This window comes from Pituophis catenifer, unplaced genomic scaffold (assembly GCF_029215685.1).
Source record: "Pituophis catenifer annectens isolate HBS135680 unplaced genomic scaffold, rPitCat1.0.hap2 SCAF_9, whole genome shotgun sequence".
Lineage (NCBI taxonomy): Eukaryota > Metazoa > Chordata > Lepidosauria > Squamata > Colubridae > Pituophis > Pituophis catenifer.
This window is the reverse complement of record NW_027256889.1, coordinates 27168013-27454345: the sequence shown is the minus strand read 5'-3', so window position 1 is coordinate 27454345 and position 286333 is coordinate 27168013. Positions and strand designations below refer to the sequence as shown.

Below are 286333 nucleotides of genomic sequence, written 5' to 3'. Positions count from 1 at the left end.
TGTTCAGAGCACTCCTGCAGTTTCTTCTGGCGGACCAAGGTCTCAGTCAGGTTACTAGGAAGCTTGCTCTATCAACTGCCTCCTAGGCAGTAGAAAACTAGTTTTCTTCCCTTTCTCTGGCTTCTCCATCTTCACAATGGAGACTCACTCTCTTGGCACATGCAGTGATCGTAACCAAAAGGCTGAAAGTAGGGGAATAAACCACTGCAGCACTCCGGTCTCAAGACCCCCAAGCACTGATGGTTTAAAAAGTACAACAAGTACTGTCTATGCTTCATACTGTTCTTGCCTTGCCAACAGTTTGTTCATAAATGAATGGAGCCCCAGAACCAGGTGTCAGCTCCAGCAGGGAACTGCAATACTGGTCAACCCAAGAGGTACTGAAAAGAGCAGCAGGTGTAAGGCACCTGGGACCTTCCTGGAGGTAGCTGGGTGAGAAGATTGCTTCTGCTGGCAGCAGCCGCTGCTCTTTGTATGTGTGTGTGTGATCTGCCCGCCCTTCCTCTGGCGAGCGGCTTCTCAAAGGCGCGGCTCCCTTTGCCTGCGTGTGTCCTGAACTCAGCTGCCAAAGAAGTCCCACCAAGGGCTGCATGAGGATCGGAGATTCCCATAGGCAGGACGCTGCTAAACTGTAACCAGAGGCTGCCTGCATATTTCAGCGGGGTGAAAATCAAGTTTCAGGATTTCAGGAATCCAGCTCAGTCCTGGCCATGAACTCCAGTCCCTTAGAAAAGGTGCTTTCCTGCTATGTTTTGCCCATATTTACCTCAAAGAAAGTGAGAAATAAAATGGTCCTGTGTTGGGGAAGAGTAGTTGCCTTAGTCAGAAGAGAAGCTGAGTGACAGAAGCAACAGTGATTTTGCTCTCTTTTGCCCTGGGGAGAAGAGGAAGAAAAATCCAGTGGGATCCCGGATCTCTCTGGCAAACTCCCCCAGCATCTGGGCACACCAGATGGACTTCACACATCATGTTTAACCAACGCAGTTAAAGCTGCACTCACACCTGTTAGTTTTGTGGATTAGCTTAATGTGTTATGGAAATCCAACCCATCTGATTAATTTAAGATCATGGAAGGTCATCCTATTCTCTGAACCCAATTGCAGTACCTGTGAATTTTGTTTTCTTAGTGTTTGTGCCACACTCAGTCTCATTCCTGGGATGGAAATTGCATGGCACTTTCTTTGCAGCTGGGTAGTCTGGGAGCCATTGAAGGTTTAAGGAACCCCCATCTCTTTATCTTCAGAATTTGTGGGTGCTCCATCACTGGAGGTTTTTAAGAGATCAGACAGCCATTTGCCTAAAATGGTATAGGGTCTCCTCCTTAGGCAGGAGGTTAGACTAGAAGATCTCCAAGCTCCCTTCCAACTCTGTTATTCTGTTATTCTATCCTGTTATTTTTCCTAGAGTATTCCATTACAAGCCTATATGACTTCTTGTGCATATCTGTTCATCTAGAGTTATTTTTGTTTGATGCATTCTGACTCAAGATTCATGGTTGGCTTTTATTTATGCATTTGTTTTATTAAAACATTTATCTACCCACCCATCTTATAACCAACTCTGGCAGCTCCACCTTTCTGCTCACCTCCCATGATTCCCTGTGGCTTCCTCTCTTCCCTTTTTCACTCTCTGCACAGCCATTGTGACTTTCCTACCACATGGAAAGCTGTATCCTTCTTAAATATGTTATTTTATATCACTTGGTGGTGATTTTTTTACCAGAAAGCTGCAAACAGCATGCAATATCAAATAATAAATCATAGAAAGCCATGGAAATATAAACACTGATAATAAGCCATCCTAATCACAACAACCCTTTCATGGATCACTGCCTTGTCATGGTGAAGAAACTTGTGCAGCACAATGAAGCTATTAGCTATGCCATGCAGGGCCACCCAAGACGGACAGGTCATAGCAGAGAGCTCTGACAAAATGTGATCCACTAGAGAAGGAAATGGCAACCCTTGCCAGTGTCTTTGCCATGAAAACCCCATGGACAGTACCAAAAGGCAAAAAGATATGACACTGAGAGATGAGCCCCTCAGGTCGGAAGGTGTCCAATATGCTACTGGGGAAGAGCAGAGGGCTAGTACTAGTAGCACCAGAAAGAGTGAAGTACTGTGCCAAAGCTGAAAGGATGCTCAGCTGTGGATGTATCTGGTGGTGAAAAGAAGGTCCGATTCTGTAAAGATCTATACTCCATAGGAACCTGGAATGTAAGATCCATGAATCAAGGTAAGCTGGACGTGGTCAGACAAGAGATGACAAGACTGAACATTGTCATCTTAGGAATCAGCGAACTTAAATGGACAGGAATGGGTGAATTTAATTCAGATGAACATCAGGTATACTACTGCGGGCAAGAATCCCTCAGAAGAAATGGAGTAGCCATCATAGTCGATAAAAAAATAGGAAAAGCAGTACTGGGATACAATCCCCAAAATGACAGAATGATCTCAGTTCGAATCCAAGGCAAACCATTCAAATCACAGTAGTCCAAGTCTATGCCCCAACCACTGGTGCTGAAGAGGCTGAAGTTGACCAGTTCTATGAAGACCTACAACACTTTATAGAATTAAAACCAAAAAATGATGTCCTTATCATCATGGGGGATTGGAATGCTAAAGTAGGAAGCCAAAAGATAGCCAGAATAACAGGCAAGTTTGGTTTTGGAGTACAAAATGAGGCAGGGCATAGGCTGGTAGAATTTTGTCAAGAGAATACGATGTTCATAGCAAACACTCTTTTCCAACAACCCAAGAGACATCTCTACACATGGACATCACCAGACAGTCAACACAGAAATCAGATTGACTATGTGCTCTGCAGCCAAAGATGGAGAAGCTCTATACAGTCAGTAAAAACAAGACCAGGAGCTGACTGTGGCTCAGTTCATGATCTTCTCATGGCAAAATTTAGGCTTAAATTGAAGAAAGTAGAGAAAAGCACTAGGCCATTCATGTATGAACTATATCATATCCCTGATGAATATACAGTAGAGGTAACAAATAGATTTAAGGAATTAGATCTGATAGACAGAGTGCCTGAAGAACTATGGATGGAGGTTCGCAACATTGTACAAGAGGTAGCAACTAAAACCATTCCAAAGAAAAAGAAATGCAAGAAAGTAAAATGGCTGTCTGAGGAAGTCTTACAAATAGCTGAGGAAAGAAGGGAAGCGAAAGGCAAGGGAGAAAGAGAAAGATACACAGAATTAAATGCAGAATTCCAGAAAATAGCTAAAAGAGATAAGAATGCCTTCTGAAATGAACAGTGCAATAGAAGAAAACAATAGAATAGGGAGGACCAGAGATCTCTTCAAGAAAATTGGAGATATGAAGGGAATGTTTCATGCAAAGATGGGCATGATAAAGGACCAAAATGGCAGAGACCTAACAGGGGCAGAAGAGATTAAGAAGAGGTGGCAAAATTACACAGAAGAACTATACAAGAAGAAGCTTAATGTCCCTTATAACCACAATGAGGTGGCCACTGACCTCAAGCCAGACATCCTGGAATGAAAGTCAAATGGGCCTTAGGAAGTCTGAGCAACAACAAAGCTAGTGAAGATGACAGTATTCCAGTTGAGCTAGTCAAAATCTTAAAAGATGATGCAGTAAAAGTGCTACACTCAATATGCCAGCAAATTTGGAAAACTCAACAGTGGCCATAAGGTCAGTTTACATTCCAATTCCAAAGAAGAGCAATGCCAAAGAATGCTCAAACTACCACACCATTGCACTTATTTCACATGCTAGCAAAATTATGCTCAAAATCCTACAAGCTAGGCTCCAGCAGTATGTGGACCAAGAACTATCTGTTTCAAAACAATGAAACACTGAAAACAATTTAAACCACCAAGTGGAAAGATGTGCTTAAACATATAGCACTTTTCTTTAAAAAATGGGGCATGGCTGGCAACTCTAAACAAAATGCATTCCACAGAGTCACAGAAGAAAAAAAATCTCACTACAATCATTTTGTTTTTCAAGGAGGGGGAACCACTAGTTTACTTGTGGCTGGTGTTTCTCCCACAATGGCTCCCTCTTGCCCTGAAACCCCTCAATTCACTGCCAGAAGACTTTCAAGAAGAATTCTTGGACATTCCCATTGAAAGCACCTCTCCTGCAGTCTTAATGATCAAAAAGGATTGTGATGATTAGGACTCTCCAAAATTGAAGAGCAAAAGTGATTCTAGGGACTCAACAGGTGCACACTCACAGGATACACACTAAATCTGTTGGCAACTTTCTTGTAACTACTGGACTACGTGAATATACAGTCTATTAGTATAATTTTACATAACCCTTGAAAGAAGTTGCATTTTTGTGAGCTGCACCCCGCTGACTAAAAAAATTATTACAGAAGATTAACAAAAAATAATTTGCAATAATTTCTTTCCATTGTGGTCACCTCAAACTCCAAGGATAACAGAAGGTTAAATGTCCCCTCTAGCTACAAAGCTGATATCTCAGAAGGAATCTCTTTTTCCCCCTAGAAAGAGCATTCATGGCAGTTTACAAGCTTAACTTTTTAGAGACAAACAGTACTTATTTTAAATTTATTTGCATTTCAAATTCTTCAGCCTCACCTATAATTGAACTCATACTAGTCAGATATGTGTTGCATACTTGTTGCTAAAGCACCAAGAGCTGAATATCATCAGCTTATTGGCATTCCCATCCTGTGAAATCCCAAATGAATTTTCTAGTGTCATCATATAGATTTGTTATAACATAGAGGACAAGATAATAAAACTATGTGGCCATCATAATCAGTGATAAATCAAATTCTTCTAACACCTTTTTTGGATTCAGTCCAACAGAGAAGGCTAAAACAATATGTGCTTACTCTACACCAAAATACCATGAAGAAGGATCCAATCCAGCTCCTGAACAGGTTATCTCTAAAGAACCTGAGATCTCAGCTGCCTACAGCCTATTTTCTCAGTTTTACCATCCCAGCCTTCCAATTACTAGATATGAAGGTAAGTCCCAATTTTTTCCATATATAACTGTAACAAAGCATCACCTGATTCATTTACCCACTGATTGTTGACTTGCTTCCTAATATTATACATAAAGAATAATAGCCCTGAAGATTGTTTTTCTGGGAAAATACAAAGTGAAGGACATGGGGGGGAGGGCATGGAATGTGAAAATTAGGGACACTTCCCTATATAATCATCAATAATTAAAAGTCTTGTTAAATTATTGCAGGGTTCTGCTTCAGAAGAAAAGTAGCTACAGTATAGTGCATTTCATGGTTAATTCAGTGTCAATTAACCCAGTGGTGAAATCCAATTTTTTTACTGCCAGTTCTGTGGGCGTGGATTGGTGGGCATGGTCTGGCTTGGTGGGCATGGCAGGGGAAGGATATGCAAAATCTCCATTCCCACCCCATTCCTGTGGGAAGAATATTGCAAAATCCCCATTCCCTCCCCACTTCTGGGGGAAGGATATTGCAAAATCTCCATTTCCTCTCCACTCTGGGACCAGCCAGAGGTGGTATTTGCAGGTTCTCCAAACTACTCAAAATTTCTGCTACCGGTTCTCCAGAACCTGTCAAACCTGCTGGATTTCACTCCTGAATTAACCAATTGCAAAGTTCCCTCAAGCTAAATCTTATTTGGAATGGAGGGGAGAAATCAAAAGCAAGTTAGCTTTAACAAGCTTGGTGTTCAATGCCTCACTCATCTCTAGCCACAGGCTTAGAATCCATGTCAACAGATGTTCCATTGCCATTTTGTCATGTCACTGATTTCTTGACATTCTTCTTTCTCTCATCCACCCACCCTCAGAAAATTTTCCTGGGGCAAGAATGTTGTTCAGTGCAAACCGAGATAGAGCTCACTTTACCATGAATTCCTTTTTTCTGCAAAAAGCCACTGTCTTCCCCTGGCCAAGCTGAGACCAGCAACTGCATATTAAACAAGGGTTCGTTTCAGCACCATGGCCAGATCCAGGGGGCAGGCAAAGGCCAAGGACTGCCCCAGGCAGGGGCTCCTGCTCCAAATCCTGTGGATATATCCCTATACGTGGAAGATACAACAACAGAGTAACTTCCAGGTCAAGTCAGTTAAATGAACATTTAGAGCTTGTTATCCTTCCCGGAGAATATTTCCTTGCAATAAAACTTTCATGAGCAGAATGGAAGGAGGGTGGGGAGGACAGTTTGATAAGTACCTTTATTTATTTTTTCCCCCTTTTGGAACACTTTTATCAGAGCTTGAGGGGGGAGGGTGATGTATTTGCCTTATTATTGTTGTTGTTTTTAAGGTAAAAATTAAACTAGGGCTGGCTGTGGGACTCAAGCAGAACCTCAAGCAGGGAGAAAAGGGAAGTGAGAGATCCACTGTGTTGGAGAAGTTGTGTGTTTGGGGGAGGGGGTTATCCTTGTGAAAGCTGAGCAATTCCTAAATGCCGACTTCACTTTCATCTTTTCCCCTAAAAGGCAACTGTGTTCAAATAGAACTGATAAAGGGGAATTGTGGCAACCAAGGTAAAGAGAGAGACACTTGGGAACACCTGATTGGCATAATGAATTGTCAGTCAGCAGAACCAGTTCAATGATAGCTGAGAGTAGGAAGGACCTGCTGGATGTCCCTTTGGAGCCCTTTTCTGTGATCTTCAGCAAATCATGGAGGATGACCCAAAAGACTGGGGAAGAGCAAATGTTATTTCTAGCTTTGGGGCAGGGGGAATGGGATAGGGTAACCTGGGGATTCACAGACTTCACTCCTTGACAAAAGATTCTAGGCAAAGCTCTGAAACAGACTGTTAAGCAGTTTGTGAGCAATTAGAAAAGCAATGTTTATCCAGAACAAGCCATACTAAACCATCAGCTCTTCAAGGTAGTCCAAGTCAGGAAACAAGAAATACTAGAAATCTCCTTAACTGAGACAGGCTCTAATAACAGAATCCTGAAATCCTGATTTTTTTTCTCTCCCTATTTTATTTTATTATTTTATTTATATAGCCACCCATCTCACTAGAGGCAGGGAAATCTTTTATTCTTAATCCATTCTGCCTGAATAATTTGGACCTTTGAATTTCATTTCCATGTAAATAAGTTATTCACATGGTTTATTTTGATGGGGTGCAGGATACTATCCTTCTGTATCATGTGAATATTTTACTCTCTGAGAATTTGAAATGAAGAGCCAATTATAAATTCTAATAAAATTATTGCAGCAAATGTTACTTTCAGTCTAGTGAGGCTTTGTAGAAATATGTCATTTCTTTAAAAAAAAGTATGTGTTTTTTAAAATGAATTAAACAAGACAGCGTTCATTTTATTATTATAACTTTATTTTTTTTCAAAAATACAAGATTAGAAGATAAACAGAGATGAAAAAAATGAGGAAAAAACATCAAGAAAGAGAAAAGAGTGCAAAAGGGTAAAGAAAAGAAAAAGATAAACAGAAAGAGAATGACTTCTGACTTTCTCTGGTATAAAATGAATTTTTAAAACCATCAAATTCTTATTCTAAGGTTAACATTTGTCTATATAATTTAAATAAACCTAATTCTAATTATTAAATCTCATTAATCAACATTTCATTTCTTTCAGTTTCTACAACAAATCCAAAAATGGTTTCCAAGTGGAAATAAATTAGTCAAACTCTTTTCTTTAATCAAAGCTATCAATTTTGCCATCTGCACCAGTTCCATCAGCTTCAGCTCTTCCACTGTAGGTATCCTTCCACCTTTGAGCTGTGGTTAGACAGCTACTTGCAGGTTAATTCTGCTGACTGCCAGGAGTTTGATCCTCACTGGCTGAAGGTTGACTCAACCTTCCATCCTTCTGAGGTCGATAAACCGAGGACCCAGATTGTTTGGGGCAATATGCTGATTCTATAAATTACTTAGAGAGGGCTGTAAAGCATTGTAAAGCAGTATATCAGCCTAAGTGCTATTGCTATAAAAGTCTTGCTGTTGTTAGCATACGTAAAAGCAACTTTCCATAAAAAATTCCATTTGTTTGTCCATTAATTCCAATAGAAAAATCTCTAATTTCAATTATACTTTCACTTTTAAAGTCTTCTGAATCAGAATATGTATGTGGTCCCAATATTTTCTAGCTTTATTTGCCCACCAAGAATGAAAAAACGTACTCTCAGTGTGATTACATTTCCAACAAATATTTGAAATTTCCGTACAGATTATTCGCATGCGGGGTTCTTGGTGCTCTCTGAGCTTGCTTGTTTTCTTGCAGAGGTTTCATTACCCTAAATAGGTAACATCATCAGTGCTAGAGTAGGTGATGAAACCTCTGCAAGAAAACAAGCAAGCTCAGAGAGCATCAAGGACCCCTCATTTCAACCCGGAGCTACAAATATTCTCCTTTATTGGTACATTAAGCACAGTTTATCTCATGTCATGTATCAGTGATTCATCAGTTTATAAAAATTCTCTTTAAGATTATGACTCAATGTAAATGTCAACCTTGTGTTTTACATACTCTCCAACTGATCAAACTGCATATTATAACCAAAATATTTTGCCCACTTTATACTGTCCAATGTGTTCATCTAATTTCCCTTTTCAATGTTTATACATCTTAGCAAAAACATGATCATTTGTACTTAACTCCATATCAAATTCACTTACTATTTTTAAATTCATACTTCTTACCAAATTTAAATATTTTTATTAAATGAGCATAGGGAAATCAATGGAGACTTCCAACTGCAAGTTTTCTCTTGTTTTTAACTTAAAATTCTTCTTGGGAAAAATTCTGCAAATCAGCATAAGTTAGACATTTTTTATTTAAATACCATTTCTCTTCTAAAAAGGGTTTCTAGGATTGACAATCATTAAGGGATTTTAATTATACTTATTCCAAATTCTCGGTATGGTACATCTAATAAAATGCTTTTTGAAATCTACATTAACCATAATTTTATTGTACCACAAATAGCAGTGCCAACCAAATTTTAAGTCAAGTCCTTCTAGTTCCATTAACCACCTATTTCTTAAGGTCAGTCACTCTTTCATTCATAGTATAAGTAGTCCTCAAATTTACGGCAATTCATTCAACATTTGAAATTATGAAATTATGATAACACTAAACAAAGGGACTTACAATCTGTACCTGAACTTATGGCTGCTGTAGCACCCTCTGCCCCCCATGGTCACATGAAAAAAATATGGGCACATATCAAACCAATCTCCCTTACAACCAACCGCAGGAGCGTTGCATCTGCCCTCATTCACCTATCTTTCCCCATCCCATTGGGTCCCGCCTCTTGGACGTCTTCTACCTCACTCCACTTACCTCTTCTGAACATCGCCTTCCCCAAGGAGAAGCAGCCGAGCACCGCATGGCCATTTTGGAAGTGGTCGCGATCCAACATCATTCTGGGCAAAACACCGCCTCACTACAGTGGCTAGATCCCAGGGATTTACATGGTGCAGTCGATACAAGTAATGAGGCCGGAGCTGCTTTATTTTTGCACTTGAAACTGGGATTCAACTGGGGAGCAAGTTAACATTTAGATTTCAGTCTGACTTCAGAGGTTATTCTTGTCCATATCAAGTTTCTAAAGTGATGCCAACAAAAGGTGAGGAAGTGCCAGGAGCCTGTCACTTGATACCAGAATAAAATGGGATTTCTGGCTTGAGGTGCTGCTACCAATTCCTGCCAGGAAGTCTTAGTGAATTCTCTTTTCTTCTTCTGTGATAAATATTTGTATTGTTTTTTTCAGCAACACTGATCTGTCCCCGTCCACACACACACACAAACACAGCCAGCCGAGGGTTAAGGAAGCACTTGGAACACACCCAGGTATTTATCTCCAACTTGGCAGCGATATACACACCGTCTGCCAAGTGCTTTATTTCCACAGAAACAGAAAGATAATATACTCAGCGTCCAAAAGTCCAACAACAATAAATATCCCTCTCAGCAGTTCCAGACGAGGCTTTAGTGACTATCCAAGGTTTATTTTTGTTCGTCACAAGGATCACTGGCCACCACCCTCTATTATATAGTCTCTGGGGTGTGGTCCAGTGACACTCTGGGGTGTGGTCCAGTAATCCCTAGCACGCCTCCTGAGCTGCTGCAATTGTTTATCACGCCTTCGGAGGCGTGCGTCCAGGAATGATGTCTCTCCCTCACTCTCATCCGAGCCACCTGTCTCCCTGTTAATCTCCTCTCCCTCGGCCGGCACCTGAGACAGTGCCAGAGGGGAGGGGCCTGGAGAGGGAGGCCTGGCTGACTCCTCTTCCTCATGCTCGGAGCTTTCTTCCTCCGATGGGACAGGCTCAGAGGGCGGGGCCACAACACTATCCCCCACCGCAGGGCCCTTCCCCCGGGTCTGACGGTCGGGATGGGGTCGGGACGGGAACTGTTCGTGGAAAGCTCGCACCAGGTCAGGGGCCTGAACAGCAGACGCGTCCACCCAGGTGAAATCCTCGGGCCCGTACCCCTTCCAGGCGATGAGGTATTGGAAGCGCCCCTTCAGCCAACGGGAGTCCCGGATACTGTCCACCTCGTACGTCGAGGCGTCGTCCTCGTCGGCTGCGGCTGGGGGAGCAGGCGTCGGCGGGCGGCGGAAATGGCTCGCGGGGGCCTCAGGGACCAGGAGGGACCGATGAAAAACGGGGTGGAGCCGCATGGAGCGGGGTAGAGTCAACCGGTAGGCCACCAGGTTGATGACCGCCTCGATAGGGAAGGGACCGATAAAGCGGTGGGCCAGTTTCCTCACCGGCCGGTCCATGGGGAGGTGTTTCGTGGACAGCCACACCCGATCTCCAACTTCCAGCGGTGGCGTCGCCCGGCGGGCGCAATCGGCAAACTGTTTATAATCCTCTTTCACCCGGATCAGCTGCCGCCGCACCAGTTGCTGCACCGCCTGCAGCTCCGAGAGGAAGTCCCGGGTCTCGGGAACAGGGGAGTCCATGATAGTCAATGGGAAAAGCCGTGGATGGTATCCGACATTGGCATGGAACGGGGTCATCTGGGTGGAGGTGTGTTGGGAGTTGTTAAAGGCAAACTCTGCCAGGGGAAGGTACTCGGCCCAGTTGTCCTGCTGCTGGTTGACAAAACAGTGGAGGTACTGCTCCAGTATGCCGCTTACCTTCTCTGTGCCCCCGTCAGTCTCCGGATGGTGCGACGACGACAGGCACAACTGCACCTCCAGCGCGGCCATCAGGCTTTTCCAGAAGCGGGCCGTGAACTGGGCCCCGTGGTCCGAAACCACCCGGTCTGGCAGGCCGTGGAGGCGGAAGATGTGCTGCAGGAACAGGCGAGCCGTGGTGCGGGCCGAGGGCAGGCCGCGGCACGGGATGAAATGTGCCATCTTCGTGAGCGCATCCACCACCACGAGGACGGTTGTGAACATAGCAGACAGGGGCAAGTCTGTCAGGAAGTCCATGGAGATGGCTCCCCATGGTCTCTCCAGTGTCAGCACCGGCTGGAGGAGTCCAGGAGGGGGGCCGGATGCAGCTTTGGCCTGTTGGTACGTCACACAGGACGTCACGTAGGCGTGCATGTCGTGCCATACCCGAGGCCACCAAAAAGTCCGCATCACTAAGTTCAAAGTCTTAAAGAAGCCGAAGTGCCCCGCCACAGGGTTGTCATGGCACTGGTTCATGACGAGGGCTCGGAGCGGACTCGTGGGCACGTACAGCCGACCCCGGTGCCTGAGCAAGCCCTCCTCCATGGTCCATGGGGAGGCGGGGCCGACGTCCGCTCTCCGCTGCTGCGACCAGTCGTCCCGTCGCTGCGCTTCCAGCACCTGAGCCCTCAGGTCCACCGGTTCTGCTGGCAGCACCGTCCGGGGGGGGAAGGGAGTCCTTGGGGCAAAAGTATTCCGGCTTACGGGATAGCGCGTCCGCCCTCTGGTTGAGGTTGCTCGAAACATACGTGACATGGAAGTTGAACCGGGCGAAAAACAACGACCACCGGATCTGCCACTGGTTCAACTTCCTGGCCGTGGTGAGGTGCTCCAGGTTCCGATGGTCCGTCCGCACCTCCACCTGGTCTCGGGCCCCTTCGAGGTGATGTCGCCAAGCCTCAAACGCGGCCTTGATAGCCAGCAACTCCTTTTCCCAGATGGTGTAGTTGCGCTCGGAAGGATTGAGTTTCCAGGAGTAGTAAGCGCAGGGAAAAAGAGCGCCGCCAACCACCAGAGCCTGTAGCAGCACCACCCCAATCGCCACATTGGATGCGTCCATCTCAACCACAAACGGACAGTGTGGATTGGGGTGCCTCAGGACTGGCTCCGTGACGAAGGCCTGCTTGAGGACCTCGAAGGCCTGCTGCTGCAGGGGCCCCCACTGGAACAGGACCTTCTTCCGAAGGAGCTGGGTCAACGGCAAGATCAGGGTGGCGAAGCCCGGGATGAAGGTCCGATAGTAGTTGGCGAATCCCAACAGACGCTGGACGTCCTTCACCCGACACGGGGGTTCCCAATTGTGCAAGGCCTCCACCTTGCGCGGGTCCATCGCGATGCCCTCGGGGGTAATGATGTGCCCGAGGAACTCTATGGAAGTCTGGAAGAAGTAGCATTTCTCCAACTTCGCATAGAGCTGGTGCTCCCGCAGGCGCTGCAGGACCTGGCGGACATGCTGGAGGTGACTTTCCGGGGTCCGGGAATAGATCAAAATGTCATCCAAGTAGATCACCATGAACCGATCCAGCATGTCCCGGAACACATCGTTCATCAAGTGCTGGAAGACCGCGGGGGCATTGGTCAATCCGAACGGCATGACAGTATACTCGAAGTGTCCGTACCGAGTGCCGAACGCCGTCTTCCACTCGTCCCCCTCTCGCACGCGCACCAGGTTGTAGGCCCCTCAGAGATCGAGCTTAGTGAAGATCGAGGCCTCTCGCAACCTCTCCATCAGCTCCGGGATCAGCGGCAGGGGGTAGCGATTTCGCACTGTGATGGCATTCAAGCGCCGGTAGTCGCAACACAGGCGTAAGTCCCCTGTCTTCTTTTTAACGAAGAGGACTGGGGCTGAGAGCGGGGAGGTCGAAGGCCGGATGAACCCACGGGCCAGGTTCTTTTCCAGAAAGTCCCATAAGGCGGCCAGCTCAGGCTCCGACATGGAGTACAGGCGTCCCGAGGGCAGGGGCACGTTGGGCATCAGGTCCACCGCTCAGTCGTAGGGTCGGTGCGGGGGCAAGCGGTCCGCCTCCTTCTCGCTGAACACGTCGGCGAAGGGCGTCAGCTCCGGAGGCAAGGAGACGTTCGGGGCAGAGACGTCCTGGCCGGCACAGGTGTGGTGAAGGTGGTCGACACACTGCAGGCTCGGGAACGAGATGGCGTTTCTCGATCATGCCACCTGAGGGTCGTGCGCCCGAAGCCAGGCCATCCCCAGGACCAAGGGAAAGTGTAGATCCGCCGTTATGTAAAACTGGATCGCCTCCTCGTGGTTCCCAATGGCAAGGCGCAAGGGCTGGGTAGCGAATTTGATGGGCCCAGCCACGAGTTCCCGCCCATTGATAGTCTCGACCCTCAATGGAGGGTCCACTGGAACCAAGGGGACTTTGTAATGGGCCACAAAGGCCTGGTCCATAAAGTTCATGGTGGCCCCCGAGTCCACCAGCCTGGAGCCCCTCCGACCGGTTAGCCAACAACACCCGGGTGTTCAAAATCAGGTGCCGAGGGGGCTCACAGTCCACAGCCGCCGAATCCGGCGGGGCATGGTCACGTGCCTGACCCAGGGTTTCCCCTAGGCCAGGCCTGGCCCATTTCCCGGCTGGTCACGCCGAGACTCCGGAACAGGCTTGAGCGGTCCACTCCACTTCCGGGGACACGAGGCGGCAAAATGTCCAGCCTCGCCGCAATAGAGGCACAACCCCCCCTTGGCGTCTCCGCATCCACTCCTGGGCCGTCAGTTGAGGTCTGGCTGCTCCGAGCTCCATGGGCTCCTCAGCTGTCGCCACAAAACGCGGTGCGGTCCGGAGCACTGTCAGTGCGAAACACGGGGGTGCTGACGCTGTCAATGGTTCCGGAAGAGCCCGACGGGGCCGTCGCCGTTGCAGGCGGGCGTCGATGTGCAGGCATTGGGTCACCAGCGCGTCGAGGGTCTGTGGCGCCTCCACACGAACCAGCTCGTCCTGCATCTCGTCGGAGAGGCCGTCCTGGAAGGCATCCATCAGCGCCACCTCATTCCAAGCCGAATCCTGGCCTAGCAGTCGGAACTCCGCAATATAGTCCTGCAGGGGGCGCTTGCCTTGGCGGAGGTCCTTGATGCGCCTCGCTGCCATCTGCACCTGGAGGGGGTCCTCAAACATGGTGTGCAGGTGTTGCAAGAAGCCCTGATAGTCCAGGAGCAAGGGGCTATCTTGCAGCAACAGAGGCGTGGCCCATCGGGCGGCAGTGCCAGAGAGGGAGCTGATAACAAATGCCACCCGAGCCCGGTCATCCGGAAAATCCTCCGGCCTCATCGCCATGAACAGTTGGCATTGCCCCAAGAAGGCCGGGAACATCTCCTGCTGCCCAGAAAACCTATCTGGCACGTTCACTGGGCATCTCGGATGGGGAGGGGGAGGAGGGGGAGCTGCAGGAGTATTTCCCAAAGCAAGTTGGGCAGTTAGCTGTGCTACTTGCTGTTGCAGAAGCTGATTGGCCTCTAGCATCTGCTGTAACTGCAGCTGCAGCTGTTGGTCCATCGTGGGTTAACGATGGAGTATGTGGTGATGAACAAGATGATCTGTCCCCGTCCACACACACACACAAACACAGCCAGCCGAGGGTTAAGGAAGCACTTGGAACACACCCAGGTCTTCATCTCCAACTTGGCAGCGATATACACACCATCTGCCAAGTGCTTTATTTCCACAGAAACAGAAAGATAATATACTCAGCGTCCAAAAGTCCAACAACAATAAATATCCCTCTCAGCAGTTCCGGACGAGGCTTTAGTGACTATCCAAGGTTTATTTTTGTTCGTCACAAGGATCACTGGCCACCACCCTCTATTATATAGTCTCTGGGGTGTGGTCCAGTGACTCAGTTCTAATCCCTAGCACGCCTCCTGAGCTGCTGCAATCGTTTATCACGCCTTCGGAGGCGTGCGTCCAGGAATGATGTCTCTCCCTCACTCTCATCCGAGCCACCTGTCTCCCTGTTAATCTCCTCTCCCTCGGCCGGCACCTGAGACAGTGCCAGAGGGGAGGGGCCTGGAGAGGGAGGCCTGGCTGACTCCTCTTCCTCATGCTCGGAGCTTTCTTCCTCCGATGGGACAGGCTCAGAGGGTGGGGCCACAACAAACACAAAGTCCTGGATGGAGTGCTCAATTAATAGAATAACACAGCTGTAAGGGACCTTGGAGGTCTTTTAATCGAAACCCCTGCTCAGGCAGGAAGTCCTATACCCGTGATGATGAACCTATTGTACCTGTGCCTGAAGTTGCACGCAAAGCCATGTTACCTGGCACACATGCCTTTGCCTCTGTTGCGATATTTTCAGGATCAGACTCAATAAATAATTTGAGAATTAAGAGTTCAAATATATCTCTCTTTATTTACATAAGGCATTCTATATTCACTGAATATTCACAGATAGAAGCGAGGAAGGGATGTATGCAGCTCCTTATATATACAATGGGCGGAGCTAGATATGGGAGTGGTAAAGTATGAATACATTAAGAAGTGAAGAATAAGTTAACCCCTGATACCCTGTTCATGTACTATTTACATAATGGAGAATAAGGCATTTACTTGTGACAAATCCCCCTCTAAATGCCGATTCGATATACTACACCAATTACATTCAGATTCAGAACAATATAAAACATATAACTTAGAAGTCAAGTATTTATGCTGCTTAGACGGCAAAGGCTTTGTTAATATGTCAGCTATTTGCTCTGATGTTTCGCAATGAACTGCTTTGATAAATCCATCCTGAGATAACTGTCTCACATGTTTAAATTTTATATCTATATGTCTGGACCTTTGTCCAATAGCATCAGATCTAGATATTTCGATAGCAGCTTTGTTATCTTCATGCATGATAAATGGCAAAGTGGGTTTTTTCCAAATGTCAGAAAGTAAATCATTAAACCATACAAGGTTATTTGCTGCTTTAGATAGACAAACATATTCTGCTTCTGTTGTTGAAGTGGCCACTAAATCTTGTTTGCCAGTGTACCAGTAAACTGGACAACCGTTAAGAAGGAATATATAACCAGATGTACTTTTTCTACATGAAGTATCGCCAGCCCAATCCGCATCGGCGTAACATGTGAGGATGGGCTCCTTTACATTATTAGGTTCCAATAACAAACAAAAGTCTAAACTATTCTTTAAATATCTTAATATCCTTTTGACAGCTTCCCAATGGTATAGTGTTGGTTTGCTGACATGTCTGGATAATAAGTTGAGAGGCAAAGCAATATCAGGTCTAGTCCAATTGGAAATGTAAAGAAGGGAACCTATGATTGACCTATAAAATGTATTATCTTTGAATTCAGGGGATGATTCGTCTGCGTTCTTTAGAAAATCAGTTTGCATGGGAGTGTCACAGGGCTTAGCATCATTTAAATTACATTTATTCAAGAGTTCTATGATCTTATCTCTTTGGGAAAGTTTGAATCCCCTTCTGGTTTTACTGATTTGAACACCAAGATACTTATTTACTTTGCCCAAAGATTTCAGTGAGAAATGTTCATTTAGTTTTGTTACAAATGTTTCTCTCCTCTCTTTATGTTTACCTATGTACAAAATATCATCCACATAGATCAATACAAATTCTATGGAATCATCATCCTTTTTTACAAAGAAACAGTTATCAGCAGTAGTGGCACTGAAATCCATAGTTTTAAGTACTTTTACTAAACAATCATACCATCGTTTACCAGATTGTTTCAACCCGTATAAACTTTTGTTTAATAACCAAGTCTCATTTTTGTTTGTGTATTGACTGTGAGGTGCTCTTACATATATTTCCTTATCTAATTTTGCGTGTAAATACGCAGTTTGTATGTCATATTGGAACACATCGAGATTGAGTGCTGATGCTATAACTAGAGCTGTTTTGACACTCTCAGTTCTTACTGTGGGAGAGTATGTGTCTGTATAATCCTCGGGATATTTCTGTGCATAACCTTGTGCAACTAATCTAGCTTTGTATAGGGCATTGCCTCCCTCTAAATTTTTAATTTTATATATCCACCTAGTGCCAATAATGGTTTTGTCTTTTGGTGCAATTGCAGGTGTAAATACATTTAGCCCTCGTAAACTATCCATCTCTTTAGTCATTGCTGATTCCCATTTTTCTTTTTCTTTAGGAGGAAGTTTTAACACTTCCTCATATGTATTAGGTGTTGTTGATTCTCCATCCATATGCATTACATAATCCTTGTATTTGTTTGGTATTCGATTTCTGGTACTTCTGATTGTTTTTTCAGGCTTACTATCATTGTCATGTAAATACCTTGCTTCCTTTTTTGTTAATGAATCTGTCTTTATTTTGTGTTGACTGTTTGTCCATGTTTTGGTTTTGTTTCTATGCATGTTGTTACTGTGTTCTTCTATAGTCTTTCTTCCTTGAAATTTGGTATCTGTGTTGGTGTTTGGGAATATTTCATTAAGATGTATTTTAGACCAGTTGGCCTGTTCATGGAACACAGCCGTTCTGGAAACTATAAATTTGTTATTATTATCTATGAATCTGTATCCTTTTGTACCTGTCTCGTATCCCATAAATCTAAGTCTTCTGGATATGTTTTCTTCTTTTCGCCTCAATTGTTTAGGTATGTGTACGTCTGCAGTGACTCCAAATATGTGCATGTGTGCTAATTTTGGTTTCCTATTATACATTACTTCATATGGTGTCTTATTTACAATGCTGGACCAAGTTCTATTTTGTGTGTAATTGGAATATTGTAGGGCTTCTGACCAGAATTGTTTGCCTAAGCCAGCATCCTCTAATGTGCATCTAATCATGGTTTGTAGTGTTGAGTTCTTTCTCTCTACCACTCCGTTCTGGAATGCGGAAAATGGGCTAGATGTGTAGTGTAACATTCCTTTGTCCTTTAGCCATTGGGAGAATTCCTTAGACATGAATTCACATCCCCTATCTGTCATGATTTGCTTTATTTTAATATTGTGCTGTGTTTCTATACGTTTGTAAAACTCTTTAAATTTCTGAAATGTTTCATCTTTATGTTTTAATGTGTAAACAAATCCATAACGACTATAATCATCCACAATGGTTAGAAAGTAACGTTTTTTATAAGTAATTGATGGTGTTAGTGGACCAACTAGGTCCATGTGTACCAAATCAAAAATTTTGTTGGTTGACCTTGTTGATTTTCTAGGTCTGGGACTAGTTTTAAGCTTTGTAGACTTACATACTGAGCATTCCAAATAGTTTTCACAATTTTTTATTTTAACACCTTCTGCGTGTTCAGCCATCTTTTGTACTACAGGAAAACTGGCATGTCCTAACTTCCTATGCAAAACATGAGCACACTCATCGTGAATTGGCTTACCTATTTTAGGTTTTTTTTCATTATGTGTATCTTTGTGATTATGAGTTACTTTACATTCATCATTGTCACTGTTACTATTGTTTCCATTATCTATTTCAATGCTATCATCCATATTTGAATCAATGTTGTGTAACCATTTCTCCTTTGTTATTAAATAAGGTAGGCCTCCTTTGATTATTACTGTACCTATATCTATTCCATTTTTCTCTAATGTTGCTTTTCCCTTTGAGAACACAATGTTAATATCAGAATCTCTGCTTAGTTTTATGGCACTAAGTATGTTATGAGGTATTTCAGGTATTAGTAATACCCCCTCTATTTTTCCTAGGCCAGGTAAGGTTACATTCCCTCTACCTATTACTTGGACTTTTTCTTGGTTAGCTACTTTTATTACAAATTTATCCTCTACAAATGAAGACAATATATTTCTATTATTTGTAGTGTGATTAGTTGCTCCAGAATCAATAAGCCAATTATTGTTCTCTGGTTGTTGTATGTTAGTGTTGTCTTGTTTGTTTAGTCCATTCAGTGAACCAGATTTTCTATCCTTTGAATTATCTCTGCCCCCTCTATTTTCTTTATAATTGGGTGGACTCCTATACCTATGTCTATCAATGGAAGACTGTCTGTTGTTGTACTTATTTCTATATTCTGACCTATGTCTTTCCTTTGGAATTTTAGGGCAATCCCTCCTATTATGTTCTTTAGATCCACAATTGTGGCATCTAAATGTTTCATGATATCTTTCTTGAAATGCTACCTTTCTATATAGTTTGTGTTCTATGTGGTTGTTAGAGCGACTCCTCCTTGAATTGTCTTCAGCTATTAACTTATTGGATAGACTTTCTATGGATAAGTATCCTAGATTGATTGTGTCTAAATGTGACATATAATTATCCCATGATGGGTCAAGAGAGTTGATGATAACACTTTTCATCGTTTGATCTGAAATCACCTCCCCCCTTAAATGCAGTTCTGCTCTAATTTTGTTTAAGGATATTAAATGTTCACTTATAGTAACCCCTGGTTTTATCCTAGAAGAGAAGAAATCTTTAGACATTCTTGTGGTAATAGCTACACTATCACTGTGAAACAAATTGAACATGCATTGAATAATTTCTGAGACAGTCAGATTTTGCTTAATGCTGTGATACATTGCAGGAGATACACTGGAAATTAATAAGAAAAATGCTCTATGGTGTAAGTAATCTAACTTTAGAGTCCAAGGTCTTTTTGGGGGATTAGTGATAAAAAACAGTAAGTTTTCTTTCATAAAGACAACCTGGAGCTGCTGATACCATTCTTGCAAATTAATGCCATCTATTCTCAGCTTTGGGAAGTCACTGGGTAAATTTCCAACATTGTTGGGTCCATTACTTACAACTGGGGGTAGTCCGTGGTCTCGTAAATGCTGGAAGTTACAAAACGGCATGGGAATGCTTGCAACGAGTCTGCATGATTCTCTCCGCGTCTCATGTCTTCCTGGGCCATCCATGTAGTCTTGCGCATGCGCGTTGCTCATTTCATTCCTGGAGTCGTCGTGAGAGGTTCTCGTCGCTGCGGCTTGTTCGCTTTGTTCTTCTTCCGATGAATCGGTCTCCGGCTCGATCTTGGGAGTCCTGGTGGTAGCGGGTGCTCGTTCTCTTCTGTTGAAAGCGCTGGTCCTTGGATCGGTCTGCGGCATGGGGTGGTATCTGCAGGGCTCTCTGGGTTCAGGTGTCGGTGCTCTCGTCGTCTGGATAGGAGCGGGTAGATTTTGAGGCGTTGGCTTGCTTGCTCGTTTTTTGGTTGATTTTTTGGTAATCTTCAGTTTCGGTCCAAATGCAGCAAAAAGCGTTTTCATTGCTGACTTTATTTGCATGTCTGTTGAATCTTCTTCGTTCTCTGATTCTGATTCTTCTGAGGTATATATTTTTTCTTTTTCATTTTCTTTATCGAGTAATGCTTTTCGCTCCAGAAATTTTGAATCAAGCTTTCTGATTGGCTCTGCTTCGCTCACCTTGGAGGTCTGTTGAAACCAAGATGGCTGCCATTCGAAATTTTGCGCGGGATCGTTGTTTTTCTTCTTCCCTGCTTTTTTGTCTGTAAGCGTATCACTCACTATTTTTGAATCTTTTGGCTTTTCAGTAGCGATGTGCTTCTCTCTCGCTGCTCCGTTGTTTTTTAGCATATCTTGGAGGTTCGCAATGAGGCTTTCATCGCTCTTTTGGCTTTTTAAAAGTTTTAGTATCTTTGACCTGAGTTCGTTGTTTTCTATTTCGTTTTCTTCTTGGTCATCATTTTCATTTATTATTTCTTCGTCTTCTGTGGTGTATTCTTCAGATTCTCTTGAAATTGCGTTCGTGGACTCATCGATTATTTCTTTATCCGTTTCCATTTCTTTGCTGTATGCCCTGGTGTTGGGCCTATCTCTTTTAGACATATTTAAGTTTTTATTGAGTCAATTCAACCATCCTCTGCTACCAGATTGTTGCGATATTTTCAGGATCAGACTCAATAAATAATTTGAGAATTAAGAGTTCAAATATATCTCTCTTTATTTACATAAGGCATTCTATATTCACTGAATATTCACAGATAGAAGCGAGGAAAGGATGTATGCAGCTCCTTATATATACAATGGGCGGAGCTAGATATGGGAGTGGTAAAGTATGAATACATTAAGAAGTGAAGAATAAGTTAACCCCTGATACCCTGTTCATGTACTATTTACATAATGGAGAATAAGGCATTTACTTGTGACAGCCTCTTTGTCCTTCAGGTTTCTGCGTGTATGCACGCGTGACGATCAGCTGTCCTTCGCGCACATGGCAGTGCCAAAAACCGGTGTGTGCATATGTGCCAGCCAGTTAATTGTCCGGTGTGCATGTGCGCCAGAACTTGGAAGTTCAGCTTTTCTGGAGTGCGATCTCTTCGTGCGCGCAGCAGTGCCAAAAAACAGTGTGTGCATGCATGCCGGCCAGCTGATCATCAGGCTTGCATGCGCGCTAGAACCCGGAAATTCATCTTTTCCAGAGTGCAGCACCTACGAGCGTGTGCATTACATTTCTGCACGACTTTTTTGGCACTTGGTGCTGAAAAGGTTTGCCGTTACTGTCCTATACCATTTCAGACAAATGGCTCTTCTTAAAAACCTTCAGCACCCACAACTTCTGGAGGCAAACCATTGCACTGGTTAATTCTTCTAACTGTCAGCAAATTTCTCCTTAGTTCTATGCTGGATCTCTCCTTGATTAGTTTCCATAAACTGTTTCTTGTCTTGCCTTCTGGTGCTTTGGTAAATAAGTTGACCCCCTTTTCTTTGTGGCAGCCCCTTACATATTGGAACACTGCTATCTTGTCATCCCTAGTCCTTCGTTTCACTAGACTAGACAAACCCAATTCCAGTAACCGTTCTTTGCATGTTTTAGCCTCCAGTCCCCTAATCATCTTTGTTGCTCTTCTCTGCACTCTTTCCAGAGTCTCAACATCTTTTTTTATATTGTGGCAACTAACAGTTAGGTTCTCTTTATATCATTTGAATTTCCTAATCAGTTCACTCTTGGCTTGGGAAAATTCAACATAAAACAGGGCTGAGGAGGATGAGCTTTGCTACACATTTTACGCTCTTCCTTTGTATCGGAGTGGAGAACAGCTGATTACGTTTGGCAAATGTCTACAGAAAGGAGTTCCTAGACCTACGACTAGAATGAAATTCCATTGCTGCTTCTGAAAAAGCCATGTGATATATTTGTTTGCTGTGTCACTATTTAGCCTCTGCTCCAAGTCTGGTTCCAAGGTAAGAGTAGGATGTATTTCCAGGAAGGAATTATCAGTTCAGACAACTGTGAAAATATATGGTGGTGGGACCACCCATCCCACACCCTTCCAATGAATCAGGAACCTTTTTTAAAAGTACAGGTAATCCTCAATTAAGCACCATAATTGGGACAGGGAATTCCATCATTAAGGGACATGATGGTCACTAAATGAGGACTACCTGTATACAACACCCACAGCATTGCCTTGGTATTCTAGACACATTGTCAAAGAAAGCTAGATGTCAAGCTGAGTGGTCTACGGTTTCCTGGGTCCACTTCCACCCACCTTTTAAAATATTACAACAATGTTGGCTTTTCTTGGGTCCTTCGGCACCTCCCCAGTTTCCAAGATTTATTATCTCCTGTTTGAGAAACTTCCATCTATCTTGAGCTCCTTTTCCCATTACTTCTCTTGTGATCTTAGTTTCATGTCTCTAGTTTATTAAAATCCACTTTTGATGCCAAAATATTAAATGTGCTTAGTTTCACTTTGCCTTAAAATCAAGAATTCTAGCATTGTCAGATCATTTTCTACCCCTCTGCAATAATGTTCCATGTTCACGTCCTCAATTTAGTTAATACCCTGACCCTAGCTAGCAGACTTCCTCACCATGTGGTTAGTAAGATGGAGGGGGTTGAAATCTACTTAAATTCAAGCAACCTACAGTATATACGCTGCTGTGGATAAGCATTTTCCTTCTTTGGCCATTTTGGCTTGAGCTATAGAAGGGACTAGACATCTCACTTTAGTGGCCAGAGATTTCAGCATTTTTACTAATGACCTGAATGAAGGGGTTGTGGGGATGATTATCAAATTTGCAGATGATACAAAATTCTAAATAGTGGTTAACATGCGTTCATTGGGAAAAATACAAATTACTCCTGCATAGGGGGAGAAAAAAGGGGAAGCAAATTACAGGATGGGGGAGAACTGGCTTGGCAATGGAAAATGTGAAAAGGATCTGAACATTGAACTTGAGCATGATTGAACGATGTGATGCAGCTGGAAAACCAAATGATCCCTTATGGTATATTAATTGAAGCGTAATTCAGATCATGGGACAGCATTGTCCCACTCTATCTTGGTTAGATTCCCCTCCCCCACAATAATGTGACCAGTTCTATACACAGAAGTCTATAAAGGATACTGTTGTGGCCCGTCAGCAGCCTGTGCAGATTGTAGCTGATTCTGACAACGAGGAGGCTGGTGTGGTACTGTGTCAGCAGCCTGTGCAGCTGGTGCTTGAGTCGGACAGTGAAGAGGCTGGAGAAGATGTGGTGCCAGAGGCAGGGATTCAGCCAGGGCCTTCAGAACCTCCAGAAGCTCCTTTAAGTGAAGAGGACAAAGAGGAGGAGCCTCTTCTCAATGCACGGGCGCGCAGAGCTGCCAAAAGGCAGGAGTGGCTCCTCAGGAGGAGGTCTCCTCAAGAGTAAGGCTTGGAGCTAATTGGCCACTCCCTTAGCCTATTTAAGGAGGAACGCCGCTTGCAGCAAGCTGTAGGGAACAACTTTAGTTCAATCTCCTTCGGGTCTGGATTCTCTGCAAAACTGTTTCTGGGCTTTCTGCCAACTCTAGTAAGACTGTGATTACCTTATCTTAGAATTCTGGTTAAGACAATTTATTAATTGTCAATTATCAATTTATTAACAGCCTTTGGTTGATAAAGACTAAGTTATTTGAGTAAAATAAGCTTTGTATAGAGTTTGTGTGTGCTGCGTTCTTTGGGGTCCATAGCTGGGGCAGAACAGATACTGACAAACTGGAGTCCATTCATAGGATGGCTAGCAAGGCAATGGGGGAACTGGAAACCAGATCCTATGAGAAATAATTAAGGGAACTGGACTGGCTGGGGGAGCCATGATAGCAAACTTCAGCTATCTAAAGGTTTATCAAACATAGCAGGGAATAAACTTATTCTCTGTTGCCTTGGAGGACAAGAACAAGTTAGAATTATGAGAAGAAGATTCAGAGTAGACATCTAGAGGGATGTCCTGATGGTAACAGCATTCAAATGGCGGAAAAGGCTGCCTCATAGAAAGCAGGAGACTTTCAGAGGGGGGATAGCCAGATAATGGGCCAAGAAGTGTGTTTGACTAGTCACTAGATTTCTCTAGGATTTCTTTCAATCTATTGTTCTACAAGTTTTATGAACAACGACATGATGCGATTGCATGAAGTCTACCATGCCTGGTTCAAAACCAGAGCTCAGGAAGGTTCGACTGAGGAGGTTTCTAGCACCAGGAACAGCCTTTTGTCCACAAATGCTGCCATGTGTGCTAGCTGTCTCGGTTCCAGCAACTGATTGGGGAGGGGGGAGGGACTTTCTGCTGGGGCCCCTATGAATCGGAATGCAAGGAGCCAGCTCAGGAGTTGGCTGTGGGTGGCCCCTCCTTTACCCATTCACACCCTTGACCTGCAGGAAGGTCTGAGGCTGCCCAAAGATGTTGAGCCTGACCAGCCAGTCTCAAAAGGGGCGATGCTCCTGCAGTCACAACTGCCCTTCCTTCCATAGTCAGATGCTGGACATGACAGCTGTGAGCCTGCAGGTTCTCCTCCCTTGCCAAGGAGGGGGAGAGGAAGCTGAAGAGCAGACAACAGGCCTGTAGCTTTGGGGAGAAGGCAAGGGTGCTGGTGTGTCTCCCACTCCCTCCCTCCCTCCCTGGGTCCTGTCTCCCTGGCTAACCCACCCACACCAAAATCATACCAAAGGCTCTTGCTGGGACACCAATTCTCTTGAAAGGCATACATCAAAGGAGACATTTTATAAACTCTGACTAGGTGATATATAAACAAAATTATAATAAAATGAATAAAGTTTATTCCAGTAACTATTGGAACTGTCAGAAAGAATTTTGTGGGAATTACCTGATTTTTAAAAAAATCCTGAAAATTAATGAGCAATACGAATGAAAAAATGGGTTATGAAATTTTACATGACCTTCTGGTTTTCATCTTTAATTGCAACACTGAAGCAATGGGAAGAGTTGGCTTTTTATATGAAAACCGCAGCTAGAAAACACAACAAATAAAAATTACGGAGAAAATACTTACGTAAGATGTACTGTAGTTTTACTACATTGACTATATTAATATGTTGTTAGAAATAACAAAAGAAAGAAGAATAAGTTATAGAAAACAATATGATTTCTTGATTTGGGGGGAGATAATTTAATGTATTTATTTATTTATTAAACTTGTACGCCACTCATCTTACCAAAGGTAACTCTTATATATACCCAGCGTTGTTTTCATGGCCTTGTAAACAGAGATAAACTTGAATTTGGTATTCATTTGTTTCTGTGATTTATAAAATATGTTTATAAGATATATGGTCAATGAAACTTACTAATATAAAATGTGTCCTTTTCTTTGAATCCCTTATAAATGCATATATTTATGCTCCTGTTTAGGATGTGTATAGAGTTGATGATTTACGGTTTTCTTTCTTCATGAGAAGCAAACATAGTTAGTAAGGACATTCCCAGTCCTGAAACATTTCTGAAATCCACAAACCCCCACCTGCATTTCTTAACCCATGGAACTAGAGATTTTCTAGTTTCCCAAGATTTCATGGCTTCAAAGGAAGCCACGGCAGGCCTGGCTGTTCTTTTAGTAGTGGGCTGAACCATTGTCTTCTTCTGAAAGATTTCTCACTTTCCCCACACTGGTTACAGCCCTGGGATTCCTCTCTAAATTGTCTCCCATCCACACAGACCAGGTGCAGCTCTTGCTCAGGTGCTGGTCACAGAGATCAGCTGGAAGCTGCCACCTCCTTTATACCACGTATGCCTTGGAAGTGGGCTGCCAAGAAAGAGGAAACAGTCCACACCTCTGTTTATGAAGAGCTGGCTTCACCCTTGTGCAGGACTCTGGGCAACGGCATCATTTAGAGTACATATCTAGAGAAAGGGATGCTGGGAAAAGGCCGTCTGCCTTGTGCTCCAAACTCTGCCCTTCAGGATCCTTCTTCCTTTCAGGCGATTCCCCCTTTTCTCCTTCTGCTCTGCAGTCATTTGACACCATTTCAGAAATCTGAAACATGAAAGCTTTTATACCGTTTAACTCTTTCCTTCCCACCACTTATCTTAGAATATAGAATGACAAGATTGGAAGAGACCTTGGAGGTCTTGTAGTCTAACCCCCTGCTCAAGCAGAAGACTCCATACCAAGGTTGTCAAACTGGTGGCCCGTGGGCCGGATGTGTCACGTGCAGGCGACACCCACCCCAGCTCCGCGAAAGGGGAAAACATCATGAAACGTCCCCTGACGGCAATCTGACTTGGCGAGTTTGACACCCATGCTCTATACCATTCCAGAAAAAGGACTGTCCAATCTCTTCTTAAAACCTCCAGTGATGGACACCCACAATTTTTTGAGACAAGATGTTCTACTGATTTATTGTTCTCACTGTCAGGAAATTTCTCCTATAACTCTATGGGGTTTTTTTTGTTTTGGTTTTTCTATTTCATTCTGGATGGCCCTCTCTCAAATCCCCTTAAGAACCAGCTTTAAACCAATGGGCTTAGTTGCTAATTACAAACAAGACTCAATAGGTATTGAGCACATAAGGAGAAATGTTCTGACTGTAAGCGAGAGGTGAATGTGGATGGCATCTTCTGTCCTCTGAGAAGAAAACACAGAGAGGAGCATAAAAATTATTGTAGCTTTCCATTCTGGTAGGAAAGCAAAGAAAACGGATGTTCCTGGCCCACCTAAGATGGTAAGTCGAGAGGGACTTGCCAAGACTTGCAAGATGAACTGCAGGGAAAAGGCTCCCAAATAGACTTAGAAAACTCTGTATTCTAAACTGTCTTTGCCAGATCACATTTGATGTGGCTGACTCCAAATAGCTTTTGAGCTGTACTATCTGCTTAAATACCTGGAATATTAGATATAGCCCTCAAGTCCCCGCAAAAAAGGGCATGATCCATGTCTAATCAATTGATTGGCTGGGTACGATTGCGGTCGTGCTTCTGCCTGCTCCCCCCACACACACACACACATACACTATCTCTCTGTCCTGGCCTTGCCCCATTTTCTGGCATGTGGTCTGTCACTCTGCTCAATGGCCAACTACAGCCTTCAGCCCCCCAAATAGGCTGTTTTACATTCATGATGCTAGCCAGATTTCTCAAGTCCATCTTGTGAGGACCTCAAAGACAGACTTCAAAGTAACAAAGTCTCCATTTCTATAGGACAGAAATTACTTCAGTTTACGTATGTTCAATCCTGCACTCTGCAGCCATTTGTTTTGTTTTAATTTTCTGCTATTTTCATCGGAAGTGTGCTGTTCCCTCAACCCTACCCCCGCAATGCTCTACCTTCAGAATGCAAAGGAACACTGGCTGGAGGCAAGGAAGGTGGCAGCTGCCTGTTCTGGCCTCGTCCAGAGATGTGGCTTCCTCTTGATCCCCAGAGGCCCAGGACTGCGTGGGGCAGGGTGGCAGGCCTCTCACTTTCCCAGATGAAAATGATGCAAATCTTGTTCTCTGCCCACCGGATTGGAACTGGCTCTCAGCCAGCCACCGCCACCACCAAAGAAAACTGCTTCTCACAAAATTGCAGCAAGAGCAGCCAAGCAACTCATTGTGGGCGAGTCTAGGCTGGAAGAAATCATCCTCAGGGCCTCGTTGACAAAAGTGGGAGTTGGTGAAATGCAACCTGAGCAAGACAAGTTGTGGAGCAGATTGTGGCTCCAGCAAGACGGGTTTAGGGAGTGCTGGACGTCGGCCAAGGAGGCGCTTGCAACACACAACTTTGGGAGACATAGCAAAGTGGACTTGCTGGATAAGGACTTGGCCGCTGACAAAGGCTCCTGTGCTGCTTCTCCAGCCACATCATGAAAGATCCCCGGCCTCTGATGGAAAGTGTCAGAGATTGCAAAACACACATTAATTGATGTCTTTTTAAATGTAGTTCTGCCACGGATGATCAGCATCTCATCATTTGGCGTGTTGCTCTGCTATTGATGATCAGCCCATCAATAGCGGAGCAACATGCCAAATGATGAGACATTCAAGCACCATTGTCATGTTCATTCTTCTTTGGAGGACCAAAAGCTGAGCAACTGAGAAGTGTCTCTTACTAGTCACTTAAACAAGTACCAGCAGAACACAAGTGGGTGCCGATGGAACTCCTACTACAGATCTATCTACAGGCAAACCTGTTCTTATCTTCGACTTCCCTAACTTCTCCATGAATGTTTTTAACACAGGACCAAGATAAAAGAACAGGCTATGCTGGTCTAGATCCCACACAGTGCCCAAAGCACAGTAATGATGTGATGAGGAGAAATAAAACAGCGATAGCTGCCCCACTTACAGAAGGAGGTTTTCTTCGAGTTAAGCTCAAGCATTGGTGGCTTGATGGACATGTTCAAGGCTACAGTATGGAAAGACTTCCCACTGTACTTCCAGGATGCATTGCTCAGATTGGCCAACTAATCTACAACCCAGGGATTCTGATGAAGAAACAGTGGCCAGGCCAAACTCCGTTTAGTTTCAGGGTTCAGAGTAGAATATACAATAGAAAAATATTAATTTATGAAGGAATAACTTCAAACCAAGCTATTAACCAAGGAAGCTTTAATAATTTAATTATGCTACAATTTTATGGTAAAATGAGGTGCAGGCTAAACCCTAGCCACTGAAATTAGGACCTAATTGGATTAGGGTCTTCCTTTAAGCGGCATAACTTATGGCTGGTGTACTGCTACCAGTCATGGTGGAATCCTCGGTGCCCCAAGTCCAATAATCTGTTCCAGGCAGGAACCCAAACAGAAGTCTGGCATCTGATGAAGGGGACCAGCCCTTCTCTGAAAAGCATTCCCCCTCTCAGACTGCTCTTACTCTTACGAATATTTTTCAAACATCCAATTGGAATCTGCCTTCTGATACATTAAGCCAACTAACGACAACAACAATCAGAATGAATTTAATTAATTAAAAAAATTTACAGGAGATAAATGAAAAATTCTTTAATTAGGAAACAGAAATCAAATGTGCAAGGATCATTCGCTTGGGGAAAAAAGATCTTAGTGGAGTAAGTGATTGCCATCATAGTAGTGTGAAATAGTGTGGGTGTGTGGGTGTGTACATACATGCACATGTGTGTAATTTTAGATTCAATCTACCAGGAAGAGATACTTTTCCAGGCTCAGATCCCACTTTGAATGAGCTGCACGGTTCCAATCACAATGTTTCAAGAAAGTTCCAAACAGCATGAAAAGATCAGGTGAGCAGAAACCGTCTCCCAAGGAGAGATGTGTTTTAAAAAAGGTTGTTCAGCCTTGATTGCCTTCTTCAAATCACTAATAGATTGCCACAGGGAAAGGACGCCCAACTCAGGAACAATCACTGTGAGAGGGACTTTGGAGTCCTAGTGAACAATCACTTAAACAGAAGCCAGCCATGTGCGGAAGCAGCCAAAAACGCTAATACAATCCTCAGTTGTATAAACCGAGGAATAGAATCAAACTCATGGGAAGTATTAGTACCGCTTTATAAAGCTTTAGTAAGGCCATGCTTCGAATACTGCATATAGTTTTGGTCACCACATTACAAAAAAGATGTTGAGACTTTGGAAAAAATGCAAAGAAAAAGCAACTAAGATGATTAAAGGCCTGGAGACTAAAACATATGAAGAATAACAGTTGCAGGATTTGGGTTTGGCTAGTTTAGAGAAAAGAATTACATGATAGCAGGATTCCAGTGTTTGAGAAGCTGCCACAAAGAGGAGGGGGTTAACTTATTCTACAAACCACCAGAAAGCAAGACAAGAAACAATGGACGGAAACTAATCAAGCAACCTGGAATGAAGGAGAAACTTCCTAACAGTGAGGACAATGAACCAATGGAACAGAAGTTGCCTCCAGAAGTTGTGGGTGCTTCATCGCTGGAAGTTTTTAAGAAGAGACTGGACAGTCACTTGTCTGAAATGGTATGTAGGCCAAAATAGGATGGTTAATTTCAGGTTCAGTATCTTATGGGAAGTCAGCAATGGCTGTAGCACATTCGGTGAACCAGGCCATCGTATTAACAGATAGCCTGGCTTGTTTAGGAATCCCACATATGAAGACATAGGTTAGGCAGACATAGGTTACTGCAGTTGCTGCACTCGGATCTCTGTGAGACGGCAGAGCAAAGGCCTGCCAGGATCCCTTGTTCACGAAGAAGCCCAAGGAAGCCACGACTTAAAGCCCCTTCTTCAGGAGGGGGCAAAAGCATCATCTATCCAGGCAGTTCAGCCCCAAACACAGCCATCCAATCCTCTCCTGCCTCTGCTGAATTGCTTTGGAGCCTCTGCAGAAGAGCTACCCTTGGATTGTAAGGGGAGGGGGGCTTCATTCAGCACATCACCAGCCCAGAGGAGGGAGCTGCAGCAGGAAGGGAGGTTCCTGCTGCAGCTTCTTCTGGCTGCTATTTCTGCCCCACTTTTCCCACCCTATCTGAGCATCTTCCAGTGAAAAGAGCATAAAATAAAAAACATTTGAGAAACAGCAAGAAAGGCAGCTTGGCTCTTGGGTAATCTACCCTTTTCCCTTATAGGCCTCAAAGAGGGCATCTTTTGCAGGTCCTGCCATGAATACTTTTCAGCCTAGGGCTGGAAGGGACCTAAGAGGACTTCTAGACAAACCAGAGGTGAAATCAGGGGTGAAATCCAGCAGGTTCTGGAGAACCAGTAGCGGAAATTTTGAGTAGTTTGGAGAACCGGCAAATAACACCTCTGGTTGGCCCCAGAGTGGGAATGGAATGGAGATTTTGCAATATCCTTCCCCTGGAGTGGGGTGGGAATAGGGATTTTGCAGTATCCTTCCCCTGCCATGCCCACCAAGCCACGCCCATCAAGCCACACCACGCCCACCAAGCCACGCCCACAGAACCAGTAGTAAAAAACATTTGGATTTCACCACTGGGTGAAATGCTACCAGTTCGCACTGGTTCAGGCAAACCAGTAGCGGTGGCTCCGCCCACCCACCCGGACATCATTATTTCCTGATTTTAACCAGGAAATAACCTGTTTTTTACCCTCTGTGCATGTGCAGAAGGCTTTGCGCCAGTGGTGGGTTGCTTCTGGTTCGGCCTGGTTCGGCTGATCCAGTAGTGGTGATGGTGTGACGTCAACGAACCAGTTCTCTGTGACTAGGAGCTGGGTTCTCCTGCCCGCCCCTGCTTTATTCCTACCTTTATTTCTTGGTTTTTAGCCCAGCTGATAGGCACGGCAGAATGGATTGCCGCACCTCAGCTGGCCAGAAACCCAACGCTCTTGTGCAGAGCGCAAGTTTGTGATCACACACAAAGCGTGTGCGCGAAGAGAACCAGTAGTAACACCGGTTGGAACCCACCACTGCTTTGCGCATGTACAGAGGGTCCAAAATCGCATGTAATGCACTTCTGAACTGGTAGGGAAGGTAAATAGATTTCACCCCTGAGTCAAACCCCCTGCCCAAGCAGGAGTCCTTATACTATCCCAGACAAATGAATGTCCTAATCTTTTCTTGAATACCTGCCACAATGGAGCAGCTACTAATCCAGAAGGCAAGCTGCGCCACTGATAAATCGTTCTCACGGGTCAGGAAATTTCTCCTTGGTTTTAGGTTGGATCTCCCTTTAACAAGCTTCCATTCATTGCTTCTTGTTCTACCCTCAGGTGCTTTAGAGAACCCCTCTTCTCTGTGACATCTCCTCAAGTACCAGAGGACAGTTATCATCTCCTCCCTCCTAACCCTTCTCTAGGATAGGCTAGACATACCTAGTTCCCTTAGCCATTAATCATTCGGTTTAGCCTCCAGACCCTTTTCATCTTTTGTGCTCTTCTCTGCACTTTTCTTAGGGTCACAGCATTTTTTTAAATACCTTGGCAACCAGAACTGGACGCAGTATGGCCTCACTAGTGCAGTATAAAGTGGCACTATCACTTCCCATGACCTTGATGCTGTCCCTCTGTTAATGCAGCCTAGGACTCCACTGGCTTTTTTGGCAGCTGCAGCACACTGCTGGCTCATATGTAGATGATGATCCTCTAGGTAGGACACCTAGATCCCTCTCATGGTCACCACTGTTGAGCCAGGTACTGTCTATTCTATACCTGTACATTTGATTTTGTTTACCTTCCTCACCACTCAATTGCTTTTTGTTGAATAGGTCCAGTGGTGAAATCCAATTTTTTTTACTACCGATTCTGTGGGCATGGCTTGGTGGGTGTGGCAGGGGAAGGATACTGCAAAATCTCCATTCCCATCCCACTCCTGGGGGAAAGATATTGCAAAATTCCCATTCCCACCCCACTCTGGGGTCAGCCAGAGGTGGTATTTACCAGTTCTCCGAATTACTCAAAATTTCCACTACCAGTTCTCCAGAACCTGTTAGAACCTGCTGGATTTCACCCTGAATAGGGCCCAATGCTCAAGTCTGTCAAGATCCTTCTGAATCTATCTTCCAGAGTTTAAATGTAATTTCCAAATGTCAAAGTAAATTCTGCTCTTCCTATGCCCAGACTGAAGTTGATGGGAGGGCTTAAAACTTGCTTCTTTACCCTGAAAACAAACTCACAAAGCCCCAAAGAAGCACTTTGAAATGTTCCACACACTGTGCACACTTTTTTTTCTTCAGTGGGGATGTTTTGGAGTTAGATGTTCCCTCCCTTTCAAAGATCTCACCAAGTACTTACGACGTCACCAGGACGGTGTGATCCCCAGTTTTAGCCCCGCCAGAATGAGGTTGGCTGTGCCTCCTTCCTCTCTTCTGCAGACTACAACACAGGCTATCTGCAAAACACAGAGGAGATCAAAAGCCAGGACAAGGCATAAGAATCAAGCTGGTTGGTTTTTTCCCCCAGTAGGCACAAGGCAGTTAAAAAGCAAAGAACACCACATATTAGAGTTTGTTACACAATCACCCAGATGTTTAGGCTGGATTTGGCATTTTTATCCACTTCCCAAGGACCTGATATAGACTGATGTTCCATGAAGGGTGCCATCACAAAATGTAAGCTGTTCCGAATAAATGTGCCTTTTTCCAATTGATGGATGGGAATTTGTCAATGCCAATGGGGTTCCAGTGGTTGTTCACAACAATGTGAATTCACAGCTGTGGATTTTTGAGCTGCTGTTGGCCTTCATGCATATCTACTAGCTCTTTCCAAGAATCTAGGATGACCTAATGCAGTGATGGGTAACCTTTTTGCCATCGCGTGCCAAAAGCAAGGGGAATGCGGGGTGGTTGTGCGCGTGCGTGCCCACACCCATAATTCTATGCACCCTCCCCCCCAGCATGCACGTGCAACCCACCCCCCCGTGCTTCTCCCACTTTTGGCATGTGATGGCACGGTTGACCCAGTAGGCCTGTTTTTCGCCCTCCCCAGGCTCCAGAGGCTTTCTAGGAGCCTGGGGAGGATGAAAACAGCCTACCCCACCCCCCGCAGAGGCCCTCTGGAGACCAGAAACAGCCCGTTTGCCGACTTCTGATGGGCCCAGAAGGCCCGAAAATCAGCTGGCCAGCGCACACATGCATGCTGGACCTGAGCTAGGGCAACGCTCGTGTACCCACCTTTATGGCTCCACGTGCCACCTGTGGCACGTGTGCCATAGGTTCGCCATCCTGGACCTAATGTATCAGCACAATTAAGCAATGTGGTCTCTTGCAATTGACAAATGGAAACTTTGTCAGGGTACAGATTTTTAAAACACCATCCAAGACCTTTTCAGTATGGCACCCAGAATGACCACCACAGTCAGTTTACACCATAAATTTACAACTTCAATTTCAATCTCGATACTTTGTGACTTTCTCCAATTCTTTTGTCTTCTATCCTACCATCCCCTGGCATTGCCACCTTAATTATCCACCTTTTCTTTTTTTCAACCACAGTTAAATCTGATGTGTATCTACCAAGAGTTTATCAGTTCATTCAGTTTATATCAGTTGTTATAGTTGTCAGACAGATGTTTAGACTGGATTTGGCACCTATAAATTCCTTCTGATTTAGCTTTATTACAGTCACCTACTCCCAATGATTGTGGATGGCTTGCCACATATCAAATATAGAATTAAAGCTATTAAAAAACATATCAGCCGAGACAAAACAGACCTAACAGTCAAAAGAGGGGCTCCATGACAGGGAACAGAGCTCCCTCTTCCAGGCCCCAAGGGAACAGGCACAGAGCACTTGCAACAGAGAAGGCACAAGATGACAAGTTTAACTGAGGGCACCAGGGGCACAGCCGCTCTGCCCGAGTTTGCCAGGCGAGCCAAAATAACTGGAGACAAGTGGCCAAACAGATAATCAGGCCCTATGCAATCAAAGGCTTTATAGGTAACAAGCAGCACTTTGAACTGTACCCAGATGCCAATTGGCAGTCAATGCACTTACATTCCAGTGATGACATGGGCACACTGAGTAGTACCCATTACTGCTTGGGACGCTGTATTCTGAATCAACTGTCATTTCTTCAAGGACAGCCCCATGTAAAGCATATTGCAGTAGTCCAGCCTGGAGATGACTAGGATGCAATTGCCTCAAGGTCAAGGAACAGGTGAAATGGTGCACAAGAGTGACCTGCACAAAGTCCACATCTGCCACATGCTCTTCAAGCTGCCGGTCCAGGACTGCCCATCTGCGCAGAGGGATACGCAATCCCATCCGGGACTGTGTTGTGCTGCCTGGTAGGATTCACCCCAACACACACACACGGGGGGGGGAGGGGGAGAGAGAGAGAGAGAGAGAGAGAGAGAGAGAGAGAGAGAGAGAGAGAGAGACTTTCTGGACATTACTTTTATCCTTATTAAAATTCATTGACAAATTCATTATTTACTAGGTGTTGCTGCATGCAAAGGCTGACTTGCTGGGATAATCCTTGGAGTGGGTCTTTCCACGTGAGCCAGCACAAAACAGTGGACATGAAGTGGACTGCCCTCAATGCCAACTCCTCTGGGGGTGGAATTGCACCACTTCCTAGGAACTGCGAGGGGGGGCTGACAGGCCTGTGGCGGATGAGGCTCCATTCTGGCTGAGCTGCCCCTCCCTACCTCAGTCACTGGGAAGCAGGCATGGCATCCACCAATGGGGCCCCAGTAGGGAGTTTCATGGACTCCCAGAGAACCAAACTTAAAATCCAACTTGTAGGGATGTTACCTTCATGCACTGGAGATAAGCGGAAGCAGGAGGATGAAATGTCAGTGTGGGGATGCTAAAGAAGACTGCAAGGGAGGGAGAGGAAGGTGGTCGGGGGTACTGACTCTGTGCCCTTTAACCCTGATGTTGCCTCCCCCACACACACACACACGCCTTGTCTACCAACATCATAACTTGCTTTTTGTGTACCAATGATTGTAAGGAAGGATTATAAAGAATTGCAACAAATAGATAAATGGATAAAATATAATCTTTAAATCTTAACTTTGACACGAAGAGGTTTCAAACCTACCGACCAAGCAGCACGCTGGGTATTCCCACGTTTAACTTTATTTATTGGATACTCTGTTTTAATTTGTCTTTTAACTTTTGTATTTTCTGTTTCTTATTGTTGTGAGCCGCCCTGAGTCCTTCGGGAGAAGGGCGGCATATAAATCCAATAAATAAATAAATAAATAAATAAATAAATAAATAAATAAATAAATAAATAAATAAACCACAAGCACGGGGAGGGGGCGCTGAAAACCCCATCGCTTAAATCCGAGACCGTCATCCTGCAGTCCAAACCGGGCACTTCTAACCCCTTTCCCGGGGAATGAATAATCTTTAGCCCTTCTGAAAGACCGGAGCGGGGACGGAGCTGTTCGCCTCAGCGAGCGTGGCTGGGAGCCTCTGCGCGGAGCTGGCGCCCGGCGGGCAGGAAGGCGGACGGGCAGCAACTCCCTTGGCGGCAGCATCCCCGGAGCAAGCGGAGCGGAGCTTTCCACGCCAAGCAGTGAGGCCAAAGCCGGTTGGTTCGCGGGTTCCGGGAGACTCGGCCGGTTACGGGACGGTCAGCGACCGCCGCCGCTGCGCTTCTGCCGAGGCCGGGGGCTCCAGCAGCCCGTCTCACGTCGACCGCGGAAAGTTTTCCCCGTTGGCCAGGCCTCGGAGAGGCCAGAGGAATTCCTGCTCGTCAGCGGTCCAGAAACGCCGGCCGACAGCAGCAAGCGCCGCCGAGCCCGGGGGAGGGAGGGGTGGGCGGGAACGGGAGAATCCCACACTCATCGCCCCTCGCGGCTGGTGGCGGGGTGGGGAGGGTCATCCGGTGGCTAAAGGCCAGAAAAAGAGGGTGGGGGCTTTTCTCGCTGCCCGAGGAGCCCTTTGCGCACCAACAACGCCCGCGGTGGCGGCGGCATCGAGCACCGGCAGCTGCTCCGAGAGGCAGTTCGGATTGTCCCCGAGCGCTGAGAGTTGTCCCAAAGGTTTCCTCCCGGAGACCCCCCCGCACCCCCCGCCACTAAAGAGGTGAAGCCCACTTCGTCCGTAGGGGAAGGCTCTGCGTGCGCCGCAGCCAATTCTCGGGGGGGACGCTGGGAGAAGATAGAATAACACGGTTGGAAGGGACCTTGGAGGTCATCTAGTCCAACCCTCTGCTCGAACAGGAGACCCCAGCCCATTCCGGAGAAATGGCTGTTTCTTCTTGAAACCCTCCAGTGACGGAGCCCCACAACTCCTGGAGGCAATTCCCGTTCCACAGATTGTTATCATTGTCAAGAAATTCGGCGGGGCGTTTGGACCCCCCGCCTCCCCGCCCTGCCGGGAGAGACTTCCAGAGGAAGAGACCGAGTAAACTCAGCTCGCCGATTCGGCGGAATCGAAAAACCCGAGAAGGGACCGCGGTCGTCCGAATAGGGGCAGGCGCTAACCGCCGGCCAGAAGCCGAAGAGGAGTCCGGGCCGGGGACGAAGCCGCTGAGCAGAAGGCAGCCCTGGTCCCGCGATGCTCGGGCTCCCTTGGCCTCAGCGACGAAGCTGCAGCGGCCGGGGTAGCGTCAAAGGGCGAGTGGGGAAAATGCGTGTGCGGGGAAGTGGAGCCGGCGGCGGAGACCCCCCGCGGTGCTGCTCCCGCTGCGAGACGAGCCGCCAAAGCGACTTCGAGCTCCCGCGATTTGGCTCGGGAGTGGGCCGAGCGCGCAACGCAGCCTTCGGGAAAAGGAGGACCTCGCCGGGCGCGCAACTTCAACGGCTCCTCATAAAGAGTTCGGGGCGCAGCTCCTCCTGAGGCCCGGAGAAAGGAGCCGGCGTCAGTCCTCGCTTTGCCGCCGATGGCCTCACCTGGGTCGACGCCGGTGGATCATCGCTCCCGGTTCCCCGCATTGGAGTAACGAAGACGACAAGGGCCACGCAGGGCCCAGCGACGGCCAAAGTCCGCTTGCGCCCTGCCGTCTCCTCCAGCAGCTGCGGGCGCGCTTCTCCCCTTCCGCCCACGCGCCGAGCGCCGGAGTCCCACGGAAGAAGCCCCGCCCGCCCAACCAGGCTCGCCCGCCCTGCGCGAATCCCGGGCCGCCGGTCCTGGACGGGGCGGGGGCGGGTCCCTCGCTGGGCGCCCTATGGAGGTGCGGGACTGCCTGCCACTCGCGCGCGACGGAACCAATGGGGCGCGCGGGGGGGAGTGGCCGCGCGCAGGGCCGACCGGGGCTCTAAAGCGCGCCCCGCCGCCGAGGGGGTCCCAGTGAGAGCCGCAGAGCGGAGCGCGGCCCAGCCACCTCCCGTGCGCGACCCGAGCGGCGATGGCCACCACGGCGCAGTATTTGCCGCGCGGCGCCTCGCTCCTGCCCATGTCCGCGCCGGAGACCGAGCGGCTGCACCAGGGTCCCACCTACCGCGAGGTCCAGAAGATGATGCACCACGAGTACCTGCAGGGGCTGGCGGCCACCCCGGGCCACCCCATGGGGACCCTCCCGCACCACCAGTGGCTGCCGGGCGCCACGGGGGACTGGGGCGGCGGCGGGACCCACCTGGACCACGCCAAGGCCGGCAGCGGGCCGCGCGGAGACTTGGACGGCGGCGGCGGCGGCTTCCACTCGCGCTCCCACCTGGTGCACCAGCAGGCGACGGGAGGCGGCGGGGCTCACTGGGGCCAGGCCGGCCCGACGCATCACCTGGGCGGCTGCCCCGCCGCCATGTCCCCGACGGCTGGCGGTCCGCAGCCTCTGCTCTACTCGCAGGCGGCGTACCCGGGGCTCAACGGGATGCTGGGCCCGCAGCCGCCCGCCCTCCACCTGCCGCACGGCCACGACGAGGTGTCCGAGGCCCACCTGGAGGGCTCCCCGACGCCGCTGGGCCACGCGGGGCCCGAGCCGCCCTCCGACGAGGACGCGCCCAGCTCCGACGACCTGGAGCAGTTCGCCAAGCAGTTCAAGCAGCGCCGGATTAAGCTGGGCTTCACGCAGGCGGACGTGGGGCTGGCGCTGGGCACCCTGTACGGCAACGTCTTTTCGCAGACCACCATCTGCCGCTTCGAGGCGCTGCAGCTGAGCTTCAAGAACATGTGCAAGCTGAAGCCGCTGCTCAACAAGTGGCTGGAGGAGACCGACTCGGGCAGCGGCAGCCCGGCCAGTCTAGACAAGATCGCGGCGCAGGGCCGCAAACGCAAGAAGCGCACCTCCATCGAGGTGGGCGTGAAAGGCGCGCTGGAGAGCCACTTCCTCCGCTGCCCCAAACCCTCGGCCCACGAGATCACGGCGCTGGCGGACTCGCTGCAGCTGGAGAAGGAGGTGGTGCGTGTGTGGTTCTGCAACCGGCGGCAGAAGGAGAAGCGCATGACGCCGGCCGGGGGCCCGCACCCGCCCGCCATGGAGGACGCTTACTCGCAGGGCGAGGCCTCCCCGCCGCTGCACCATACGCTCCGGAGCCCGGTGCAATGACTGAAGAGCGGCGCCGGCGGCTGGGCAGCCGGCTGGTCTGGCTGGGACTGGCGGCAGGACTTGTGCGCGGCCGACGCCTTGGGCATCGGGGACGGCGGGGAGCCTCGGAGCTAGGAGAGCCGCCTTCGGCCCGGAGCCCGGGGCCTTCCCGCCGCCACTCGGCTCTAATTGAAACTCGATATTTATTGACCCCCTCGGAAAAGCCCCGGCCGAGCCAAGCGCGGAGGGCCCCGCTTCCTTGAGGACGCCTCCGGGCTGTGCCTGTCTCCCTCGCCCGGAGGACTCGAGGCGGCGTTTCCAGGCCCGGGGGTGCAGACCGCCTCCCTCAGCCGAGCGGGTCCCCGGAGGCTTTCCGAAGCGGACTGGTGGCCAGCGCTCTCGGAGGGGCTCCGCACCCAGCAAGCGGTTGAAGCCGTTGTCTTCTCCCTTATTTATGTTACAATCAATTATTTTATTACTCGCATAAAACATTTATCCGGAACCCGCCTCTTGTCTTTGTTGTGAACCACCGACCGAGAAAGCCGGGGGGAGGGGGGCGCAGGGCAGGTTCACGGTGGGACCTGGGAAGGGGCGCGGCGGAGCCCTACTTCGCCCGCCGGGCTTCCTTTTGTTCCCGCCGCTGGGCTGCCGCGGCCCGTGCAAGACCGGGCGGTCCCCGGGCGGCCGTGTAAAGCCCGCCCTTAGGGCCGTGCTCTCAATTCGGCCCCGAATCCCCCGCCGCTCAGCCGGGAGAGTTGCTGTTCTCCGGCTTGCGCTCGAAGCTCCCCTCTCGGGCTAGTCCCTTCTTCCCCTGCCGTTCAAACGGGAAAGGGAGGTGCGGGGAATGGCAAGTTGGCCCCGGGATATCCTACTGGACAGCCGCCGTCCATCCGTCCCCGTCCAGAACTCGGCTTCCGAGATCGACTTCCGCTGGCCGCCTTAGGAGAGGAGGCCGTTTTCGGTGGAAAGCCTCCAAGGAATAGCCTGAGACGTGAAAATAATCGGGAAAACGTTCGCCTTTTTCCTAAAAGGGGAGCCGCGCTTCCACCCGAAGCCCTAAAGGGGTTAAGCTTTAGGGCTCCAAAAGAGTTTTTTCTTTCTTATTACTATTTCAAAAGAACAGCGAATGATAGCTAAGTAGTGTATTTTCGAATTATGGCCGTCTCAATTTTACCCCGTGCTTTCGTTATTTATTTATTTAATCCACTTAAGTGCTTGCAATCAACTTTTATTACAAGAGGACGACCAAAAATGCTTCCATCCCTTTATGGCACTTGGTTAGTTTAAACACTGCTGGGTGCCTCAGATGCTTTCTCATTTATTTCTTCGACTTCTTGAACTGGGCTCTCAAGGAGAAGAGAAAAAGTCGGAAGGGGAGTCCGGCCAGACTGACCACGCTCCACTGCAAGCCAAGCAGCCTGCTGAAGAATTTGTGAGACGGGGAGGAAGGAGCATCCTTTGGCAATGCGGTGAGTGTCTTAGAGGAACTTCACCATCGTCCATCATTGTTGTGGTTGCCATGCAGACACTGGAATCAACTGCAAATGTCCACTTTTAGAGCAAGGTTTTTTTTTTTTTTTTTTTTTTTGCTGTTTAGATCACAACTGTTCTGTGCGTAAGTGGCACAGTTTCAGGACGGTGTTCTGGATGCTGCTTTCCTTCTTCATCCAGACCTTGGGGGTCCCCCCCTCAGAGCTACCAGGGTCTTTATTAGGCTATTAGTTGCCAGTAGACAGTTGGGAGCCTTTTGCTCTGCTAGCACAGAAGGGCCAGCCAAGCCAAGCTCTCAGGAGACGCACCACCGTCCTTCTGGATCCCAAAGGAAGAAAGTTCCTAAAAGCCAATTAATTCACTAGGCTGAAGATTAAGCAATCAGCCTAAGAAAGGGGGCTCCGCTCCGCTCTTCTCTGCTAAAGAGACTGTCAATTTGCACTGGCCAGAGGGGGAGGGAATCTTCTCATCCAGGACAGTATTTTGTCCAGCAGAGCATGAAGGGAGCAGCAAAGGGAAACAACAAGAATGTGGAGGATTTCAGCTGCATTTTAAAAAACGCATCTGGTTAGAAAGAGCTTGGCTTCCTGCATGTGAAAAGTTGGAGAAAAAGGCAGGATGGAACCAGTCCTTGCTGACTGCTGAGGAGCACTAGTTATCTTTAACCTTGGTAGAAAGATCCTGGGGAGTCCTTGGTGCTCTCCGAGTTTGGTGTTTGCTTGCAGAAGATCCTTCCCTTGGGGGGTACAGATGTCCTCCATTCTCTCCAGAGGGGCTTTTTCCCCCCCATGAGAACATCCACTCTCTTCAAAAGCAGCCAGGCTGCACTGCTACACACACACCCATCCATACCTCTTCCAACAACTTTCCCAGGTGGAAATCGGAATCTAGATGTTAATCTACTTGGGTTTTGTACACAAAATAGAGAGGAGCCCATCCTTTGCCCCTGGGTGCAAAATGGATAAATGCCCATAGTGTGATGGTTGTTTTCTGCATGACAGGGTCTCTTCGTTTAAGGAACTAATGGGATAAGCCAGAGATGTTCTCTTTCTTTCATGGGCAGGGGTGGTAGTGGGGAAGGAGATTATATCAGCTCTTACTAGGGAAGAAACTGCTTCTTTTGAGTCTACTATTGGGGAAAAGAAGTTGTATATTTATCACAAGAAAAACCCAGTTCGTTCTGCTCTTTGGTGTACTATATAAAGACTCCACCAGTAATTAGACCAAATCAACAAGTTCAAGGAAACAGCCCGCTGGCATTCACAGGGCTGCTGCCTTGTTACTTCAGCATCTGCTAGGCATAAAAATTATCCCTGAGATTTCTCTCTCTCTCTCTCTCTCTCTCTCTCTCTCTCTCTCTCTCTCTCTCTCTCTCTCTCTCTCTCTCTCGCTCTCTCTCTCTCTCTCGCTCTCTCTCGCTCTCTCTCTCTCTCTCTCTCTCTCTCGCTCTCTCTCTCTCTCTCTCGCTCTCCCTCCCTCCCTCCCTCCCTCCCTCCCTCCCTCCCTTCTGTTTCCCTGTCTCTGTCTGTGTCTCTCTGTGTGTGTGTCTCTCTCTCCTCTCTCTCTCTCTCTCTCTCTCTCTCTCTCTCTCTCTCTCTCACACACACACACACACACACACACACACACACACACACCTCACACACACACACTGCATGGCTCCATGCCGCATGGAGTCTCTGAAACTGACTTATTGATGCACAACAGGATACCACTCAGCCCTTGAGAATGCTCCTTCCAATTGTGTCCCTGTGACTCTGCTAGGCACCTCAAGGAGATGCCCAGGGCAAGGCATCCCTGGGCAAGAGGGAGAGTTATGCCAATGGCACGTGGACACCAGTCTGAGAGAGAGAGGGCAGAAGCCCAGGGGAGGGAGGCGGTAGGAAGGGCTTTGCCTCTTTTGGAGAAAAAGTATACATTAATGAACTTGCTTCTTCAATTCATTGATAGATGAGAGTTCAGGTTTCTGACTTACACAGAAGATTGATTACTGGTATTTGGTACTTCAAATGAAGAACATTATTATTACAGTTCAGATCCTAAAATTTAAAATAATTAAATGGAATTTCCAAATGCAATGCAATTTCATTAATTAAATAACTCATTACTTAGTGAAGCTTGGTAGCTTGGTGCAAAATTTCGTTATTGCATGGACAATTTCAAAGTGCTCTTCTTCAAGGGAAAATTCCAAATTTGTTTGGTCTGAACAAGCCAGCAGTCTTTGTTTTATGGAGAGGACCTTTCTTGTACAATCTACACCCCAGGTGGCTTTAGGAACTGTTCTCGGTGTCATCTAAAAGGCTCTAAGTGATATAAACATCCATACAATTTTGAAGGAGCCATGTCAAAAAGTGACTGAACAGGGACTCGGGGAAAGAAATGGTTTGGGCTATATTGGTCCGGGAAGACCAGGAAACCAGTGAGGGCATAGCCAGCCTCACTGCCCAAGGCTTCCCCTGTGTGTCAGGAAAAGGAGACCAACTCTGATAGGCAGGACGCAGAAAGCGACCCCAGGGTGGTGAGCCATGGTGCATCGTATTGGCAGCTGCTTATCAGACTGAACCGCACTACTGAGCTCCAGCCATGAGCAGGCCAAGAGAAAGAGAAGCAGCCACATCTTGTTCAGGTATTTTCTAGGGTAACTCATGTCCATGCGATCTGCAAAAGCTTCCTTCAATTTCAATGGGATCTAGCGGCTGTGAGAAATGCAAGGAACCAAGAGAGAGCAAAGGCAGCATCTGAGGGGCTACCCTGTCCAACTTGGAAAGGAGGAGGAGGAGGAAGAGGAGGAAAAAGCAAGCTTGAGGGGGATGGAGTCTCCTGGCACAGTCCCTCCACCTCAGCACTGTGGCTGTTACAGGCAGGTCTGTGCCAAGGTCCATTAACAAGGCCACTTATCCCCTTGTCCAGCCCTCAGTTTGTACCATTTACACAAGGTCTCCTTTTCATAATACATTTTTTTTTTATTTTTCAACTGCTTTGGCTAAAGAATATAATATAATAACAGAGCTAAAGGAACCTTGGAGGTCTTCTAGTCCAAACTCCTACACAAGGAGGAAACCCTATACCATTCTGGAAAAATGGCTGTCCAATCTCTTCTCAAAACCTCTAGTGATGGATCACCCACAACTTCTGAAGGCAAGCTGTTCCACTGATTGATTGTTCTCATTGCCAGGAAATTCCTCCTTATTTCTATTCGGATCTCTCCTTGATTAGTTTGAAAATTGAAAGAAAATTGATTTCATTTCACCACTATTATTAAAGACAATTTTCTACCTTCTAACATTCATAAAATGGTTAGATAGCACACTGAAAAAGATAAAAATTTCACCTATGGCCAAGTTTAAAACAACACAATTTGTTTTCAAGCGTCACTGTAAACAGAGAGATTTATGTTCAATATTTTCATGAAATGTGCTAGGAAATATGAATTTACTCATGAGAATGAAGTAGATTAAAATGAGGATTCAAAACCATTCATATACAATAGTTTAACTGAAATAAAATGTGATTGGATGGCCTACATTAAAATAAAAAGTTTCTTTGCAATAACTACAAGGAGAACAGTTAAAAAGGGAATACGGTATGATTTCTTTGGCTTAACCTTAGAGAAACTTGTGGTGAAACATGAATTTTATTTTCTGAAATATTCACTTGAAATTATACCTGAAGCTTTCATTTCAGGGTTAAAGGTTTATCACAATATCATACAGTACATGAGGATTTCCTAAGATAATGTTACCTTTATGTTGAGCAAAACTGGACACTTCACCAGTAATTTTTGACCATCTCCTGAAAGTGGTATTAGTTAAGGAGCATATATTGCAAAAAGAAGGTAACAATCTTTTTGCAGTGACACATTTCTAATGGGATTTTTTGAGGCATCGAGGCAGAGAGAATTCTTGGACAGCAACCCTGTACCTACTTAGCTGTGAGAAGCTCCCCCTGAGCTCAATGGGTCTTATTTCTGATTAGAAGTGCATACAATTCTATTGCAAAAGTCTGCATGAAAAGCATATGCTGCCATTATTAAAATGCATCCTGTTTTTATTTTAACCTTGTCTACAGATTCCCGGTGCCTGCTTTGCAGCAAAAGGGGAATGGGGAAGGAGACAATCTTGGTTTACCTTAGCCATCATGTTTACCACAGAGCAAATTGGATCATAACAGACAAGTATTTTCAGTGGTGGAAGTCAATACATGTAGGTTCTGAGAGATGGTGTTTGTTAGTAAATATATTTGGTTAGTACATAAAGGACAATATTTGTAGCTCAGGATTGATATGAGGGGTCCTTGGTGCTCTCTGAGCTTTTTTTAATCAAAAACAATTAAATACGTCTAAGCCAAATATATTTGAGGCAGGGGTGAAATGTAAAATTTGTTACTACCAGTTCTGTGGGCGTAAGCTTGGTGGGGGGGGGGGGGTAATGTGACTGGGTGGGCGTGGCCAACTTTTTTTTTTTTATTTTAACTTTTCAAAGCATTTTTTCTGCAAATGCAAAAAAATGCTTTGCAAAGGCTCTGACGATCAGGCAACACAGCTGGGATCGTCAGAGAGACTTTTAAAGCATTTTTTTCTGCAACCTGTTCCGGAGAAGAGATGGTTTAAAAAATGCTTTGAAAAGCCTCTGACAATCCCAGCTGTGTTGCCTGATCGTCAGAGCCTTTGCAAAGCATTTTTTAAACCACCTCTTCCTCGGAAGAGGTTGCAGGAAAAAATGCTTTGAAAAGCCTCTGAGATCCCAGCTGAGCCGCGCGATCATCAGAGGCTTTTTTTTTTTTACTTTTAAAAGCATTTTTTCAGGGAAAGAAGTTGTAGAAAAAATGCTTTTAAAAGTAAAAAAAAAAGCCTCTGATGATCGTGTGGCTCAGCTAGGCATGGTGAGGGGGGGGGCGCAGGGATTTTTGCTACCAGTTCTCTGAACCACCCGCCACCATCGCTACCAGATCGGGCGATCCGGTCTGAACCGGGAGCATTTCACCCCTGATTTGAGGGGTCCTTGGTGCTCTCTGGGCCTGGTTGTTTTCTTGCAGACATATTATTAGCCAAACTAGCTAACATCATCAGTGCTAAATGTCCATGGAAGTTCTCAGTCATCCATGGTGGTTGTCCCAAAGCTGCTTTTCCAAAGGCAACTGGACTTTTTAAAAAAAAATTCCTTGAAAGCATTTCGCTTCTTATCCAAGAAGCGTCTTCCGAAGCAAGGAAAGTCCAATTGTCTTCAGAAAAGCACCTTTGGGACAATCTTAGTGCTAGTAACATCACTAGCACAGATGATGTTACCTGGTTTGGATAATGAAACAGCTGTACATCAATATAATAATGCTCTCTAAACAACAGGAAGAAAGCATATCCACAAGGCAGGGAACAAAGACAGATTACCAAGGAAAAGTGTGTGAGGCTGCTTGGAACTGTAGAGATTGGTGAGAGATGCCTAGGGAAAAAAGGGAGATCCGAGGCTTTTGCAAATGCCTAGGAAAACCAGCCAAGAGATAGCTAGAGTAGCTCCCCAGTCAGCTTGACGTAGCCCTAAGTCATGGCTGGATTGCCAGAAGGGACCCTGACTGACTTCTACCTGCCAAAGAGGGGCAGAAAAGGTGCCCCACCAGGTGTGAAGCCTGCTAGTCTGCTGGGGCCCAGACAGCAGCAAGAGGCCCACCAGCATCTTCTCTTTGTCCACATCAGGTAATGATTTCGGGATTCTGCTGAGCTCAGAGGAGGATCTGTTTCTTTTCATTTGAGTGCTTGTTTTCTCAGGAGATTTTGGGAGAGCCCCTCTGCAGGTGCACGCACGGCTTTAACAGCACCTGAGATATCTGACAGATGGAAGATTTCCAAGGTTGATGTGCAAAGCTGATTGCAATTCAATTTCTTCTACCTCTATTTCTTTCCTTGTACCTTGTGTGCCTAGTCATACTTGGCCAATAAAGAATGTTCATTCATTCATTCATTCATTCATTCATTCATTCATTCATTTATATGGCAGCTCTGAGTCAGGCAAAAAGAGCTGAGACATCATCAGAGCAGCCTTAAACTGATCCCCAGCTCTGGTTGGCAGGTACTGAGCAGAGAGGACACACACACACACACACACACACACACACACACACACACACACACACGGGATAATTTGAAGAAACAAGGCAGCAGCCCTGTGAATGCAAGGGGGCTGTTTCCTTGAACTTGCTGACTTGGTCTAATTACTGGTGGAGTCTTTATATAGTACACCAAAGAGCAGAACTAACTGGGTTTTTCTCATGATAAATATATGGCTTCTTTTCCCCCAATAGTAGGCTCAAAAGAATCAGTTTCTTCCCTAGTAAGAGCTGATATAATCTCCTTCCCCACCACCACCCATGAAAGAAAAAGAACATCTCTGGCAGAGGGGGGAGGGGGATACAGGCAAGTCGGCATGGTGGAATCTGCACTAAGTTGCAGGAAGGAGGGCTATGGGGAGGAAGCAATAAAGGAAACTACCTGAGCAAGTGCTTGTTTTGTTCCTGGTTCCTGACCAAGACAGTAGACCAGCCATGCATACACTCTGCCTGGCCTTAGCAACACTACCACTGCTGCACAAAGCTGCAGCCAAAGCCCAGCCTTTGGCATCACTTGCATGGGCCATCTCTCTCAGTGGAAGTGGGTCTCTTACTGCTCTCATTCCTGCAGCTCAGAGCTCAGTCGATGGGTATAGAATGCAGTTACGCTCTGGCTGCTCCAGCTCTGGAGGTTCTTGTAGTTCCAGTAGTGTTGCAAGAAAAGAGGCTTCGCCCATCCCTGCCCAACTCACAGAGCCCACTGGAAGAATGGCATTGGCTGACTGGCTTGGAAACAAAATGGCCCCTCTGCCACAATGCTGGAATTTTGTGCCAGCATGTTTCTCATGCCGTAGAATCCCCTCAGCAACCAGCTGCAGCCTTGACATGACCGGATTGAGGCAAGTTATCCCCACCCTCCTGGCATCCATATGGGGACCCTGCCTGCTTGATAGCAATTGTCCCAGAATACAATGGCTCTTCTGGGCTCAGATTTCATCCCAAAATGAGGTGTTTGCAAAATTAGGGACCGTGTATGGCCAGGAGTGCTTCCCCAAAAGGTGGGAGAATTGGAGTAGATGAGATGCAGGCTCCTTTTCACCTGAAAATTAAAACTAGAGTTTCACTCACCATGTTCACAGCAACAAAACAACACAGCAGCTGCTTTGTTTCTTTACTTTGCATGCATTCCCTTGGAAGAAGCTGCTTATTTCTCACCTGAGTTTAAGTGGCCACAATCTCCGGCATAAGCATCCTTGACTTAAACACCAGCAGTAAGAGCCTCACAGGCTCCAAAATATTCTTTATGACCACTTTCTCTAGACCAAGATTGAAGGTGGAGGGATAACTAGGAAGACTGCCAAGTCCTCCAGAGAGCATCTAAACAGAGGGAGCTCCAGCTTCCATGGGAAGCCTCAGGGGAAGGGAGAACTAGGGAAGAAAGGGTCATTTTTCTACTTTTTCCCCACCTCCTTCTGGAACTCTGCAACTCGGAAGGAGAAAAATATAGTTTTTGAGTTTCCCAGGAAACTGTCTTCTTCCTTAAGCACCTGGAAGGATCCTTGCCATGCCAGGAGAGTTTTCTGCCAAAAGCAGCACAAACCCATATACTACTCTTGCCCCTTTTGCACCTAACATATCTTAATCAGATACTGAAATGGTGCCAGTTTACTTTTGCCCAACCTTTGGCAACCAGGTGAGATAAGGAAACCTCATGTTTGGGTGGCCATAGCAAGACACACAATGCTGGACTAAGATGGACTCAGACTGGATACTGTGTTATTCTTATACAGTTTTATTCTTGTGGATAAAATGAGCCTTCCATAGGCTTCCATTGGAACAGTATGCAAAAGACCCCGCCTGGCTATGGCTCTAGGAAGTCACCCCTGGGGCTTCTGCTCCCTGCTGCCTGATAGTCCACCACAGCTCGGAAGCCCTTCTGTTGCTGTACAGAAGGCAGATTAACAGAATAACAGAAAGGGACCTTGGAGGTCCTCTAGTCCAACCCTTTACTCAAGCTGGAGACCATCTATCATTCCAGAAAAATAGCTGTCCAGTCTCTTCTTGAAAACCATCAGTGATAGAGCAGAGGGACCTTCTGGGGCCAGGCCTCCCTAGGCCTGCAGCAGCCACACCTGGGCATTGATCAAGGACTATACATCCTTTGAGTGAGACCATGTTCTCCATTGAAGAAAACAATTTGCTTTCGAAGATGAGCCTGTAAGTGGTAGCCATAGGAAGGGGAGATGCATTCTCCAGCTGGATGATCCAAGCTGGCTTCAGCTGCAAAAGATCCAGAACCACCAGCCAGGAACAAGCAGCCAAAGTGACCCCCCCACTTCCATTTGCACTTTCTTGTGACCTTGAAGGACACTGTCCCCAAGTCTCAACAAGACACCCTTCATCATCTTCCAGCCCCTCATCAAAACCAAGATTCTCTCTTCAGGACATTTATCCCCTGAGGGAGACCTCCAAACTAGATAGATCTCCTGGAAAAGCTGCATTTCGTCCCCTTGTAGCAATAGGACCCCTTTAAAGGAGGGGAAGTCATGGGCAACACATCTAGATGCACCACAGACCTCCAGATAGGGGGACCAAGGACTCCAAAGGGGGCTTCCCTTCACTCACTGGGTTCAAAGGGAAGCCAGAAGGCCATCTGGAGAAAGCATGTGCTGGTTTGGGTTCCTACAATAAAACCGAGGATTCACATGCCTTGCCTGCCACTCCATTTCCTGGGATGGGGCCAGGAAAGGAGAGAAGGGGGCATTTCTTTTTTGCACCCAATTCCAGCAACAAAAGCACTCCGGGCATTATCCCAATTCCAGCCTGCCAGCTCCCACATGAAAGCCCATGGACAGTTCAAGCACTGGCTGGTTCCCTCGGATCCTCTGCCACATTATGTGCTCCTTGTGCCCTGGAGCTGATCCCCCCCCCCACCCAAAACTGACCAAACTGGCCATGTGAAAAAAAATGTAAAAATCACAGGTGGTGGCTGCAGAGGAGGGGGTGGGAATCGTTTGTATTTCTCAATTTTCCGAATCCCACTTTTTTTTAAAAAAAACAAACATTTATTTAATCATCTGCCACCTTCTAGAGTCAGCTCCATCACAGTCATCAAAAGCTACAGGGAAGTACTTGCTCAGTGCTGATAGTTGGGGAAACTCTTGTTCTGTTAGGTGCCCGACGAGGACTTGATCCAGGTCTGCTGGGGAGCAAGAGTGCGACTGAGGAAGAGAGGAAGGCCGCTTCAGAGGGGAGTCCACCAGTCAGGAAAAAAAAAGGGAGAGGGACCCCACAGGTGGTCCTGCTTCCTCCCCATCTGGGAAGAGGCTCCTGCGTTTGTCCGCAGGAAGAGGGCAGGGGGGGAGGCGGGAAACGGAGGGCTCCCACACCTTTCTCAGGGAGAGAAACCCGGCGCGGTTGCCAAAAGCCAAGAGCGGCACCGTTCCCGAAGCAGCTCTGAGCGGCCCGGCTCATTAGAGACGCATCTCGCTTGGCTGAGGTCCCGCGCCTTCCAGCTCATTAGAAAGATGCCGTTGCTGCTGGCTGCACCCCAATCATCTCTGCAATCAGCGCCTGTAATTAGGTTAATTAAATTGTATCAACCTCGCAGGGACACCGTTCCCAGATGCTGACGAGCAGCCAAACCGGCCCCTGCTCCGGCTGCCGCCGCCCTTCCCTCTGCTCACCGGCGGGCTCCTGCCAGCCCCCGGAGATGCCTGGGGAGGGGGCCTCTGCCCCTGGGGCCCGCGGTTTAAGCAGCTGCTGGTCCAGCTCGGCAGAGCCCGGAGCCCGGGAAGAAGAGCAGCTCGCGGCTCCGAGGCTGCCCGGGATGGGTTCCGCTTCTCCGTGCCCCGAGGCCGGGCTCCCACGAGGAGCCGCAGCTACTGGCGTCCCGCCCGGCGCGCAGTTCTGGGAAGCCTCCCATGGCCGGTGTGGGGCTCCAAGGCGATGGGCTGTCCGGGGCGGGCGCCGCTCGCTTCCTCGCGGGGAGACAACCCGCTCCCCGAATTCCGGCTGGGAAACGGGCGGGGAGGCCACGCTGCCTCTCCTGCCCGCAGGTCCCGGCCCCGGCAATAGGCTGCACACCCAGCCATTTCCCCATCTCCCTCCGTTTCTCGCCGAGCGTGGAGAGAAACCACCGTTTTTCCTAGGTGGTCCTTGACCATTTGGCCGCCTGCAGTTTCAGCTTTGCCATACCCAAGCTGAACTGCAGTCAGAAGCCTCTGCCTAGTCCTGTCCTGGCTGTATTCTAGATTTGTGTAAAAGTGTGACACAAATAAATAAAGATCCAATTTTATTTCCAACCTTTGGAATGATGCCCATTACAGAATTTGCTTTTTTCACAAGTCCTGCAACTGAACTAATCAGTTAGTTTTCAGTTTTTGATCCTCCCTGAGTGTCATTTCATGTTTTATTAGAATTTCATCCCAGCTTTTTCAGGTAGAGGGGGGTGTCACCTTCTCCTGGTTTCTTTTTTTTTAAACAAAACTTTATTATTAAAAAAAACATTTAAAACATACAAGTTTCTCTCAATCAAGAAACAAATTTACATATACAGTGCATAAACTTCACCTATTGACTAATTTCCATTATTCTATATACATATATTATGTGTATTATATGTACATATATACAAACATACAGTAAGATATTCCATATTCTATCCCTCTGCCTTCTCCTGGTTTCAAGGCATCATCTGAGGTGCCAGCCAGCCCATTGTGAGGTTCACTGCAGCTCTTTGCAACTGCTTTTGAGCTCACTGTCCTGAATCGTCAGCTCCTTATGGGCTTGCAAGACAACCCTCCAACTCTTCCCCTTCCAGCGGGAACATTTCCCAACGCCCAACAGCCACAGGAAAACAGAAATGGAGAAACCGTAAGCTGGTCAGAATGCTGCCTCTCTGCTCACACAAAACCCTCTCTTGGCCCCTCACCTACCCTAGGAGGACTGGCATCGTACCAGGAACCACAAATTACCCAGCTACCTGTTAGCCTTGCACATTGCAACAAACCACCAGATTCTCTCTCTCCCATCATCACAGCCGTTATCTTTTAGGAACAGATACTTTGGGGGGGGGGAGCAGCAGGATAAACCAACCAGATTACCTCCAGTGAATCTGCTTGGAGAAGTCTAATAAGCCCCCACCCCCCCACCCAAAGCCCATTCTAGTTAGCCCTGAAATCCAATCACAGCTGTCAAGCTCCCAGCCAGCCTTCTGTGAAACAACACTGCCACCTGCTGGGCATCCATTCACAATACCGACCTTGACATTGGAGAGCACACCTGTACACAGCAACTCCCCTCTCTCACGCTGAAGCCTTCAGGGCATGTAAGCCCAGGCACACCACCAAATTCTACAACAGGCAGAAGTGCCCCACAAGCTCCACCTTTTTTATACTTGCATCACAACCCTGGAATGCACATTTTATCCCTCCATTTCTGCAAGTCCCTTTCCTCCCTCAGGAGCTATGAGAACCAGAGCCAGGTGGGAAGCTGTCAAAGCCCAGCCTGGCCCATCTGCTCCCCACCTTCAGAGCCTTTCAGGAAGGCAAGAGGCAGCTTGCCCCATCCGACCTGGGAAGGATGGGGGGGGGGGTGTTTCAGAGGCTTCTTTCTTCCTGGTCATTCTGTCTCAGAAGGGGAAAGAATGGGACAAGCGCCTGGATGGGCAGGATGGAAAGAGCAGCAACACACTCACAACCGTTCTTATCGGGTTTATTGAACAGGTACCAGGTAAAGCTAAGGCAGGGAAAGAAGCATTTGTAGGGTTTGCAAGCCCATCAAGAGAGGAGATCCCTCTTCACAGAAGAGTCAGCGCTTCCGTCTAAACTGGAACTTATAAATTGCTGGCTGATTTACGGTTTCCTTCTTCAGCTTCACTCTCTCGGTTTTGTCCTGAAATCAAGAAGAAAAGTTTCCCTAAGCAACGTGGTCTGCCAAGAGTGTTTCCAGAAAGGCCCCAATAGCTTCCCCACAGGAAAAAAGCACAGGGCCTTCAAGCTGAGCTGGTGGCCAGAGGCATCCCTGAAGGACAAGCTGCCACAAAGGAAGAGAAGGAAGGTCCCGCTGCCTGCAAGGGAGAGCAGAGGCCGCCTCCTGCAGCGCCCAATAAGGAGCTCTGCTCACCAAGAGATCCTTTCGGGTCTGGAGCTTCTGTGCGATGACAAACATCTTCCGTTCACGCTCGATGCGCTGCCTCAACAGGCTGTACTGACCCTTCCTCTGCCGAGCCAACCTCTGGAGATGGAGAAGAAAGAGGCCGTTTTTCCACCCAGGTGCTCTCAAAGTGACACAATCTTCAGAGCGCTCCCTGAGGCTGGGCAGGACTGCCCTCGCACCCAAGCCATCCCTGCAAAGGCCTTCTGCAACCAGCCCTCCAATTGTGCCAGTCTGCAGGAAAAGAAGGCTGGGGCAGGACCGCCTAATGGAAGTGCTCTGAGGCTGCAGCCAAGGGACGCTGCTCTGGCTTTGCACGAGAACCGGAGAGGGGAGGGGCTGGGCTCACCCCAGCAACCGGGCTGCCCACTCCTGCTGCACCCGTGCCTCAGCCCAAGCATTCCTGAGCACAACCCATCATGGCAGGTGTGAGCTAATTAGCACCATCACTCAGGACAGATCCAAACTTGTTCCCCCGTAGATGACGATGACTCAAGTCTCCCGGGAGAGAAGAAAACCCACCAGTCTAAACTAGTCTGGGGACGTCAGCAATAAGCCAGCCAGAGGGAGGGGGACCTTATCATCATCTGTTGAATTTCCCTCCCCCTCAGTGGTTCTACGCAACCTTCGCATGTCCCCACACAGTATCTCCCTTCGGGTCCTACCCAGCCCAAAGGCAGCCTGGTGCAACTCCATTGCAACCTCTGGAGTTAAATTCCCTCCCCTCCAGCTCTACAGGAGACCAAGTGAACAGCAACAACCCCAGACGCAGCGGAAGCAGCTGCATTCAGCCCTGAGAGAGGCTTCCCTGGCAGATTAGCCTGAAATCCACAACAGGAGGGAGAATATTTTCACTCTTCTGTAGCTCAGCTGTTCACGCCAGCTGCCATGCTAACTGGCTTCTGCCAATGGAGCAATAAGAGGCCACCATTTAAAAATTAAATCTGGCAACGGTCCCATTCGCCTGCCACAAGCTCATTGAAAAGGGTGAACGGCCATTTTCCATCGCCTCCCAGCTGCCACCTAAGACACTGGAGTCACTCACTTCCTTCTGAAGCATGTTTTATGAACAACAAAATAGCCAGAGTCTAAGTAGGACTGTCAACACTGTGGAGATCCAGAATGGACTTTGTCCATCCTGACCTCTTCCTACATGTTGCCCCATCCAGGAGGAAGGGGTTGAAAGCACACTAGGAAGAGCATAAACCTTTTCCAATAGAAGGAAGGCGAGTGGCCATTCAGTTCTGGCACACACAACCGAGGTGCCCTGTCCACTCCAACAACTTCGAGTATCTGCACAAATTTGCTCCTCCTCCCACCCCTGGGTGCAAACTGAGCCCAAGAGAAGACTCTAGGAAGCAGAAAAGCTTTAGCAAATCAGACCTGTAACTGTCCATCAGTGGTGATCCCGGAAACTGCGTTTTTCTTCAGGGTTTCAAGGGTTGGCCTGTTGTAGACTCTGCTGACCAGCTCCGGAGCAGTGTTCAGATGGAGAGCAACATCAAACCCTTGCACTGAGAAAAGGACAGGTTGGTTTCTCATAATTAGTTGGACCCTCCCTCACTGACTCCCAGCTTACAAATCAATTGAGGCCAGCCTTAGGTTTACAAAGGAAATGTGCTGCATGAAGGGGAAAAGGCCAAATAACCAGCCAGGGATACTACTTAACCTAGAAGAGCTGCAACAGAGGGAGGGAAGAAGCTGGTTGCATTCTTCCTTGGGAGGTGGGGGTCCCCCCTCTTCTTAGAGGCTCACCACCTCAAGAAGCCATTATTCTGGACACATTTTTGCTGATATCAAAGTCTTCGAAGTTTCACCAATCTATTCTAAGTGAATTGCAATTCAGCCAAACTAAAAAGTTTAGTTTGGTGGCCAGAACCAAATAGTTCTGAGTTTTGGCTGAGACAAAAGGGTAAATACAGTGGGTAAATACAAAAGGGTAAATAAAAAGTCCACACACTCCTGTTAAATGCCAGAATTTTTAAGATGAAAAAAATTAGACCGAGATAAATCACTTCAGAATTTTTTTCCACCTTTAATATAACATATAAGCTGTGCGGTTCAATTGAAAAAACAAATCTTTTTTTTTTTTAATTGAAAAAGTTTTAAAACAAACACAATTTCCCCACAACCCTCCCTCCCAACCCCCCTCCCCCTCCCCGACTTCCCAGAGCAGAACACAAGGTATTTCTATTGACCTTTAACAATAAACTAAATTGCATAACCAATCATTAAACTAACACCCCCTAAAAAAAAAATTCTTAACCCCCCATATATAAAATCCTATTTCTTAAACATACTACTTCTAATATCACTTATATAGCGCTTATACAAATAAAAGAGATCATTCATAAGCTATTTGGAAAAAACAAATCTTTTAGGAGGAAAAATAACAATAAAAAGATACAACAATGTGGTTGCTTAAGTGCGCACAGCCTCTTGTAAGTAGGGATTTGGCTGTGTTCAGAATTAACCAAACATGTTCAAATTTATGGTAAATAGTACACATCTATCAATAGTGACTCTGATCAAACCCATATAAAGTTAGCTGTTCTTGCAGGATTTTTCTGACATTTACTCAATTGCCTCCTAGTAAAAGCCATGATCTGCAAAGAGTTTAAAAAGCATCAAAGGGATCTCGTTATTGTAAGGTATCAGTCAGAAGAATGGTACAAAACAGTGTCCAAGGCATTGGATATACTCTGTGTCACAAGTGTTTCCAGGACTGCTGTGGCTATCTGCCTACTCACAAACAGTATGGTTTTAATCAAGCCATCTGCTGTTGGCAATTACCTGCAAGCCTTCCCCGCCCTAGTTAATTGCAGGTTAACTCCCTATATAAGCAAGGACCTTTTGCTTGCTACTCGGGCCTAGTCTTCTAGGCCTAAATGCACAGGTCCTGCAGGAAGCTTGGTGCAACGCCGCAGATGGGAGAAGAATGCAGATAAGGATTCCAGACGCCGCTACAGAGAGACTCCCACGGATGCTTGCCTTTTGCTGTTTTGTAGCACGCAAGCTATCATCGGGACTGCTGTTGCTGGATCTTCTTCCTCCCACAAGCTTCAAGCAATGTTTGCTGTTTGAACTGATTTTATTTCAGGTGACTTTCAGCTGTGAAGCTCGTGCTACTCCCACCATGATGGCCTTGATGATGTATCGACGCCGAAGCTGCTTACCTTCATGCTAGCTTTATTTTGTGAACTGTTTCGGTATTGTGGAGAGGGATCTAGGGAGATAGTCTTGCTTCACATACCCAGATAAGACTTTGTTTTTAATGTGTTTTCTTAAAGACATAGTGCTTTTTAAATGTTTTAAAGTAAATTATATTTTTACACAAGACGCCTCTGTCAGAATCATTTCAGTCTCAGTGTGTTTACTCATGAGCTGGTTCACGGTCCGGGGTACCCCTCAACCCCATTTCATCACACTCTGGGACTCAGTGAAGACAGTCATCAACAAGTGGAGAAAATGTAGCATAACAGTGATATTACTAAGAACTGGATTTTCCTCAAAAATTGATTTTTAAAAATGAAGAAAATTGATCCAACATACAGCAACATTAAAGGAGATGCAGGAATTTCTGGCAAGTACTGATTATTTACTATATGTGACAACAATCCCCTGTATTTTTCATACATCTGTGATGTGGAGTTGGGTGGCAAGACAGCTTTTTCTAACAAAGAAAAACATCCAAGCCCAGCAAGATTTTGCAAAAAACTACATCAAGCCTGAGAAAAGCATGTGGGAAGATGTGTTATGTTCTGATGAGACAAGTTGAACTTTTTGGCCATAACTCCAAAACATATACATGGTGCAAAAACAATACTGTGAATCATCAGACGTATATCCACAGCAAAGCATGGCTGGTGGCACCATTATGCTTTGGGGCTGCTTTTCTTCAGCTGGAAGTGGGACTTTAGTCAAGCGCAAGGAAAGAACAATTTCAAACCTCTGCTTAAATGCTGAAGATGAAGAGGAATTTCACCGTTCAACACGATGACCAAAAGTATATCTCCAAATCAACAAAAGAATGGCTTTACCAGAAGATCAAAGTTTTGAAATGGCTCAGCTGGAGTCCAGACCCGAATCCAATTAAAAATGTGTGGGGTGACTGAGAAGGACTGTGCACAGGAGATTCCCTCACAATCTGTCATTCTCACATCTGCACTTTTGCAAGGAAGTGGGCAAAGATTCCCAGGGCAAGATGTACCATGCTAATAAGCTCCTACCCCAAAAGACTGAATGCTGTCATAAAATCAAAAGGTACTTCAACAAAATATTAGTTTAAGGGTTTTATACATTTTTTCTTCCTAAAATATTTGTTTTTCAATTGAACTGCACAGCTTATACCAGTGATGGCTAACCTTTTTGCCGGGGGGAGCGCAGGGGGGTCGCGCCCACGCGTGCCCACACCCATAATTCCGTGCGCCCCGCCCCCCACGCATGCACGCACGACACCCCTGCGCTCCTCCCGCTTTTGGCATGCGATGGCATGGTGGGCCCAGTAGGCCCGTTTTTTCGCCCTCCCCAGGCTCCAGATGCTTTCTTGGAGCCTGGGGAGGGCAAAAACAGCCTTCCCCATCCCCCCGGAGGCCGGAAACGGCCCATTTGCCGACTTCTGGTGGGACTGGAAGGCCCGTTTTTTCGCCCTCCCCAGGCTCCAGAGCCTTTCTAGGAGCCCGGGGAGGGCGAAAACGGCCTTCCCCATCCCCCTGGAGGCCCTCCGGGGGCCAGAAATAGCCTGTTTCCTGACTTCCATTGGGCCTGGAAGGCCTGAAAATCAGCTGGCCGGCGCTGAGCTAGGGCAACACTCACGTGCCCATCGATATGGCTCCGCGTGCCACGTGCCAAAGGTTCACCATCACAGGCTTATACGTTATGTTAAAGGCAGAAAAAAAATCTGAAGTGAACTATCTTAGTCTAATGTTTTTACATCTCAAAAAACTGACGTTTTAACAGGGATATACGGACTCTTTATATCCATTGTATTTGCCCTTTTGTCTCAGTCAAAACTCAGAACTAACAAGTTTTTCAATTTGGCTGAATTACAACTCATCTAGAACATATTGGTGAAATTTCCAAGATTTAAGATATTTGTCTCATAGCAAAACCACACACTTTTTCCCTTTTGTGTACATCTCTAGTTTTCACCTCAGCTAGTCTTTATAATAATTAGTATTGGATTTGGAGTTGTTTTTTTCCTCCCCACCACTTTTCCATTTTTCTTTGTTATATCTTTTTAGATTGCAAGCTCAAGAACAGGAACCATCATATTGATATTTGTAAATCACTCTGTGCGAGTCGGAGATTGGAATAAAAAAATGTTAAGATAAATTATGATTTGTTACAATTCAGTCACCTGTTGCTGACTGTCTCACTTCTGCTAAATGGGAATCATTTCACAGAAAAGGGTTGTTTTATTTTTAAGCAGCACCAACAAAGCAATCCTCCTCCCTTTCATTCAGTGATCTACCAGAAAGTCAAAGTCTAATTAGAGCAGGCTTCTCTGCCACCTTGATTTTCCATACCCAGTCAGTGGCAGTCCCACCACCCGTTTACCTTCCTTCTTGGTGTCAAAAAAGAACAGGTGCTTATTTGGCTGTTTTCCCTCTGCTTCCAGTAGGTGGAGCTCCGACTTCAGCTGCTCGATTTTCTGCTCGATTAAAAAGATGCAGGCACAGAATCAAAAAGATGCAGCCACAGAATCGAGAACTGAAGACTTGGTCAGGTGCCCCCTCCCCCCCCCCTCCCCCAGCACAATTCTGAGGTCAGGCAACAGTTGTCGACTGGCGACCCCCCAGGGGAAGAGCCTTCTCTGTGGGGGCACCTGCTCTCTGGAATGAACTGCCCCCAGAGATACGTATGATCCCCGACCTACGTACCTTTCGCCGTGCCCTTAAGATTTTACTGTTTCAACAGGCTGGGCTGGCTTAAATAACGATTTTAATGGGTGTTTTAGTTTCTTAGGTTTTAATATAAGGGCCAAATCATTGAATATGTTTTAAACTGTTTTTAAATTTTATGGAGATATGTTGTTTTATTGTGGCTGTGCACCGCCCTGAGTCCCTCGGGAGAAGGGCGGTATAAAAATTTAAATAAAAAATAAATGAATAAATAAATAAATAAATAAATAATAGTTCCCTCCCCCACCCCCCAAAAAGGCACCCAACCTCCATCTCCCACATTGTTAGGACAGGGTTTTGGAGGCCTGCTAGATCCACTGGGGTCCAAGCAAGCGCAATCTCTGGAAAGGAGCCCGGTGCTATAAGCTCCTTGTGGGTTTCCTCCAACAAGGAGAGTGCGGCACGGCCTGAAGACCTTACCAGCACCCGGGGAAGGGGGAGTCAAGGGTTCCCTCTCCCTAATGACAGCGGCAAACTAGAGATATTTGGGTGTCAGGTGGGAGGGACAGCAACCTCAGCGTGTCCAGGGGGTCAGGACGAGGAAGGGGAAGCAAAGGTGCTTTTTCAAAGAGGCAACTAGGCTTTCTGGACCAGAAAGTCCAGTTGCCTCTTGAAAAAAGCACCTTTGGGGCAACCATGACCTGGGATGACTGAGAATCATCTCCACAGCCATCGACCAGGAGGGGAATCTTCTGACCTTGACCTCAGCTGCTCGCTTCATCTCCACGTACTTCAGATCCTGGGTCTTCAGCAGCTTCTGCTGCTCAGGCGTGGATTCTGCTTCCTGCTGGCTGATCACATGCACCCCGTCCTGTGGGCAACGCAAGAAGCGTCAGGCTCCAAGAAGAAGGAGGGCCGCCCGTCAAGGCAGGGAACGGGCACCGAGGCCCCCACTTTGGAGCCACTGTTGTGCAAACCCAGCCGGGAGGCCCGCAGGGAAATGGGGAAGGGAAAGCAGGCAGGCCTGGGTGGAAGAGGCCGAGTGACGGGGCCACCCAGCCACAGCCCCGCCGGACCCACCTGCAGCGGCGTGCGGGTCATCCGGAAGTAGAACTCATCGGGATTCTTCTCCTGCGCCCGGCGGCGCAGCGCCCGCAACGCATCTCGCTTCTTGTGGAAGTCGCTGTGGGGAAAGGAGAAAATAAATACATAAAATAAATAAATAAATAAATAAATAAAAATTAAGGGGCGTGCATAAGAGCACCAGCCTACCATCTGTGTCCCTAATGTTCCCTTTAATTTTATACATTTTATGTATTCAATTCATGCTTATACTTATATATATTATCTAATACAGGGGTGGGCAACTGTGGCCCTTTAACAATCTGTGGACTTCAACTCCCAGAATTCCTGAGACAGCCAAGCTGTCTCAGGAATTCTGGGAGCTGAAGTCCACAGATTGTTAAAGGGCCACAGTTGCCCACCCCTGATCTAATACCTACTCGACAAAATAAATAAGTAAAATAAAATAAATAAAGGCGCTCCCGCCCCCCCCCGCCCCTCCCCCCAGAGGCCCTTCCACTCACGCGGCGCGCAGCCGGTAATCCGACTTCTTCTCCAGCAGCCCCAGGGACTTCCGCGAGGAGAGCTGAAGGGAAACACGCAGTCAGGGTTGGGGGGAAGGGAAGAGGGCCCCGCCCGCGGCCTTCCGACTCCCTCCCCCCGCCCCCTGCGCCGGCTCGGAGCCCACCTGGCCCCGCTCGAGGTGCTGCCGCTGCCGCGACTTGGCCGCCTTCGTGAACGCCGCCATGTCTCCCACTTCCGCCGAAGGACCCGCCCCTTCCGCTTGGCGCAGAGCCGATAGGCGAGGCCCGGATCTGTCGGTCGCCCCGCCTACCGGCCAGGGCTCCCTGGCGCGCCCCCAACCTGTTCGGCGGGGGAACGCCTCTGGCTCTGAAGCCCCGCCCTCCACGCGGGGCGGTGGCAGCGGCGGCCCCGCCCCCGCGCTTCCAAGCCCCGCCTTCGGGGAGGCAAGGCGGGCGGCTCGCGTGGCTGCTCGGATTCGGCGGGCTGCCTCCCACCGGCCCCGTGGCGCGCCGGACCGCTGCCGGTAAGGGCGGGCGAGGCTGTTCCCAGCGGCTGCCGAAGCGGGGCGGCGGCGGCGGCAGGGGCGGGCGGGCGGGCGGGTGCGTGGCTGGGCGGGTGGGCGATCGGGGTGCGGTGGGGGGGAAGCCGCCCCTTTGTCCCTTTGTTTCGGGCTTCCCCTCCTGGAGAGGCGCGGGGCGGGGCGGGGCGGCTGGCGGTGGAGCTCGGGAGGGTCGGTCGGCGGGGGCGGAAAGTGGGGAGGGGAGGCGGCCCCGAGGGGCTTCTCCGCGGAGCCCGTCTCTTCGGGCGGGGCGGGGGCTCCTTCGCCTGGGACCCCAGCAGCCTCGACGGCTTTCGAGGGGAGCGGAGCACGGCCGCTCCTCTGCCCGAGGTCTCCGGGGGCGGGTGGGGGTCGGCAACGGCCGCTCTGCCCTCGGGACGCCCTTCTCGGGGCTCCCAGTTTAAACTCAAGAGACTCAAAGGAAATGCCCGCTGCTGGCCTGCAGATCCCTTGGGGCAGAGCAGGGGAAGCCCGGCCCCCTTAGCGAGGGATCCTGTCCCACCGGCCCCGCAAGGCTGATCGGAGCCTTCCTGGAAGCAGTGGGTGCCAAGGGCCGGCAGGGCTGGTTCCCGACTTTCGCTCCGGAGCTGTGGCAGAGGTGGCACAAGTTGGGGACCGTCGCGTGGCTCTGGGCTGGGGCGTCTGCTTCGTTGTTCCACCCCGCTGCCGGCAATCCTGCCGTCTCTTCGGATCTCCTGGACCTCTAAGCCTCTCCTTTCCCCCCACCCGTCCGGTTTGGCTTCTTTCTTCTTCATTCCGTTTGAAAACTGCAGCTGAAACTGGCAGGAGCAAGTGCCCAGTCAGCCTGTCCTCTCTGCAAAAGGCTCTCTGCTGCTCTGCACTGATAGCATCGAGGGGGAGACTTCCTGATCAAAGAGAAGTGGGGACTAAAAGGTTGAGCCCTCAAAGAATGGGGCCCATCTTCTCCTGGAGATGCCCACTTGGCATCTGACCAGGTGAGGCATTGTGCTGCCCGTTCCTAAAGTGGCTCCTGGAGTCCCAGCCATGGGAGCTGCTGTTGCATCGGCAAAGAGCAGCAGTTCTGTGAAGAGATAATGCGGGGGGGGGGGGAGTCATTTTCATTTGTGAGAATGAAACGTTCAGGCTAGGAGAAAAAAGCAAAGTGGGATTATAATACTCGACCCCCAAAGCATTTGCATGGTGTTTTTGTGCTGTGATGTGTTGAGTGTGTTAAGATCCTGACCAAGGTCCCTCTCTAGGATGTGGTTTTGGCAGTGGCTTTTCATTGGGAAGCAGGGGGATTTTAGTGGAAGACTTCACTTCCAGGAACCAGCTGTTGCTCGGAGGATGAAGATGTTCTTGTTAATGGCTGCTGTGCCATTAAACTGGCTGGGTCAGCATAAACTCAGTGCCAGTAATATCAACCCATGATGACAGGAGACTATTTGATTGCCTCCCACCACCTGCTTTCTACATGGAGTGGTATTTGCAGGATTGACATAGAATATAGTTTGGTGACCAGAATCGGCCTTCAAAGGGCTCTCAGTAGATTTGATACTGGGCCCTCTTCAATAATATACAGTCCAGTGGTGAGAAATGTGGCATCCTGCACTTAAGCAGGGAAAACTGGATGCAAGTAAGGCACACTTGGCTCACCAATTGTGTGTGTGTGCAAAGGCCTGGGTGTCCTAGGAGACCCACAGATTAAACCAGCAGTGCATCCACTGTAAGCTTGGGATGCATTAACAGAGGGTTGAAGGAGTAGCTCTACTCTATGTTGAACTGGTCAGGCAGCACGAGGAAGAGTTCTGGCCACTGCAATACCAGATATGGCCTTTCTATATATTGAATAATTTGTGACTACTGAACAAATGCTTTGTTCTCACAACACACTGGATTCCAGTGTCTCTGGCAGCTGGGGGTGCCTGGAGGAGATTCCATGTGTGGTAGGGGCAAACCAGCTTAGCTGCTGGCAGAACTCTGGCTCTCAGGTATATCTGCTGTTTTCTGTACAGTCTGACCTGTTTCCCTGGGAAAGGCTTGAGTCCTTTCACAGGCCAGGACCTAATTGCCTAATTGAAAACTGATCTACCCATATGCACATTAGCAAAATGAGTAATTTGCCTCCTGCCCGCTTGTTCTATTTATTTCAGAGTACCCAGTTCTACAACCCCATGCAATGTACCCTAAATGATGTATCCTGATGCCTGGGGAAAGATTGGGGATTTCAGAGTTCTTTCCAGTGCAGCCAGAGTGGGAGCCAATCATATTTGGGGTGAGGGCTCTAGTGGCCCATTGCCTTGCACTTTTGCTGCTGCAAAATAGGAGCTGCCAGGGCTGCTGAACTGTCTGACCAAAGAAAAGGGTGGCTAAGTAAAGCTGGCTGGGAATTGGAGTGCAGCATCTATTAAATCAGATCTCTGCTATTCCTGGAGCAGCAGGCTCTTTCTATGGGGCCACGCTGCATTCCGTAGGGGATTCATCCCTAGGAACAGTGCCAAGGAGCAGCTAGCCTGGAGACGGACTTGGCTGCGAGGCACTGCTAAGACTAACAGTCTCTGGTTGCTGGCTTTCAAAGCAGAAAAGCCAGCTCAAGCCCACAGCCTCCTTCATGGCCTCTTTAGCATCTTGAGATGCCTTCCACCCACCTCCCCATTCTCTGGCAGCTCCAAGCCTGGTCTTTCCAAACCTGAAGCATGGGACTGTAGTGCGGGTACAAGTACCATATTTTTCAGAGTATAAGATGCACCTTAGTTTTTGGGGAGGAAAATAAGAAAAAAGCTGATTGGCGGGTGGATCGGCCTCCAATCAGCTGTTCCTAGAGGTGAATTTTAGCAACAGGTTCCTTGGTTGTGAGCTCTGTGCCTTGCTTTTTTTTCTGCCTCTGAAACTTCTAAACTGTTTCAGAAAAAACTTTTTCCCCTGAAGCTCTGTTTGGAGGCTTTTTTTTCTAAAGCTTCATTTCTGAGGCTTTTTTCAGCCTCTGAAACCTGGGCGGGGCTACGTTTGGAGTATAAGACACATCCAGATTTTCACCCTCTTTTTTGGGAGGAAAAGGTCTGTTTTATACTCTGAAAAATACGGTATTCCTTTATGATACTCTCTGGCCTGGTCTGTGCTTAGGATGAAGACTGGTCCACTTTTTTTCTGCTGAGATTTTCTTTGCTGAGAGTTGGCTTCAGAAAAATGTCCTTGCTCTGCTTCTGGTATTCAAAGAGCCATGTCCTTCCAGCTGGGGGCAGAAGAAGTAGGGACAAATATTTTCCTAGATTCCCCTCGGGGGATGAGGTTGCAAAATCTCCCACAGTGTTTGGGTCAGTGACTCTGGAGGTGTGAATCATGGTCTCCCTTCTGTTTCTACATGGGCCTCATGCCAAGGGACCTGAAAATGGCTCTTGAGGTCCAGGCTGAATTGCAGGGCCATGCAAATGGATGGGCTGGTCTTTCCCCTCCTTCTCTGTTTCCTTTGGTGCAAAGGCCATCTGAACTCACATATCTTGGGTTGCATCATAAAGCAATAGGAAATTGTGGTGTGATTCTAGGAGATGGGGTCCGGGAGCAACCCATCAATCCTTTCTCCAGACACTCCCCTCAATCCCGAGGCACATGGTCTTTCAAAACCTGGATTTGCAACAGCAGTAATCATCGACTTCTTGTTTAAAAAGTTATCTTGCATTTATCCTACACTTGTTTGCCAACCAGGTCTAAACCAAGATCCATGCAGTCTTCCATGAATCACCCAATGAAGCAGAGAGTTTACATCAGATGACCAGAGACCGAATGGGCAGGCTTGACAGAGGTACAGAAATGTCCTCTGAGCTTGGAGCTTCTCCCACCCAGACGGAGCCCCTGAGGTTGCAACCTGGGTGGCAGAGACAGGCGGCCTCTCCAGAGCCCCTTCTTTTCAGCCTTCTGGGGGTTGGAATCCCTGTTGAGCTGCTGAAGAAGCCACTGTATCCACCAGCTCACCCCCAGCCTTGGGCAGGTTGACTCAATGGTCTGGAATGTTCTCTTTCCAGATCTTTCCACCCCATCTCCCCCACCGCCAGCGCGCCTTCCCAGAGAAACCACCTCTTTTGTTGTCAGATGAAGCCATTCCCTCCAAGATTTGGAGAGATTCCCATGCAGAAGCTGAGCTCTTGCTCAGAGAGCCTTGGCCCAAGGCTGTGTGGCTTTGCTTTCGCAATGTGGCTTCCCTTTTCTCCCTTCCTCCCAGCTGTCGATTCATTTCACAATCTCACGGAGGCCAGTGTGAGTCTTAAGCTCTGGAAGGCAGCTCCCTGCATCTTCTGCCAGGCTCTGGTTCCCAGGTGGGGAGTGGGGCTCTGGGCTTGCTTTGTGCTGTATCTGCTGCCCTCCTGGGCGGCAGGCTCTGCCGGGCCTTGGGCAGCCTCCTGGCCTTGATCCCCACCAGGGGTGTGCGAATAGCTCAGGCAAAGGGAGAGCATCTTGGCGGTCTTGGCTGTGCCAGGGATCCACGTCAGCTGTCCCACGAGAGTGTTGGGAATGTGCTCTTTCTCCTTTTCCTTTTGCAGCACTGGATTTCCCAAAGGTCCCTGGCTGGGCAACATGAAAAGGGAAAAAAAAAACCTGATTTAAGTCATGCTGCATTTGTATGCCAAGAGAGAGGCCTCAAGCTTCCAATCCCGACCAACTTCCTGTGCATGGCTAAGTGGGAAGAAAGTGTGGGTTGCAGGGTGTAGAGTGCAGCTGCTTTCTTTTGGGCAGTCCAGAGCCTCAGATGCACAGCACTTACCCAAAGTCTTTGCCGTCTTCGGCCGGGTTGTTGCTGCAGGTTTCGTCAGAATGCGTGGGTGCCGCAAGGGAGTCTCTCTGCAGGGATCCCCTTGTCAGGGAGTCAAGGCAGCCGGGAACACCGAGTTAAACCAACTGAACATGAATCTTTAGGGAGCAGCCCTCCAGCTGCAGTGGAGCCACTCCTTAAGACACCCCATTTCTCTGTGTCTGGGGGACTTGTTACAAATGCTCCCCCTCCCCTCCCAGGGTGCTGTCTTTTGCCAAGAGCAGCTGCCGGCTTGAATCCTCTGCTCTCTTTCCTGCTTTCACTAATGCCTGGCATCTCTCAGACTAAAAATACTGGTTCAGATTAGAAGATCTTCAGTCTTTCTGTGGTGGCCCATCATCATATGGGTGCCTGGAGGGTCCAAAGCAGCTGGCCAAGACCTTGGCGTCCTCCCATGTTGGAGCTGCCCTTTCCCACCTGCTCCCTCTGTCATCAACACATGCCTCTCTATTCTTTCCCAGGCTGTGCAGCAACCAAAATAGGCTTGGGCATTGTCACAGACAGCTCGGTTACTCTGTTGCCTTTGTGTGCCAACCATGCATTGATTCCGCCCCTTTAGGCTACACTTGGAAAGGAATTAGGGGGATCATGGGTGGTGTAACTATGGGGGGGGGAGCATAAAGAAATGTCTGGGACCAAGAAGGATCTGCTCTTCCTTCTCTGTACAAAGCTGAGCCTCCCCCTGCATTTCTAGCCCCCATTTGGTTCACCCTTCTCTTCTCTCACTCAGCTACTGAAGAAGAAACCAGGAGCCAGGATAGAATTCAGATTTATTCTGTGCAATCTATTCACCAGGATCGAATATACTAATAATAGTCGATGCAAATTGGCGCCAGATGAGAGTCTCTGGATTTCGAGGTCTTCAAGGACTTCAAAGTCTCTTTCAGGGGCATAAGGACTCCAGACTGATGGTGCATTTGACCCCCCCCCCCTCCTCAGGCTCAGCCTGGTCATCTGCTACAGAACTGCCTTTCAAGAGCCCTAAATGGGTTTCTTCCTTAAAGCCACCTCTGTTCATGCTTTAATGCCTGCTCTTCGCCTCTTTTCTCGGAACTAACTCCGTACTAAAGTTTGGTGGAAAATATATGTTCTGTGCGTCAGTTGGGAGCTGCACAAAATGCCTCTTTCTCCCTCACTTTCAGAGAGAGATTTAATATTGTTGTACCTGTGTGTATTTTAAAGAGCAATCGGATGAAAGACTACAAGAATTCACATCAGACACCAATATACCCACACTCTTGTTTAGAACGATAGGCATTTAGTTGTTCAGTAGTTCTGAGCATTGCAACTGACCTCATGTTGTGTGTCAGTCAAAAAAAAAAATGTCCTGCACCATTGTACTGACCCAAGAAGCAGGTTTGCCCTTCTGCTTTAGACGGTGCATTCTTGTGCTTTATGACATTTGCTTAAACACCCTGACCTGACCCGACCCAACTTTGCAAAGAGGATGAAAACTGCTCAAATGCCTGGCTCCTTTTTGAAGCACAGTTTTGCAGCAACTGCAGAGGGTTATTGCTACTCCGTGGAGTGTTTGACACAGAGTCCCAAAGTTACCAACGGCTCGGGGGCTCAAATTGCCCCTGCTCTTTCAGCCTCTTGTTTGGAAAGCTCTGAAGCTGACTTGCCAGCTGTCAAAAGTCAGGACTAATTTGGAGATGACTCCGGTTGAATCCCAAGCACGGCAGAGCTTTCCAATCAGAGAGAAGCCTTTTCTGATAGCTGAAGAGGAGAAAGAAGGGGGAAGGTCAGCCGGGGTGGGATAAAGTCAGGCTATGTACCCAATGTTTTTTTCCTGAGCAGCAGATTTATACTAAACATGGCTGATTTTTTTTTTTAAATTTGGTTTATATGCCGCCCTTCTCCAGAGACTCAGGGCGGCTTACAATGCGTTAAGCAATAGCCTTCATACTTCTGTATATTTTATACAAAGTCAGCTTATTGCCCCCCACAATCCGGGTCCTCATTTTACCTACCTTAGAAAGGATGGAAGGCTGAGTCAACCTTGAGCCTGGCAAGATTCGAACCTGCAGTAATTGCAGGCAGCTGATGTTAATAACAGTGCTTTAGTCTGCTGCGCCACCAGGGCTCTAGTTGACAATAAGATAAACAAACGCTGACATTTGGTTTGTAAAGGCCTTTAAAAAAACGGAGGCAGTATGCGGGCCCACCCAAATGCAATCCTCCTCATCCTCTTCTCTGAAAACTCCCGTGCTGACCAAATGAAAGCGAGCAGATAGATGAGGTTGCCCCTCTCCCCACATTCTCCACGTGCTTGTTTTAAGGTTGTTGAGGGCAAAATATTTGGGATAGATTGTCGTGGGGGGATGACTTCCTGCCCTGGATTCAGAGTGGCTCTTCTGCCTTTGCCTGTGGCTGTCACCTGCCTGTCCAGGTGGAGGAAGGAGGGGCAGAGCAAAGATGGAAAATCCCACTCGCCCCTCTTCCTATACCTGGCGTTTAAAATATAAGTTAATTTAGCTTTTGCCTTTTGTGGCAAGGGTGCCTTATTCTGCATTTTCAGATGGTGCCGACGGATTTTGATACCCTGTCTCATACACGCCATCAAGCCAATGTTCTTCGTGACATAGAGGGGATAGGGATCCAAGAGGATCTGGCCTCAAGTCTTCTAGAGGTGCCCCATCACTCCTGTCACAGAGGCTGCCCCCAGCTTAGAATGTGGAAAACAATCTTGCTCTCCCTCAGATGTGTCAGCCTGTCTCCTCAGTGAACCAGGCATGGCGCCGGCAGGGCTGATATTTTGCAATGCTTCTCTGCCCAAAGGTGAACTTTCAGCAGAGCAGGAAGCTTCCTTGTGGGTTTCAAAATGGCCCTCCCTTGCAGTGTATCTGGCCCACCTGTTGGCTGACTGAGGCTCTAGAGCAGTGTTTCTCAACCTTGGGCGCTGGACGATGTGTGGACTTCAACTCGCAGAATTCCCAGTTCCGCTGGCTGCGGAATGCTCTAGACCATGTTCAGCCTCAGCTCAGTGGCTGTTTGTTGAGGGCATCTCCTCCTCCTACGTTCTCAGCAGTCATGGAGCACCCAAGAATCCCAGTTACCTGGCAGAGCAGGCCTCTTCAGCAGCACACCCCAAGATTCCTTTATACCTTGGAAAAAACCCCTCCCCCACCCCCCAATTATGAGGATGTATGCAAGAAGGTGATGCCTAAGATCCCCCTCAGGGCATGTTGGAGGAGCCCTGTGAAAATTTAGATGTCGGTTTATTTAACAGTGCTTATATCCTGGTGGACTCTGGGCAGCAGACAGTCAATCAATAGAAGTTGAATAATACAATAATGTAATAGAATTATCTGTCCACCCACAATCACATAACCACAAAAACCTACAGTTAGCTTGGGCTAAGCTCTATTGGAATCTTATTGGCTTCATCTGTTCGAGAAATGTAAACAGGGTGGAAGCTACTCGTCCATCCGGAGGACGTTCCAAAGAGAGGGGCTACCCCAGAAAAGGATCCCTGCCTCGTCCATTTCCTATTCACTTGGGGGAGGGAATCCTCAGTGAGCCTCTCCTAGAAGCCTGGGCCAGAGGAGCAGATCCCGGTGCCGTCTCCTAAGGGGCTTCAGGAATAGGAAGCAGCACTTTGTCCTGGGCTGGAACGTCCTGTGGTGACTTCAATGTGGCATTTCTCAACCATGGCAGGACTCCAGGGCACTCACCAATATTCCTTTGCGCCAGCCTCCGTTCGGGATCATTTCCAAAGGCAGCCACACCGTCCCCCTGGCATGTTCCTTTCACTACCCAGTATGGCTGCAAGTTGAGCATAGTTTTCAACTGCTGTTTACGCAGGCACCACAAAATCAGGAGGGCCTCTTCCTGAGGGAGCGTGTTCCCCTGCCAGGGGCTTCCTGGAAAAGCAGGATTCAATCAGAAATTGTTCTTCCCCCTGTCCAGACACAAACTTCCATCTTTGGCCTCAACTTAGCTGCAGTGTGGGACCTGGGAATTCTGAATGTAAAAGGGGCCCAACTCCTTACTTCCAGGAGGAGGAATACTCAGGCGACCTCTCGGATCCAAGGTTCATAGCTGCACATGGGTTTGGGGAGGGGGGGGGTGTTGTATTTTCCCACTTTCCTGAACTTTATAGGTGGATGCGGAACTATGTTTCTTTTTTCTCCTCCCCCAACCCCTTTCATCATAAGCACTTCCGTGGCTCCTTCTGGAACTGTATTGGGGCAGTTTTGGTCAGCATGCTCTCTTGGGCCCGGCAGGCTGAACTCAAGGATGAGGCTTCCCACCAGTGGTGGGATTCAACAGTTCGCATCACTTCGGGAGAACCGGTTGTTAACTTTCTGAGCAGTTTGGCAAACTGGTTGTTGGAATAAATCATTAGGGCAGAGAACCGGTTGTTAAATTACTTGAATCCCACCACTGCTTCCCACCAAATCTCCCTGCGAAATGGGGTGGCTTCCCTCTGAACCATTGCAGCAAAGAGGACATTTATGATGGGCTCGAAAGGTCGAAGGGCCTCTTCCTGGGAAAAGTTCTGCACAAACAACCTCCTTCCTTGAGAACACGGGCGGTTTTGACTGCTGGGGGTATTGAGCCGCTGCTGTCCTGTGGCAGGGTTTTAAAACAAGAAAAAAAATGGCTTTCTGTAGAGAGTTATGGTTGCTTTGTGCTGGGGCTGTAATTGATACTGGATGGCCCGTGCCCAGGCTCTCTACCACTAAGGCAATTTTATCCAGCCTTCCTCTCCTGCAGGGAACACAGCCGCCCTCCCCTCCTCCTCCCCCCACCCCCCCGTCCTTCCCCCTTGCAAACACACAGCAGCAGATGGCCAGAGAAGAACAGGCTGAGCCTGTCAGCCGTGTGCCTTTTTGGACTGAAATGGGGGGTGGGGAGGAGGGGGCATTTCCTTGCTGGAAAAGAGATCAGAAGTTCTTTTTACTGTCAGTAATCAGGACACCACTTGACTCGATTTCTCATCAGGGAGGGTTGCAAAGCCTTCACACCCTTAAACACCTGATTTATATCCTCCCCTCCCCTCCCTCCCTCCCCTCCCCGTGGCAGCTCTCCAAACAAAGAGTCACCACCACGGAGCGAGCCTGTTTTGACCAAATTTGGGGAAAAAAGTTCCCTTGAGCAGTTGAGCAACATCGGTATGTGGAAGATGGAGAACTGCTGCCTCCCCTGGCTGAACACACAACCAGGTCCAAGGAGCAGCCTCTCCCGCCTCCAGTTTTCTCCTTTGGTTTGGCCTGAGCAGCCTCCTCTCTTCCAGCCCTGCTTGTTTTAGGCAGTGTTTCTCAACCTTGGTAGCTTGAAGATGGGTGGACTTCAACTCCCAGAATCCCCCAGCCAGCAGCGCTGGCTGGGGGATTCTGGGAGTTGAAGTCCACCCATCTTCAAGCTACCAAGGTTGAGAAACACTGTTTTAGGGAGACATGCGATGAGGATGCGGGTTGGATAACCAGACCAGTGACTCTGGCTGTGGGGCATGGCTTTCAGGGCCCCCTCTGGCCTGCAAGGGGGGTGCTGTGCTCCCACAGAAGGAGCAGCCAGAAATCCCTTCGTGGCTGCCCTTCCTGTAAAAGGCAGGCCCAGCTCAGGATCACTGCAGTCTCTTCTTTAGAGGGTTATCCTTGGAGACCGTCAACTCTCCAAGGAAAACCAGGCTAGGAAATCAAAGTCATGCAAGATAACACGGTAGAGGTCGTGTTGGGGCCGCTTGTAAAGTGCATCATCACGTGGCCACAGTGCTTAGCAGCGGCTGTTCTTGCAGTTCCTGTTGCTGTCATTGAGCAAAGATTGTGGGTCATTAAACAGGCACCGCCTCACAATTTCCTATAAGGTTTCCAACAACCAAACTCTGGGGGAGCAGGAAGGAAGTTGCAAGTCCCAGGTGGCTTGCGAGCAGGGTTGCAGGCAAGCCAGCAGCTGCTGACTGGTGGGAGAGGGTGCATGAGTGGGGGGGTGGGTGGCACAGTTCGAGCTCAGAGGGACAGGGAGGATGCAAAGATGGGGCAGGTTTACTCAGGCAACTTGTGACATTCTCTGCCAGCTTCCCGTTGATAACTTTGTTTGCAGGAAGCTGACAAGGAAGGTTGAGAAGGCCATCACGTGATTGTAGGGCACCACGAGCCATTTACCAAGCACCCAAATCACAATAATAATGTGACCATGGGGGTGCTAGAATGGCTGAAACTCCTTGGACTCATATCCACCATTTAAATTCATGACCTTCATCGTAACTTCGAATGCTTGGTGAATGAGTGGTTGTTAACCAAGGACTACCAGTATTACTTTTATTATGGGGTTACAACACTAACAGAAAGTGTTCAAGTCTGAACACTGCGCCCCTCCTCTTGCGTGAGATGCTTTCTCAAATTACATTTTTGCCCCAGACTTAGATTTCCTTTTTGTGACTGTTGTCTTGATTTGGGTTCTTCCTCCTGTCCCCCAAGGATATTCCTCTTGCCCATTACATCTAAAGAGTGCTTTTCAGCTGAATAGCCAGTTGTATTGGGTCCCCAGTGAAAAGGGGACCCATCACCAAAAGTCCCGTTTCTTTTGTCAGCTGAAAGTCATCCACTCATTCACAAGCCTGGGAGGCAAAACACTGCCTTCTCGGAGCAGCAAAACCTAACCCGCTATAGTCACACTATACTGCTAAAACCTGGGGGAGAGGCGGCCCCACCAGACCTAGACTATCACCTATGCTGAGCTCATGGGGCCTGTCCTCAAGCATGCTGGGCCCTGGGAGGGCACAGAGCAGAGTTGCCAAGGCCGGGGGCAGGCCTGCTCTGGCGCTGAAGAAGGTGCTTTCTTTCGTTTTAGGCTGCCAGGGAACTGCTATGCTGCTTCTCCCCATCTGTCTGTCTGTCTACTTGGCTCTCAGCTCACTGAAATGGGAGTCGAATTATTCAGAAGACCCCCATGTGGGCAGTGGGCCACAATTTCAGGATTTGCTTGTGGTGGATGTTAATGATTTTAACAATTCTGCTCTTTCTGGAAGCCTTGAAACATGTTGTCTGTTGTGGAAAAATGCCTTTCAAATTGCTTATGGCCCCAGGGAGGGGAAGGAGAAGCAGACATTTAACGGAAGGTAGGATCTAGGCCAGGTCATATGGGAAGCATCTGTTTCCCAGCCTCCTTGGATGGTGGACCAATAAGCTTGATATGTAATCACTACCTGTAGGTTGCCTCCGGTATCCTGCAGGCCAAAGAGACCCTCCCAGGCCAGTGCAGAGTTCAAACTATCCGGACAGAGAGAGGACATGCCCATCACTGGAATGAATTGCCTTCAGAAGCTGTAGGTGTTCCATCACTTGGGAGGTTTTAAGGAGATTGGACAGCTTTTTGTCTGGAATGGTATAGGGCCGTCATGGCGAACCTATGGCACGGGTGCCACAGGTGGCACACGGAGTCATATCAGTGGGCACGCAAGCGTTGCCGTAGCTCAGCTCCAGTGCGCATATGTGCGCCAGCCAGCTGGATTTTGGGCCTTTCGGTCCCACCAGAAGTTGGGAAATGGGCTGTTTCCAGCCTCCAGGGGGGGTGGGGAAGACCATTTTCACCTTCCCCAGGCTCTTAGAAAGCCCCTGGAGCCTCGGGAGGGTGAAAAACAGGCCTACTGGTCCCACCATGCCATCATGTTTTAAAAGCAGGGGGGCACGCATGCGCAGGGGCTGGGCACATTGGATTATGGGTGTGGGCACACACTTGGGTGACCTCCCCGCACTCTCCCCACTTTTGGCATGCGACGGCAAAAAGGTTAGCCATCACTGGTATAGGGTCTCCTACTTGAGCAGGGGGTTGGACTAGAGACCTCCAAGGTCCCTGCCAATTCTGCTATTCTGTATTCTATGTCTGTATCATATGCCTTTCTGGAACAGAATCCTTGCTCTGTAACTTGCCCTTGGGAATGAGAAAAAAATAATCTGATGTTTGAAGGATGCTGTCCTCTCTCTCTCCCCCCCCCCTTACCTTTTCTCAGCTCCTTCAGTTGTTCTTCATGGGGCCTACATTGATCACTGAATCTATTCCAATTTCTTTGAAGCTTTCTTAAAGTGGGGGGGGGGCGGGGGGAGCATCCATAATGGGACAGTCCTTGAGAGGCAACTGGAGAGTGGGATGACCGCGTCCTCTGAATGGAACATGATGCCACCTAAAACTGCCTGTCTTCTTTGCTGATACAGGACACTTCCTAACCTATTCAATTGCATATCTGAGCATTATTTTTTATTCCTCATCTCTGTTAAATGTAATGTTCTTACTCTCAGCCCTTTTCCCTGGCTCTCATGTTCTTTATGAATCATATTACTGTATATTTCTGTCTTTTAGGGTATTAACTACTCTACATTCGTGCAAATTTCACAAGCATTTTCTCCATCTTAATCCTCCTTGATCCAAAATTTTAATCATCCCATAAAAACGGTGAACAATAAAGGCCCCGAGACTGATCTTTGGTGCATCCCACCCGGCCTGCCTCCATTTGATGAGGAATAATTGATCATTTAAGGATGTTTTTTGGGCCAGGAAAATCCTAAGAATCCTAATCGGCATGCCACAGTGGACTTCATCCAATACTTCACTGAAAACAAGACACACATTTATAGCAGTGTGCAATGTATTGGGGGAAATTATCCAATCAAAAACATGAATCTGGCAGAAAGCCCATGCCGATTTATCTGTAATGACTACTATTACATTTCCAAAGTGCCCTTCTGAGGCTGCTCTGTCATTTATGGGAATTTCCTTTCTTGCCTTTTCCTTCTGAGATAGGGAAAATACCTGCCCCTTTTTCAGTCACCATCAGCACTTCCCTGTTCTGGATTTCTCAAAGGCAAATAGACGCGTCAAGGATTGTCTAGACCTGCCCTTTGTTCCTTCCTTTCTTCCCTGCAGTTTAACTGGTCCTGGAGATTTAAGCTCATTCAAAACAAAGAGCTTTCCCGGATTAGATTTCTATCAAGTTTAAATCCTGTCCCTTTTTGTCTTGCTTCTGTTTCTTTTGAATAATTGTTGCATTTTGGTGAATCCACCTGATCTCCATTGTGCCTATAATGTTTTTTGCTATCCTTATTATTATTTTTCACACTGAACATTACTGTAGAAGCAGCGAAGGCTGTGAACTTCACCAGCCAACATTCTGCTTTTTCTTTGAATGGTTTAAAGACCATGGTCCCTACCCTTTCCAGCATTGCGGTGGGGGGGGGAGAGGAAATGATGCCTTGCAAGCACAGCTCTGTTTGCAAGAGTGGCGGGCACTCACACATGCATGTGAAGCTCTGCGTGAGTGGCGGGCACTCACACGTGAGTGTATAGTATAGTTTATTGAATAGCCCGAAGGCCTTTTCAAACAAAACAGAAAAGAAAAAGGGAAAAAGATAAAACAGTTACAAAAATAGCAATCTAAAAATATATGATAGATGACATTAAAATTTTACAATATCAAATTTCAATAGCTAAGTTGCCAAGACTAGATAACCCAAATAGGATAGCTCCTCTCTAACTGAGCTCATCTTCTTTACAATCGATGCACGTGAGTGTGAAACTCCATTTATGCCAGCGATGGGCTCTCGTGCGCATGCGTGAACCTCTATTTGGGTGCATCTGCCACTCACACAAATGGACCTTCACACACACACACACCTGCGAGTGCCCACCACTTGTGCCAATGGATCTGTGCACTCACCTGCCACTTGGACGGCCTGGTTCTGAGGGGGCCATGGCCCAGTACCAGGCCATGGCCTGGGGACCCCCTCCTTTAAAAGGCCCTCTTTCAGCAACACTTTCACTTTCTACAATGCACATTTCTTTATGTGACAGGGTTTTCATCTCCAGTTGCTACTTTAAGTCTCCCAAACTAATTTTACCATGTTAGCCGAACATTTTTTTTTCTACCAATCTTTGTTTGATGCGATCTATCTTGTGCCAACAGTCCTTGATGTAAATATTTCTGGCCCTGGCTCCAGAAACTACATTTTTCCCATGGTTATCCCATTTGTGTAACCATGTCATGACTTGCAGGGATCCGATTTGCCTTTTCGGTCTGTCAAAGAGGACTGAAAACAGAAAGGATGAGAGCACGCTTGAGGCCTTGAGCTTTCTTCCAAGGTCTGCATGCCTGTGGTGTCTCGGTTGCAACTATCTCTCGGTATCATTTCTTCCACACGTCTAAGCAAGAAGGGATAATTGCCTTGTCGGTGGACTGGAAAGGTCTTGGGAGTTGTTGTGTCATGTCCTTGATCTTTACTCCAGGCAGACAGTGTGTAACTCTTGAGCTAATAAGTCCAGTCAACAGACCCTTTGTTTCAATTCCTTTGGTAGTCATGAATCACCACTTACCATGATCCTTCTTTGTCTTCTTATCGGGTACAATCTCCTCCTTAGCACCCTTTGGAGGTCCATCCTCTCTTTCTGTTGCCGTGTTTGGCTTCTAAGAGCCTGAACAAGGTTTCTAAGTTTCTGGAGGGCTTCTAAACCCCTTGCTTCTGGTCATTGCCCTCCTTCACTGGGCTGCTCCCGGTTCATCATGCCTTCTTGTGGAGGAAGTCTTCGTTATAGCACCTCCTGCCTTTGCACGTCCACATCCTTTCTCATCAACTCAGGGGTGACCCTCTGCTGCTCCAGTTCTTCACAGACCGTCACCAACGTGCCAGTGCAACTGATGCACACCATGTTGTTTTCAGGCAGGAAGACCAGCATCGCAGGTCACTTCTGCAGGCTCCTGTGTTGTACGTTCACATTTGTTTCACTGAGCACCACTGAAAGGGTTTCCTTTCTTCTGTTCCCTTCGGGCTCTCCCATCACCCAAGTGCAAACTCTTGTTTTAGAGAATGAATTTGTTAAGGATTTGGCTCCCCCCACCCCACCCCCACCTCCGCTGCTGTAGGAACTTCATCCTCACCATTTCTGGAGGTGAGATGTTGATTTACGGCAGTGTTTCTCAACCTTGGTAGCTTGAAGATGGGTGGACTTCAACTCCCAGAATCCCCCAGCCAGCTGGGGATCCCCCAGCCAGCTACCAAGGTTGAGAAACACTGATTTACAAGGAAGAGAGGCATAGTGAGGCCTAGAAAATAGCCTCTGTTTCTAAGCACACCAGGAGCACATCCGAGGAGAGCTGTTGCCTCTGGACACTGTTGGAGGTCCAGTTTCAAATGTAGGGAAATATTTTTTTAGTGTTTGGAGAAGGGACAAAAGACGGTGCTTGCTGAAGAAAGCTTGCAAGCTATCCACTTGGAATATTGCAGGAGAGCTGAATGACCCAGTGCTCTGGACTTTGTTAGATCAAATAATAAAAACTCTCTCTCTTATATAGCAGTTAAATGGGTGCTGTTGATTTTAAAAGTAGAAATTTTGTTCATATGATGGAGTATAAACCTAGCCGTTGGCTGGGAAGATTGCTATTGGAGAGCCAGGATTTGGTTCTTTTGCTCAAGATAGCACTTGTCCCAGGAGACAGGGCCCTTGGCTTGGCAAAGACCAGTGGAAGTTCAGCTTTTGTTGCAACACGGCAGCGCATATGCTGCTTTTGCAGTTTTCCCTTTTCCTCATCCCTTGTCATACCCCCCCCCCCCCCCGCTCCTCCTACTCCTCCTTCCTTCTCTGGTTATTTCAAAAAGAAATGAAATGCTGGAATTTCCTGGAGGCTACAGTGATTGCTCACCCTCTCCCAGTTTCAGGACAGCTAGTCCAGGCATGCTAACACGGGAGCTCCTGGCTGGAGACCAACCCATTGGCTCTCTTGTAAGAGGACAGCAGCTCCTTGCTCATCTGGTGAGGATGCTGTCAGTCACTGACAAGAGATGAGAGGTCTGGAGGAACTCCCCTGCTTTTGCTGCAAAGATGCAGCCTCTAGCCCAGTGTTTCTCAACCTTGGTAGCTTGAAGATGGATGGACTTCAAGCTGGCTGGGGGATTCTGGGTGGCAGCGTTGGCTGGGGGATTCTGGGAGTTGAAGTCCACCCATCTTCAAGCTACCAAGGTTGAGAAACACTGCAGTCTAGCCAAAGCTTCTGGGGAGAATTGGCTTTCTGCTGGCAACAAATGTGGAGCGGTAGATTTACCACAAATCCCAGACGAGTGCCTGGCTGAGAGCCAAGGAAAGCTGGAGGACTACCTAGCTAAATTTGAAAATGGACTTCTGGCATCACCAGTGGAGACCGAGAGCTGCTGGACATAGAGCCCATCCAGCAATTTAGAAAAGAAAACCACATCAAGAATTGGATCCTGAAAGCTTCTGAAACCATTTCTTTTATCTTGCCGTTCCCTCACCATTCAACACCAGCGCAAGGTGTGGCTTGCACATCTCAGAGCGAACGGCACCCTCCTTTCCCCAGCTTGTGTGCCTCTGCATAGGAAACAAAAGACAGAAAGAGGACCACTTTCCCCAGGGGGAAGATCTTCCCCTGAAACTTGGCTAGGGAAGTCAACTGCGGTTTGTTTCTCTTGTTTCCCAGGAAGCGCCTCGACTTCCAGCCAGCAACATGACGGAGGGCTTTGACTGTGCCAGCTGCAAGGAGTCTCTTTATGGGCGCAAGTACATCCAGGGAGATGAGGGTCCCTTCTGCATCCCCTGCTATGACACCCACTTTGCCAACACGTGTGACGAGTGCAAGGAGCTGATTGGACATGATTGCCGGGTGAGGTGCCCAGTTCTCCTCAGGCTGCCCCTGCTTCCCCCCACCCCTCCCCGCTTTATATGGGACCTTTAAAAGGAAAGCCGGAGAAAATATAAAATGGTACCGTGTTTCCCTGAAAATAAGACAGGGTCTTATTTTCTTTTGACCACCTCCCCAATAAGGGCTTGCTTGCTTATTGATTGATTGATTGATTGATTGATTCAATTTATATGCCGCCCTTCTCCAGAGACTCAGGGCGGCTTACAATGCGTTAAGCAATAGCCTTCATACTTTTGTATATACCTGCTTAGTAGGGCTTTTGGCCCCCTCTAAGTTCTTTTTTATACAAAGTCAGCTTATTGCCCCCACAAACCGGGTCCTCATTTTACCTTCCTTGAAAGGATGGAAGGCTGAGTCAACCTTGAGCCTGGTGAGATTTGAACTTGCAGTAATTGCAGGCAGCTGGTGCTACTTAACAGCACTTTAGTCTGCTGCACCACCAAGGCTCTTATTATCCAAGGCTTGGCCTTATTATCGGCAGGTCTTATTATTTTGGGGGTGCAGGAGGCGGCGGGCGTGGGACTGGATGTCCCATTGCTGCCGTCACCTCCGCTCCCTGTTCTTCGCGCCAGCCGAGCGACCCAACACGTCCCACCCCAATGGCAACAGCTGCTTCCCTTCCCCGCCGTCTCTTTATCGAGAGGGATGGCAGGTGGGGCGGGGGAGAAGTGTGACGCATGGAGCAAGACCTGGCTCCCCTTGCCCTCTCTTCTCTCCCCCTCGCCGGACATGACAGGGCTCCTGCCCCTTTGCTTAGCTACCCACCCCCTTTAGGGATGCAATTTGGGGGTGGCAGGTGGGGCGAGTGAGAAGCAGGATGCAGGTCTTACCTTTCAAGCTCCGTCGTTCTCCTCGCTGTTGTGTCCAGGGAAACACGCTGTAAAAGAAAACCTCCTCTTGAGTTCGAGAAGTTAGATTGAACTTGCGGGAAGGCTTTCTTTTACAGCGTGTTCCCCTGGACACAACAGCGAGGAAAGTGACAGAGCTTGAAAGGTAAGACCTGCGTCCTGCTTCTCACTGGCCCCACCTGCCACCCCCAAATTGCATCAGGCAGGAACCCTGTCATGCCCAGTGAGGAGGGGAGAAGAGAGGGCAAGGGGAGCCACGTCTCGCTCCACCTGCCACCCCTCTTGATAAAGAGATGGCGGGGAAGGGAAGCAGCTGTTGCCATTGGGGTGGGGTGGGACGTGTTGGGCCGCTCGGCCGTCATGAAGAACAGGGAGGGGAGGGCATGTCCCCCCCTTCCCCGCCCCCTCCGGCCTTGCCTCCTCAACTCATTTTGGTTGCGCGGCAAGCAACCAGAGGAAATGGTGGGACCGGCTGCGCATGCGTGTAAGTAGTTGGTGGGGGGGGTATTTTGCGGGGGGGGGGCTTATATTACCACATGTGCTGAAAAGCCCGATTGGGCTTATTATCCGGACATGTCTTATTTTCGAGGAAACACGGTATCAGATGATCAAGACAGTACCCAAAACAAATCACAGGTAAAGTTCCATAGCATCCCCTGGGGCATGTCGTTGCTTTAATAGCTAAGGAAGCCCAGCCACCTCCTTGAGCAGCAGAGAGGCCCTGATATTTCCAGCCTTTTGGGCTACTGGAGAAGACCCATGGCCATCTTGGCCTTCTCAAGGCTCAGGATTTGCCCTTTTGACCCACCATCTCAGCTGTTGACCCCTTTTATTTATTCCTCTCTCCCAGCCCTCCCTCTGCAAGCTCTTTCATTGATCCCCTCCCCTCAAAGGCCCTTACTATGCCCACCCAGTTTAAATCTCTTGGAGCAACCTCTCCAGGTTTCAGTCCTGGGAATTTGTAGAAGGGGTCCAGGAGCTTCCCGACCGACACATGTTATGAAATGAAATGTCTGCTCTCTGGAGCTGCCCTTGCCTTGGTTAGGTGGGGCTGGGGCTGGATTGGCAGGATTCAGACAAGGAGGAGAGGAGAGGGAGGGAGGTGAGGTGGTGATGCGGAGACACATTAAGTATAAAATGGAGTTCAAGACCTTTATCAGGTAGGTGTGTGTGTATGTGTGAGTGACTGTGTTTAAAAAAAGCCTGTTGTCTTTATTAAGACAGCCTGAATGTCTGGCAGTCTGGTGTGTACAAATCCAGAAACCTCTTGCTCACCTGCCTTCGTTCCAAGACAGCTACTTTGAGATACCTGATGCAGTGTCCTGGGAGGATAAAAGGCTCTGAGATTGCTTTGTTGCTGCTGTCAGACTTAATTGTTTTGCACATAGTTTGTCCCATTCATCCTGGGTAGAATCCCAATAGGCTGTGTAGATCCCATTAGTGGAAGAGATGCCCCTCACCGTGTGTGTGTTATCTGTTGGGACCTGTGATGATGCTTTAGATCTGGGGGCAAAGGAAAGGTGGATTTGTTGGAGTCTGCTTCCGGGGTTAGCATCATCTCCTCTTGTCCCACCTTGCTTATGAGAACCTGCCTCAGGCTGGGCAGAGTCTTGTCTGCACGTGTGGATGAGCCTCCTGTGCGAGGGCAGCACCTCGTCTGCTTTGGGCTGAGCATACCGTGAGTGCATCTGAGTGAGCTGCAGATGGCAGCCGACAGGGCTTGGCTCTTTCTTCTGTTTCTAGGGCTACCTGCATGGCACAGAGGGGCCACTTCGCAGGAGAAATAGAAACATCAATCCCAGGTACCCAGAAGCGGTAGGCAACTGGCCTCTGACCTCTGCTTCTCACCCCCACAGGAGCTCTACTACGAGGACCGCCATTACCATGAGAGCTGCTTCCGCTGCTTCCGTTGTGACCGCTCCTTGGCCGATGAGCCTTTCACCTGCCAGGGGCAGGAGCTGCTCTGCAACGGCTGCTATTGCCAGGAGTTCTCCTCCCAGTGTGTGGCCTGCCAACAGGTGGTCATGCCAGGTGCGGTGATGATGATGCCCCTAGCCCCAGACCCAGGAGCCCCTGGGCTTTCAGGTGCTCACCCTCCCTCCATCTGCCCACAGGTTCTCGGAAATTGGAGTACAACGGGCAGACCTGGCACGAGCACTGCTTCCTTTGCAGCAATTGCCAGCAGCCCATTGGTGCTCGTTCCTTCATCCCAGAGCAGAACGAGTATTACTGCGTTTCCTGCTATGAGAGCAAATTTGCGCCCCGCTGCACCCGCTGCAAGAAGGTTGGATCTTGACCAGGGGAGGGGAGAGGAGGGGGATGCAGCTGGTAGAAGGTCCTAGGGCAAGGGGGCCCAAGCCAGCCTCTGGGATGAGCTTCTACTCCTGTGCTTACAGACGCTGACCAAGGGAGGAGTGACTTACCGGGACGAGCCGTGGCACAAGGAGTGCTTCATCTGCACCGGCTGCGAGGCCCCCCTGGCTGGGCAGCAGTTCACCTCCCAAGAGGATCAGCCCTACTGCATCAAGTGCTTCGGCAGCCTTTATGCCAAGAAATGCAGCACCTGCGCCAAGCCCATCACAGGTGTGTCAAGAGGTAGGGGGACTCTGGAGAGCCGGCTCCCCGGCAGAATCGGGTAGAGGTGGGCCCCTGTCCCATGCCTCCTTTTTCTTCCCCAGGTTTCGGGGGAGGCAAGTACGTCTCCTTCGAGGATCGCCACTGGCACCAAAGTTGCTTCAGCTGCTCCCGCTGCGCTGCCACACTGGTGGGGAAGGGCTTCATCCCTGACAACGATGAGATCCTGTGTCGCGATTGCGCCGGCAGTCTCTGAAAGGGCATCCCGGGCAGTTGTCCTCTAGATTGTGTGTGTGCCAAAGCTCTCTCCTGGGGCAGCAGCAGGGCAGGGATGGTCCTCCCCTCCCTGGCATTGCTGATTGGCGCCAGCTGCCTCTTTCCTGCCAGACAAAAATGGTGGCTTTCTCACCCGGCCTGTCTCTGATGAGCTCAGGCCGCTTCCTTTGTTCACCAGCAGCGTGGTGGTGAAGTCCACCCCCACCGACCGTGATCTGCCTCGAGGGCCATTTTCTTCTGGGTCCGGAAGAGAGCGGGTGCGTGTCTCTCAGAGGGCGGGAGTCTTCCATTTCCCACCCAAGCCTCTTCCCTGAGATCCATCCCGGTTGTCCGACGGTTAGTAGGAGCAAGCTCAGCTGTTCCACTTCTACCATCATGTTTCTTTCTAGCCTGCCCACTTTTGCAGGGGAAAGGAGACCTCCATCCCCCAGGCATGGAGTACCACTTCTCTCATTCCCCATCCCCACCCCCCACCCCCAAAGTTCTGGAGTGGCAGCCAGTCTTTTGGCATCCTTCCTTTGCTTTGGTCCCCGGAAATCCCTGAATGGCCGAAAAAGAAAGCTTGCAAGGCATCAGAAAAGGCTCCAGTTTTTTTCTCCCACAACCGCTGGGCTTGAGTTTTGAATCCCCTGACCTCCACTATCCTCCCCCCTCTGGGCCTGGACTTTCTACCCGCTGCTTTCTGTCCTGGGAGTCTCCCACCCTTCAAAGCCTGCCCTCCCACCTGGAAGAAAGGGGCTCTGTCGCTTTCTGCAGACGTTCTCTGTGGCCTGATTTTCTTTCCTGCTTTTCTTTGGTGAAATGCTATGCATGTTCCTTTAAATGCACTATGTAGCCATTCCCTCAATTGCTTTGCTGCCGAGGAGTCAGAGCTGGGTGTCTGCCTGTTGGTGGGGTTGCTCACCTCTGGTCAGTGGTTCTCTCCCCTCCTTTTCTGACTTTCTCTAATAAATCATGTTAATGGATTACTCAGGATAACTCACTTGGAGAACAGGGGGGATGAGATGGGTTTGCCGGGCTGGATCCGACATTTAGTCTTCTCACTGAGCTGCTTCCCAAATCCTAAAGAATTCAGCACTTCCTCCTCCAACCCACCATCTGATGCTGCTGGGTGTGCCTGGACCTCTGCTCCACCCAGGATTTAGTGCAAGGAAGGGGAAGGGTGCCCCATGATAGGGTTGCTCCCACCAAGGGTAAGCACTGCTTCGCACCCAGCCAGTCTGGCACTGCATCCAGCTGCAACCCATGTTTCTCCAGAGTGGAAAGGAGGGGAAAACATCTGCAACAGAAGTCAAGACTCTCTGGCAAGCAGAGCTCATAACAAGTGGATGTCAGCCAGAGTATCTATGACGTATTATGGCTTCCCCCACGCCATCCTTTCTTTCCCATTCAGGGAGGTCAGCAGCTTGGGAAAGGGAGTGAGTTCGGGTTAGACTTTTTCCTGCTTGCAGAAGACACTCAGCAACATTACGGGCTATCCGAAGAGGGTGGCTTGCGTAGCATTTGAACGGGGGAGGGGGGATGCTCTGCCCACACCTCCAGGCACTCGGCAACTGAGCGCCTCATACCTCTACACTGCTGGAATCCATTAGTGGTGGGGTACGTCTTCCCAAAAAAGGAAGCGGATCGTTTGGCCAGCAACATCTGGATTCTATCCCAAGGGGGTGGATGGGTCATAACCTGCTCGGTCTGCCTGATTTATTTGTGGGCTGAAATGAGATCATGTGGTAAGGCCTGGCAGAGAAGCAGTGAAAAGGCCTCCGAGCTGGATGAGAAACCGGATGCTCTGGGCAAGGAGCTGGAGCTCAAGGGGGAAGGAAGCCAGACACATAGAAGCCCCACAGGCGTCGGGAGAGGCTTCACCCAGCTCTCCTAGTTCAGCACGGGCAGGGTGGGCCTAGTGCTGCCTGAGGAGCCTTGCACCCGTTCTTCCCTTTATCTTCTTGGGTCTCTTGGAAAGATCACCCACTGCGGCAAACCATGGTGGTCTGGAATCAGTCCTCCTCCCGAGTCCAGTTCTGTCCATCCCAAAAGATAATCAAGCAACAGCTCTGCAAACACCAAGAAACAAGCAAAGCTATTATTGGAAGCCAACATTTGTCAAAAACAGATCATGCCAGTCAAAACCATTTTACATTCTGTGGCAAAGTGACTAAATTAGTGTACCAGTGAAATGCTGTGGACATAGTATACTTGACATTTGACAAAGTAGGCCATAAACTACTGCTTGGTAAAATAGAAAAATGTGGGATACATGGCATCACCAAAGTGTAGTCTTGAATGGAACTATATATGGAAGGAAGTATGCAGCAGGGTACCCCAAGGCTTTGTCTTAGACCCAGTACTCTTCAATATCTTCAGAAACTATTTAGACAATCGTTTAGACTAGCCAATCCACCAGAAGATAGGCTAAAGATCTGGAAGGAACTCAACAGATTAGAACACTGGGCCCTATCTAACAAAATAAAATTCAATAGTGGGAAAAGTAAAGTTTTACACCTAGGGAAGAAAAAAAACAACAAATGCACAGATACCGAATAGGTGATACCTGGCTCAATAGCAGTGACTGCAAAAGGGATGCAGAAATCCTAGTGGACAATCACTTAAATATGAGGCAGGAGTGTGCTGTAGCTACCAAACAAGCCAGTGCAGTCCTAGGCTGCCTCAACAGTGGGATTATATCAAGGTCATGTGAAGTACCAGTACCACTTTATACTGCCTTGCTAAGACTCCAGTTGGAATACTGCATCCAGTTTTGGTCACAATAGGGAAAAAATGTTGAGGCTCTAGAAAGAAAGCAGAGGAGAACAACAAAGATGATAAGGGATCTGAAGGCTAAAAACAGGATGAATGGTTGCAAGAACCATCTAGTACAATAAGGAGTAGAGGTGACATAGTAGTCTTCCCATATTTGAGTGGCTGCACAGAGAAGAGTGTGTTAACCTATCTCTAAAGCACCTGAGGACAAGACAAGAAGTAATGAATGGAAACTTATTGAGGAGAGATCCAATTTAGAACTAACGATCAATGGAATAAATTGCTTTCAGAAATTGTGGATGCTCCATCACTGGGGAGGTTTTAAAAAGAGATTGGGGTGGTTATAGGGGTGCTTGAGCAAGGGGTTGGACTAGAAGACCTCCAAGACCTTTCAACTCTGTTATTCTGTATTCTGTAACTATTCTACCCATCGATAAGTATTCATGAACCACACTGGTCTAGCTTCATTTCTAGCTTTGCTATCTGCCAGGATGCCTTATATGTTTATTAAAGGATGTTTCAAGACATCTAAAAGACGTGAAGTAGCTTAAAACATTCATAAAGATCAATAGTTCACAATTAAAATTCAGTGACTAAATAACAGGCATATGGAGCCAGTCATATTTCCATTAAGATCCACATTTTTCTTGCAGGAAGCTACCAACAATTAATGCATTTTTCAGACTTCAAAGTTCTCGAAGCACGATGGCTGAACCTTTCGTGCCCCTCATGTAAAAATAATTCAAAGAAGGGCTTCAGCTAAGATCTTCCCAGAAGGGCACTGTGAGCAAAAGCACCTTTCGGAGGCTGTCCAGGGTGAAAAGCCCAGGGGGGTTAACTGACCTTACAGACACTCTAGCTGCTGCTGCTAATCACTAGCAAACGTGGGCAGCCACATTTTGCATCCCAAAGCAGCTTTAAAACTAGCCTAATGATGACATGAATAGATTGCTTGCTGAAGCTATCCAGCCTTTCTGGGTCAGCTCCTTTCACCTGTTGTTCTGTATTCTGTATCCCAAAAACCTATTTATTTGATTTCTATTGCCTCCCATCTTTTCAATAGCTCTACAATAAAAAGGTAAAGGTTCCCCTCACATATATGTGCTAGTCGTTCCTGGCTCTAGGGGGCGGTGCTCATCTCCATTTCAAAGCCAAAGAGCCAGCGCTGTCTGAAGACGTATCCATGGTCATATGGCCAGCATGACTCAATGCCAAAGGTGCATGAAAAGCTGTTCCCTTCCCACCAAAGGTGGTCCCTATTTTTCTACTTGCATTTTTTACGTGCTTTCGAACTGCTAGGTTGGCAGAAGCTAGGACAAGTAATGGGAGCTCACCCTGTTACGCGGCACTAGGGATTTGAACTGCTGACCTTTTGATCGACAAGCTCAGTGTCTTAGCCGCTGAGCACCACATCCCTTAGCTCTACAATATAAATAGATAAATACATAGCTAGGCATCAACCACTCAATTAGCTACACAGGCGATTGGCTGTATCCCAGGGCCCCAGGCTTGGGCATAACACCTAGTTTTCAAGGGCATGTAATGCCTCTGTAATCTGTACCAACTAAAGCTTCCAAATGCACTTCAAGGGCAACTCCATTTAAAGCACATTGCAGTAGTACAATTTCTGGAGGTCACAAAGGCAAGACCATAAACAGGAAACACACACACACACCAGTCCAGGCTTGGGTACAACTGATGCATGATCTGAAGTTGTGCAAATGCCCTCCTAGCCAGGGCTGCCACCTGCTTCTTGAGCAGGAGCCATGAATCCAGTAGGATCCTGGTTTGCACTCTGTGTAATTAACTTTGGAAAAAGTTCAGAGAAGAGCAATTAAGAGATCAAAGCCCTGGAGACTAAAACATAATGAAGAATGGCTACAGGATTTGGGTTTGGCTAGTCTAAAGAAAAGAATTGGGGGGGACATGATAGCAGTATTCCAGTAGTTGAGGGGCTGCCACAAAGAAGAGAGGATGCAATCTATTCTCCAAAGCACCTGAAGTAGGACAAGAAACTGGTTGGAAATTAATCAAAGAGAGAAGCAACCTGGAATTAAGGAGAAACTTCCTAACAGTGAGGACAATTAACTAGTGGAACAACTCACCTTCAGAAATCATGGGTGCTCCGTCACTGGAGGCTTTTAAGAAGAGTCTAGACAGTCACTTATCTAAAATGGTATAGGTTCTTCTGCTTGAGCAGGGGGCTGGACTAGAAGACCTCCAAGGTCCCTTCCAGCTTCTATTCTATTCTATTCTATTCTATTCTATTCGGCAATAAGAATAAACGGGAGGAGCAAGAGGAAGAGCCACAGCCGAGACAATGGTCAAACAAAAGAAATCTTTGGTCTCGGGCAGGATTTGAGAAAATCTCAGACAAAAACCACCCTAGTTCTCTTGAAGGGAGGAATAGATATGTTCAGAGTTGCAAAATAAAGTTACCATAACCTTGTAATAAAAGTAAATATTAGCATAATCTTGGCTTCCTGGTATGATCTGCCACAAAGGGCTGACAATTTTAAGGTGGTATCACTCCATTCTCAACCAAATACGGAAGGTGTCTGGAACCAGGTGGTCCAAAATCCCAGATCCATTCAATTTTATTTGAATTATGCTGAAGCCTGTTGTGCCATCCAGGCCCTCACAGCCTCCAGGCTCTGAGACAGAACTACCCCCACATTCAGACAATCTGGGATGGAGATATCCCAAAGTCATCCCCAACCATTGGACGACCTCACCCAGCAGTTCCATGTAGTCTTAAACAGAATAGGAGAAGGGACTGAGCCCTGTGACACCCCACAAAAGAAGGGCTTCTTTCCCAACATTACTAGAACCAACCCAAGGGAATGAAGACAACCGGCATAAAACAGTGCTGCCCACCCCCAGCTCCCAGAGCCAAACCAGAAGGATACCATGATGTCTAATTCATCAAGAGGAGCAAGGATGGGTGCACTACCCTCATCCTTCTGCCAGTGAACATCCAAGAATGCAGTCAATGCCATCTACTGTATATCCAGGGTACATACCCAGACTTGAAGTCAAATTGAAAGGAGTCCAGATGATCCCCTTCTTTTAAGGTTTCCTGAAGCTGCAGCTCAACCCTTTCTGTACATCCTTTAACAATCACCTTATGAGATGGGAATGCACCACTATGACTACCCACTCTCTCAATGAGGAATTGATCCCCACCTAGTCAGCCATGATGGGATCTAACATAGAGGTGGCTGAGCTAACAGTCATGGGCATCCTGTCCCCTTCCTGTTGCCTGAAAAGATCAAGCTTCCCCCAGATAAATAAGCCATCCCTAGGCCCCACGGAACCCACTCCAAGGCCAGAGTCCACCTTAGATCTGATCAACTTTCTCCATCAGATACCCAGCATATTCTTCCCAATGACCCTGCAAGTGGATCCCCAAACCACTTCCTTTCAGAAGGGCTTAGGTCATCCCAAACTAGTCTGCAACCAGGGCAGATAACGCCCAACGTAATGCCACGAGTTAGACTCCCAATAGCAGCTGTAGCTCATGTTTGATCAAGTTCACTCTTGATCAAACTTGAAGCATCTTTTCTTCCATGTCATTTCTCTCCGCTCCTCCATGAAGGGGGGAAGTTCTGCAATCCTTAGTGGAGGAAAGGCCATTCAGGCACAATCCAATCTGCAGCCCCTGTGGCCACTTGAACCATCCAGCAGATGCCCTGAAACAATCCAAAGTCCCTCAGGAACCAACTGGGTCACTCATTGCCTGGAGCAGACCAATCTCATAGGTCCAGACTCCCTGCATGGAGGGGGTGTAAGAGAACTGCAGTGGTCTGACCCCAACAAGAGAAAAACTGCCCACTCCCCTAAATCCAAAGTACCTTGTCAGTGCTCCAACAGAAAAACCAAGTCAGGTGTAGGAGTGCTGTTCGTGTCAAACTCTGGAGGACTTGTGGCAGGTCCATGGATGTCATTGTGGCCATGAACTCCTGAGCTACCTCCAACCCAACCGCCAGGGAAAGCAAATTAAAGGCCCCCCAAGATCATGAACCCGGGGAACACCGTTGGCAGCCAAGCCATAGACTCAAGGAGCTCAGGCAGGAAGGTTGCGACACAGCAAGAAGGTTACTACAATAGCAACAGTTGCAACTGAACCTTGGAGCCCAACAAACAAGGTCCCACACCCAGCAACCTGTAACTGACAACTCATCTGCTTTCCTAAGTACCTTGTTGTAGATCACCCCACCATATTATTAAAGATATCTTCTATTTGGTATAAAAATAAAGACTTGGCTGTTCTTTCCTTGAGCTGGAGCTATGAATCCAGAAGGACTCCCCAAATTGCAGCTCAGTCTGCAGAAATACCACCCCATCCAGAGTCCAAGATGAAGAATCATTTAGGCCTGGAGGTCCAAACACTCACAGCTACTCCATCTTGTAGGGTTGAGATGAAGCCAGTTCCATCTAGACTATTACAGATCCCAGGCACTTGAGCAACACTGCCACATCATCACTTCTCTGGCTAGGAAAGGAGAACTATAATTGGGTATCATCAACATACCAGAACCTATATGGTCAGATGGCCTCCCATAGCAGTTTCATGTAGACATTGAAAAGGAGATGGAAAAGGTTCGAGCCATGGGGCAGCCCACATTGTAGGGGCTTAGGGCTCAACAACCAGTGTTCTACCAACACTGACTAGAATAGGGGTATCAAACTCAATCTCATTGAGGGCAGCATCAGGATTATGTTTGACCTTGGGGGGGGCAGGGGGCATGGCCAGCTCGACATCACTCGTGTTGGGGGCGCCTATGGTAGCCTGAGCGTTCTGCCAGCAAAAACAGGCTCCCAAGCTCCATTTTTGGCTGCGACAGCCTCCTGCAGCCCTCTGTCAGTGAAAAAGGAGCTCAGGAGGACTGCCCGCGGTCCTCCCGAGCTCCGTTTTCACTGGCAGAGGCACTGCAGGCCAGTCCTTTGCTGTTCCCAGGGAAGCCCTGCAGGCCAGATCTAAGCATCCCAGCCTTGAGTTTGACATTCCTGGACTAGAACCAGCCATGATGGAAGGAGAACCACCGTAACTCTGGGCCTCTTATCCCAGCCCCCAAAGCTGGTCCATAAGGATGTCATGATCGATACTATCAAAAGCCACCAGGAGGATCAGAAAGGTGCACCACCTCAATCTCAAGTCCTCCAAAGGTCACTGACAAGCGCGACTACTGCTGTTTCAGTGCTGTGACCAGCCTGAATGCAGACTGAAAAGGGTCTCTAGAAGATAATCCATCCAAGGCCCTTGGATGTGCTGTGTGCCAACCACCTTCTCAATAATCTCATCCATACAAACAAGAAGGCTGGAGACCAATGAAAATTGTCCAAAACTGTGAAGTCCAAGGATAGTCTCTTGAGAAGGGGCACACCACCATCTCCAATTCAGGTGGAAATACCCCCTTCCCACAAAGAATTAGGACATTCTTTGGACCTAACCACATGCCACCTCCCAGGAGGTCTTAATCAGACATGGGTCCAGGTGGGCGAACTCCCAGCCCCAGGATCCTGTCCCCTTCCTCAAGAGTAACCAGCTCAAACTCCTCCCAGATAACAAGGTTCAAACATGTCTCCATCATCTCCAAAGGCTCTGCCCACCAGAGCCTAACTCTAAGCAGTCATGCAACTTTTAGTGACAGGTGTCAAGAATTCTCCCCACAGGGATTCCCCTAGCTCCTCCTTTCCCCAGGAGGGATATGAGTAAATAGGAAGAGGGGTGGAAGGAACTAGATATTTTTAGATATTAGAAAGTTGGTAGCGAATATGATATTATCCTTATCTGGAGCCACTTTGGTCTAGTGGTTAAGGCTCCAGGCTAGAAAATGAAAGACAAGAAGTTCAAATGTGACGTCAGCCGTGAAAACTATCTGGGTGACTTTGGGCCAGTCATTCATTCTTAGCTGTAACTCACTTCACAGGGTGGGGAAAACAGGAGGACTGTATGTTGGATATGTCTGCCACGAGTTATTTGTATAAATAAGAAAGGCTTGATAAATAAATAACAAGCTACCAGACGAAGGCCAGCTCTCTATCTCAAGAGTGCAGGATGTGGCAAGGTAGCATGATGTAACTCTTTGGTGCAAGATATGTTTAGTAAGTTCACACCCTCAGCAAAATACCTGCAACCCACAGCAAACTGCAAAGGATATCAATGTGGGAATTGTGGACTTGGATGGTGCAAAAAAGTATCAACAGAAATAAATCTTTTGATATATTCCTTCTCGGTGTGAGTGCACCCATGGGTCAGCTTCTCCTGTCCAAAGGAAGCAATAGGGTTGATTCAATTCAGAACAATTTGCAAATGTATTGCTGGATTCAGCTTGAAAAAACACTTGTAATACAGCACACTGCATCCTGGGTCTTATTGCTTAGGTGTGGCAGCATTTTGTTACAAGTTATATGGTGCTTGTCCTTTATTCACGTATGTGAGGTGCTGGGCCAGACACACTTCAATTTCATTGCCTAGCCCTAGGGGAAACTCTGCTTGCATGGATGTAGAATTTGTAAGAAGCACACGTGGCACTCATTTAATTTTTAATTGGTTACCCTTGGTGGACATTCAGTTCACAACACATGTATACACATGTGCACTATGAACCCACTCAGAATTGCACATAGAAGGGCTGGAGAATCCAATTCCAACTGTTGCCAAAGTACAATTCATGGCACTTTTGGCCACACTAACTTGGGGTTTAGCCAAGGCTTCAGGCTTCACCCCAAGTACAGAGAATGCTGTCTTGAAGGAGTGGACTAGCATCTGGCATGGGTCAACGTTACTTGGAGCAGTCCTTATTCCTGACTACCGGTAGTAGGTGCATAGTCTGACCAAATTCTGTGCTCAAAAGATGAGCCAGACAAACTTCATAGCCAGAAAGCAAATGCACATAACAAGGACAGAAATAGAGCTTAACCCATTGACTGTGTGGAGATTCCTTCTTTGCAGCTCACATCTGACGTGCATGCTGCCTCAAAATGCGGGGGGGTCATTATTTGGGCTAACTTTTCTTGGATTGTTGGAATCCATTTCTCTGATTGACCACCCTGTCCAAAAGCATTTTTGAGGTTCTGGAAGAGGAATTTAAAAGACAGAAAGGTGGAGAAAGTGTTACAGATATAATTATTTATTTATTCAACATTTATTGGTCATTCAGTGGACTATGGATGGCAAACAAAACTAAAGAAAATATCAATAGGAGCCTGAGTGGCGTAGGAGGCTAATGCCTCCTACTAAGGCAGCATTTAACATCCAGCTGCCTGCAATTACTGTGAGTTCAATTCTCACCAGGCTCAAGGTCGACTCAGCCTTCCATCCTTTCTAAGGTGGGTAAAATGAGGACCCAGTTTGTGGGGGCAATAAGCTGATTTTGTATAAAAATATACAAAAGTATGAAGGCTATTGCTTAACGCATTGTAAGCCACCCTGAGTCTCCGGAGAAGGGCGGCATATAAAAATAAATAAAAATAAAATAAAAAATAAAACAGCTAAAAACATTGCATCAAACAGACAGCCCAGACTTTAATAATGTAACAGGACAGAAATAACAAAACAGGGACCATTAAACAAATCATAAATGTCAACCCTAGGTCTGGGACCCAAGTCGCAACCCCAGGAAAAGGCAGGCTTCCCAGGTGCCACAAGATGCCATCTTTAATGGAGGGGGCCTGGAGGGCCCCCCCCCTCTCCTGCTGAAAAAGACTGGGTGGGCAGAAGCCATTGGAGACAAGAGGTTTCTCAGCTCCTAGGCATATTGGAGCCTTTAGCCCGGCACTCCCTCCCCTTCAGAGGTAACTAGGGTCAAACCCGGCTTCAGCTAACCAAAGAGAGAAGCAACCTGGAATTAAGGAGAAACTTCCTAACAGCGAGGACAATTAACCAGTGGAACTGCTTGCCTCCAGAAATTGTGGGCGGTCTGTCACTGGAGCTTTTTAAGAAGAGACTGGATGGCCACGTATCTGAAATGGTAAAGGACGGTTCTCCTGCTTGAGCAGACGGTTGGGCTAGAAGACCTGCAGAGTCTCTTCCAGCTCTATTCTATTCCAGGGGTCTCCCACCTGGGCAACTTTAAGACTTGTGGACTTCAACTCCCAGAATTCCTCAGCCAGCAAGCTGAGGAATTCTGGGAGTTGAAGTCCACAAGTCTTAAAGTTGCCCAGGTGGGAGACCCCTGCTCTATTCTATTCTAAATTAGAACTTAGAATAACTTTTTAACATTAAATGCACACTAATCAGCATACATTAAAATTTTGTTGCCTATAGCTCTCAAAGAGGGTCACCACCCCAATATACACTCCATAAACATGACAAAAATATAAATAAATAAATAAATGATTATATATACCTACATATATATTATAGGGCAGAGAGAAACAACCCAGTCTAGTCCGATCAGACTCGTGATGAACCGCCCCCCCACCCCCCATCCCAGCCCCCAACACGAACGAAGAAGGAAGCTTCCGCTGGCTCAGCCCGGGCAACCAAATAAAGAAAGGGCCACATTGTAGCTAGTGAGACGGCGAGGCGCTCTGGGACTCTCGAGGGCTCCGTCTTGTCCACACGGGCTCTCCGGGGCCGGAAAGAAAATTGCCTTGGCAGCTTTAAGACTTGTGGACTTCAACTCCCAGAATTCTCCAGCCAGCATAGCATAGTTTAGCATAGCCATAGCTGGCTGGAGAATTCTGGGAGTTGAAGTCCACAAGTCTTAAAGCTGCCAAGTTTGAAGACCTCTTGGCTTAACCCAGTGTTTCTCAACCTTGGAAGCTTGAAGATGGGTGGACTTCAACTCCCAGAATGCACCAGCCAGCACTGTTGGCTGGGGGATTCTGGGAGTTGAAGTCCACCCATCTTCAAGTTACCAAGGTTGAGAAACACTGCCTTAACCAAACCACCCCGCTGGCCCCGCCCTGCTAGCGCCTCCCTCTTCCTGCGCAAGCGCAGACGCGTTCGCCGCAAGCCTAGAGCGTCGCCTTCTGCGCGGCGCGGCGAGGGGAAGCAGACGTTGTAGCTCGGCGAGATCGACTTCCGCCGCCAGGGCGGAACTTTTCTGCGCGGGCGAGGAGGGGGGGTGGGGGAACACCGGGGCGCTCGGGAAACGGCTTCCGGCTCCGACGCCGCCATGGAGACCATTCTGGAGCAGCAGCGCCGCTACCACGAGGAGCGCGAGCGGCTGATGGACGTGATGGTCAAGGAGATGCTGATCCGCAAGTCTACGGTGGGGCGCGGGGCCGGGGTCGGGGGGGCGTGGAGGGGGAGGGAGCCGGGCCGTCCTGAGCTGGGCCTAACCTTTCCTTCTCTCTCCCGAGCAGCTGCGGGACCAGATCAACTCGGACCACCGCACGCGGGCCATGCAGGACGTAAGTGGCGGGCGTGGGAGGAGGTCGGGGGTCGCTTGGCCTCGGGGGTGGCGGCTGACGCGTCGGGCTTCTTTTGCAGCGCTACATGGAAGTCAGCGGCAACCTGCGGGACCTCTACGACGACAAGGACGGGTAAGCGACGGGGGGGGGCGGGGACGAGGCAGAGGTGGGTTTCAGCAGGTTCTGACCAGTTCTGGCAAACCCATAGCGGAAATTTTGAGTAGTTCGGAGAATGGGTAGTAAAAATTCTGACTGGCCCCGCCCCCATGTATTCTCTGCCTCCGGAGTCCTAGCTGATTGGGAGGATTTTGCAGTATCCTTCCCCTGGAGTGGGGTGGGAATGGAGACTTTACAGTATCCTTCCCCTGTCACACCCACCAAGGCACATCCACAGAATCAGTAGTAAAAAAATTTGAAACCCACCACTGGGGCAAGGGGTCTCCAGAGCGGCTGCAAGACCCGCTGACCCCAGTGCTGGACTCCCCCCCCATCACCCACCCCTCCAGGTTGCGGAAGGAGGAGCTCGGCGCGATTTCAGGGCCCAACGAGTTCGCCGAGTTCTACAACCGGCTGAAGCAGATCAAGGAGTTCCATCGCAAGCATCCCAACGAGGTCAGCAGAGCCTCCTCCCCTTGCCTGGGCTTCCCCTTAACCTTCTCTGGCCATCGCTGTGCCCAAAAGGCGGTTTTCATCCTCTTGCATTTGTAAAAGGCTAAAGGTGGTTTTCTTTGGAGGGGGGGGCAGGGTGGTTTGTTTCAATACAGTTAGTTTTTGTAGAAAACTGAGCTTTTTAATTTTTGTAACACTATACATTTCAGTTTTGGTTGTGTTAAAATGTTTTAAAACCAAGATAACTCCCCAAAGTTCTTGCGTGTTATTACACGCTGTAAACATTTAGCAATTGTTTATTATGTAGCACTGAAGAGCGTGTGCACCAAGGCAAATTCCTTGTGTGTCCAATCACACTTGGCCAATAAAGAATTCTATTCTATTCTATTCTATTCTATTCTATTCTATTCTATTCTATTCTATTCTATTCTATTCTATTCTCTATTCTATTCTATTCTATTCTATTCTATTCTATTCTGCATTTGTTCTGTTCTATTCTATTCTATTCTATTCTATTCTATTCTGTTCGTCTCTTGACTTAGAGGAGACTCTCAGAACCACTGGTATTGCCAAACAAATGGTCTGTAAGTTTGCCTCGGTCTGCAGAGGTTCTGGACTTCAGGCCAGCCCAATTCTTGAGAAGGAGAGTGGTGCTGGATGCCAGGTATCAGAGTCTGCTTCATCCAGGGCCCTGAAACAAGCCATCACAGGTTGAGCATAACTGGCTGTAGTTTTCCCTTCAGTAGAACTCTTTTCTTATTGCCAAGAGGTGAGAGAGGACAACTCTTGCTCTTAGAATTGAAGAGCTTGAAGTTACCACAAAGGTAACCTCATCCAAGTTGTAAGTCGGGGGTTACCTATGCTACACTCTCATTCTATTATCCCGGACATTGGCTAGACCTCCAGTGTTGTGTTATCTGCAGATTAGATAAGCAGTTCATCAAACTTATTGGCTGCATCTTAAAGGAAATGTGGAATGGTTGTGGGCTCAAGTGAGATCCCATCCACCGACTTAATGTAGAGCCACTGATGACTCTGAATTCAGACTCTCCTTACTGTTGTGCAGTCTGAATTCTCTCTAAGAGATGGTTGTATGGAATGTTGTCAGACACTGATTTTGAGGTTAATTATTTAACTTTAGTGCAGTTCCATTTTCAAAGGAAATAAGATTTATCTCATAAAATCATCTTCACAAAGCCATGCTGATACGATCTTCAATTAATTCCTTAGTTGATAATGTCTAGAATCTTCTTTTTTTCTCTCCTTTCTGGAAGAGGGGTGCCATATTTGCTTTTCTCTTGTCCTCTGACACCTCCCCAGCTCTCCTGAAAAAATAATTTAAGATCCTGACAGCTCTTCAGTCTTTGGATATACAGACGGGCAAAAGGCGTTCTCTGCTTTCTCCATTTGGAATCAGCAAGTTCATAAGCTCATTTGTTGTCTTCTTACTGTTGACATATTTGAAAGAGCTCTTCTTACTGGGAGAGCCAGTTTGGTATCAAAGTTAAGGCATCAGGCTTGTCTTGGTTTGGGCACAAAACCAGGCTGGGTGACCTTGGCCACTTACCTGTCCCTCAGTCTAGGAAAAAGAAGGCGAAAGCAAACCATTTTGAAATTTAGCCAAAAAACAGCAGGAGCTTGTCCAGGCAGTTATAAGGAGTTAAGGGTGATTCAAAGTCATCCCCACTATCTTGCTGGGTTTTGCCCCTCCCACTCGCCTTGGCTCATTTCTGCCTTTGTCTTCCTGGCCTTATTTCTTGGTCCTTTCTACCATTTCCAGAAAGCTTGTTTGTGAGCTGCATCTTCAGCCACATTGACTTCTTCATGTGTCTCCTTGTTTTCTTTGTTGTTATTGTTGGAAAAAATGCTGTTCTTAATTTCCTCTACAAGAAATTCTGGTCAACTCCAAAATCTTTTTCTTTAAGGTTTTCTTTCCAGAAGATTTTGCTTTTATTTCTCTTTATTAAAATTGAACTTCCTAAAAAACATGATTTGTGTCTGACCACTTTTTAAACCAGACTTTTGCATTTGCAACCAAGTAGTAATGACTTTAATCACCCATTTCCTTAAGAAGACAAATTCAGTCTCTGCAGAGCAGCATTTCATTTGTGAACTTTGTACCATTGTTGCAAAAACCCAAACCTCTGTTGCTGACAGAAAAGCTCATTTGAAAGACTTTCCTTTCCGTTTCCTCAGTCAAGAAGGGCCTCTGGCTATGGCAGGGATCTTACCTCGCAGGATCCTTTGTGCTCGTATGGAAGGTGTTCAAACATGCTTGAGTGACTTCCTGCATGCAGCACTTTTGGGGAGGGGGATCATGAAGCAAAACCAAAAACCATGTGTTACCTTTGTAGATCTGTGTGCCGATGTCAGTAGAATTTGAGGAGCTCTTAAAGGCCCGGGAAAACCCAAGCGAAGAGGCTCAGAGTAAGTTTGCGTGGCAGGATTCACGCTTGGCTTTCTTTTTTTCAAATGAATAAATTATGTGCTGAAGATTTCATTCTTGGCTTCTCGTAGACCTTGTGGAGTTCACTGATGAAGAAGGATATGGCCGCTATCTGGACCTGCACGATTGCTATCTGAAGTACATCAATCTCAAGTCGTCTGAGGTGAGGCTCCCATACTGTTTTCCGGGCTTAGGGGGGCACAACTGATGCTCCCTTGTTTTGCTCTCGTCCTTGCGGATTCTGTCCTCAGATTTATGCTTAATAGAGCTACGTAAAAGGGAAGCGCCACTGAAGGGGCACAAAACATTGGACTGGAAATGAGGGAGGGAGAAGAATAAAAGGACGGTTGTTTCTTGCTGGGCTGAAAGGGAAGGGTGAGGGTGTGTAAGGCTCTTCTCTCCCGCAGCCTCACAGCAAGGGCAGCCGTAGGAACCTCCAGAGAGCAGTTGCTTTGGCCTAGGGTTTCAGAGAATTGTGGCAAACCCCCTTCTCTTTCTTCGTGCTGTTGCAGAAACTGGACTACATCACTTACCTGTCTACTTTCGACCAGCTCTTTGACATTCCAAAGGATAGAAAGAATGCCGAGTACAGAAGGTGAGACTTTCCTATGAAAGGGGAAATGTGTCGTCCTCTGGGCTATTAAAGCTGGTCAAATTAACAATTTTGCGTGAACAAAAGGATTTTTACAGCAGAATTTCTCATTTCCCCACTTGGGTTACAGTAGCAAGCACAGGTTTAAAATGGTTTGATTTTGTGGTTGCACATTCATGTATGGTATGGTAATTCTCAGTTGCTGCCAGTTGACAAACGGATGGGAAAGGGGCCCATTTGGGCTGGAGAATGCCAGGTTCTCCTGCCACAGTCAGTCTGGTTTTTTACAGGTACTTGGAGATGCTGTTGGAATATCTGCAGGATTATACAGACCGAGTAAAGCCTCTGCTTGACCAGAATGAGCTGTTTGGCAAAATTCAGGGAGATTTTGAGAAAAAGTGGGAGATTGGCACTTTCCCTGGTTGGCCGGTGAGTGTCGTTCTGTGGTGGGTGAGGCTTAATATGAAGCACAACTGTTTTAAACCATGTTCATTGTTGATGTTTCTGGGAGAGATGCCTCCTCCCAGCCTGTGCCTCTGTGTCCCCAGTCAACCTAAATGGCTGGGAAAGTTGGGGCTAAGTACATCTGGAGGCCACTGACCTGCACAACCTTTGTCTACATATCCTCCTGTTGTCCCTTGACAGAAAGAGACTAGCAGCGCCCTCACACATGCTGGGGCCCACCTGGACCTCTCTGCCTTCTCTTCTTGGGAGGTTGGTAGCCATTCTGGATCGGGGAGTGGGAGGGTGGGAGGTTAGGAGTGGAACCCCCCCCCCAACTTGGCGCCTCTGGGAATCCAGGCGGCCACTTTCCTCCATGGCCCTGCAAGGAGGGAGTTAGCTTTTGGTACTTCCCCACAGGAGTTGGCCTCCCTTGGTCTAGATCGGCTGAAATCTGCCCTGCTGGCCTTAGGTCTGAAATGTGGAGGGTAAGTGGAAACAGCTTTAGCGTTTGTGGTGGCCTAGCAGTCTGGGAGGACATGCAGAGAAGTGGCACAGGCATATCGGTCCTGCCCGGGGCTTTCCTGGTGAACCCTTGCCGGGGTGGGGATGGCACCCTCTGGTGAGAACAAGCAGAAGCTCTTATACAAAAGAATCAAACTCTTGTCTCTGCTTCCCACCCCAAAACACGTTCTGTATGTTCTTGGGTGCTTCTGGCTCTTATTTACAATGCTAAAATGTACCCTGGAGCCAGACCTGAGGGGTTCCTGCTCTCCTTCTTGCCCAGGACATTGGAGGAACGTGCTCAGAGGCTTTTCAGCACAAAGGGCAAGTCCCTGGAAGCCCTTGATCCCGCTCTCTTTGCCAAAAACCCAAAGACAAAAGGGAGCAAGCGGTGAGTCTGCTCTAGGTTGGAGTGGGGTGAGTGCTACCTGCTCGGGCCCTTTTTGAGTTGGTCTCCTCCATTAGTGGTCTCGTGTCCTGCGGTGAAGAAGCTGGGCCGCCTTTGTTGCCAGCTGGGATTGCTCACTTGTGGGCACCATTGTTGTGTTAACAGGGACACAGAGCGGAATAAGGACGTGGCCTTCCTGGAAGCCCAGATCTACGAGTACGTGGAGATCCTTGGGGTAAGAGCCACCCCCTCCCCTGAGCATGGAGGTCCCAGGCAGGGGCTGCTGTCTTCACAGGCTTCACTGTCCCTCAGGAGCAACGGCAGCTGACGCATGAAAATGTGCAGCGCAAGCAGGCGCGGACCGGGGAAGAGCGTGAAGAGGAAGAGGAAGAGCAGATCAGTGAGAGCGAAAGCGAGGACGAAGAGAATGAGATCATCTACAACCCCAAGAACTTGCCTCTGGGCTGGGATGGTAAGGTAAGGCCTCTGGCAGGACAGAGGGGCCTCCGTCCCCTCCTTGGACTGGACTTGCACGTGACATCCAGTGATCTCTGTGCCTCTTTGCCTTCCAGCCAATTCCCTACTGGCTCTACAAGCTCCACGGGTTGAATATCAACTACAACTGTGAGATCTGTGGGAATTATACATACCGTGGGCCCAAAGCTTTCCAGCGACACTTTGCGGTAAGAAGCGTCATGCCATGCTTCCATCTGGGAGAGGGTCAGATTCCTGAGGCTGGGGTAGGGGTGGGTGGGGGCGGTTGGGCTTTTCAGGCTGATTCCAGAGCAGGTTCCTTGCTGGTCTGGCATCTTGGTAGTTTCCTCCGACTTCAAGGCGCGGTGGCCCAGTAGTTAGAATGCAGTACTGCAGGCTAATTCTGTTGCCTGCCGGCTGCCTGCAATTTGGCAGTTCAAATCTCACCAGGTTCAAGGTTGACTCAGCCTTCCATCCTTCCGGGGTGGGTAAAATGAGGACCCAGATTATTGAGGTGGGGGGGGGCAATAGATAGAATAGAATTTTTTATTGGCCAAGTGTGATTGGACACACAAGGAATTTGTCTTGGTGCATATGCTCTCAGTGTACATAAAAGATACATTCATCAAGAATCATAAGGTACAACACTTAATGATAGTCATAGGGTACAAATAAGCAATCAGGAAACAATATAAATCGTAAGGATGCAAGCAACAAAATTACAGTCATACAGTCACAAGTGGAAGGAGATGGCTGGTGGGAACGATGAGAAGACTAATAGTAGTGCAGATTTAGTAACTAGTTTGACAGTGTTGAGGGAATTAGTTGTTTAGCAGAGTGATGGCGTTCAGGAAAAAAGTGTTCTTGTATCTAGTTGTTCTGGTGTGCAGTGCTCTATAGTGTCATTTTGAGGGTAGGAGTTGAAACAGTTGATGTCCAGGATGTGAGGGGTCCGTAAATATTTTCCCAGCCCTCTTTGACTCGTGCAGTACACAGGTCCTCAATGGAAGGCAGGTTGGTAGCCATTGTTTTTGCTGCAGTTCTAATTATCCTCTGAAGTCTCTGTCTGTCTTGGGTTGCAGAGCCAAACCAGACAGTTATAGAGGTGCAGATGAAAGACACAATAATTCCTCTGTAGAACTGGATCAGCAGCTCCTTGGGCAGTTTGAGCTTTCTGAGTTGGCGCAGAAAGAACGTTCTTTGTGGTGCTTTTTGGATGACGTTTTTGATGCTGACTCTGTAAACCGCTTAGGGAGGGCTGTAAAGCACTGTGAAGTGGTATATAAGTCTAAGTGCTATTGCTATGTCTCGTAACCTCAGCACTGCTCTGGGGCTGGGAGAGAGCTGCTTTTGCATCCTGCCTGCCTCGAGACCCCAATGCCACAGCATTCTTTCAGGAAGAGGCAAAGAATGTGTGCATGCATCTGTGACCCTTTAATTTGGATGAAGCTGGGGCTGGACTCTGTGGCCAAAATGTCTCCTTTAAACTCTAGGATTCCTAACTTCCCCAGGCCATTCTTGGCTTCTCAAGAGCAGTCCTTGTTTTAGGGGGCCGGGTCCTCGGTTTTATGATCCCTTGTGCTCTACAGGAATGGCGCCACGCTCATGGGATGCGATGCTTGGGCATTCCCAACACGGCTCACTTCGCAAACGTTACGCAGATTGAAGACGCCGTGTCATGTAAGTGGGTGCAAAGCCTGTTTCCCCTGACCTCAAGGGTGGGAAAGGGGGTATCCTGGCCTTGGCAGGGGGTGTTGAGTGGCGATGGTTGGGCTTGCATCAGGGCAAAGCCTTGGGGGGGGTATTATCTCATAGGAGCTTCTGAAAGCTCCCCCTCAGCACCAAAGCAGGACTTGGCCTTCCTCTGTTTTTCAGTGTGGGCTAAGCTGAAGCAACAGAAGGCTTCGGAAAGGTGGCAGCCAGATACAGAAGTAAGTTGGGGTAGAGGGGGTTCTTCTTAGCTCTTCTTCTGCAGACATGAGCCCTTGGACCAGATTGGAGATTCAGTATAACCTCAGGGGTTGACTCTGGCCACTGGGATAAACACCTGTTGAGCTGCAGTAAGAAATTACTTTATGTAACTCTTCCAATTTCATTTTAAATCATCCTTGCTAATAATTGTGTTACAAATGCACTACATCTTTTGAAAGGATATTTTTTAAAACTTTAAATTACTCTTAAGTCTCCTCTAGTGAGGGGCTCTAGGTTAAAATACTCAGTCTTTATTTTCTTTCACTGCTGCTGTCCCCCCTTCCTGTCTAATACAAATGGTATTTTTTTTTAAAGCAGAAGGCACATACTCATCTTTACTTTGTATATATGACTTATAGTTTTGCCAGTCTTCATATACAATTGTAACTCCAAACTTGGGGCAGTTCATTCATTAGGATGGGAAGGGGCAAATTATCCAATTATTTCCACAGTTGTGCATATTTTTTTTCAAAGCTCTATTACATCTGATCAGTTTCTTCCTATTGTTGAAAGGCTGATTCTCCTATAGATTCCCTTTTTAATAACATTGATCAAAGATTTGTCTGTGGTTCTAGTAACAATCAATTTCCCCCAAAAAGAGTCTGCCATTATTTTTCTTACATTGACCAAAAGAACAAAAAAGAAGAAATTCTGTTTAGTAATGGAACGGCCTTCAGCATTTCCCTGCATGACCTCAGGGGGTTGGAAATGGCACCAGATTCAACACAGAAACCTTGCGACCCCCTCAACATCAATAGGGCCATTCGTGGTGGTGGGGGAGGCGAGGAGGAAGAGGAATGTCGAAGACATCAAGATACTGGGGAGACGATCCCTGTGTTGTTAAGCACAGACATGTCCCAAAAGTGCTTTTTCAAGAGGCAACTGGACTTTCTGGTTTTTCTTAGAAGACGTTTCACTTCTCCAGAATTGAAGAAGCTTCTGGAATGAGAAGTGAAACGTCTTCAAAGAAAAACCAGAAAGTCCAAGTTTTCAAGTTGCCTCTTGAAAAAGCACCTTTGGGGACAACCAGGACCTGGATGACTGAGATTCTCCATAGACATTTAGCACAGACAGACTTCAGTGGTGCCTCAGCTTAAAAGCAGCCGATGCTGTTATGGCATTCCACGCTGCATCTTATTGTCTCCTTTTTGTTGCAGTTTAAATATTTCCTTGCATCTGTGTATACATTTCCTTTTTCAACTCACAAACCATAGAACTTACTAGAGTCACCAGTATGCCACAAAAAGCACACCGGACAATTTATCCTGTGGAAGTATCACTAACATGTAGGAAATAATGTTAGCTACTGTATTTTTAGGATTATAAAACGCACCGGAGTATAAGATGCAGCTTAGTTTTTGGGGAGGAAAATGGGGGGGGGGGAATCTGCCTACCAGGTATTTATCTGGCTGGCATCCTTAGTCTGGTCACATTAGTTTGCTGGTTTTTTTATCCCCTGCTTGGGGATAAAAAAGCTGAGGGAGCAGCAATGAGAAAAGCAGGCAAAGCACAGATCGCTTCACTAACGCCTCGTTAGGACTGAAAAAAAGCTTCTAAAGCACAGCTGAGAATCTAGAAGGAACAGGCAAAGCACAGATTTCCCTCTCTAGCACCTCGTTAGGGCTGAAAAAAAGCTTCAGAAAAGCTACATTCAGAGTATAAGACACACCCAAATTTTCAGCCTCTTTTAGGAGGGAATAAGTGCGTCTTATAATCCGAACAATACAGTACTTTTTCCCTAGTACAGGTACACTTAGTAACTTAGTGACTGTTCAAAGTTACAACAGCACTGAAAAAAGTGACTTAATACCGTTTTTCACACTTATGACTATTGCAGCATCTCCTTGGTCACATGATTTACATTTGGATGCTTGACAACTGACTCGCATTTATGACGGTTGCAGGTCATGTGATTACCTTTTGCAACCTTCTGACAAGCAAAGTCAGTGGGGAAACCAGATTCACTTAACAACCGTGTTACTAATTTAAGAACTGCAGTGATTCAGAGAAAAGTCCTAAAATGGGGTAAAACTCACATAACAAATTTCTTGCTCAAGAACATAAATTTTGGGCTCAGTTGTGGTTGTAAGGTGAGGAATACCTGTAACTGCCTCTCAGCTGTGGTCTTTAAGCAGAACCCCAGCTTTAGGCTGTAGAACCTTTCTATGTTTGCTGGTTGTTGGGGTGTGCTGGCACCAATAAAAGGTCATTACAACTTAAGGCCTTGCACATTGTGTAGGGTAATTAAAGATATCAAAGATATCGTGCATTCTCACAAAGACGGCTCGACTCCAGCCAAGACACATACCTCAGTTTCTGAATGGTATCTTAACTTCCTAGTAATACTGTGTAACATTTAGTAGGGATAGCAAAATGAGAAGTACCCTGATGGAATGGCAAAGTAACTGCCTCCAAAACATTCAAAGGGGGAGAGGGGAGAAGAGATGTTTTGGGGGGGCGGGGGCATGAGAGATCGGTCAAGTGCAACTAAGTCATAAAAATGGTGCCAGCAGCTACACTACATGGGTCAAAATTAGGCATAGAGGAACAGCAGCAGGAAAACAGAGTTGGCTGCAGCAAGGGACCAGGGGTGGGTTCTACTTAACCTTTACTGCCGGTTCGCAACGGGGCTGTGCACGCATACTCTTCTGTGCATGCGCAGAAGCATTTTGGTGACGTCAGGGTCAGTGGGCGGGGCCTCCCACCAGTTTTACTACCGGTTCTATAGAACTGGGGGCAACCCACCACTGGGTGGGACAGAAACCAAAAATGCCAGCCAGCAGGTGAGGAAGAGACCCTCCCGCCAAGCAAGTCTTGAACCAAAGGGGGAAAGGGGGAAACTGTATTCCTCACAAATGGACAGGCCCAGAGGTGTCATCCATGAGTATTCCAAGGTTATACCTGCAGCCCAGAGAGAAAATAGAAGGGACTCCTGGTGCAGAAACTTTTCAATTCAGATGGGTCAAAATCCTCGTGTTCTGTCACAGAGAAGGGGTGTCTTGCTGTTGTGTTGTGTTGGATGTTTGGCTTTGCATTTGGCTGTCAGCAGCTTCACTTATCATTCCAGGAGGAATATGAAGACTCCAGTGGGAATGTGGTCAACAAGAAGACCTATGAAGACCTGAAACGCCAAGGCCTGCTGTAAACAGAGACACACACACACACCCCCGCCGCCCATCTCCCCTTGTCTCCCTTTTGGTGACTGGAGTCCTTGTGGGTAGGCATTCCAGAGATGCTCCTAGTCAATAGAATGGATTCTGTAAGACCTTTGCTTTATGTTGAACTGATACATAGAAATAAACTACTTTTAAAGGCAGAGGAATGAGCATCTGGTCTGGTGATGTAGCCTTGCTTGACGGAGACTTTCTCCCAATATCTGTCACTGACCCATCCTTGATCCTCGGTATCTGAAGGCACACACCGTTCAAACCCAAGTTAGCTTCCCTCTGCAGGAAACGTGGAAGGAACATGGGAGTCCATGCTTGTGTTCACAGCTTGAGGTGCTGCCTCCGGCCCTTCTCTTTCCTTCACTTCTCTTTGCAGCCATTATTTCTGAATAGTCAGTCCCTCGTTGCCATTTGCTCAAGGGAACAGAAAAGCAAACATTGGCATATGGGACAGCCTTGTTGGAGAAGAGCTAGTAAGGTTTTGATGAAAGGCTGCCCTGTAGATCTTTTCCCAAATTCTGTTTGGTAGAAAAGCAGCATTCTCTTGGCAGATGCCATATAAGTTGGGGGGGGGGGAATAAAAGGGGGGATAAAAGGAAGCTGCTGCCCTTCCAGTGTATTAATTTGGGGAGGCTACCCAGTACCTGCTACCATCATTAAGCCTGCACCAATCTGCCACTAAGCAGTGTTTTTCCTTTGTTGACATCTGAGCTGCTACTCTTAGCCCCCTGGGAATAGAAAGAGTGGATCATTAAGTCTAATTGGGGCGGGTTTGTTGCTGTAATTGTCCCGGGAAGCTGAGGTGGAGGCTTAACCAAAAGCAAGCCACAGAGGTGGAGACTTTTTTTCTGGGAAATGGGGCAAACTCTTGCTTCTCTTCCAGAAGCCACTGGCTAAACTCGAGCAGACTAGCAGGGCCTGTTATCCGGATACCCTTAAGGAGCAGCAGCTGTAAGCAAGGATTGGTTCCATTGTACGTGGGAAGATCTCAGGAGGCTCAGGCTGATCTGGAGCAGAACAGTTGATCAGAGACGGCTTTCTGCCCCTAAGTCTAACACCGTTCCGGTGGGCCCTGGTTCTTAGTCTCTGAAAAATGGTCTTCACTGGGATTCGTGTTCCGTAAGATTGCCAGCCAGCCCAAAGAGCTATTGCTATTGCCAGCCCAAAGAGCAGATAGAGCCATGATGCAAACTGGGATGCCCGTGGCCTCTTGGCTTTCAGAAAGAGAAGGGTTTCACGCTTGGAATCAAGGAAGGGACCTTGTTTGGCAGAATTTCCTGTAGCAAATGGAGTTCTCGGACGCTCTGGAGGAACAGCAGTGCCAAAAAAATGTCTCTCTCTCTGTTTCCTGTCCAATTGACATAAATCAGGTGGCAAACTGGGAGGACCATCATAGAAAGGTTTGCCAGGGATGAGCCACAGTTGATCCAGAGGCAGGGAACATGTTGCCCAGAGCACCAGGGAGCCAGGTGCCTCTTCTCCCCCACCTTGGAGTGCTCTCGACTGGTTGGCTCCACCTCTACCTGGGTGGAGATGAGGGTTCTCAAGGGGACATTTCTGCCAGTGCTGCAGGCAGAAAGCCTTCAGACAGACACCAAGGCTCCCTGCAAGCGAGCAAGGTAAGTGAGCAGAGCAGGCATGGGGTCCGGTGTGGAACAGATTGCAGAAAAGTCAGAGGGGTACTTGTGGACCTGCCAGTTATCAAGAGAGGGTGTATTGAATGTCTAAGCCAGGGAGGCAGAAGCTGAGCCAATAGCAAGCCAGAACCTACACACGCTATGCCGGAAGGAATTCCCAAGGAACCATAAGCCACAGCCAGGGAAGGAATGAGTTAGCCGAGAGACTGATCCTCTTTCTTGTTCTTGGACTGTGCATGTCTGCAGACGAGCCAAAGATGGCTCACATGTGGCTTCTGAGCGGCTGCTGGGCCATTTGTAGCCTGGAGCTCTAAGGACGGAGGCAGGTGAAAGAATAAGCTGCTGTGCCTTCACCTGTGGCCTATTTACTCCAGTGTAGGTTTGTGGCTCCAGCAGGAAGTAATTCAGGACCAGGTTTTCACAAAATCTGAGCTGCGGCATTGGGAAGGGTCTGGAAGACCCAGATTCTAGGGCAGATCTCAGCCTGGTTCCTGTAAATACCCAGAGGGCTGGCTCAGAGAGGTGGCCATGAATTTGGAACTGGAAAAGGACCTGTTCAATCAACCCAGCCAACTAGGCGTTGGCTAACACAAGGCAAAGGACAGATTTCTGTTTTTGATGCCTGCCTGGGCGTCCCTGGCTTCCCTCTGGAGCTGAACCAAACATGCGTTGCTGGGCCAACAATGCGTGTCATTAACCTGCAGCCCTGGGCCTTCGGGCTTGTCATTTTCCTGTCTCCCTGGCAGCCACAAGTCACTTTGGGGCCTGCCGGGCATCCTGGAAATGAGCCCAATGCCATCCTAGATCATGCAGTACGCTGAGTAGATCGCAGGTTAGCTATCTTCTGAGGGGCCATGTCACCTCCAATCCCAGCTTCTGAAAGGACAGTTTCCTTGTGCGGCTGCAGGCTGATGTACATGATATGTGAAGAGGCCAGAATGGTGGCAGCAGAAACCTGGAGAGTGGGGGAATGCTGGCCTCGATAATGGGGGGAAAATCTTAGAATTGGGGTTGATTGCAAACTGATCCAGCAGTGTGATAGGACTGCAAAAAAAAAAATGCAATTCTAAACCACATTTAGAGATCAAAGGATGATTCCAATTTCTTTTGCTCTGGTAAAATTTCATCCCAAATATTTTTAAAACATGCATTTTAAAAAAAACATTCAGAGCAGTGATGAAATCTAAAATTTGTTACTACCAGTTCTGTAGGCATGGCTTGGTGGGCGTGGGTAATGTGACGGTGGGCGTGGCCATTTTTTTTTAACTTTTAAAACCATTTTTTCTGCAACCTCTTCGGCAAAGAGGTTATTAAAAAATGCTTTCAAGAGCTCTGACGATCCCAGCTGAGTTGCCTGATCAGCAGAGACTTTTTTTCTTTTAAAAGCCTTTGATGATCCCAGCTGAGCCATGCGATCATCAGAAGCTTTTTTTTTTAACTTTTAAAAGCACTTTTTCGGCCGAAGAGGTTGTAGAAAAAATGCTTTTAAAAGTAAAAAAAAGCCTCTGATGATTGTACGGCTCAGCTGGGCATGGTGGGGGGGGGCAGGGATTTTTGCTACCGGTTCTCCGAACCACCCGCCTCCATCGCTACCGGATCGGGCGATCCGATCCAAACCAGGAGCATTTCACCCCTGATTCAGAGGCACCAGAACAGGTTCAGAGGAGGGGCCACAAAGAAGACTCAATATGACCACTTACAAAGTGAGTTTGAAGGAGCTGGACACACTGAGTGGCCTTAAGATTGAGTGGCAGGTGATACCATTTTTTTTTCAAGCAGCTGAATGGATGTCAAGCAGAAGGTCCAGCTTGGCTTTCTATCATACCAGAAATTGGAATTTATTTTATCAAATTTATAAAATGGAGGGCTCGGGAGAGGGGATGTTCCTCTATCCTGGTCCTATTAGATCTCTCAGTGGCTTTTGATACCATTGATCATGGTATCATGCTGCACCGGTTGGAGGGGCTAGGAGTGGGAGGTACCATATTACGGTGGTTCTCGTCCTACCTCTCTGACAGGTCGCAGTCAGTGTTGACAGGTGGACAGAGATCGACCTCGAGGCCCCTTACTTGCGGGGTGCCACAGGAGTCAGTCCTCTCACCTCTCCTGTTCAACATTTATGTGAAGCCGTTTGGGGAGATCATCCGTGGTTTTGGGGTGCGATGTCATCTGTACGCTGATGACACTCAGCTGTACATCTCCACCACAAACCACCCCAATGATGCCCTTGAAGTGATGTCCCGGTGCCTTGAGGCCGTATGGGTCTGGATGGGGAGAAACAGGCTTCGACTCAACCCTTCCAAGACTGAGTGGCTGTGGCTGCTGGCGTCCCAGTACAGCCAGTTAGTCCCATCACTAACTATTGGGGACGAGTCATTGACCCCCACAGAGAAAGCTCGCAATTTAGGCATCCTCCTGGATGCACGACTGTCTTTAGAAGATCATATAACAGCCGTGGCCAGAGGAGCTTTCTATCAGGTTTGCCTGATTCGCCAATTGCGTCCCTTTCTAGACCGGGACTCATTACGCAGTCACTCAAGCCCTCATCATTTCCCGACTTCACTACTGCAATGCTCTCTACATGGGGCTCCCCTTGAAGTGCACCCGGAAGCTCCAACCGGTCCAGAATGCAGCCGCGCAAGTAATTATGGGAGCAACATGGCGCTCACATGTAATACCTCTTCTACGCGAGCTGCACTGGCTTCCGGTGGCCTTCCAAGTGCGCTTCAAGGTGTTGGTTCTTACCTTTAAAGTGCTCCATGGCTTAGGACCTGAGTACTTACGAGACCACCTGCTGCAACCGATAACCTCCATCAACCAATACACTCTCACAGAGTAGACCTACTCATAGTACCATCATTAAAACAATGTCGTCTAGTAGTTCCAAGGGAGAGAGTCTTCTCTGTGGGGGCACCTACTCTTTGGAACAAAATACCCCCTGGAATACGAATAATCCCAGATCTTCGCACTTTCCGACGTGCCCTGAAGACCTTTCTGTTTCAACAAGCAGGGCTAGCATAAACATCTAAATTCTATGCCAAGGTCTTAGCAGATACACTAAGTTGACTCAATTTATTATTTACTGTTTATAAAAAAAATAAAAAATAAAAAATACATTTATTATAAGTATATGAAATCTTATTCTGTTCACCGCCCTGAGTCCTTCGGGAGAAGGGTGGTATAGAAATTCAATAAATAAATAAATAAATAAATAAATAAATAAATAAATAAATAAATAAATAAATAAATAAGGAATGTTTAACTTCAAGCAGGCAGATTTTGACTGAATGGGGGTGGGGGGGTGGGGGGTTGGCCGATCAACCTTTATGTGTTCAGGTAGGAGCTGAACAGCCTTTGTTGGGGGGGGGCTTTGAGTCGGGCCCTGCACTGATCAAGGGGCGACTCAGCCTTCAGAAATGTCTTGGTCAGCAGCTGCCCAGTTAATGAGCCTCCTGGTGGAAGTCCTTGTCCTGGGCAGAGAACTTTGACTTTGGATCTCTCAGCATATATTGGGATCCCCAAAAGTTCTTAGCGGTAACACTGGAGACCCCCCGGGGGAGGGGGAGCTTTTTGCAGGACCTGCTTGAAAAGGAAAGACTGTCAAATAAGGTGGTCTTTCCCTGTTTGACAAAGACACTCCCTGTTTCTTAGCCCTGCATGGGATATAAGACTTATTGTAGCCTCACTTAGCAAATGCAGACACAAGTCATTCCCTCCAATTAATAGATATTCATGCTAGTAAAAATAGTTCAGACAGCAGATAAATGGGAGGGAGGGAGGGAGGAAGAGAGAGAGAACATAAAACAGTATAACAGAGTTGGAAGGGATCTTGGAGGCCATCTAGTCCAACCCCCTACTTGAGCAGGAGACCATATGCCATTTCAGACAAGTGGCTGTCCAGTCTCTTCTTAAAAGCCTCCAGTGATGGAACATATACAACTTCTGAAGGCAAGACATTCCACTGGTTTATTGTTCTCACTGTCAGGAATTTTTTTCCCCTTAGTTTGAGATTGCTCCTCTCCTTGATTAGTCTCCATTCATTGTTTCTTGTCTTGACTTCTGATGCTTTGGTAAATAGGTTGACTCCCTTCATCTTTGTGGCAGCCCTTCAAATATTGGAACATTGCTATCATGTCTCACCTAGTCCTTCTTTTCACTAGACTAGACTTACATAGACTACTCAGATAGACTGGACGTAAGCCCTTCCAAAAACTGCCTAAAGGAACACTCTTTTCTGCAACAGAGCTTAGCAGCACCAGAGTGGGAGCACCACTCATCAGGTTTCCCAGGTCAGGGAGATTGATCCTCCCTAAGACTTTGAAAAAGCAGCTTTCTTTGCAGCTGGATGGGTCAAGAATGGAGAGAGAGCTTGGTCAGGTCTGGCCACCAGCCGCTGATGGGATGGGAGAAGCCAGGCAGCTGAACTACTTGCTCTGGACTGTCCCCAGCTAAGCTGAGGAAATACAGTCATGACCCAACCACAATGAGGGCTCCTCCTTGACCCTAGTTGTGGGGGTTGCCTTGGCAACCGGTTCCCCACCATAACGTGATGCACAGCTGTGGAGTACCCAGTGCCTGCGGCTGTAGCAGGCCACGCTGCAGGGATCAGGATTCAGCAGCCTGGGTGGGTGGGAGCCTTCCCATGGCTTTGCATGGTGTGTGGATCTTGTCTGCTTTTCCTCTGCAGCAAAAGAAGCACAATCTCTGCAGAGAACACAGGGGCCTTCCTCCCCTCCATCTAGAGAAGTGAGTCCTGTGCTCCAGGATGATCCACCCCAACTTCCGGATCCTTTCAGCCCAAGGTAAGAGGGTCCTTAGAGAAGATGACTGGAGGAATAGACAGCCAGGCAACAATCAAGGTTGAAGCATGAAAACTGTCCTTCCACTTTACTTCCATTCTATTCTACTTCTACTCTACTGAATTTCTGCCTATCAAATACTGAAGTCTTGTCCCAGGGGATCCCAAAATATGTGCCTGGACTTTGAAAGAGAAGGCTCATGAACTGGGGTCCTGTAGATTACTCTCCAAAGAACTGGAAATGTTGTTCTTCTGGTTCCTCCCATCCCTGAAAGCCCACCTTCTCTGTTTGTCTGCAGGCCTCCTTCTCCTCTGCAGTCTTTCCTACTTTGGCACCCGAGGTCCTTATGCAGAAGCAGGTGAGATGGCTGGCTGTGGGAACCAAAGGAAAGAGCCAGGAAGGCCTCAATGGACCAGAAGGGGGACCACTAGGCCTCTCTACCACTATTTCCCTTGCCTCTCTGAAATACCCAATCTTGCTCCTGTTCTACCTCACAAGACCCCCCCCATTGGTCCAGCTGCTTATCCCTCTCTCTCTCTCTTTTTCCAGAGTCAGATGCAATCTCTGGAGCAGCCATTTTCTCCAACCATTCCCTGAATGGGACAGGTGTGATACCTGTAAGGAAACTGGGCTACTGAGCAGAAGTGGGAGCCTTTTTTCCTTAGCTGGACAGCAAAATGGGGGCCCTTTGAGGGAGGGGGAGGTTGGTCTGGGTGGAAGCAGCAGTGAAGAGACATGGGGAGGCTTGTGGGATGCCATAGAGGCATAGCTGGCCCCTAGAGTGTTGGCACAAGAAGGACTTTGGTTCAGTCGCTGTGTACCTCCAGCTCCCTCTCTTTTCTGGCAGCTCACTTGCCAGAGTTTCCAGTGTTCGGGAGAGAGGTGCTACCAGGAGGAGGCCCATAGCAACAATTCCCAGATCTGCCACAATGCTTCACACTGTGAGGTAAGGATTCTGGGGATGCCTAATTGGGGGGGATGATGACAAGGGGTGCTCCTTCTTGAGCCCTAGCAAGGATTCCTGAAATGCCAGCCTTGCTCATGCTCTTTGGCTCTCGCAGCTCTATCGTCTCAACAGCACCAGCTACACAGCCCGATGCAGTAGTGATTGTGGAAGTGCCAATGCCACGGAGATGTGCCTCCACAGCGGAGGACTGGGCCTGGAGCTCTGCGTTATGGAATGTTGCAACTCGTCCAACTGCCTGCAGCTCAATGCCACGGCATACGGTAAACTCCTCTTCGGGTGGATTTGCTCAATGACGGGACAGCCCACCGGGGGCTTTCTGCCATGGCCAGTGGTCTGGCTTGATGGAACTGTCGGCAAGAGGCATTCTTGGTATGGCTTTCCCTGGCTCACTCTCTCTGACCTCCTTGGAACAGGAGCTGCCTGCCCAGTAGTTTCAGTGCTTGTGTTGAGGGCCACCCTGGAGAGCTTCCTGGGAGAGCAAGGAGTCAAAGTTTTCTTCTCTCTTCCAGGTGACAGGGCACCCACCACCACCCCAGTTCCCACCACTACCACCAAGACCACCGCGGCACCCCCCCGCAATGTAAGTGTTCCGTGGGATGTCCTCTTTGCAAACTCATTTGAGTCGGATCGGCTGCCACGTGGGAACTTCTTCTGGCCCCTCAAATGTTTGTGGTTCTAGAGGAAGACCTCCCTGCTGCATGGCGGAGCTTAGCTTCTCTTCCTGCCTTTCTAGGGAAAGGTTTGCTCGAGCTTCACCTGCCATGGAGAAGGCTGCTTCAAAGGTCAGAAGTCTTCAACCAGCTGCATTGTGGGCAACGACTTCTGTGAGGTACGATGTCTGCCAGGACCTTTGAAAGACAATAGCAATAGCCCTTAGACTTATATACCGCTTCACAGTGCTTCACAGCCCTCTCTAAGCAGTTTACAGAGTCAGCACATTGCCCGCAACCACCTGGGTCCTCATTTTATCCCCCTTGGAAGGATGGAAGGCTGAGTCAACCTTGAGCCTGGTGAGATTCAATCTGCCAAACTGCTGGTAGCCGGTGATCAGCAGACTTAGCCTGCAGTACTACACTCTAACCACTGCACCACCGCGGCTCATAGCAAAGACAAGCTTTGCTCCGTCTGCTGCCACTTTCTAAGGATAGATGCCAACACAGTGAAGGTTACCTTCTCTTGCAACCTCCCCCACCCCCCACCCAAAAGTTGATGGCAGAACAATGTCTCTGGTTGATACCGTCCAAAGGTGGTGCTGCTAGTGGGCTTTTCGTTGACTATAAAAAGTTACTGTTGTCTTGGAATTTCCTGGTTAATTAGACTTCTAACAACCACAGACTTTTGGCATTTTATGATTTAATTGTTAAATTAGCTGATTTCTTACTCACCAGCTGAGGGAGGGTGCGGCTTCAGACCACTGAATCTTCTGTTGAAGATTTGGCTGAAGGTTGTAAAAAAATGCTTTTAAAGCCTCTGATGATCCCAGCTGACTTGCCTGATCAGCAGAGGCTTTTTTTCCTTTTAAAAACATTTTTTCTATAACCTCTTCAGCCAAAGAAAATTGTAGAAAAAATGCTTTTAAAAGCCTTTGAGGATCCCAGCTGAGCCGCGCGATCATCAGAGGCTTTTTTTTAACTTTTAAAAGCATTTTTTCGGCCAAAGAGGTTGTAGAAAAAATGCTTTTAAAAATAAAAAAAAAAAGCCTCTGATGATTGCGCGGCTCAGCTGGGCAATGGGGGGGCAGGGATTTTTGCTACCGGTTCTCCGAACTACCCGCCTCCATCGCTACCGGATCAGATGATCCGGTCCAAACCAGGCGCATTTCACCCCTGGCCCGGCTTCCTGGAGAGGAAGCATTCCCCATGGTGTCTGCTCCTGCCTCACTCACCAACTGCAACTTCTCTCTTTCCTTCCAGATGAAAAAGACAGGCTCCCATTTTGTGGCAGGCTGTAGCCGAACTTGCAAAACCAAGGGCCACCCGTGCTCCCACAAATCTCCTGCTGCATGCTACCAAGAGTGCTGCCAGGCTATGCCTAAAACCAGCTGCCTGAAGCTGGATGGGAAAGTGCACTTCAACAGGGCGAGCGGCCTGGCTTCGGCTTCTCTGTTCCAGCTCCTGGGCTGGGCTGCCCTGCTCAGTCTCAGCTGCTCCATATCCTTCTTGGCTGGGACCAACTGATCCACTGCTCGGTGCCTTCAGCCCTAAGATCTGCTGGGCAGGAGGGAACTCCTTCCCCATCCTCTCCCTTCTGTTCTCCTCAGCTACTTTTTCCCAGGAAAGCAAGAGGCATTCAGGAAAACGTTTCTCTTCTTTCTATGCTGCTAGTGCTCAGGTTATTCTGTTTTCACCCCAAATATCAGCTGTGTGTGTACAACAGAGGCTCGGCAGAGGCGCGTAATATTCTTCAGCCAGGTTGTAGGGACTCTGGCATGGGCTGACTCTGAATGGCCCATATCCTTGGAGCTGGAATGAAGGGTTCTTTTGGGCCTGCAGGAAACCCTCTTCCAGGACAAGCTATCACTGCTACCACTAGGAAGTGTTTTTCCTTGGGATGACTGTGCTGAGCCCCTCCAGGTTGTCCTTCTGACTCCCTTGATGGGAACACTTGGATTCAGGCCCAACAGCAGAAGGGACACTAAGCCAAGGGAAAGAAAAGGAAATCTAGCTAACTCTAGTTTATGCTTCTGTCTGTTTCACTCATCCTCTTTCTTCAAAGCTTTGCTTCTCGCTGCTTCCTTTATTCCTGTTAATTCTTTACCACTTATTTCCTTGTTCTTTTGCAGGACACCACCAACCTTTCCCAGCCTTCCCTTCCCTCACAATTCAGCCTTTAGTCATAACACTTTCCACATGTGATCATTCTTGCTGCATCCACTCCATATTCTCACAAGACATTCCACAATTCAAGCTTCTCTACTTTATCATATGCCTTCTCTAAATAAAGCAACATACAAATAACTTGCTTTCTGTCACTCATACATTTTTTCAATGACCTGCTGAACAGCAAAACTGTGATTTGCACACTCCCTGCCTGCTGTTTATGCACTTACAATCCAAATTGTGTTACATGCTTCCCAGGCTTGCTTAACAAGCTAATGCCCGTGTAAGTTTTCCATTCCCTCTGGTTATACTCCTCTTTGTATGGGGAAGTGACAATGGCATGCTGCAGACTGCCTGGCCGAGAAGCAGTCTTCACACACATTACACAATTCCCACAACTACTTTCCCAGGGATAAAATCTACCAGTTACACAAAATATCTCTGTAGCTGTGCCATCTGTCAACATTCTCACAGCATGTGTGGCTTGCTTTTTACCTTCTGTTTTGACCACTAACACGTTTATTTCAAATGTTTATCTGAATCCCATATTTTGACATACAGTATCACTATTGTTGGAGGACTCCTAAGAGCAATGTCCCCACTCCACTTTCATCCCCAATCATTTCATTCCTTCCATATTTAATTCCATTCACTCTGTCGAAGGCTCCTTCTTTGGCTGCCTTCACTCATGTAAATAACGTTTTACTTTCTGCAAAAATTGCACTGCATTTTCTCTGCCCCTTTTAATCCGAGCAATCCCTTGCTGCCCTCTACTTTTATGTTTTATATAGCCTTCCCTCCATTTCATTTCCCGCATCTGTTAATTTTGTTATTTGCATTTTTCCTCCTCGGGAGCCAATTTCATTCTGACGTTCCTCCGAGCGTTCTTTTTATATTTGCCAGGAGCTGCTGCGACTTCCTCCAAGATTATACTTCCCACTCTTCCCCTCCCCTTTTCTTAGCTCCCTTTTCCAGGGGCTCAATGTGTTCCGTAGCACTTTGGCAGGACGTGTCGCTGACCTTCCCTCTTCCCACCGAAGAAAGTGGCGCTTTCCAGGCAGGAGAGCCACCCCCACACCCCCCGGCCTCCGCTGCGCGATACTCCGGCCAGGTTCCTCCCGCGGCCGCACCGCCAGAGCGGGGTAGCATAAGGGGAACGGGAGGCGGATGCTACCCCCTCCTCCCAGGACAGGCTCTTCCCGTTGCTCGATGTTGGACGTGCGCTGCTTCCTTTATTCCCCTGTGCAAATAAAGTCTCCGACACCCTGCAGCGATTCGGGAGTGTGATTCGCCTGGGAATCCGGCGGGAGGAGGAGGGGAGGGAGCCGCCGCACTATTAGCCTGGTGGGGGCTCCGCTCGCCGACTCCGCAGCTGGTACAGGACGGCCGGAGAGGGGCAAGAAAGGGAGCCGCCTTCCCGGAGAGGCTGGGGCGCACGGAGGCGGCGAGAGGTCCCGAGAGCGAATTGCTCTTGCCCGGAGTCCCCGCGCCATCGGGGCCCGGATGGGAGCGCTCTCCTTCGAGCGAGGAGCCCCGGCGAGTCATTCCTCCGTCCCCGCCCGCTCTGCTCCCCCGCCAGCCCCCAAGGCTTTCGTCAGCCTCTCCTCCCCCCACCCCCCGAGGCCACCGTCCGGCGCCTCCCTCCGCCCTTGCTGTCCGGAGACGCCGCCGCAGCTGGGCCGGAGGCTCCGCGGTCTCGGTGCGCCCCGGCGCCCCGCATGGACCAGTCGGGGGTGGTGCAGGAGGCGCTGGCCGCCGGGCAGACGTGCCTCGCCGTATCCTTGGCCGAGAGAGGCGCCGGCGGGGCTGGAGCCGATGCTGCGCTGTGCCGGTGGGGGCAGGCAGGGCGCGGGCGGCTGCGCGGCTGATGTGGCGGGTGGGCGAGCGGCTCCTCCGAAGTCTCCCTTGACTGGGCGCCGCAGGCCGTGCAAGGCACCCTGGTGGTGGGGCAGGCGAGCCTGGAGAGCCGGTTGCTGGGCCTGGTGGAGAGCGGCGGGAGATGCCTGTGAGTGCCGGCCGCCGCGGAGGCCGGGGGGAAGGGAAGCACCAGCCAGCCGGGGACGCTCGGGAAGGGGCGGTGAACTGAGCGGGGTGGTTTGGGGTGATGCCCTGGCTCGCCAGAGGAGCCTTTGCTCGCTTGCCCGGCCGCCCTTCGGATCTCCAGCAGCTTCTTGCCCAGCGACGGTGCCAGCCTTTGAGGGAGGGAAGCGACTCCCGCAGGCTGCTCCTGGCCCATTTGAGCCTTGGCTTGGCGGGGCCTTTGACTCTGGCCGGGAGGGAGGGTAGAGGCGGGCCGCTGCCCAGGCTGGAGCCGGGCCTGCCTTGGGGCCCGAGGGCGACGGGGGCTGACGGGAGAGGGGGCTCTCCTTGCTGTGCCCGCAGGATCTGCCTCTACACCCACCGCCGCATGGCCATTGCCAGCCGAGGACCTGTGCCTGGAGCGGGTGCTGCGCCTGGAGGAGGGCTTTGCGCTGGAAGAAGGGTAGGGCGCTTGGATGCCTGCTTGCGTCCCTCTCGCCTGGATTTTGCCCGCTTGGTCTCCAGCCCTGGAGAGGAGAGGAACAGGAACAGAAGAGCCTTGGTAGTACAGTGGTTTAATGCACCCTGTAATTAACACAGCTGCCTGCAAATTTCTGCAGGTTCGAATCTTACCAGGCTCAAGGTTGACTCAGCCTTCCCATCCTTTCTAAGGTAGGTAAAATGAGGACCCAGTTTGTGGGGGCAATAAGCTGACTTTGTATAAATATACAAAAGGATGAAGGCTATTGCTTAACGCATTGTAAGCTGCCCTGAGTCTCCGGAGAAGGGCAGCATATAAATCAAATTAAAAAAAAAAAACCCATCCTCCCCGGAATTGGGTCCACAGAACAACCGTAGCCGCTTCCCAGATTAATCAGATTCTGGGCTTGCGGAATACATGAAATCAGAGGTGGCCTTCAGCAGGTTCTGACCAGTTCTGGAGAACCGGTAGCGGAAATTCGGAGAACCGGTAGTAAAAAATTCTGACCGGCCCCACCCCCATCTATTCTCTGCCTCCCAAGTCCCAGCTGATCTCTCTGCCTCCCAAGTCCCAGCTGATCGGGAAGAAATGGGGATTTTGCAGTAACCTTCCGCTGGAGTGGGATGGGAATGGAGATTTTATAGTACCCTTCCCCTGCCACGCCCAATCAAGCCATGCCACACCCACAGAACCAGTAGTAAAAAAATTTTTGAAACCCACCACTGCATTAAACCATAAACTAACCAGAGCAGCCTGCCAGCCAAGCCTGTTAAAACCAAAGCAAGGGTCAAAGAGACCAATTTTAATTTAATTAATTAAACATTAAAAACATTAAAAACCTCATTCACACCATTCATGGCTGGATCTCGCCAGAGCACAAGAGCGAGATCAACGGTCCCAGGCCTGCCGGAAAAGCCAGGTTTTTACCGCTTTTCGGAAGGCCAATAGGTTAGCAGATCAAGAATAAACTGCTGCTACAGTTTTCACTGGCTTAGTTAGGCGCACCATACATATCCAGATAGCTGGGTCTGGACAGACCAAAGGCAACATCTGCATTTCCACACGGGTGTGACTCTCATTCACCCAGTGATCTGGTGGGGGAGGGGGCTGTGGCACACTTGTGGCACTTCCACTAATGCAGCCAGTTCAGACTAACTGTTCTCTCTCTTCTGGCAGTGGCTATGGAGACGGAGCTGCCCACTCTAGGTAAGCAGACTGCCTCCTGTCCTGCTGTAACCTCCCAAACGAAAACCCTTTTTCTTTTTCTGGAAATCCCTTTGCACCTCCCTCTCCTTGCCAGAAGGGCATCACTGTGACAGTTGTGCACCAGAATAAAAACCGGCCCCTGACACCTAAATTCTGCATCCAGAGAAAACCAGCCTCTATAGCCTGTCATGCAACCAATGTGCAAGAAAACTATTCCCCAAGCGGAAAAAATCCGTTTTCATGAATCAGGGAGAATAGAGGCAAGAAACGCTGAAGCTACAAGAAGGAAACCCTCTTCTAGAGGGAGAGACCACTCTAAACTTCACCAGCCCCCTCCCTTTTTTTCCCCCTGTCTCATGAGGGCTAGAATCAATTTATATTCATCCCGTTTGTTTAGAGAGTCACTTTCATCTCGATAATTTGACTTATATTGTCACATATAGCATCACTCTTCCATACAAGTAATCCTCGACTTACAATCACAATTCAGCCAAAATGTCCGTTGCTAAGTAAGACAGCAGTTAAGTGAATTTTGCCTCACTGCAGGTTTTTTTTTTTTGCCTTCAAAATTTTATTTTTTATTTTATTTATTTCATCAGCATGCATTTTATGACAGATACAAGTGTAAACGTAATTGATATGAATAAAAGAAAACATTAGGACAGGGACGGTAGGCACACTGGTGCGCTTATGCACGGCCCTTACAGAACTCTTAGGAATGGGGTGTTAGCAGGCGATCCAGTCCGGTTCGGACTGGATCGCCTGATCCGGTAGCAATGGAGGCAGGTGGTTCAGAGAACCAGTAGCAAAAATCCCTGCCCTCTCCCCCATGCCCAGCTGAGCCACGCAATCATCAGAGGCTTTTTTTTTTAACTTTTAAAAGCATTTTTTCGGCCGAAGAGGTTGTAGAAAAAATGCTTTTAAAAGCCTCTGACAATCCAAGCTGAGTTGCCCGATTGTCAGAGGCATTTAAAAGAAAAAAAGCCTCTGCCAATCAGGCAACTCAGCTGGGATCGTCAGAGCCTTTTGAAAGCATTTTTTTTACAACCCCTTGCCCCCACCACCAAGCCACGCCCACAGAACAAATTTTAGATTTCACCACTGGGTGTTAGTAACATTGTCCCAAAGGTGGTTTTTCAAGAGGCAACTAGACTTTGAAGACGCAAAACATCTTCAAAGAAAACCAAGGAAGTCCAGGCTTCATGAAAAAGCACCTCTGGGACAGCCATGACCTGGATGACATAGAATCTCCAGAGACATTTAGTAACATGATTGTTAAGTGAATCTGGCTTCCCCATTGACTTTACTTGTTAGAAGGTTGCAAAAAGTGATCCCATGACCCTGGAACACTGCAACCGTCAAAAATACATGCCAGTTTCCAAGAGTGTGAATTTTGATCACATGACCACAGAGACACTGCAACGGTCATAAATGTGAAAAATGGTCATAAGTCACTTTTTTCAGTGCTGCTGTAACTTCAGACAGTTCCAAAATGACCAGTTGTATGTTGAGGGTTACCTGTATTTCCTGGAAATCTTAAAGTATACAGTCAAAGAATGTCATTTTTTATTCACAGCACACAAAGGCTGACAACGATGAGTTTCTGTTTCGAGCTTTAGTTCTGTAGATCATAAAATCTCAGAATTTGGAGGCATCATTTAATCATGAAGCCGAATCCTTTGCTTCACAAATGATGGTTGTCTGGCCTGAACACGAACACTGGGGAATAAGAAAGAGCGCACCATTTCACTGGGTGGTTGGTTTCCTGCCAGATTTGTTCTTTCTATTATTACACTTTTTCTAATCTTCCGTTGAAAACAGCCTTCCTGAAACTTAAATGGATGTCTATCCTGTTCCAACGTGGAATAGAATAAAAATCATGATTTCCTTTCAGATAATTGAAGAGCGGTCATCATTTACTCCCAAGTCTTGTCTCTGAAGGCAAAACATTTCCAGTTTCTTCAATATCTCTTCAGAGAACTTAATTTCTGCTTTTCTGACCATCTTTATAGTTTCTCTGTGAACTGTTTCCAGTTTGTCCAAAATCTTCTTAAATACAGTGCTCAGACCTGGGCATAATTTTCTAGGTTGGGGGTCTAAACAAGTAGAATATAAAAGGACCATTGTATTCCGTGACTCTGTCCTCTTGTGCAACCTCTTGTTAGTATGGGATCTGCAGCATGCCTTGGGGCAGAGAGTCACCAGAGTCTGCTCCAACATCTCCAGCAAAGGAAAGTCTATGGCCTCCTGAGGCAATCAGTTCCGATGTGTTTAATCTCTACTATTACAAAATTGTTTCTGATATCCAACTGAAATCTACTTATTGTAATTAAAATCTTTGTCCTTGTCCTGTCTGCTGGAGCAACTCTGAGCAGTCCTGCTGCATCTTTTTAGCCCTTCAGATGCTTTAAGACCATGATCATGTCTCCTGTAGTCTCCTCCTCCTCCTCCTCCTCCTCCTCCTCCTCCTCCTCCTCCTCCTCCTCCTCCTCCTCCTCCTCCTCCTCCTCCTCCTCCTCCTCCTCCTCCTCCTCAGGATAAGCATACCCAGCACCTTCAAGTGAAGCTCCTCTCATCTTGTTTGCTCTGGAATGCTCCACTTCATCCTTCCTTAAATATGGTACTTATCAAGGATAGTTCTCTAGAAACTTCCATGAACATAGGAACAAGAGAGCTATTGACACACTGAAATGGCTGCCATCATAGACCCTGGATAGGAGAGAGAGTACAGAATCTTATTGCCAAGTACCACTAACACAAACAGAGACCTCTGCTTTTCTCTGCTTACGTTCCTCTTCTATCCATGGACAATGGTGGCACTTTGAAAGACTCCTGCTCTTTCTCCATTGGAAGTTGGATAGGGAAAGTTCTGTCATGAATGAAGCTGGGTCACGTTTCTGCCCTAAGGAGGTGCAAGTGGGAGAGGCCCCTATCTGGGGAGGCAACAGAACTGGTCTTCCTGTTTCTCATGCCAAGGTCCAAACTCTCCCGCTGGACTTCTTGCAGGAAGCTGGTGCACGTCTCTCTTTCTCCCCTGAAGGCCCAACTGCATCCTTTCCCTCTGCAATGGCCTTAAGAACAGTTTTGAATTCAGAGATTCTAATTGCAGAAATATGCCCCAGACTATTACCAGCATGACCTCAAACGTGTCACGTGCAAAGTTGGTCCTGTGCCTGATCAGACCCTGGCCTCTGTTTCTTCCCCAGTTAATTGAGAGGGGAAAATTGTTCCCTCGAAGTGCCCTTCACCTTTGCTGTATAACTTCCCTCCTTCCTCCTTCCTAACCCTCTTCCTCCTGCAGCTTCTCAGCAGAATTGGCTGCTCAATCACTCGCTAGACAGTTGTTCACCTCTTTCTGCCAGCTGCTCTTCCTTCTTTGCCCTCCTACTTGCTCAGAGAAGCCCCAGCTGAACCCTGGAAGAGCACTCAGCTCTGCATGCTGCATTGGAGTCGTGGAGCCTCTCCTGCTTGGCCCTGATGGAGTGAAGGGAGCCGCGATCGGATGGAGCTGGTCTGCAAGGAAGGACCTGGGGCCCTGAGGCAGAGCTCCCTTGCACACTGATGTGGTTGCAATGGAAGCCTCTTGCACACAGCAAGGCCACTCTTGCCTTATTCACATGCAGGATCAGATGTCACCATCCGGATTGTCTCACCTGAGGCCAACTTGCTGGTGCAACTGCCTTTTGGCTCCCAGACCCAGATGTTCTTGAGGGAGGTTAGGAAACGCTGTGTTGCAGGTAGGAATTGTTGCTGCTGCTGCTGCTGCTGCTGCTGCTGCTGCTGCTAAAGGGACTTGGCTGGCATATCATTCTGCAGTGCAAAAAGGCCTCCCCTCCCCCCAGGTCCCAGTGCACAAGGGTGGCTGGTTGGACACAAGAGTGCCACAAATGCCAAGACGCCAAGCCATGAGAGTTGCAGGGTGCTTGTGTTGCCTTCATTCAGCCTTATAGCTTTTGGATGCTGGTGCATGAGAACATGGGGATGTGCATGGAGAGGGAGTTGGGGCTGCCAAAAAAAGCCAATGCAGTCCTAGGCTGAACGAACAAATGGATAGCATTAAGATCACAAGAAGTGAGAGTGCCACTTTATATTGCACTAGTGAGGCCACACTTGGATTACTGCATCCATTTCTGGTCGCCATGATACAAAAATAATACTGAGGCCCTGGAAAATGTGCAGAGAAAAGCAACTAAGATGATAAGGAGTCTGGAGGCTAAATCCTACGATGAATGGCTAAGGGAACTAGGAAGTATGTCTAGCGTAACAAAGAGAAGAATTGGGATGACACGATAGCTGTTTTCTGGTACATGTGGAGCTACCACAGAGAGATGGAAGTCGACTTATTTTCCAAAACTCCTAAAGGCAGGATCAGAAATAACAGATGGAAGATCATTAAAGAGTGATCCAACCTACAACTAAGGAGAAATGTCCTGACCATGAGAACAATTAATCAGTGGAAAAGTTTGCCGCCTGGAATTGTAGGTGCTCCTTTTCTGAGGATTTTCAAAAATAGACTGGATAACTGTTTGACCGGGATGATATAAGGTCTCCTGTCATGGCAGGAAGTTGAACTAGAAGACCTCCAAGATCCCTTCCGGCCTTATGACTTTATGCTGTTCTCAACTCCTTTCTGTATCTTCTTTAAATAAAATCAGGAGTCCTTTGACCCTCCAGGAATCCTATCTCCCAAGCAGAATCCTTCCAATTTAAAAAGAGAGACCCACCCTCCCCACAGGCTCCCAATCTGGAAATGGAGGAAGAAGGCACACCTGAGGGCCAGGCTGTAGGCGCAGGTCTGGATCTACAGGATGAAGTGCTGGGGTTACATATCACCTCTTCATAAAACTACTATTCCCACTTCCCAGCTTATCTCCAGCCCTGAAGTAGCTGCCTGCCAGTTACTGCTGTTTCCCCCAGGAGTTCTGGGGCACCTCGTCAGATGTCACCTATTCACCTTTTCAGCAATATGATGGGGTCCCACATCCCATCCTGTTTTTCTGGAAAATAAAAGATAAATGTGGAGAAAATGAAATAGCTTCTGCAACACAGCCTCCTGGCTTTGCTGCAGGTAACCAGAGGTTTCAATTCTGCCTTGCAAATGTTAAAAAATGCAGCCACATTAAAAGTGAGAGACATGAAACTCAATTTACAAAAATATAGGCAATGTTTTGGGCAGACCAATGAAGGGTATTGGTTCTCTATAATTGGTTCACTATAAAAAAGAAAAAGGGAGAGATGGATTGTGTTTTATAGCTTAGATTGCAAGAGATCAAGGAAAAGCATAAATCTTGAACTTTCCTCTGAAATTACAGGGAATGTCCTAACTGTGCAGAGAAATAGGACTAAGACCAAGTTCTTGAATGCGAACAGATATAAGACATTCAACTCAATGCAACATCTAGCTTGAACAGTTACTTGCTTCCCAGAAATAAGTAAAATCCTAAAGGAAAGTTTTCTGCTTCTTTGTCCTCCTCTGGCTCCTTTGGGTAAATTCAGCCAATTATTACTCATGATTCAGACACAGAGATCTCCTCTCTTGGGTGCCAACATTCAGTCTTTGCTCTCGAAAGAACAAAACTTTACCCACATAGGAAAGATTGAGGGATTCTCCCAAGGATATACCATATTTTTCGGAGTATAAGACGCACCTTTCCCCCCCCCCAAAAGGGGGTGAGAATTTAGGTGCATCTTATACACTGAATCTAGCCCTGCCCACCCACTGGCATTCACCCTTTGGCTTCTGCCTCCCAGCAGTTTACCTCCTTGCAAGCAAACAGCAAGAAAAAAACAGCTCCTTTCAGCTTCAGCACAGCCTAATTAGCACAAGTTGATTGGATCAGCCTCCCAACTCTCAGCTGATTTGCTCTCAGCTGTTTTGCGCAGGGCTCTGCTGCTTGCTGCAAACAGGTAAATTGTTGGAGCAGATTTTTTTTCTTGTGCTAATCAAGCTATGCTGAAAATGAAAATGAAAGTAAAGCAGGCTGTTTTCTGCAAAGAGACAAAATTGCTGAGAGGCAGAGGCAGGTTTCTTTTTCTTGTTTTCCTCACCAAAAAAGGTAGGTGTATCATATACTCCGAAAAATACGGTATGCCCCAAGCATGCCTGAGGGATGCTGCCTCGCAGCTGGACTGACAAGAATATTGGCAATTCAGCCACCAGCCTACCTTCTGGTTTTGCCAAAGGAATGTGACCCGCTCCAGAAGTGGTAAACTACTCGGCCCTTTTTTCAGGGAGCGGCTCTCTATGGCTCCACTTCTTCCCCTCAAGAAAACCTTCACCCTCCACTGTTACATGCGGGCACCTGTGTCCGTCCCACAGAGCTAAACATGGTTCAGGTATCCATACCTTAATTGCCAGCAGTTTAGATCTTGCACCGTTGACCTCTGGGCGTGACCCCTAGGTCAGTCAGTAGTTTCCACTTCCAAACCCATAAGGCTAGTCTAGAAAGATCCAATGAATGTAGGAGGAGAGCCTATTGTAGCCAAAACCCAGCCTGGGAATTAGCCATGAACAGCTTTGCTCTTGGGACCCCTGCTATCCATTTGCTGGAGTCCTGCTGTTCCTCTTCCTTCATGCATTTGCTCTTCCTCATTAAGGCACACATCTTCCCCCCCACCCCAGGTGGAACAGTTCTGAAACCTGCATGGCCTGCAGGAAGATCTGACCACGCTTCTTCTCAGGGGTGTTCGGTTTTTCCAGGCATTGCTGGGAAAGAAGACCTCCCACCAGAGGGGGAGACGTGGCCTGGCAGGAGCAAAGGGCAGAGCGTGCCTGGTGGGGCACCCAGGTAGGTGCTCACAATCACCCAACCAGCCTTCCAAAGCAGTCTCAGATGGTGTGTGTGTGTGTGTGTGCGTGCGTGCGTGCGTGTGTTCATGCACTTTACCCTGTTTTCACTGTGTCACTTTTTGCATCTGTCCAGAGAGTGGCTGTTGTTGGGCAACTTTAAACTGCCAGTTGAGAGTATGCAGATGCCTCTTTCTGATCACAGCGTCCATGGTTTTCTTGGAAAGCAAACCTCACTGGCAGAACCACCCTTCCATCTGAGTGGTGGAAAGGCAGAGTCTCTGCGTACCTTCGGAACAAATCCAAGCAGAGGCATCCTAGCATTTCTGTCTAGCACTAGAAAACTTGCCTTTTCGTTGGTTTTCAGGGCACAACCCAAGCAGCTCTAGAGAAAGTTGGCCATTGCATTCCTCCAGAATATTCCGCGTTCAAACTAGCCAATGGCTTTCCTGGTGGTCTCCCATCGAAGCAGGCCCAGACCTATTTAGCCAGCTGGAGAACAGCAGCAAAGCAGGCCCAAAGTAGCCCTTTTCGTGCCTCTTCCTTCACCAGGAAAAGTAGCTGCCCGCACAAAGCCCTTCCTGTCCCCCAGGCCCATGGGAACCCATGGGAACCCATGCAGGCAGGGTGTGCGTGTGTGTGTGAGAGAGAGAGGGAGGGAGAGAGAAAAGGCAGGTTCTTGGCAGAGGCCTTTTGAAGTCGTTATTGGGGAGCTCTTTGCTGGGTAGAAAACCCAGTTCCTGACCAAAGACGAAGGGAACAATCATACTCTTGTTAATTTGCTGACCCAGGACCAATTTTAAATCCATCTGTGCTTTGGGCTCCTCCTACCCGCCTTTTTGTCCTTGTTCTGCCCTCCTAGAAGACCCTCCCTCTCTCCCTCCCTCCTCATTTCTAGGCCAAGCAAGACCCACAGAGAGGAAACCCCGAATGTACTGGCGTCCAGCGAGACCCTGGGCCAGAGGCGACCCACCCTCAAGTCCCAGCTCCTGCAGAAGGAGGACCTGTATACATCCCTCTGCCACTTCAAGTAAGGGGATGGGATGGTCTTCTAGTTGCTGGCCCATGCAAAAGCTGAGATACTTGCTATAGATAAAACGGCAGCAGACGGGAATGAAATGCAAATGTCTAGTAGAGAGTGCTTGCCGGAAAATGCCGATTAGTAATAGTAATGGTAGTAAGTCCAAGAAGTCCAAATATGTTCCAAAAGTCATAGAAAGCCAAATCAGGTAATCAGCCAGTCAAAGAGTATGAAGAATCAGGAATGAGTTACAAACTAGTATTACAAATGGTTGTTTCCAACAAAAACTGCAAGCAAAAGACCTACCTAATTCTACCTGCAGGCAGCTGGCGGCAGTTACCCATGCCTCCTCCTTTACTTAGCAAAGAGCCTTATGGAGTAGCATTGCTCTGCTCGCCTCTGCATGCATCTAGACCTGGGCTTGGGGTTGTGCTGCATCATCTGGCTGTGCCAACTGAAGAGGAGATGCCTGTGTCTGAGCAAACTCAGTTGAATCCTGACTTGCTGGGTCCAGAGGCCGACAATCATGAAGCTCAAGCTGTGTTGGAGCAACATCGCTAGATTCAAGTTCAGACACTGAATTGTGGGTCGTAGCAGGTTTTGGGAGGAACACTGGGTGAGCAGGATGGCCCCTTAGCTTGCTTGAAAGAGGCTGAAAAACTCCCAACAAAGGGCTGTGGTTCCGCATACTCCAAAAGGCAGAGGGAGCAGGGGTGAAATCCAGCAGGTTCGGACAGGTTCTGGAGAACTGGTAGCAGAAATTTTGAGTAGTTCAGAGAACTGGTATGGAAATTTTGAGTAGTTCAGAGAAGTGGCAAATACCATCTCTGGCTGGTCCCAGAGTGGGGTGGGAATGGAGATTTTGCAGAATCCTTCCCCTGGAGTGGGGTGGGAATGGAGATTTTGCAGTATCTTTCCCCTGGAGTGGAGTGGGAATGGAGATTTTGCAGTATCCTTCCCCTGGAGTGGGATGGGAATGGAGATTTTGCAGTATCCTTCCCCTGGAATGGGGTGGGAATGGAGATTTTGCAGTATCCTTCCCCTGGAGTGGGTGAGAGTGGAGATTTTGCAGTATCCTTCCCCTGCTATGCCCACCAAGCCACGCCCACCAAGCCACACCCACAGAACCAGTAGTAAAAAAATTTGGATTTCACCACTGAGAGTAAGCGATGGTCTCTCCTATCCAGCCAGATGGAGCAACAAGTGTTTCCCACAGGTTCTTTGTTGGTTCGTACAATGTGAATGGTCGGGCACCCCAGGAGAGCCTTCTGCCCTGGCTGAGTCATGATGCGGACCCTCCAGATGTCTACTGTGTGGGGTAAGCCAGCCTCTCTCTCCATGCTCCTTGGACCTTGTTGGAAATGCTTTGCTCCAATCTTACTTTTGCTTCATGGGCACGTGCTGCTTAGCAGTGCTGGTCATAAGGCAACTTGATTACCTGACTTTCTTTTCGGAGCTGGGAGAAGACTGTTTCCTTCCCATAGAGAATCAAGGACCTAACCGTCCCTCTCTGGAACCCAGCTTTCAGGCTCTGGATCTGAGTCAAGAGGCTGCTATGTTTAATGACACACCCAGAGAAGAGGAATGGTTTGAAGCTGTGACCAAGAGCCTTCACCCAGGAGCCAAGTATGCAAAGGTAGGGCTGGGGGCTTTAGCTGCCCAGGGACTTCTCCTCCTGAGGTTCTGCTCTCTGCATGGTCCACCCTGTCATACTCAACCAGGAGGCTTCACTTCCTTCCTCCCTCCCTTCCCTTGCTGAGCTCTCAAAGAAGTCACAGGAATGTTGTGTATTGCTTGCTTCCCCCATCCCATGTGAGAGAGCCAGGGGACATTCATTCAGGGCATCGGTTCTTTTTTTTTTTTTTTTAATTTTAAAAAGCAAAACTTTATTCATTCTTAAAAGAAAAACATTTAAAACATACAAAGACTTGATTACGTTAAAAGTTAACTTATCAAGAAACAAATTTGCATATACATGTACAGTAATCAACTTCAACTACTAACTAATTATATATATATACAGATATACAAACCTACAGTAACATATTTCATTTTCTATCTATCTGACAGTGCATTTTCCTTTACTTATAATAATTTCATCTAATTTTCATCTCAACCCATTTGGCCTCCTTTGATTTATCCACTGGTACCATCTATTCCATATTCTAAAGTATTTTGAGTCCTCCTTATCTTGTAACTCTAAAGTTAATTTGTCCATTTCTGCGCATGTGTATATCTTTTTTATTAACTCCTGATCAGTTGGCAATCTATTTGTTTTCCAAAATTGTGCTACTGCTAATCTGGCCGCCGTTATTATGTGAAGTATTAAGTATTTTGTATCATTCCTAATGTTCTTTTTAATCATACCTAATAGGAAGATTTCAGGTTCTAATTCAATTTCACAATCTGTTATTTCTGCTATCCATATTTTAATCTTGTTCCAATATTTTTTAATTTCTGGGCAGAGCCACCAAGCATGATAAAAAGTTCCCTGTGCTTTTTTACACTTCCAGCAAGTTGGATTTACGTTTGGGTACATTTTTGCTAATCATGCGGGGGCCAGATACCATCGATACCACATTTTATAATGATTTTCTTTGTAGGCTACCGATTTTGTCATGGCATAGTTATTTTCCCACACTCTTTCCCATTCTTCTAATTGTATGCTGTGACCGATGTTCCTCGCCCAGGCTATCATCTGCCCTTTAACCAATTCTTCTGCCAAATTGTATTCGAGTAGATATTTGTAAATTTTCGAAATTAGCTTCCCTTCTTTGGATTCTAATAATTTGTCTAATCGATTTTGTTTTATCTCTATTCCTCCCTCCTCCTGATCCTTCCTATATCTTATCTTTATTTGTGAGTATGGCCACCAGTCTATTGCTATTCCTTGTTCCTTTAATTCTTCTCTAGTTTTCAGATTCCCCTGTCTATCTAGTATTTCTCTGTATCTTAGTATTTTATGTTTAGATAATATATTAGGATGGGTTATTGCTTCTATCGTTGATAGCCAGCCAGGAATTTTCATGTAGTGTTTGTGCCGAATTTGTTGCCATGTATTAATTAAAGATTTTCTAATAGTATGATTATTAAAGTGTTTATATATTTTATTCCCTGTGTTCCAAATAAAGGCATGCCAACCTTTCATCAAGTCATGTCCCTCCAAATTTAACAACCTTTGGTTATCCAAAGTTATCCATTCCTTAATCCAAAGTAGACTTGCGACCTTATAGTATTTTTGCCATGCCGGAACGCCAAATCCCCCTCTGGTTTTATCATCTTGTAGTATATTTAATTTTATTCTTGATTTTTTCCTTCCCAGACAAATTTTGTGGTTATTTTATCCAAATTATCGAAAAATTTCTTGTCCAATTTTATCGGAATTGTTTGGAATAGATAAAGGAGCCTTGGCAGTATGTTTGATTTTATTGCTGCTATCCTCCCCAACAAAGATAGTCTTAATTTCCCCCATTTCTCTAAATCCTCTTTTATTTTTTGAACTAAAGGTTCATAATTATCTTGTTTTATTGTTATGGTTCTAGCCGTCAACTGTATCCCCAGATATTTCACTTTTTTAACTGCCTGTAATCCTGAATCTTTTACTAATTTCTCTACTTGTTTTGTTGTCATATTTTTTATTATCATATTTGTCTTTTCCTTGTTGACTTTTAGACCTGCTACTTTTCCGAATTCTCCAATCTCTTCTAATAATTTCGGGGTTGTGTCCAATGGGTTCTCTATAAAGAAGACAAGGTCATCAGCAAAGGCTTGGACCTTGTACTCCTCTCTCTTAATCTTTAGTCCTTGTATTTCTTTATTTGCCCTGATTCTAATTAGCAAATTTTCCAAGGTTAAGATAAAAAGTAGGAGTGATAGCGGACATCCCTGCCTTACTCCTTTATCTATTCCAAAAAAATCTCGTTGGATCTCCATTCATCAGGATACTTGCTTTTTGGTTCTGATATATTGATGTTATCATTTTAGTAAATTTCTCTCCAAAATTCATAGTTTTGATTTGTTGTTTCATAAATTGCCAATTTACTTGGTCGAATGCTTTTTGTGCACCCAGAAAGATCAGAGCTACCTGTCTCTCTGGATGCACCTCATAATATTCCAAAACATCCATTACCATCCTTAAGTTATTTCTTATCTGTCTTGTAGGTAAGAAATCATTTTGGTCCTGATGTATTTTGTTGTGTAATATTTTTTTCAACCTGTTAGCAATTATACTCATGAAGATTTTGTAATCGGTATTCAGCAAAGAAATCGGCCTATAGTTTTTTGTTAATGTGGTATCTGCCCCCACTTTTGGTATTAGGGATATATACGCCTCTTTCCATGAATTTGGTAATTTTACCTCCCTCAGCGCTTCATTGTATGTTTCTAATAAAATTCCATTTAGTGATTCCCCAAATGTTTTATAAAACTCCGTTGGAAGACCGTCGGTCCCCGGAGTTTTATTATTTTTTTGTCTCTTTAGCTCTTCTTTTAATTCCCCTATTGTAATCTCTTTGTCTAATAATTCTTTCTCTTCCTCTGATAATACTTGCACTTCCTTTCCTTTTAAATATTGTTCAATTTCCTCTGTTGTTACTGTATCCTTCTCATAGAGTTTTTGATAATATTGGACTGCTATCTCCTTTTTTCCCTCTAATCTCTGATGGATCCTTCCCTCTTCATCTTGTAACTTCTGAATTGTTTTCTTTTCTTTTTCCTTCCTCAGTCTGTATGCCAACCACCTCCCTGGTTTATTTGCATGTTGGAAGTAATTCTGCCTTATGTACCTTAAAGTAATTGCGTATTTCCCTTGTTCTAATATGTTCAGCTTGTGTTTTGCCGCTATCCATTTTACCCTTATTTGCTCATCCCCTGGGTTTCCTTGCAGTTTACTTTCCCAATTTTTAATTTCTTCTCATATTTTATTATATTCTTTTTCTCTTTCTTTTCTCCTTTTTGCATTATATGCTATTGTAAGGCCTCTTATATGCCTTAGTTGTGTCCCATAGGTTTTGTAGGGAGGTGTGTTGTTTTGTGTTTTCCTTGTAAAACAGTTCTAACTCCTTTTCCATATAGTTCTTATACTCTCTTTCTCTCATCAACTGTGTGTTCATTGTCCATCTATTTTTCCTTTTCTGCTGCCCTTTCCACGTCATCATTATTGGATTGTGATCCGCCCAATCGTTTGATAGAATTTCTACCGCTTCTATTTCTGTCATTAAAGTACTGGATACCCATGCCATGTCTAACCTAGACTAAGACTTATGTGGATTCGAATAATATGTAAAATTTCTAATTTCGGGGTTATAAAATCTCCAGCCATCTATCATATTTAATTCTTCTACCATGTCTCTAAAGGTCCTGGGCAGAATATTTTTCTTATTTTTGTTTTGCTGGACACATTTATAATCCTTTCTTGAATCAAAAATTGCATTGAAGTCTCCAATCATACATACATTTTCCATTTTTTGGTCCATAATTTTCTCATGCACTTTTTTATAAAATTCTAATTGTTTACTATTCGGAGCATATATTACTACTAACAGTATATTTTTGAAATCCAATTTTAGCTCTATCATCACTATTCTACCTTCAGTGTCCACATATCTTATATTGCTATCTATTCCTTTCTTAACATATACCACTACTCTTCTTTTTTTTTCTTCTGCCAATGATGAGTATACTATACCTAATTTCTTATATTGTATATATTTTATATCTTGTTTTCTTATGTGTACCTCCTGAAGGCACACTATATCTAATTCTTGTTTCACAATTTTTTTAAAAATGTGATTTCGTTTGGATGGCGAGTTGAGTCCATTTACATTTACTGATAAAATTTTTAAAGTTCTTTCCATTTTTTACTGGCTTTCCTGTTGTTTCTTCTTTGTTTCTTCCTGTTCTTTCTTTTTGCCCCTCGTTTGCATTCCTCCTTCCTCTTGTGTCTCTCCTTCACCTTCTTTTCCTCCTTGGGAGGAGGGTTTCACGTTCCCGCCTCTGTTTTTCTTTAATATTCCTTCCTCCCTCTTCTCTATTACTGTTTGCTGCCTCGCTGCTTGTCATTTAGTCATATAATTCCATTGCCTTACTTTGCGAGTCCACCTTTATTTTCTTTCCCTGCCACGTTACTAACATCCCTTCCGGCGTCGTCCATCTAAAGGGTATGTATCTTCTATTTAACAATGTGGCCAGGAACCAATAGTCCTTTCGTAGGTCTCTTATCCTTTTGGGAATTTGTTTTAACGTAATTATTTCTTTATTTTTGTAGAACATCGGTTCATCCTTTGTTATTTTGTATACAATGTCTCTCACGTTTCTTCTTACAAATCTTATATGCACCTCCCGGGGAAGTTTGTTTTGTCGGGCATAATTTATGTGGACCCGGTACACTTCATCAAGTTCGTTTATTATTTCGTCCTTATCTCTTTGAAGCGCCTCAGCAATCATCTCTGCCATTGTCATCGTCAGATCCTCGTCTCTCTCTTCCGATACATTTTGGAAACGCAGGTAAAATGCCGCTTTTTCCATTTCCAGCTGTGCCACTGTGTTCTCAAGTTCTTTGTTTAATCCTGTCATTTTTGTATCCAGTGCCACCAGTTTTTCTTCTGTCAATTCCGTTTTTTGTTCTATTTCTTTTATCCTTTGATCATTCTTTTGAATAATTTCTTGTATCAAATCCATTTTTTCATCAATTTTTTGGATGTCGTTCTTTACTTCTCTCTTTACCTCGTCCATATCCTTTCTGGATTGCTCATGGTTTCTGGTCATACATTCTTGCATTTTGGCCATGGTTTCTTGGATTGTTATTAATGTGGTTTGCATTGTTGGCATATTAGGTGTGCTAAGTTGTTTCTCTGACGCAAACATTCCTTCTAAAGTTTTCTGTGACACTGGGGACGCTGTTGTTCCTGCTACAATTGATGTTATCTTCTTTCCAGTCTTTAATGTTGTTGTGGTGGTACTCGTCATCTCTTTCAAAATTCTGTGTTGCGCCAGTAATATTTTATCAACTTTCTCCCAAATCACCATCCAAAATTTATATACTTTCTTTCCCTCCCTTTTCTTTTCTCTTGTAAAAAATTCAATACAATAATCTCTCACACAATGATCTCTTTCCTTTAAACAGGTTTCTTTAAATAATCTTTAAATAAGTAATTTTAAATCATTAAATAATTAATTATCTCTATCTAATACTTCGTAAAAATGTGGCAGAAATGTAAATATAAATATAAATATAATATAAAATAGGAATATAAATATTAATATATGTATGAATATGTATAAATATGCAACTTAATTAATCAAAGACTTAATCAATCAGTTCTTAATAATAGTAATAGTAATAGTAACTATCCAATAATTAATAACCAGTTAATAAAAATAATTCTTATAATTCTTATAATACCTAAATTGAGGGCAGGTTACACTGTAATTCTTAATTATATATAATTCTTAATTAAATCCCATAAATAAGTAAATAAATAAATAAATATCCAATAAATATCAGTAATAGTAATCTATTATATCTATAACAATTAGTAACAATTATCCAAGTCTAAATAAAAAGGTACTATATATGAGCACTATATTTCAAATATTCTATGAGCCTCGTTTTAGTTTCTTCAACAAAGGAAAAAGCAAGTCTCTCTCTTATTTATTTATTTACACTAGAGTCTTTTCCTGTTTCAATATGGCAACCTCTAATCTGCACAGTCACAGTTTGCAGGTTTTTTTTTTTTTTTTTTTTGCCTAACTACCTCTCTTCTTCCATTAGGGCAACCCAAAAGGGAGGTTACAAAGTTGTCCATTCTTCTTCAAGTATCCAGAGTTTAAATCCACTTCTTCTAACCTTCTCACCTTCGTTTTCGCTGTCTTAATAGTTTTAATAGCTTTAATAGCTTTTTTTTTTTCCTTTTGGGAAAACAGACTTGGGACTGTCTTTGCTGGTCAGCGGACGCTGCAGCGTTTCTGCGGCTTTTGTAGAAGCTTCATGAGCCCTGGCCTCGTCTAGGGCTCCAGCAAGCGTTAGGTCAGGCTTAGCGAGTAGTCGCCTTTGCAGTCTAATATCTCGAACACCACAGATTAGCTGCTCAAGCAGCGCATCGTCCAAGTCTCTATAGTCGCAATGTGTTGTGGCTTTACGCAGGCTTGCCATGTAAGCGCTGACCGGTTCGCCCTCTCGTTGTACGCGCTGTCTAAATTGGTATCGTTGCACGAACTTGGAGGGCACGGGAGCGTAGTGAGCCCGGAGAGTTGCCATCAGGGTGTCCCAGGAAACGGTCTGGACTGGCGTTGGCTCACACAGTGACTCCGCCATTTCGAACACGTCCGGTCCGCAGTGGCTTAGGAAGAGGGCCCTCTTCCGATTAGCGGAGAGCCCTTGCATGTCGCTGGCTTCGAGCGACCACTCGAACCTTGTTAGGTACGAGACCCATTTTTCGCGGGTCGGATCGAAAGGCTTGGGCGGAACGTAGGCAGACTTGTTCGGTATGCCTCCTCTGGTTCGCCTCGTCGCCTAGCTGAAGCTCGTGGTCTCACTGGTTCGCTTCTTGTGGCCTCTATCCCACCTTCGTCGCCAATGAAGTGGTTCGGGAATAACGAGAGGCACAAGCAAGCAAGTGACAACAGCTCTTTAATATATAGTGAGACTTCAGCAAAAACTTAGAGGCTGCAGCCCTCCTTATATACAATCCTGGAGGGACTGTCAGCCAATCAGAAACTTAGGCAGGTTTGAAACTCCCGCTGAAAAGTATCAATACATAACACTCCCGATGGTCTCAATCGGCTCATTGGGCCTCCGGGCCAGCTGCGCTCGTCGCGTAGGGCATCGATTCTTCTTGCTGCACTACTGGAATGCCAGGGCTGTGCTCTGTTGGCTGCTGGCAATTTGGTCAGTTGAACCAAAACCTTGAATAACCAGGAGGGATTTGCCCTTGATCTGTTGATGCCTTGTCTTCCTGAGTACTCTGGGAAATGAAGTCGCGGAAGGGTTGCACAAAATGCTGCTGAAGAAGAACTAGAGGCAAACTTCACCAAACCTGGTATCAGGGTAGCCCAATGCTTCTTTCCTTTCACTCATTGCAGCCCCAGGTGAGGCTGCAGCAACCTTGTTCAGGTGGTTCGACCTCTTCTAGGAAGGTTGAGAATTTGCCTGAGCTCCTGTTTTGGGCAACATTTCCCAGATGAAATTACTGAAGTCTCGACTTTGTAGGGCAGTATCTTTGCTGATAAGAAAGTTGAGATTGTACAGGATTATCTGGGATCTGTTCCATCCTGCGGATTCCAAGAAAGTATATAGGAATCAGCCCTTCAAAGTCAGGAAGCAGGCCTTTTTTCTAGAGCACAAGATTCTGGCTATGAGGACCCTTCTCACTTGCCCATTAGGTTACTGCCAGGCACCATGCATGGCACTGCTTTGGCACCATGCTTGGAAACTGCAGTTGGTCCCCCTTGTCTGCTTGTGGGAGGGTAGGAATAGCTTAACGCTGCGTGGCCAGAGTCTCCTGCTTAGAGTTGGAAGTGGCCAGCCCAGGTCAAGTGTTCACGTCCACCATGGGCGTCCCTACCTGGGATGCTCTGGGTTCCTCTGCCCCAAGAGTCTGGGGCATTGGGGCAAGCAAGAGAGCCTGCTTGCTTATCTTAGTGGCAGCACCACCAGGAATAGCTTCCTGACTTTTAGAAAGGCCTTAACCGCTGAGCTCTCCAGAAAATCCATCGTCAGTATGCCTACTACTTTGGGTTAGATTTTACGATATGGTTTGGTGTTTTAAGGAATTTGTAGTTATCAAGAAGAAGTCATGCCTTGAGCTACTTTTCTGAGCAGTTTAGTTGAGCATGCAAATGTGGCAGTCAAAGTCAATAATTTGACTCAGCAAAATATTCAACAAAACCTGTCGTGATTATTAGCAGAGAAAATGGCAGACTGTAAGTTACTCATCTTCAAGGAGATTCAAGGTGCTAGTGATTACCTATAAGGCCCTACATGGCTTAGGCCCGGGATATTTGGGGAACCATCTGCAGCCAGCAACAGCTTCCTATCGCCCGATGCTTTCCCACAGAGAGGGCCTCTTCAGGGTGCCGTCGGCCAGACAGTGTCAGCTGGCAACCCCCAGGGGGAAGGCTTTCTCTGTGGGCGCACCTACCCTTTGGAATCAACTGCCCCTGGAGCTCCGGGTGGCCCCCGACCTCTGCTCTTTCTGCCGCGACCTGAAAATGTGGCTGTTTTGTTTGGCCGGCCTGGACTGATGGGGTTTTAATTCTAATTTAATTTTAACTTGTTAGTCTTAATTGTACTTTTAACTGTTAAATTATGAGATTTGGATTTAATTTTTTAACTTTTTATTAGATGTTTCTTAACTGTTGTGAGCCTCCCTGAGTCCGGCTGGAGATAGGGCGGCGTATAAATCTCATTAATAAATAATAAATAAATAAATAATCTTAATTGGATGTGCTATTAGTTGAATGTATGATTGTAGGAATGAGAATATGTCAATGGCTCCATGTCTTGCTGGAGGGAAGCACTGAGTGATGTACTGCAAAGCTCTGTTCTCAGCCTTGCATTGGTCAAATTGAGTTAAATGAATGATTAGAAAACATGATTTTCAGATGACACAAAGATGAGAGGATAGCAAACCCCATATTCTAAAGGTGCAAGAGAATGTAGACAAACTGAAAATAGAGCAAAGCCCAAAATATGAATTCCAACAGGGACACAAATACAGTGTCCATCATTTGGGTTAGAAAAATAAAAAGCATTTGCATGTGTTGGTGGTGGGGGAGGGGTGTCAGAAACCATACCAGCAGCATTATTGGTGAAAAGATCTGTGGGGCTTAGTGGAACATTAGTTGAACATGAGTCAATGGTGGGCTGAAGTTGTAAACAGAGCAAATGTGGTCCTAGGCTGCCGTGGCTGGACCACATCCAGATGCCCTCAAAATTTAAGAAGAGAATTGACAAAATGGAGCCTATCCAGAGGAGAGCAAGCGAGATGATGTACTTGGAAGAAAAAGCATGGAGCTGCTTGCTATATTTAGCCTAGAGATAAGAAGCCTGGGAGAAAGCCCAAGAGTGGTCTTCATGTATCTGAAAGATTGTCATGCTGAAGATAGGCAGAATTGCTCCAGAAGAATCAGAATCGGAATCGGAATCAGAATAGAGCTGGAAGGGACCTTGGAGGTCTTCTACTCCAGCTCCCTGCTCAAGCAGGACATCCTATGCCATTTCAGACAAGTGACTGTCCAGTCTCTTCTTAACACACACACACACACACACACACACACACACACACACACACACACACACACCAGTGATGAAGCATCCACAATGTCTGAAGGCCAGCTGTTCCACTGGTTAATTGTCCTCACTGTTAGAAAGTTTCTCCTTAATTCCAGGTTGCTTCTCTCCTTGATTAGTTTCCATCCATTGTTTCTTGTCCTGCCCTCTGGTGCTTTGGAAAATTTATTTATTTATTTATTTATTTATTTATTTATTTATTTATTTATTTATTTATTGGTTCGATTTATATGCTGCCCTTCTCCAGAGACTCAGGGCAGTTTACAATGCGTTAAGCAATAGCCTTCATACTTTTGTATATACCTGTATAAGTTGACCCTCTAAAAAATTAATGTTTTTAAATTATGAAGAGTAGATTATTTTGAACCACAGGATTTATAATGTGCCCAGTCTCTTCTGGTCTGCAATTAGGACCTTAACTTGGAGGATGGGAGGCAGGCAGCTCTAAGCTTAGTTAGACTTGGACAGGTGCAGCCCTGGCTGGACTGTTGCTGAGAAAACTGTTTAATTCAAAGCACTTTGTTTCTGTTTTGGAGGGCGACATTCTGGTGACGTCCCCCTCAGCCGTCCTGTTTTGTTGTTGATGGTTTACAGATCAAAGTTGTTTGGCATGTTGGAATCTTGCTGCTGCTCTGCATGAGGAGGGAGCTTGCTGCCAATGTTTCGGATGTGTGTGGGGTGACAGTCGGCTCCCTGGGTGGCATGGTGAGTCTGTTCTCAAGGACAATTTGGGCCGGGGGCCAGTCCTTTCCAAGACATGGGCAAAATTCTAGAATGGCCCTGTGCAGAGGGGATTGGGGGAGGAGGGGATTCACCAGCCCTGCAGATGAGAGGCAAGCAAAGGGCCAGACTTTCTCTGCCTGGCTCACCCCTGCCAGAAGTGATGAAGATGAAGAAGAAGAAGAAGAAGAAGAAGAAGAAGAAGAAGAAGAAGAAGAAGAAGAAGAAGAAGAAGAAGAAGAAGAAGAAGAAGAAGAAGAAGAAGAAGAAGAAGAAGAAGAAGAAGAAGAAGTAGTACAGCTAGTCCTCATTTGGTAACTGCAATTGATTCCAACAACTGAGTTGTTAAGCCAAATAGTAGCTAAGTGAACATGTCACTGAGAGAATAGTGCAGAGTTCACTGACTGTTGCCAAGATAAAGTTTATTTTTTAAAATAATTTTTATTAAGAGTTTCTACATAGATTAAAAAAAAATACAAAGTGAAAATATGTAAAGGAAGCAAAAGAAAGAAAGTAAAAGAAGGAAAAAAAGATCATTGAGAAACAAAAAACAGAGAAAGTAAGCATTTCCTGGCCTTTTGAACATCATACAAAATGTCATAAAATGTTTCCTGTGGTAACTCCTGATGTTTAATTATACTATACAGTTTAACATCGGCTACTTTCAAGGCAAATACATCTCTAATTTTTAAGGAAAGAGGGAGAGGGAAAGAGGGAGGGAGGGAGGGAGGGAGGGAGAGAGAGAGAGAGAGAGAGAGAGAGAGAGAGAGAGAGAGAGAGAGAGATGGGGTGGTTGAATGGGACTGGGGTCTTCCAGCAACAAGGGGAACAGGGAGCCAAGCTGCTGGACCCTCCTTGGACCCTGTTTGCTTCCAAGCAAGGATCCCTTTTGCCACCTTCTTCCACGCTGTTATTTAGGGTTTACTCCCTTTGTGTCTTGCAGGACATCAAGGGGGCCGTGGCCATCCGCTTCAGGTTCCACAGCACCACTATTTGTGTAGTGAATGCCCACCTGACAGCCCACCCACCGGAATCTGAGCAGTACAGCCAGGACATCCGTGACATCTGTGCCCGCCTGCAGTTTTTCCAGCAGGATCCCAGCCTCCCAACCATCCCTCTCAGCCAGCATGAGTAAGTGGGGAAGCCTCTGAGGACAAACGGGGCAACAGAATGCACGGCTTGGCCTGGCTTGCACTTCCATTGGGCAAGTAATAGGACTCGATATGCTAATCTGGGCTGAAGTTTGCTGGGCATCTCTTTTGCATTTGGTGGGTTCAAGGGCTCCTTGAAGTAGGACTTGTCGTTTGCTGAGGGAATGGCACTGTGTGTTGAAGTCACAGGAAGCTGAGAAGGTGGAGCTGCCGCCGGTGGCAGTCATCATCTTATCAGAATTCTTTCCTGATAGCATCGTCGTATGGCTGGGGGACTTGAACTCCCAGCTGGAACAGCAGAACATGGATCAAGTAAAGAAGCTGGTGGAGGCCCAAGAATTCCGTGCTCTTTATCAACATGATCAGGTGAGGTCAACTCACTTTCTCATTCTCCCTTGAAAAGTTTGGGAGGAGCAGACCTTTGGTACCTTGAATTCATCCTACATGCAAAACTGTAAATGGGGGGGCACTCCCCCACCCAAGAGTGGTCTTCAGTTTGGGGGTTATCTTGTCTTCACAACCCCTAAGCAGCTGGCAGGAAGGCCTTTGCCCATCTCCTGGTGCATCAGTTGTGCCTTTTCTTAGATTGGAAGGTGGGTAGGTGTCAAATATTCACTCATGCCCTAGTTGCCTCATGGTTTGGCTACACAACGTGTTCTGCACAGGGCTGCCCTTGAAGATCACCTGGAAGTTTCAGTTGATTCAGAATACAGCAGTGCAGGCAGTAAGTGTTATGGTCCGCCGGCAGCCTGCAGAGCTGGCAGCAGAGTCAGACAGTGAGGAGGCTGGGGAGGAACATGGGCCAGTCCTGGAGTCTGGGGAAGGCTCGGACGAGGGCTCTGCATCAGAGGCAGAGAAAGGGCCATCTGGGAGGTACGTGCTGCCTCCGGAGTCGGACATCAGCGAGGCAGAGGAACAGGGGGAGCCTGTTCTCAGTGCGTGCATGTGCAGAGCTGCCAGAAGGCAAGAATAGTTAAAACAAAAGGGATGACTCGGGAATAGAGCTTGGAGATGATTGGCCCCTCCCATAAGACTTAAAAGAGGAGCAAAGGCACGTGGGCCTTTGTAGGAAGCAACGTTGTTAATTCTATTCAGTTTAAAGTCTGAAGCTCTGTTTGATTCTGAATTTCGTGTGGCTTTGCCAATTAGGTCTTTGGCAGCGTGTCAAGGGAGATAAAGGTGGGTGCTTATCAGCCTTATCCCAAAGGACTCTTTAAAACTATTTGGGACTTGTCTGTGAATGAACAGAATTCACAGCTGTTGCAATAAAAGAGGTTTTTGGGACTACTCGTGTGTTTTACTGACTCAGGAAGCCTAGGTCAGAACAGTAAGGGGCATGCCTTGGTGTGCCCACGTAACACTCTGCTTTGTGAGTTGCACTGATTGCCAGTATGATTGCTTTCTGGTGTGATTCAAGGTGCTGGTAGCTATCTATAAATTTCTACATGGCACAGGATCTGACCACTTGAGGGAGCGCCTGTCTTCCATAGCATCTGCCTGGCTGGTTCAATCTGGCCAGGTTGGCGTACTCCAGGTTCCTTTAGTTAAACAATGACATCTGTTATGACCCTGGAAGCACACCTTGTCTCTTGCATTACTTGCTCTGAGATGAGGTTCCCCCTGAGATTTGAACAACCACCATCCATCCAGTATTTCAAAGGACCCAAAAGTTTGGTAAGAGTTGAGTGATGCCCTTTTCTTCTTTTTCTTCATTCTATTCTAGGTTTGTTGTCTCTGCTGTCTTTGTTTCTTTGCTTTTCTTATATTGTTACTTGTTCCTCTGCGATTTTGCTTCTTGGTAGCCCCACCTCCCAGCTGGAGACTCACCTGGTTAGCTTCTCAACTCAGCTCCAAAGTTTTCCTGCAAGTCCCAGCTGTCCAGAGCATCAGGGGTTTGAGTTTGAAGGCTTCCCCTTCCCAATTTTCTTCAGGATTAGAAACCGGCTAAGAAACTAGCCAGTGGAGAATCTGGTCTCCAGAGCTTCTGAAGATTGTTCAAATGGGCATTTTTTTTTTACCAGAATTGTTTTTAACATGTTTAACAATGTTTTTAACAATTTGTAAACCACCAAGTCCCAACAATGTGGCATATTAATTATTATACAGATAACAATGTGAAGTCACAGCGGCCAGTTCTTTAGCTGGTAAAGGAAATTGACATCAATTTCTTCCAAAGAACCTGGGATGTCATAATGTCTTGGCATAATGTATGTGAGGATCCAAGCAGGGTGGCCTTTTGCAATTGACATATGGGAATTTTGTTAGTGTGCAGATTTTGAAGTGCAGTCCAAGATTTTTCGGTATGGTGGATAAAGTATTTAAGGCCCATATACTTAGAAATGCTTTGTTGAGGGTTTGGAAAAAATATCAATATAAGTTAAATTATAAGATACCTGTATGGGCAAATCCTAGACATGCAATAGAAAATATAAGTATAGAACAAAAACAGGAGGTGATTACTTATAAAGAGCTTCTTATTATGGAAAGTGGGGTAATGTATTTGAAATCTTTAGATACATTGAGAGAAGAAGGTATAATTTACACATGGTTTCAGTACGGTCAGCTTCAAGCTAGAAGGAAGGAAGATCAAAAAACTGGCTTTGTGCAAAATGAGGAAAATTTGGTAAAACAAATTAGAGATCAAAAACAAATGCATATCAAAAGGCTGTATAATGCCTTATTGGAAACAGACTCTGAGACGGAACTGGTTAAAGATTGCATGATTAAATGGGCGCAAAATTTTCAAGAGCCAGTGATGATGGAGACTTGGGAAAAGATTTGGACTAGAAATGTGAAATTTACACAAGCACAAAATTTAAGAGAAAACTTTTATAAAATGTTTTATAGATGGCATTTAGATCCAAAAAAATTATCATGTATGTATCCTAATGTGCAAGCTAAATGTTGGAGATGTGACTGTGATGATGCAACTTATTATCATATATGGTGGACTTGTAAAAAAATCAAAGCATTTTGGATAAAGATTTGGTGGGTGATGCAAAATATTTTTAAAAAAAGATTTACTCCGCATTTGTTTTTACTGGGTATAACTACGGACTGTACAGTTGTAGAGACTAAACTGATTTTGAACTTGATAACAGCAGCAAGATTGTTGATAGCACAACATTGGAAGAAAGACTTTTTGCCTACTATTGATGACTGGATATTGAAAGTAACTAATTTAGCTGAAATGGCTAAAATTTCAGCATATTTGAAGGATCACACACAAGAAAGGTATATACAGGACTGGAGAAGATGGATTGATTATATTCAAAATAAGTATCAGACTAAAAAATATCAAATAGCTTATGAATGATTTTTTTAACTGTATAAGCGCTATATAAGTGATATTAGAAGTATTATGTTTAGGAAGTAGGATTCTATCTATCGGGGGTTAAGAATTTTTTTAGGGGGTGTTAGTTTAATGGTTGGTTAAGCAATTTAGTTTATTGTTAAAAGTTAATAGAAATATCTTGTGTTCTGCTCTGGGAAGTCGGGGAGGGGGAGGGGGGTTGGGTGGGAGGGTTGTGGGAAAACTGTGTTTTTTTTCATCAATAAAACTTTTTCAATAAAAAAAAAAGATTTTTCGGTATGGTACACAGTGAAATCACTGGGACCCACTCAGATCACCATCGTCAGTTTATGCTGTATTATGCTGTATGTAGTTCTCGACTTACAGCAGGTCACTGTTTGAAGTTACAGTGGACCTCCCCAGGGTTACTTACAACCTGGTTCTGAAGTTCCGATGCTTGAGTCCCACAGTCACGTGATCTCATTTCAAGTGCTTGGCTACTGACCTGTATTTATAGCTATTTGCAGCATCCAGCAGTCATGCAACTGTATTTTATGATGTTTCTGCCAAAACCCAGCATTTTCTTTTGTTGTTTGGGCAAAACCAGCCCATAGCAAACTGGTTTACTTAACAATCACGGCATTCAATTACGAACCATGGCATTCACTTAACAACTGTTGCATTCACTTAACATATTTCATAAAATTCCGGGTTGGTCATGTGATAACCCACGTTACGGTTGTAAGTCAAAGACTACCTGTAATTTTTCAAGTTCAGTTTTCAGATTTCAATACCTTGCACTTTTCTCCAGTTCTTTATCTTCTATTCTACCATCCCTTAGCATTGCCACATTAATTATCCAAATTTTCTTTTTTTCAAACCCAATTAAATCTGGTGTGTTATCAGCCAAGACTTTCTCAGTTTGTATTTGGAAACCAAAAAAACCAAAATTGGGAGCAAATAAGTTCCTAGGATTGCCACTTGCTAGAACTGAGAGAAGGTGCTTGAAATTTGTCCTTGAAGCAACGAGAGTAGAAGCCTCATGTTGCTGGAGAATCTTTTACCTGCTAACGTTAAACATGTGCACCACATGGGGTCCTCAGAGACCAAGATACCAACCTACAGTCAGTGGTGGGTTCCCCCTGGTTCGGACCGGTTCTATAGAACCGGTAGTAAAACTGGCGGGAGGCTCCGCCCACTGACCCAGATGTCATGAGAAGCAATCTGCGAATGCGCAGAAGCAAGGCCTGTGCACGAGTGTGTGATCCCGTTGCGAACCGGTAATAAAGGTAAGTAGAACCCACCCCTGCCTACAATAGGTGCTGTTCTCATGACCATAACCTCGTTTCTTCGCTTTTTTCTCCTGCCAGCTGAGGAGCCAAATGGAGGCAAAGAGGGTGTTTGAAGACTTCACAGAGGGAGAGGTCATCTTCCAGCCCACCTACAAATACAAAATTAGCTCGGATGAATGGGATACCAGGTGTGGGGCAGACAGAGGAAGGGCGAGCTGACAGGGAGGGTGGGTGGGTGGGTGGGTGACAGATAGCTATTGTATTTCTTGTATTCTTCCAAGGAAATTATAAAGATTTTGAATTACTTCAGTATCTTTGCAATGGGAGAGACCATACCCATAACAGCCATTTACTTACTTACTTTCTTACTTACTTATTTAATTTGTCAAATTTATATGTTCCCCCATCTAACAAGTGACTCTGAGCAGAGTACAATAGCCTAAAAACAATATATACAAAATTATTATTTTTAAAAAAGTTTGAAACAATAAAAACCACAGTGTTAAAATAGAAAAAAAGACACAAAGCTAACCTAGAGAAAAATATTGGGCAAAATGTTAATTATAATGGAACCATTTTAATATTTCAACAGTTACCTTGGGTCCTCAGATTTTGAGGGACCTTCAGAAAGTCAAAAGGATGATGCCAACTGTTCTGTCCCCATACCACACACGCACCCCCACGGACGGCCCAGAGTTAATAAACCACACGACAAAACTCTTTGAAGATAAAGCTGGCAGCAACCCAGTGGCTAGCTGCCAATTCAGACTTTACTCACACAAAACAAAGATTAGACTGCAAGCATTCCGATAAAGCAGGCAGAGTTTCAACAATACAAGGATTAATCCAAATGCAGTCCGATAAAGCAGGCAAAGTCCAGTAATGCAGAGATCATGGATTATTTCCAGATTTTGCTCGTCACAAACTGAACCAGCCACCACACCCACATTTATACCCTGTGGGGTGTGGTCCAGTGACTCAGCTAATCTCTGGCACGCCTTCCCCTCTGCTGCGCATGCTTCTCCCTGCGCCTCTGCCGGGGGTCCAGCCAGCACTTATCTTCTTCGTCGCTGTCCACATGTGGCTGCGGGGACGTGCTTGGCTCTGAGCCTATCTTTTGGCCTTCGGTGTCCTCCGGAGGCATTGCCAGAGAGGAGGGTCCTGGAGAGGGAGGCCTTGCCAACTCCTCTCCCTCACTCTCAGAGTCTGCATCTGTTGATAGCCCAGGCTCAGGCAACGGAGCCACAACAGCCAACATCCTTTGGGGAACAAGGAAGGACATTCCACAATGCAGGGGCCATGACAGAAAAGCCCGACTGTCAATGACCCACCAAATGTTGCTCCCTGCCAATGAGACCCACAGCATGCATTTTCTACTGGACCTAATGAGATGGGCAGATGTAATTGGGGGGGAGGCAGTCCCTCAAATAACCCAATCCCATATCATATAGGGCAGTGGTGGGTTTCAAACTTTTTTACTACTGGTTCTGTGGGCGTGGCAGGGGAAGGATACTGTAAAATCTTGATTCCCACCCCACTCCAGGGGAAGGATACTGCAAAATCCCCATTTCCTCCCGATCAGCTGGGACTCGGGAGGCAGAGAATAGATGGGGGTGGGGCCGTCAGAATTTGTACTACCGGTTCTCCGAAATATTCAAAATTTCTACTACCGGTTCTCCAGAACTGGTCAGAACCTGCTGAAACCCACCACTGAATGGTTGTGAGTTGCACAGAGTTGTGGTTCTAAGATACAAACCCTTTAAATTAATTAATTAGCAGATCATTGAAGCATCATGGGGTGGGTTGTAATTTGTTTACAAGTTGACTCTTTCTGTGATCCAGAAACTGCAAGTCTCAGGACTTCCAAAATGGCCACTTCCAAAATGTCCTCAGACTACCTACAACAAAAGTTGTTGGAGGGAAGAAAGGAATAACAGAATAACAGAGTCGGAAGGGACCTTGGAGGTCTTCTAGTCCAACCCCCTGCTCAAGAAGGGGAAAGTAACACCAGGACAAGCAAGGATAACTTTAAGGCTGCCTCAGATAAGGGTTGGGGGAGAGGAAGAGAAGCAGAAGGGACTGCTAGAAGAAGTGATTGCTGGTGCAGGCCTGCCAGGGACGAAGTGCCAGGGGGAAATGTTGGTGGAGTTACACTGAGCTACTAGGCAGATGCTGTTTCTGCTTTTCTTGCAGCGAGCAGTATTGTGCCTTTGCCTGGTGTGACCGAATTCTCTTCAAAGGGGAGACCATCTCTCAGCTGGACTATCGAAACCACCTGACCTTGAGGAACAGCGACCACAAGCCAGTCAGTGCTGTGTTTGACATTGCGGTATGTTGACATAGGCTCAGCTCAGGGTCCATCTTCCTGGACCCTTGTTGGCATCTTCTGTTCCTCACATTCCTCAGTTTTGCAGGCTGGCATAGCCATTCAGTCTGCTCACCAAGGCTTCAGAGTCTTCTGCCTACTTACGTGCATTCAAAGTTGTTGCTTTGCTTTTCTGCATGGCATTTTGGTAACCTTGGTAACCCCAAGGAACCCTTGTTTCATTTAATAAAATGAGAGCACTGTCCTCTTCAAGAAGGACCCTTGACAGCAATGGAGTTTTGCTAAGCAAGGGCATAAGCTTGTAATTGACTCACTTTTGTTCATCCAGTAGATTCCGGGCTATAAAATACAGCAAATATACAGTATAATAAAATATCAAGGTATGCAACCAATTAGCCATAACATGAGACTGCAACTCAGAATCCTGAGCAAAATAAAACAGTTGTGCTTGAAGAACAAAATATCTTGACCAAGCTAAGGTGGGACTCTGAAATGGAAGTAGAGAAAATGCCAGGCACTCTTCCACTCCCCACACCACTGAAAACCCTCTTCTCTGCCTTGCACAGAAGAAAAGCTATAAGAGAACATCTTTGAACAGGGGCAGGTTGGCTCTATTCCCTTGAGATGGATGCAGTGACTACCTCTGTGGCCTGGTTCTTGTGGTTTAGCTTCTATGGAAGGTGATTGTGGTAGAATCTGAAGCTGAAGTGAGTTGAGGAGTTAAGAGACATCCTAATCTGGAATAGTTTAGGGCAGTGTTTCTCAACCTTGGTAGCTTGAAGATGGGTGGATGGTTTAGATGGAGGAAGCAGCGAAAAGCAGACCCTCCCTAAACCTTGTAGTGCTTACCTAGTAGCACTTAGCAGTAGTACTTAGACTTATATACCTCTTCATAGTGCTTTTACAGCCTTCTCTAAGTCAGCCTATTGCCCCCAACAATCTGGGACCTCATTTTACTGACCTCAGAAGGATGGAAGGCTGAGTCAACTTTGAGCCAGTCAGGATCGAATTCCTGGCAGTGGGCAGTGTTAGCCTGCAATACTGCTTCTAACCACTGGGCCACCACTAGCAGTTTCTCTAGTGAGGGCATTAGGCTGCCAAGAGTCCAATTAATAGGCAAGTAACCATAAATACACCATTCTGACCAGCTGCCCATGTCCTCTTGGTTCCTTGTGCTGGACAGCAATGCTAATAATTTTGCTGGTACTGATTGTGACTACATATTATATGTCCTTTCTAGGTGAAAGTGGTGGATGAACAGCTCTACCGCAAAGTCTTTGGGGAAACTGTGAGCTCCATGGACAAGAGGGAGAATGCCAGTATCCCATCAGTCACTCTCTCCAAGAGGGAGGTAAAACAGTGCTACCCAAACAGAGAGGGAGTTTAGCACAGGAGCTGAATTCAGGCAGGAGTGGTCTCTCAAGAGACCATTGGATCAAGACAATCTTGCCTAGCTGTGGAACTGGGAACTTGATCTGCTTTGCTGGTTCAGAGAACAGTAAGGTCTAGTCATCTGCCCAAAACATTCTTTATGAATAATTAATTAATTAATTAATAATTTAGAATCAATTTCCTACTGGCTGGAAATATTCAAATCAGGGGATTTAATCCAATATTGATACTTAACCTGACCTAAATAATGCCACCATCAGATGACAAATCAGAATAGAAGCTGCAGGGGTAGGAAATGATGGAAAATATTTGTAGCTCAGGTGGTACATGTTGGTAGCGGTTTGTTCTCCGGGCTTCCTGTTTAGCTTCAAGTTGTCTTAGCTTCATGTCAGGTCTGCCTCCCTTCAAATCCTAAGAAAGAAAACCCCCGACTTCCTTGATTTACGGAAGAGGAACTTTTAATAAGAATGAACTTTGCAAAAGCAAGGCAAGATCTGGGAAAAATCTGCGTGAAAGTTACACATTGAAAGTCACCTCAAATCACTCCTCCAGGAGGGATTTGGTCCAGCCCCAGAAAGACCAATCAGCATCCAATATGATGTTATGGGAAGTGTTGTGTGCCTCCGGAGTCCCAGGATGGTTGGCCTTGGAAAAGTCCAAACAACTCCACGCAGCAGCACCACAGTTCATGAGTACAAACCTCCCTTCCAAATTCTCACAGGAACACTTCACATCACCTTTCTTTTCCACCTCAAATGCCAACCCCCCACCCCCACTCCCATTTCTATGGCAGCCGAGAGCAAGCAAGCTGCAAACTGCACGCTGTAGAGCCAGCTGATACAAATGTTTCATCACCAGGCTAGGTGACATCCTTGGTGGGACTTCAGTTGATACTTCAACCAAAATTCCTCTGAGGATGTCACCTGATGATGAAACGATCAGAAGCTAAACGAGAAGCTGTAAGGGTTGCCTGGAGAAAATAAGATTTACACCACTATCATTTCGGCAGTTCAAGAATGGATGAATAGCAGCTGAACTGAACTCTGGGTCTTTATTCTATTGTTCTGCATCTCCAGTTCTTTTTCAGGGATGTGAAGTTTATGCAGCTACAAATGGACGTCTTCATCATCTGCAATGGGCCAACCCCATGCCAATTTGAGTTCATCTGCAAGCCACATGAAAGCAGCTATTGCAAGCCATGGCTAACAGCAAAACCCAGCAAGGGCTTCTTGTTATCAGGTGACTTGATGGTTGTGATATGTGAGTGTGCCTGCATGTTGTACTCCAGTTTACGTTTGTGCTAGAAAGAAGCAGTCCATAGGTTGCTGTTTGGTCTTAGGTTTGCGAACATGCAATTCATTCTCTGCAACCTGTCTTTTTCCCTGAAAAGGTGGTAGTATGAGCATCAGACTTGAATAACTTGGATTGTTTGAACTTGTAGCAGTTTGATTTCTGGTCTATATTTCTGACCTTAGGTAGTGTTTTTGTGCACTCCATTGCTTTTGTTAGACCTCTGATATTTTTAATCCCAACCAGATAATCAATGTATTGATTATCTGGTTGGGATTAAACAAATATAATCTGTTTATTATATTTTGTGTCTGGAATATTTCAGTTTGCTATTTCTATGAGGTTACAGCCAAACTTTGCTAAAATGTTGGTCTTTGATCATCTGATCTTTCTTTGTAAATCTCCAACAACTCTTTCCACCTGTGCATGAGATCTGTGTGAAGTTTTCAGTCTTGGTATTCTTAGTTTACATCTTTCTTCTCTCTTGAGATGATGAGGTAACCGTTGAATTGGAAGTGTTTGTGAATAAATCAACAGCAACCCATTTAAACTCTGGAGAAGACCAATTGGAAGATGTCTTAGTTTTACACCTTGACCGGGGCAAGGATTATTTTTTACCTGTGACAGGAAATTATTGCCCCAGCTGCTTTGGGACCCCCATACATGCTCTCATTCACATGAGACAACCCATTCAAGATATATTGCCAGAAACCATCAGGAAGCTGGTGAGATCTTACTGTCATGGATACCCCCCCTTCTACCTGTGATACCACCATTTGCACAAGAACACAGACCCTTATAGTGCCTGTTGTTGTTTTTATCCAGACACTGATGCCACTGCAGTCAGGAGAAGATTTCTTCTGTGATGAGAAGCCGTTGGACGTACCCAAGGAATTGTGGATGATGGTGGACCATCTATACCATAATGCTTGCCAAAAGGTGAGTATCCACCTGAGTCTATGCATCCTAATCGTGATAGAAGTATCCTATTGCAGTAGGCAGGTATTTAATTCTGAAGTCAAGGATAGAAAAACAGTTGGGAATGTTTCTATAGATTATTTGACTCAGCTCTGTTCCTTACAGGTAGTACTCGTTTACTGACTACAGTTGTGACTGGCAGCTCAGTCATTAAGCAAAGCATTCACTAAGTGAACTGTGATTATGAACTTACTTCATCTTTCCTTTGCTTTACAGACCTGTGAAGGTTGTAAATGCAAGGACTGGTCACAAAACTTTTTTTTTATCACTGTTATATCTGTAAAAGGTTGCTAAATGAGGCAGTTGTAAATGAGGACTACCTGTATGACAGTTTCATGTGCAAAAAAAGGCCTGCTATGGGACGATGAGAGCAGATGTGTTTGTATGGATGCAAATAAGAGGAATGTGCTGTCAGAAGACCTGACAAAAGACAACTGTTTGCATGTAACTTCCATCTTCCTTTGGTTCTGCTACCACTGCTGCTCCTCGCCTGCAGAAGGACCTATTCCAGCAGCCTGGTCCTAGAGTTGAATTTCCAGAGATCCGCGACTGCCTGGACACAGGAACGTTGGACACACTCGGTATTCTTTGGGGAAGGCCCTTTCCTTTCACCCTTGCCCAGTGGTGAAATCCAAATTTTTTTACTACCGGTTCTGTGGGCGTGACTTGGTGAGCATGGTAGGGGAAGGATACTGCAAAATCCCCATTCCCACCCCACTCCTGGGGGAAGGATATTGCAAAATCTCCATTCCCACCCCACTCCTGGGGGAAGGATATTGCAAAATCTCCATTCCCCCCCCCCCCACTCTGGGGCCAGCCAGAGGTGGTATTTGCTGGTTCTCCGAACTACTCAAAATTTCCGCTACCGGTTCTCCAGAACCTGTCAGAACCTGCTGGATTTCACCCCTGCCCTTGCCCCTTAAAGCTGCTTCTGGGCCACCACCTAACAGATTCTTGAGGGTGTGCCAATGGGGAGAGTCACACTGCAGCTTCAATCTATCAGCTGCCCCATCCCACCCCAAGAGGGACTTTTTGTCTCCTTGAACTTTTTTTTTTTTTTACTTTTAAAACCATTTTTTCTACAACCTCTTTGGCTGAAAAGGTTGTAAACAAATGCTTTTAAAGCCTCTGACGATCCCAGCTGACTTGCCTGATCGGCAGAGGCTTTTTTTCCTTTTAAAAATATTTTTTCTATAACCTCTTCGGCTGGGCAATGGGGGGGCGGGGGGCAGGGATTTTTGCAACCGGTTCTCCGAACCACCCGCCTCCATCGCTACTGGATCGGGCGATCCGGTCTGAACCGGGAGCATTTCACTCCTGATATAGGTGCTTAATGGACATAACCCACTCCCATGGGAGACTGGAGCTTTCCCAGGGTCAGAGTAAGCACAGGCAGAGTAAGCAGCCCTTTTCCTTTCATCCTCATTGTCAGTTGGCAGCAGCTGCTCTGTAGCTGAAGTTCTGCTTCTCTTCTTGGAGAGTCTTCCAGAGCCAGTTATCTGCTTCCAGCTGTATGACCGCAGTGTGGAGAGTGCTGGCAGCTACAGCCTGAGTAGTCAGGTAAGGGAGCCCAGGGAGGAGCAGGAATGTGTAAACACCTTGGGCATCTCTAGGTCAGCAGTGACTCTCCTCCTCTTTTCCAGGTAGTTTCCATGCTCCCCCGGTGCCACAAAAATGTTTTCAATTATCTGATGGCATTTCTACGGGAACTGCTGCAACATTCTGAGAAAAATCACTTGGATGGGCATATCCTTGGTAAGCAAGATTGAACCCCCTCTGGGAGTGCAGTGCAGCATCATCTGGCCTGAGGATGAGAGGGGAGGGTTTATTTGCTCTGGGAGCAAGTGGGGAGGAGGCTCCTTCCCACTTGCAGCACTGCAGAATTCCAGCCCCTTGCTGTCCTTTGCTGCTTCCTCTCTCTGGGGCAGCATTATTCCCCACCCCACCCCAAAGCTCAGAGGTCTTCAACATCTTCATAAGTGATTTAGATGAGGTGATATAAAAGGAACTCATCAACTTTGCAGACAACAGCAAGCTGGCAGGATAGGTTCAAGAATCAGATGGCTCTCGACAAAATGAAGTTCAAAGGTGAGAAAAGTAAGGTTTTACACTTAGGAAAGAAAAACCAAATGCACAGGTATAAAATAGGTCCATGATGGCGAACCTATGGCATGCGTGCCACAGGTGGCACGCGGAGCCATATCTGTGGGCACGCGAGCTCAGCTCCAGCACACTGATTTTCGGGCCTTCTGGGCCCACCAGTCGGCAAACAGGCCATTTCCAGCCTCCGGAGGGCCTCCAGGGTGTGTGTGGGGAAGGCCATTTTCGCCCTCCCCAGGCTCCTAGAAAGGCTCGGGAGCCTGGGGAGAGTGAAAAACGGGTCTACCGGGCCCACTGTGCCATCACGTGCCAAAAGTGCGGTGTGTGTGTGTGTGTGTGTATGGGGAGGGTCATATGCACATGCGTGAGGGGTGGGGCGCATAGAATTATGGGTGTCGGCATGTGCACGTGTGACCCCTCTGTGCTCCCCCTGCTTTTGGCACGTGATCGCAAAAAGGTTAGCCATCACTGGAATAGGTGGTACCTGGCTCAATACCTGGTGGTACCTGGTTTCTTAATGAGCCACCACTTAAATATGAGCCAGCAGTGTGCTGCAGCTGCCAACAGAGAGGTAGTTCCAAGCTCACATGAAATGCTAGTAGCACTTAATACTGCACTGGTAAGACCACACTTGGGATACTGCATCCATTACTGATCACTATGATGCAAAATAAATAAACAAATAAATGCTGAGACCCTAGAAAGAGTGCAGAGAAGAGCAATAAAGGTAATAAAGGGTCTGGAAGCTAAAGTGTCATGGTTCCAACCAATGCCCTAATTAAATCATAAGCCTCGAGCCAAGCTTCAAAAGAAATCCAGTTATTTATTAGGAGCTTCATATTGGCACATTCCAAGTGAAGCCAACTCTGACCTCACTTAATTCACATCCAGGCTCTGAATGTACATCCAGACTCTGTTTCCCCCACCCACCCCGCCCCAAGGTGTGTCATCAGTCACATTCTCCAACGAAACAATTTCGCGTGTTGTAGAGATCACTTCCCTCCGGGCACTGTGGATAACCACAGAGATGGCCTTGACAGAGTGATGTATGGAATGTGCTTTTGTTTTGACTGAAGTGTTCCCTCGCTGCAGCTGCAAAGTTTGTTTTCCCATCTCCCTTGCCTATGGCAACTCGAGAGCAGGCCAGGGATGCTTTGCGAGTTGACATATGACACATCATATGGCATATGATGAACTATTAAGGAATGTCTAGCCTAACAAAGAGAAGGATTAGAGGCAGGGGTGAAATGCTACCGGTTCGGACCGGTTCGGTCAAACTGGTAGTAAAAAATGCTTTAAAAAGTAAAAAAAAAAAGTTCCGATGATTGCAGTTCGCCCAGCTGATCGTCGTAACTTTTTTTTTTTTTTTTTTTTACTTTTGAGACATTTTTTTATTACTGGCTCGGGCGAATAGGTAGTAAAAATTGCTTTAAAAAAGTAAAAAAAAGGCTCTGACAATCACAGCTGTGCCATGCGATCGCCGGAGCCTTTTTTTACTTTTTTAAAGCATTTTTTTACTACCTATTCGCTTGAGCCAGTAGTAAAAAAATGCTTTTAAAAGGTAAAAAAAAGGTTCCGATGATCAGCTGAGTGACCCACGATCATCGGAACTTTTTTTTTTTAAAAGCATTTTTTACTACCAGTTCAGCCAAACCGGTCCGAACCGGTAGGATTTCACCCCTGCCTCTAATCCTTCTCTTTGTTAGGCTAGACATTCCTTAATAGTTCATCATATGCCTCCTTTCCCATTGCCAGCCCTCACCGCTTCCTTCTTTCTCTGGGCAGCGAGTGTATTTGGGCCTGTCCTGCTGCGTCCTCCACCTGGCCACCCAGCGCCCGACACTGTTGAGAAGCAGAAGGCCCAGCAGTTCCTCCAGCACTTCCTTTTCCAGGAAGGAAGCTCACCTTGAAGGCTTTGGGAAGATTGTCAGTGGGATTCCTGGGAAGATGCTTTGGTATATTCAGAAAATTACATGCTTTACTACTTTAAAATGTTTTAAAATAAAGATAATCTTTTAAAAATAATACAGGGCAGTTACAAAGAAACAATTTCCAAAAACTAGTAGTGGGTTTTGGTATTAAAGGAGAGACTAATGTGGATCTGACTCTTCATATCCCAGTTTCTGTGGGGAAAAAATCATTCTCCTCCATTGCTTTTCAATTTGATTTTCAACCCTAAGTCAGGTGCTTTGATTTAAATAAATGAATTCTTTTTTAAGATGTTTCCTGCTCTTTGTAATTCAGACAGCGCTGCTGTGGGGGCATACAAGTGGCTGTTTTAAGGAGCTGCCAGGTAAACCAGGATGCAGATGCCAGGATGCAGGTGTCAGTTCCTTGCTCTTTGCCACCCAGTCACGCTGTTCCCCTTGCCTCCAAGGGGTTACATCATGGGTGTCTTTGGCAGTTGTTCTTCCTCTTTGGATTTCAATGGGTCACTGGCTGTGTGAAAGCATCCATAAGACCTGGAATTGGAAGGTCCGACCTTGGGACTCTACTTGGACATCCCTAGCCTGGCTTGGTTGCCCTTCTCCACTATCCTGTTTAGGCAACTCCCAAATTTAAAACAAAGTGAAATAAAGAGACCAAGGCAGAAGCATCTCCAAAGGGCAGGCTAGCCCACTCTCGTTGGGGTCTGGTGGGCCTGGAGAATGGAACTTGGGCAGCCAGATCTCATCTTTCATGAGGCACAGCCAAGAAGCAGAACAGTCAGAGTAGTTCAGCACTCTTCTGAGTCAATTTCTGGGCACTGCAGTGAAGAAAGGTGAGCTACTTCATCTTACGCTGTTTAAAGATTCTGAAACATATATAAAGATGACTCTTGCAAAGATAGTGCCATTTTGTCCCTTAAATCAAAGAGTGGAGCTCTGTTGTACCAGAAAGAAATTAGAGTCAAAAACACTAGCAAGGGGGAAGGGTTGGGAGGGGGCAGGTTTGAACAAGAAGCAAAGACAAGTTAATGGAGAGGCTGAACTCCAGGAAAGAGGAGCTGGCCTGGGTTTGTTTGCCACCAGAGAGAATAGAATAGAATAGAATAGAATAGAATAGAATAGAATAGAATAGAATAGAATAGAATAGAATAGAATAGAATAGAATAGAATAGGGTAGGGTAGGGTAGGGTAGGGTAGGGTAGGGTAGGGTAGGGTAGGGTAGGGTAGGGTAGGGTAGGGTAGGGTAGGGTAGGGTAGGGTAGAGTAGAGTAGAGTAGAGTAGAGTAGAGTAGAGTAGAGTAGAATAGAGACACCCAGAGCTGCCAAACCACACTCTGGTCACCTTCCCCAAATTAGAGACGGGTGTTAAAGCAGTGTTGGACTAGTGTCAGTGCAAGGGGAAACCACTATTATAAAAATGGTATGGTTTAGCTCATTCACATCTCTGTTGAGGATATTGTATGGCTGCCCATCTATCACGCTTGGCAGCAAACAAGATAAAAGACAGAATCAATTTCACAACCCATTACAGTTGAGGCCTCTAAAAATTTCCGTAACTATAAACCACACACCTGTACCCCCATCAGGGCTCCAATAGTCCCTTGGCCCCAGTGTCGGGGATTGGGCAACAGCCCTTCACGGTCTTCTGGAAGGCCACTAGGGTCACGAGAGAAGGAGCTGGAATGCTCCTGTGCAGAGAGGAGTCTCAGAGGAGCAGTGTAATGCACAAATTGCATCCCCCGCCTTCTCACTGTACTTCTATACGGAGCCCACTGAATATTTCCCTCCAGGGGATTCAAGAAAAAGCGACTGAGGAACGTTTTTCACATTTACAACTGTTGCAGCATCCCCCTGATCACGTGATCAGAATTCAGACACTTGGCAACTGATTCCTATTTATGATGGTTGCAATGTCCTGGGGTCACGGGATCCCTTTTGCAACCTTCTGACAAGCAAAGTCAATGGGGAAGCCAGATTCACTTAACAGCCACATCCACTTGCTCTGCCTGGCTGTGGGCCTTGAAGTCTGCAAGATGGAGCTGTTGCACTCTCCTTCCTTCTGCCCTGAGTTTCCAACAGGACCAGGACTTTGCCTGCAGAGAAGTACCAGTTGCACAATACACATTAAATGCGCAATCGCATTTCCTCACATTCAACGAGGAAAAAGTAGAAGACAGTAGAAAAATCCAATGTGGGTAAACTAAAAGCAAAAACTGAATTGTAGGAAATGGAAGAAGGACTCCAAAAAGCTCAAATGGGTAGTCTGGGAATCAAAAGGGAAAATTGGGAAAGCTGAGATTCAGAATGAGTTGAAATTGGCAAAGGAGGCCAAGAAGAAACAAAAGCCCTCAAGGACTTGCCTTCGCTCCAAATGCTCAAGCTTGATCTGTCAAGAAAGCTTCGGTTTGGATTCTCGCACTGTGGAGGGAATTAAGCATAGTGGCCTAAAGGGGTAAACATCTGCCAAAGTTGGGGGGAAAGCACAGGTATCAATTTCATTTAAAAATACTTACTTTAAAACCATAGCTTGAAATATAGAATTGAAAGTTGATTACTGAATGCAAGAAAAGCAGTCTATGATGGAAATAAAGCATGTGTCAAGTATAATGCACTCTGATAACAGCTCAACATTGAACATTTGAGTAAAAGAGGTGTAATATCCACACCCTGTAGTTGATACTAAAGGTATTTAGATTGTGGATGGGAATGTCCATCTACTTTCCTATCCAAAGAATGCTGTGTTATGGTTTAAGAATCTGAATAATTCTAGGATCTAGAATTCTTATCACTTGCATGATAAGAGCCATGGTGGTGCAGTGGTTAGAGTGCAGTTCTGCAGGCTACTTCTGCTGCCTGCTGGCTGCCTGCAATTTGGCAGTTCGAATCTCATCAGGCTCAATGTTGCACCTTCCATCCTTCCAAGATTGGTAAAATGAGGACCCAGATTGTTGTGGGCAATATGCTGACTCTGTAAACCACCTAGAGAAGGCACTGTGAAGCGGTATATAAGTCTAAGTGCTATTGCTATGACACAATGAGGAGCATGAGAAATCTGTATGCCTTAGCAGAGTGTCTACCAAAGACAGGAAAGCAAGCAGAGAAATGTTAAGAAATGCAAAAGCTGAAAGAAAAGTAAGATTTTACACTTAGGCAAGAAAAATCATTGCACAGGTGTAGAATAGGTGGCACCTGCTCCATAGCTGCAAGTGTGACAGGGATTTAGGAGTCCTAGTGGACAACCACTTAAGCAGTGTGCTGCAGCTGCCCCAAAAACCAATGCAGTCCTAGCATTGACAGAAGAAGAGTATCAAGATTATAGAGCTGTGGTGGTGCAGTACTGGAGGCTACTTCTGCTGACTGCCGGCTGCCAGCACTTTGGCAGTTCAATTTTCATTGGCTCAAGGTTGGCTCAGTCTTCCATCCTTCTGAGGTTGGGAAAATGAGGACCCAGATTGTTGGGGACAAGATGCTGACTCTGTAAACCACTTAGAGAGGGCTGTAAAGCACTGTGAAACAGTATATAAGTCTAAGTGCTATTGCTATCACATGAAGTATTATTGCTGCTTTATATTGCACTGGTAAGACCACACTTGGAATACTGAGTTCAGTTTTGATCACCATGATACAAAAAAGATGTTGAGACTCTAGAAAGAGTGCAGAGAAGAACAATAAAGATGATTAGGGGACTGGAGGCTAAAGGCTCAAAAGCTTTGTTATTATTATGTGTCAGTAACCCTGCAATTCAACTATCTAGAATTGCAGTCTGTAATTGATGTGTTGTATGTGTAATGAATGTGTTGGTATAAAGTAAATTTAACAGAGTTGGAAAGGATCTTGGAGGTCTTCTAGTTCAACCTCTTGTTCAAGTAGGAGACCCTATACCAGAAGTCTTCAAACTTGGCAGCTTTAAGACTTGTGGACTTCAACTCCCAGAATTCTCCAGCCAGCATAACATAGCTGACTGGAGAATTCTGGGAGTTGAAGTCCACAAGTCTTAAAGCTGCCAAGTTTGAAGACCTCTGCCCTATACCATTTTAGACAAATGGTTATCCGATCTCTTCTATAAAACCTGGCAATGATGGAACACCTACAACTTATGAAGGCAAGCCATTCCACTGGTTAATTATTCTGTCAGGAAAATTCTCCTTAGTTCTAGGTTGGTTCTCTCCTTGACTAGTTTCTATCCATTACTTCTTGTCTTGCCTTCTGATGCTTTGGAAAATAGGTTGACACTATTCTTCTTTACAGCAGTCCCTCAAAAATTGGAACAATGCTATCATGTCACCCCTAATCCTTCTTTTCACTGGACTAGACATACCCAATTTACTGGGGCCTAAGACCGAACCTTGGGTTACACCACTGCTTACTTCCCTCCATGTAGATGTAGTTTCATTAAGCATTACATGTCGAGTGTGTATAGTCCTTAACGGAACTGTCAACCAGTTATGAATCTATGCAGTGGTGATGCTATCTATCCCACATTTTTCTAACTTACTAAGAAGTAGGTTATGGTCTACTTTGTCAAATGCCAAGCATACTACATCCACAGCATTTTGCTTATCCACTAACTTAGAGACTTTGTCAAAGAATGAAAGTTTGGTTGTACTTTTTAAAAATATTTTTTTTAGTTTACTTTATTGTCATTGCACATGGTACAATGAAATGTTATCTTCAATGTACATTGTAACTATAAAAACACAAACATAAATCCTTTACATTCTATATAATTGAAATTGAAAACCGATATTGCACTATACCATAGAATTCAATATGGTTATTGCCCTGGGATAGAAGCTGTTTTTCAGCCTATTTGTCCTTGTATTTATTATCCTGTATAGGCAGCGAGAGCTATAAAGCTCTTTAAAGAGGGGAGAGGGCAACCAATGATCCTCTGGGCAATGACGTTGACCCTCTGGAGCATTGTCCTATTTGCCACTGTGCAATTTGCAAACCATAAACAGATGCAGTAAGTTAAAATACTCTCTATGGTGCAGCGGCAATTTTTCATTCAGTTGTTGTTTCCTGAGAAGTCTCAGGCAGTATAATCTCTGCTGGCCCTTTTGACCAGTGCTGCAATGTGAGTGTCCCAGGTCAGGTCCTTTTATGATAACACCCAGAAACTTAAAACTGGCCACTTGCTCCACTAGGTCTCCATTGATAAGCAAGGGCTGGATGTCTGATCTACTCCTTCTATAGTCCACTATAAACTCCTTGGTCTTATTTGTGTTAAGGACCAGGTTATTGTCTCTACACCATGAAAGCAACCGTTCCACCTCATCTTAATAGGCAGACTCATTCCCACCCCCATCAGCCCCACCACTGTTGTATCATCTGCAAATTTAGTAATAATATTACTAGCGTGAGAACAATTAACCAGTGGAACAGCTTGTTTTCAGAAGTTGTGGGTGCTTCATTAGTGGAGGTCTTGTAAGAAGAGACTGGACAGCCACTTGTCTGAAATAGTATTAATGTAAATGAAGCGGGCTCTGATAGATGACCACTGGATATCTTTCTATTCACTCTATTCTAAAAAGCAATGCATCCGGTTGGAAAAAGTACAAACTCAGCCAAAATCCTTTTGGTTCCTCTAGGAGGCCTCTAAGTTGTCAGAAGAAAGGAACATTCTAATGACATACAGCTTAAAGGTTGGTTAAGTCAAGGGGATCCACATGAGTTAAAAGTTGTCTTTCGTCAGAAGATGATTTGAGTCTATGCTTCAGTAATCTACAAAAAGAATTATAACTGTTTTGCAAAGAAACTCAGTAATTAGGAAATGTCAATTAAAAATGACAAATGTATATGACCATATGAATTGCTGAATTAACAATCCTTTGTCTAGAAGGGTATAAAACCATTGTACCTAATTTCTGTCTTTGTTCAACGCTTCATGTACAGAGCCTTGAACCTATTGCGCAATATATAAATTGTCTCTGATTAATCCAAAAGTTGTGTTTGTCTTATTAAATCCACAACATTTATGGCACCCTCCAGATGGGACTAAAAGGAGGAACTTTTATTCTACCAGACAGCCTGCCTCAGCGGGAATCGACGCCTCTCCAAGGAAAATCCACTGGGTGGCCATTAGGACTCCTTTGAAGTCCACGGAGATTCAGTGAGGAGGTGCCGTAAACCCGCTGACGAAAACAGGCCAGTCAAGAATCCTTGAAGGTTAATCAGACACAGAGACTCGACATAAATACATAAAAAAGAAAGAAAGAAAGAAAGAAAGGAAAAGAAAACAGGTAAGTATAAATCAGAGAGTTAAAGTCTCTCTGTTTAGAGGTGCCTACTCTTTAAGGGGTAGAAGAGTGGGGCTTGATCAACCCCCTAAGGGACCAGGTGGCATCCTGAAGTCTCTGGAATTAAGTATTTAAATATTGGAATTAAGGAACTAAGTATTGTGTGTAATCTTATGTGTGGTAAGAGAAGAACTAATTGCAGTGTTATAAAACTTCTGATAAACTGACATGTCATTTTCTCTCTCAGAGAACCAGCCAGAGAAAGGCGGGGTAAAGGGTGATATCTGATACCTGCCTTTGCAGTTTCAGAGTATTGATTCAAAATACCTCATTTAGATTGTTTGTTTTATTTTTGAAGCTGTCTTTCTTACTCCTTAATGTTTTTATGTCTGCGTGCATTCTGCATACTTAACAGATGGCACGTTTGTTCGTTTGTATGTTTGTTTGTTGTTTATTTGTTTGTTTGTCAGCAGCATAAGCTGCTGCCTTTTTAGGAATTGTCACAGAGATGAGTTAGAAATTACAATATGTAGTAAGAGAGATTCAGTGGCATTTTTGTCTAAAATGTTAGATTCTGCCTCGAGAGTATGCTTGTTTTTGTTCACTTCAGTTTACAAGGAGATTAGATATTGGTGCTGAGGAGCTAATTTGTTTATAGAAGGATATACAATAGTTGAAGGAAGAGAGGAAGTTTTAAGGGAAGTCAGAAAGTTGCCTTTAAGATTGTCTACACAGACTTGTGCTGACAGCGGTAGGAGAATTGTATAAGAAGGAGTTAGAGGAAGTAGAATTGATGGAAGGGAGAAGGTATGTGATTTGTTTTTGGAAGGTTATTGTCAAGTATTTGCAAGCCATTGGCACATATATCATACAGACACTAGTGGAGGCAGAAAGTGCCCCCACCCCTATGTGGAGAGGAGGGGCTTACACTGAGTATAAAACCCCCTCTAACCTTTCCACCAAGCTCTCTTTTATGTTTGTTCTCCATGAGACATGAACTTTGATAGGGGTAGTCACACACGCTGTGTGCCCCCTATCCTAATGAATATTAAGATAGCCTTTGTAAGATAGTTAATATGTTTTGTTATATGAATAAATACATTTATCACATTTATTCATGCATCTGCCTTTGGACTCTTCTATGCTCCTGGGTGTTTCTACGATCCCAATTTCCACAGAATGGTAGCAGAGGGAATGGTAGCAGAACTCCACTCCAGGAGCTGTTGAAAAGGCGAGATGCCCTCCAAAATAACCTGTGAGAGAAGCTCCCCTGTTGTGACCAGAGGCCTTCAACGGAGGAGAACTTCACAGCAGCCCCAGTCTGAATCAACGATGGAAAACATTGAAGGGGGTTTCCATCCAGCTACACCCTGGCAGCCAGAGGCCACCCAGATGCAGCAAGAGATCCCAGGGGCCGAGCCAGGCAATGTTGGAGAAGGCTTCTTCAGCACTGACGAAGAGGGGGCAGAAGGACCAGATGAAAGCCTGGACAGGCAAGTGGCTGAGATGTCAGAAGAGAAGTGCCGAGCAGCGCTCGCCTCCCTCCTGAAGACAAGGGCAGCAGCCAGAAAGAGGCCTGAGGAGGCAGCACCAGAGATGCCTGCCATCCCGGTAAGGACTCCCCTGCCTGATCTCTCCAAGATGGCGCCTGCCGCCAGAGAGACTGCCCCCCCACCCAGTTTCCCGCCAAACAAAATGGCCACCAGGACACGTCCGGAGGCAACTTCCTCCAAGATGGCTGCTCCCCTGGGCACTTTTCCAGAACCACGAGCCAGGCCATCCCCAGCTCCACAGCCCAGGCCTACAACGCCAGCCAGTCAGTTCAGCATTCCAGCGGCCCAGAGGACCACTCCGAACCCACAAGCCCCTTGTCAGGCCCCGCCTGCCACGGCAAACATCAAAGAGGCCATAGAGGCCCTGGTCGCTGCCCTGGAACTTATGGAGCAACCACTCACTGGCCCCCCCGAGGTCCCAGACCCAGCTGCCCACTTAAGGAGGGCCCCAAATCCAACCTCCCACCCCCGGAGGAACCCAGATGGACCTGCAGCCTCCCACCCCCCACTGCAGAGGCACTCACCATTCACTGAATGCTCCACGGAGGCCCAGGCTGAGGCCTCCGCACCTTTCCGGTCCTGCTGGGATGATCCGGAGTTGCAACCCTGCTCCTCTGATTGAGAAGAGGAAATCCAGAGACATTTCCAGGCCTATCCAGCCCATGGACCTCATCTGATGGGCCTCCAGTCTCCAGAAAGATCTCCAGGCCTTCTTCCCACTCCTCCAAGGTTTCCCCGCCACATCGCTGATGTCCGGCCCTATGCTGAAGCTCCAGCCAGACCTGACTTCAGAGCTCAGAGAGGGAGATCGGAGCTCCAACAAGAAAAGGCTTTGGAGCATGCTCCATTTCCTGCACGTGCCCAGTTGCTTCAAACTACAGAAGGACTACAAAAAGGAGCCAGACCTAAGCAATTGATCCCAGGCTTAGGGATCCCAATGCCATTCACAACAGGCTCTTTTCAGCCATTTGAACAACTCCCCATGCAGTTTAATGGCAATAATTTTGTAACTTTGCCAAATAATTTTGAAAAATTACATTTAAGTGGTCAGAATTTTAAAAAATGGTGTAAAGAGATTCAGATAATTCTCTTAAGAGAAAATACTCTGGACATGATCAAAAGACCACCCCCTTTACCTTGGAGCCCTGAAATTGAGTTCCTGCATAAAAGAGCTTACACAACTCTGTTAAGTTCTATAGACACAGCTCTGTATGCCAGTCTTTCAGACGGCCTCACAGCTCAGGAAGTTTGGACTGCCCTATATAATTTGTTCCATAGTGACAATATGGCTGCAACCAGCAGATTGTCAAGAATTTTCCATAACTATAAACTCAAACCTGGTGTCAAAATGGGGGAACATTTGGCAACGCTTAAAGCCATGAGGGATGAGCTTATACAGAGGGGGGAGCCTGTTTCTGAATCCACTTTAATTAGTGTGATGTTGAACTCCCTAGACAAATCCTGGAGTCCCTTTATTATTTCTCTAGAAGGGGTTTCTAGGGAACAAAGAAATATAGAATACTTTTCTGGCCGCTTTATTGAGGAAGATTTAAGGTGCAGAGATGAGGAACAACAAGAAATGAAGGAGGCATATCACAGGCCTAGGCCTCAGAGGAGGCGCCAGGACACAAGTGAAAGGATTAATACTCTTCCCACCTGCTTTGACTGTGGCATACAAGGTCAGTTTAAAAGGGAGTGCCCTCGCTCTAGGGCCAACACGGCTGGACTTAAGCACAATAAAAATAAAAGAGGCCGTGGAAGAGGGGGAGGTGGTCATAAAGGATACCAATTCTGTAGTGTCACTAGTGACAATCACACCTCCCAGGTAAAGGATGCTGAGGGGCTGTGGCTTCTTGATTCAGGTGCATCAACGCATATAGCCAACACGAAGCAACGATTTAAGGTTTTACACCCACTCAAGTCCTCAGTAAAAGTTGCCACTGGGGACAAGGCAGAAGTAACTGGGGAAGGCGTGATCAATGTGCCTGGTATAGGAGATGTCACAGGGGCACTGTATGTTCCCTCAATCAAGAACCTCAACCTTTTAAGCATCTTAAAATTGACTGAGGATAAAAATGTAAAACTGGTTTTTGAGAAGGGTGGAGGTTATGTTTTCGAAAATGGGGGTGTTGTTGGCGATATTGTAAAAATCAACAATTTGCCTTATTTTTCCCCAAAAGCACAGGTCAAAAGGCACAAGAAACCTAACAAGAGGGCTCAGGGAGCTAGCGCCCAGATAGAGCAGAAAGCTTCTGTGCCAGCCCCCAGGTTGTCCAAACTCAAGGACCCTGAACCAATGAAGCTTTTAAACCAGCTCCTAGGACATCCAAAGCCATTAAGGCTGAGCCCATTAAGGTCACAACTCCTCAGCCAACCCTGAGGAACTCTAAGGTGACCATTAATCCAGTGCCTACTCTCATTACTGAACAGACCAAGGCTTGTAATGGTAAGATACATAAGGTTGACAAAGTATGCATGGGTAAACCTTTACATTTGGATTGTGCTCATATATTACACCGCAGGCTCGGCCATGACAGCTTCCCAGTTATTAAGAAAATGCAAGATTTTTCTGATGGGCTTAAGATAAAGAATTGTAATACCTATTTGGAATGTGCCATCTGTAAGGCAGCAAAATCTAAAACTGCTGCTATACCTAAGGTCTCTTCCCGTCGTGCAAGGTACCCTTATCAGCTGGTACACATGGATTTGGTTGGTCCTTTTAGACCCTCCCTTGGTAGGGGGCGTTATTTTTTAACGGTAGTAGATGATTACTCTCGTTATGGCCATGTATTTATTTTAAAGGACAAAACTGAAGTCTTTACCAACTTCAAATATCTTTACAACCAGATCCAAACGCAACAAGGTGTGCATCGCTCAGGTGCAGAGTGATAGGGGGACTGAGTTTACATCCAAGTCTTTCGAAAAGTGGATGAAGGAGAGAGGTATCCTCCATTTTAAATCATCCCCTCAAACTCCATCCGAGAATGGCATTGCAGAAAGGAGAAATGGCGTACTGCAGAATGTCATGAACTGCCTACTTGCAGATGCTGACATGAGCCAAGTTTTTTGGGCAGAAGCGGTCAAAATGGCTAATTATCTAGTCAACAGGACGTGGAGTAGTGCCATTAACCAAATCCCATACTTCCTGGTCCATGGAAGGAAACCTAGCCTCTCACACCTGAGAATTTTTGGTTCCTATGCCTGGGTCCATACTCCCAAGCACCTCAGAAGAAAGGGGGGCAAAGCATCAAGGAGGCTCAGATTTATAGGTTATGCAACCGGCAGCAAGGCCTCTAGGTTTGTAGACAAAAATAACCTTGTCATTGTCTCTAGATCAGCTTCCTTTGAGGCGGGGTCAAATTGGTCAAAAATTCATTCCAATGAACCCGGTTATTCCCCTATTAGAAGCGACACTGAACAAGCAGCACCACCTGAAGAGGATGAACCAACAAACTCCAAACAACTGACCAGCGAAGATCCGGATGGTGATGAATCCCTACCTGACTCTGACGATTCAGACAAGGAATCCCTGGGTGACTTCACACCTCCTGCCTCACCTAAACGACCATATCTTCGCAGCGCCTGGGACAGAGGCCCGCCCCATTTTGATTGGAAAGATACCTCCGGCAGCTCCAATTCTGACACCGATGCTCCGGATGACAATGATGATGGGGAGTGGCAATTTCCCAAAACGCTCCAATAAAGGGGTGCCACCCAAAAGGTTGGACATTGGCTGTGTTGCCTCGGTCAACAGCGTTACCATGGCCCCTAAAACGTACTCAGATGTCCTCCAGCTTCCCGAGGAAGAACAGCGCAAGTGGAGGGTGGCAATGGAGCGGGAAATGGACAGTCTCAAAAAATTGAAAGTCTTCATCCCCATGGAAGTCCCCAAAAAGAGGAAAGCAATTGGCACCCGTTGGGTCTACAAGGTCAAGCCAATGCCCAACAACAAACTCCTCTATAAGGCCCGGCTGGTAGCACAAGGCTACGCACAGCGCTACTTGCAGGACTTTGATGAAACATACTCCCCCACCGTGAGAGCGGAAAGTGTGAGGGCTGCTTTGGTCACCGCAGCAGCACATGGGGAACACATTTTTCAATTTGATGTGCAAACTGCTTATTTACACGCACATCTAAAACAAGAAATTTACGTCAGAGGTGCCCCCGGATTTCAACGGCAGGAAGGCCACACCTGGCTTCTGAAGAAAAGTTTGTACGGCCTCAAACAATCAGGCAGACTGTGGTACAAATGCCTGACTAAAACTCTCAAATCACTGGGTTTCCATCCATCTCCAGCTGATAAATGTATCTTCACAAGGGATACCAAAGGGGGGCTGGAGAAAGTTCTAGTGTATGTCGATGACCTTTTATATATAGGGCCTGACAAGGGGGGATGTATTATATTTGCCAGGACCCTACAAAAAAAGTTCACTCTAAAGTCTTTAGGATATGTAGACAAGTACCTAGGCGTACAAATCATCACTACACCAAAAGGTTTTGCTCTCTCCCAAAAGGAAGAGATAGAGGAACTCTTGGTGAAATGTAAAATGGAAGATAGCAAGCCAACAGCTATCCCAATGCAGACCGACTATTATGGATTGGCACACAAGGATAGCCCAGAGTTCCAAAATAATACTCTATTTAGGTCAGTGATCGGCTCATTACTATATATAAGTAACTGGAGCCGTCCAGATATTGCCCTGGCTGTAAACCTGCTATCTAGACAAGTGGAACATCCTACCCAGTTCCACTGGTTGGCCATTAAAAAGCTATTAAGGTATCTCAAGACCACAGCAGATTATGTGCTTCGCTTGGAACCTGAGAATAGAGACAAGGCCCAATTAAAATGCTTCATAGATGCGGACCGGGCCGGAGATACCAAGACACGTAGGAGTACTTCGGGCTTCTTGGTACTATTAAATGAGGCACCCATCCATTGGCATGTGGGGCAACAGAAATTTGTTTCATGCTCCACCGCTGAGGCCGAATATGCATGCTTATCAGAGGCAGGGAACGATCTGATATGGTTTGATGCCTTAATTTCTAGCATCTGGACACCACCGACTTTGCCCATCCAAATTATAGAAGACAACACCGGGGCCATAGGCATTGCCAAAGCTTATGCGGTGGGAAAAAGGTCCAGACATATTGATATCCGCTATCAAAATGTTAGGCAACTAGTAGAGATGGGGTTTATATCTTTATCACATTGTCAGACCAAATATCAAACAGCTGATATTTTCACAAAACCTCTACCAGCAGATAGGCACAAAGATCTGTGTAAAAAGTTATGTCTCACAGGGTAAAATTTGTTGTGCATTGCATTTGTATGTTTGCATGCCATCGGCTCGCAAGGAGGGGAACTGTCAAGTATTTGCAAGCCATTGGCACATATATCATACAGACACTAGTGGAGGCAGAAAGTGCCCCCACCCCTATGTGGAGAGGAGGGGCTTACACTGAGTATAAAACCCCCTCTAACCTTTCCACCAAGCTCTCTTTTACGTTTGTTCTCCATGAGACATGATCTTTGATAGGGGTAGTCACACACGCTGTGTGCCCCCTATCCTAATGAATATTAAGATTGTCAGGGCGTTTATTAATCCCATGTTTGGCTCTGGGACTAATTACCCTGGTTTAGAGTAGATGAATCGAGGCTTATCCAAGTTGCAATAATCTGAAAAGAAACCCGAGAAAGGTTTCTAATAAAACTCATTTATTTGTTATAAAGAAAATAAAACACCTCACTAACTAAGAAAAGTTAATTGTTACATTTTGGCAAACGAGGTCTCCTGCCGGTCCAAAGCCGGACCTTGCTGGCAGGAGAACAAAGGAAAGGAGTGTGAGAAGCAAGTGAAGGAATGTGGGAGGATACGGAAACACGTAGCTTACTGATAAGAAGTTGGCAAAGCTACGGAGAGTCTGACAGTCCAGAAATAATGAGCTCAGCTGGTAAATAAAATAACGCAGTGACATTCCCCTTCTTTTGCCAGTTGAGCGAATATCAGTACATCATCAAATAAGGCACATCTTCTCACGCAGATACTCGTGTTGAGCTGCTGGAAGTGGTTTGTTGAGCATATCAGCAATTTGATCATGTGTAGATACATACTGCATTTTGACAAAACCTTTTTTCACTAAATGCTTTATGTTTTGGTAACGAATGTCAATGTGTCTGGACCTAGAACCTGTAAAATGAGATTCAGAAATATAAACCACCGATTCATTGTCTTCCATCACGGTGATCGGTCGGATCGGGTGTGTCCAGATATCTGTGACTAAAGCATCAAACCAAGTTAGAGAATTACATGCATCTGAAACACAAGCATATTCAGCTTCAGTAGATGAACAAGAAACAAAATTCTGTTTACGTACTTGCCAATAAACAGGACATCCATTTAAGAACATCATATAACCTGAAGTACTTTTACGTGATTTCTTATCACTTGCCCAATCAGAATCTGCATAACAACATAATTCTGCATAATCAGTATGTGTTGGTTCTAACAATAACTTCAAATGTTTGGTGTATTTTAGGTATCTCAATAATTTCTTAATACATGTCCAATGAAACTGTTTTGCCTTACCTACGTGTCGTGATAAGAGATTAACACTAAGTGCAATGTCGGGTCTGGTCCAACTACAAATGTACAATAGTGACCCAATGACTGAACGATAAAGTGTTTGATCCTCGAACTCAGGACTTTCTTCTTGTGTCAAGTTATGAAAATCTGTTTGCATGGGTGTCTTTGTTGTGTTAGCATCTTTCATGTTGCAATGATGCAAAACTTGTTCAATTTTATCTTCTTGTGAAAGACTAAACCCCTTCTGTGTTTTTTCAATCTGAACACCTAAATAAGTGCTAATGTGACCCAATGATTTCAATGTGAAGTATCTCTGCAAAGCTTTGGCAAAAATTTCACTCATTTGCTTATTTGGACCAATATAAACAATATCATCAACATAAACAAGAACTATCTCATATGCATTGTTAGATCTTTTTGTGAACACGCACTCATCAGTTTCGGACTTAATAAAGCCCATTGAATTTAGTTTGTCAGTAAGACATAAATACCACATTAAACCAGATTGTTTCAGACCATAGAGACTTTTGTTTAGGAACCAGGTATCCCCTTCTTGCTGTCGGAATCCCGGAGGACTTCTCACGTAGATCTCTTCATCTAGGTCTGCATGTAGATAAGCCGTGTCAACATCAAACTGAAAAACTTCTAAACCAAGGATAGTTGCAGTTGCTAAAGCAATTTTTACACTCTCAGTTCTGACTGTCGGTGAGTAAGTATTTGTGTAGTCCTCAGGATAACGTTGAGCGAAACCCTGAGCTACAAGTCTGGCTTTGTACAGTGACTCACCATTTGGTTTCTTTTTGATTCTGTAGACCCATCGAGTGCCAATGACCATTTTGTTTGCTGGAGGTTTTGCAGGTGTAAATACTTTAAGTTTCTTTAGACTGTCCATTTCAACCTGCATTGCTTCATACCATTTGTCTTGCTCTGAATCAGGGAGCTGCTTGATTTGTGTGAAATTATCAGGTGGAAGTGTGACATTGCAAATCAAAGGCAAGGGTGCTTTTGTCAGTTGCCAAGAATATCGTTGTGGAGGGATCCCTTTTGTGGCCCTCTTGGAACGTCTCGGAACAACTGTCCAGTCTTCTTCTGCTTCGTCCTCGTCCTCACTTTCGTCGCTAGCGTCAGCATCCGCAGCTTGCGAAGACGGAACATCGGGTTGAGAAGAATCAGTGGAATCTTGATCATCAATCTGCGTGGCATCAGCAGTGTCATCTCTGGGAAAATAAACTCCAGGATCATTGGAATGAATCCTGGACCAGTCAATATCTTCCTCAAAATTAGCAGATTGGGAAATCACAATTGCATGTTTAGAGTCAATAAATCTGCTCCATTTTGAGTTATCATCAATACCCATAAATCTCAGTCTCTTTGCTGCTGGACTTCCTTTTCTTCTTTGAGCTAAGGGAATATTCACCATAGTATATGAACCAAAAATATGGATGTTTTTAAGATCGGGCTTGTAGCCATACAACATGAAGAAAGGAGTCTGATTTGTTACACTGCTCCAAGTACGATTGACAATGTAATTTGCATACTTGATAGCTTCACCCCAGTATATCTTATCAAGGTTGGCGTCTTCTAGGAGACAACGCATCATGGTTTGCAGTACCTCTCCGTTGTGAGCCGGTGTGTCAGGGGCCGAAGTCTGATGAATAATTCCATTCTTACGCATCCAATCCTGGAAACGCTGAGACATGAACTCGGCACCACGATCACTCTGGATTCTGGCGATGCGAACTTGATGTTGGGTAGAAACAAGGGTTGCAAAGTCTTTAAAGATCTGAAAAGTCTCTGATTTTTCTTTCATAGGATACACATATCCATATCTAGAGTAATTATCAACAACTGTTAGAAAATATTTTCTACCACCAAATGATGGCGGGAATGGACCAACTATGTCAATGTGAACCAAATCAAAAATGCGTGTTGACAGGCGTGTAGCGCGTTTGGGAATGGCTGCTGCTTTGGATTTGGCCTTCTTGCATACAGCACAATCCAAAAACACCTTACACCCCTTTAGATCCAAACCTTTTGTGAACTCCGGCATCTTCCTAAGAACACGGAAACTGGCATGCCCCAATCTTCTATGCCATTTGTGGATACACCTGGAATGCAAAGGTTTACCAGTTAGTGAATTCTCAACATTAACATTTTTATGCGGAACCTCAGGCTTGCTCTGAGCAACCTGTTTACCAACTCTCTTTTTGTTGGCTTTAGGAGCCTTTGGAATAGCAACAGGATCTCTCACTGGAGCATCTCTCTCTGGGCCTGTACTGTCCCCTTTTGGAGTTTGCATACTTGCCTGTGTTTGTGTTTTAGGCTTTGGCTTTAAGTAATAAACACCACCAATTAATATGGTTTCAGCAACAATATCGCCATCTTTAACTATGTAACTTGCTTTTTCAAGGTGGTGAACTTGGAACTTTAACATTCTAGACAAGTGACACTGACTAAGCAAATTACTGGTTGCTGTTGGTATGTAATAAACATCAGGAATGAATGCATCGAGCTCTTCAACATAAACAGTTCCTTTTCCTTTGACCTGGCAAGAATGATTTGAAAAAGAATAAAGTTCACGTAGCTCAGGTTCAGGCTCGTGCATCTCTGTGAAAAGTTCCTTTCTGTAGGTAACATGCAATGCTGCACCACTGTCCAAAGTCCACAGGAGTCGTCTGTCGTACTCTGGTTGAGGTTGTGGATCATTGGTTAAAGCCAATGTGGCGAGTGGAGTTTGTGGATCACGCCGGGGACCACGACGACCTTGTCTACCGCCTCTGCCTCTGCCTCTGGAGTCTGTTCCTCTGGGCTGGTACGTGACGGGAGCTGAAACTCGTTGGGGACAATCCCGGGTGGCATGTCCCACACAATTGCAGGTGTTGCATCTAGGCATCCTTGGAGCGTAGGTCCTTCCTCGGAAGGGGCGCCTAGCTGGAGCTCTTGATGCGGGTGGTCCTCTCAAGTGTGGCGTGGCCAACATGAATGCCTCTTCTTCAATTAAAAGTCTACAAACATTGTCCACTGTGCGTTGAGCAATTGGGACTTGGTTAATTTTTGTAACAGCATCTTTCCATTCATAATTCAAAGAGTTAATAATGATGCTGATCATTTGAATATCTTCAATGTTATGGCCTCTTTCTCTCAATTCTGTTCTCAGACCTTTCAGTTTGGTCAAATGTCCTCCAATTTGTTCACCAGGTTTCAATCTCGAACCGTGGAGTTCAGACATGAGTAAACATGAAGATTCAATTGAGATAGGCCTGTAGCAATTTTCCAATTCAGCCCAAATTTGTCGGGCTGTTGTATTTGGTGGAAAAGTGACCTGCAGTTCAGTATCCATGGACATCAATAATGTTGTGCGAGCCCTTATCTCTAAATCTCTTATTGCGTAAGTCTAAGGTTGAGCAGGTGGGTTAAATACCATACAGTGCGTGCCTTCTCTAAGAAGCAATAGTGTAATCTCACTGACCCAGGCTTTGTAATTGTGTCCTGACATTTTTAGTTTTGACTCACCAGTTAGTGGAGAGACAGAAAATGCCTGGTGAGGAGCCTGCACTTGGTATGCTGGCTGTGCTGGCAGAAATGCCTGTGGTATTTGCTGTGCCTGTTGTGGACCTAAAAATGGTCTTGGTTGTGCCATTGGAGGTGGGCCAGGAGGTGGCCCTATTTGCACTTGTGGCTGGGGCACATATGCAGGCATTTGTAGCTGCTGTGGCTGATGCACTGGAATCTGCTGTATTCCAGTTGCCATTTGTGCTTGAGCTGCAATATTGGCATGACCTGCTGGAGATGCAGTCATTTGCCTTTGCTGTGTTCCATCTAAAAGGACACCAACACCGCCAGGGGGTGTTTGAGTTTGGGCCCGTGGAGACACTTGTGGCGTTTCAGCTTGAATCTCTGAGTGAGTTAGAGACAGGTTTGCCAGGGTCTGCTGTAGTAATTTAAAATGTTCATCTAAGCTCCTTTCTCTTTCAGCTTCGTGTAGTAAATTACTTTCGCCAGCAGATGGTGCTGCACCTTTGGGCAGCTTTGCAGACGTGGCATGTTTATATGTAACTTGATCAGGGAGACTTTCATGTGACGTATGCAGTGCCGTCTGTCTTAATTGGCCTGACACAGAATCCACCAGGGGGAGTGTCTTTGGCTCTGAGCAAGAAGACAATATGGCGCTTTTTGAAAAATTTAAGTCACGGGATTCTTGCTTATCATGCTCAAGCATAAACAAATCTCTCTTAAATCGAGACAGTTCATTTTCATAATATTTTACATGCTCACGATAGGATTTGATGGCCATCTTACGCTGGGTGAGCTCAGGGCTTTGAGAAGAGTAATGAATTACTTCTCTCTCTGCGTGGGAGGAATTTTGCTCCGCAGTGTGCTTCAGCCTTGCATCGAGCATTACAAATTCAGAAGGTTCTGGGAAGACTTTTTCAGAGCTTGGAAGATCAGAAGAAAATGTTACTGACCTCAGTCGTAAATCATCATCTTCAAAAACAGCTTCTGTCTTATCTCCGTCCATTTCTGTTCCCACGGTTTCTTCTCGTTCCAGGCGTGTGGCTGTAGTAAGGGGCTGGAAATCTGGAAATCTCCTGTCTGCCACCTCTTCGTTGGAAAGATCAATCAAATCATTTACGAAGAGTGGTCTTGGTTTCACTTTGCCTTTTTTCTTCTGTTTCGGCATCTTAGCAATATAATTAGCGTACCTCAGTAGCTAAAAACTAATTGCCTATGCGCTCTTATCAGAAGTAACAAAACAAGGAAAAAGCCATAAATCAAACCATCCTCGTTACCAGATGTCAGGGCGTTTATTAATCCCATGTTTGGCTCTGGGACTAATTACCCTGGTTTAGAGTAGATGAATCGAGGCTTATCCAAGTTGCAATAATCTGAAAAGAAACGCGAGAAAGGTTTCTAATAAAACTCATTTATTTGTTATAAAGAAAATAAAACACCTCACTAACTAAGAAAAGTTAATTGTTACATTTTGGCAAACGAGGTCTCCTGCCGGTCCAAAGCCGGACCTTGCTGGCAGGAGAACAAAGGAAAGGAGTGTGAGAAGCAAGTGAAGGAATGTGGGAGGATACGGAAACACGTAGCTTACTGATAAGAAGTTGGCAAAGCTACGGAGAGTCTGACAGTCCAGAAATAATGAGCTCAGCTGGTAAATAAAATAACGCAGTGACAAAGATAGCCTTTGTATATAGTTAATATGTTTTGTTATATGAATAAATACATTTATCACATTTATTCATGCATCTGCCTTTGGACTCTTCTATGCTCCTGGGTGTTTCTACGATCCCAATTTCCACAGTTATGGATGTTGTATAACCTTTGGACAAGGAAGGAAGAAAGGAATGTGAGAGTGGAACCAAGTGATAATGGGAAGAAGTGGTGATATGGGCAGGGAAGACAGCGTTAAAGATTGCCCGATCCAAAGAAGAGGAAGTGGTGTTTTTAATTGACAGAGATCAGATTAAGTGGACAAAGCATTTGAATACACTTAATCAGTGAAGGGAGTGTTGGAAGATTTGAGAAGCTCAATATTAAAAGCACAAGAAAATTCCCCTAAAGAAAATAAACAGAAACTCCGGCAAAGTTTCAGCCCCCACCTTTACCAATGGGCCATTAAGAAACTGAGACGCCACCTTATTTTCCACATCAAAGGAAGAATAAAAGATGTGTTTGTTTGTTTCTTGCTTGCCTTACTAGGAACAATAAACTGATTCCAGGAGTTCTGAATTCAGGAAGGGAAAGCTCTGCCTTTCAGCAATCTTTAAGGGGAAAGACTTTTTTTCCCCGACAGGAGTAGTAAAAAAAATTAAAAAAAAAATCACTCCTGATAGAAAGGAGGGGTGGCGTCTCCGCCTCCATCTATAAACAAGCAAGAATTAAGATAATTCTATGCAAAAATAATTGAATCTGGACCTTGGAGTTTGAAATGGGAGGGACATGAAAGAGGAAGCCTTGAAAATTTGAAACAGGCTTTAACCAGGGCTCCTGTATTGGGTTTGCCATTCGGTCTCTTTGTACACACACACACACACACACAAATTGAATTGCATGAGGGGTGTTGGCTCAGAAAGTAGGAAATTGACCTTTGGGGGAGCCCTCATTGTAAGCACCCCGCATCAAGTCAGAACTATCCTTCAGTGGTGGTTATCTGATTCAAGATTCTAAACAAAAATGAAACAATTTTAATGCAGCAGACAGATTTGATTTTACCTACAGATCACAATTTGAATCAAGCACAGTTCTTAGCCAACACCAGATCAATGGATCACCTTGGATGAGAACATTATGGTGTTGAAATAATTGGTTTCCATACAAAAATAAGACCTGATTTGGAGGGACACCCCCTGGAAACAAATTGCCTCGAAATTAGACTGCTCAAACCTTTGAATTGTGTTCATTAAATTAAGTTCTATGGACAGGGAGCCTGGATAGCTCAGTAGACAAATGCATTGTAATTTAACACCAGCTGTCTGCAATTACTGTAAATTCGAATCTCACCAGGCTCAAGGTTGACTCAGCCTTCCATCCTTTCTAAGGTAGGTGAATTGAGGACCCAGTTTGTGGGGGGCAATAAGCTGACTTTATGATGGCTATTGCTTAATGCGTTGTAACCCTTAGTCTTTGGACATCATTTGGCAAAATATGGGTGGAGTCATTGGGGACTTCAAGCTATTGTACATGAACTTTTAAACTAAGCTTTGGTTGTATTGGGATATATCCTTTAGTAACATCAATTATAAACAAATGTTTGGTTTGTAAAAAGGTGAATGAACATGCTGTCAGAAAACAACAGATGGATAAGAGGTACCAACAGCTTTAAGACCATTTCAATGTATTCATGTGGATTTTACAGAATTACCAAAAGTGGGGAGTGTAAAATATTTATTAGTCATAGTGAACCATCTCATAGGGTGGATTGCAGCTTTTATCTGCAGTAATGCTACAGCAACAGTGATGTCAAGAGTTTTACCCAACCTAGACAGATTATCATCATATGAACTGTTGTTTGGAGTAGTTTTCACTACAGGAAGCATATGCATTAATTCCCTGGAAACCAGAGATGACAGTATTGAAACAATATGTGTATAACCTGTCCAGATATTTTGAAGTTTTTAGGAAACAAGGACTATTAGCCCAAACACCACCTTTGAAGTTTCCAGTCCACAAATTCCACCACAATGATTGGATGTTAATCCAAACTGGACGGAAGTTAGACCCCAAATGAACGGGCCCAATCTCATCAAGAAGGTCCAGTGAAGTTGATGATCCAAAGGATCCAAGGGACTGGTAGGCAGCCACCAGTGGGAATAGCGTTCTTCATCATCTGGACTATTTTTGAATTTTTTCTTTCTTAGGATTCAGTGGTTGCCTATGCTGTTTCCCAACTGAAAAGGACTACAACTGCTCAGATTCCGTTGCGCACTCACCCAGATGTATTGGTTTTGTAATTGTGCTTTTAAGATCTTAGGAGGACGATCCTGGATCCACTGGATGAGACTGATACCAGGTAACAAAAAACTGACAAGCCATTGGCGCGGAAGTTTAAGAAGAATACACCCTGCTGAGTCCTACCGGCAACGGGCTCTCTACGCATGGTGGTGATCATCAGCCCTGCAGAATCACTCCGGAAGCTGATTCTCAACGCACGGCAGAAGATTTGTAAAGAGGACAACTGCCTTCACATTGTACATATACATATTATTAGCTGTAATATAACACTTTCTTACACATACTAATGTTAGAGGGAGTTTGGGTGTGGGTTCTGTGGGTAGTTGCTTTTCTAGCCTTACTAATACTCTTGTTTTACATATATAAGAAATGGTTTTGTGGTAGACCTAGGATTTTTCTTGCTACTGCTATATCCCAAACCACACACACCACTAACCCTTTCCCTGACGTAGTGAGCTTCACACCATAGTTGATTATGATTTGTTTATGGCTTTGGACATTATTCGCACTAGGACTCTCAAGGGAACATAAGATGAACATTGATTCCCCAAGTAGAGACACTTTAGGTCAAGTTTGCTCCCGCCAAAAACGCATTGTCTATGCACGGGGTTCTTACTTTAGACCTAAGTCAACTCCACCACCTAGGGTTGCACTATTGACATTCCCAGCTGAGGGGGGAATAGATAAGGAAAATGGGCCTCTACAACAATTGCATAGAGGAGACTATATATCACGGATTTTGGAATAAAGTCAAGATCTTGTTAAACAGTATGACCCTACCCTAGGTCAGAAATGCTGCTTATGTTTATCTGCTAGCCCTGCATCTTATCATGCTGTTCCTATCAAACCACAACTCTGGGTTAGAACAAAGGCTACCAGAAATAAACTTTAAGAAGGGAAAGTGGGGTGGATGGAATCTATCCAAGACCATTTCAACCTCCAGAATTTCCGCTCTGGTTCAACTTAAAGTCCAAATCAGGTTTGTGTATCCTTTTTCCACCTGGAAATACTACCTCTCGATATGTTTTTGAAGGACCAATTCTCAGAGATAAACAGAAGGACCCCTCACTGGAAGTCCCATTGCAACCACTGGCAGGAATGTTTGTGGCAGGGACTTAGGGGTCTGGACTAATGCAAGGAACTACTGAGTGCATGCCTTTTCCATAAATCTTCTTATGTGGAAAGGATGCATATTTGTGTTTACCAACAAACTGGACAGGAACATGTAATGAATCAGGTGTGGTCAGAGAAATTGCCAAGGAATTGCAGGATAGGGCTTCCAAGATAGGTCAGAGGTTATAAACAACTGACATGTGGTTTTCTTGGTTGCCTGGATCCGGGTGGATTAATATGGCTGTGGCAGGCCTAGCTTTTATTCCTTGTGCAATCCCTATGCTGAAACAGCTATCAATAAGAGCAGTAAAGGAAATTCAAGTTGAAAAGGAACTAGCTTTGACAGAACATTTTCTTAATCAACTTGGTCCCTATCCTGTGGAAGAACATAAAGATTCTGAGGCAGACCCATATGAGGAAATGGAACCTGTAGAAAGATGGAGAGAATCTCCCCAAGAATCAAGAGAGTAAAAAAAAAACAATCAAGAACTACCTATCCTTTACTTTTATTAATTATCTTTTGTTAGACCCTATATATGGTAGATTTGTTTATTGGAACCTTGTATACTCAGAAGTTAAATTTATATGAGAATAGTGAAAGTTTCTGCATTGAAAAACTTTCAGAGGGGGGAATAATGTAAATGAAGCGGGCTCTGATAGATGACCACTGGATAACTTTCTATTCACTCTATTCTAAAAAGCAATGCATCCGGTTGGAAAAAGTACAAACTCAGCCAAAATCCTTTTGGTTCCTCTAGGAGGCCTCTAAGTTGTCAGAAGAAAGGAACATTCTAATGACATACAGCTTAAAGGTTGGTTAGGTCAAGGGGATCCACATGAGTTAAAAGTTGTCTTTCGTCAGAAGATGATTTGAGTCTATGCTTCAGTAATCTACAAAAAGAATTATAACTGTTTTGCAAAGAAACTCAGTAATTAGGAAATGTCAATTAAAAATGACAAATGTATATGACCATATGAATTGCTGAGTTAACAATCCTTTGTCTAGAAGGGTATAAAACCATTGTACCTAATTTCTGTCTTTGTTCAACGCTTCATGTACAGAGCCTTGAACCTATTGCGCAATATATAAATTGTCTCTGATTAATCCAAAAGTTGTGTTTGTCTTATTAAATCCACAACAGTATAGGGTCTCCTGTTTGAGCAGGGGTTGGACTAGAAGACCTCCATGGTCCCTTCCAGCTCTATTCTGATTGATCGATCTTATGTTTTTAATCACTTTGCTTACCCTTCTCTGAGCAAGGGTCCGACTAGAATGCTATACTTTTGCTTTGCACAATATATTGGATTGTAAATTAAGGTCAAACACTGAACCTGGGCAAAAATGCGGTTGGATTAAGGTGACCAGACGTCCCGCTTTTGGCGGGACAGTCCCGCTTTTGAGCAATTTGTCCCGCGTCCCGCGGCGTTTCAAAAAAGTCCCGATTTTTCTTGAGCCCCAGCTGATGGCTAGAAGAAAAAAAAACTGTTTAAACTCTTGCCCGGGGCTTCAAAGGGCCGCCCTACAGGCAATCAGTGTAAAGCAGTTTTTTTCCCCCCTAGCTAAGCTTCAGAAAGGAAACCAAAACCAGGGTCTTTGGTGCAGCGTGACAAAATGAGGCAGAGAGAGATTTATTTTTATTTTTATTTTTCCTCCCCAAAAAAGGTAGGTGAAAAACTGCAAACAATGGGAAATTTAGGAGGAGAGTTCAAGATTTTAAAACACAAAGGAAAAAAAGCTGTATTTAACTAGGGAATTGTAATAATTGAGATACTATTAATTGTATATTGTGTTGAAAGCAGAAATGGTTAAGTTGTGGTTCGGAGGAATATATGGGAGAAATTATTTGGTTTATTATTATTGGTAAATATAATTAATTGATTTGTAAGAAATTGGATTGCATGGAAATAATTGGAATATTCATGTTCATATTGATTAATATACAAAAAAGATAGTTTTATAACTAATTGATTTATATTAAAATGTTGAATTTGTATTAAACAACTGTATTACATAATTACATAATTAAACAATGTGAGGATAGATATAAAAATAGATGACAATGGGAAGGGGTATAATATAGAATAGAAGGGAAAAATTGAATTTGATTAAGATTAGAGATGAGGATGAAGGGTAATATTGGTTTTTTTAAAAAATAGATGAGGAATAAATATGGCAAAAAGGAAATATAGAAATTGTAAATTTAATTGAAATGACTAAACGCTGTTTAAATTTGTGAACCAGCCAAATATTCTGTTCAAAGAAAATACATTGTATGTTTGTATGTGTGTTTCTAATTATTGCTATTTATTCATATTTGTTCTCTTTTATTCTTTAAAGTTTAACAATTCATTCTTTATCTTAATATCTTTATATTTGCTTGGGGTTGGCTTTCTTCCCTTTCATCTTTTTTATTGTACAGCAATCTTTCTCCTCAAACCTACCACCTCTCTCTTTTCTTTCCTTCTTACTTTCTCTTCCCCCCACCCTCTTTTTCTCCTCCCTACTTCCTCTTTCTTTCTCCTTCTCCTCCTCTCTTCCTCCCTCTCTTACCCTCACTCCTACTCTAATTTCCATTCCTTCATCCCTCTCTATTGCTGTAATCCTTTAATGCATATGGACTACTCAGAGGGCTGAAAAAGTTATTTTTGACTGGTCCTCACACTTTTGACCAGTCCTCGAACTTATGACTGTCCTCACATTTTACATTTTTGCCCTATCTTGTCATCATGGTGAAGAGAAGCAGTTGTGAAATGAGTGACATGGTTGTTAAGAATGCTGCATGGGCATAAATGTGAGGATGGTCATAAGTGTGAGGACCAGTCAAAAGTGCGAGGACCTGTCAGAAATGACTTTTTTCAGCTCTCTGGTTAGTCCTTTTGTGCATATGGACTACTCAGAGGGCTGAAAAAGTTATTTTTGACTGGTCCTCACACTTTTGACCAGTCCTCGAACTTATGACTGTCCTCACATTTTACATTTTTGCCCTATCTTGTCACCATGTTGAAGAGAAGCAGTTGTGAAATGAGTGACATGGTTGTTAAGAATGCTGCACGGGCATAAATGTGAGGATGGTCATAAGTGTGAGGACCAGTCAAAAGTGCGAGGACCTGTCAGAAATGACTTTTTTCAGCTCTCTGGTTAGTCCTTTTGTGCATATGGACTACTCAGAGGGCTGAAAAAGTTATTTTTGACTGGTCCTCACACTTTTGACCAGTCCTCGAACTTACGACTGTCCTCACATTTTACATTTTTGCCCTATCTTGTCATCATGGTGAAGAGAAGCAGTTGTGAAATGAGTGACATGGTTGTTAAGAATGCTGCATGGGCATAAATGTGAGGATGGTCATAAGTGTGAGGACCAGTCAAAAGTGCGAGGACCTGTCAGAAATGACTTTTTTCAGCTCTCTGGTTAGTCCTTTTGTGCATATGGACTACTCAGAGGGCTGAAAAAGTTATTTTTGACTGGTCCTCACACTTTTGACCAGTCCTCGAACTTACGACTGTCCTCACATTTTACATTTTTGCCCTATCTTGTCACCATGTTGAAGAGAAGCAGTTGTGAAATGAGTGACATGGTTGTTAAGAATGCTGCACGGGCATAAATGTGAGGATGGTCATAAGTGTGAGGACCAGTCAAAAGTGCGAGGACCTGTCAGAAATGACTTTTTTCAGCTCTCTGGTTAGTCCTTTTGTGCATATGGACTACTCAGAGGGCTGAAAAAGTTATTTTTGACTGGTCCTCACACTTTTGACCAGTCCTCGAACTTACGACTGTCCTCACATTTTATATTTTTGCCCTATCTTGTCACCTTGTTGAAGAGAAGCAGTTGTGAAATGAGTGACATGGTTGTTAAGAATTCTGCACGGGCATAAATGTGAGGATGGTCATAAGTGTGAGGACCAGTCAAAAGTGTGAGGACCTGTCAGAAATGACTTTTCAGCCCTCTGAGTAGTCTCTATACACATAGCCATGGCCACCCGGTCACATGACCAGGTAGCCACGCCCACCCAGTCACATGGCCTCCAAGCCACGCCCACACAATAAGCCACGCCCACAATGGTGTCCTTCTTACCAATGTTAAAATCTGTTCACCTTACCCTATAGACATAGCCATGGCCACCCGGTCACATGACCAGCTAGCCACGCCCACAAAATAAGCCACGCCCACAATGTCCCTCTTTACCAATGTTAAAATCTGGTCACCTTAGGTTGGATAGTTTTTCACTCTGCATTTTGCAAATAGTAACTTCCTTCCTTCCATCCTGCCCGTTTTTTTTAAATTTCACGTTATCCTGTGCATATTTTTCATTGTGGAGTGATTTTAAAATAGATGTTACTATTAAAAAAAATTGAAATGCAAAGGAACTAAGAAAAAAGCAAGATCAGCCATACTGAGATATGGGGAAAAAACGCAGAAAGGCGGAAAGATAACCCACTTCCAAGCCTCCATCCAGGTACCGGGACTCGCCCTCGGGCCTCGGCTCCACAGAAGCTCTGCACCCGGGGCAGGACAAGCGGAGGGAGGGGAGGCCCCACGCAGGAACAGCGCCTCCTGACGGCGAGAGGCGCCAATAGGAAGCCATCGGGAGGCGGGGTCAGGGCCGGAAGTACGGCGTCACGAGGGCTGGCCAGAGGCCGGAAGCGGAAGCGCGGCTGCCTGCAGAGGCCCTGGTGGCGGCGGAGAGCGGAGAGAACGTCGGTGGCGGAGGACGACCCAGCATCATGGCGGCGGCTCCGCCCGGGCCTGACCCGGCGCTGAGGGCACCCGGTGAGGCCACGGCCTCTGCAGGCGGCGCCGGGCCCGGCTGGCTCAGCGCTGCTGCTGCTGCTGTTGCCGGGCCTTCGTCGTCGTCGGCGGGCGAAGTGCGGCGGTGAGGCCGAGGAGCCGGCTCTTCCAACCGCCTGGGTCCTGGGTTGGCCGGGGGCGGCGGGCCGGTCGTCCGGGTCTCGGGAGTAAACCGCGGCCCGGAGTTGGTTTCTGTTTGAGCGCGGCCTGTCTTCGTTCACGGTTTCCCCCCCTTTTCTTCCTTTGCAGACAATCCGCAGCGTCTTCCTCCTGTGGCCGCCCCTGAACTCCACTGAGCCATGGGGGAGAACAGCCCACGGAATGTCATCTACTACGAGGTGGGGGAAGATGACTTGGCTCGAGATGACAAACTGATCAGATTCGATGACCAGAATGGCCTGGCCTCCCCTTCCTCCCGGACAGTCTATGACAGGACCACCGTCCTCATTGAGCAAGACCAGGAGCCGTTGGAAGAAGAGGAGGAGGAGGAAGAAGAGGAGGAGGAAGAAGAAGGGCAAGGCCGGCATCTTTTGCCTTTCTTACAGGAGGATAGATTCCACTTGATGGCGGATCACGAAGGCATCTCCCAGGGCTACGTGCAGCACATTATTTCGCCGGATCAGATCCATTTGACTATCAATCCTGGCTCAACTCCCATGCCACGGAACATCGAGGGGGCCACCCTCACTTTGCAGTCAGAGTGCCCTGAAACCAAGGTTAAAGAAGTAAGTTGACAGCTTAAACGAGGCCCTCTTGCCGAGAGTCTTCTGGAATAAGTTCTTCATTGAAAGAATGTTAAAAAGTTATTGAGCGTCGTCTGGTTTGTCTGAGAAAATTATTTTCTTTTGCATTTTAGGAGCTTAAAAATATGTCAAAATACATAAATTGAGGTGCCTAAATTTCTAAACCAATTTTGTTTTTCTATGTTTTTGTTTTTATTTAATTTCTATTACTATTTCAACCAGTGACTCTGGACAGCATATGTCATAAAACGTAAAAATATATACTATACTTAGTCATGAGTAAAACTATTGCCATAGATATTAATATAACCAAGAAACAGGGCCCTCAACATACTCGGGCCCCAGGCCCCAACCAAGTTTTCACAACCTTATGGAAGGCCAGCAGGGTCATGGTCATTCCACTCTCTGAAGGAATGATATTCCAGAAGACAGGGAGAACCAGAGAAGGCACCTCTCCTAGTTCCCGCCAGCCAACATTCCTTGTAACATGCCCACTTGCTAGACTAAATTGGATGAGTAGAAACAGCTTTTGTCTGCTCCTGAGTAATGTTTTATGGTGGATGTAAAAAAATCTACACACACCTGTTAAAATGCCACATTTTTGAGATGTAAAAAAACCCAGACCAATATTAATCATTTCAGAATTTTTTTCACCTTTAATATAATATGTGAGTTGTGCAAATCAATTGAAAAACTGAAATAGTTTAGGGGAAAAATAATACAAAAGTACAGTAACATGATTGCATAAGTGTACACAGCCTTAAACTAATACTTTGTTGAAGCAACTTTTGATTTATGATGACACTCAAGCCTTTTGTGGTAGGTGTCTGTCAGCTTTGCCTTGGGAAGCCCTCTTCAGATTTACAATTGGATTCAGGTCTGGGCTCTGGCTGGGCCATTCCAAAACTTTGATCTTCTGGTGAAATCATTCTTTTGTTGATTTGGAGATATTCTTTGGGTCATTGTTGTGTTGAAAGGTCATTCTCAGCATTTTAAGCAGAGGTCTGAAAGCTTTGTGCCCAAATTGACTGGTATTTAGAACTGTTCATAATTCCCTCCACCTTGACTAAAGCCCCAGTTTCAGCTGAAGAAAAGCAGGCCGAAAGCATGTTACCACCAACATGGTTCACTGTGGATGTAGTGTATTTTTGGCGATGCAGAGTATGTTTTGTGCCAAACATGCATTTTGGAATTATGGACAAAATTCCAACTTGGTCTCATCAAAGACTCGTTTGCCCACTTGCTTTTGTCAGAAATGCAAAATGTAGCTGGGCTTGGATGTTTTTCTTTGTAAGAGAAAAGCTTCTGCCTTGCCATCCTACCCCATAGCCCAGGCATATGAAGAATAGAGTAGATTGTTGTCACACGTAGTAAACAATCAGTATTTGCCAGACATTGCTGCAGCTCCTTTAATGTTGCTATAGGCCTCTTGGCAGCTTCTCGGACTAGTTTTCTTGTTTTTTTCATCAATTTTGGAGGGACATCCAGTTCTTGTTAATGTCACTATTGTGTCAAATTTTCTCCACTTCTTGGTAATTGTCTTCACTTTGTTCCATGGTATATCCGATGCCTTGGAAATTTTTTTATACAGCTCCCCCAACTGAAACTTTCCAGCACTGAGATCCCTTTGATGCTTTGTAAGCTCTTTGCAGATGATGGCTTTTGCCGTAAGAAGCAACTAAATGTCAGAAAAATCCTACTAGAAAAGCTGAAATTTATATGGTTTGATCAGAGTCACCTTACTTGATGGCAGGTGTGTACTGTTTACCATCAGTTTGAATTTGACTGGTTAATTCTGAACACCGCTACACCCCTGCTTTATAAGAGGGTGTGCACATTTAAGCAACCATGTTTTTGGATGTTTTAATGTTATTTCCCCCCCACCCCCAAATATTTCAGTTTGTATTGAATTATACAACTTGTATCCGTGATGGCGAACCTATGGCACGCGGAGCCCTACAGCCATACATGGCACCTGGAACCACACAGCTCAGCTGTAGTGTGCATGTGCGTGCCAGCCAGCTGATTTTCTAAAAACAGATCCACCCTGCGGGGTGGGGGTGGGGAAGGCCCATTTTTCGCTCTCCCCAGGCTCCAGAGGCTTTCTAGGAGCCTGGGGAGGGCAAAAAGCGCCCCCCCAAGGCCCTCTGGAGGCCAGAAATGGCCCGTTCTTGGTCTGATTTTTTTACATATTAAAATCCTGGCATTTTAACAGGGGTGTGTGTGGGTTTTTTATATCTACTGCATATAGTACAAGTCCAATACATTTTTGTACCTTTTTAAATTGCTGCAAAATGCTCAATCGCATTTCATAAAAAAGACAGGAGGCTTAAAAAGGGTTATAGGAATGTTTTCCTGATCAATCAGATCACCTTGCTGTCTCTAAATTGTGTTCGTGATTGATTATTGACATGTTGGCTTGGGAATTTTCAGTACTAAAATTAAGGGAAAGGATCCAATGATTGAGATAAGGAATTACGTTTAACAAGTTTTTAACGTAAATCTTTGAACTTTCGGTTGTTTTAAAATTGTAAATTCAGAGAGCAGTTCTCTTAGCTTCAAGTTTTTGGTTCAGTGAGAAGTTTAAAATAAAGTATTTCTTTTGCAGTTTCACAATAGGGTACTTGTCAAACATTCAAAATCACTTTCAAGCAAAATGTTCTTATTGCCACATGAGTTAAAAGTGATAATACTCAGTTTTTTAGAAAAAATTAGAAGTACAGGTAGCCCTTAACCTCAGCCACTTGGTGACTGAAGTCATTTTGGTTGATGACTGCCTCCCTGGGCCATGTGACTTGCATGTCCGGTGCTAGGCAACTTGGCCGCATTTATGGCATTTAGCAGCATCCCACAGTCACATGAGAAGAATTCACAAGAGAAGATTCTGTCACAAGAGAAAATTCTGCCTGCCTTACCCAGGTGAGTAGGAAGTGTCTGTTAGGAAGAGGCATGGGGGAAACAGTCTTGCTAGCTGCTTCTCTGTTTTGAAACAACTTGCTCCCACTCTTTTAACCTTCCAGGGAATACGTAAGATCTGGCTTGTCTGGAAGGCTTCGATAGGAGCTGTCCTATTGTTTGGGGAGTGGGAATATACTCTTACTCTGCATTGAGATTTTATGCATACAGAGTGAGGCATAAATGCAATCATTCAGATTTCATACTGCATAGAAAAGGAAGCAAAAGTAAAGCTACTTTATGCAAGTTTTGTATACTGCATTCTCAGTATACCCAGTATACTCAGTATACTTCCTCCAAATCCTTCAAAGTAAATTGCTCACTGCAAACCCTGTTAAAGGTTTTCCTTTAATTTAGCTAACTGGGATTTGTAGTAAGAGCTTATCCTACTATTATCTGGACTGGGAGACAGGAGCTGGGATTTACATAAAGGACATTAGGTATGTTGAAGATATGACTGTGGAGGGATAAACTCTGGTAGTTCCAATCCACCCAGAGCTTCCATTTTGGAAATACGTGATGTGAGGATAGGAATCCAGTGTTATTTTTCACTGTATTTTGAAGCTTTCTTGAAATGCTCTCAATATCTGAGCCGCATCTATCCTTCATAGCTATGCAGCAAACTTTGTTGAGCCTTCACCTTTGTATTGTAGTGGATTCCAGGAGATTTTAGGGACTTCCTCTGCGTAACAACGACAGCTACTGACTGGATCTCCAAACTCGACATTAAACTCTGAAATGTTATTTCTGTTTTCCTCTTAGGTTTTCTTACTGCTCTTTTTCTAATTGTTTTAATTGTTTTAACCTGTAAAAATGAAGTGTTTTAATATTGTGTGTGACCAGCCATACGCTAAATAATAAATGTAGTGGATTGGTAACAGAAGGAAAGCCTCTTCAGAGAAATCTGTGCGTAGAGGACATAGACTTTGTCCATAGTTGATAGAGATTTCCCCCAATGAAACCTTAACTATATTTAATGAATGTATTTGTATATGTATTCTTTGGGCTACAATCTCAGCTGTGAACAAATCACTTTTACTGAGTATAGTAAAGCCTAATTATAGTTTCCTGTAGACCTTCCTCATCATCACGGTAATGTCATGTGTCCTCTATTCCTCCCCATAAGTAGATTTTTTTTAAAATTTCTAAGAAGTCGGGAGTGAGTCTCATTTACACTATGCAACCGGCCGAAAGAGGTAAATGATGATTCATATGCAGTATTATGATGCAACATGTACTTGAATCAGACATTGTAATTGGTGTTTGATGATTCGTGACCTTCACTATTTTTATATTGTAGGTTATGAGGGATGCTGTTAAAATGTCAGTTGCATTCACTGGAGACATTTAGGATAGTCTCTCAAGTGAAGTGACCTATACATTTCTTAAAGTTGCATAAAACAACCTACAAGGAAAAGTTGGGGAGCCTACTTTAGCATAGAGCTCACATTTAGCTATATTTTTCTTGCCTGCTGTCCTGAATCTAAATGTCCTTATTGTGCCCCCTAATCCCCAAGCAAAGGGCAGGGTCATGGGACTGTCTATGGACACGAACAAAGGAGGATCTCCTCTGATTCTGATCAGAGCGAGCAGCTTTATTTGCATAACACACAAACAGAGTGCTGCTTTTGCTGCCTCCTGAACTCAAACACTTATTTTCTCTTCCAGTAGCTCTGTGAAATGGATTGGGCCAATATTGATTTGAATGATACTTGTTTCTCTGACAGGTGAAGCGCTACCAGTGCACATTTGAGGGCTGCCCTCGTACCTACAGCACTGCAGGCAACCTGCGCACCCACCAAAAGACCCACCGTGGGGAGTACACCTTTGTGTGCAATCAGGAGGGGTGTGGGAAGGCCTTTCTGACATCCTACAGCCTGAAAATCCATGTCCGGGTGCACACCAAGGAGAAGCCCTTTGAGTGTGATGTTCAAGGTTGTGAAAAAGCCTTCAATACACTGTACAGGTAAGAGGATGAATTTTGGAAGTCTCACGTTCATCAGGAGAAATTACTGCTTACACATGGAGAGAGAGAGAGGGAGAGAGAGAGAGAAATGGGTACTCCTGGTTGAATTGACCAATGTCCTGATTGGTCCTGATGTTTTACTCTCCCCGCTCCCCAGATCTCTCACATCAGTTTTTGTAGCTCTTGCAGAATTTATTACCTGATGTACATCACCCACCCAATGTCTTCCACTAAAATGTTGGCTTTGATGGGTGTTTTCAGTGTGCAGAATCTTGGCCCAAATCTGTAATCATATCAGATGGGCCTTGCTCTTTCACTGCAGGGCATGTCTTGGATCAGAAGAGACATTCTCCAACCCCCTTCTTCTTTAGGTTAAAAGCCCATCAGAGGCTTCATACGGGGAAAACATTTAACTGTGAGTCAGAAGGTTGCAGCAAGTACTTTACAACCCTCAGTGATCTGCGGAAACACATTCGGACTCACACTGGAGAGAAGCCATTCAGGTAAGTTGTCTGGTTGCTGCATGAATTGCATTGTATCCTGGGCCATTTGCAAGGCTTTTAAACAGGCAGTGTACCATAATATCTGCTGGGACTTTTTGGAAGCAGTTTATTCACTGAGGCCTATAATGTGTAAATTCCCAAACACATTTCTAGTATGTACCCCTCTGGCAAATGTTGAGTTATCTAGCAGAGTGCACAGCTTCATTTGTTCAGTGTCACTCAACATTAGACTAGTTTACCGTAGAAAAGCAAGTAGTTTTAGCCTTTTTCATTGTGCAAGTGGAGAAGATCAGCTTGATGCAGATATGTCCCCTTCTGCAGAAGCTCAGAGGCATCAAAACTGCTCTTGGGTTTTTGGTTTCAGTTGACTTGATGGGTTGACTTTTACTGGTCCCAACGTACCCACACATATTCTGAGATTAATATTAGAGTCCTGCTTTACATTCCCATCTCAACCATTAGTTTGGTGGGTATGAAAGAGAGAGGTGGCCCTGCATACAGATTAAGGCAAACAATTTACAAGAAAACCCCCATAAATGATCATTCATGAAAACCCAAGTTAAACAAGTTCCCTATCTTTATATCATGGAATAATCAGGCCAGACTGGCAGTGCTATGGTGACCAAATTCATGGATGAACACATATGCCTTAAGCAGCTCCTGAAAGCTTTATATACTTTAGGCTAACAAAAATTTTAGTAACTGGAACCACATACTCGGATGCCCTCAGGTTACCCTCTAAATAGTCCATAATAGGTGCATACCATCAAGAGGGTCTCATCATGCGATCTCAGCTGAGGAGTTGATACATGTGGAAGAAGGCACTCAGACACTGAAGATAATCCAATTTCTCTACCATGTAGACCTTGCCATTCACACGTGGCAGGCCTAGAGCCAATTCAATGCTTTCAGAGCAGATGCAAGATATTTATTGCATATTTCTGTTCATTTGCATGAGAATTCCACAGCTGATGTGGCCATTTAGGTCACTGAATTGAATCCCTTGCTCAACGAAGAAATCCAGATTAAAATGTTTTGTATCTAATATCTACTCCTTGCATCTAGTGGCGTTAAAATGTTAGGTTAAGACCTGGCAAACCCAACTTCAATTCCCCCTTATTGTAGAAAGTTAGTGGGAAACTTGGGGCATGTACACTCTCTCAGCCCAGCCCACCTCATGGGGATGTGAGAATATCAAGGAAAATTGTCATCTAAACCACTTGAGTTCCTGAAGGAAAGGCAGAATTCCTTCACCACCTCTCTACCACCATCTCTTTTTGGGTAATTGGTTCCATTGTAAAAGTGTTCTTATTATTAAAATACTCAACTGGAATCTGCCCTCCTGTAGCTTAAATTTGTTAGTCCATGTCCTATTCTCTGAAACAATAGAGAATATAAGTATTTGAATTCTATTATATCCCACAGTCTTCTCTTCAAAGCTAAAGCTGCTTCAATGTCTTTGTGGGTTTCTTCCCATCCTGCTTAAAATCTTTTTGGACTGTTGCCTTCTGGCAGAAGATACAGAACAATTAAAACTTGGACCACACGTTTTCTGAATAGTTTTTATCCCAGAGCTATAATTGCATTCAACAATGAACTAAAGAGCCACCATCAGTGAGCTGTTGGACAGCATTACTTGGTCTGTTGTGTGGATGCTTGGGTGGTTTAGGGGTGGGGGAATTGTGGTGGGTGGGAGTGTGTTTGGGGATTGCTATGTGTGTTGGACCTGGTCTTTGGGTGTTAAGTGAATTTCGTTGTATGGGTATACTGGATATACACGTACAATGACAATAAAGTTGTTATCACCTTTTTCTAAACCTCTTCCAGCACTCAAGGACCTGAGGAGAGAAAAGTGGACCTCTCCTAATTTTGAAACATTCCTTTTCACTGTTCACTCTGTGCTGTGGCATGATGTCATGCTGGACACACCACAGAAATATTTTCAGACAACGCTGGCTCTTTGGCTTAAAAAACAGAGATGAGCACTGCCCCCTAAAATCAGTCATGGTTTGTGGGATAAAACCCATGGGGACACCTTTACTTTTTCATTCCTTTTGATGCAACTTAAAACTGATTTGCCCTTTTTGCAGCCATATCACATATATTATTCTTACTCAACCTGGCAATCAACCATCACTGTCACAAGTGCTCTTACAAAGCCAGCTTGCCTGAATGGAGTTGAAGCTGGCACACTTGCAAGGTTGCAAAGGTGTAAGCCTCCCTGCTTTCTCCCATAGGTGCGACCATGATGGCTGTGGGAAAGCCTTTGCTGTTAGCCATCATCTGAAGACACATGTCAGGACACACACTGGTAAGACCTGGAGGACTTCTGACCCCTGAATTCTAACCCCTGAATTCTTTTACGGAGCTTAAGAGCTTAAGAAAGTAAACATGTTTGAGTGAACATTGACAGGGCCTACTAGTTTTGATAAGGGTGTTGTAATTTGCTACATTAGAATTCTGCTTATTAAGAGCCTAGTTCTCATCCCCTGCAGTGAATTTAGAAATAAGTCTGTTGTAACTATTCAGAATTGTGGAGCTGCTGGAATCCAGATATTGATGGACTTGTACCTTTGGTTTGATTGATAACGTCTGTTGATTTCTTCCACTATAGGTGAGAGACCTTTCTTTTGTCCCAGCAATGGGTGTGAAAAGGCCTTTAGCACGCAGTATAGCCTCAAAAGTCACATGAAAGGACATGAAAAAGGATCCTCATACACTTTGTTCTCCAACAATAACCTCTCTGAGGTGAGTGTTTAGTGCCTCAGTTAAACATTGGTGTGCTTCATGGGTAACTGCATCAGCAATACTCTAGACTTCTTCTAGAAGTCCATCTCCTGCAATCTTTGTAGGTGAAATTTCACAAGGAACTTTGAGTGTCAAGCAATACTCTGCCTCCAAAACAGGTTGATAATTAGATCTGAACAGTACTGTAAGATATTTATTTCTGATGCTAGGACTTTGGATCATATAAAAAAATAAATATAAATATAGGTAGTCCTTGACCTTAGACTGCATTTGGGACTGGATTTCTGGAAATTCTGGTTACAGTTAAGACACCCAGGTGAATGTACCCACTTTTACAACATTTTTTACAGTGGTCATTAAGTAAATCACTGCAGTTATTAAGCAAATCCACCATTGTTAACCAAATACTGCAATCATAAGTGTGAAGTCATTCTTTTGAATATGTTTCTTGCCAGAAACAGGCCAAAAAATAAAATAAAATCACAGATCCCAGTTGTGACTATGGGATACCGCAACCAATTGCAAAGGTGAGCCAGTTATCAGGCACCCAAAATGTGGTCATGTGATCGGGGGAGGGGATGATATTTTGCAATGACCAGGTGCTTTACAGACTGTAAAGCACCCATTCTGGGCCTGTGGTAATTTTGAACAGTCATTAAGCAACTTGTCGTGAAACTTTGATTCAACGGACCAGTTAAGGAGAATGGAATTTCTATAAAGCCAATTATTCATTGAATGGCAAATGTGATTTTTTACCACAACAAACACACTTTTATCTGAGAAACCAACTCAACTTTATTTTTTATCATGAAAAAGCCAATGTTAGTGATTAGTTTGAAGAAAGTATCCAATTTCACCCATATTTGGAAACATGGTGCTTCAGCTTATGTCCTGAAGGGTGGGTTTTGTGATCAGAGGAGCAGTCAGGAAAACCTGTCACTGAGTATGATCGCTACTTTGTTTTGGGATTGGCAATTCCTTTTCCTCCTCATCCCTCGTCTTCCTCTTTCTCGCTGGCATAGCCTCTAGAAGTATCCAACCTGCTATCCCTTCATCTTCTAAGCAGTGTGAGTTCAATGGTTTTCCTTTTCCCATTCCTTCAAACTGCAATTCTGCCTCGCATCACAAAGCAGCTCTTTTCCCCAGCTGTTTGCCAACATTGGAATTTTGACTGCTTTCCAACTGTAGCAAAGTTGGAAGATTTCTGACTGAGCAGTAGTATCTAAGGCCCTCTTATGTCTGTTTCTTCTTCAGATTGCCCACCAACCCAACTGTTTCTTCATCTAAAATGTTTTATTCGACAAAATCAGTCTCTGGCTCATAGGATAGGTAATTGATTTTAGCGGGCAAAACTATGCACTTACATTGTAAACTTTTTGAGTACATTTTCCCCAAAGAATGAATGGGAACATTGTCAACAGGCTCCATGTTTCCAAGGGACATCTTCAACACCTCCTCTTGATACCACTTTCTGACTTCTGGCAAAGTTATGGACGATTCAGTCCTGAAAATAGACTATATAAGCCATCCTTCCTCTAAATTATAGTATCTAGGTGGCAAAGGATGAATTAGGTCTTTCAGCACTCCTTTCTAACACAATTTGCTAAATATGACTTATGTCACTGTGTGATCCATCAATATAAATACCCAAATCTTTTTCCTGCTGATCTTTTTGCCTGCTTATAATTTCAACACTGCTTTGATGAGAGCTCTCGTTTACACCATTCTCATGATTTCTTGCCTGAACTGTCTTGCTCCAATTTCAGCTGTATTATTAGTAGCTTTATATTGTAAATTTTTCTTTAGCATATATTTTGCTTAACAAATATCAAACACTGTTTCTTTATACCATTCTCCAGTGCTCATCCCAATTTGGACTTTTCAACCAATGAACGAAGCGGCGGCGCCCTCCTAGCCCCCCCCCTCCCGACCTCTGCGTCTCCCAACTGTCACAAGGATTGGAAGACCCTCTCTCCGCTGAGCCTCTTTGTTCCCTCCTCCTCCCTCCCTCCCCCCACAACCATCCGATGGGCCCAATTGCTGAACCGTAGGAGCCGCCCCCGGCTCAACCCTTACCACCCGCCTCCCGGGTCCCCTTAAAATTTGATTAAAAACATTAATTAAAAAACCCCTCAAACCACGCTTAGAAGCATGCCACCACTCGGGATTCCAAAACCCATCCTTGAGGTAGGCCTTCGATAAATTCGAAGGCCATGTCTGCGAGAGGGGGGCATCTTGCAGAGCAAGGAGGGTCGCCGAAGTGTAAGCCATAATAAATATGAGAAGTGGATGGAAAATAGCAACAGGAAACTGAGATGATAAACAAGAAGGATAATGATGGTAAAATAGGAGTCAACCCAGGCCGGCATAACCACCGCTCTCTCACAGCGGAGAATCCAAGGCTGCAATGAATGAGTCCCGCGGAATCAGCCGCAGCCACCCTCTCACGGTGACTAGGTGGGGAACATCCACCGGCGGAGTCATAGAGCAGTTCCTAGGAACATGATGCAGCAGCAGTCCACCAGGATTCATAGTTCATCAGTCTGTAACTCCATAACTCTGTCCAATACAACGAGACCAATAAGGCAGTAATAGGGGTGAAAAGATAAGATGTAACACTTTACGGTGTGAGAGGAGCCAGGAGTCAGATAGCAGTTCAAAGAGGGGAGATGACAAAAGTCCCAACAGACAACTGAAGATGAGTAAAACAAACAGGCCGAACCAGGCAGGCAACAGTCCGGGGGTGGGGGTGGGGGTGGAGGGGGGCGACAATTAACAATTACAGCATTTATTTGAATTCCATTTTTTATATATATCACTGTAATTTCCATAGAAAACTCCAAAATATGACTTATGGTATAACCTCAGTTGCATCCCAAATAATTTCATCATTTTTATTTTTAATTTCATTTCACTTTGTTCCTTCTTTAACTTCTTGGATCCACCTTCAAAAGAGTTTTTTTTTATTTACACCAAAAACATTCTACATTTTCCTGCTTGTTTAATTTAACCATTACTTTGTCTTTTTGACTGCATACTATCTTTCTCTTTAATTATTAAAGTATCTTTTTCTCATCCTCAGTTTTTCTAACAGTTACTCACTTGGATGCTGCTTTCCCTTCATCCACAGCCACTTTCTCCTCATCATTCCATTTTTTGTGTGAATTCACACACTTGAATATAATTCTGTTTCAAGCAGTTTCCACATCTGTTCCTTACATCCAGGACTTTTCATGTATAAGGTAAAGGTAAAGGTTCCCCTCACACATATGTGCTAGTTGTTCCCGACTCTAGGGGGCGGTGTTCATCTCCATTTCAAAGCCGAAGAGCCAGCACTGTCCGAAGACATCTCCGTGGTCATTTGGCCGGCAGGGCTAAATGCCAAAGGCGCACAGAATCCTGTTACCTTCCCACCAAAGGTGGTCCCTATTTTTCTACTTGCATTTTTTATGTGCTTTCGAACTGCTAGGTTGGCAGAAGCTGGGGCAAGTAACGGGAGCTCACCCCATTACGCGGCACTAGGGATTCGAACCACTGAACTGCTGACCTTTCTATCAACAAGCTCAGCATCTGAGCCACTGAGCCACTGCGTCCCCCAAGTACATTACTGAATACCAATAAGGGAGAATACTGGTAGCTCAGGGTTGAAATGAGGGGTCCTTGGTGCTCTCTGAGCTTGATTATTTTCTTTCAGACATTTCATTACCCGAACTAGATAACATCATCAGGGCTAGTTACTCCTAATTGCAGCAGACAGTATTAGATACTAGATTATCTGTAATGAAGCACCAGTTTCATAAGCATGTTCCTAAAATAGTGCAAAATGAAGTAAAATATATGCAACTAAAGCTAGAATGGGGATTTGGGATAGATATGATTTATTATATACTGCTCTATCAGTGACAGCCAGTATGGGGTAGTGATTAAAGGCCATTGCCTTTAATGGCCTCACTTTTAAAAGCAGTGAGACTTCTCTGGAACAAATAATCATCAAATCTGTGATCACTTAGAGAGAAGCACATTTATAATCAAATTAACAATTGTTTGTCAAAAACAGATCATGCCAGGCAAACCTTATTGCATTCTTTGATGAAGTGATTAAATTAGTGAACCAGCAAACTGCTGTGGAAAAAAATTTATTTGGGCTTTAGTAAGGCATTTGATAAAGTAGACCACAATCTATTATTCGATAAGATAGAAAAATGTGGGTCAGATAGATTAGTAATCATCTCAACCTGTAGTCTTTAATGGAATTGCATCTACATGGCAGGAAGCATGCAGGAGGGTACCTCAAGCTTCTGTCTTAGGCCCAGTGCTTTTCAATATCTTCATAAATGATTCAGATGAGGGGATAAAAAGGGAACTCATCAAATTTGCAGATGACACCAAGCTGGCAGGAATAGCCAGCACCCCACAAGATAAGCTCAGGATCCAGAAGGATTTTGACAGATTGGAACACACTGGACCCTAGCTAAAAAAATAAAATACACTTAGGCAAAAAAATAAATCTGAAATGCAATGGTATAGAATGGGTGATACCTGGCTCATAGCAGTAACTGTGAGAGGGATCTAAGAGTTCAGGTGGACAACCCCTTTTTGGCAGCTGCAGAGTGTTGCACACTATTCCCACACTTGGAATATTGAATCCACTTTCCATTGCTACAATATAAAAAAAGATGTTGAGATGCTCGAAAGGTTTCAGAGAAGAGCAACAAAGATGATTAGGAGACTGGAGGCTAAAACACAAGAACGATTACGGGAATTGAGTATGTCTAGAGTCTAATAAAAAGAAGAACTAGGATGACATGACAGCAGTGTTCCAATATTTGAGGGGTTGCCACAAAGAAGAGAGGATTAACCTATTCTCCAAAGGCAGGAAAAAAACGAATCCAGAGAACCAATCTAGAATTAAGGAGAAATTTGCTGACAATGAGAATAATTAATCAGTGAAAGGGCTTCCCTCCAGTAATTCAAGGTGCTCCATCACTGGAGGTTTTTAAGAAGAGATTGGACAGCCATTTGTCCAAAACATTATAGGGTTTCCTGTTTAAGCAGGGGCTTGGACTAGAAGACTCTGAGATCCCTTTCAGCTCTGTCATTCTGTTATTCTGACTTGAGTTCTAGTCTAGATTTGGTCATGGAAGCCAACTAGGTGTCTTGGGGCATGTAAGTAAGTCATGTAAGTTTTCGACAGAAAACAAAACAAAACATGATTTTAAAAAAGCAACTATATCTGACTGCAATATAGGAAGTGTTTAAACCTATTTTTTACCAACTGACATTTTAACTTTTCAATTGCTTTTAATGAAGAAAATAGTCACTTTGGAAGCAACTTGTTTTGTGGGACTTATTTAGAATTCAAGGATATCACTGTTGTCATTTATTTGCCACTTTGCAAAGAAATATTTGACCCTCTCTGTTTAGGCTAACAATTTGCTTCTTAATAATAAAATACCAATACCCATGACAACTTAAAGAAATATAATCTGATTTTAGCCTTCAATCTGCAACAATAAGTATTTTTGTTGAAGTAAACGGACCATACATCTCTTGTAAAATTATTTGAATGACAAGGGCTTCCACAAGTCTGATCAATATTTCAAAGAGACTGTAAATCTGAATTTCCAGAGGAAAGGATAGAAAGGAGTGGTGGGCCATCCTTCCTACCTCCTTTTGGGTTATGTAGGCCTTTGGTGAGGGAAACAAATCACTTCATTGTGCTTGGCATCTTTGATCCTTATTTTTTTATTCATTTTATTGTCATTTCATTGCTGCTGGATAGCATCAGCTTTACCAGGGAGATCAGACAGAAAACATACCAGATGAGCTAATTCTACTTTGTTGTAAGGCTACATTAACCGAATTTTGCAGGTCTAAAAGTACAGTTCTCCCACTATCATCTGTATAATCTGAGAATTTAGGGAGGGTTCCTTTGGAGCCTCTTGCTCTGTTCACTATGCAGCTGTGGGCTATGCCTGTTTTTATTGGAAGGCTCTTTCTTCCCTAGGCATCCTCTCTTCACATGATCCCCCATGGTCTTTCCATCATACCATTATAGGAACATATAAGTTCAGATAAATGTTTTAACTTCTTTGATTGTTGTGAGCTGCTCAGTCATTTGAGAGTTGGGTGGCATACAAGTGTAAGTAAATAATCATTTTATTTTTGTATAATCTCAAAATCATGCTTGTAAAAATAAGGAAGTCAAATCCCTCCTACTTCGACTTGCCAATGTTCTCTCTCTCCATGCCTTTTTCTTTTGATATGGCCCCCTCTAAAGTTGCTGGCTCCTTCCTTGGAGTTGGGCAATTCACTGTAGAATCCCTGGCAGGTTCATCACTTGTGCCGTTTTCTGTAGTTCTCTTCTGCTCCAAACTCTCATTATTGAGCAATCCCTTGTGTTTTACAAAAACCAGAAGAATCTTTGGTCGGTGCTGACTACTGCATATTCTGAAGTGAAGGGTCTGATGACAATTGAAAAGTGTGACATCAGAGATGGACTCACAACTGTGGCTGTAATTTGGGGTTTAGGAGATTTTGGCCTTCTGGACCATTGGCTGTGTTGGATGTGATTGACCAGAATAGGGCAGGAGGCACTCAGTTCCCCTGCTTTGTTCTGAATGCTCCTTCGCTTAATTCAGGCTCCCTCTCCTCTTCTGCAGGATACAAACCACTCACTCTGCCTGAGCGACTTAAGCCTTATGTCCACAGATTCAGAACTGCGGGATAATTCAGATCCAGTAAGCATCTCTTGCCTTTGGTTATAATAGCCCAGTAGAGGGTGTCTGGTATATAAGTAGCCTCTTGCCATCTCTTTGGAGGAGGACTGTGCTCTCCAGTCAATGATACTTGTCTATCATGCTGCAGAAAGCAAGCTGGCTTATTGGATTTCTCCAGCAGAGTACTGCGAACAGCCTGCTCTTTGTTATCTTACCTGGGCCTAGAGCCAGTGCTGGCGCTGAGCTTGGGCACCAGATCACTGAGCTGGGATGCCTTACGACTGTTTCCTTTATGTAGACACATAGACAAGACCTGAGTACAATCTCACCAGCAAGCATCTTCGAGTCGATGTTCCAGAGCCCGGAGCCTCCTCCAAATCAGGAAGACTCTCAGCACACAGGTACAAGTTCACTTGGCAACATCATATTAGCAGTTATCTTCAGATCTGAGCAAACTGTCCAAGGCTCAAAAAGAACTGGCTTGGCAGCCTCTCGGAGCCCAGTGCAGTTACGGAAACTGTATCTGTGAATAGAAGGAGAGATTCCATGTGCTGTGCATCTAATGCTCTGATGAAGAAAGGTGTTCTTTGGGAGCAGTGAGAAATCTTTGGGCTGGACTGCCTGGAAGGAAAATGTTGCCACAGGCAGACTGAGGTGGGATGTATACAGGCCTGCTTTACTGGAGTAGTGTAGGCACAGTAGTGTGACCTCTCAGTGTTGTGGTCCGCCAGCAGCCTGTGGAGCTGGCAGCGGAGTCGGACAGTGAGGAGGCTGGGGAGGAACATGGGCCAGTCCTGGAGTCTGGGGAAGGCTCGGACGAGCCTGCGTCGGAGGCAGAGATGGGGCCAGGGCCATCTGGAAGTTATGCGCGGACTCCAGAGCCTCCAGAGTCAGATATCAGAGAGCCAGAGGAACAGGAGCCTGTTCCTAGTGTGCGCATGCGCAGAGCTGCCAGAAGGAAAGAACATTTAAAACTAAAGGGATGACTCGGGAGTAAGGCCTGGAGATGATTGGTCCCTCCCATAAGGTTTAAAAGAGGAACAAAGACATGTGGGCTCTGTGCAGGAAAGCAATGTTGTTAATTCTGTTCCCAGTCGGCATCTCTGTTTGATTCTGGAATCCGTGTGGCTTTGCCAAGTAGATCTTTGGCAGCGTGTCAAGGGAGATAAAGGTTGGTGATTATCCCAAAGGACACTTTGCAACTAATTGGGACTCAGCTGTGAATGAGCGTAATTCACAGCTGTTGCAATAAAAGAGGTTTTTAGGACTACTCAGGAAGCCTAGGTCACAACACTCGGAAGGAAGCAGGGCAAAGTTTAAGAGAGGGACATCTTTCCCATGCAGCTGTGAGAGCATCCAGCTGTGACTTTTCTGGGTTCCATCAGGATCACACACACGCACATACCCCAGGGCAGGTCTCAGGATACAGATTTGATGGTCCCTATGCTTGCTTGACAGATGCCTTGATGGGAGATTTTGATGGCGATACCCAGTTAGCTCCACCAGCCCAGCCAGCATCAGGAGAGTCTGCGCCCTTATCTCTGCCGCTTGTTCTCCAGCTTGGCATTTCTGAGCCTTCCCTCCAAGCACTGCTTCCTGCATCCACGGGTGCTCAGCCAGCAGCATACAGCACCCCTGCCAGTCTCCTGCAGCCTCCAGAAGTGCCTCCTTCTAACAGTACACTTTTGGCAGCCGATCCCCAGGGCTTCCTGCGCCACCTTCAGAGCTCTGCACAGCCCACTGGAGCTGGGCTTCCTGGAGTCTCAGAAGTCACCTCTGGACCAGCAGCTGCAGGTGCCCCTGAAGTCCTGCCCAGCGGAGTTCAGACGGTGCCCGTGGGAGGGGGCCCTGCGCTGCCCAGCAATCCCAGGGTTACCATCGCCCCCTCACAAAACCCAGCCATTTTTCAATCCAGCATCATTATGGGAGAACAAAACCTCCAGTGGATTTTAAATGGTGCCACTGGGACACTGCAGAACCAGGAACAAATGGTAAGTCTCAGAGGCTTGAGGGGGTTGTGTGGTCAGAGCTGTGTAGGATTACAAGATCTCAGAGTATTCTGCAGTGATCTTTATAACACTGTAGGGAGCCGCAACCTCTCTCCTCACAGGCTTAACCCCCCACCCCACCCCCGCTTTTCTTTCCAAACCACAGCCTCCTGTTGTAGAGAAGGTCTTCTTCACAACTGCTCTCCCTGTGACTGGTGGTGCAGGTAAGCCACACGGCCTGAACTCCACATTCTTTGACCACCACCCCTCCCCAAAGAAAATCTGCTGAGAATGGCAGGGGGGATTTGGGGGTGGGGGGTCTGACCAGAGGACTCTGGTCTTGAGCCATGTGATTTGAGGCTCTCTGCATCTCCTTCCTGCGGGAAGCCCACTGATTGATAGGTGTCCTTCTTACTAATGCAAAACAGGGGGCCCCACGATACACTCTGAGAGAGGGAGGGGACATTAGGGGCTTCGCTAAGGAGGGCAGCAAACCTGTGGGTTGAAAGGATATTTATTTCCATGAGCATGGAATTGATGCTGGATAATGCAGTTTCTGCCTCGGGAAGAACAGCCGAGCTCAGGCTGCAGCCTGAGATGTCTGACCTTAGCAGCAGCTCCAAGCTTGCAGAGCTACCTAGAGGGAGGCGATGTTGCTAGCTAGCAGCGGTGATGGGCATGGGAACTGCCCTCCTAGAAGAGGCTTTTCTCTGAGCCTGGCTTCATGGGCCATTCTCAGAGAAGCAGCTGGGGCCTCTCCATGGAGTGATAGCTTTCTCTCTCTCTCCAGGGAATCCGGTGCAGCAGATTGGCCTGAGCGTGCCTGTGATCATCATCAAGCAGGAAGAGGTGTGCCAATGCCAGTGCGCCTGCCGAGACACAAGCAAGGAGAAAGCCGGCAGCAAAGACTGTGCCTCCCTCTTCTCGAAGACCTCGGGGAATCCCCTGGCACTAGGGCCACAGGACTTCCCCAGGACGGTGGCCAGTACGTCCACTGCTACTGCTACTTGTTCATCTGTGTTGCCTCCTGCTGGCCAGCAGAGCACCCTACTGGGCCAGCCGCCTGGCTCCCAAAACCAGTCCCTAAGTGCCATGGAGGCCTCCCGCTTTCTTTCTCTCCAGAGCCTGGAGATGGCCTCTACTCTCGTTCCCCTTGAACCTCTCTTACAAGGGGAAGAAGGACTTGCCTTGGGCAGCAACTTCCCTTAGGGAAGCCCTGGAAAGCAGCAGCAGAGATGAGTCAGGGCCAGCTGCCCCGGAACGTGTCACGGGATCCCTTTCTCCCAAGAGGAGATGCAGCCATGCCGGCTCTGCCTGGTTTGTCACTTTGGCTCATAGCAATGTGAGCATAGGAATTGGTCACTTTGGAAGGAGGGGTGGGCAGGCGGGGGCTGCACCTTGCTTTCAGGAGGGTGGAACGGAGTGCTTCTAGGCCTGGGGGTGATTCAGGGTAGGGACCCTGTAAGCAGGGAGGGGAAAGAAGTCAATGTTTGTGTGAAAAGAGGGAGACGGGGTGGGGGGTGGGGTGGGACCTCTCCTAGCAGCAGCAGAAGCAGAGAGGCGTGGAGATGCCCTCCCCATGGCCTCCTCTGTCTGCTAGCTGTAGAAGGCAAAGGATGCGCATCACGATCAGACTTTGCACATGAGTAAAAGGGCTGCTGGCTCTTTCATCTTACCTTTCTGCCCTTCTTGGCAACCAAGTGCACTGCATGGGTGTTTACATGAATTCAGGGGCTAAAAGGATTTGCACTGTTCAGCTTTATCAGAATGACTCTCTCGGCATGGAGCAGCTCTTGCTAGAAAACGTTCCTCTTAGATTGGCTGACTCTAGGGGGTTCAGAGAAGTGCTCAGGGGTCTCGGCGTTGGTCCAGTGGAGACTGAGGAGCAATCCAGCTCTTGGTCTGGCAAAGCAGACTGTCCTTCCTTCGGCAGACTATTGGGGTGCAGTGAGGCAGCCTACCTGCCCCATCGGGGAAGGACGCCTTTTCTTTCTTAACTTACTCAGGGTAAAATCCCAGCATAGAATGCCTGGACGGTTTTGGGAAGCCTCCTTTCTAAAGTTTTGTACATGTTTTTATTTTGTCACATCCACTGTGTTTGGTTTTTCTAGTAATCCTCTTTTGTTCCCAGGACAAATGCCCATTGCTCAGAATGCCCCTCCAAGAGCTTTTCTCAAGCTGAGAGGCAGGCAGGGTGGTCACAAAGCAGAGGTGGAAGAAGCAGGGTCATTGCCACCGTGACGTGGCTGTGGAGTGGAGGCGACTGCAAGGCCTTGCAAGGCACCTTGCAGGTTCCAGTGCTGCTTTTGCAGCGGGACAAGCCGGTTGGTCGCTGTTCCTCTGTGACTATCTGCAGTCCATGGGCATTTCTGATGCTCCACTCCCTCCTAAGCTAAACACAGACGAGAGCCTCCTGAATCTTGTCCTTGCCTGTGAGGCTTGTGTAGTTACGGTGCTTCTTGTTAACTTTGGAGAGCTACTCTACTGTCAGTTGGGGTGGGGCTTAGACTAGCATGTCTCTGTGTGGATTTTGATCATGTGTTATAAGAGCGTTCCCTTTGCTTGATGCTGCCTGTTGGAAAGGTTGCCCCCACCTCCTGCCCCCTCGTGACTTTGGGAGCCAGCTGAGCCTGTGGGCTGCTTATGGGCTGAGGGTTGAGTAACTTAATTGTACCAAGACTCCAGGGAATAAAGAGTCCCAGTGGACTTCATCTCAGCTGTGTATTGAGAGTGGGAGCAAGTTATTAGAGCAGGGCAAGTAGTCAGTTTCTGGGATATGGACTTCAACTCTCAGACTTCTCAGCAGTGGTTATACAGGCTGGGGAATTCTGAAATTGTAGTTCATGAACATGGAAATGACTAAGTTTTAGAAAAATCTGCTCTGGAGTCTAGTGTTTTCTGGCAGTTGCGTCTGCTATTTAAGTTTAGGGAAGGAATATAGTTCACTGGGGCTGATCTAGTTACACTTGCTGGCCTCTAAAATGCACTTTAGTTCTCTTTCAGCTGACGGCTGCAATGTCATTTGTAAATAACTGTTCACAGTCCTTGGGTATTTCCCTCCTTTTTGTTCTGAGTAAAAAAGTATGTGATGTGCAAAAAAAAAAGTACTTAACTTCAGTGCAATACATTTAACTAGAAGTGTCCACATGCACTCTGTGAGTGTGGTTATATGTATGTATATGTGCGTGCATGCGCACAAGTGTGTTTATGTGGGATCGATGGAAGGGGCGCAAAACCATCACCCTGCCCTTTTCTGACTTATGCATCTTTAAGCAAATGTCCAGTCTATGCAAAACCTCCATTAGTAGCCTGAGCTGAACGGACTTGGTAAGATAAGAATCTCTCCAGTTTTGGTCACTGCTTGGAGACCTTCTCAGCTCTGTCCTGCTCCTCATAAGGGAGGGAACAGGCTGCTCTTCGCTGGTCATGAAGCTGTTCTGAAGACGGTGCCCTGCTGCCACCTGCCTGCCTTATTTCCAAGACGTTCCAAAATTTCAAGGTACCAACAAGAGACAGGTTAATCTTGGGAGAGATGGCAGTAACATTGGTGAGTTCTTATCTATTAAAGCACAGGAAATCTTGTTTGGAGCCTCTATTGGACCAGGATGTAAATGCTACTCTCTTATCATATCCTTTGCGTTCGCTTCAAGTCTAAAAATAGCATCTTCTGTTTTTAGCCAATATTTCCTGCTAGCGAGGGCTGGTTTTTCAACTTCCGCATTGTTTATTGTTTCTGAGCTTTGGAGTCTGTTCTGCACTGAAAAATGCCAAGGAAACTGGATATTTTTATGTATGGTGTCTGTGTGTTTGTGAAAATGGGTGGAAATGGTATGTTATCCACACTGTGTTTTCAATGGTGTGCATGCCGGTCAAACCCAGTTTCTATGCAGTGGACACTTTCAAGTAAATGCATTATATTTTCCTTATCACTTGGGTGTTTTAGTTTTTCTTCCCACATACAGTCTTCACTAGTAAAGTCCAGGGAAGAATGATTATTGTTGTTGTTCTTATTTTGAAATATGTTATTTGAAGTTTTTTCTTTTGTTTTGCAGTGTTATTTCTTTCCAAATACTAAGATACTGGCTTAGATGATGTGGGCAAAAGACAAAGTACGTTTTATCTAGCCAGTGTCAGGATTTAGGAGTGGAGCTAGATGTGGGACTCTACTGAATATCAGAAAACAGTCTAAGCCTCTCTTCCGATTTTGGATTAGTCCAAATTAGGATTAAGGCATACCAGGAAATAGGTATCTCCCATTGTTCCAACCATGAAAGTTTCAGATGCACCTTTTCCTGTCGGGGAGAAAAACATCAACTTGTGCAAGTTGTGGGGAGAGAAAACCCTTTAGTTGAAGAGAAGTGATTTCCTTCTTTTTTTCCAGCAGGCACTTTCCCACAAAGAACGATTGATTGCTTCCTAGAGTAAGGAGCCTGGAGACTCCAAAGGTTCTCAGATAATTTTTGAAAGTGCCTTCCTGAGTCCCCTTCACTTTTGGACTGTGATCTAAATCTTCATGATCAGACTCTGGCTGGGTTTCATGGAAGGGTAGCCAGTTTATGAAAGGCTTAACCACTGCAATGCACAACTGCTACAGTTTGGTTAGTCTTCATTTGGTAATTGATCAACCCATTGTGTTAACTCATGATTTGAGGTGGTCTGTGAATTGGGTGAATTGAAAGATCAGGTTATGCATGTTGTGGGAACCCTGCCTCAGTGTTGCTATGGCTAAACTCCACGACCTCGGAGGACACGATGGGGAGAATTTGAAGTAACCTGTTTCTCTCAGGAGTACCTATATTATGTTTAAGCACATTTAGTTTAACTATGAAACCTGGGATCAAATATCTGTGCATTGAGTGATGTGAAGATGCTCACTATAGGTACAGTACTTCCAAAGGAAGAGCTTTCCAAAACACCAGAAGAATAAACAAAGTTGTATTTTTGAAGAATGTAAAATGTGAAATAGGGTTTGCTACCTGCTCCAGTTTGTATAAAATTAATATTGTACTTTGAAATATCTGCAAGGAATTAGAAAATAATTTTTTAATTGAAGGCAATATTAGTAGCAATTAAATATTAAATGCTTATTTAAATATGGTGCCTATGGATGATTTCTTTCTTCAATAAATGAATTACTGGGGAGAAGATACACGCCAATTCCCATGCCATTCACTTAGATGGCAGAAAGCGTGCCGAGCCATTCTGTGGGCCTCCAGTCAACAAGAGGGGGAGCATTGACATTGGACTACAAAACAACTAAAGTTGGAACACCTTTTGCCTCTGCTTGAACAGGGAGCAGCAGGATATCCTAATTCTTTTTCACCTGCTTCTTCCAGTGTGCTTTTGTGGGAGCTAGTTTAAACTGCTGGAAGTATCCTAGGCCATCTGGACCAGAATCTCAGCCAGGTGCAGCAGGAGGCTGGAGTCAAATGGGAATCAGAGCACTCATTTCTCATATGGAGGCCTCCACTGTTTTCTTTCATAATATTTTCATCTCCAATTTCTTTGTCTGCAGAATATAAAAAACAGCAGCTTAATATAATCATAGGGATGCAAGGGATCTTGGAAGTCTTCTAGTCCAGCAGGCAGGCAGACCTTATACCATCCTTGTCAATATTTTCTTGAAAACCTCCATCAATGGAGCATCCACAAACCCAAAAGGCAAGCCTCAAGGCCCCTTATCTTTATTGCTCTTCACTATGCACTTTCTAGGGCCTTAGCATCTTTTTTGTATCGTGGTGTGTAGAGGTAAATGGTTATGGTGTCAGGCTGTGTGCAGCAAACTGCCTCGCCTCAGATGCTATGTATCTTGCCTGCTTGTATGATCTCATTCTGGCTCTGATCTGCATTATCTCACCTTGCCTTCACCATCAGGATGATGGCATCTTAAGGGGGGCGAATAGTATTACCAATTAAAACGCTGTTGCTGGTTTGCCTTTTCTGCTTGTAAAAAACTATAAAAAGCAATAAACACTGTGAAGGAGAGAGGCATCTTTGCACAGAGCAAATGACTGGACCTGATTTCTACAGTGGTGACTAGAGTTGGACTCAGTATTCCAAGTGTGGCTTCACTAGTGCAGCCTCATTAGCTTTATACTATCCCTCTGCTGATGCAACCTAGGACTGCATTGGCTTTTTTGGTGGCTGCATCATGCTGCTGGCTCATACTTAATGGTGGCCCATAGGACACCTACATCCCCTTCACAGTTTACTGTTGAGCCCCTATTCTACACTTGTGCATTTCGTTTTTCCTGCCTAAGTGCAGGACTTTGCTTTTCTCACCACTGAGCTGTATCTTGTTGCATTTATTTTATTTTATATCAAATTTATATACCGCCCTTCTCCCTAAGGACTCAGGGCGGTATACAGCCAAAGTAAAAACAAAAACTACAAACATTAAAATACAATTAAAAAGATATATAAATATTTGGCCCCATAATTAAAAGCAATGACAAAACAATTAAAAAAATTTTTAAAAAGTGTTAGGCCAGCCCGGCTTGCTGGAAAAAGAAGGTTTTAAGGGCACAGCGGAAGGCACCGAGGTCTTGGATTCTCCTTATCTCTGGGGGCAGCTGGTTCCAGAGGGTGGGTGCCCGCACAGAGAAGGCCCTCCCCCTGGGGGTTACCAGCCTACATTGTTTGGCTGATGGCACCCTGAGGAGGCCCTCTCTGTGGGAGCGCACAGGTCGATGGGAGGCTGTCGGTAGCAGCAGGCGGTCTTGAAGATATCTAGGTCCTATGCCATGGAGCGCTTTAAAGGTGATAACCAACACCTTGAAGCGCACCCGAAAGACCACTGGCAGCCAGTGCAGCTCACGCAGGAGAAGTGTTGTATGGAAGCGCCAAGCAGCTCCCGTAACTACCCGCGCGGCCGCATTCTGGACCAGTTGGAGCCTCCGGGTGCCCTTCAAGGGGAGCCCCATGTAGAGAGCGTTGCAGTAGTCCAGGCGAGAGGTGACGAGGGCGTGAGTGACTGGGCACAGGGAATCCCGATCAAGAAAGGCCCGCAACTGGCGGATCAGGCGAACCTGACAAAAAGTCCGCCGTCAGATGTTCCTCCAAGGACAGCTGCGTATCCAGGAGGACTCCCAGATTGCGCCCCCTCTCCGAGGGGGCCAAAGACTCGCCCCCAATAGTCAGGGATGGAGTCAACTGACTATATCGGGATGCCGGGAACCACAGCCACTCAGTCTTGGAAGGGTTGAGCTTGAGCCTGTTTCTCCCCATCCAGATCAGCACAGCCTCCAGGCACCGGGACATCACTTCAAGGGCATCGTTGGGGTGGCCTGGGGTGGAGATATACAGCTGGGTGTCATCAGCGTACTGATGGTACTTCATCCCAAAGCCACGGATGATCTCACCCAGCGGCTTCACATAAACGTTGAACAGAAGGGGTGAGAGGACCGACCCCTGAGGCACTCCACATATGAGAGGCCTCGAGGTTGACCTCTGCCCCCCTGCCAACACAAACTGCAACCGGTCTGAGAGAAAGGAGGAGAACCACCATAACACGGTGCCCCCCATCCCCAACTCTTCCAACCGGTGCAGCATGATATCATGGTCGATGGTATCAAAAGCCGCTGAGAGGTTTAACAGGGCCAGAACAGAGGAGCAACCTCTGTCCCGAACCCTCCAGAGATCATCAACCAACGCGACCAATGCCGTTTCCGTGCTGTGCCCGGGCCTGAAACCTGACTGGAACGGATCTAGATAAGATGTTTCCTCCAGGTACTGCAGAAACTGTCGTGTGACCACACTCTCAACAACCTTCGCCACAAAGCAGAGGTTGGAGACAGGATGATAGTTGGCTAATACTGCCGGGTCCAGGGAAGGCTTCTTGAGGAGAGGCCTCACCATTGCCTCTTTCAAGGCCGTGGGGAAGTAACCCTCACTCAATGAAGCGTTGATAATTCCCTGGAACCAGCCTCGTGTAACCTTCCGGGAAGCCAGTACTAACCAGGAGGGATACAGGTCCAGTAGACATGTGGCCGCACTAAGTCTCCCCAGAATCCTGCCCAGGTCATCGGGTCCCAGAGTCAAACTGCATAGGGCCCAATGCTGCTAAATCTGCCAAAGGCCTTCTGAATTTTGAGTCTATCTTACTTAAAACTTCAAGGAGACAACATAGAAATTCAGCATTTGCTGTGTTTGCCACCTAGAACACTGTACTTTGACCTACAGATGAACATAGGAAGTCTATAGGTAATCCTTAATTTACAAGCTATCTTTTAATGAACATTGCAATTATGCTGGTGCTGAACAGAAGGATTTATAACCTGTACCCCATATTATGGCTGCTCTAGCACTCCCACAATCGCATGACCACAATTTGTATGCTTGACAAAGTGGGAAGCTACAACTGCCTCACACCCACCTATCTTCTCTCTCTTGCCCTGTTGGATTTCTTGGGTCTATTTCCCATCTGGCCTTGGGCCTCCCTTCCTCTGCTACACATTGCTCTACTTACTTCTTCTGAAGATTGCTTTTCCCAAAGGGAATCGGGCAATGTGATACGTGGCCTTACTAAGCAGAAACTCCCTGGTGCTGTCCTGAAGCAAGTGCCATTCTGAAAAGCAGCTGCAATCTCAAACCAAGCACTGTGGGGACTCCCAAAATGTCCCCCATTTCTGAAATGGCCCAAAGCCTTGCAATTCATCAGCTGATTCTCTTCAGAAAGGCGATTTTCCAAGATCACTTTTTCAACACAGCATCAGCTAATGTGATGTGTGGCCTTCCTGCAGAGGCCAGCCTGGCACCATTCTGGAAGCGGGTGCTTCTGACAGAACTGTGAATGGAGGCCACCTCCAGAACGGTGCGAGATGGCCTCAGTTGGGCAGAATTTTGAAAGGAGATCTTCAGAAGAGGTAAGTGGAGCAAAGCATGATGGGGGGTGGAGGCCCAAGTGTAAGAGACCCTGCTGGGTTGAGCTGGGGAGGACTGCAGTATGGGTCAGGAATTGTGCCAGGCCTCCCAGGGACTCTCCACACCGAGGTACTCTCTGCTACACTTAACAATTGCAATGGGGAGAAGCTCATCCTAAAGCTGCCTAAAGAAGGTTGGCTTTCCAAAGCCAGGCAAGAACCAGGAGAGGTTTCCCACAAGCAAGCTGATCAGTGAAGAAAGTTCTGAAAGCAGCCACCACTTTAGCAAAGAATTGTCAGGGCCCTGGAAATGGTGGCTGCTTCCAGGAGGCACGGGGAGGACGCCTGAGTGCTATAGGTCCATTGGGAGAGGTTGGGGGGAAATAGAGGCAGAGGGCACTGCAGCATTCTCATGGTCTGCCGTAAAGGCAAATGACCACAATGGCACTGTAGCTGTCATAACTTTGAAATGGGGTTGCATATAATTTTGGGGTATTGGTCATAACTTTGTTGTTAAGTGGCTCATCGTTTCTTGAGCACAACCCAGGGGTGAAATCCAGCAGGTTCTGACAGGTTCTGGAGAACCGGTAGCGGAAATTTTGAGCAGTTTGGAGAATCAGAAAATACCACCTCTGGCTGGCCCCAGGAGTGGGGTGGGAATGGAGATTTTGCAGTATCCTTCCCCTGCCACGCCCACCAAGCCACGCCCACAGAACCGGTAGTAAAAAAAAGTTAGATTTTACCACTGGCACAACCTGCATATATTCTGCATATAGGTTGAAGAAATAATACGCGGGCTTGTTTCACTCCTTTGCCAACATGGAGCCCGTCTGTTTCGACGTCTTCGGTCTGCACTGCGGCTTCCTGACGCTTCTCGTCAGAAGAAAGGCTGGCCCTGGGATTCCCATTCTTTCCAGCATTTCCATAGCTTGACAGATTCGACACAATGAGACCGAGAGGCTTCTAGTATAATGAGCGAAAGACCTCGTGGCTCTCCTTCGGCCCTTCTTTGGCTTCCCCAATTATCCAGCGCTGTGATGCTCTTCGCATTGCAAGGACGGAAGAAAACCGATGTAACTTTCTGAAGAGGCATCAAAGCCGGCAAAGCGTTACCCGACAGAGCACTTGAACTCCCTGCTGTTCCCCGGTGAAAAATAAGAAATAAGTCGCGAGGCAGCCTGAAAAGTCGAACTCGACGGCGCCTTTCTCCGGCTAGGCGGGCATCACCTCTTCCGGGATGGGGGAGGATGCCGAGGCGCCGCTCTGGTCGTGCCTCTCGGTGGTGGGGCCGCCCGGCCGGCGCGCCGGAAGTGCGTAACCGGCGCCGGAAGAGCCCGCGGATGCCGGTCGGCTTGGGGTGGTGGGGGCTGTGGGCCATGCTGACGGGCCCGGTGGCGCGGGGGCGGCCACTCCCTTCTTGCGCGGGTGCCGAGCGGCGCGTCTGCCTGGCCGGGGCGGCGGGCCAGGCGGCGCGGGCGCGGGCGGCGGCAGTTCTACGCGAGGGCGGGCTAGTGGCGGTGCCCACCGACACGGTCTACGGCGTGGCCTGCTTGGCGCAGAACTCGGCAGCCGTCGAGGCCCTGTACCGGCTGAAGGGGCGCCCCGCTGGTAAGCCCTTGGCCATCTGTCTGGGCGACGTCGAGCAGGTGCACAGGTGCGCGGGCCGGGAGAGGCCGGGAGCGGCGGGGAGTGGCAGGGAGGGCGCCCCAGCCGCTGAGCCCTTTTCACCCACACAGGTACTGCCGCGTCCCGGTGCCCGAGGAGCTGCTGCGGGATCTCCTGCCCGGCCCCGTGACGTTGGTGATGCCGCGCTCGGACGCCCTCAACGCCGACCTGAACCCCTTCACGCCGGTGAGCGGCGGTCGGGCTGCGCTCCTGGGGCTGGGCGGTTGCCCCCTTCCCCCCTCCGGGGTGGACCGGGCGCCTCCTTTTAGTAGCGCCTGTCTCTCTTCCCCTCCTGCAGCTGGTGGGCGTCCGTGTCCCCAATCACCACTTCGTCAGGGAGCTGGCCAGGGCCTGTGACGGTCCTCTGGCTTTAACCAGCGCCAACGTCAGCGACAGGGCGAGCAGCCTCACCGTCACGGTAAGAACGGCTCTGGCCCCGCAGCATGTTTGGAGCCACTCCTGGCCTTAAGGTCAGCAGGCTTTTATAGAAAAGGGCTTGCTTGTGAGAAGTTTGCTTGATGTGGTCTGGAACTTGACAGCCTTATATCTTATGGTTCTGGACTGAACCTAAGTTTGCTCTGTACCTTCTTGCTCATGGATTGATTTAATGCAAATAAGAACAGCTGCCAATGCCATAATCACAGTGTATAGCAATAATTAATACTGTGGGATTTGTTGTCTAGTTTGGAAATAATCACCAGCCAAAACTTCCAAGAGAAAACAATGGTAATTTTATTCTTCACTTTGCAAAGCGGGTGGACCACGCACACACAGGTACAGTGGACACACCCTAAATCATCAATAAATTTGCCTTGTATTCCCTAGTACCGTTACAAATTTACCTTCCACCTCTTCTTCATTGGCTTCGTAATGACATCACAACCTATCCAAAGTGTCTAAAATGAATACATTATCTCTGCCCCATTACATCTCCCACTATACTAATTCTATCTCCCCCTGCCCTTATTTACAAATCTCCTTTTATGGTCCTAGTTCCTAGGGGTTGTCTTTAGAGTAACTATCATATCAGTAAATTCTGGTTATGGCCTAACCAGCAGAGGCCTCTAATCCTAGCCCCTATGTACAATTTTCAGGCTTCAGCCTAGTTCATGAGATTAGAGACATATACAATGTATTTTGTTCACAGGCCAACATGTCTTCCTACAATTCTGTAAAATCAATACAACTCTGTTTCCCACAATGCAGTATTCTTGGCATAGGGAGCTCTACAACATTCAAGTCCAAAGGGCTTCCAAAAGAGCCATGTTTTTCTTCACTTGTTTGGGGCCAGGAGGAGTTATTCCAAAGGAGAGGTGCCCATCCATTGCACATCTCAATAAATAGGGATGTTTAGCAGACATTCTCTGTTTTTGGATTGGGCAGGCACAGTTCCAACCTTTTGCTTTGAACAGAATCCTGCCTGCCTTTCCCAGGCTTCTACTGTCCAACCGTCCCCCAATAATATTTCCTATGAAGTGTACTAAGCAGGTTCTAGGAACTAATTTCTTATGTATCTTTTCTTCAGGAATTCCAGGAGCTTTGGCCTCATCTTTCACTGGTCATCGATGGGGGTCCAACTGGGGATGACTTTAGTCCTGAGTGTCGGCTAGGCTCAACTGTGGTTGACCTCTCCATCTCTGGAAAATACAAGGTTATTCGACCAGGATGGTAAGCAACACATTATTTTAGGGTTGTTAAGTAGCTTACACTTGCTTCTTATGAAGGGGAAGCATTTTTGTGGTCCAAAAGAGTTGATGATGCAAAATACCATATTTTTCGGACTATAAGATGCACCCGAGTATAAGACGCACCAAGATTTTGAAGAGGTAAACAAGAAAAAAAAAGTTTTTGCCCTCCAAGGCCCCCAGGAGCATTCTGCAGGCCTCCCAAACCTGTGCGTCCTGTTTTTGCGAAAAACAGGCCTGTTTTTGGCAAAAACAGGATGAGCAGGCAGGGTTTCTGGAGGCCAAAAATGGCTGTATTCGGTGTATAAGACGCACCAACACTTCTACCCTCTTTGGGGGGTGGGGGAGTGCATCTTATACTCCAAGAAATACAGCAGATACCTCTCGTTTCTGCACGTGCCTTGTGGACTGGGGAAACCCAAGTTATTGTACTGTATTGTGATAGTTTTCATTGCATTCCAGAATATTACAGCAGGAATCCCCCTCCTTTCCTGGCTCTATTTTGTAATTATCTCTTCATTTTTTTTCCAGTGCACTTACTCAAACTCTTGAAGTCCTGGCATCCAAGTATGGATTGAGAGCTGAGGTGTCTGGGGACTGAAATATTGGACCTTGGGGGCACTGAAGTGCTGTCAGGCTTTTCCAAGCCAAGAAAGTAAAATGTTTATGTGACCATTATGATTTCAAAGAGACTCTCCCTTAGGTGACATCCTTGATGCTGTTGCAGCTTCAGAAATTGTCCAATTTGTGACTTTGAGGACTGTGGCCAAATGGCTGGATTTCCTTTAAGACTTAAAAGTGCAGCTATTTCTGATTGCCTGAAGCATTTCTACATCTGGTTTGTCACACAGACTAGATAACTTTTCCTACTCTGTCTAAAGAAGCAAGCTTATGTGAACTGAAATCAGATCCTGCAAAGGATCATTAGAACATTTGGATATGAATAATTCAGTTGAACACATTGAATAATGTGGGAGGGCTGAATGCAGAGGGTTGAATATAGGACTAAATAAATGGGTGCAGCTATCTCTGTTGACCCGTCTCATAACCTAACAGAAGGACCAATGTTGTTAAATGAAAACTATGCAATTTATGTGGCATTTTCCTCCCTATAAAGACAGGGTCTAGTTAGGATTGAACCCAATTATTGCATGAATAGGAGACCACCAAAAATCCCAAGGCAATAAAGTAGTTTGGAAATAGAAAAACACTTGGGGGGGGGGTGTTAGTGGCAGATTTTCTGCCTAGATAAGAATATGGACAATTCAAAAGTTGGGATTGACTGTTAACCTTGAATGGGCTGTTACAGAAAAAATTAAGTTGCTGAATGAGAATAGTTTTCTCAGACCTCATAACAATTACTGCAGAATGAATAAATTTGTCTTAACTGAACTATAGGTTTTTGCAATGTTTTTATCCCCCAGGATTTATTTATTTATTTATTTATTTTTCATATTTGTATACCGCCCTACTCCCGAAGGACTCAGGGTGGTGAACAGCCATAATAAATACAAATACATATAGAAGTTAAAAACTATTAAGAAACAGATTAAGTAATTTAGGCTCAAAGATTAAAAAACATCCAAATTTATCTAAAGAGGTTTAAAACCCAATTTAAAAGACAGTTTAAAAGCCAATTAAAAAGGGAGAGTTAGGCCAGACCAGCTTGTTGGAATAGAAATGTTTTCAGGGCTCGGCGGAAAATGCGTAAGTCTTGGATGTTTCGTAACTCCGGGGGAAGCCCGTTCCAGATGGTAGGTGCCCCCACAGAAAAGGCTCTCCCCCTGGGGGCCGTCAGTCGACATTGTTTGGCCGACGGCACCCTGAGGAGTCCCTCTCTATGGGAGCGAACTGGTCGGTGAGAGGCTATTGGTGGCAGGAGGCGGTCTCGTAAGTACCCTGGTCCTGAGCCATGGAGCGCTCTAAAGATAGTAACCAAAACCTTGAAGCGCACCCGGAAGACCACTGGGAGCCAGTGCAGCTCGCGCAGGAGGGGGGTTACATGAGAGCGCCACATTGCTCCCATTACCACCCGCGCGGCCGCATTCTGGACCAGTTGGAGCCTTCGGGTGCTTCTCAAGGGGAGCCCCATGTAGAGAGCATTACAATAATCCAGGCGTGAGGTGACAAGGGCGTGAGTGACCGTGCGTAACGAGTCCCGATCCAGAAAGGGATGCAACTGGCGAATCAGGCGAACCTGATAAAAAGTCCTCCTGGCTACGGCCGTCATATGCTCTTCAAAAGACAGCCGTGAGTCCAGGAGGATGCCCAAGTTGCGAACCCCATCTGTGGGGGCCAACAACTCGCCCCCAATAGTCAGAGATGGCGCCAACTGACTATATCGGGACGACGGAAACCACAGCCACTCGGTCTTGGATGGGTTGAGTCTGAGTTTGTTCCTCCCCATCCAGATCCGTACGGCCTCCAGGCACCGGGACATCACCTCGAGGGCATCATTGGGGTGGTCTGGGGTGGAGATGTACAGCTGGGTGTCATCAGCGTACTGATGGTACTTCACCCCAAAACCACGGATGATCTCACCCAGCGTCTTCACATAAATGTTGAATAGAAGGGGCGAGAGGACCGATCCTTGTGGCACCCCACATATAAGGGGCCTCGGGGTCGACCTCTGCCCCCCTGTCAACACAGACTGCGACCGGTCAGAGAGAAAGGAGGAGAACCACTGTAGAACAGTGCCCCCCACCCCCAACCCTTCCAACCGGTGCAGCATGATATCATGATCGATGGTATCAAAAGCCGCTGAGAGGTCTAATAGGACAAGGACTGAGGAGCAACCCCTGTCTCGAGCCCTCCAGAGATCAACCAATGCGACCAATGCTGTCTCTGTGCTGTACCCGGGCCTGAATCCCGACTGGAACGGATCTAGATAATTCGATTCATCCAGGTACTGAGGCAGTTGTCGTGCAACCACACTCTCAACAACCTTTGCAACAAAGCGAAGGTTGGAGACAGGACGATAATTTGCTAATACAGCTGGATCCAGGGAGGGCTTCTTGAGGAGGGGCCTCACCACCGCCTCTTTCAAGACGGTGGGAAAGACACCCTCACTCAAAGAAGCATTTATAATCTCCTGGAGCCAGCCTCGTGTCACCTCCCGGGAGGCCAGTACCAACCAGGATGGACACGGGTCCAATAAACATGTGGTCGCCTTTAGTCTGTTCAGTATCCTGTCCACGCTTTCGGGAGTCACAGGATCAAACTCTTCCCAAATAATATTCTCAGGACCTGCCCCTGTCATCTCCTCTGGATCAATCCAGTCAGAGTCTAGCTGTTCACGAATCTGAGCAATTTTGTCATACAGATATTGTACAAAATCCTCAGCTCTACCCTCCAAGGGGTCTTCCCGCGTCTCTTGATGGAGCAGAGAGCGGGTCACCCTAAACAGGGCAGCTGGGCGATTATCTGATGACGCAATAAGAGTAGAAAAGTAGTTACTCTACTCTTATCGCCACTAGGTAATTCTTAATATGAGATCTTACCAGTGTTCGGTCGGATTCAGAACGACTAGCCCTCCAACTGCTCTCTAGGCGTCTTTTCCGGCGCTTCATCTCCCTCAGCTCCTCAGTATACCAAGGAGCCAGGTGAGACTGGTACCGGGTCAGAGGCCGCAAAGGCACGACTCAGTCTAAAGCATCAGCCGCCGCCCTATCCCAGGCGGCCACTAAGTCCTCAGCCGAGTCGTGTGCTAGAACCTCAGGAAATGGCCCAAGCTCCATCTGGAATCTCTCAGGATCCATCAGGCGCCTGGGGCGGAACCACCTGGTCGGTTCCGCCTCCCTGCGGCGGGGTGTGGCGGTTCGAAGGTCCAGGCGAAGGAGGGAGTGATCTGACCATGACAAGGGTTCAATCACTATATCCCCTATCTCGAGATCACTCAACCACTGTCCAGAGACAAAAACAAGGTCCAGTGTGTGTCCCCCCATGTGAGTAGAGATTATTATGGATTGTTGATTATATAGATGCAAGTGCACGCTATTCCATATGCTCTGAAAATAACATCTAAAATGGAAGTGAAGGCAGCGGTTCCTGAAGTCTTAAATACAGTGTGCATTAACAGCCATTCTTTGTCTCTCTTCTGACCTTTTTTCTGCTGAACTGCTGCCTGAAATGGAACAGGTGCTGATATTATTTTATTGAAATAATAAGCAGAGTTGACAGTGGCATTCCCAATACTAGAATATAACAAACAATCTTCTCTTGGAAGGAAAGAAGCCAGACTAAATATATGTTTGTAGTTTTGGGACTCTAGCAATAACATATTAGTAAAAAACTTAGTGTAAAATAGAATTTAATATTGTAAGCTGCCTAGAATTACCCTGCTGGGGTAAGATGGGAAGCAAATAAATTTGACAGACAGATCTGGCTGAAGAAGAAGGGAAGGCTGGGGAAACTTTCCAGTTTAGGATTTTCTGCAGAGTCCAAACTGTCTTTTGGGGTACAGAGGAAAATAAAATTGCTTAACGCATTGTAAGCCATCCTGAGTCTCCGAAGAAGGGCGGCATATAAATCAAATTAAAAGAAAAAAGATGCATTTTCCATTTTCCACTTGACTTTACTTGTCAGAAGTTGGCTGGGAAGTTTATAAATTGCAATCGTCATAAATGTGAGTGATCATGTGCAACAGTTGTAACTTCAAAAAAGATAGGTGATAAGACACTTTTTCCAAGGCCATTGTAACTTTGTTGTTGAATGGTCAGGTCAAAATTTGAAGAGTAATGGGGAACTTTAACTACCTTGACATCAACTGGGAAACAAACTACACCAGTGAAATATCAAACAAGTTCCTGATGAACCTAGCAGACAGATTTTTCTCCCAACAGGTAGAGAACGGAACCATTTAAGTCCAGCTATAGTGGACTTAATTCTCACTAACAGAGATGAAATTATAGCAGGGGTTGAAGTTACAGGAACTTTGGGGGAGAGTGATCATGTGATATTGGAATTCAACATAATGCCGACACAAGCAATAGAATAAAATCAAACAAATGTCTTAGAGATGTTAAAAGAGTTGATTTCAACAAACTTGGAGCCTGGGAAGGTTTCCATGGATGGAAATTGTTAAGGGGAAAACAAACTTGAGAAATACTGAAAAATATAAAATCTCAGTCTAGCATAGTACATTGAAAAAGAAATCACAGAAGAAACCAGCAAGATTGCATAAAGAACTGAAACAAAAAGTATAAAAGTGGAAAGAAGGAAACATAACTAAAGCAGAATACCAGCATATAGCCAGAATCTGCAAAGATAAAGTCAGGAAAGCTAAGACTGAATGAACAAAGACTTGCAAATAACTTTTAAATAATTTTAGAAGTTTCTTTCAACACGTAGAAACAAAAAAGGAAACTATCAGTCCACTAATGAGAGAAGATGGCAAGGAGGTGACAGGGAGCAGGGAGATAACAGAACTGCCTAATTCATTGTTTGCATGTGTCTTTACACAAAAGGAAAAAATAGTCCAACCTACTAAAAGCAGAACCGTAAAAGATAGATTAGGAATAGAAGTCAATAACAGATTTTTAAAATTTGTAGGACATTATTCACTGTAAATGAGTCAGCGCTTTAGAACAGCTGTCTCCAACCTTTTGGGCACTAGGGACCAGTTCCATGGAGAGGTTTTTCTGCAGACCGGAAGAGATGTGGTTTCACGTGCTGCCTGCATCCTGTGGACAGGGTTTTGCTTGTTTGCACAGCCCGATTTCTGGCATGCTGCAGACTGATGTGGGTCCATGGACTAGGGGTTGGGGACCACTGCTTTAAAAGATAAGCTCAAGATGCAAAAGGATCTTGACGAACTTGAATACTGGGCCCTATCCTCAAAAAAAATGCTATTCACTGGTGAGAAAACTATGGTTTTAGAATTAGGCAACAAAAACCAAAATTGCAGATTTAGAATAGCTGGTACCTGGCTTAACAGCAGGATCCAACAGTCCTAGCCAGCAGTGTGCTGCAGCTACCAAATAAGCCAATGCAGTACACATGAAGTATACTGCTTTGTTAGACCACATTTGGAATTCTGCATAGAGATTTTCATAAAACAAGGCACACCTATGCATTTATGGAAATGCCACCATAATTCCCCCCAACATTACAGTGAATGTAACAAACACACGTGCATTGTGATACCAAAAATGTGATCTTTGGTGCCTCTTTTGTAGATTTGAGCATTTTCTGAGTCAAAAGATGAAAAATCAGCTTGTTTTGAGAAATTGTAAATGTTCAAGGTCAGATTGCTTGCAAACTAACTTTCGGGATGCCGCAATGCACGACGGTGTTGTCGAGGAGAAGTTGCAACAAGATTAGCTTGTTCCTAGGCAAGGTGCAGACTTACGACCTCACCTTCCTTTAATACAGTGTTTCTCAACCTTGGAAGCTTGAAGATGGGTGGACTTCAAGTCCCAGAATCCCCCAGCCAGCAGCGCTGGGAGTTGAAGTCCACCCATCTTCAAGCTACCAAGGTTGAGAAACACTGCTTTAATAGCAGAATAATGGTCGGTTACAATTGGAAGTTTTTTACACTTAAGGCAAGAAAAATCAGCTGTAGAGGTGCAAACTAGGTGAAACTTGGCTTAATGCCAGGGGCTGTAACCTTGGAGTCCTACTGGACAATCTCTTTAAATAGGAGCCAATAGTGAGCGACGGCAGCTCAAAAAGCCGGGCTGCCCGCCAATGGCAGCGGGGAGAGGGCGGGGCCACACCAATGATAATGATGGCGGCGGCTGAGGAAGCGGAGAGGCTGCGGGGCGGCCTCCGGTCGGGGCTGCGCGTCCTCCGTGACCAGCACCGGGGCTGGCGGGACACGCTGGCCTCCTGCTTGCCGCTGCTGAGGGCCCTGGGTAACGTGGGCCGGCAGGCGGAGGCGGCGCGGAGGGTGTCCTTCGGGGAGACGCCGCTGAGGGCTTTCGCGCGGCTGCCGGAGCGGCTGCGGCTGAAGCAGCGGGCGGCCATGGAGGCGCTGCTGGCGAAGCTGCGCCGGGAAAAGCTGTAAGGGCCGCCGCTTCCTCCTTCCCTCCTTCCCTGCGGGCCCAGCCGAGCCTCCTCTCCTCTCCTCATCCCTTCCCTTCCCTTCTCTTGACAGGCCGGCGCTGCGGGAGGCTCGGGATGCCGTCGGCGCGAGCCTGGCGCCGCTGCTGGTGCTCGGGGGCCTCGGCCAGGACCCCGACCCGCAGCCCCGCGCGCCTTCTCCGGCCTGGGCCGACTTGGTGGCCGGGCTGCAGGACGCCGAGGCGCTTTTCCACGCCGTGTATCCTTCGCTCCCTCCTCCTCAGCAGCGCGGGGAAGGGCGGGCGGGGTGGCTGCCGCCGTCTGAGGCCTCCTTAACTGAGCTCCACCCAGGTACTTGGAAGCGCGGCTGCTGCTGCTCTCGCTCAGCTACCGGGACGTGGCGGGGGTGCAGGCGGGCCCCCAGGCCTGGGAGCGGATAATGCAGCGCGGGCAGCGTGGAGATCGCGTGGAAGGTAAGCGGCCGGCGGTGGCCTTTCTTCGGCCCTCGCACCGGCCTTTCCTGCCAGGCCCTTGGGGGGAGAGGGGGGCAGACTGTTGACTGGCTCCCTAGGCCAGGGGTCAGCAACCTGTGGCTCTGGAGCCTCGTGTGGCTCTTTCATCCCTCTGCTGCGGCTCCATGTTGCTGGTCGGCTCCGCAATTGATAGGGCTTTCGGTTAGGACAGGTAGAGGAAAAAGGATGCTGCGCTAGGAGGAGATTCCGTGTTAGGAGGAGATTTAATTGTTTTTAATGGTTTAACTTTTAATGTTTTATATATGGTTTTTAAATGCATTGTAAGCTGCCTTGAGTCTTCGGAGAAAGGCGGCTTACAAATTGAACAAACAAATACATAAATAAATAGATTCTATGGTGGGGGACTTCCGGTTGGCTCCAGAATTGAATGGGGGCTTCTGGTTAGGACCTTTGTGGCTCTGAGTGTTTAAGGTTGCTGACCCCTGCCCTAGGCTGGCCGCTCCGGAGAGCCGCTTGGGCCTGGGCCCAGCACTGCCCCATGGCCTGGCTTGGAAAGCTCTTGGGTGCTGGCAGGAGTCCTCCCTTGGAGGGGGGGGCTTGAGGGGGGCAGGAACGCTCCTAGCTCGCTTGAGGCGCAGCCCAACCTACCCAGCATGGTTCTGGAGAGGAAGGAACCTGCACCTCGGAGCTCCTGGAGGAAAAATCAAGAGGACCTGTGGCAGATGTTTTACCAAAACCGTTTTTCTCCCTTTGCCCAGAAACATTGTTGAAAGCCGCCTTCTTCCTGGAGGACGCATGAGGAGCACAAAGCAGCTTGTTTGCTCACCCCCAGGGAAGGATTCTTCAGGAAGCCCTGCTATTCGAAGGCCCCTGGACTTGGAGTCTGCCCTGGGGTGAGCCCCACTTGCAGGATTGTGTTGTGACTAATTGCAGCTCAGGTTCTTTTCCAACCTGGAGCACAGTTCTTGACGGCATCTCAAATAAAAAAGATTTCCTGCCCTTAAGGTGTCCGCTTTCTTTTTTAGAGGAGCAGGCAGGGCAGGGCTTGCTTATAGGGCCTGGTTTTGCCAAAAGGAGAAGATCAGAACTAGAGAGATGGGTGCCCAGAGATGGGCTGGGTTCTCTTCTGGGAATTTTGTGGCTTAAGAGGAGTCAATTGTTGGTAGCTCATTGTTTGCTGCTCAGGGTAGAGACCTGCTTCTGTAGAGGAGAAGAAATAGTTGCCATTTCTGATGCCTTGCAAAGATACAGCTGGGCTCATGGGCTTGGCCTAGTTTACAGTGATGCTCCAGGCATAATCTGTTGTTCTCACAGTATTTTAGGGCTAAACATAACAATAAAAATTTCACTTTACTGCACTTGGTCCCTTTCTTCAAACGCCTCCTTCAGCATTATCATGTAGGCAATGCAGTGCTCTGTAAGAAAGCGGTCCCCAACCTTTCTGCTTTGGCGGACTGGTGAAGGGGTGGTGGTGAGAGGGGATGGTTTAACCCACGATGCTTGTGCAAATGCAGCTTCGCACGCTCGCCTGCCCACTAGTGTTGCCTGGTTTCCACCTAGTCACGGACAGGAGGTTTGGGACTCCTGCTCAAGGACATTCAGGTTTTCTTACTGCTCAGATTGGAGATGTGCTGTTTTTATGCTTTAAAGTAGTTGACTCACTTTAAGGGCACTCTTACACTTTCTCATGAAGAAGAGAAGCAAACTTGGGAAACTCCGAAGGGGAGGTGTCTCTTTCCTTACTTAGCTATTTAAAAAAAAGGGTAAGTTCCTTTGTAGACTCCACATCCGGACAACATCAACTGGACAACTGGTATTCATGGGAATACCAGTAACCCTCAACTTAAAAGCACAGTTGGGATCAGAATTTCCATTGTTAAGCAAAGCAGTTAAGTAAATCATGCTTGATTTTATCATCTTTTTTGTCATGGTTATTAAGTGAATCATGCAGTTCTTAAGTGAACTACACAGTCATTAAATGAATCTAGCTTCCCCCATTGACTTTGTCAGAAGGTATTTGAGAAAGTTGCAAATGGCAATCACACAATCACAAGACACTGCAATGTCATATATAATGCCTACTGCCAAGTGCCTGAATTTTGATTTAAGTGTCTGTGGGGTTGCTGCGATGGTACTAAGTGCAAGGACTAGTTAGAAGTCACTTTTTTCAGTGCGATTGTAAACATGAACGCTAAACAAATAGTTGCAACTCGAGAACTACCTATAGCGTAAATTAAATAACCATTTTCCAGGATTGTATATTAGTTGTGGAGGGCAGCTGCAAGACATACCGTGTATCTCCAAAACTATTTTGGGCGCCAAAATGAGCACTAGGGCTTATTTTTGGGGAAACAAGATTTCAGGCAAGTGCATGGGGACCAACAGTACCTGGCAGCACCTGCAGCCTGCTGGTCCCTTGGTCAATGCACTCGGGGCCCGTGCAGCACAAGTGAGTTGATTCTCTGTCCAAGCAGCAGACAAGGCGGGGAGGCAGGTAACCCAGACACGCTGCAGGAAAGCTGAGAGTGCCCAGTGGTCAGGTGGCTGCTGGAGGCTTGTCTTCATGCAGTGGCAGCGGCAGCAGATGGAGGCAGAGGCGCGGGGCGGAAGGCAGGTGATCACAACGCATTGCGTGGCAAGCCAAACACGCAAAAAGAGCCTCCTGCAGCTGCCCTCCCACTCTGGGCCACCAACTGTCAGCTTTCCCGCAGCCCACTCAGTGTGTCCAGATCACCTGCCTTCTCCCACGCGCCTCTGCTGCTTCCACACGAAGACAAAGCCTGCGGCTACCAGCCACTCTGACCCACTGCCTCTTGGCTTTCCCGCGGCCTGCGGGGTGCATTCAGATCGCATGCCTCCCCCCACCTGCCTCTGCCTCCACCTCGCAGGTGCTCTATACAAGGTGTTTATTCTCCAGGCATTTTTGAATCAGGATCTCTGTACAGTCTTATGCCTTTTTGTATTCATGTTACAAAACCAAATACCTTGGTGTGAGTAAGTATGCTAATAAATGTAAGGAAAAAACCTCTCGTGGATTTACTTTCTGTATGGAAGTTCATGTTCTGATCATTCCTATTACATAGTGGATCAACAATATGATAAAATCTGGTGCTACAGAATTCTAACCATCCCATAGATCTTGACATAATTGTTTTATTTCTTCATAGAGACATCTTTAAGTGAAAAGTATCAAACATGACGAGGCCCTGTGATACCACTCTGGCCAGGAATGCTGAAGAAGAAGCTTTATATACTACTAACTCCCTGCTTTCCAAGACATTTGTCGAAAGCTAAGAATCCAAAACATGACCTGGGCACCACCTCATAGGAACTGCTGGAGAAGGTACAGGAGGAGTCTTTGTACCCCTTATACTGGAGCTAAGATCCAGGCCATCCCCGACTGGGCCAACCACTTTGTAGGGGATTATCTGCTGGTTACATTAACAAAAGAGAAAAAGAGTTTGGGTCCTTCTGGATCCCAAGACTCCAGTAATGAACATGGGCTTGCTAATAACATAGATGTTCCCTCTCACAGTTTTTCTTCTTCCAGCCAATTCCTGTGGGCTCCAGTATCCATCACAGTTTTGTCTCAATATGCACAAGTTCCTCCGGCATCTGGGAGAACTCAATGCTGAACGAGTAGCTGTCCTACCAACCAAGCATCTGATGTGATCCCTGCAGGACAATCAATTTCTACGACAACACACTGACATTTCTGGAAGAGGGGGATGCTAAGAAGGAGCTCTTTATACTACTGTTCTCCCACTTCCGAGGTCATTCAAGGAGTCATGAAGAAGCGTCTCCAATTCATCAAATGGTCTCTTCACCATCAAACCATCCAGTGTCTTCCATCACCAGGTTCTGTTCCTGACCCTGCAGCACCATCAATTCCTGTCCTGATTCCTGTTCTTGACTCAGCAGCATCATGGAGAGTCACCCTAATAGATTTTGTCATCCAACATCTACAAGAAACAAAGATGAGAGCTGAAACTCTTGAGTCTGATCACCCGTGCTTTGCAGTCCAGTTGGCTTGCCCGCGATCAAGGACCCGGTAGACCTGTACATTCTGAGGCTCTTAAAAACCTAGTTGCCAGGAATATCTGCACACCAATCAAGCATGGGCTCCGGTGACACTGGGACTCCTGAAAGCCTATGCTGGCTTGATCCGGTGATTCTGTCCCTTTGCTGCCTTTCAAATAGACTGGGATGGACCGACTGACCATTTTGGCCTCTTAGAAATGACCTGCCACAGCTGCCAGGAGGGTACGTCTCCATGTGGCAGCTGGGTCAGGGGTTAAGTCTGATTTGTGGGTCAGTGGTGTTGCAACTGGATCAGAGGCGGGGGGGCAAGGTGTGGTTCGGATACTGGGTTGTCTGATATCGGGAGGATGTGAGTTTCTTTCTGGGTGGTCTGGTGGTGGGACCCTTTTGATCGACTAGAGGCGCTTCTTTATGGCTTCTTGCGAGCAACGTGGGAAGTGGGAGATCAGGAGCGTGTAGAGCAGTGGTTCTCAACCTTCCTAATGCCGCGACCCTTTAATACAGTTCCTCATGTTGTGGTGACCCCCAACCAGGGGTGGGTTCTAAATTTCTTTTACTACCGGTTCTGTGGGCGTGGCTTATTTTGTGGGCATGGCTTGGAGGTCATGTGACCGAGTGGGCGTGGCTAGCTGGTCATGTGACCGGGTGGCCATGGCTATGTGTATAGGGACTACTCGGAGGGCTGAAAAAAAGTCATTTCTGCCAGGTCCTCGCACTTTTGACTGGTCCTCACACTTATGACCATCCTCACATTTATGCCTGTGCAGCATTCTTAACAACCATGTCACTCATTTCACAACTGCTTCTCTTCAACATGGTATAAGATAGGGCAAAAAACGTAAAATGTGAGGACAGTCGTAAATTCGAGGACTGGTCAAAAGTGCGAGGACCAGTCAAAAATAACTTTTTCAGCCCTCTGAGTAGTCCCTGTGCACAAAAAGACTACCCAGAGGGCTGAAAAAAGTCATTTCTGACAGGTCCTCGCACTTTTGATCAGTCTTCGCAGTTATGACTGGTCATCATTTATGCCCATTGTAGCATTCTTAACAACCATGTCACTCATTTCACAACTGCTTCTCTTCACCATGGTGACAAGATAGGGCAAAAATGTAAAATGTGAGGACAGTCGTAAGTTCGAGGACTGGTCAAAAGTGCGAGGACCAGTCAAAAATAACTTTTTCAGCCCTCTGAGTAGTCCATATGCACAAAAAGACTACCCAGAGGGCTGAAAAAAGTGATTTCTGACAGGTCCTCGCACTTTTGACCGGTCTTCGCACTTATGACTGGTCATCATTTATGCCCGTGCAGCATTCTTAACAACCATGTCACTCATTTCACAACTGCTTCTCTTCACCATGGTGACAAGATAGGGCAAAAACGTAAAATGTGAGGACAGTCGTAAGTTTGAGGACTGGTCTAAAGTGCGAGGACCAGTCAAAAATAACTTTTTCAGCCCTCTGAGTAGTCCATATGCATAAAAGGATACAGGAATAGAGAGGGATGAAGGAAGGGAAGGGAAATTAGAATAGGAGTGAAGGTAAGAGAGGGAGGAAGAGAGGAGGAGAAGGAGAAAGAGGAAGTAGGGAGAAGAAGAAGAGGGGGGGAAGAGAAAGTAAGTAAGAAAGAAAAGACAAAGGTGGTAGGTTTGAGGAGAAAGATTGCTGTACAATAAAAAAGATGAAAGGGAAGAAAGCCAACCCCAAGCAAATATAAAGATATTAAGATAAAGAATGAATTGTTAAACTTTAAAGAATAAAAGAGAACAAATAGGAATAAATAGCAATAATTAGAAACACACATACAAACATACAACATATTTTCTTTGAACAGAGTATTTGGCCGGTTCACAAATTTAAACAGTTGTAGGAGGTTAGCAGCCACCCCTTTCCTAGAAGAATGAAATATTTTGGGAAATATTAAAAAGGCAGAATATTATATTTCCCTGGATGAGAAATGGAGAAGCATATTTTACAGACAAAGCAGCTCCCACCTTCCTGCCCCCCACCCTTTGTTAATGGGCCAGAGGCAGAAAGTCAATCCTTTGTCAAAGGACATTTGCAACACAATAGCAACAGAAACTAACACAATGGGCCCCATCAAGCCATGTGATCCTGTCCAGTATTAAAACATCTTTCCAAACAGTCTCCATGTTTCCAGTGTCTTTTTCCCCACTTGGAGCAGAACCCAGAAGGATATTTCTTCCAACACAGTATTTAGTCATTTCAATTAAATTTACAATTTCTATATTTCCTTTTTACCATATTTATTCAACTATTTTTTAAAAAAACCAATATTACCCTTCATCCTCATCTCTAATCTTAATCAAATTCAATTTTTCCCTTCTATTCTATATTATACCCCTTTGCATTGTCATCTATTTTTATATCCATCCTCACATTGGTTAATTATGTAATACAGTTGTTTAATACAAATTCAACATTTTAATATAAATCAATTAGTTATATAACTATCTTTTTTGTATATTTATCAATATGAACATGAATATTCCAATTATTTCCATGCAATCCAATTTCTTACAAATCAATTAATTATATTTACCAATAATAATAAACCAAATAATTTCCCCCATATATTCCTCCAAACCACAACTTAACCATTTCTGCTTTCAACACAATATACAATTAATAGTATCTCAATTATTACAATTCCCTAGTTAAATAGAGCTTTTTTTCTTCTGTGTTTTAAAATCTTGAACCTCCTCTTGCCCTAAATTTCCCATTGTTTGCAGTTTTGTACCTACCTTTTTTGGTGAGGAAAAAGAAAAACCTCTCTGCCTCATTTTGTCACGTTGCAGCTAAGACCCTGCTTTCGCTTTCGCTTTTCAATATAGCTAGGGGGAAAAAAACTTGCTCCAGGAATTTACCTCTTTGCAGCTAGCTCTTTGAAGCCCCTCGGCAAGAATTTAAAGTTTTTTTCCCTCTAGCCATCAGCTGGGACTCCGGAGCAGCAATAGATTGGGAGTGGGCGGGGTAAGCGAACGGCGACTGGGCGATCCAGCAGAGGCAGAGGGTGAGTGAAGGCGGGGGCGGGGGGGGGGTGAGAGAGGGCTTTGGCGACCCCTGGGAAATGGCCGTTCGACCCCCAGGTTGAGAACCGCTGGTGTAGAGCATTTTCTTCATCTCCTTCTCCCAGAGCCATTTGGCATGTCGCTGCAGGGCCTCGTCATCCTCCAAGATCCACATCAGGTGCTTTGTGGGTAGGGCAGCTACATGCTCAGCATTCACTTTTGCCAGGTGGCAGTGGGAATGGTGCATGCTGAGGCCCCGTTTGGTATTGAATCGGAGACCACATTAGCATGGGAAGCTGGGATGTTCCAAAGTGTTTGCAAGGCTCGTGTCATTGGCACATCTGTCTGTATTGCCAGAGTCCGAAAGTCCAGGGGGACCAGGACCCTTTTTCTTTGTCATTTCTGTAACCAGCAGCATACCCTCTTCAAGGTGGTTAGCCTAATAGGGGGTGGCTTGGATCTTAGCTCCAGTATGGTGTGTTTAAAGACTCCTCCCTTACCTTCCCCAGCAGTCGCCATGTGGAGGCACCCAAAAGCCATGTAACTAGGCCCTTTTAAGACCATCTTGCAATCTTGCAGCATTTGAATGTGTCCCGTCTAAATTCAAAAGAACAATTTTTGAAGTTTCACACGGGATCTCTAGTGCTCCATTATGCACAAAGGCTGAAATGGTGAGAGTGGAGACCAGAATTTAGCAAGCTGTGCTCTCCTCTTCTGGGTGAAGCAGACTTTCCTCCCTAATGGGCTGAGTGCCACTGAAACAAATTTCAAAGTGGGTGAAAACAAGCGGTTTATGACAAGCTCAGCCTCCTCCTCTCCCTCTCTTTTCTGTAATCTCTGGGTTAGGAGCAGGCAAACAAACACACTCAAATGGGGTGTTTATGACATAGACCTACAGAGGAATGTGGGAAATGCTGCACAGCTTCCCACGACGGACAGTTAGAGGTATGTCTTGGTGCCAGCACTGTAACTCACACATCTAACTATTCCCAATCAGAGAAAGGTCTTTACATTATTGCGACATAACACACTATCGTCAGCAGGCCTAGTTGGAAGATGCCCCGGGAGGGACAGGTGTAGAAAATTTCATTGCTGAGGCTGTCCTGGAAGCAATCAATCAGCAAGTCATGTGGCCAGTCGGCTAGTCTGCAGGTTAGGCTTCAGAATTCTTAGATGTAGGCAACTATGGGTTGTCTGCCTTGCCTTATACCAGTGATGGCTAACCTTTTTTTCCTTGGGTGCCAAAAATGTGCGTGCACGCTATCGTGCATGTGCCCACACCCATAATGCAATGCCACCCATGCACGCCCCACCTCCCTGCGTAGGCACATGCAACCCCCACGCTGCCCCACCCCTCCACACAGGCGTGCGTGACTCCCCCCACCCCCCCAGTGCACGCTCGCATGACCACCCCCATCCCACCCACCCCCGTGCCCCATTTAGGGCATAGCAGGAGTCCCTGAAGCTCGTTTCCGGTACTTCTGGGAGGTCCGTTTTTTGCCCTCCACATGCTCCCGAGGCTTTCCTGGAGCCTCCGGGAGGGCGGAAACGGCCTCCCCCGGCCTGTTTCCGGACTTCTGATAGGCCTGTTTTTCACCCTCCCACAGCCTCTGGGCGAACCCTGTACTTACCTGACATCCAAAACAGGCCACGTGGAGACTCCTGGGAGGGGCGGGACGGCATGGGCATGCACGCACATTTCCCACATGAAAATCAGCTGGCCAGCGGGAGACGCATGCACATGCGCGGTGGAGCTGACCTAGGGTAACGGCTTGCGCGCTTGCAGGAATGGCTATGCGTGCCACAGGTTCACCATCACAGCCTTATACTGTAGATTTGAGTTTTATTCTGGCTTTTCTATCAGCTAAGGGCCCCTTGAACCACCTCTTCAAGGCCCATGAACTGGTTGAAATAGTGTAGCTCTGCTGCGTCATTGTCGTGGAGATCAATATCCACTCTGCCTCTTCTCCCTCCAGAGCCAAAGTCACATATCCCACCTTGGCCTCTTCAGTTAGTAGGTCAGCGCCATATTGCTGCATATAGTCCACACCTGGGTTAGGAAGACTGCCAATTGCTTTGGGTCGCATTAAACTTCATTACCAGGGCAAGGCGGGCTATGTTCCCTCTTCTGTTGAGCGACTAATGCCGGTGGCGGGAGCTGAGCCAGCTGGACTATTGTTGGCTGTGATGCTGGTGCTGGTAGAGGCAGAATGGGGCTGCTTCTGGTGCAGCGGTGGCTGCAGTTGCGCCATCATCCAACTGGACAGGTTCCAACTGGAGCAATGGTGCTTGGCCACTCTTAAATTTGAGTAGATTCGGATGGAACAGGGTTTGGAATGGGAACCAGGTCAGAACAGGAACTGGTGGAGGATGATGGTTCGGCACGGGACAGTCAGATGGTGGGACCCATTTGATTGTGTGTGTGTGGGGGGGGGAGGTGTTGAAGCGCTTGTTTATGTCTTCCAGCAAACAACCTGGGAAGTGGGGGACCAGAAGTGTGAGGAGCTCTTTCTTCAGCATCCCCATCTTCCAGCGCTGGTTATATGGTCACGGGGCCTCATCTTTTGGGGACCACGTCAGGTGCTTTGCTGGGAGCGCAGCTACTCACTCAGCATTCAGTTCTGGCGGGGGGGGGTGTGGAATCTGCATGCTCAGGCTTCACTGGAATGGGAACTGGATCCTGCAGAAACAGAGGAAGCTGGAACACAAAGAATTCTTAGTGAAACCTGTGCCACTAGTGCTCCCATTAATACTGCTGGAGTCCTGAAGTCCAGGGGAACCAGGACTCTTTTTTATATTAGCTGTAAGCAGCAATAAGCCCACTGCAAGGTGGTTAGTCCAGCAGGTTAGGTGGCCTGGATCTTAGCTGCAACATGAGGGGTCCAATGACCTTCTTCAGCGTCCAACAAGGACATATAGTCAGGTCCAGAAATATTGGGACATCAACACAATTCTAACATCTTTGGCTCTATACACCACCACAATGGAGTTGTAATGAAACAAACACAATGTGCTTTAACTGCAGACTGTCAGCTTTAATTTGAGGGTATGTACATCCAACTCAGGTGAACGGTGTAGGATGTGCAGAAGTTTGCATATGTGCCTCCCACTTGTTAAGGGACCAAAGGTAATGGGACAGAATAATAATCATAAATCAAACTTTCCCTTCTTAATACTTGGTTGCAAATCCTTTGCAGTCAATCACAGCCTGATGTCTGGAACGCATAGACATCACCAGACGCTGGGTTTCATCCCTGGTGATGCTCTGCCAGGCCTCTACTGCAACTGTCTTCAGTTCCTGCTTGTTCTTGGGGCATTTTCCCTTCAGTTTTGTCTTTAGCAAGTGAAATGCATGCTCAATGGGATTCAGGTCAGGTGATTGACTTGGCCATTGCATAACATTCCACTTCTGTCCCTTCAAAAACTCTGGTTGCTTTTGTAGTATGCTTTGGGTCATTGTCCATCTGCACTGTGAAGCACCGTCCAATGAGTTCTGCAGCATTTGGCTGAATGTGAGCAGATAATATTGCCCGAAACACTTCAGAATTCATCCTGCTGCTTTTGTCAGCAGTCACATCATCAATAAATACAAGAAAACCAGTTCCATTGGCAGCCATCATGCCCACGCCATGACACTACCACCACCATGCTTCACTGATGAGGTAGTATGTTTAGGATCATGAGCAGTTCCTTCTCCATACTCTTCTCTTCCCATCACTCTGGTACAAGTTGATCTTGGTCTCATCTGTCCATAGGATCTTGTTCCAGAACTGTGAAGGCTTTGTTAGATGTTGTTTGGCAAACTAATCTGATCTTCCTGTTTTTGAGGCTCACCAATGGTTTACATCTTGTGGTGAACCCTCTGAATTCACTCTGGTGAAGTCTTCTCTTGATTGTTGACTTTGACACACATACACCTACCTCCTGGAGAGTACTCTTGATCTGGCCAACTATTGTGAAGGGTGTTTTCTTCACCAGGGAAAGAATTCTTCGGTCATCCACCACACTTGTTTTCCGTGGTCTCCCAGGTCTTTTGGTGTTGCTGAGCTCACCGGTGCGTTCCTTCTTTTTGAGAATGTTCCAAACAGTTGTTTTGGCCATGCCTAATGTTCTTGCTATCTCTCTGATGGGTTTGTTTTGTTTCTTCAGCCTAATGATGGCTTGCTTCACTCATAGTGACAGCTCTTTGGATCTCATCTTGAGAGTTGACAGCAACAGATTCCAAATGCAAATAGCACACTTGAAATGAACTCTGGGCCTTTTATCTGCACATTGTAATTGGGGTAATGAGGGAATATCACACACCTGGCCATGGAACAGCTGAGAAGCCAATTGTCCCATTACCTTTGGTCCCTTAACAAGTGGGAGGCACATATGACGCGAGGAAGGGCCTGTGGGGTTTTCTGGGGAAGTTTTTAAATAAGATTTTAAAGGTTTCTGGGAGGGAGGTTTTTAATAATCTTTTAAGGGGAACCGGGAGGACGACCAAAGGGGATGGGGGGTAATCCACTAAGGTCGGATCCGTGCCCGGCACGGGGTGGCGGTTTGGAGGGTGCAGGACGAGGGATTGGGGAGGGGATGGAGGGCTATTCCAATGAGGGATGTACCATCAGCATGGTTAATGGGAGGGGCAGATATGGCGGGAGCAGGGGACCACATCATGTGTCGGGGGTGTGCACCCGCTGTTTGAGAGCAATTGCACACCCCGGTCCCCAAGGCTCCTCTCGGATACTAGGTGGCACAGATACTCAGGATCTGGGCCTTCGGCTGATGCTGTGCAATGCCAGGTCCGTGGTAAATAAGGCCCCCCTCATTCACGTCCCAGTGCCTGGAGGCCATGCGGATCTGGATGGGGAGAGGAACAGGCTCAGGCTCAACCCTTCCAAGACTGAGTGGCTGTAGCTCCCGACATCCCGATATAGTCAGTTGACTCCATCACTGACTATCGGGGGCGAGTCTTTGGCCCCCGCAGAGAGGGCATGCAATCTGGGAGTCCTCCTGGATTCGCAGCTGTCCTTGGAGGAACATCTGACGGCTGTAGCCAGGGGGACCTTCTGTCAGGTTCGCCTGATTCGCCAGTTGCGGCCCTTTCTTGATCGGGATTCCCTGTGCACAGTCACCCATGCCCTTGTCACTTTGCGCCTGGACTACTGCAACGCTCTTTACATGGGGCTCCCCTTGAGGAGCACCTGGAGGCTCCAACTGGTCCAGAATGCGGCCATGCGGGTAATTACGGGAGCCACCTGGCGCTCCCACATAACACCGCTCCTGCGTGAGCTGCACTGGCTTCCAGTGGTCTTCCGGGTGCGCTTCAAGGTGTTGGTTACCACCTTTAAAGTGCTCCATGGCATAGGACCTAGTTATCTTCGAGACCGCCAGCTGCTACCGACGACCTCCCACCGACCTGTTCGCTGCCACAGAGAGGGCCTCGGGGTGCCATCAGCCAAACAATGTAGGCTGGTGACCCCCAGGGGGAGGGCCTTCTCTGTGGGGGCACCTACCCTCTGGAATCAGCTGCCCCCTGAGATAAGGAGGATCCAAGACCTCGGTGCCTGCCGCCGTGCCTTAAAACTTTCTTTTTTCAGCAAGCCGGGCTGGCTTAACATATTTTTTTTAATATTTTTTAATTTTTAATTGGTTTGTTATCTTAAATTGGGGCCAAATTAATATATATCGTTTTAATTGTTTTTAATGTTTGTATTGTATGTTTTTATCTGGCTGTACACCGCCCTGAGTTCCTCGGGAGAAGGTGCGGTATATAAATTCGAGATAAAATAAAAATAAAATAAACATACGCAAACTGCTGTAAGTCCTACACCGTTCACCTGAGTTGGATGTACATACCCTGTACATCAGCTGACAGTCTGCATTTAAAGCACATTGTGTTTGTTTCATTCCAACTCCATTGTAGTGGTGTATAGAGCCAAAGATGTTAGAATTGTGTCGATGTCCCAATATTTCTGGACCTGACCGTACACAGGCTGTGTAAGTTGCTCCTTTAAGAGAGTCTTTATTAGAGTAGGTATACTGGCACAACTGGGAAAACCCAAATCTGAGAGTTCAGGGTTTTCCCTCAATAAATCAAAACCCCAAATCCAGCCCCTGCACCCAGAGAGCTGAGTGCCCCGGATGTAGACAAAGCCAGCCACGAGTGGTTGGTCCGACCTGTTCAGGTGTTCCCCCGTTTATACATACAGTAATGGGCATCCAGTTGAGCGGCGGCCTATTCCCCACCAAAGCCAGGAGTGTGTGTGGAAAAAAACCGCCAAGTCACTTACAAGATTTGCAGATGAGCCTGCCGCACCCCAGAAATACTGAACCACATTTTACAAGTGTGCGAGCTAACCCACGACACAACATGTGCATGCCACAACCATGTACTCTGGTGCTAAGCGGACCTTCAGATAAGCATGAAACTGGTGATCTCACACGGGTTATCCTTCAGTAAGCCGGATTTGATTGTACAGACCGTGAACCAGCAATGGATTCTAGACATCTAAGTAGTCGCCGGCTACAGACTGGAGGACACTTGGGACATCAAGACCGCCAAATATGGACGTCCTGACCATGCCACCATCTGTCACTGGGCTGCTGCGCCTGACACCACCCCCTCCACTTATCAGTTGTTGTCTCCAACAGAGGGCTTTTCTACCAACCATCGGGTGAGGGACTTTGGGCCTTAGGCTTGAGCCACAATGGAGCAAACATGCCATGCTTAGAACCAATTATGCCGTCATCCAACGACTCCACAAGCTCCAGAGACGAGGCACGGCATCCACCATGTTTTCCGGGCAATAGAAGAACACGTATCGTGGCTCTCAACCTTTACCACCAGAGATGGGTAACTTCTGGTCAACAGTGTTTGAAACTCTGAGTGCGGTTGATAATAGGGCAGTGGCTACTCCATCAGCTGTGTATTGGCTGCTACTGTATGACAGTAGCTGCAGAAGTGCCTGCCAGCCCCTGAAACACTTAGCCACATGCTGCAGGTTTGTGACATCACCCATGACGCACTATGTGCTCAACAACAATCATGTGCTCCATCATCTGGCACAATTGTTGTGGTACGATGGAACTCATCTATAGGTGGAGCCCATCATATCATCTGGGCCATCATTCATCAAACCAGATCTGGTGGTGGAATGTCATCAAGAACTCTGAGTCCTGGATATTACCATTGTCTCAAAATATACATTGAGAGAGTCCCAAGACCTTAAAATCGCAAAATATGGCTGGGAAGATCGCATCCAAAATATCCTGACCTGGGCGGCGTCTCCTGCTCAGGTAAACTGATTGCCGGTTTATTTTATCGAACTGGGACTATGTTATGATCCGTCTGGTGGGCAGGTGCAGGCACTGGGCTTGACTTGCAGAGATATTGCAGATCTATCTTCTGCTGATTCGCGCCTCGCTCCATTGCTATGACCTTTACTATCTGGGACCAAAACTTTTGAGTGGACAATTATGAACTGTGGGGAGCAGTCATGGAATATGACCTGCTACATGGTGATTGCTCCTGCTGGACTGTCATATAGCAACAATGTCTCCTTAGAGGGCTGGTCTGCAGGGGAGGGATTGGTTGTAATTATAACTCTTCTGTTTTGCCAACCTATCTAAAAATAAATGTAGAATAGCCAAATGCCTTGTCATCTAGTGATGCGCGTGAATGAATGAGATTTCCACTGTCCCTAGAATCTAATGAAACAATAGCAAAGGGGAATGGGTTAGGCGGAATCAGTGGGGAAAGAAGGCCAACAAATCAGCACTATAGCCTATGTCCATGACCTAGTCGTCCTCACAGAGAAGTCCACCAGGCTCAAGGAAAAAGTTAACTTCCCATCTGGAGCCCATCATAAAGCTGGTATGGCGCTTAACCTAAGAAATCCTTTGGCCTCACCATCAACGAAGGAGGAAGCAATGGAGCAGCAGCATAGTCTATGCCAGGCATCCTCAAACTACGGACCACAGGACAGATCCAGCTCGCCAATGCAGTACAGGTAAACAGCAGAAGTAACTATGACTCTCTTAAAGGGGCGAATCCCTCTAAGAGCGATAATTCGCTATTAGATGGTCACACTAGTGGAATTGCCGCTCTGTGGTGGGTCATTAATCACATGTCCACCAAGGTCCTTTCCCTGTTCCACGTATATAGACGTCGTAGCATTTGTATGAGCCAGCAATGGTAAGAATACACAAGTCTGTAATGCGTCTGTGGCTCAAGCCCAAAGTCCGTAGTCCTGAGCCTGATGGTTCGTAGAGCAATCCCCAGTTTGAAGTAACAATAGGGAGATGTTGCACCAAAATGGAGGGGGAAACGGCGGGCCAGAAGTGGATGGCGATGATGTGGTCTGGCTGTCCATTATTTGAGACCTTGATTTTCTTATTCGTTCCTTTTCCTGTTTTCTCTTTTCTTCTTGTTGCCCGTCGTTCTCCATTTGGTATTCTTCCTGGCTCTTGCTCTCTACTTCCTCTCTACTCTCTTGTTCTTCTAATGCAAACTGGTGTTTGAAAAATTCTTGTGCCTTATCTAATGTATCTGTTTTGAATTTTTTCTCCTACCAGGAAATCAGAATACTTTCTGGTACTAACCATCGGAACATTACACTATATTTATTTAGTTGTGATGTTAGAAACTGATATTTCTTCTTTGATCTCTCACTCATCTCGGAATTTGTTTAAGAGTTATTATTTCCTTTCCTTTATATAATATTGGTTCTTCCCTCATTTTTTTATATGTTTCATCTTTTATTGCTTTTTTTGTAAATCTTACGTGTACTTCTTTCAGCAGTTTGTGTCTGCATACATAATTTGTGTGTACTCTGTATACTTCGTCGATGTCTCTCCGTATGTCTTGTTTGTCTCTTTGTACTGCCTCCGCTAGAATTTCTGACATGATCTCCCCTAAATCATCTTCTTTATTTTCTGTAATGTTTTGAAATCTGAGATACAGTCATGGCCGTAAATGTTGACACCCCTGAAATTTTTCCAGAAAATGAATTATTTCTCACAGAAAAGTAAATTGGACATAATGTCACACAAAACTCCAAAAATGGGCTGGACAAAATCATTGGCACCCTTTACTTAATATTTGGTTGCACACCCTTTGGAATAAATAACTGAAATCAGTCGCTTCTGATAACCATCAATAAGCTTCTTACACCTCTCACCCGAAATTTTGGACCACTCTTCCTTTGCAAACTGCTCCAGGTCTCTCTTATTGGAAGGGTGCCTCTTCCCAACAGCAATTTTAAGATCTCTCCACAAGTGTTCAATGGGATTGAGATCTGGACTCATTGCTGGCCACTTCAGAACTCTCCAGCACTTTGTTGCCATCCATTTCTGGGTGCTTTTTGACATATGTTTGGGGTCATTGTCCTGCTGGAAGACCCAAGATCTCCGACGCAAACCCAGCTTTCTGACACTGGGCTCTACAGTGCGACCCAAAATCCATTGGTAATCCTCAGATTTCATGATGCCTTGCACACATTCAAGGCACCCAGTGCCAGAGGCAGCAAAACAACCCCAAAACATCAGTGAACCTCCACCATATTTCACTGTAGGTACTGTGTTCTTTTCTTTGTAGACCTTATTCCGTTTGCGATAAACACTAGAATGATGTGCTTTACCAAAAAGCTCTATCTTGGTCTCATCTGTCCACAAGACTTTGCCCAGAAGGATTTTGGCTTACTCAAGTACATGTTGGCAAACTGTAGTCTTGCTTCTTTATGTCTCTGTGTCAGCAGTGGGGTCCTCCTGGGTCTCCTGCCATAGCGTTTCATTTCATTTAAATGTCGATGGATAGTTCGCGCTGACACTGATGCTCCCTGAGCCTGCAGGACAGCTTGAATTGCTTTGGAACTTGTTTGGGGCTGCTTATCCACCATCCGGACTATCCTGCATTGGCACCTTTCATCAATTTTTCTCTTCCATCCACACCCAGGGAGATTAGCTACAGTGCCATGGGTTGCAAACTTCTTGATAATGTCGCACACTGTGGACAAAGGCAAATCTAGATCTCTGGAGATGGACTGACCTGGTGATGTCCCAGTGCCTGGAGGCTGTGCGGATCTAGATGGGGAGAAACAGACTCAGACTCAACCCATCCAAGACCGAGTGGCTATGGCTTCTGATGTCCCCATATAGATAATGTTGGCACCCCTGAAATTTTTCCAGAAATTGAAGCATTTCTCACAGAAAAGTATTGCAGTAACACATGTTTTGCTATACACATGTTTATTCCCTTTGTGTGTATTGGAACAAAACCAAAAAAGGGAGGAAAAAAAGCAAATTGGACATAATGTCACACAAAACTCCAAAAATGGGCTGGACAAAATCATTGGCACCCTTTACTTAATATTTGGTTGCACACCCTTTGGAATAAATAACTGAAATCAGTTGCTTCCGATAACCATCAATAAGCTTCTTACACCTCTCACCCGGAATTTTGGACCTCTCTTCCTTTGCAAACTGCTCCAGGTCTCTCTTATTGGAAGGGCGTCTCTTCCCAACAGCAATTTTAAGATCTCCTCACAGGTGTTCAATGGGATTGAGATCTGGACTCAACTTCAGAACTCTCCAACGCTTTGTTGCCATCCATTTCTGGGTGCTTTTTGACGTATGTTTGGGGTCATTGTCCTGCTGGAAAACCCAAGATCTCCGACGCAAACCCAGCTTTCTGACACTGGGCTCTACAGTGCGACCCAAAATCCATTGGTAATCCTCAGATTTCATGATGCCTTGCACACATTCAAGGCACCCAGTGCCAGAGGCAGCAAAACAACCCCAAAACATCAGTGAACCTCCACCATATTTCACTGTAGGTACTGTGTTCTTTTCTTTGTAGGCCTTATTCCGTTTGCGGTAAACACTAGAATGATGTGCTTTACCAAAAAGCTCTATCTTGATCTCATCTGTCCACAAGACTTTGCCCAGAAGGATTTTGGCTTACTCAAGTACATGTTGGCAAACTGTAGTCTTGCTTTTTTATGTCTCTGTGTCAGCAGTGGGGTCCTCCTGGGTCTCCTGCCATAGCGTTTCATTTCATTTAAATGTCGATGGATAGTTCGCGCTGACATTGATGCTCCCTGAGCCTGCAGGACAGCTTGAATTGCTTTGGAACTTGTTTGGGGCTGTTTATCCACCATCTGGACTATCCTGTGTTGGCACCCTTCATCAATTTTTCTCTTCTGTCCACGCCCAGGGAGATTAGCTACAGTGCCATGGGTTGCAAACTTCTTGATAATGTCGCGCACTATGGTCAAAGGCAAGTCTAGATCTCTGGAGATGGATTTGTAACCTTGAGATTGGTGATATTTTTCCACAATTTTGGTTCTCAAGTCCTCAGACAGTTCTCTTCTCCTCTTTCTGTTGTCCATACTTAGTGTGGCACACACAGACACACAATGCAAAGACTAAGTGAACTTCTCTCCTTTTTATCTGATTTCAGGTGTGAGTTTTATATTGCCCACACCTGTTACTTGCCCCAGGTGAGTTTAAAGGAGCATCACATGCTTGAAACAATCTTATTTATCCTCAATTTTGAAAGGGTGCCAATGATTTTGTCCAGCCCATTTTTGGAGTTTTGTGTGACATTATGTCCAATTTGCTTTTTTTCCTCCCTTTTTTGGTTTTGTTCCAATACACACAAAGGGAATAAACATGTATATAGCAAAACATGTGTTACTGCAGTACTTTTCTGTGAGAAATACTTCATTTTCTGGAAAAATTTCAGGGGTGCCAACATTTACGGCCATGACTGTACATATATTTCTAGTATACAAGTCTTGGCATATTCGGGTCTTTTCCCGTGTAAAATTGAGAGTATCTTGGCGATGTTTCAACGAGGTCCCACTCGTCATCTTCAGGCTGATGTCTTCTGCTTCATGCTTGTGTGAGCAAAGCGTGATCGAAGATGTCTTCTCTCTATAAATACTGATGGGGAGGTGTGGAGTGCTGGCTTTGTTGTAAGCAGGTTGATTGGCTGTGTTGTTACATCTTGATTAGTAGAGGGAGTTGATGTTTGCAGATTAGTCGGCTGTTTTGTAACATCTTGTATGGCTGAGGTCCTAGCTGTGTGCCCATTAGCTTTTTGTGTTGTAACAATCTGGGTAATGGGTTGTGTGGTAGCATCCTGAGCTCTAGTGTTGTGACATCCTGAGTCCTGTGCTGCAACATCCTGGGTAGTTGGCTGTGTTGTAACATCCTGAGCTTTAGTGTTGTAACATCCTGAGTTCTGTGATGTATTGTCTTGAGCAGATAGCTGTGATGCAACATCCTGGGCTTTGGTTTGGCTCCGAGTCTGAGGTCTTGTCATGTGTTCATGGCATGTGTTAGTTTGCTTTGTGTGGGGATCGGAGGAGGGCGCAGCAGCTGGCGATGCCGCTGTAGTCCGGCCCCTGGACAATGGTTGCATTTCATCTATGGGATGGGATTGGATTTGAATCTGGTGAGGATGATTAGTGGTGGCGTCATGTGTTTATCCTGGGTGTGGTGTCAATGTTTGTGGCTGGGGCTTGTTTATTGACTAGGGCTAGTTTCCAGATGTCTGGTAAGCAGGAGGTATCATCATGTTTATTCATGTTATGGGGGTGTTTCTCTATTTCGATGGCTTCCATAATTATTCTCTTGTTGAAGTGTTCAGTTTTGGAGATTAATTTGGTTCCTTCAAAATCAATTTCATGTTCTGTTGTTTTAAGGTGCTGGAAAAGGGAGGAAGTTTTTTCTTCTTTTCTGACTGCGTTTTTGTGTTCTGTGATGCGTGCATTCATTCTCCTATTGGTTTGTCCATTGTATGTGGCTGGGCAGTTTTTGCATGGTATTTCATAGACTGCTTGGTTTTCTAGCTGGATCTTGTCTTTGGGATTTCTTAAGATGTTGGCTATTTTTTGGTCAGGGCAGAAGGTTGCCTTGATGTTGTGTTTGTGGAGAATTTTGCTGATTTTATCTGTGGTGCCTTTGATGTAAGGGAGGAGGGCGATGCCGTTGTCCTGTTCTGTGTCTCAGTTCTTGGGGAGTGTCTCCCTTTGGATTAGATTGGTATTTGTGTTTCTTTGGAATCCGTTAGAGATTAATACGTTTGTGAGAGTGTGTAATTCAGTGTGTAATTCAACATACAAATGACAATAAAACATACAAAACAAATAAACATAAATCAAATCTATACATCTTCTTTTTAGACTTATCGCATCGGTAGTCTGTATTTATATTTATACTTTTTTCTATCTTTTTCTGATATATCTTTTATATCTATATTTCTAATACATCGTCTCTTTACGTTTTCTTAATCTACATATTTAATTTACTATGTTTCTTAATTGGTACTTAATTTTTTATCTATAATTTTTATCTTCTCATTTGTATCCCTATCCTTGTTTTCCTTTCTTCTTCTCCAACCAGTTATACCATTTCTGCCATACTAAATAATAGTCTGTTTCCTCCTTATCCTGTATTCCCTTTGTAAATTTGTCCATTTCTGCACATTCCATAATTTTACTAATTATTTTATCTTCTATTGGTATATCCTCATTCTTCCAATTCTGGGCAAAAACTATTCGTGCTCTCATTAGTATATGAATAATTAGATATTTTATTTCTTTTTCATACTGTCCTGTAATTATTCCTAATAAAAAGGTTTCTGGCCTCATTTCTATTTTCTGGTGTATGATTTCCTCCATTTGTATCTTGATTGCTTGCCAAAATTGTTTTGCTTTCTGGCAGGACCACCACGTGTGGTAATAGGTTCCTTTTTGAAGTTTGCATTTCCAACATATTGGGGAGGTGTTCGGAAACATTCTTGCCAGTCGAGCGGGAGGGAGGTGCCACCTATAGAACATTTTGTACATATTCTCTTTGTATGATATAGACATTGTTAGTTTATAATTTACCTTCCATAATTTTTCCCATTTTTCCAATTCAATGTTATATCCGAAATTTTTCGCCCAAGTTATCATATTTTCTTTTACCACTTCTTCTTCTAATTTATATCTTAATAAATAATTATAAGTTTTGGTTATCAATTTATCATCTGTCCCTTGTAAAATTTTATCTAATTCATATGGCTCTTTTTGAAATCCAAATTGTACCCAATCTGTCTTATACCTAGATTTTATTTGTAAATATGGCCACCAATCAATGTCTGTATCCTGTTCTTTCAGCTTTTGTCTTGATCTTAATTCCCCTCGGCTGTTTAACAAATCTTTATAGGTTTTCATTTTGTCAATATCCATAGCATTGGGGTAGATTTGTGCCTCCATGGTCGATAGCCATTCTGGAATTTTGTCATAGTGTACTTTTTTTTATCTCTTGCCAGGTTTGGAACAGTGCTTCTCTAATAACATGTCGTTGGAAATATCCGTGTTGTTTGTGTTTTCCCTCCCACAGAAATGCGTGCCAGCCTCTTTGTAAATCAAAACCTTCTAATGTCAGTATTCTTTTATTTTTGAGTTCTATCCAGTCCTTAATCCAAATCAGTGATGCTGCCTTGTAGTCCGTTTCCCAATCCGGTAATCCTAATCCTCTTCTCTCTCTTGTATCTTGTAAATGTTTTATTTGGATCCTTGCTTTCTTCCCCTGCCAGACGTAATTTGCAATCATTTTGTTGAAATCTTTAAAAAATCCTTCCCCGGTTTTATTGGAATTACTTGAAACAAATAAAGGATTCTGGGTAATATGTTCATTTTAATCGAGGCGATCTTTCCCAGGAATGATAGTTGTAATTTACTCCACATTTCTAAATCCTTTTTTATTTGTCTTGCCAATTTATTATAATTGTCCTCTCTAATTGATGAGCCTTTGTTAGTGAGCCAGATTCCTAGATATTTTACCTTTTTTGACATTTGTATTCCCAATTTATCTTCTAATTCTTTCTCTTGTTGGTTTGTAAGGTTTTTCGTTAATGCCTTTGTTTTTTGTTTATTGATTTTAAGTCCGGCCATCCTTCCATACTCTTCTATTCTTGCTAATAATTTAGTTCCTGTTGATATTGGCTGTTCTATAATAAAAACCATGTCGTCGGCAAAGGCTTGAAGTTTATACTCCTCTTTTTTGACTTTTAATCCTTTTATTTCTTTATCTTTTCTAATTTCATTTAGTAATGTTTCTAGAGATAATATGAACAGTAGGAGAGATAGGGGGCATCCCTGTCTCACTCCTTTTGATATTGTAAATTGTTCTGTCATGTCTCCATTTATCATTATTTTTGCATTTTGGGAGGAGTAAATCTTCTTAATCATATTTAAAAATTTGTCGCCAAATTTCATGTTTTCCAATTGTAATATGAGGAATTTCCAATTTAAGTTGTCAAAAGCCTTCTGCGCGTCCAAAAAGATTAATGCCAGTTGTTTATCTGAGTTTTTTTCATAGTATTCCAAGACATCAATTATTAATCTCATATTGTTTTTTATTTGCCTTTTTGGAAGGAAGCCGTTCTGATCTGGGTGAATATACTCATTAAATACTCTTTTTAGTCTCTCTGTAATAATCAGTGTAAATAATTTGTAATCTACGTTTAATAGTGAGATTGGCCTGTAGTTTTTAATTTGTGTTTTATCTGTTTCTTCTTTTGGAATAAGTGTGATGATAGCTTCAGTCCAAGATTTGGGGATTGTGGCTTTCAAGAGTGCATCGTTAAAGATTTCAAGTAAGATTTCATCTATTGGGTGTTGACATGTTTTATAGAATTCTGCCGGTATGCCATCTGGTCCTGGAGTTTTATTGTTTTTTCGTTTTTTCTTTGCCTCTGTTAATTCTGTCATGGTAATTGGTCTATTCAGTAACACTCTATGTGTTTCTTCTAATCCTTGGGTGTTTGTTTTATTTAAATATTCTTTAATATCTTCTTCCAAGATCTCTTCTTCATATAAATTTTGAAAAAGTTTTTGCTATTTTCTTTTTATCTTCATTTCTATAGTATCTCTCTCTTGGGTCATCTTGCAGTTGGTGTATTGTTCTCTTCTCTTTTTCTTTTTTCAATTTGTATGCCAACCAGCGTCCTGTTTTGTTTACGTGTTCAAAGTGGTTCTGTTTTGCTAATTTGATTTTCCTTGCTATTTCTGTTTGAGTGATCAGATTAATTTTATGTTTTGTCAAATTTATTTTTCCTTTAATTGTTTTGTTTTGAGGTTCTTTCTGTAACTCGGTTTCATATGTTTTAAGTTCTTTTAACAAGTTGTCTCTTGTTTGTTGTTTATCTTTATTTTTCTTTGCCGTGTATGCAATTGTCAAGCCTCTTATATAGGCCTTTGCCGTATCCCATAAGTTTTGGAGTGAGGTTTGCTCTTTTGTATTTATCTTCAAGAATCTTTTCTTTATTATTTTTACGGTCACAGACCAAAATACAAATATAATTTAATTGCAGAAGAACGTGGGAAAAGTAACATCATAAACAGTTGGCTACCAGAAGCCTTGGCTGAGAGGGATTACAGCGTTCTCCTCTAATAGTTACAGCTCTTAAAAAAATTTAGAAACCTGAAAAGTAATATATGAGGAGCCATCCCCTAAACAATATAAGGTCAAATTACTAGCATTGGATCCAGGGAGATTTGTTTCTAAGAGAGGCAGTAATTTTGTCCTGCCTGCGTTATACATAGGGCAGTATAACGTGCTCTACTGTTTCAACCTCAGCTCTATCACAAGGGCATAACCGCTCACTTATCGGGAGCTTCTTAAATCGTCCATCCAGCAATGCTGAGGGCAAGACGTTGAAACGAGCAAGGGAGAAGACTCTTCTATACTTAGGGATGGTTAAAGTGTAAAAATATGAGGCCATCCTCAGTCCATAATTGTTAAATTGACTGAAGACCAGAGGGGAGCAGGTTTTATTAGCTCTAGCTCTTAGATATTGCAAGTCTATGTCCACAAGCCGTTGGACTACCCTAGATTGGGCATCCTTAAGGCCATAGTCTCCCAATGCATCCCCAGAAAAACCTAGCAGGTGGAGTTTCTTCGTCAGCTCCCTCTCCCATTGAGAATATAGGAATCGGCTAACACCAGGGAGAGGTAGCTACCAGGGGCTGCCAAAAAGAGCACCCAAAACCACCATTTAAAGGTGTTAATCCACGCCATGCATTCGACTGATCGAATGCCCAATTCCAGGTACATCGAAGCAAAGCCAACACAGGGAGGGAGGCCCAAAAGTTTCCTTAAAAAAACAGCCTGAGTCCTTTCAATACACTCCTTTTTTTTTTTTTTGTAAAGAATTTTTACAAATTCTTTTAAATTCTTTTAAAGCGGATCCGAAGGACCACCAGTAACCAGTGCAGCTTGGGCAGGAGAGGTATAACACGGGAGTAACAGGAAGCTCCTGTAACAACCAGTGCGGCCGCATTCTGGACCAGCTGGAGCCTCCGGGTACACCCCAAGGGCAGCCCCATGTAGAGGGCATTGCAGTAGTCCAAATGAGAGATAATGAGAGCTTGGGTAACTATGGAGGGCATCCCTGTCCAGGAAAGGGCGTAACTGGCGCACCAGGCGAACCTGTGCAAAAGCCCCCCTGGTCATGGCCGTCAGATGGTCCACTAAGGACAGCCGCGAATCCAGGAGGACGCCTAGATTGCGAGCCCTTTCAAAGGGAGTAAGCAACTCCCCTCCCATCAAAAGTGATGGGGCCACTAGACCATGAGATGCCGGCAACCACAGCCACTCCGTCTTGGAGGGGTTGAGTCTGAGCCTGTTCCTACCCATCCAGACCTGTACCGCCTCCAGGCACTTAGACATCACGGAAAGGGCATCTCTGGGTTGGTCCGGGGTGGAGATGTAAAGCTGGGTATCATCAGCATACTGATAATACCTCACCCCAAAACTGCGAATGATCTCACCCAGCGGTTTCATATAGATATTACAGAGCAAGGGGGAGAGAACTGATCCCTGAGGCACCCCAAGTGAGGGGCTTTGGGGATGATCTCTGTCCCCCCACCCAGACAAACTGCGTACGATTCGAGAGGTAGGAGAACCACTGCAAAACAGTGCCCCCACCCCCAACCCCCGGAGTTGTCGCAGTAGGATACCATGGTCGATGGTATCAAAAGGCACTGAGAGGTCAAGTAGGACCAGGATGGAGGAATAACCCCGATCCCGGGCCCGCCAGAGATCATTCACCAGAGTGACCAATGCCGTTTCTGTGCTGTATCCGCGCCTGAAGCCCGATTGGTACGGGTCTAGATAATCCGTTTCCTCCAGGAATTATGGAAGTTGGTGTGCCATCACGGACTCAACAACCTTCGCTATAAAGCGAAGGTTGGAGACGGGACGAAAGTTGTTCAAGGAGGCCAGATCCAGGGCAGGTTTCTTGAGAAGGGGTCGAACCACTGCCTCAAGGGTGGCGGGGAAGACCCCATCCCTCAGCGAAGTGTTGACAATCACCTGGATCCAGTCTCCAGTCACCTCTCTGGTTGCCGCAACAAGCCAGGAGGAACACGGGTCCAACAAACACGTGGAGGCCCTCAATCTACCAACAATCGTGTCCACTTCATCTATGGATACGTCTCCTCGTCAGACCCTGCCCAGTCAGAGTCTAAACCCATCCGGATCTGAGCGATTTTGTCTTGCAGAAATTGAGCAAAATCCTCAGCACTGCCCTGCAAGGGGTCCTCCCTTGCTCCCTGATTAAGAAGAGAGCGGGTTACTCGGAACAAGGCTGCTGGGCGATTCTCTGCAGACGCAATGAGAGTGGTGAAATAGTCACGTTTCGCCGCTTCCATCACCACAAGATAAGACCTAATATAGGTTCTTAACTGTGTTCGATCAGACTCGGAATGGGAAGATATCCAAGATATCTAGGCGTCTCTTCTGACACTTCATTTCCCTGAGCTCCATGGAAAACCATGGAGCTACCCGGGATCCCTGTCGGAGGAGAGGCCGCAAGGGGGCGATTCGATTCAATGCCCCGGCGGCAGCCTGTTCCCAGGCATCCACCAGGGCCTCTGGCGAATCGCGGGATAGGGACGTGGGAAATGTCCCAAGCTCCGTCAGGAACTTATCAGGATCCATCAGGCGCCTAGGGCAGAACCAATGTATTGGTCCCGCCTCCCAGCAGTGGGGGGGGGTAGTGGATAGAAAGTTCAGCTTAAGGAGGGAATGATAGGTCCATGACAGAGATTGAATAGATAGTTCCCCCCTACCCCGGGCATTTATCCACTGCCCAGAGATAAAAATCAGGTCGAGTGTGTGTCCACCACTGTGAGTTGGACCCTGTACAACCTGAGTTAGGTCCATGGCTGTCATGGAGGCCATGAATTCCCAAGCCAGTTCAGATGTCTTTCTGGCTGATGGGAGATTAAAATCTCCCACTACCATCAGGTTGGGGAGCTCAACCGTCAGTCTGGCTAAGTCTTCGAGCAGTGCGGGCAGGGCTGAAGACATGTGGCTGGGAGACAGGTACGTAATCAACAGACCCGACTGTACTCCAGGGCTCCATTTCAGCAATAGAGATTCACACCCACCTATCTGAGGGACAGTGACCTCCCTAGGCCTAAGACTTTCTCTAATAACAACCGCCACCCCCCACCCCTTCCCTGGAGTCACAGCTGGTGCAGCACACGGAAACCCGTTGGGCATAGATCAGAGAGCGGGACCCCTCCCTCCAGGTAGCCGTGATACAAGCCAGGTCTGCGCTCCCCTCGTCGATAAGCTCACACACGAGGGGGGCCTTATTCACAACAGACGTGGCATTTACATACACCAGCCAGAGTCCAGGGTTCCATATACCCATCCCCCCAGGTGAGCAGGAGGAGCTAAGTGGGCCGGAACGCACCACTGCCTGCAAGCAGCGGGGACTAGCTCTATTGGTGTCATAACGCCCTCTGCTCTCACTACCTCTGCCCCTACCAACCACCACAATGATGGAATGACCCTCACCCCACCGAATCTCGTCCAGCCCCCTCTCCCCATCCCCCCCACTGCAACCGTCCGACAGGCTAGGTTGCTGATCTGTAAGGAACCCCCTTCCAGGTCCATTCTTCACAGAATAACCCACCCCCCTCCTGGAACCCCCTAAAATTTTGGATAAAAATTTAAACAAAAACCCCCTCAACCCCCTCTTCGCAGCATGCCACCTCTCAGGATTTCAAAACCCATCATCAAGGTAGGCCCTCGATAATATGGAGGGCCAAGTCTGTGAGAGGGGGGAATCTTGCAGGATCGACCGCTGAGTACATCCGGTAGCCGGGGATGATGACATACAGCCAGGGAGTCAAACAACGATAGTCCAAAAAAAGTCCTGGAGAGGAAAAGTGCAGAACTTAAGCACATATTGACTGGGCTCCACTGTCCTCTCACGACAGTGGGAGGAGTCTCACGCCGTTTTGAAACAACCAGGGAATGAAGTATCCAAAGCCGCCATCTCACGGCAGCTGGCCGAGAATGAAAAATGGCAGTGGAAACTGATGGATCATCACCTCCAGTGATGAGACAGCAACAAAGAACCAGCTCCCTCAGTACCCGCAGCAATAAGCTGCCAACTCTCCTTACAGCTAAGAGGCACAGATGAAATACAGAGCCGGTCCATGGGATCAGGATAGCGGCGACACCAAGGAGAGGATGAAGATGGAAACAAAGGGAAATAATTTGCAGCAGGCAGGAATCAGTCAGGGTAGCAAATGACCATAATAGGCCTGACACCAGGCCAAAAAGGGGGGGGAGGAAAACAGCACGAGGGCGACTGGGATAGCCACTCCAGAGTCGTCTTCCAGCCTCTTCAAACTACCCCCAGATCTTCCAGTGGTCAAATAACTCGCGCCCCTAGCCTCCACCGGATTTCCATGGAGGCCGCCAGGTAGCAATAGGGGTTGGCTCACCAAAAAATTGAGCCAGACACCCTCCGGCATCCCAGGCAGTTCCAGGATGGCAAGATGACAGGCTGCCGTCAAAATACCCCCCGTCACCCAGCTGATGGCCGCCAGACCACTGCCGCCATTACCGCCGTCATCATTGTAGTCGCCGCTGCAGCCGCCGCCGCCAACATCCTCACCGCTCCCCAGGTCCCCCAGGAACTCCCAAAGGCAACCAGGGTGCCAGCGAAGTCCGTAGTGTCGTCGCCGCCACTGCCGCTGCCTCGGCCACCACCACCAATGCAAGCGGAGTCAGGCCGCCACGGACCAGGCCACTACTGCCGTCCTCCCAACGGCGCCCATAAAATCATCGGCTCCTTCCATGGCCAGGAGGTTCCAGAGCACGAAAAAGCACTCTGCTGGCTGGCAAAGAGCTCGGTTAGCCGGGCAGGGGCCAAAGATGACCAATTGGCCTCAAAGACTCCAAACAGGGCCGAAAAATCATCCCGTCAGCAACAGCGACTCAGGCAGGAGCTGCCATCTTGAGCATGAGCAGAAGAATGTTTTTAACAAAACATTCAATTTAACAAATGAAAAACAAACAATTTTAACATAAATTCCAACATCTTTTTTTTTTTTTATTGTAAAAGTTTTACAATTACATTTTCACCCCATTTTCACCCCCCTAACCCACCCCAAACTCCCCAACCCCCCCTCCCTAACCCCCCCTAACCCTCCCCTCCCCCCCGGACTTCCATAGAATGTACCCCATCATTATCCCCTTTATATAAAAAAAAAACCTTGAACTCTAAACCCCCCCAACCCCCATATCATTTTTCATCTTCACATGGTTCAAATATTTCTATCTTAGTATAATATAATATAATACTATCAATAAAAAGCTATTTGATACTTCCTAGTTTGATATTTGTTCTGCACATAATCTATCCACTTTTTCCATTCACATTCATAAGTCTCTTGCGAGCGGTCTTTTAAATATGCTGAAATCTTCGCCATCTCAGCGAAACTGGCCATCTTCAAAGTCCATTCTTGAACAGTAGGCAAAGCTTCATTTTTCCAGTATTTACCTATCAACAATCTCGCTGCTGTAATCATATACAAGATCAATTTTGTTTCATCCACTGTAAAACCCTTAACTATACCCAAAAGAAACAATTGTGGAGAAAATTGAATTTTTTTCTTCAAAACATTCTGCATAACCCACCAAATTTTTATCCAAAAAGCCTTAACTTTCTTACAGGTCCACCAAATATGATAATATGTAGCATCTGTGCAATCACACCTCCAACATTTTGGCTGAACATTAGGGTACATACACGACAATTTCTTGGGATCTAAATGCCATCTAAAAAACATTTTGTAAAAATTTTCCCTCAAATTTTGCGACTGTGTAAATTTAACATTCTGAACCCAAATTTTTTCCCATGTTTCCAACATCACTGGTTCTTCAAAATTTTGTGCCCACTTAATCATACAGTCTTTAACTAGTTCAGTTTCTGAGTCCCTTTCTAACAAAACATTATAAAGTCTTTTAATATGCATTGGACCTTTCTCTTTTATATGTCTAACCAGTTCTTCCTCATGCAACATAATACCAATTTTTTGGTCCTCTTTCCATCTCAATTGTAGTTGATTATATTGAAACCAAGTTAAATTAATCCCCTCGTCCAACAGTGTCTGTAAAGTCTTCAACTGCCATCTGCCCGCATCTGTAAAAAGAACCTCTTTGTATAAAAACCCCCCGAGTGACATTATATTTATATTCCACATAATATGACCAAGATCCAACCATAGCGGTATTTTATAATCCCATTTAAATCGGTGCTTCTTCCAAACTCTCATCAAGGAATCTCTAAGTATATGGCTTTTGAATACTTTATCCACTTTGTTGTCATAGAATAAATAAGCGTGCCATCCAAATTCAAGGTCAAAACTTTCTATATTCAATATTCCAGTCTTTTTCCTTCCAAACCAATCACTTGCTGAAGTTAAAGCTGCTGCTTCATAATATAACTGTAGGTTTGGAAGTTTAAGACCTCCCCTTTCTGGAACATCTTGCATAATTTTCAATTTCACTCTCGGTTTTTTCTCGTTCCAGACAAACTTATTCACTCCAGTTTGCCAAACTTTCAATTGTTTATCACTTTTAAGCACCGGAATCATTTGAAACAAAAAAAGAAATCTTGGCAAAATGTTCATCTTAACTGCTGCTATTCTCCCAAGTAAAGACAGCTGCAGTTTTTTCCACATCTCCATATCTTTCTGTACAACTCGCCACAACACCTCATAGTTATTTTGAAACAATTTAATGTTTGATTCTGCAACCTGAACTCCTAGATATTTAACCTTTGGTACAATCTCAAAACCTGCCTTGTTTTGAAATTCATGTCGTCGATCTTGTGTCATATTTTTAACTATCATCTTAGTTTTTTTCTGATTCAATCTAAAACCTGATACTATACCATAATCTTGTATAATGTCTTTCATCTGGATTATTGATTCCATCGGCTGTGTTAGGGTAACAACCAGATCATCTGCAAATGCCCTTATTCTGTAATCCTCTTGCCTTATCACTATACCTTTCAGGTTATTCGAATCCCGTATTGTGTTCAACAAGACTTCTAGTGTTAAAATAAATAACAATGGGGATAACGGACAGCCTTGTCTGGTCCCTTTTTCAATATTAAACTCTGATGTCAAACTTCCATTAATAATAATCTGTGCCTTTTGTTCTTGGTAAATTGCTGAGACCGCCTGTATAAATTGGTCTCCAAATCCCATTTTTCTTAAAGTCTTTAGTAGAAAATTCCAGTCCACTCTATCAAAGGCCTTCTCCGCATCCAAAAAAACCAGCACTGCAGAGATCTGTTTATTCTTCTCAAGATATTCCAATAAATCTATAACTTGCCTTACATTGTCCTTCATGTATCTGCCTTCTATAAATCCCGCTTGATCATCGTGAATCACCTCTTGAATTACTGGCATCAATCTGTTGGCTAATACTTTTGCGTAAATTTTATAGTCATTATTTAAAAGAGATATTGGTCTATAATTTTCCGGTTTTTTAGGACCTACTTGTTCTTTTGGTATCAAAGTGATATATGCTGATTTCCATGATGGGGGTATTTTACCCCCTTGTTGTATATTGCAAAATAAATCTCTAAGTTGTTCCACCATTTCTGCTTGTAAAGTTTTATAATACACTGCAGTCAATCCATCTGTTCCAGGAGCTTTAGCTGTTTTCAGTTGTTTAATTGCTGCGATTATTTCCTCAACTGTTATAGGATAGTTCATTCTTTCTTTTTGTTGGCTAGTAATTTTTGAAACTCTTTTCTCTTCTAGATATTTTTCTATAAGTCCATTCTGTATATCATCTTTAGCATATAATTTAGTATAATAGTCTACGAAAACTTCTTTAATCAGTTTTTGTTGAAAAATTTCTTTCCCTCCAATATCAATACTCTCAATAGTCCGTAAACTCTGCTTCTTCCTTAAAGTGTAAGCCAACCATCTTCCCGGTTTATTAGCATTACAAAACGTATTATGTTTCGCATATTGTAAATTTGTTGCAGCTTGCTCCGCCAAGAGCATTTGAAATTGATCTTTCAAAAGTTTTATAGCACCAGATATTCTTTCATCTGTTGGGTTTTTAATAAGTAGCTGTTCCTTATTCTTTATTTCTACTTCCAATTCGGATCTTTTCTTTTGTCGATTCTGTTTGTGTTTAGAGTTCATATAAATGAGTACCCCTCTCATATACGCTTTACTCGCATCCCATACAATTTCAATTGGGGTGCCCTTATTCAAGTTCATCTCAAAAAATTCTTTCATCTGTTTTTTAAGTTCTGTTATATTTTTTTCATATCTAAACAAATTCTCATTTAATCTCCATGACCTTCTCTCAGTCTTTCCCATCTCAATTTCTATCCATACAGAACTATGATCCGTTAAAGTTCTTGGAAATATCTTTGTTCTTTTTGTTTTAACAAGTAAATCGTCTGTTAACAAAATAAAATCAATCCTGGAAAAAGATCTATGTCTATCAGAGAAAAAAGTATAGTCCAATTCTTTTGGGTTATAAATTCTCCAAATATCTTTTAATTCCAAATCTTCTTTCATATCAAAAAAAGTCTGTGGTAGTCTGATCCTTACTTTCGCCAAACTCTTTTTATCTAGTTTAGAATCAATTACTCCATTCCAGTCTCCCATTATTAAAATAGATCTGTAATCCCATTGCAATATTTTATTATGTAAAGTCTTATAAAAATGATCCTGTTGTTGGTTCGGAGCATAAATTCCGATCAAAAGAATTTGACCGTTTGCCGTATGCAATTCAATTGCGATAAACCTACCACCTTCATCTGCTTCTATAATTTTAGCAGACAATCTTTTATTTACATAAATAACCACACCATTCTTTTTTTCCGAAGTTGAAGCTATGAAATGTGTTCCTAATTTAGAGTTTATCAAGTATTTATGATCTTGAGTTCGAATATGAGTTTCTTGTAGACAAATTATGTCATTATTAAATTGTCTCAGATATGTAAATAACTTCTTCCTTTTTTGTGGTGAATTTAATCCGTTAACATTCCAAGATAAAAGTCTAATTGTCATCTTGACCTTTCTGAAGCGATGAGCTGCCTTGCCTCGCTTCATCTGAGGTCTTCGGCCTCGCTCCCCCCATGGCTTCACTTTGTGTGGTGCTTTTAGCTCCCCTTTTATGTTGACTTTCTTCTTGTTGTTTTTCTTTTATTTGCTTAGAAATTGCACGAGTTATGCGCTGGTCCTTAACTTCAGGGATCCGAGCTAGATCCAAAGCAGCATCTCTTGTTGACAAAATTGGTGAAGATTCTAACAAGGATTCCTCCATAAAGCCTCCTCCTCCAACAGCTCCCTGCATTTCCACTAATTCCATCTGCTTGGACTGTTGTTCCCTCTCATGCTGAGGTTGCTTTTCCTTATCACTTTTTGTCTCCAACATTGTAGATGTACGTGGGGATGATGACCTTTCTTTAAGAATATTATAATAAAAATATTCCGCCTTCTGAAAAGTATTCAATCGATGGCTCTCTCCATTATATTTCAAAATTATACCAGTTGGGGCATCCCACCGGAATGGTATTTCTTGCTTTTGCAGTTCATTCACTAGAAACCTATATTCTTTTCGATCTTTCAACATCTTAGGTGGTAATTCCTTGTAGATTCCAATTTGAGCTCCCTCCACTTGCACAGAGGAAAGAAAGGATCTTTGCAAAATATCATTTCTTATTCTTCTGTTGGTAAAATATATCACCACATCTCTGGGCAATTTTCTTTGTCTAGCCACCCATGAGTTCACTCTGTAAATTTTGTCTATTTTATAAACCACGTCTGCTGGATCAATTTTTAACAATACAGCCAGGGCATCAGAACAAATCTGTCTCAAATCTTGCCTATCATTCTCTTTTATTCCTCGAAGCCTTATAGCAAATTCCATGGATCGAAACTGGATCATTGTAATTTCATTTTCAACTCTCTGCACTTTATTATCCACATCAACAATTTTAGAATCAGTATCCTTCATTTTGACATTAACTTCTGATTTGAATTCTTCCAGTTTGGAATCCACTTTGGTAATGGTTTCTGCCAAATCAGAAACCACATTTGACAATTTATCAGACACCTTGTCATAATTCTCTTTCATTGCCTCTTTAAATTCATTAATTTCTTTCTTCATTTCCTGTTGTGATTTTTTAAATTTATCATCCAGAGCCTGGGTAATAAAATCCTTCAAACTTTGAACATCAAAATCCTTTCCCTCACTCTGCTGACTGGGAGGGGGCTGCTGTTCCGGTTTGTGAGTGGGAGATCCCTCCCCTGCAACCTTTGCTTCCTGTTTCTTTGAAGCCATTCTGCCACGTAATTTAACTTTTCTGAAAAAAGGAAGTCTTTTTTTTCCCCCCTTTGCACCTCCACAAAGTCCTTTAAAAAAATCCCCCAGATTTGATCAAATTAGAAATTAAGTAAGCTGGAGCAAGCTCAGGTTTATTTTAAAAAGGAATTTTTCTTCCACTCTTCTCTGTTCGCTTGCTACAAGCAATGCTACAATGTAGCTAGTTGAAATAGCTTTGCGAGATCACTTTCCCTTTCAGCTCGTTAACGCTGGAGCGGCGCCATTTTTTCAAGCCGTTTCCGCTCGCTCTTAACTTTTCCCAAATCAAAAGTTCAAAAACAGGAAAATACTTGCAGTTTCTTGGTTTAGGGGTTGAGGTTGTGTTATAACAAGATTATTTTCCAATCAATTTAAATGTTTGCTGCAGCCGGCTTGCTCTGACAAGCAGAGTCGTCCCACGCCGTCCGGAGTCTCCGCAAGTTAAAAGGGAGCCGCGCCCGTTTCCTCCCCAGTAGCAGACTTCTGGGGGTTTACGGGGGCTCAACCTGCCTCTTGCTTGCCTCTTCTCCTCGAATCCTCAGGATTTAGGAGTTTTCAAGCCGCTCCCCTCACTCGGAGCGGCTCTACAGGCGGCGGGGCTGGCGGTCCTTCAGAAGCGACCGTCTTCGCCGGTGGCAGACAAACACGGAAGTCCATAAATTCCAACATCTTAATAAATTTTTCTATTATCTCATCATACATCCTAATCTCCTATTAAGGCAAAACTCCTTTTTATATTCAATTATAAATTCAATTATAAATAAAAAATCAATACCGCTTTATCTAATTTTTTTATCCCTTGCTCCTTTTAGCATCAACATTAAACACAAAGACAATCAATTCTATTAATCTATATATTTACCTTAAATTTTATCACCACAAATCTTAATTTCCAAGTGTATACAACTCAATTCTTATTTCAATTTTAATCAAAATTTCTTTCTATTTTTCTTGCTTTCTAAACCCAATCCTATCATGTTCTTAAATTTTTACACAGAAATTTCAAAATTTACCATTTCATTTTAATTATCACCCAATATTTTCTTTTTCACCCCTTATTAAAAATTATTCTTCAATATATTCTCCTCATTCTCCTCCATTACTCCACCTATTATTTGGCTGATTTCCAGCATAGCATATTTTGGCTGAGTTTACAGCATATTATCCTCCTTAACTCCCCCTTTTATTTGGCTGATTACCGGCATTTTCCATTGTTTTGGCTGATTTCCAGCATATTTTGTTTTGGCTGATTAACAGCATTCTCCTCCTTAACTCCACCTATTATTTGGCTGATTAACAGCATTCTCCTCCTCAACTCCACCTATTATTTGGCTGATTTCCAGCATTTCATTATTTGGCTGATTTCTCAGCATATTCTCCTCCATTAACTCCAACTTCTATTCTACTAACATTAAAATTTTCTTTTTCCATATGTTATCTATTAATCCACTATTTCCAACTGTACTCTTCTAGGGTGTTCCCCCCTTTGTTTCTTAATATTAATCATTCCCAACATATATTAAATGCAATCACAATTATAACTTCCATCTTGTGTACCTTAATACATCATCAAAAATCATTAACATTTAATCATAATTATCCACCACTTTGTTATCAAATTAAAACTAAGCATGTTACAAGTTATGCTTTTATGAACATATCACTTTTAGTCACCTTAGCTTCCCATTTCTATTTTTATAATATTATCTTTGTTTACCATAAACACTTCTTGTTTTTATTTAAAGCTCATTTAAATTTTGAAGCATTTAAACAATTAAACATTCAAACATTGCTATTCAATTTATCTATTTTGCTTTTTCTTTTCCTTATCTGTCCATATACATTTCAATTCAAAGTCAATACTTCCACGCTTAAAACTCTGCATATCCTGACTTCCGGCTGTGACGTCAGCGTGTAAGGAACGAGGGGAACGAGGCTCCGTCCCCGAAGTTCCAAATTTCTTGATTGGAAGCCGTTTTTGGCACTATCGACCACGGAGAGGTCGATAGAAAAAGGAGGATTCTCTAGGACCTCGGTATGACAGCAATCACCCCAAAGGTTCAGAGGAAAACCCTCCTAACTCCAGCCGGGAAAAAACCAGCCATTTTGGCTGGCCGGAGCGCTGTCAACCGATAAGTGTGGAAGCGAAGATTCAAAGAGAAACATCGGTAAGGACTAAGTAAATCGAAATATAAAGGTATAATCATGAGGACCTAAATACATTGGCGAGAAATAGGACTCCAAAAAGCGGCGGCAAGATCGTCAGGCAAGCGGCGAGAGACAGTGATCGGAGCGAAGCTTAATACACACAGTGACAATGCAGATTTGACTGGCGAAAGGAACGAGTGACAGACAAAGAGGATTACAAGTAAGCGGTGGATTATAACTTTACAATAATACATCTTGACTTAACAGAGGGAAGAAGGATTAATTAAGAGAGAGATTGTAGAAAGTGAACTTAAAGAACTGAGACTATTTAAGATTGTTGTGATTGTAAGCGGAAGGAAACTAGCTGAACAGTAGCGAATGGCGGACTGAGGATTTGGAGAAGAAAACTTTCACTTTGTGTCCAGCGACAACAGCAAATTCAACTACAGACACGAGATTCGTAGTGAGACATTAGATACATTGACGCTGTTGGCAAAGGAGATACAACTTGCTACACAGGAAAATTGGAACAATTGACTCACTTACGGATTTAATAGAGGCTATTGAAATAGAATTGTGATAGCTGGGTGAAAAGAAGGTGAACTGAAGAACGAAGGAAGAAGGAGAAGGAGAAGGAAGCAACCCCAATTGGTCTGAGAGTGATACAGTGGAGAACTTTAAACATTAAATTATTAAATTTCATCTACTTTATAAAATCCAAATTTAAAACTTACTTAATTTTGCTTAAAGAACATTAATATCAAATTTAAAGTTATTATAATATATACTAAGGAACTGACTTAATATTATTTTTTCTTTTATTGTTTTATTGTTTCCCACCCTATTGAAATAACTATATAGATTGCACAATAATACATTGATTAAGTGGAATTATACTGTGTATTGATTAGAAAGCTAGATATTAACATAGACATTGTATAGAGATTGTTATAGATATTACTAAGGAATAATAATTGTGATAATTAATATAAGTAGCATGTACTGGTAATTGTGATATAACTTAACAGAATACTTTAGATGATTTATAGAGGATCTTAAATCCAATTGATTTATTACATAAAGGTCATATAGAAATTGTTTAGTCTTAAAGTGAATTTAAGTACTGTGATAACTTGGTATTTAAACATTAATTGCATTATATTGTTTAGGAATAAGAATAGAAGAATGAATTGTTAAAATACTGCATTTTCCCCCTAACTCCTCTGAATTAATTAACCCGATCCTTATATAACGACATTTCATCTACCCCGAACCAAATTAGTATATGAAAATTTGGGGAAAAATAACACAAAAGACAACGATGGCAACATCCTCAATAACAATAACTAAAACAGGGGAAAAATTAACAACAAACCCAATACCTACACAATCTTCACCTGCACAACAAAAAACCATAGACACGATGCTAACTACAGACAAAGAAAAAGCTGCCACTGCACACAATATACAGAATATACAGTCTATATTAGCTATGATTCAGGAGGGGATGAACAAGACCCAAGAAACAATTGCGAATAATCATGAAGAAACAAAAAAGAACCACGAGGAACTGAAATTAGAAGTAGGACAAATAAATGATAATATTAAAAAAATGGACGATAAGATCGAGAGAATACAGCAAAACATAGTTAAAAACGAAGAACGAATTCAAACATGGAAGCTAAAATGGTCCTAACGGAGAAAAAGATGGATAATATCGAACAAAATCAAATGGAGTTAAATAGAGAACTCGAAGAGTCAATTACCCATTTAGAATTAGAAAAGGCATCATTCTTTTTACGATTTCAAAATATTGCAGAAACAAAAGGAGAAGACCTAAGAGACCTGATGACAGATATATTAGTAGAGGCTACCCAGAAGGAAAAAAGCGATATTAGTAGGGAAATTGACGAAATATATAGAGTTCATACGAACTATGCCCGTAGGAACAAACTACCTAAAGAAATACATGTTAGATCCGCACGTAAAACTGTAAAAGAAGAGATTTACACATCAATGAAAGAGGGAAAACCGTGCTACAAAGGAAAAGAAATAATAACCCAAAAACAAGTTCCAAGAAGAATAAGAGAATACAGAAAAAACTATAATTTCTTGACAACCCTACTGAATCAACATAAAATAATGTTCCGCTGGCTGGTGCCGGAGGGAATTTTAATATCTTGGGATGATAAAAAATATAAAATCGACACGATAGAGAAGGCACAAGAATTTCTTGACACTCACTTTATAATAGAAGAAGAACAGGAAACTAGATGTGATTCAGAAAATGCAAACCAGGAACACTCCATGGGGGAAACAAAAAAAGAAAAGGAAGAGAAGGAGTCTAGGGAAAGGGAGAAGATGGAGAGAGAAGGGGCTAGGGGGAAAACACAAATGGTAACAAGAAACACAAGTAGACTTAGACTAACAAAGAAAAACTAAAGGAAATGGGACGAGAGTTGAAATTAATTTCAATCAATATAAACGTCCTTAATCTACCAACCAAAAGAACACACACTTTCAGAAAACTTCAAAAATTAGACATAGATATCATCAACTTACAAGAAGTACATATCAAAAAACAACATCAAAAAAAACCTCTGCATATCCTTTTGATTCCATTATAAAATCTGTTTCCAGTAAAACATCAGCTTCTCAACTTCTGGTCCTGTGCCAAGACTTCTGTTGCTGCGCTAGTTAGTTAAAAGTTTATTAAACATTGTATTTCTTCTTTCTTTGTAAAGCCATCAAACGACAGAATAGGAATCTCCAGAGTTCAAAAAGCCATAGTTCTTTTCAAGGTAATCCACAATATGTAACAAGTCAAGTAGGTTCTTTTCAGAAAAAAAACAAGTTTCCACAATCAACACTTTCACTTAGTCACTTAGTCACAGCTTCAATCGCCTTTTTGAAGCATTTATGTAGCAATCCATTAGATCTCTTTGGCTTTTAAAGGTGGCAAATCCTTAATTTCACTTTTCTCTTTTCAAGTTCATTTCAGTTTTAGCAAAAAAGTTCAAGCATCCATCTTTATTTAGTTAATAAGCAATTCCCTCCAATCAATCAGTGGTGAAATAAGTTTCTTAAAGGGTTTAAAACTTCTTCCCCCCTTCCCCCCCCCAAAATCTTCAAGCCCCTCAGATCTTCAGCCGCTAGTAAGGTTGAGGGTCTTATTTATAAATGTCCTCATTAACACGTTCTCGCCTGGGCTGGTGTCACTCACCCGGATCCGAAGCACTTCGTCCTTTCTTCCTTCCTCCTGCACTTTGCTTGTCCCAATCTGTCACAGTCTCAAGGCAGCCGCCATGGCTGCCGTCCCCCGCCGCTGACTTAGAGGATTGCCTCCGGCCTCCGTGGAACTTACCCGTTCCTCTCGGCCACCCAAGGGGTCCCTCTCTTTTCCCCTGTCCCTTCAGGACAGGGTAGGTCCGAAGACCTGTCAGCCCCTCATCGGAGCCCCGCCAAAACCCCGACTGGCTAACCGACTGCATCCCTGCGACGCCAAACTGGAAATCTCAATACACTCCTTGAAGCCCCGTATCCATATAGGAATTCCATAAAGAGTTTGGGCCAGAGTTTTGGCTTTGTAAATATGCAGAGGAGAAGGAATAAACTGGCCTCCTTGGGTATAGAAAAATCTTAAAATCTGCTGATGGCTACAGGAGGCCGAATTCAGCACCTAAGTTCGGTGTCTAGTCCAAGCACCGGTGTTCTGAAAATGGATATCTAAATACTTAAAATGGAAAACCTGCTTAACAGCATTACCCTTAATAGCCCAGTTGTAATGCTTCCGGGCTCTAGAGAACACCAATACTTTTGATTTATCATAATTAATGGACAAGTGGTTCTCAGCGCAGTAGGACCCAAATGCAGAAAGTAGCCTTTTCAGACCAAGCCTTGACAGTGATAAGAGGACCACATTGTCAGCATAAAGGAGAAGCGGGATCTTTGTAGTTGACAACTTTGGGGCGTGGGACTCAGTACATCCAATGTAAGAGGCCAAGTCAGATAAAAATAAGTTAAACAGAAGAGGAGCCAGGACACAGCCCTGCCTTACTCCGCTCTTTATCGGGATAGGATTTGAGAGTTCTCCCTGCAAACCGCACCTGACCTGGCTAAAAGTCTGATTATGTAGGGATCTAATTAAGAATAGAAGACGTCTATCAATGGAACTTTTGAGCAACTTTGACCACAACAATTCCCTTAGGATTGAATCAAATGCTGCCTTTAGATCAATAAAAGCAGTAAAAAGTTTATCACCTGGTATGGTGGCGTATTTATCAACCAGGTGCGCTAGGACAAAGCAATGGTCCAATGTGGCACAGCCCACTTTGAACCCAATCTGTTCAACACCAATAATGTTGGATTCCTCGACCCAGGTAAGGAGTCTGCGTTGGAGATATTTAACATACAATTTTCCAATGGTGGAAAGCAGACTTATAGGACAATAATTGGCTGGGTTGTTCCTGTTTTGTCGTTTACAAACAGGAACAATGATTGCTAGACTCCAGGAGGTAGAGATCCTGCCAGAAGTATTAATATGGGTGAAGAGTGTTGCTAAAAGAGGAATCTACCATTCGGGATTAGATTTTAGCAAATCAGGGGGTATAGCATCAGGGCCAGGGGCTTTGCCTGACTTGAGTTCAGAGATAAACTCACTAATCTCAGTGTGAGTCACGGGATGCCAGTCCGGAATTGCAGGGGGCAGTTGTGGTCCAAGTCCAGTCGTGACTATTGAAGCCTGGAAGATTGATCCAAAATGGTTTTCCCAATCTCTGTTGGAAATACAACAGGGAGTTCTTGATGACCAGGCAATGAACTGGCAACAATTTGCCAAAATAGTCGAGTGTTCTTCTGCTGTATGGAGAGGAGAAGTAGATCCCACTTCTCATTTTCTTTAGCCCTCTTTTTCTTAACAATTAATCCTTTATACTCCCGCTTCAGGCGATAATAGTCCTCAGGTGGGCGTTTATCCCCTCGATTACGATAAAGCAGGTAAACCTGACTAATCTTGTTCCTAAGTAGCAGACATTCTTCATCAAACCAGTGATTGCTTCTTGCATGATATGGGCTACTTGGCCTATGGTCAGCTCCTAGCTCCCTTGGACACAATTAGTGATTCGAAAGACTAGATTGCCTCTGAGTCAGTGCATGTTAGGGCCTGGTTGTATAGGCTAAGACCCTCCGGAGATGATAAAAGAGAGTGGAACTTTCTTTCAGTCTTGGAAGACCATTTGATCCTCCTTGCATACAAGGCCACATAGGGATCCAATATTTGGGGGCCCCTAGGCAGATGTATATTTAAAAAGAGCCCAATGATTGTAACCAGGGGGTAGTGGTCGCTCTCCGTGAGGCAGTCCACAAAAAAGACATGGACTGCCTGTCTTAGTACCTGGGAAACCAGCACAAAATCGATAACACTACTCCCCCGTGAGGAACTGAAAGTATATTTACCCGCTAGATCGTCTGGGGTACTCCCATTAAGGATTATCTTATTATGTTGGGATGCTAAAAGGGCTAGCTGAACGCTAGCTGAAATTTGTTAATTCATCCTTAGAATGCCTGGCTGAAATCTGGTGTCCTATGGCCTGGCAGATTTCTTGGGAGTAAAGTGCCTCAATCGATGGGGGAACTTGGCCTCCCAATCAAGCATTAAATTCACCCCCTATAAAGATGTGCAGCGCTGGAAATTTGGTTTCAATACAGGTAATATAACTCTCCAGTTCGCCCCATTGAGCCTTAGTGTCAGCTTGCCTCACCGTCGGGGGAAGGTAGACGTTGAACACTAACATTTTGCTGCGACCTCTCTTAATTAGGAGCGCCATAGCTAAAGAACCACAGGGGGGCAGCTCCACTGTCTCCACTTTTTTTTTTTTTAAATGTTTTATTGTAAGAAATTATAATAATACAATTTTTATCCATCCGGTTACATAATATGGAAAAAGAAATAAATACAAATTGTACATATTATACATAAATAGATAATCTTTGCAAACCAGTTACATGGTTAAAAAAAAACAAAAAAAATTGTGTTCACATATCATTTTTAGTGTATGTATATGTAATAATCTTTAACAATAAATTAGTAGATACATAAATTATGTCTTTTGCTTACCCATGTAACCTTTCCTTGCCTTATTATATTTCCTACCATCCACAGTACATCTTCTCTTACTATTTCATTTTACTATTTCTTGTACTTGCTCTGGTCTCTTTCCTTTTTATTTCAATTTCCTCTTCTCTAACCACCCGTACCACTTATCCCATACGCTGTAATAATCCGAATCTTCTCTGTCATTAATTTCTAATGTTAATTTATTCATCTCGGCACATTCCATTATTTTGCCGATTACTTGTTCCTTAGTTGGTATATTTTTCTCTTTCCATTGTTGAGCAAAAGCGATTCTTGCTGCTGTTATTATATGCACTGCCAAGTATTTCTTCTTTTTTGCCATTTCTGTCTTAAGGATTCCCAGGAGAAGTATTTTAGGATCTAATTCAAAGGTTTCACCTATTATTTCTGAAAGCCAATTGCAAATCATCTTCCAATATTTTTTTGCTTGAGAGCAGGTCCACCAGCAGTGGTAAAAAGTACCTTGCTGGTGTCCACACTTCCAACACTTTGGGTTTGAGTTAGGGTAAATCTTGGCAATCCTAGCTGGTGCTAGGTGCCACCTATAAATCATCTTGTACTGGTTCTCCTTGTAAGTGGTTGCCTTAGTTAATCTTATATTGTTGTTCCATATTTGATCCCATTCTTCCAGATTTATGTTTTTCCCAATGTTTTTGGCCCATGCTAGCATTGGGCCTTTAACCACTTCTTCCATCAGGTCGTATTCTACTAAATAGTTGTACATTTTAGCTAATAATTTATTATCTGTACCCATCCAAATTTTATCAAAATCTTTGCTTCCCATTTCTATGCCGTATTGTTCTTTATCTTTTTTGTATCTTGATTTTATCTGTGCGTATGTCCACCATTCAACAAAAGTGCCTTGTTCTTTTAATTGTTCTAATGTTTTGAGGTTCCCTGCCTCATCTAGGATTTCTTTATATTTTACAGTTTTACCATGGTCCAGGATATTTGGGTAAATTATTGCCTCCATGGTTGAGAGCCAACTGGGAATTTTAGTGTAGTGTTTTCGTCTTATTTCTTCCCACGTTGACTTCAATATATCCCTCAATTTATGTTTGTTGAAATGTGTTTTGGTTTTTTTCCCCATTTCCCATAAATAGGCATGCCAACCCATCTGGAGATCATGCCCTTCTAGCGTTAGAATTCTTTTGTTCGCTAACGTCGCCCATTCTTTTAACCAAACAAGAATTGCTGCTTTGTGATATGTTTCCCATATTGGTAATCCGAGCCCTCCTCTATTTTTTTTATCTTGTAAGCTCCTAATTGCTATTCTTGGTTTTTTTCCTCCCCAAATAAACTTCCTAATAGTGGCATTAAGTTCACTAAAAAATTTTTTATCTAATTTAATTGGCGCTGTTTGGAACAGGTACAACAGTTTGGGTAGGATGCTCATTTTAATTGTCGCTATCCTCCCAAGGAAGGAAATTTGCAACTTCCCCCACTTCTCTAAATCTTGTTTTATGCTTTTTACCAAGGGGACATAATTGTCCTCTTTGAGGGCCAGATACTTTGTTGAGATCCATACTCCCAAATATTTAACTTTTTTCACAATTTGGATTCCCATAGATTCCTCCAGGGCTTCTTTCTGGTTTTTCGTCATATTTTTGGTGAGCATTTTAGTTTTAGATTTATTTAATTTGAGTCCTGCTACTTCTCCGTATTTATCGAGTGTTTCCAATATTTGTATACCTGTTTCCACCGGTTCTTCCATAATTAGGACAACGTCGTCCGCAAACGCTTGAACTTTATATGTTTCCTTCCTGATTTTAAGCCCTTTGATTTGATCACTCTCTCTAATCTTCTTCAATAGCACTTCTAGTGCCAATATATACAAAAGTGGTGACATTGGGCATCCCTGTCTTACTCCTTTGCTGATCTGGAATGTTTTGGTAAGTTCACCGTTTACTAAAATATTGGCCCTTTGCTTCTCATAAATCGTATTTATTGTATTTGTAAAATTTTGTCCAAATCCCATTATGTTCAGTTGTTGCTTTATAAACTCCCAATTCAAATTGTCGAAAGCCTTCTGTGCGTCTAAAAAAACTAATGCCACCTCTTTTTCTGGGTGTTCCTCATAGTATTCTATCACATCCAGAATCGTCCTTGTATTATTCCTAATTTGCCTCCCTGGGAGGAATCCATTCTGATCGCTATGTATTATCTTATTGAGAATTCTTTTTAGTCTATTCCGCTAATATGTTCATGTATATTTTATAATCAATATTGAGAAGTGAAATTGGCCTATAATTCTGTATCAATTTGGTATCCGATCCTTCTTTTGGTAAGAGTGTAATATAGGCCTCTCTCCAAGATTCTGGTATTTTATTTTTCATTAAGGCCTCATTAAAAATTTGGAGCATTCTTGGGAGTAGAATGTCTTCTAATTCTAAATTTTTGTATAATTCCCCTGGGAATCCATCCGGGCCCGGAGATTTGTTCTTTTTCAATTTGGCAATTGCAGTCTTTAACTCTGTTAATGTGATCTCTTTGTTCAACATCTCTTTTTCCTCCTCTCCGATCTGTGGCATTCCCTCCTCCAATAAATATTGTTTTACTTTCTCTTTGGGTATATCTTCTTCTTTATATAAAGACGCATAGAATTCGCGTGCTATTTCCAATTTTTCTTCTTCCTTAGTTGTGGTATGGCCTTCGGTGTCTTCTAGTTGGAGAATAATTCCTTTCTCTCTCTCTTTTTTAATTCTGTAGGATAACCACCTTCCTGGCTTATTGGCGTTCTCGAAGTAATATTGTTTTGTTCTCTTAATATTATATGCTAGTTTTTCTTGATCTATTATATTTAATTTATGACGAATGTTCATCCAATTTTCTTTTGTTATTTCATTGTCAGGGTTTTGTTGCGCCTCTTTCTCTGCCTTTGCCAGTTCTTCTAGCAATATTCTTTGAGTTTCTCTCCTCTCTTTATTTCTGTATGCTCCATATGATATCATTAGGCCTCTTAAATAGGCCTTCATCGTATCCCAGATTATCCCCCGGTCCATTGGTTCTTTTTCATTTTCTTCAAAAAAGATTTCTAACTCCCTCTTGACTTTATCAATATTTTTTTTATCTCGCAAAAATTGTGTATTCATTCTCCATCTTGTGTTTTTTCTCTTATATCTACTTTTCCATCTGATTTCCAGTGGATTGTGGTCTGCCCAGGTACTGGGTAAGATTTCCGCTGACGCAATGTCCATGCCCAAGTTCCTGCTTACCCACATCATGTCTATTCTAGACCATAATTTATTGGGGTTAGAATAAAAGGTATATTGTCTCTTATTGGGGTGTAGTGTTCGCCAGATATCTACAAGGTTTAATTCATCCACTAAGTCGAAGAAGGTTTTTGGTAAATTTTTCCTTATTTTCTTTTGACCTCTGGGTCTTTTGTGATCTTTGTACGCATCGGCCACTCCGTTGAAATCCCCAATGATGCAAATATTGTTGTTATCCAATCCTCTTATTATTTCTCTTGTTTTGTTATAAAACTCTTTCAAATTTTTGTTTGGGGCATAGATCGCTGCTATTAATATTGCCGAATTGCCCCTCTCAATTTCAACAATTAGTAATCTACCTTTGGGGTCTGCATATTTCAGTTCTGTCTTCATCTCTTTCCTAATATATAGTGCCACCCCTCTCTTTTTCTTCATGGCTAAAGAGGTATAAAGATTCCCCAATTTTTTATGTTCCAAATATTTTATGTGTTCTTGTTTAATGTGTACCTCCTGAAGACAGACTATGTCTGCGTTTTGTATGACTAATTTATTAAAGAAGGTTTTTCTTTTTTTATGATCGTTAAGTCCATTTACATTGATCGATAGGATTTTCCAATCATCCATCCTTTTTGCCTTGTGTTGATTTACTTAAATTTGAGGTTGGTATTAGCTTGAACTGCTCTTTGAGGTCTTTGTTTCTTCCCTGCTTCGCTACTTTCTTTCTCTTCCTTTTCTTTCTCCTCTAGGCCCTCTTTCCCCGTCGGGACCTCTTCTTGGGATCTTCTTTGGATGAGTTCTTCTTCTGTGGTAACAGCTTCCAGTTCCTCTTTGCTACTTTGTTCGTCTTCTGACCCTCTCAGTTGGTCAAGGAATTCTTGAGCCTCCACCAGACTATTTATTTTAATTCTCCTCCCTTGCCAAGTAATCAGCATGCCCTCCGGCAAGGTCCATCTAAAAAGTATGTTCCTTTTGTTCAGCTGTGTGGCCAGGAACTGTAGTCTCTTCGTTGTTCTCTCACCCTCCTCGGCACTTGCTTCAGGACAATCACCTCCTTTTCCTTATAATTGATCGGTTCTTCTTTTACCATTTTATAAAAGATATCCTTAACTTTCTTTCGTGCGAACCTTATATGTACCTCTCTGGGTAGTTTGTTCCGTCTAGCGTAGTTCGTCTGTACTCTGTACACCTCATCCAATTCTTTTATTATGTCGTTTGGATCCTGTTGGAGCACCTCCGCTATTAATTCAGCCATTACTTGTCCTAAATTTTCGTCCTTGTCTTCTGTAACGTTTTGAAAACGCAGATAGAAAGAGGCCTTGTCCATTTCCAACTGCGTAATCGATTCCTCCAGATCCCTGTTCTGGGCCATTAATTTTTGATCTACTGTCTCTAAATCTTTCTCTTGTTGTTCCACCTTAGATTCTATTTTTTGTATTCTCTGTTCGTTCTTTAGAATGGCTTGTTGTATGTCACCCATTTTCTGGTCAATGCCTTGTATTTCTGTTTTCATTTCCTGGTGATTATTAGACATTTTCTCTTGCATTAAGAGCATTGTCTCTTGAATCATTGCTAATGATGCCTGCATCGCTTGCATTGTTGGAATTACTGATGATTTCTCAATTTTTGGTAGCCCTTCCATCGATTTTTGGGTTGCAGGGGACAACATTATAATTGTGGGACTTGAGACGCTGGAGGTTACTTTCTTTCCTGTTTTTGCCACAGTGGATGCAAAACTTGTCATCTCCCTAAGCACTTTCGCCTGTTCTTTGACTATCCTTTCTATGTTCCTCCAAACCGTCATCCACTAATTGATTTCCCTTACTTAATTTAACAGTACTAAAGAAAAGAATTTTTTTTTAATATATTCCCAATTTACAAGACAAGTAGAAATGGTATAATCGACCTTTTCTCCACTATGCTGCCCACTTTGTCAGCTTTGTTGACTAATCGTTATTTGGAAGCTGTGTTTCTAATTTAACTCAACTCCTAATTATCAATTAATTAGATTCTCAATTCTTAGAAAGAAAAAAAAATCCTTTCAGTACCAATATATATAATCAATAAGTTAGTACTCAATGTCCAATCAGTAAGCAATTAATTAATTGATGTTATAAATTAAATCACTATTTTATAAAATTAATCCTTAATAATATTAAACACAATAATCAATCAATAGCAACTCTATGCACACAGCAATGAAAAATAGAAAAACAAGACACAAAGAGTAGCTGGTAAATAAGTGATAGATATATAAATAAGTAGATAGTTAAATAGATATATATATAAATGGGTATATAGATAGGTAAATAAATAGAAGATACTAGGTTCTAATATGTCTATACAGGTATTTAAATATATTAATTAGCTATGTTGTATTACTACTTTTAATACTTTGAATATATAGGTACTTTGAATAAATTAAATACTTATATAAATATTTTAAATACTTTAAATGTGTAGAGAAAAAAAAAGAATAAATATGTATATGTTGTAGTTTTAGACTATTTTTAAAGTAATAACAATGTGTATTAATACGGATTTAAATTCAGATCTTCTTAGTCCCTTCAAGTACCACACTTATTAGAGTCTATGCAGGAAAGTACATTAATTTAATATCACCCTTCTACTTCTCGCTTCTTCAAGATCTCCAACACCTTGTAAAAATAAGTTTAATTATTCCGTTGTTCTCTTCCTGGTGCTCCTTCTTTCCTCTCTAGCTCTTCGTTATTCTTCTCGTTGGTATCAAGTATGGTTGCACTTCCGGTCCTAAATTTCCGGTCGTTCTCCTCTCCAGTCAGCAGAATCTCTTCTCCACGTCCTTAGAGCTCGATCTATGCAGCAAATTAAATCCAAAAAGGTAGTGCTGCTGGTCCGCTTGCCGATCTTTCCTCCTTCTTTCTTGCCAGCCTGTCTGCGATCTTTTTAGCTGTCAATCCTCCTCCTTTCTTTCAATCGCCGCTTTTTTTCCTCTTTTGAGCCCCTCCGCTCCGACCTGGCCAGCGAAGCTTTATCCGATCTTCCGATCTCAAGCGCGCTCTGAAGAAAGTGGTTACTGGTGCACTCGCCTCTCTTTCCCGGAATCTTTGCTTCCCCTCTTGTTGGCTATCGTGGCTTCAGGTCTGCCATTAAGAGGCAGACGCGCCCCGTTGGCTTGACAGTGGAAATCGGTCGCGCCGGGTGGGTTTGCGCTCCGCCACTCGACTCACCGAAGCCCCACTATTGTCCGCGAAGCCCTCCAGGCTTCCACGCCTCGAGCGGTCCCCAAAACGTTGCGTTAAGTGGCAGTGGGAGAGAGAGATCACTCTCACCACGCCATAACACCACGAATCACCAACCAGAAGTCCTGTCTCCACTTTTAAAGAGGTAGAGACCAAGCAAGCTAAGCCACCCTTAGGTCTTCCAGTCATAGATTGTTTGGTAGCAGCCAAAGAAATGGCCGTAAATCCTGTAAGGGATATCTTATCACATGCCCAGGTCTCCTGAAGCAGGACCACATTGAATGACTGAATATAGTTGATAAATTCTGTGGTGCCGCACCTTCTCCCCCAACCTGCTATGTTCCACGAGAGGCATTTAAATGTGCAAGGGGGGAATGCCAGGTTTGCTAGTCATTTTGTATAATTAATTTTTTCCAGAGAGCCCTTCAGAGCCGAAAAGATACACCCGTTATTAGATGGGAGTGTCACCCTCTTGGGAGACAAAGGCAAGGAAGAGGGGGAGGGAGGCGAGCCTTGTTCATGAGACTGTAGGGCTCTGAATGCAGTCCAGTTTGTGCTTGTAACATTAGTTGGTTGCTTACCTGGCAGGCATTCAGTGACATCAGCAGACGGGGTTTGAAATAGCCCTGGATCTTCAAATTTACGAATTGGACATTCTGGAGAAAGGGCCGAGGGAACTGCCTCTGGTAAATCAGTGTGGACTCCCTGAAGTCCAAGGGGATCCTTGTCAGGTAGTGAAAGACTCCAAAGCTTGGATTTAACTGCAGACAGATGCTTTATAATTTGGGCCCTTTCTGCTTGTGGGAGCGCACGAAAGGAGTCGAAAAGCTGTATCTCCACCAGATTCCAGAAATTGTCTAGAGATGAGTCAATTTCATGGATGGATGGAATCCCAGAGGCACTGGCATGAGGCTTTTTCACTAAGGAGGAAGCCCTGAGCTGGTGTCGCTTCCTTTGGAGCCATTTCTTCCCAGCTGATCAAATCTTGGCAAACATCCTGATGAGATGTACCTCACTGAGGGGGGTTGGTTTGACTGGCTGTAGAGGGAACAGCCAAGGTACCATCTGAGAGGGCGCCATCAGGAGGTCTTACCGGAATGGATGAGTATTTAGTAGATGGACTAGTATGGGAACGGCATTCAAAATTGGTACATTAATATGTGCTGCTAAGGGTCTTTTTGGGGCTATAAATCTGATACTCACAGGTTGTCGATTTCTTAAAAGTGGCTTAATCAACATATCTTTGAAGACACTACTTGGCAAGATGCCAAAAGCTCTTAGCAGAGATCTTCTCCTGAAGAATAGTTTAGGGGTGTTGGGGTTGTCAAAGTTGAGTAAAAACTCTGGTACAATATACAGGAGAGGGTAAAAGTTCAACCTTCAAATCATCAGCAATCAACCCCAGTAACTGTAGTATATGGTCCCTTGCCAACTGTATTGAATCCCATTGAGGCAAATTGCCATTAATGGGATTAATATTAAGGGCCACCTGTTTTGGCTGTAAAACCAAGAGGCTGCCCGCATCCAAAGGTGTGGAGTTCGACCCACTGGCAGGGCCACACCAACCAGTACTTTTGCTGGGGCCCGACAGGGAGGGCCCTGTCACTGCATTAGGTTGCCGAGCAGTCAATCCAGGGCAACCACTGGTAACCCAGGAAACTAGGCAGTCTAAAGTACTTATTATTTTATCAAGCTGTAACTGTATGCTCGCTGTTGTTTCTGCAACCAAGAAACATTGCTGGGCCAAAAGTTCAATAAGGGTAGGCTCATTTAAAGGTTGAGTGGGGGCCGTAGTTTTTGGAGAGCCTTTGTTCTCAACTCGGGGGACGACACCCTCAGCCACGGAGGATCACGACGTCCAGCAGCAGTCAGATAAAAGGGAGCTAGAGTTTCCAAACAGGGAGATCGAGGTCGAGTTAAAGCAAAGTCCTCAATCCTGGATTGCTTCAGGGAAGGTTGAGGAGCCAGGCCAGTAAGGGATCTGGTCCTTTTCCTTGACTTCATTATGTTAAATAACGCAACAGAGGGGGAGCTGTATAATATAACAAAAAGTCTAGTTTCTGAGGCGAGTCCAGAATCCGGAGGGAGAGGAGTCACAATTTAAGTACCACATCTAGAAGCAGCTGAAGACAAGGCTGAAGTTCAGGTATCACTCAGCCCTAAAACTCATTGCATGAGCTTGAGCCAGTCATTCTCAGGGAGAGGAGGAGAATAATAAAGAAAAATAATGATATAATGAAGAATATATTCATTTCTTTTTCAATCATCTGTGCATAATCTTTGTCTTTTAATATTTCCTTGTTCATCATCCATCTTCTCTTTCTTTGATATCCTTTCCGTATTACTTTTACCGGGTTGTGGTCTGCCCACGTATTTGTTGATATTTCTACTTCCTCTACATCTTTTCTGAGTAAATAATAAACCATGGTCTAAAATAAACCATGTCTATTCTAGACCACGATTGGTGTGGGCTAGAATAGAATGTATACTGTTTTTTTTCTTTATTCACCTCCCTCCATATGTCTTGGAGCTGTAGTTCCTGTGTCATGTCTTTGAAGGTATCTGGAAGTGTCTTTTTCTTAGTTTTATTTTTCTTATTACTCTGGTAATCTTTTTCCATGTCCGTAATTGCGTTAAAATCACCTATAATACAAATATTCTCATATTCCAGTTCTTTTACTATATCATGTATTTTTTTTTTTTTGAAAAATTCAATTTGGTTTCCATTTGGTGCATAAATCGAAATCAGTAGTATTGTTTTTAACTCTATTTGTATCTCAATCATTAAGACCCTTCCATCTTCGTCTGTGTATATTTGTTTTGTTTTCAGGTGTTTTTTAATATAAACTGCGATTCCTCTTTTTTTGTTCTGCTAATGAAGTGTATAGCTTTCCTAATCTTTGATTCTCTAATATTTTTTGGTGTTGTTTCTTGATATGGACTTCCTGTAAATTTATAATATCCATCTCCAATTTTTGCAATTTTGTAAATGTCTGGGTTCTCTTTGCTGGTGCATATAATCCATTTATATTGATTGAGATCATTTTTATTTCCTGTTCCATTTTTATTCTTATCTATTTGTTGTCCTTAGTCTTGTGTTTCTTGTTACTATTTGTGTTTTTTCCCTCGCTCCCTCTCTTTCCATTCTTTCTCTTTCCAATCTTCTCTTTTCCTCTTGTTCTCCTTCCATTTCTTCTGTGGGTTGTTCCTCTTGGCTTTTATTCTCCGGTTCTTCTCTACTTTCCTGGTCTTCCTCTAGCACAAAACTTTCAAGTTCGTTATTTTCCAAGTCTATTCTGTTTATCACTCCATTAATATCAACCACTTCTCCAATCCCCGTTCTGGCTCAGTCACTCACTCACTGTCCCCAATTTCTTTAATGGGTTCCGTCAGACTCATCATGCTTGTTCTTAAAACTCCGTCTTCCTTCACAATTTATTTATTTTATTTAGAGTCCACACCTCTTTCACAATCTCTGACTTCTCTCGTCACACACACACACACACACACACACACACACACACACACAGTTCTGATCCAAGATACCTTCCTTTATTCGTTCTGCTTATTTTATAATCCACACCTCTTTTGCTGGTGTATCTGGTGGCATTTCTCCATTTCCACCGCCCTTTCTCTTTTCGTGCTGTCACTGTCAGAAATTCTTCTTCCACTCCTCTCGCCTTTTCGTCGCCGCTTATCTGGCTGTTGCCGCTTGCTTTGGAGTCTCGATCTTTCCGCTCTCTTCTCCCACTCTATAGCTGTACCACACTCGATTTCTTTCCTTCGTTTCTCTTACCGATGCGATCTCTTGTTTTGATTTTCGCTTCCTACTCTTCGGTTGTCAGCATTTCAGGCCAGCCAAGATGGCTGTTTTTTTCCTCATCGGAAGAGGTTTCTCCTGAACTTTCAGGGAGATAGCTTTTCTCCTATTGGCTGTCACGGCAGTCAGACATGGGTGTGGACATCAGTATTAACCTGTAGGACCGAGTCTACTGGAAGCTTAAGCACCGCCTCTTCCTGATCAGCTCCAGTTTTTCGACTCAGTCTTACAGGACAGTCGTGCCTATAGAGGTTTCTAAAATTTAATATTTTTCAACTTGGTTTTGACTCGGAACAGATTATCTTCATTCTTTGGCTTTTCCCCTTGGCTCTGTTTGACTGTAACTGGGCTGCGCTGACAATCGGCAGCCTCGCTTGGCGCGTGCATGAGCCTGCTCTGCTGCGTCGCCCGGCTTTCCCGCAAAGTACATTGATTGCGGAGGTGGACTTGCGAAACCGCCAGTGCCTGTCAGATCGGCGGTTTATTCCCGGGCTTGCCGCTCTCACCAACAGCGGCGTTTTCCTGGCTGCACTCGAGCCTTTGGCCCTGCAGCAGTTTCTGGCACTATCCCTCCTGCCTTTCGCGCCTACTGTCGCTCTTCAACCCACAGGCTAGCGGCTTTATTGGAGCTTCTACTCGGCGTATTCCTTCTCCTTGGCAAACGCAAGTACCTGGGGATCCCTCAGTTTCGTCTATTATCGGCCTTATAGCCCTCGTGTTTGGCTCTTCAAGATGGCGGACGCTGACAGAGCGCGTCCTTCCCGCCAGGCCCGTGAGGTCGGGGGATCCAAGATGGCGGACGCCACTAAACATTCTTCCCGCCAAAGCCATAATAAGGGAAAAAGGCCCCGGGGGGAAGATCCTGGGGAGGGGACCTCCAGGAAACGCCCCAATAAATCCAGTGACAGGGCATCTAGCTCCAAACCATCGAAGGAGGAAGAGAGGCGCCATAAAGCGTTTGAAAAGGCCATCTCTAGGGCTCAAGCTGCCTCGGGATCACAGGGCAACCCTAATCAGGCTGAAGCGCCTGTTGGCAGTCATTCTCCGGATAAGCTCCCATCCAATCCTCTCTTGCAGGGGCCTACTCCTAATTTATCCCCTGACAGGTCTGTTGCTGGGGATGGTAATTGTGATGTTGAGGCCACTTCGGTTTTTCCTGTGGCTCATGAGACCTCCCCTCCTCTTGATCCTGAAGTTCAGGTTTCTCAGAGCCCTCCGGCCCTGATTCCCGATCAGGTTGCTCAGCCATTGCCTGCTATTACTCCTGCACTAGCGGCAATAATTTCAAATGCCATTCGCCAAGGCATTTCTCAAGGGCTCCAACAGAAATGTGTCAACCCAGCTGAGCTTTCTCCTTCTACCAGTCAGCAGCATCCTTCTGTTGACCCTTCCTGTCAAGATGATGCAGATGTGGATATCGATCCTGGCGATGCTGAGGACTCTGTTAGCCAGGATTCCCTTTCTGAAGGCGAAATTGTAGCTGATCAGGATCTCTCAAGAGGATGAGGGCCTGGAGCCTGATCAACCTGCTTTCATTGGTCTTTTCCGGCCACAAATGTTCCGTTCATTGCTCCATAAGGCCCAAATGGTCACTGGTCTTGGGATACCTTCTTCATCTTCTTCCATTTCTTCTGCAGATGCAACGACTTCTGCTTCCAGGAACGATGCCAATTCACTTTTCCAAGAACCTTCCGTCCAGAAGGAAGTGGTTCCTTCCCCGAAATTGTTTTCAGATGTTGTGCTCAGGCAATGGGCCTTTCCTGCTTCAGGCCCTGTTCCCAACAATTTAGACAAGCGATTTTTTAACATGGCTCCTGATTTTTCTCATCTTTTGCAGATTCCTTCAGTTGATCCACCTGTTTTGGCCCTCTCTTCATCTTCCCCGCTTGCGGGTCCCCCGGAAGAGTGTTTGCGTCCGGAGGAGAAGAAGGCTGAAAGAACCTTGACCAAGGGCCATCAGGCTTCGGCCTGGTCAGTGCAAGCTTCTTCAGCAGCGTCGTTTTTTAATAGAGCGACTATCCTCTGGCTGAGACAACTGCAAGCGCGCTTGCCAGCTTCTGACCATCGTTCTCATCAAGATCTGAATAAGATCCTAGCTGCGGTGGAATTTTCTGTGGATGCTATCCTCAGCGCGGCCCGCTTCTCGGCAAAAGCCATTGGATCGGCTGTCACTTCACGGCGTCTCTTATGGCTCCGCAACTGGCAAGCTGACATCAGAAGTAAGTGGCACTTGGCGTCTTCTCCCTTCTCTGGCGATAAGCTTTTTGGTTCACAGCTGGATCCTCTACTTGTTGAAACTAAGGATCATCGCAAAATCCTACCTTCCCTGAATCGTTGTTCGGACAGCAGGGCTCAACCCTTTTTCCGGTCTTCGTCCTTTCGTGCCTCAGAGCCAGCCTTCAGCTCCCAACGATCTCAACGTGTCTTTCCTTCTAGAGGCTCAACCCATCAAGACAACCAGGTCAGGCACGGGTCCAGATTTGGTTTTAAGCGGTCCTTTCGAGGGGGTAGGGGGCGTCCCTTTCGTAGGTCCCGATAATTCTAATCCAGATCTGTCTATAGGGGGCCGCCTTTCCCGGTTTGCTGATACTTGGGATTCCACTATTTCAGACGCCTGGGTTAGATCTACCATTCGTTTCGGCCTCTCATTGGAGTTTCGCTCCGTTCCCCCAAAATTTTTTCTACGTTGTCTACCCTCTAAGGATCGGACCAAGGTAGATCTCTTCAATTCGGCTATCGACCACCTCCTAGATATTAAGGCCATTGAGCCGGTTGCCCTTTCACAACAGACCCAGGGGTTTTATTCCCACCTTTTTCTAGTCCCCAAATCCTCGGGGAGTTGGAGGGCCATACTTGATTTAAAGTCCTTAAACCGGCACATAGTTTATAGACGGTTTAAGATGCAGTCTCTCCAAACAATTCTTCTTGGTATTAGGCAAGGGGATTATATGGCATCGATAGATTTAACGGAGGCCTACCTCCACATACCAATCAGGCCCCTCCATCGCAAATTCCTCCGTTTCTGTCACCAAGGCCGGCATTTTCAATATAGGGCCTTGCCCTTTGGCTTGGCTTCCGCCCCTAGGGTATTCACTAAGGTGATGGCTGCCCTTATGGCTCATATTTGTTCCATCCCTATTCGAGCCATGTTCTATTTGGATGACATCATCATCCTTTCTCGGTCTTTCGATCGGGCTCTCCTAGACATTGACAGTACTGTCCACATTCTACAGTCCCATGGTTTTTCCATAAATTGGGCCAAGAGCCATTTAATGCCGTCCACCCGCATTCAGCACCTGGGGGCTATCATAGACACAGTCGCAGTGGAGGTTTATTTGTCCCAAGACCGGCAACGTAGCCTGACCTCTTTAGCAGACCGTGTCCGACGCCAGAGGTCGGCGTCTTTGGCGGTCCTTTCCACCTTGCTGGGGAAAATGGTGTCAACTTTCGGAATCGTTCCTTGGTCTCGCCTCCACAGCAGGGAGCTGCAGTGGCTGTTGCTCCCCTATCAACGAAAGTCTCTCACGCCATCTCTGCGGGCTCTACAGCTCCCTCCACCTGTAGTCACCTCTCTCCTGTGGTGGACCTCATCGGCGGTGTCCAAAGGCAGCAGATTCCTGGATTCCTGGAGGGTAGTAATCACGACAGATGCGAGCCTCCTTGGCTGGGGTGCCCATCTCAAGTCTCACTCGGCACAAGTTCTGTGGTCCCCAAGGGAACAGTCTTTCCCCATCAACGTTCTCGAGCTACGGGCAATTTATTGGGCTCTTCGAAAATTCGAGCCCTATGTCCGGGGCCGAGATGTTTTGATCCTCACGGACAACATCTCGGCCAAGGCACATGTAAACAGGCTGGGAGGAACCCGCTTGAAGAATCTGATGAAGGAGGCTCTCCGCTTGGGCCTGTGGGCGGAATCTCACCTCCGCTCACTTCGGGCGGACTACATCGCCGGAAAGGACAATATCAGGGCCGATGCGCTCAGCCGGTATCGAGTGGACCACACAGAGTGGAGCATTCCTCTTCATCTCTTCGACCAACTGACTCTTCGTTTCGGCAAGCCCCAAGTGGATCTATTTGCCTCCAGCAGCAACCACCACCTGCCCCGGTTTTATTCCCGGTATCCCTCGACGGGAGCAGAGGCGGTGGATGCCCTTCGCAGCCCTTGGCCCCAAGGTCTGCTGCTTTATGCGTTTCCACCCTTTCCCCTAGTGGCCAAGGTGGTTCGCAAGCTGTTACAGGAAAAGGCGGAGCTCATCCTCCTAGCTCCTCACTGGCCTCGCAGACCATGGTTTGCGGACCTTGTGTCCCTTTCCGTGGCTGCGCCATGGCAGATTCCAGACAGTCAGATTGTGCTGCAGCAGGGCAAGCTTCTGCATCCAGACCCCCAGGCTTACCATCTGACCGCCTGGAGGTTGAGCGGCAACGTCTGATCAATTCCAATGTGTCTCCTGCTGCCATTCCCATCATTCTAGCAGCTCGCAGACCTTCGACCGCTCGTATCTATGACTCCGCTTGGAAAGCCTTCCTGCGTTGGAGTTCTAAGAGGCGTCTGGATCCCTCCTCAGTTTCGGTGGCTCAACTGGTCGACTTCCTTCAGGAGGGTTTTGCCTCGGGTCTGTCGCCCAATACTCTACGCCGCCAAGTGGCTGCATTATCATCGGTTCTCTCCCTCGGGTCAGAAGTTCCTCTCTCCAAGGAGCCTCTCATCCGGGCCTTCTTACGAGGCGCCACCAATTTACGACCTCCCGTAGTCCACAGGTTCCCAACCTGGGATCTCAACAAGGTTCTCACTGCACTCACAAAACCTCCCTTCGAACCTCTCAGGGACATGAATCTGAAATTTCTCTCATTCAAAGTTTCCTTTTTGGTGGCTATTACCTCCGCACGACGTATATCAGAATTGGCATCCCTCTCCGTCCGGTCAGATCTTTGCATCTTCCACAAAGACAGGGTGGTCCTTCGTTTGGACCCGGCATTCATCCCAAAGATTAATTCCATCTTCCATCGATCCCAGGAGCTCATTCTTCCAAATTTTTGCCCTCAACCCAGTCACCATTTGGAAAAGACTTGGCACACCCTTGACGTGCGCAGGGCTCTTAAAATTTACTTGGCCCGTACTTCTTCCTTCCGGAGAACTGAAGCACTTTTCATATCCTTCCAACCATCGACCATGGGGGCTCGCATCTCGGCTTCCACTGTAGGCCGTTGGTTGCGAGCTACTATTGCTACAGCTTATGAGTCGCAGTCCTTACCTGTTCCACGTCGGATTACAGCACATACCACCAGAAGTGCGGCCACATCAGCGGCATGGGCTACCCAGGCCCCACTGGAGGAAGTCTGTCGGGCCGCTACATGGACCTCTGTGACTCCGTTCATCCGGCACTACCGTCTGGATACTTACGCATCCGCTGAGGCCGCTTTCGGCAGGAGAGTGCTGCAACGGGTCCAACCATGACCCTCCCTAGAGGACAAGGCTTTGGTATGTCCCATGCCTGACTGCCGTGACAGCCAATAGGAGAATGGGTGTTGGACTTACCTGATACGCCCCTTCTCGATGCTGCTGTCACGGCAGTCAGCCCCACCCTGGTCGGTACCTGGGAACTTCGGGGAGGGTGGTTCTTTCACGTCTTCCATTTTGTCTCTATAGGCACGCCAGTCTACTGAAAACCTTCGCCTCAAAACTGGAGCTGATCAGGAAGAGGCGGTGCTTAAGCTTCCAGTAGACTCGGTCCTACAGGTTAATACTGATGTCCACACCCATGCCTGACTGCCGTGACAGCAGCATCGAGAAGGGGCGTATCAGGTAAGTCCAACGCCCATTCTCTCCGAGGTCCTTGAAGACTCCTCTTTTTTCTTTTTCTTTTTTTTAATTTTTTATTGAATTAAAAACATACACACACAGAAAGAAAAAAAGAACACAAACAAGTACAAAATAAAACAATACACAACATATAAAACATTTAAACATTCTATCTTATTTCTTAAGAAAATTACATCGGTAAATTGTATTTCTCGATATATATTCCCACATCTCATCTTATATAACGATATTTTTTGAAGTTTTGTTGTAACTCTATTGTATTTCCTTGGTACACGATTTGGTTCAAATCTTTTAGGATCATCTTTTTATTTGGTTTTCCTTTTCTCTAGCCATTGATACACTTTTGCCAAACCAGATAGTATTCAGATTCTTCCTTTTCTTGGATTTCTTTTGTGAGTTTGTCCATCTTGGCACATTCCATTACTTTCAATATTATTTTGTCTTGTGTTGGGATTTCTTCCGTTTTCCAATTTTGTGCAAAGATGATTCTTGCTGCGGTCAGAATATGTGTAATCAAATATATTGTTTCTTTTTCGTAGCTATTTGTGAGTATACCCAATAGATATGTTTCCGGTTTTAATGGTATTTTTTGTGCTGTTATTTCTTCCAGTTGGATTTTAATTTTATTCCAAAATTGTTTTGCTTTTGGGCATAACCACCACATGTGGTAGTATGTCCCTTTTTGTATTTCCAGCAAAGTGGGGAAGTGTTGGGAAACATTTTTGAAATCCGTGCTGGGGGAAGATGCCATCTGTAAAACATCTTATAAGCATTTTCTTTTTTTTTCTTTTTTTTAATAGATATTTTATTGACTTTATATACATACATAAAATATAGTAACAATTCTATTTAACATCGGATATACAGTGTTTATACATGAATACATGATATGTACCTGGTGTCACTTATGCTGTTTATTGCTATTTAGTTACCACACCTTTTACTCCTTCTTTAATTTTATCATTCATCCATTCATACCACCTTTCCCACACAGTATAATAATCTGAGTTCTCATCATTATTTATTTCATGGGTTAGTTTACTCATCTCTGCGCACTCTTGTATTTTCCTAATTATAAGTTCTTCTGGTGGCAGGGCTTTCTCTTTCCAGTATTGTGCATATGCCAGTCTAGCAGCTGTGGTTATATGTATTAGTAGGTGAATCTTTTTCTTTCCATACCCCTTCTTTACTATTCCCAGGAGAAATATTTCCGGTGTCAATTCAATATCTTCTCCAATTATTTCTTGTAACCATCTCCGAATTCTACTCCAATATCTTTTCGCTTCGAGGCATGTCCACCACATGTGAAAGAAGGTGCCCTGACCATAGCCACATTTCCAGCAGTTTGGGTGCATGTTGGGGAACATCTTTGCTAATCTAGCAAGTGCTAGGTACCACCTGTGGAGCATTTTATATTGATTTTCCTTATACATCGCAGCTCTGGTCAATTTGTGGTTTTTATTCCATGCCTCTTCCCCTTCATTAAAGTTTAAGCTATGTCCAATATTTCTCTCCCATACTCTCAATTGATTTTTAGCTGTGTCCTCAGCTCTGTCCTCATCTAATAAGTAATTATATAATTTAGCCAAAACTTTTTTTTTCCGTTCCCATCAGAATTTTATCTAGTCCGTTATATCCTAGCTCTAGACCATATTCATCCTTATCTTTCTGGTATCTTGATTTTATTTGTAGATACGTCCACCAGTCTAGGTTTATACTTTGATCTCTCAGGGCGTCGTTTGATTTGAGGTTTCCTCCTCCATCTAAAATGTCTTTGTATCTACACATTTTCTCCATTCCCCACCTATTAGAGTAAATCAGAGCCTCCATCATGGAGAGCCATTTTGGGACTTTGGTATAGTATCTCTGCCTGATTCCAATCCATGTTTGTATTAGAGAGTCCCTGATTTTATGTCTATGGAAATATGTTTTCTTTTTCTTCTCTGTGTCCCATAGGTATGCGTGCCACCCTCTCTGTAAGTCGTGGCCTTCTAAGGTTAGAATTCTTTTATTTTCCAGAGTGGCCCACTACCTTATCCATACTAGCTTGGCTGCCCTATAATGTTTCCCAATCAGGGAGTCCAAATCCTCCCATATTCCTTTTTCCCTGTAAAATTTTAAGTGAGATCCTCGGCTTTTTCCCCTCCCATACAAATTCCCTAATGTTTTTGTTTAATTCTGAGAAATTTTTTTTATCTAGATTCACTGGTATATTTTGATATAAGAATAAGACTCTGGGGAGGATGTTCATCTTGATCGCGGCTATCTTGCCTATAAGTGACAATTTAATTTTCTTCCATCTATCCAGATCTTGTGTCATTTTTTTAATTAAAGGGGTATAATTATCTTCCTTTAGGGATGAATACCTTATGGTTATCCAGATTCCTAGATTTTTTTTTTTTTGACAACCTGTAATCCCAACGTTTCTTCTATCTCTTTCTTCTGCACCTCAGTTACATTCTTAGTTAATATTTTGGTTTTGGTTTTATTCAATTTGAAGCCTGCCACCTCTCCATATTTGCCCAATTCCTTTAATACTTTTTGTCCAGATTCTAATGGGTCTTCTAATATTAGGGCCATGTCGTCCGCAAATGCTTGTGTTTTATAAACCTCTTTCCTAATCTTTAGGCCTTTAATTTCCTCATTATTTCTGATTTTTCGTAGCAGGATTTCTAGGGCCAAAATAAATAATAGCGGTGATAGGGGGCATCCTTGTCTTACTCCCTTCCTGATCTGGAATGTTCTTGTCCTATCTCCATTTACTAAGATACTCGCCCTTTGATTATCATAGTTTTTATCATCTTTTCAAAATTTGTTCCAAATCCCATTATTTTAATTTGTTTAGTCATGAAATTCTAATTTAAATTATCGAATGCCTTTTGGGCATCCAAAAAGACTAAGGCCCTCTGGTTTTCCGGGTGTTCTTCATAATATTCTAGGATATCCAACACAATTCTCAGATTGTCCCTAATTTGCCTCCCTGGGAGGAATTCCAGGTTTTGATCTTTGTGTATCCAAGTGTTTAATATTTTTTTTGGTTCTTTCCGCCATTATGCTCATAAATAATTTGTAATCAGTGTTTAGAAGAAAAATTGACCTGTAGTTCTGAATTTGTTTTAGGTCGGCACCTTATTTCGGCAGAAGTGTGACATGCGCTTCCCTCCACGAATCTGGGATTTTTGAACCCATCAAAGCCTCATTGAAAATTTCCACTAATTTTGGTTGTAATGTTTCTTCTAATTTTTTATATATTTCTCCTGGGAATCCATCCGGGCCTGGCGATTTGTTATTTTTGAGTTTAGACAGGGCTGTTTTAAGTTCTTAAATTGTTATCTTTCCATTGAGCATTTCCCTCTCTTCCTCAGTTATTTGTGGAAGCTCAGCGTTTACCAGGTATTGCTCTACTTTTTCTTCTGAGACCTCCTCTTCTTTGTGTAGGGCTTTGTAATATTCCCTTGCTCTTTCTAATTTATCTTCTTTATTTAAGAGGTTACCCTCAGCGTCTTCCAATATTTGAATTGTCCTTTTTTCATTTTCCTTTTTTAATTTATAGGCCAGCCACCTGCCCGACTTGTTGGCATTCTCAAAATAATATTTTTTTGTTCTTTTTATTTTTTGTGCTAGCTCCTCTTGATCTAAGATATTCAATTTATGTCTCCACATCAGCCAATTTTCTTTTGCTACTTTATCTCTGGGGTTTTCTTGGAGTTTTCTTTCCGCTTCTCCTAGGTGGTTTAAAAGATCTTCCAGGGATTTTCTTTTTTCTTTATTTTTATACGCACTATATGATATCACAACCCCTCTTAGATAGGCTGTCAACTTGCAAAGCTTTCAAGTTGCCATGAGCAGGAAGGAGGGAGGACTGAAGTGAATTCCATACATTCTTTCTCACTGCAATCAGAAGGAGGGTGTTAGGTTTCACAGCCAGCCAAAGTGGTTAATTGGAGAATGTGATTCACGTTGAACCTCCATCTCTGTTGTTTCTTTCTCTTTGTACTCTTCCACTTTATTTCTAGGGGGTTATGATCTGCCCAAGTATTTGGGCTGATTTCTGCTGTTCCTATTTCTAATCCAAGCTTCCTGGTGACCCATGCCATGTCTATTCTCGATCATGACTTTTGTGGGTTGGAATAAAATGTGTACTGTCTATCACTTGGATGTAGGGTTCGCCATATGTCAATTAGATTCAATTCCTGAGCTAAGTCAAAAAAGGCTTTTGGTAGAGTTGCCCTTTTATTTTTATTGGTTTTATTACTTTTATGGTCTTTATCCGAGTCCACAATTCCATTTAAGTCACCTATTATACAAATTTCGTTATATTCCATTTTTCCTAATTGCTCGTGAAGTTTTTTAAAGTATTCTCCTTGTTTTTTATTTGGAACATAAATACCCATTAGTAACATTTTGGAATTACCTCTCGTAACTTCAATCATAAGAGTTCTTCCCTTTGTATCGTTGTATTTTAGTTCTGCTTCAATTCCTTTTTTAACATAAATTACTACCCCCCTTTTTTTTTCCTGCTAATGAAGTGAATGTTTTACCATATTTTTTGTACTCTAGGCATTTACCCACATCCTTTTTTATGTGGATCTCCTGTAAGCAAATTGTATCTACATTTTGTTTTGCTAGTTTTGTAAGTGTTAATTTCCTCTTTTAATCATTTAATCCATTAACATTTACTGAAATTAGTTTTCAGATCGTTCATTCCTATTTTCCTTGTCCGGTTCTTAGTTTCTGTTTGTTCTTACGGCTCTTACTGGTCTTGTTTTTTTCCCCTTGGCTTCTTCTATCTTCTCCTCCGCGGTTCCTTCCTTGGTATTCTGTTGGTGTAAGGTTTCCTCTTCTAGATTTGTTGCCTCTATTTCCTCTTTGCTGCTTTGTTCTTCTTCTGCACCTCTTAGCTGGTCGAGAAAATCTTGCGCTGTACTAAAACTGTCTATTTTTATTTTCTTCCCCTGCCAGGTGATTAGCATCCCTTCTGGCAGGAGCCATCTAAATAATAAATTTCATTTTATTCAGTTGCACAGCTAGAAATCTATAATCCTTTCTCACTTCCTCACTCTTCTTGGCACCTGTTTTAAAATTATCACTTCTTTTCCTCTGTATGTTATTTGTCCTTCTCTCGCCATATTGTACAGGATGTCTTTCACTTTTTTTCTCACGAACCTGACGTGGACTTCCCTAGGGAGCCTATTCCTCCTTGCATAATTTGTTTGTACTCTGTAGACGTCGTCCAATTCTCTGATGATCTCTTGCTTGTCTTGTTGGAGTACTTCCGCAATCAGTTCTGCCATCTTCTCTCCCAGGTCCTCCTCTTTGTCTTCTACAACATTTTGGAAATGTAGGTAAAATGACGCCCTGTCCATCTCCAATTGAATTAACGAATCCTCTAGTTCCCTGTTTTCATCGTCAATGTCTGGTCCACCGTATCTAGTTTCTTCTCGTTTTGTTCTATTCTTAGTTCTGCCTTCTGGATCCTTTGTTCGTTGTTAAATATTGAGACTTGAATCTCGTTCATCTTCTGGTCCAGTGCATGAATATCTGTTTTTAATTCGGTATGATTGTTTGACATTTTTTCCTGCATAGCCATCATAGTTTCTTGAATTAGCATCAATGTTGATTGCACAGTTTGCAATGTTGGTGTTGCTATGGATTTTTCTGTTTTGGATAGCCCTTCCATTGATTTCTGAGTAGCTGGGGAGGTCATAGTTATGGTGGGATTTGAGGGGGTCTTTTTTCCTGTTTTCAGAATCGTTGATGACATGCTTGTCATTTCTTTCAGAATTATTTTTGTTGTCTAATTATTCTCTCAATGTTTCTCCAGATTATCATACACTGGCTGCCGCCTCTTTTTATCTAATATTAGTTGTTTTATATTGCTAATGCCTTTTCTGATTCTTCAGATATGGGTAAGGTCTATTTATCAATCAATATCGATCTATCAGTCTATGTCGTTTCCAATCAATATCTTAGACAAGTATTCTTGCCTTTTTCCCCTGCCAGATATATTTTAATATCGTCTTATCAAAATCTTTGAAGTAAGTTTTTCCTGGATGTATTGGTATCACCTGGAATAAATACAGCATCCTTGGCAGAATATTCATTTTAATGGAGGCTATTTTACCTAGAAATGATAGCTGTAATTTAGTCCAAAATTTTAAATCTTTTTCTATTTGTTTGGCCAATTTATTATAATTATCTTCTTTGAGTGTTGATATTCTATTGGTAAGCCAGATCCCTAGGTATTTCACTTTCTTTACTATTTGTATTCCTAGTATATTTTCCAATTCTTTCCTTTGGTTTTTGGTGAGGTTCTTCATTAACATTTTTGTTTTTTGTTTATTGATTTTCAAGCCCACTACTTCCCCATATTGTTCTATTTTTGTCAATAATTTGGATCCTGATTGTAATGGTTGTTCTAGGATGACTACTATATCATCCGCAAATGCTTGCAGTTTGTATTCCTGGTTCTTTATCCTTAATCCCGTTATTTCTTTATCTTCCCTAATTTCTTCCAATAATATTTCCAATGTTAATATGAACAACAGGGGAGATAGGGGGCATCCTTGCCTCACTCCTTTCTTTATATCAAATTGTTCCGTTGTCTCTCCATTAATCAATATTTTTGCTGTTTGGGTGTTATATATCCTTTTGATCATATTTAAGAATCTTCCTCCAAATTTCATCCTTTCCAATTGTGTTATTAAGAATGTCCAATTAAGATTTTTTTTTAATTAAAAAGTTTTAACAAGTATTACAACAATTTTTCCCATCCCTCTTCCCCCCCTTCCATATTTATAATGAAAAATTCATAAATTTTTTACATTCTTTTACATTTTCCTCATATCTAAACAGATTTTCATTTAACCTCCAAGATCTCTTAGATCCCATTCCATACTCTAATTCCATCCAAACTGGACTATGATCCGTTAAAACTCTTGGGCAAATCTTCATCTTCTTCACCCTAGAAAAAAGATCATTTGTAATTAATATAAAATCAATCCTAGAGAAAGATTGATGTCTATCAGAAAAAAAGGTAAAGTCTTTTTCTTCGGGATTCCTCTCTCGCCAGATATCTCTCAACTCCATATCATCCATCAATTAAGATTATCCAATTAAGATTATCAAACGCTTTTTGTGCGTCCAGGAAAATTAATGCTACTTGCTTGTCTGGTCGTTGTTCATAGTATTCAAGGGTATCGATAATTGTCCTTGTATTATTTTTGATTTGTTGTCTGGGAATGAAGCCGTTTTGGTCTGGATGTATATAGTGATTAATTAAATTTTTCAATCTCTGTGTTATAATAGATGTAAATAGTTTGTAGTCTACATTAAGAAGAGATATTGATCTATAATTCTTAATTCCAGCAGGATCCGAATCTTGCTTTGGTATTAACATAATTATTGTTTCATTCCATGATTGTGGAATTTCAGCTTCTAGAAGTGTGTCGTTAAATACCTGAATTAGAATGTCATCTAGTGATTGCTGGAATGTCTTATAAAATTCGGATGGTATGCTATCTGGTCCCGGTGTTTTGTTGTTTTTTGTTTCTTCCTTGTTTCTGTTAGTTCTAACATGGAAATCGGTCTATTCAATGATTCGGTATGGTTTTCTTTTAATTCCTGAATATTTATTTTACTTAAATATTCTATAGTGTCTTCCTCTCGAATTTCTTCTTTTGCATATAGGTTTTGAAAGAAGTCCCTTGCGATTCGTTTTTTATCCTCATTATGGTATATTTGTCCATCTTCGTCTTTTAATTGCTGTATCATTTTCTTCTCTTTTTCTTTTTTCAGTTTGTAGGCCAGCCACCGGCCAGTTTTATTTGCACGTTCAAATTGATTTTGTTTAGCCATTTTAATTTTCCTTGCTATCTCCATTGTTGTAATTAGATTTATTTTATGTCTTATAAAGTTAATTCTCTCTTTAATTTCTTTGTTATGTGGCTCTTCCTGTAAGTCTAGTTCAGATTGTTGCAGTCAATAAATTCTCTTTTGTTTGTTGTTTGTCTTTATTTTTTTTTTGCTATGTAGGCGATTGTTAGGCCTCTTATATAAGCTTTGGTTGTATCCCATAGATTTTGAAGACTAGTATGTTCTTTTACATTAATTTGGAAAAATATTTTTAATTCTCTTTGAATAATTTCCACGTATTGTTTATCCTTTATGATGTCTTTGTCCATCATCCATCTTCTCCGTGCTTGATGACCCTTCCATGTTATTACAATTGGACTATGATCTGCTCATGTATTTGTTGCAATTTCTATTTGTTTGATATCTAATCTGAGCTCTGCTGTCATCCAGGCCATGTCGATTCTGGACCATGATTGATGCGGATTCAAATAAAATGTAAATTGTTTTTTATTTTGGTTGATTTCCCTCCAAGCGTCTTGTAGTTGGAGTTCTTGTACCATATCCTGAAATGTGTCCAGTAGTGGTTTTTTCCTGGATTTATTCTTTTTACTACTTTGATAATCCTTCTCTATATCTACAATTGCATTATAGTCTCCGATGAGACATATATTTTCATAGTCCAATTCTTTAATTATATTATGTATTTTTTTGAAATAATCAGTTTGGCTTCCATTCGGCGCATAGAGTGACACTAATAGTATGGTTTTTGTTCCTGTTTTAATCTCAATCATCAGGGTCCTACCCTCCTCATCTGCAAATATTTGTTTTGCTTGCATGTGATTTTTGATGTATATTGCAATGCTTTTCTTTTTTTGTTCTGTTAATGCAGTATAGAGTGTTCCTAATTGTTTATTTTCTAATAATTTTTGATGTTGTTTTTTAATGTGGACTTCTTGTAATGTTATGATATCTGTCTTCAATTTCTGTAAGTTTTTAAATATACAAGTTCTCTTAGATGGGATATTTAAGCCATTTATATTAATTGATATCAGTTTTAGTTCCTTCTCCATTCCAATCCTCTATTTTCTTACTGTCCTGAGTCTTCTTGTGTTTTTTGCAATAATTTGTGTTTTTTCTCTTGCTCCCTCTCTTTCCATCTTCTCTTTCTCCATTCTTGTTCTTCCTTCTCGTTCTCTCTGTACTTCATCTGTTGAGCCCTCCTTGATGATAAAATTTTGTTGAACTTCGGATTCTTGTTCCTCTTCTAGTACAA

General features: G+C 45.4%; 8 protein-coding genes across 13 annotated transcripts; 7 read left to right on the top strand and 1 right to left on the bottom strand.

Moving 5' to 3' along the window:
* Nucleotides 1-37935: 37935 nt before the first annotated feature.
* On the top strand, nucleotides 37936-39072 carry POU3F1 (POU class 3 homeobox 1). Its single transcript, XM_070949786.1, has one exon. It carries the CDS (start codon nucleotides 37936-37938, stop codon nucleotides 39070-39072), a length of 1137 nt encoding a protein of 378 aa, XP_070805887.1.
* Nucleotides 39073-52279: 13207 nt separating this feature from the next.
* UTP11 (UTP11 small subunit processome component) lies at nucleotides 52280-60435 on the bottom strand. Its single transcript, XM_070949860.1, has 8 exons — nucleotides 60328-60435; nucleotides 60164-60225; nucleotides 59658-59760; nucleotides 59335-59448; nucleotides 58294-58387; nucleotides 54118-54248; nucleotides 52705-52815; nucleotides 52280-52473 (listed from the first exon to the last, which is right to left on the bottom strand). Exons 1-8 carry the CDS (start codon nucleotides 60385-60387, stop codon nucleotides 52390-52392), a joined length of 759 nt encoding a protein of 252 aa, XP_070805961.1. The 5' UTR covers nucleotides 60388-60435; the 3' UTR covers nucleotides 52280-52389.
* Nucleotides 60436-60606: 171 nt separating this feature from the next.
* Nucleotides 60607-82800, top strand: FHL3 (four and a half LIM domains 3). Of its 2 annotated transcripts, none has more exons than XM_070950174.1 (6): nucleotides 60607-60687; nucleotides 77916-78098; nucleotides 80842-81016; nucleotides 81100-81269; nucleotides 81382-81568; nucleotides 81664-82800. In XM_070950174.1, exons 2-6 carry the CDS (start codon nucleotides 77943-77945, stop codon nucleotides 81813-81815), a joined length of 840 nt encoding a protein of 279 aa, XP_070806275.1. In that variant the 5' UTR covers nucleotides 60607-60687; nucleotides 77916-77942; the 3' UTR covers nucleotides 81816-82800. The 2 variants fall into 2 exon arrangements, with proteins under 2 accessions (XP_070806275.1, XP_070806276.1); XM_070950175.1 differs by lacking the exon at nucleotides 60607-60687 and adding an exon at nucleotides 61087-61679.
* Nucleotides 82801-93678: 10878 nt separating this feature from the next.
* On the top strand, nucleotides 93679-104699 carry SF3A3 (splicing factor 3a subunit 3). Of its 2 annotated transcripts, XM_070950196.1 has the most exons (17): nucleotides 93679-93816; nucleotides 93911-93958; nucleotides 94038-94090; nucleotides 94465-94570; nucleotides 96922-96994; nucleotides 97085-97176; nucleotides 97526-97608; nucleotides 97896-98034; nucleotides 98251-98319; nucleotides 98467-98534; nucleotides 98834-98941; nucleotides 99104-99173; nucleotides 99251-99415; nucleotides 99511-99621; nucleotides 101002-101092; nucleotides 101288-101343; nucleotides 104451-104699. In XM_070950196.1, exons 1-17 carry the CDS (start codon nucleotides 93721-93723, stop codon nucleotides 104526-104528), a joined length of 1506 nt encoding a protein of 501 aa, XP_070806297.1. In that variant the 5' UTR covers nucleotides 93679-93720; the 3' UTR covers nucleotides 104529-104699. The 2 variants fall into 2 exon arrangements, with proteins under 2 accessions (XP_070806297.1, XP_070806299.1); XM_070950198.1 differs by lacking the exon at nucleotides 98834-98941.
* An 11737-nt stretch (nucleotides 104700-116436) lies between these two features.
* INPP5B (inositol polyphosphate-5-phosphatase B) lies at nucleotides 116437-154158 on the top strand. Its single transcript, XM_070949255.1, is given in 23 exon segments — nucleotides 116437-116547; nucleotides 116695-116777; nucleotides 117155-117191; nucleotides 117193-117259; nucleotides 118449-118478; nucleotides 122102-122215; nucleotides 125179-125266; nucleotides 126164-126295; nucleotides 127503-127604; nucleotides 127808-127922; nucleotides 138171-138281; nucleotides 139240-139427; nucleotides 139702-139813; nucleotides 144110-144219; nucleotides 146225-146360; nucleotides 147598-147708; nucleotides 148826-148988; nucleotides 149529-149764; nucleotides 149865-149978; nucleotides 150514-150598; nucleotides 151450-151577; nucleotides 151661-151772; nucleotides 153903-154158. Coding segments are annotated over 23 exon segments (2556 nt in total). The 5' UTR covers nucleotides 116437-116490; the 3' UTR covers nucleotides 154028-154158.
* Nucleotides 154159-181684: 27526 nt separating this feature from the next.
* Nucleotides 181685-200838, top strand: MTF1 (metal regulatory transcription factor 1). Of its 2 annotated transcripts, XM_070949496.1 has the most exons (11): nucleotides 181685-181765; nucleotides 182033-182508; nucleotides 187209-187447; nucleotides 187819-187950; nucleotides 190188-190261; nucleotides 190565-190698; nucleotides 197361-197438; nucleotides 197716-197818; nucleotides 198876-199408; nucleotides 199572-199629; nucleotides 200196-200838. In XM_070949496.1, the coding sequence occupies exons 2-11, from the start codon at nucleotides 182083-182085 to the stop codon at nucleotides 200612-200614; spliced, it is 2196 nt and encodes a 731-aa protein (XP_070805597.1). In that variant the 5' UTR covers nucleotides 181685-181765; nucleotides 182033-182082; the 3' UTR covers nucleotides 200615-200838. The 2 variants fall into 2 exon arrangements, with proteins under 2 accessions (XP_070805597.1, XP_070805598.1); XM_070949497.1 differs by lacking the exon at nucleotides 197361-197438.
* Nucleotides 200839-209606: 8768 nt separating this feature from the next.
* YRDC (yrdC N6-threonylcarbamoyltransferase domain containing) lies at nucleotides 209607-213008 on the top strand. Its single transcript, XM_070949550.1, has 5 exons — nucleotides 209607-209920; nucleotides 210003-210117; nucleotides 210230-210349; nucleotides 211457-211599; nucleotides 212148-213008. The coding sequence occupies exons 1-5, from the start codon at nucleotides 209607-209609 to the stop codon at nucleotides 212215-212217; spliced, it is 762 nt and encodes a 253-aa protein (XP_070805651.1). The 3' UTR covers nucleotides 212218-213008.
* Nucleotides 213009-218340: 5332 nt separating this feature from the next.
* Nucleotides 218341-223967, top strand: AIRIM (AFG2 interacting ribosome maturation factor). Of its 3 annotated transcripts, none has more exons than XR_011600750.1 (6): nucleotides 218341-218618; nucleotides 218713-218877; nucleotides 218970-219091; nucleotides 219850-219984; nucleotides 222259-222434; nucleotides 222642-223967. XR_011600750.1 is itself a non-coding variant. In XM_070949651.1 (4 exons), the coding sequence occupies exons 1-4, from the start codon at nucleotides 218341-218343 to the stop codon at nucleotides 219888-219890; spliced, it is 606 nt and encodes a 201-aa protein (XP_070805752.1). In that variant the 3' UTR covers nucleotides 219891-220090. The 3 variants fall into 3 exon arrangements, 1 of the variants encoding a protein (XP_070805752.1); XR_011600749.1 differs by having other exon boundaries at nucleotides 222627-223967; XM_070949651.1 differs by lacking the exons at nucleotides 222259-222434; nucleotides 222642-223967 and having other exon boundaries at nucleotides 219850-220090.
* Nucleotides 223968-286333: the final 62366 nt, after the last annotated feature.

Coding starts and splice junctions, on each gene's coding strand:
- POU3F1 (XM_070949786.1), top strand. CDS start 37,936: ATGGCCACCACGGCGCAGTATTTGCCGCGCGGCGCCTCGCTCCTGCCC.
- UTP11 (XM_070949860.1), bottom strand. CDS start 60,387: ATGGCGGCGTTCACGAAGGCGGCCAAGTCGCGGCAGCGGCAGCACCTC. Junction 52,816..54,117: donor CCACTGATGGACAGTTACAG/GTCTGATTTGCT, acceptor CTCCATCTCCAG/AGGTTGGCTCGGCAGAGGAA. Junction 52,474..52,704: donor AGACCCGAAAGGATCTCTTG/GTGAGCAGAGCT, acceptor TCTTGATTTCAG/GACAAAACCGAGAGAGTGAA.
- FHL3 (XM_070950174.1), top strand. CDS start 77,943: ATGACGGAGGGCTTTGACTGTGCCAGCTGCAAGGAGTCTCTTTATGGG. Junction 81,270..81,381: donor GCTGCACCCGCTGCAAGAAG/GTTGGATCTTGA, acceptor CTGTGCTTACAG/ACGCTGACCAAGGGAGGAGT. Junction 81,569..81,663: donor CTGCGCCAAGCCCATCACAG/GTGTGTCAAGAG, acceptor TTTCTTCCCCAG/GTTTCGGGGGAGGCAAGTAC.
- SF3A3 (XM_070950196.1), top strand. CDS start 93,721: ATGGAGACCATTCTGGAGCAGCAGCGCCGCTACCACGAGGAGCGCGAG. Junction 98,942..99,103: donor AAGACAAAAGGGAGCAAGCG/GTGAGTCTGCTC, acceptor TTGTGTTAACAG/GGACACAGAGCGGAATAAGG. Junction 101,344..104,450: donor GGTGGCAGCCAGATACAGAA/GTAAGTTGGGGT, acceptor TTATCATTCCAG/GAGGAATATGAAGACTCCAG.
- MTF1 (XM_070949496.1), top strand. CDS start 182,083: ATGGGGGAGAACAGCCCACGGAATGTCATCTACTACGAGGTGGGGGAA. Junction 182,509..187,208: donor CTGAAACCAAGGTTAAAGAA/GTAAGTTGACAG, acceptor TTTCTCTGACAG/GTGAAGCGCTACCAGTGCAC. Junction 190,699..197,360: donor CCAACAATAACCTCTCTGAG/GTGAGTGTTTAG, acceptor CCTCTTCTGCAG/GATACAAACCACTCACTCTG.
- YRDC (XM_070949550.1), top strand. CDS start 209,607: ATGCCGGTCGGCTTGGGGTGGTGGGGGCTGTGGGCCATGCTGACGGGC. Junction 209,921..210,002: donor GACGTCGAGCAGGTGCACAG/GTGCGCGGGCCG, acceptor TCACCCACACAG/GTACTGCCGCGTCCCGGTGC. Junction 210,350..211,456: donor CGAGCAGCCTCACCGTCACG/GTAAGAACGGCT, acceptor TCTTTTCTTCAG/GAATTCCAGGAGCTTTGGCC.
- AIRIM (XM_070949651.1), top strand. CDS start 218,341: ATGATGGCGGCGGCTGAGGAAGCGGAGAGGCTGCGGGGCGGCCTCCGG. Junction 218,619..218,712: donor AAGCTGCGCCGGGAAAAGCT/GTAAGGGCCGCC, acceptor TTCTCTTGACAG/GCCGGCGCTGCGGGAGGCTC. Junction 219,092..219,849: donor GCGTGGAGATCGCGTGGAAG/GTAAGCGGCCGG, acceptor CCCTTTGCCCAG/AAACATTGTTGAAAGCCGCC.